Source organism: Acomys russatus, chromosome 27, assembly GCF_903995435.1.
Source record: "Acomys russatus chromosome 27, mAcoRus1.1, whole genome shotgun sequence".
Classification (NCBI taxonomy): domain Eukaryota; kingdom Metazoa; phylum Chordata; class Mammalia; order Rodentia; family Muridae; genus Acomys; species Acomys russatus.
This window is the reverse complement of record NC_067163.1, coordinates 24,804,247-25,092,604: the sequence shown is the minus strand read 5'-3', so window position 1 is coordinate 25,092,604 and position 288,358 is coordinate 24,804,247. Positions and strand designations below refer to the sequence as shown.

The window sequence follows — 288,358 nt, the reverse complement described above, 5'->3', positions numbered from 1 at the left end:
CCACTGTCTGAGCTAATTTTGGTTTTTGCCTTCATAAGCGGACTCTGGGAAACAGGTCAATGTCACAGTTAGAGGTTCCTAAGTCCTCTCTGTGGCCCTGATTGCCATCAGCCTTGTCTTGGGGGGCGGGATATGTCCCCTCAATAAATAATCCATATCTGACTGCGACTGGAGTCTGAGTGGCTTTCTGCTGTCGTTCTTGTACCACAACACTCTGCTTTCACCCCATGCTGACGGGAGGTAAGATTCCGTCTCCCAGTGTCCGGAAGGCTCGGGAAGACAGCTTAGAGGGTGTACATTTAGGGGGCTGTGGGAAGGGGGAGCATAGAAGGCCAGCCAAAAAGCAGATGGAGGATCCAAGACCTACATCCTGGACCTGGGAACCTTATGCTTCATTTACACAAGAATAGCAGCTAGCAGCTAGTAGCCTGACCAGATGCCTTGCTCTAACTAGTCTAGCGATTTAAGTGGGTTTACTGACTAATGCTCTCTATTCAGGAGGTATTAAGGTTTTTTATCTCCAACTGGATGATCTTGGCTGTTCTTGATCATTGCTTTAGAGTCCCGCCTTACAGCCTGTTCTGTCACCTGCACACGGGTTTCCAGGCTTCCCCTTGTTCAGCGTTTGGAGTGAGAGCCAAGGATTTGCACTTTTAACAGAAATGTAAACGATCTCCATGACAGAATAGGTAACATCTCAGGAAACAGAACAAGTCCCTGCTCAACAGGCACACACACAGGAAATCCTGGCCAGGCAGTACCTTCACAAGTTCAAATCCTAGATCCTAGATCCCACAGATCGGTCCTCTGCCTCTTCAGGCAATGAATTCACCCCATCCCATCAGGACTGAATCATCATGCAAGACTAGGGGTGGGCGACCCATAGAAATAGAGGCTAGCCATACCACCTCCCTTCAACTCCACAGAAAACGTCCTTGGTCAAAAGGAGCCTCGAGACTAAAGGTTTATGGCGCATGGGCAAACCTGGACGCAAATTTCTTGAGACAGGCCCAGCACCATAACTTTTAAACCCGTTTGCAGATGAAGTGATTTTTCTATAACGAAATGCACACGGAGGAAATATGAGGCCATCAGTCGTCATTCTCAGCCAAATAGAACTAGAACTGATGCCGTGTAAAGTAAGCCAGACGTGTCGCCAGTTCTGTCAGGAAAACATGCGTGAAAGTTCGGTCAACCTGGGAAGAGGGACCTCTCACAAAACCAGCCTCTGCCTCTCCTTGAAATAAAGAATTCTCATTTTCTGGTTCGCCCTCAGTTTGGCCTACGACGAGAGGCAGATGAGAATCGACACGCTTGGAAAGGCCCGCGGATATCTCCCAGGGTGTCTGCGGGCAGGAAGTTCTTTGGCAAGTGTTGAGGGAGGATACGTAGGAACCGAGAGAAGCGGAACTGATGTGAAGGCTCTCTTGCTGTGAGGATCGATGAAAAGCACCTCTCAAGCTGGCTTCCTTTCTCAGAAGTAACTACAACCCACATTTCAACTTTCCTACTTGCTTATTTATGTTCTGGAAGCCTCCATAAAAGGAGAGCAGAGCCCGTTGGCTTTCCTTGGTGTGCCTGTGAGGTACTGTCTGGTAGCAGAGGGAAATCAGGTCATTTGTTGCTTTCTCTTGCCCTTGTTTGTGGAGATATTTACGTAATACGGCCATACCGGGCCGACTGTGTCTCCCAATTAAGGGCGCCCGGCTCACCTGCGTGTTGGTAGAGCACTGGATGATAAAGGAATGAACATTACAGCCATCTTCTTTGTTTTCCTAACCAGTTCAGCAGCCAGCTCTCCTGTCGGGGCCTCAATCTCCTGCCTTTTTCCTTTGTGATTTATAAAAGCAAAGAACAAAAGGAAGAACAATTAGGAACGTTATTTTAAGGTATGTGCACCTGATAAAACCCTTTAAAACGACACTCAGTTTGGTTGGAGCCCCATAATTCCTTGTACCCTGGGCTCCTCTGGCCCAGATTTCTCATTACAATGGCATCCATTCTTTCACTGAGCGAGCCATTGTGCTCAGGTCTCCTCTCAAATGGCAAAACCTAGGAGGGAATGAAACGTTTCCTTTCTCTTTCTGCCTTTATTTTAAGAGCAGCTAGTCCTTTCATCCAAGCACAGAAAAGATGTCTTGTTCTCATCAATGACTCTAATTGACTAAAACTAACCACAGGTAGATGTATGGACAAATCCTAGACTGTGGTGGCCTGATTGAGAGTCTCCTCGTTAGACGTTAACCTCTGCCTCAAACACTAGCTCTGCAGAAACCCAAACTTGCAAACACGCGCAGCAGCACGCACAGGTTCTTCTTGACAAAAACAACTTCCTCTGGAGATGGAATCCAGCAAGAAGTCGCTTATAGATCACTCACTGTCACTGAGGGATCCATAGAAAACTCACTGGAGAAGAAAATTGTGTTTCAGGAGTAATGTAAAGACAACCATCAGAAGAAAGCAGGAGTTTAACCTCTTAGAACTATAAACCCAGCAAGCCTATGCTAAAATACCACACGGTGTGAAGAAAAGTAAGCCACTTTTGTTGTTGTTATTGTTGTTGTTGTTAATAATTTATTTAATTTTATTTTATGTGCATTGGTGTGAGGGTGTCAGATCCCCTGGAACTGGAGTGACAGACAGTTGTGAGCTGCCGTGTGGTTGCTAGGAATTGAATTGCAGTCCTCTGGAAGAGCAGCCAGTGCTCCTAACCACTGAGGCAGCTCCCCAGCCCCTACTTTTGTTGTTTTGATACTAATCTCTGGAAAATAAAAACAAATATTGAGCTGACTGAATGAATGTAAAACTCACCTCTAAGAGAAAGAAGCAAGTCAGTGTGGCCAGCTCACCGCTACCTTCCAGCAAAGATGCCAATACCATATGCGGGAAGGGGGAGCAGACTCCTGCCTGGGGAAAGCAACCCTAGGAAGAACCTCAGAGCCTTGCTTCCCTTTATCTTTATTATAAGCTCTAGGATCCCACAGTAGATGGTGGTGGCTCTTGTTCTTCTAATCTGTATTTATCTTTAAGGGGAAAAAAGTCCTTTGATTTTTCCTTATTAATATTTCTCCCTCCATAAATGGTCCCAAGCCGTTCTGTCAACAGCCGGAGAGGAGGAGAGCTTCCACTTGGCTCTGCTGCCCACAGCAGCCTGGGGTTTCTCAAAGACCTCCACCAGGTAAAATGGGAGTCCTTAGCTTCGCTGGAGGAAAGCGTTCCGGGGGTAAGGCAGTGTAAAGCATAGATGAAGTATATTAAGAAAAGACTGTAGCAGAGATGTGTCAGGAAAGAGAGCGGGGCTCTGCAGAAAAGGGAGTACACACCCAACACATGGGAGCAGGCGCCTCAAGAGCCTTGCCTGAGTGTCTTAACAATTGCTGGTGATTACTGTGGCTAATTTTAAAGCTGCCTTCTTCAAATGGTTTCTAAGGAATTGTTTTCTTTCTTTTCTTTTAATTGATTAATTTCTTTTTTCCCCTCGTAAATGAAACCATAGGCCAGTTCTTGAGGAGCACTGGGCAGGAGTATAGACTGATAAAATAAAAACATTGGCTAAATAAATAAATAAATAAATCAGAGGCATTCTTCCTACACTAGGTCACAGAGAAGTAAAGACATCTGTTTTGGCTGGGAACAGACTTCGTAATCTTGTTTGTGACATTCTCAGAAGGTTTTAGGCTTACAGCTGAGAAAAGGGGAGGATGAACTGAAAGGTCACATTTGCTTATGCATGTTCATTGCTACTCTAACATTCTCATTTAAAACATCTACACACACACACACACACACACACACACACACACACACACACACACACACAAATGTTATCTCTAGGTAGGCAATCTCCACAGTAGATCCTTGCCTCCTTGGCTAGTCAAAGACTTCCATATTAATACACTCAGGGATGAAGGACTCACTTTCCTTCTCCTGCCCCATTCATTCCCCCCCTAATATCCTGCCCCAATAACTATGATTATTTTGATTTGCTCATTTATGATTAGGATCAAACTCATATTACTGGCATCTGTTCTATTGTTCTATGCTTCAAATGCAGCAGCTACTAGCCTTAAGTGAGTATTAAGTAGCTGAACTTTGATTAGGCTAAATGGAATTTACCATTGAGTATAAAACAGACCCAGGATTTCAAAACACTATCTTCACTTATTTCTTATCATATGTGGAAAAATGTTCTCTTTTTTTCTACCGAAGGTAGCTACCCTGACAAGGGTCCATATTTCCTGAGCCTGTCTTTCTCTTAGCACTCATTAGCCAATTAGGTCAGATTGCAAAGTTGAGCCCCCACCACTGGGAAGAGATGCAGTCGCTGCCTGCATCAGGGGTAAAAACCAGAGGCCATTCGCTAGACCAGGCTGGGTTCTGACACCTTCTTTTCAAAAAGAAATCGTCTTGCCAAACTGCTTTCCTTTTCTTCTCATGTTCCTTTGTGCGACAGCGAGATTGCTCCTTCGCAGCACGCATGGCTGCTGGAATATGTTTAAAGCTATACTGTTTATATTTTATAAGAATTTTGAAGATTCGGTTATTTCATTGTGGCTGGCTTACAGTTCAGAGGTTTAGTCCATTATCATCATGGCGGGAAGCATGGTGGCAGGCAAGCAGACATGGTGGGTGGAGAGGTAGCTTAGAATTCTACACCAGGATCCTCAGGCAGCAGGAAAAGAGAAAACAACCATAGGCGTGGCTTGAGCTCCTTGAACCTCAAAGCCTTCCTCCGGTAACACACTTCTTCCAAAAAAAAAAACCCACAAGACCACACCTCTTAACAGTGCTGCTCCCTATGGGGATATAAGGGCCATTTTCATTCAAATCACCATATCCAACTAGCCTGCTGGTAAAGGTCTTTCTCTGAAGTCAGTTCATGAAGACAGGCACATGAGGAAACAGGGAGACATGGCCAAGTAGCCAGCACCCAACAATTAAAAAAAAAAAAAAAAAAAAAAAACAGAAGAAAGAAGCCCCTGCAAACACAACAGGGAATTCGGAGTAACCGCCACATAGGTGCACACCGAACACAGAACAATGCTGCAACAACAACATAAGGACACAAACAATACAGAAAATATGAAAAAAAAAGAGTCAAACAAGCTCTGGAGCAGAGGCGTATAAGAAGCTGAAAACGTCACTTGAGAGGCTTGACAGCAAACCTTGTGAAGCAGACCAAAGAGGAAGCAACTCATTGACGTGTCATTTTGTACTGTCAAGTCAAAGAAGCAAAAACAAAAGAGGCAAAGGATGGAGGAGCATATGGGATCCCGTCAAGAGGGCCATGATGCTCATGACAAAGACAAAGAAGCAGACATTCTCTGTAAGATGGTGATGGGCCAAATGGAGCAGCAAGCATCTCATCCCAGTGTTCGGAATGCCGCAGTAGAAAGATCATGAGTTCGAGGCCAGTCTTATTTACCTAGATTACATAATGAATCAACCAATAATGCAAATTCCAAAACTGAGCCATAGAAATTACACCCAGACTCCAAGAGCCCAAAGACTCTAACTATGATACTTGATAGGGTTTACACAAAAGACACACACTGTAATCAAACTGCAGCAAAGCAAAGACAAGGACATTTAAGAGAAGCATAAGAGACTGGCATGCTACCTGCGGAGGGCCGCTGGTGGGGGCGGGGGTGGGGGGAGGAGAAAATCCTGGGAGAAATGACTGGAATTGGGGAGCATTTCAGGGATGAGTTGGAAACCTACTTCAGTGGAAACACCATCAAATCTACTAGCAAAAACTCCCAGTAATGTCGGGGGTTGGCGGGGGAGGAGGCAGAGCTTGCCTGAACTGGTCATCTTCTGTAACCAGGCAAGGCCTCAAAGGGAAGGACTGGAACGCCAACCCAGCCACAAAACCTTTCACCTACAGGTTGTCCTGCCTGCAGAGTGTTCTAGGACCAGAACCTAGCAGAACCATCATCACAGAGAGCAGAGAGACTTCATCCAGCAACAAGTGGGGCAGATGCAGTCTCACAGCCACGTTTCCGGCACAGTGAAGAAAGTATTTGCTTATATAGCACCTATCTGATAAGAGATTGTTATCCAAAATCTGTGTGTGTGTGTGTGTGTGTGTGTACATATGTGTGTGTGTGTGTGTGTGTGTGTGTATCTTCTTAGCTCAGTATCAACAAACACAAATAATACAGTCAAAAGTGGCTGAGGATTTGGTTAGACCTTTCTCCATACCCGGCATACAACTGGTTGGCAGGTCTGTGAAATATGCTCAGCACTGCAAATCACCAGGGAAATACAAGACGAAGCTACAATAATACAATATATAATAATATGTAATATAATATATGCTAAGATAGCCATTGTTAAAAGCCATCTAAAAACAGCAGGGCTTAGTGAGAGTATAGAAACATTAAAACTCTTGCATACTTTTAGTGAGAATGTAAAACATGCTCACAATAGAAAACAGTATGTAAGCTCCTCAAAAAAATTAAAAACAGAATTATCATATAAGCCAGCAATTCCACTTCTAGGCATAATTACCAAAGAGGCAAAAATCAAATCAGGGATTAAAATAGACACTTATATACCAATCTTCACAGCGGCACTGTTCCTATTAAGCTAAGAGGCAGAGGAAGCACCCAGGTGTTTACCTAGGGTCAATGAATATCAAAGAAGAGTTTCTTAAATACACAGAAGCTAAAAGGAACTCGATTCCCAAACCTCTCCCCGAAGTGTCCTGTGATAGCTAGTTTCATGTCAACTTGACCTAAACTAGCCCTATTGGAAGAGGGGACCTCAATGAGGATGGTGCCCTCATCAAGTGGTGGTGTGTGTTCTCTTGATTGATGACTTACGTGGGAGGACCCAGGTCACTGTGGGTGGTGTCACCCCTGAGCTGCTAGTCCTGGGTGCTACACAGAAGCAGGCTCAGCAAGCCACGAAGAACAAGACGTCAGCAGCACTCCTCCAATGGCCTCCGACTCAGCTCCTGCCTCCAGGTTCCTGCCTTGCCTTCCTGCACTGACTCTCCTAGCAATGGAGTATGACTCAAAAGTTGTAGGCTGAAATAAGCCCCTTCCTCTCCCAAGTTGCATTTGGTCGTGGTGTTCATTACAGCAGTAGAACCGTAACTAGGAATGGTCCTTGCTTGCTTCCTGCCTTCTGCCTGAGCACAGTCCCCGGCCTTAAATCAGCATCCTTCTCTATTTGATGTTCACCTGTTTCACAGCCATAACCACCTCACCGTCTCCCCTGCCAACCACTAATAAGTCCAACTTTTTTCCTAGGTACAGATCTCCTAAATAGCCCCTGTCTCAGTAGGAACAGGTGACGTAAGAGCCCCCAGGTCACCTGCTGGAATACTCGGTCCTCCTGTGAGGGTACCTGGCCACAGGTCAGAACCTGGTCAGCAGACCATGCAGGAAGATGAAGAAGTGTCCCCCCAAATGCATTGTCTAAGCATCTGCAACCAAACCCTACCAGGATAAGGCTAAATTTTTAGCCACCTTCTAAAGAAAGATATCAAAACTAACTGGGCAGAGTAGGGCATGTCTTTAATCCCAGCACTTGGGGAGGCAGAGGCAGAGGCAGGCAAATCTCTGTGAGTTCAAGGACAGCCTGGTCTACAAAGTGAGTGCAGGACAGCCAAGGCTACACAGAGAAACCCTGTCTCCAAAAGAACAAAAACAAAAGACAGGAAGGAAGGCAGGGGGCGAGAGAGGGGGGAGGAGGGAGGGAAGGAGGGAGGGAGGGAGAGAGAGAGAGAGAGAGAGAGAAAGAGAGAGAGAGAGAGAGAGAGAGAGAGAGAGAGAGAGAGAGAGAGAGAGAACACATTGTCAAGAGGAGGAGACCTAAAATATATACTGTCCTCTCCAAGTTCCTGAGCCAGAACTCCTTAAGACCCTCATCGATAGGGGCACCAGAAGAATCCTTCATTCGTCTAGAGCTCTTAAGACCTTTGTAATGTACTACCACAGCAAACTAAACCCCTTGAGTTTCCTGGTGTTAGGAATGCCTTTGGTTCTAATGATGCCTGTCTTGGTGGACTCCTGGATAGCACAAGGATAAGGGCTGGTTACCAGGGAAACAACTAGGCAATCAGAAAGCTGGCTCCTTCAGCTCTACCTGCTAATCTCCATGGAGGGAGGAGGGGCTGAAGGTTAAGGCAATCACTAATGGCCAGTGATGCGATCAATTATGACTGCATAAGGAAGACTCAAAACAAGGATAACACAGGGATTCCAGGAAGAGCATGGAAGATCCCATCCCTCCCATATGCCTTCTCCTGCTCACCTCCTCCATTCGATTGTTCATTTCATTCTCCATTTTATCCTTCATTAGAAATATACTATACACAGACGTTTCTGTGAGGTCTGTGAGTCATTATAGCAAATTAATCAAGTCTGAGAAGAGGATTGTGGGAACTCTCTGCTCATAGACAATTGGCTGGGCTGGCAATATAGGTTGTAACCTATTAGTGGTGGTGTTTTGCAAGGGAAATGAGAACAATGTTATTGGACTGAGTCCAAAACCTGTGGGGCCTGACGTAACCATTAACTGTGGTGTCTGAACTGCCTTAGATTACTGGAGATCTGTAGGGTCCAGTAGACAAAGCCCATATTTGTGTCAAAAGTGTGGTGCTGGGTTTTGGAGGTGGCTCAGCAGGTAAGGATGCCTGCTGCCATGCCCAGTGACCTGAGTTCAATTCTCCAGACCCCCAGAGTGGAAAGAGAGAACTGATTCCTCCAAGTTGTCCTCTGACCTCAAGAGCAGCCCCTCCGTACACAAAAAATAAATAAAAAGACATCAAAAAAAAAATGTCGAGTAAACACAAAGTAAAATGTAAAATACACAAAAAAATTGAGACATTGAATAGGGTGTATAAATAGAAATGTGTACTTTTCTTTAGAGTTCTGTGGGGCAGATCTCATGTTAATTGTCTTTTTGCCACAATAAAAGCAATGCCTAGGCTTGCATTAATTCTCCACCAGACTGTGTCTCTGTATGTTAATATTTTGGCTATCTGTAAACACTTTACCCAAACTTGTGTCTTGCCTTTTGCTTTGCTTTAATTTGCTTGATCTGAAATTTTTAGTTTTAAATAATGGCGCCATCAAATGTACAATATGCATGCTTTTATGAAAGTGGCTCTTGTATTGATTACCATAAAACAGTCATTAAGAATGTCATTCCTGCTGGGCGTGGTGGCGCATGCCTTTAATCCTGGCACTCGGGAGGCAGAGGCAGGCGGATTGCTATGAGTTCGAGGCCAGCCTGGTCTACAAAGTGAGTCCAGGATAGTCAAGGCTACACAGAGAAACCCTGTCTCCAAAAAACAAAACAAAACAAAACAACAACAACAAAAACAAACCAAAACAAAACAAAAAACTCAGGAATGTCATTCATGTGCACTGTAAGGTTTGAATAAGAACTTATGTTTTGAAACACTGAGAGTCCCTTGGGCATTTCCGCAAACCATTTATCAGACCACACGTTCTTTTCACCACTCACATATAAACCTGCCATGCACCAAGTTCCCTTGCTCAGGGACTGTGTTACTCTTCCAGGTCTATGTCTCCCCACTTCAGTTGCTGGGGCTCTGTGATTGTATTTTGTCCCAGGAACCTCCTTACTATTATTTGCCACTGCAACTACAGCATTTCAGGGTTACCTTCCCCGCATCCCTACAAAATGAAGGCACCAGACGATGCTCTGGTTGCTAAGTGCACACGAAGCCTCTTCTCAGGATGGTGTGTTTCTAAGGTCCAGGCTGAAAGTCAGAGCACCTGGTCTGCAGCCTAGGCAAGAGCCTGCTACTTTCCAGGTCCCTGGCAACTGGTCCCTTTGAAGCTGTAATGCAAAGCTATTTTTCAGCCTCCACTCTCCAACATGAGGCACGTTCCCACTTTCCAACTTCTCGATGCTTTCTTCGGGATGGCTTCCCTTGACAAATGGCTCACATTTGCAGCTCCCGCTGAACCACAAAGTTCCACTCTCCCCTGACCTTTTCCTCGGCGCTCTGTGTCCTCCTGGTTTCTGCCCATCACGACTCTCTTATTTTTGAGCACAGCTGTACTGCCTTGCTTTGTTTTTATTATTGTATCTATCACGTCTCCTCACATTGAGGTGGAAGGAAAGATTTTCTGAGAGCATTCAAGCCACTATTAACAGAGCAGTGGGGTTTTTGTTTGGTTTGGTTTGGTTTGGTTTGGTTTTTTGAGACAGGGTTTCTCTGTGTAGCCTTGACTATCCTGGGCTCGCTTTGTAGACCAGGCTGGCCTCGAACTCACAGTGATCTGCCTGCGTCTGCCTCCCAAGTGCTGGGATTAAAGGCATGCGCCACCATACTCAGCTTGAGCAGTGGGGTTTCATTCATTGTTTATTTGTGCTTCTGGGAAGCAAACCCACATTGGGCAAGCACTTTACCATTGAGTTACACCTCAGCCCTAGATGGGGGTTTAGCAAGATGGGGTGATATTGATGATATATGTAAGGGGAGGGGAAGAAATTATCAAACAAGACAAATGGTTGCTCCCACCCAAAGTACTACCTAACAACAACAACAAAAATGCATCCCCAGACAGATACATAAATGGAGAGCATATCTAGGTTTTCTGGGCAGACCGGAACAGAGGTGGGTTAGGAGACTTCCAAATGACATACTAGAAAGAAAGACAGAGGGGAACGAAAAGGACACAGGCTGGATGTGATGCATTCATTTCCTGTACAACCACAGCGACCTTGGTACTGTGTAAAGCACAACAGTGGCTCCATGCGCCACCCAGCAAACCTGGAATGGATGGTCAAGTGACAACTCAACTTGTGATCTCAAAGATCATTGCTTCATCCTCCCTTAGTCACAACTGTTTCGTTCTCTCTCTCTCCCTCCCTCTCTCTCTCCCTCCTTCCCTCTCTCCTTCCCTCCCTCCCCCATAGGCTTTTGTTGTTATTTTAAATGGACGTGTGTGTGTGTGTGTGTGTGTGTGTGTGTGAGAGAGAGAGAGAGATGAGAGAGGAGTGTGAGCGAGAGAGAGAGAGGAGAGAGAGAGAGAGAGAGAGAGAGAGAGAGAGAGAGAGAGAGAGAGAGAGAGAGAGAGAGAGAGAGAGAATTGCTAGGAACCAAATCCAGGGCCTTGTGCATGCTGGACAAATGTTCTACTGAGCCCACACCCCAGCCTTTGCTTATTTCTTTGAACGTAACCCACCTCTGTGTTTCTCTGATCTTTATATAGTTCTATTTTCTTATTGTTCTAACTCAAAAGGGAGCTCGGGCAACATCTGAATCCCTTGGTTTCCATGATTGGTATACAATGTTGAGTCCAGCATAACTATAGCTATTTTTATTTCAGGTCCCCCAGCCACATCATCTCAGCTCATTGCTGGTGTAAAAGAATCTGTACAAGGTTAGGTTGGCCATAAACTATATTTATGCTCAATGAGAAATTCTGTGGCCTTGTTGTCCCTAGAAATTCCCCAACCACCAGCACAGCTTGCCCGAGCTGCCAGGCACACTTTCAAGGTTAGCTAGAGCTGCTTGTCTAGTTAACAAAAATAGCCTGAGTCAGAGCTGACCACCACCTCACTTACCTCACTTGAGATCAAGGTTAGCTGATAATGCTTTGTCAATTTGGCCAAAATTGACTGCCCCACCCTTGTCTTCTTGGTTTTCCTATTAAAAAGACTGCCTTAAGAACAGGTTGATATCACTATTTGGCTCCTGAGTCCACTGTGTCCCCAATCATGGTCAGTCTTGGGGTGTTTCATTCCATAAACCATCCATATCTAACTGAGATTGGTGACTGATAGGTTTGTGGGGCTTCCTCTAGACCTGAACAATAACAGCCTTTCTGGTTTGAGCTCTCATGCCCAATCATCAGATTGACCTCTGGCTTTCAGGTGTCCAGTCTAAGAATGCCTTTGGGCATGCCATTGATGCCTGGTTCCCTGAGCAATGAATGTACAGGGTTGCAGAGATATGACTCAAACATGCAGTTCCTGCTGCCTGCATGCATTTGGCTCTGGGGATTGGGTGGGTATTGCAGGCACTTTGAGGTTAAGAACTTCTGTCAGAGCATTCAGAGCTATGGTGGGGTATGGGGGTGTAGATTTGAACTTCCTTTTCCTTTATCTTCTTCTCCTATAACAGGGACAAAAAATATATATATCCACACATAAAATCTGAATACAAAACATAGCTAACTACATATTGGTGTTTATAGCTCTTCAACCCTTCTCTTAAATTGTGTATTGTATTTAACCGATGTTCTCCAACATAACTTGTTTAATAGACTTAAGATTCAAGACGCTAAGGGATGGCTTTTCTCAGCCAGGAATTGCAGGACTGTAGCCATGCTTGTCTTTATGAACTATCTGTTTGGGGAGGCAGGTGTTTAAACCTCAAAGTATTGCCATGTATTCCTTGGGAGATTATCCTCTCTGAAAGGTGCTGCCTACTTGAAATAAATAAAGCATTCCTCTTCAAAGTCAAACTGATAAAATGGTGACAATGATCATATCTATTCTGTGGAACTAGCAATGAAGTGATTATGGTAATTGATAACATCTTAACATTTGCATAGCGAGTATGCTATAAAGTGACTTTTATCCAAGTCACCTAACTTGCGTTCTACAGCAATTGTGTAAAGTTAAACAAAACATGGTTATTATCCATATTTTTTAGTTGATGAACTGACACTCGGAGAAACTAAATAAAAATTTATAGATGAATCAAAATTGTGAAGTAGAAATAAAAAGCAGAATGTTGATTCTTAGTCATTGCTTCTCCACAGAGTAAAATTGTAGCTTCCTCCTATTAGGCAGCACCAGTATAAACCTCCTCAGCTGCATCACGTGACATCCGTGCCACTTGACTTGTGATTGTGTCCCCAACGTTAATGAAAAGCAAATGTCTGTCTCCATTCATTGTCACAATTGTACCACAACATAAAGTGATACCTTGGAGATGGCCACCCCTGACATTCTCAACACACAACATCTGGCTTTGCTTCTTGTGGGCAATGGTAGCTCTGACATTACCCAAATATTCTAAGCACCCCCGAAATCTCCAACAGCCAGGGAAAGGAGCAGTTTGTTGCCTGAGATGGGTTTAAGTACTCAGGTTCCAAACGTGGTTCTGCTATCAGCCGTCTTCTCACCTCAAAATTTCCAAGACTTATCATTTTTATAGCTTTGAAGACCCAAAACCTGCTAAATCAACAAGGTGTATACTTATAATGAACAGAAAAATTTATCAGATAAAATTTAGTCAGATAAAAGTTGAGTTTTGTTTTTGTGCCTGTTTTAAACATTTCAAGAAGTCTTGATTTGGGTTGACAGTCTTAGACAGGTCCTGGGAGATCCCATCACGGAAAACGTTAAGTTACAGTCTTCTGTTCTGCTGACTGGTCACACAATGACTGCGGCATTCCCAGGCACCATGCCACATTCCTGTGGAAAGGAAAAACCTCATATAGCTCACTCTTTTATTTAGGTCCTCTCATACTCCCCAAATAAAATGAAGTTTTCTAGAAGCCTCTGCAAGAGGTTCCCTGAAGTCTCTGCATCTAGTGGACATGACAGCCTTCCCTTGCGTAGGAGGATGGGAGGTGGGCAAGCAGGTTTGTCACATCCAAATTGTAGTAAGTCACCATCTGTCACCTGACAATGGACACATGGCTACCACAACATCTGAATCCGGTATGACGGATGGAGTCTGCTCCCCATGGGCCAGACCTTAGGGGGTGGTGTTAACGGAGACTCAAGGGCAAAGAAAAATACGGAAGTGAGCCTAGGTGCCTTGAAAAGTTGGGAAGAATATTCCCGTAGCTTTCTTCCTTAGCCTTACTTTTAAATGCAGGGTGAACACATTCCTTTACCTCCTCTGAGTGACCCAGGAGAAGATCTCTCACCCTTTAGAAAGTGTCATCAATAACAGCGTGTTTCTGTATTCCACCTTTGAAAAACAGGTTCTCTCTTGGCCTTAGCGTTATCTTTCTTGAAACTCCTGCGCCATGAGAGCAAAGTGGTGGAAGAAGGAAGGGCACAGGCTGAAGCACAAAAGAAGAAATATGAGGCAGAGGTCCAAGTAAATCAGTCACCTTGTGCGCCACGAAGGCCACAGGAGCAGAAGTAAGGGATGCAGAAGGCTCAGACGCAGGTTATCAGACTGTATGCTGCTGTCAGTGATAAGACTCAGAGGACCTGGAACATCATCTCACCGAGACCACCTGACTAACTGACTGCCTCCCTTACAACAGCACAGTCCAGCTGGCCCTCTCTGGACCTTTGGCATTCTGGACTAGTTCTGTTCACTTGTGGCCAATCATAACTTGTGTACAATAAGTCATCTTCCTCGCCAGCTCAGCTAAAGAAAAAGAAGGAAAGAAAGAAAGAAAAATAGCTTCTCTCATCATAGGAAGGCAGTGGGACCCTGTAATCTGATGGGGCATAGAATGCCGTAAATGGGTCTGTCCCAGATGGGTGTGTTCTGAATGGCTGGAGAGCTGTCCTGGGATGGCACTTGTCAGCTGGCATCAAGCCACCAAGTGGCTTCTAGTGATTGAAACTGCTAACATGCCTGGGAGTCCTTTTCATTATCTTTATTGACAATTAGCTTTAATGGCAAAGCAAACTAGTCAGGCAACAGTCAATCTGAAGCATGTAGCTTTTCTGTAATAAAAAAGAAAAAAGCCATTCATTGGTACGAAGGCAAGTTTACCAACTCCAGGCCCTTTCCTATCCACTAAAGTGACACGGATTGGCCAGGGGAAATCTACGTGCTGGGTTCATTAGCAGAATTAATGTTCCATGTGAGCTTCAAGCTAGTGCGTTACAAATTACCTCAGATAATTAATAGAAACTGTGCCGCAATCACGAATGGCAATTTCAGTAACTTCCTCCCCAGCACGCATTGAAAGGAAAGCCACTAGTACTTACTACACCTCTCCAGTTCCTGAACGAGTCTGCTCCTTGAAGTAGTTTGCCAGTGCCTAGCCTATACTTACCAGGATCATGAGTTGACTTTGTCAAAGTGATCTGAGTTATAACTGGCCTCTGTCAATGTCTTTGATTTTAGTAAGCAAAGCTAGGGACAATTTCAGGGTTTCTCAGTAGAGACGTGGTTAGAGCCTTGCTTAGGACACATCCTGTTGGGAGGAGCTGGCCCTACATTACAAGGCATCCATCATCTCCAGTTCCCAGGTACTGAATGCCAACAGCCACCCTCAGGAATCTTAGTGAGCCCCATGTGCTCCCACAGATCCTCAAATTTCCCCTAAGGCAGCTGGACCAACATGTCATGGCTATTACTCAATTTTCAGAAGTTCTGTAACCAAGATATATGATCACTGGTGATGGAGGCAGAGTTCTGAGTCCAGGGAGCTTCTTATGATGATGGGTTTCCTATGCCATCCAACAGAAAGTTAGTAATCTCCTGTGCATAAGAGCAGGTTTAATCAATATTAATAAAAAAAAAATCAGGCAAGATGGCATACCTTTAATCTCAGCTTAGGGGACACTGAGGCAGGAGGATTGAAAGTTCAAAATCAGGGGCTGGAGAGATGGTTCAGCGGCTAAGAGCTCTTCTAGAGATCCTGAGTTCAATTCCCAGCAACCACATGGTGGCTCACGACCATCTACAATGTGATCTGATGCCTTCTTCTGGCATACGGTGTACATGCAGGCAGAGAATTGTATACATAATAATAAATAAATATTTTTTATAAGAAAGAAAGAAAGAAAAAGAAAGAAAGAAAGAAAGAAAGGAAGAAAGAAAGAAAGAAAGGAAAGTTCAAAATCAGCCCAGGATACACGACAAGTTTCATGCCAGTCTCAGTCACTGTGGAATCTTGTCTCAAAGAACTGTGTGTGTGTGTGTGTGTGTGTGTGTGTGTGTGTGTGTGTGTGTGTGACACGTGCTTGAGTATGCACACACAAGCACATGCTTGTATGCACCCATTCATGTCCCTGTTTACAGGACAATTAAGATTCCAATTCAGTTAAAGTCTATGTTATTTATAAGTAGATGGCCATCTATGGCAAATATCAGTCATAGTAAGGAAGGAAAAGTATTTTGCACTGGGCCCCAGCTGAAGCTTTGAATTGGAGGCACCTTGCATTTCACTCAGTGAGACAACAGATAAGTACTCTGGATAAGGATGCCTGGGGTCAGAGCAAAGTCAGAGGACAGCTTGTGATCAAGGGCTCCATGGAGGCTCTTTGTGTTCCATTGGATTCAGTTCCAAGAAAAGACCCAGAAATGCTTTCAGGTCTATTCCCCATTTCCTTTTGCCAAATATGCTTTTCTTAGGTGGTGTTTCACTCCCACAGCAGAGCCTTCCTCCGTCATCAAGGAACAGCAGTCTTCCACTAAACAGAAAGGAGAGCAGAAGAGAAAAACCATCAACAACAAAGCCCATCTCCTGACAGGAGGCTGTTCCGCGTCAAACCGTCTTCTTTTGGATCTCCTTGCTAGTCACCAATGGGCTCCTCCTATTCATTATACTTAGTTGTTCTACAGATTTACTGAGGAATATTAGAATACAGCTATAAAAAAAAAAAAGAATACATGATGAATTAGTTACTTTTCTCTTTGCTACACTAAAATACCTAACAAGATGCAACTTAGAGGAAGAGGTGACAAGTCCCACCTCACAGGAAGTAGGGTTAGGGTAAAAAGCCTCAAGGCTGCCTCCCTCCCCCTAAAGTGACCCACTCCTTCTAGTAAGACTCCACCTCAAGGTCCATCCCATAGCTAGGGACCAAGAATTCAAGCACGTGAATCTGGAGGGACATGTCACATTCGAACCATAGCAGATGGCTTATAGAAACATGGAGAACAGCTATTTGGTTTTTGGAAAATCAGCTTAAAATCCCAGCATAGCCACTCCATTCTTTAATTTTATAGTATTGTGTCTCCAAGACTCAGCTCTCCTACTTCTAAAAGTGGAGGAAGCACTTCTACAACTGTTATAGGAATTAGAGGCGTTAGATGAGGGGCTGGGGAGATGGCTCGGTGGGTAAGTGCTTCCATGCGAGCATGAGGACCTGAGTCTGGATCAGGTGTGGTGGTTGGCACATGCCCGTTTCCCTAGCACTGGGGTCAGGGTCAGAAAAGCCCTGGGGTCTAGCCTAAGTTCCAGATTCAAGAGAGACCCTGTCTCAAAAATTAAGGTTCAGAATGATTGAAAAAAACATTCAATGTCAGCTTCTACTTCTGCACCTTCCCTCAACACAAACACATATCACATACACACACACACACACACTCCTGCACATCAAATAAGTGAAAATGTGCTATGAAACTCCAAGAACTGTGCATGACACTAAATGTAAGAATTCTGTTTCCCTTCATTTCTCCAAGTCCAGTGCCCTCACCACACCATGTAGGCATAGAGTTATTGAGTAGTTTAAAATCTGACCTCCTGTCTCAATGTTGTGTAAACTCTGCTCCCCAGTTGTTCCCCTGATATGTGAATAAAGCACCTTACAGTCATTTGATGAGCAGGGGAGAGAATAGGGCTGGACTTCCTGCCACAGAGGGGAGGAGGAGTTAGGAGAAGAAGCAGGGGATTCGCCCAGGGTAGTTCAGCCCCAGGTGGAGGCCCAAGGGAGATCAGAAGGAAGGAGCTGGAGCCAAGGAAAGCTACAAAGTGCAAATATCGCTGGGATGTTTTCTGGAAGTAAGACAAAATAGCATATAGGATTAAACAGATTTAAACTGCTGAGATTGTGTTGTGGAGCCTTGTCTTATAGACGAGTCTCAATTATTTGTGTGATAGTTGGGTTAAGAAATAAGCTAAGAGAAACAGTCTTGTAAAAATAACTTCAACACACCCAGAGCTGAGCATCTGAGTAAGGTATATATCTCCATGAGTGACTGCTGCCTTGTCAATAGTGCTGGCAGCATTCACAGAGGCATTACCAAGTTTGCGTGAATTGACCCATAAAGGAAACAATATTCTCATGGATCTCAATCTAATTTGTGCGCATAATCAACATGAGTATACCTGCATGCTAATAAGCTTCACTTGTCTTAGACCAACAATTATTAGATACATAATTAAAAGAACAAACTCAGTCTAATAACAGCATATGCTACCTATTATTTTAAAAAACTAGTTCTTACCTGGTTTTTGCTGGAATAATCATATTTTCATTAATACCACTTACACCGCTGTCATCTTTGATCATTCATAGAGTGGTTCATCTCTTGTGATTTCAAAATAAGGCCTTAGCTGAGCATGGAGGCACAGACTTGTAGTCTCAACATTCAAGAAGCAGGCCAGAGGACCAGTGGGAATTGGTTTGAGGTCAGCCAGGGCTACATAGTGAGTCCCAGGGAGCATGGGTCACATGATAAGACTTTGCTTCCAAAATAAATAAACAGTGGGGTGGATCCCTCAGTGGATAAAGTGCTATCTACAAAAGCCTGGTGAGCTGAAGTCAAATACCAAGAACCTACATGAAGGATGGCCGTGGTAGAGTAGAGTCAGGGGAACCTACATGAAGGATGGCTGTGGTAGAGTAGAGTTGGGGGAACCTACATGAAGGATGGCTGTGGTAGAGTAGAGTCGGGGGACTCTGGCCCTATTTATGCAACAGTAATCAAGAAAGAACTGGTATATCTTACTTAAATGTATGCATGCTAATAAGCTTCACTTGTCTTGGACCCACAGTATTAGATACATAATTAAAAGAACAAACTCAGGTGGAGAGCAAGGACCTACATCCCAGGTTGTCCTCTGTCCTCCACATGCACACCTTGGTATGTACACATACACACATACATTAATGCACATATACCAAAAATAAATAAATGAATGAATGTAAAAAAAATTTAAAAACCTGAAATAAACCTGTACATGTCTTAGTCTCATTTTATGATAGCACAAATAATGATGGCTGTGGCGTGGCTAATGCAAACATGCCTGTGATTATGCAGAATTGAAATAGAAATCTCAAGACGTCTTAGACTCAAATCTCAGGCTCTCTGTCCCAGTAGGAATGTTGCTTATTGGCTTGCTCCTCCATGACTTCCTCGGCCTGCTTTATAAACCTGGGCCACCTGCCAGGGATGACACCACCCACAGTGGGCCGGGCCTTTCCTCATCAACCACTATTCAAGAAAAGGCCCTCATAGATAGGCCTATAGGTGAATCTCCTGGGAGCACTTTCTCAGTTGAGGTTCCCTCTTCCACAGAGTGTGGAAGACAAAAAACTCACCAGCATACCCCCCACTGATCACCAGTGGAACTTCCAGACTGTTCAGGATCTCTGTATTTCTTTATTCTTAAAAGACCCATCTCACAATATTAACATGAGGCATTAGTTAGACAAGATGAAACCCACACCAGGACTAAGTGCCTTGGTAAACTTCCGTTCCTTTCCAAAAGCAAGTTTACTCAGGAAAAGAAAGAACACCCCTTCCTTTCTTCCTTCCTTCTTCTGGATGATTCCCACTTGTTTTCCAAGCCTTTAACCTGGGCTACTTCCTCTGGGCAGCTCCTGGCCATAAGGAATCCATCTACTGACTGCTGGGTGGAGTCTGTGCTGGTTAGCTTTATGCCAACTTGACACAAGTTAGAGAGAAGGGAGCCTTAATTAAGAAAACATCTCCGTAAGACGAGGCTGTAGGGAAGCCTGTGGGATATTTTTCTTACCAGTGATTGATGGAGAAGGGCCCAGCCCATTGTAGAAGAAGCCATCCCTGGGGATGGTGGTCCTGGCTTCTATAAGAAAACAAACTGAGCAATCCAGTAAACAGCACCCCTCCTTGGCCTCCACATCAGCTTCTGCATCCAGGTTCCGCCCTGCTTTAGTTCCTGTCCCGACCTCTTTTGATAATGAACAGTGATGTAGACATGAAAACTAAATAAACCCTTTCCTTTCCAAATTGCTTTGGTCATAGCTTTACATCACAGCAATAGTAAACCCAACTAAGACAGAATCACAATCAGGAATTTCACAGTGCCCTGGACTGAGTGGGCCTTTCACAGTTGGCCATGCTTTGTCTCTGTGCCTCTTCATCTCTACAGAAAAGCCTAGTGCTGGGTCTCATCCTCACATGCTCCTCCCATGCAGCCTCACATGCTCCTCCCATCCACCCTCACATGCTCCTCCCATGCAGCTTCACATGCTCCTCCCATCCACCCTCACATGCTCCTCCCATCCACCTTCACATGCTCCTCTTTCATGCTAGGTTTCCTCTCTGGTCACAGGATCTACACAGTCTGTTGTCCTTGTGGAATGAGGAACAAAGGAAAAGAAGCTATCCCTGATGCTGAACACACCAAGTTCTCCGAACCCACACCTCTGAAGTTTGTTGTTTGTTTGTTTAACAAGTTCCCTCCCCTACTCCCTCCCCAGCCAATGAGCACAGGCCTCACCAAGGAAGCAAAGAACCTTGAAGTTATTAGTGATAGTATGAACGAGGCCAAAAGCAATTGCAGGGAGTCTCTAGGGGGTTGTTTTTCTCTCAATTCTGAAAGCCAATGTCTAAACTCTGAGATTTTTATAGCAAAGTGTGGCAATTGCTTTAGGACAAGAAGGGAATACATACTTTTTAGTTAACCGTCCCTTTTTTATATCACTCCATGAGATCATACCTTCCTCTGAATAGAACTAGGAGTCAAAAACATTGATATGATATATTTAAGATTCATTTGAGGCCCCTGTGGGAGTGACACCTGAACTCTGGGGTAACTCCCCCTAATAGGTCACCCTGCTGATTTTTCATCACCACCTCTCTGCTCAGTTTCCTCTCTGGTCACAGCCTCTACATAGGCAGTCTGTTGACATTGTGGAATGAGGAATAAAGGAAAAGAAGCTATCTCTGATATGTTCCCCTAGCACTTATGTGCTTTCCTTCCATTACTTCACGCAGCCTTTCTCAAAGCCCCGTGAGGTAAGCAGTTTGAGACAGGATCATGTCCCAAAATGTAAAGTAAAAAATAGGGCTGGGAATATACCTCTGCAGCAGAGAACTGGGCCCAAGTACAGGGCGCTGCCTGTGTACCGGCTCTTTCATTCATCCACTCTGGAGTCAGTCAATGGGAGTGAGTTCTAAAAACAGAGCATGCTGGGTAAATACATAGACTGTGGACAAGTTAGTTCCTTGATGTTTCCAAGGCTCAGTTTCCTTATAAATGCGTGCATCTTACAGAATCATCCAGAAGATAAACTGAAATAATGCCCATAAAATGCCAGCACTAGGTAGCTCTGCTACTGGGCACAGAACACCACACCATGGTTCTATAAAGCAGGAGCCCCAGTTCTGCAGAGGAGACCTGCCTTCCCTGAGCACGAGAAACAGCTTGCTGTTTAATGGTCATACAAATCAACCCCATGCTATGGGAACCCTAATGAGAAAGAGAGATATTTTGCCTAAGGGGGTGGAAAAGGCTTCCTGGAGGTGGTAAGGCAGAGCTGAGCCCTGCAAGGTGTATCATACTTGAAAGTGTTACAGCTCTGAAGGGACCAGTTTGCTGGTAGTCGGGAGCCAAGGGACACCACAAAGTCACACCGCACAACAGACCTCACACAGGACATTTATTGAGAAAGGCACAAGAGGGTAGCTGCCTCTGCTCAGGCGAGGAGGGAACTGAGTGGGATGCAGAGTTCTATAGGGTTTCTTGGGGGTGGAGTTTTCCAGGGTGGGGATTGGTGGGATTCCAAGTCCTGAGCTTGGGGCAAGCCCAGGGATTGGTGGATTTTCAAACTCAGAAGTGAGCTCAGACCTTCTACCCTGCAGTACTAGCTTACGTGAAAGGAACAGGGGAGAGGGAACACCTCAAGTTGAACGGCAGGGATGGGACATGAGGGATGCAGAATGCGAGAGTCTGTAGCCAGACAGGAATACAATGGGCAGAGGAACAAGGGAGAGAAAGAGGAATGTACACAAACAAAGATGGCAGAAGATTCTCATTAAAGGGTGGGGAGGATCTAGAACACCCGACTCTGAGTTCATCTTCTGTAGGTAGCAGAGAATCATGAGAAGTTCTTAAAACAAGGAGCCCACATGACTTTATTTGGAACGAGCATCCAAAAATGTCATCCAGACGTTGGATGGCATGGAAGAGAGCTGGGGCCTGGAAAGCAGCAGTAGACTAGCAGAACACAAGAAACAAGCAAACGTGTGAAGAAGACGGCAGGTCTGCTCCCATCCTGAAGGATGGGTTGCTACTGTCAATGACAAGAGCCTGGCCATCATTTCTCCAGACCAATGCTGGGTCCATCCCTCTCCGGAACCAAAAGCCTTATATGTTTAAGTCAGTCCTTAAGAATTAAGGTCGTAGAGGAATCCTAAATCTTAAGAAACCGATGGAAAAAAGGGGTCGTTTTGTACAAGGTGGCAATGCAATGCAGCCTGCTGGGATAGTCCCCTGGTTACTCCTAACACCCCTTGTAAATAGTTGTGTGACGTTGCTGTGCAGTGTGTGTGGGCTGTTGCCTGCTGTCAGCCCCTAACCTCATAGCTCCACATTTTAACTTTCTTCTGGACAAGGCATGCTGATTAAAACTATGTAGTCAGAAAAGAAAATACAGGCTGAGTTTTCCTTTAGGAATTATTTAGCCAACATTGTGCCTTTCTGAGATGGCCCAGCATCAGGGATGGTCAAAATCTCTAAGATGCATATATTCAAAGATACATCTATATTTTAAAGATGGCGTTGCTCTCAGATTTCTAGGAGAAGCTGAGAAGCAGAAGGCTAACAGCACGGGAACTTTTTAAAGAGCCGTGAACTGAAAATTTTAGGAGCTCCAGCAGCTCAATTGGCCAGGGCGCAGTGCTTATGTGAAAATTTTATTGAGAAACACATAAAATGTGGAGAGAAAAAAATGTGTGGATGTAATAAATACACATTCAAAGGACATCTGGGGATGCTTCAAGATGCAGTCCTGGGGCATGAAGCTGGCCATGCAGAAATAAATAAAAATCCAGAGTCTTATATATCCATCAATCCAAAAGGGACTACAGTCGAAAGACAAAGTGCTGAAAGATTTTAAATGTTGTTTTTTAAAAGAAGTTGTGGTTTCAGAAACAGTAAGACATTTCTTAACATAAAATATACAAAGCCATAAGAAAACAGTTGCTTTCTTTGTCATCAGGCCTCCCCACCAAGGGGAGGGGAATACGGTGAAAGCAGGAGGGAGGGAGGAACAGGAGAATAAAAGTGATGGGATAACAACTGAGTTGTAATCTGAATAAATTAATGAAATTATAATTTAAAAAAAAGAAAGAAAACAATTGCTAATAGTGATCATATAAAAGCAGGAACCCCTGTAAATAGAGGTTAATATGGATAGCAAAAATATGCATTGATAAAGTCACAAAGCAAGCAACAGCTTGAGAAACAAAGAAGCATTTGCAATGCATAGCACCTCATTCCATCAGCAGGAGCGGGAAGCCCCTCCCCAAACACTGTTCTGGGGAAGCTCCCTCTTCCAGAAGCTGTGAACTCCTTCTTCTACAATCCCTCTTTGTTGCGTTTCTTGAGGTTATCACTGGTTACCTCACGGTTAACTTTCATCCCTTGGGCTACTCAGCATTCTACCACTGGGACAAAGCCCCAATGGAAATCAGCTAAAAGGAGCAGAGATGCATTGGGGCTCAGAGTTACAGAGATTTTTGACACAGAATTCCTTGGCTCTGAGGCTTCCGGACCTAAGGTGAAGCAGGGTATGATGCAGGGGACATGTTAGAGAAGAGCTGCTTAGATTAAAGTGGCCAAGAAGGCAGAGGAAGAGAGACTGGGACAAGGGTCCCCTAACAGTCTGTAACTAGGCCACACCCGCTAGTGACCTACTTTCTCTAACTGGTCTGCATCTCCTGGTTGTCCATCCCTCAACATACTAGGCAACCCATTGATAAAGTTGGAGCCCACATGATCTGATCGTCTCTGAAAGCTGACGCTTAGAACACTGTTGTGTTGATGACTGAGTATTCAATACACTAGGCTTCAGGGGACACCTCATATCCAAAACATAACACCTCTACTCATATCATGTCACCCAAAGAGAGTCCAAGAGCCAGTGTAGAACTCAGTCCCAGTGCTTGAGAGGCGAGAGGATTGCAAGTTAGAAGTCAAATTGGGCTGCATGATGTACTCAAAAAACGAAAGCAATTAAAGTACCTCAAGAAACAGGATTTCCCCCATCGCCCGGGCCTGAATGCTTTTGATCTGTGCTTCTCATTTTTGACTCTTTTATTCACTCATGCCTGATTCCTAGAACTCGCCCTCTTTGCGGCCACACACTCACATGCTCACTTTTGTGAACATTCCTACCGACTCTTGTGTGTGTGCGTGTTTCCAGATTTACTTTATTAAGCTTACTTAATACAGAATGTTATGTGTTGTAACAGGATAATGGTTGTTTCCATGTCCATTGTGAAGTGGTTAAATTAGGTTAAGTAGATTATTTCCTCGCATCTGTCACTTCCTTACGGTAGGAAGAATTCTGAGAATCTCTTCTGCACAATACATTATTGAAACGCACAATATGTTATCATCTGTAGCCACAATGGCATCCTAAACTTCTTTCTCCTGGGTAACTTTAACTCAATGCCCATCTAGGAACCCTTCCCATCCTTACATGCTACTCTGTCCCCTCCCCCCCCCCCACTCTCTCTCTCTCTTTCTCTCCTTTTGGTTTTTCAAGACATGGTTTCTCTGTGTATCCTTGGCTGTCCTGGACTCACTTTGTAGACCAGGCTGTCCTCGAACTCATAGCGATCCGCCTGCCTCTGCCTCCTGAGTGCTGGGATTAAAGGCATGCGCCACCATACCCGGCTTTCTCCCATCTCAAAAGCACCATTCTAGGCCCACCTTCTAGAACCCCCCCCCTTTTTTTTTAATTTTAGTGTGAGAGAGACTATGTAGCATTTGTCTTTTGCACCCAGCTTATTTGATTTAACATAAGGAGCTTCAGTCTTTGTCTATCTCGCCGCAGAGGACAGGGCTCCATTCCCTCTATAGCTAATAGTGTCCCATCGCTAACTCTATAGCTAATAGTGTCCCATCGCTAACTCTATAGCTAATAGTGTCCCATCGCGCATATGCAGCACACGCTCTTTATCTGCTCATCAGCTAATGGACACTTGGGTGGTTTTCATTGGTTGGCAGTAGTGAAGCATGCTTGCGATGAACAAGGGAGTGACCTGTCAACCGGTTTCAGCTGCATCCCAGCTCTCCAAGGAGATGCTTCTCCACCCACATCTCCCCTCATGGGGACATGTGTTTTCCTTCCTTCCCTCCATGACCTCTAACATATAGATCAGGTAGACATGCTCCTCTGTCTCATTACCATGACTACGCCATCACTATAGTCTTCAGAAATATTCCTGATGTCAGTGAGGATGACCTTTGTACACCCTCTGGCATCTACTTTTTGAGACCACTTCTACTAGCAATCTTGTGCCTTGTACTGTCTCAGCTAGTGACAAAAGCCCCCCAAAGTCAGACATTGAATTATCAGTGCCTATTCTCCAGTTATGCTTTTATTTCAGACATTCTGCTCTCTGACCACCTGTTCTTTGACTCTTAGCACAGATAAGAATGAGCATTAAATCTACTGTCACTCACTAACCTAGAATCTTGTTTGTTTGTTTGTTTGTTTGTTTGTTTTTTGAGACAGGATTTCTCTGCATAGCCCTGGCTGTCCTGGAACTCCTACTGTAGACCAGGCTGGCCTCAAATTCAAAGACTTGCTTGCCTCTGCCTCCCAGTTTTGGGATTGAAGGTGTGCACCACCACTACCCAGCTAACTCGGAATCTTCAGTTCCCTTCTTAGTGCTCTTCAGTGCACCTGGGATACATGATTATGACCATGCCCATCTATTTTCAACTTACCTGCCACTCTTATTTCTTCACATTCTTCTGATATTACAAATTAAGTTTTAGTTAGTCCGTTATCTATTGCTACAACAAAACACTTAAGGGTATGTGCATTATAAGGAAAAAAGTTTATTTAGCTCACAGTTCTGGATGTTCAACAAAATGGCCAAAGCATTTCTTTGCTTGGTTCTAATGATGGTCTGGTGGAAACCATCTCAGTGGTGGGAGAGCAAACAGAAAAGTTCTTATGGTGAAGCAGAAGGACAGAGACAGATTCAGAAGCTCCACTGGTGCTTTTTGAGAGTAGGTTTCTCAGTGAACTAACCACACTCCAGCAAGCTTCACCTCTTTAAAGGCCGCACTACCTCTCAGTACTACAACACCAAGACCAAATTCCTAGCTCACTAGCCAGTTTAGAGACACACTCAAAACCATATCCAAATCCAGTCCCTTCAAAATGTGTGTGTGGAACTTCCTAGGGGACTGTTTAGGAAGTCTGCTGCAGTCTTCAGTGGAACAATTAAGGTTAATGTCATAAAATGAGCCTCCAATGATATACCTGGTATCCCAAAGCAAAGCTACAGTGGGGATGTACACAGAGAAAGCCACACAAGGACACAGTGAGAAGTCAGTCATCTGCAAGTGCAGGTGAGAAGTCCCAGGAGAAACCAACCCTGCTGGCACCTTCATTGTGGAATTCTAACCTACAGGACCTCAAGGAAAGAATACCACCAAGGCTGCAGCAGCAGAGGTGACAACACCCCAAACTTAGTTAAATCTACTCTTCTGACAGTTTCTGGTGGGTAGCTGTACAACTAATGAAATTGAGCAGAGAGAAAGGGGGGAAAGGAGAAAAGAGAGAGACACAGAAGAAAGGCCAACAAATCCCCTTAAACAGAAGACTCCGCATAACCATTAACCTCAAGCGAGGTGATGTCTCAGGGAAAATACTCTGCATTCTCTGTACTAAGTGACTGTGTCTTAGTCACCATTCTATTGCTGTAAAGAGACACCATGACCCCAGCAATTCTTATGAAAGAAAGCATTTAATTGGGGCTAGCTTACAGTTTTCAGAGGTTTAGTGTATTGTCATCATGGTGGGGAACATGGTGCTGGAGCAGTACCTGAGAGGTACATCTTGATCTGAGGTGGTAACAGAGAGAGAGAGAGAGAGAGAGAGAGAGAGAGAGACTGCCATGGGCTTTTGAAACTTCAAAACCTACCACCAATGACACAGTCCTTCCAACAAGGCCATGCTCCAGGTGTAGAGATGTAGGACTATCCACAGGAGCTGACCATGATTTGCCTTATATTCTAACGGAAGCATGGTTTTACCAGCTGCAGATAATTTCTGCAATTGTGTGATGTTTGGAATTTGGGGAACTTGTGAAAGGGAACACAAATACGAGGCTCTCCGAGAGGCGGGTTCAGTGGTTGTTGGTCATTTAAGGAAGTTGGTTGTGATTTCTTAGTAGCCATGGTTAAAGAAGAAACAAAAGGAAAGAAATTAGGTTCAGGATTGTCTTAATTCCTCTCTCCTCTATCCTTGTTTCTCTCCTATCTAGTGTTAGAGGGTGGAAACAGGGGGGTAAAGAGTGGGAGAAAGAAGAACCCACAAAGTAGCAAAGACTGGCTACAAGGCCACGCCTCCTAGTCCTTCTAATCCTTTCAAATAATGCCACTCCCTGAGGACTAAGCTTTCAAATATATGAGCCTATGGGAGCCCTTCTTATTCAAACCACCACAGACCAGAGACTGGTAAGACGTGAAGAGGCTTATGTAGTTAGTAGTATTGGAGGCTAAAAGTTCATCAAAGTTCAAACAGCATCGCACTGTCTCTGGAGATAGCTCTCATCACTGCATCATATCATGTTAGGCATCATTCCAGTAGCAGGAATAGTCTTTCCAACAGTGAACAAGTTAATATAGTAGATGACTACTTTTCTTATTACACCAAGGAACTCTTACAAATCAATGAACGAAAGAGCAACTCAATTAAAATGAGAAAACTGAACAACATTCATAAACCAATGAAATTTAAATAGATAATAAATACATAATAACATTCAACATTGTGTATAATTATAGAAAGGCAACTCCAAACAAAATAAATTCTATCCATCAGATTGATGGTAGTTGCTTTTTTTTTAATTTAGATGTTTCTTTGTTGAAGAGTAAAACAAATACTGCTACAGTTTGAATATTTGCCTCCCCTACAAAACACCTGCTGAAAGTTAATCCCCGATGCAATGCATTGAGAAACAGTGTTTCTCAACCTGGAGGTCATGACCCCTTTAGAGGTTGAACAATGCTTTCACAGGGGTTGTCTAAGACCATTGGGAAAACACAGACATTTCCATTACCACTCATAACTAGCAAAATTAGAGTTATGAAGTAGCAATGAAAAGAATCTTATGGTTGGGGTCACCACAGCGTGAGGAGCTGTATAAAAGGGACCCAGCGTTAGGAAGGTTGCAAAGCATTGCCTTAAGAGGTGAGGTATTTGGAAGGTGTTTAACTCGTTCACACATAGGCCAGAGGGATCTAGCCAGAGTCTTTTACTCTTCCTGTACCTTATCCCACACGAGGGGGCAGTATGTGGGCCCTCGCTCCAGAGGATAAATCAAGAAGATGCTATTTTGTACATGAAATTATCTTTCTTCTGACGCCACATCTACTTTATCCAGAAGAGCCCTCAGAACTGTGAGAAATACCCAATTGGTGATCAGTTAAATGCTACTACTAAAGAACTAACTCTAAACTGTTATGTTACAGCAGTGGGTTTATTGGGGAGATGAGGGATTATTTGGCTTAAACCTCCTAGTTCATGCATAGTCTATTGCTGACAGATGCCAAGGCAGGAACTCAAGCAGAGGAGCAGCCTGGAGGCGGGAAACTGAAGCAGAGACATGGAGAAATGCTGCTTACTAGCTTGCCCCTCATGGCTTGCTCAGCGGCTTTTCTGTACAGCCCAAAGCCTCCTGCTCAAGTACGGTATGGTCTAAAGTGGCTAGGCCTTCCCCACATCAACCAGCAATCAAGAAAATGCCCTGCGGACTTTCCCATAGGCCAATCTGATGGAGCAATTCCTCAGGTGAGATTCAGTCTTTCCAGGTATATTTAGCTCTGTGTCAGGTTAACAAAAACCATCACAAGGGCACGAACTAAGACAGACCTTTGTATATAGTACTGGTGGACAGTATAAATGGACATTGTCTTTTTATATTTACCAGAATTTAAAACAAATACCTTACACAAATGCGCAAAGTACCTGTGCAGCAGGATATTCATTCACAAGTTTGATTATAATAGCAAATATTAGATTTAGAGAAATATGAGTTTAATTAAATTGATGCAGTCTTGCAAGGAGATGGTTTAGACTCACTAAAATGAAAGAGAAGACTAGGTAAGTACTTAGATCTGTGGTAGAGTGCTTGCCTGGCATGTGGGAGATCCTGGATACAATCTTTAAGACTATTAAAAAAATGGAAATGGATTGTAATTAATGCTTACTGATATAAAATGATGCCCATTTTAGTCAACATTCAAGTGATGAGCAAAACACTCTACTCTGCTTGCGTGCGTGACCGCGTGTGTGACTGCGTGCTAATTAAAGGTTTCTAGAAGGCTGTGTAAGAAACTTTTTAAAATGGCCATTTCTCTAGTGTAGTTCCAGAGTTTGGGGAGGGTTTTGGTTGTTGTTTTAAAGCACTTCTTTATTCATTTTTCACAGAGCTAAAGTCTGAACCCAGGGACATTGCATACAACAAACAAAGCTGCTCAATAGCCAGTTCCATCACCACCGCTATCCGATTTTTTTTTCTGTAGTATCTTCTTTACATGAAAGGCCTCTTTGGCTTTGAGCAGAAGAGGAATGGGCTTGATACCAGCGCTGCACGTGGGACCCCAGGAGCACACGCACCTGACATCCTGTAGGACACAGGGTTAAAGCAATTTCATATTGCTTAATGGATCCAGGTTTATCGTTTAAAAGCTTTGTTTTCAGAAGGCAAAAGCAACCTGTCAAAGTGGTTGATTAAGTGCTCTCTACCTCCTACATACAAATACATAAATTCAATAATGGAAAAAAAATCACCCAGGCATTTGTTTGGCACTTTGAAGACAAAGCAACCAATCGATGCACCACTTCTGGGCTTTTGTGCGTCTTCTATTTAGACAAGTACTGTGTTTGGGGATTTAGATAAATAATTCTATTTATTCTGTTATGTACCTACTTACTGTCTAGCACTGGCTGAGGTCTTAGAAGAAAACAAGCTGAGACCCTCTCTCCAGAAGTCCAGGCCCTGGAATGATGGGTAGAGCAATAGAAACACGAAGGCCACGGCCATGAAAGGGTTTAATGAAAAGATGAAGAGGCCGAGGCCATAGGCAGAATTCAAGTTGCAAAAGCAGCAACTAACACTTTTCTCCCAAGAGTTGGCTTTTGAAAGTAAGGTTTTGATAGTCCATGTAGTCCAGTAAATTATGACAAATCAGAAGCACTGCTATTAAAATGGACCCCTGGGGCAGAGCTCCTTACTGAAGCTATTTGAATTCAAATCGACAGCAAAAGCATTCAGAGAACAGAATACCCAACATCATTTCCACCACCACCACCACCACCACCACCACGGCTCCCTGAAGGTAATTAACCCTTATGTATTCAGATGCAGGGAGATGCTGCATAATGGAACATGATGACTATTTTGGGATCTTGCTAAAGATGCAGGCATTTCAGGAGGCCCCGCCCCTCCCTTCCACTCACCCTTTCCTGAGCTATTATGCCCATTACCAACCTCGTGTCTAAATCAGAAAAATTACTGAAATGCAAATTGGACAGAGCCATTTATCTGCGACTGCAAATATCTCTGTGTTAATAGAACTCCGCTGATGAGAGCTGAGCAAGCCAGGGACTAGCGGCACCCAGTTTACAATGCCGTTGTTTGACTGTAAGCAGTGTAGAGCGTGAAGTCACGTGTAAAACACCAGGGGGAAATGGGGGTGGAGATGAGGGATTGCATGGAGCATGCTTCGTTTAAAAGGAAGGGGACCGTGGACGCATCACACTAGCGCTGAGCACACAGTGGGCATTTCAGGTGGGTGAGAGTAATTAAGAAGCAGAATTACGCGTCATGTTTCAGCCTCTTTCCCCACACCAGATTTACAACTCGATGGTTCAATTTACTTGATGATTTAAGGTCTCTTAAAAGACTTCCATAGGAAAGCAGTTCTTTATCAACCTGCCATGGTACCCAGTATTCTCACAATTTACAGTTCTGCATATCTTGTGCCCAAGACCTCTCTCTCTCTCTCTCTCTCTCCATTAAAATGAATAAATCCCTGAGGAGAATGACTCTTTAATCAGCTAATACACCAGGGGAAGTAGGCACCCTAAAACTAAGGAACTCTGTAGAAGGAAGAGGCATGAATGACAATGATACACCTTCTTGTCCAAACTGATAGATGAGGAAATTGAGATCCAAAAACATTCCAAGACCACAGAGCTAAGGATTGGTGAAATGGCTCAGTGGGTAAAAGAGCTCGCCATGCAGGCTTGGTGATCTGAGTTCAAGCCCCTGAGCCCATAGTAGAAAGAGAGAACGGATTCTGAAAAGTTGTCCTCTGAGCTCCACATGCACACCATGATATAACACACATACTTACTCATATGTGTGAGTCACACACACTACAATAAGAACAATAACAACAACAACACCCTCTGAGGGCTGAGGAGGTGACTCAGAGGTTAAGAGCACTTGGTCCTTTTGCAGGAGACCTGAGTTCTGTTCTTAGCACCCATAGATGGTTCACAGGCATCTATAACTCCAGTCCAGGGGACCTCATGCCCTCTTCTGGCCTCTGCGGCAACACACACACACACACACACACACACACACACACACACACACACACACACACACACAGTGCACATAGAGACAGACAGACAAATACTTCGAAAATAAAAAGAAATAAATGTCAAAAAAGAAAGAAAGAAAGAAAGAAAGAAAGAAAGAAAGAAAGAAAGAAAGAAACTGGCTCTAATGTTTAGCTGTGAGTTTTTAAAGGTCATGAAGCTACTGCCTGAACAATATTAAGGCTGAGGGCTTCAGTCTCCCTCATGTGGGCCTTTCCCACAGCATACCTTGCGTTATGGAGTGGCCTCCCATGCTTGCCAGCTCATACTCTCCTCCAAGAAAAAAAATGAGACATCTTGTCTTGTTTTACTTGTCTACTTAATTCTGAGGTAACAAAGTAGATAGTAATGCTGGTGACTTAAAAAAAAAAAAGATTATAGGCACACATTGAGTACGATTTTTTAAAACCATTATTTATTATGGTTGATGTTAAGCAAAAGTCTATAGGGGTAAAATACTGAAATTAACAATACTTACTGTCAGGGTTGGGGATTTAGCTCAGTGGTAGAGAGCTTGCCTAGCAAGCACAAGGCCCTGGGTTTGGTTCTTAGCTCTATTGAAAAAAAAACAAAAACAAAAACAAAAAACAATCCTTACTGTCCTCTGGACCCAAATCTCCATCATCCACTGATTATCCCAACACTGGCAAGGTAGAGTGGTCAACTGTGACCTCCTTGGCCCTCACTACATGACAGCACAAAAGATCCTTTAGTTTATTCAATGTAGCCTTTCTGGTGAAGCAAGAGCTTCTGTTAAGAGGAATGTGGAGACGATGGTGGAATCTGGGCAACAGGAAAGACAGAGCTGCACCTTCCTAGCGCACCATCCTATTGATCAAGTCTGGAGAGGAGGGCTGTCTAGGAATCTTCACGGTTAAAACCGGAAACAGTCGCCAACATGGGCGAGCCAGACACAGGTCCAGCTCCCGAATGAGTCATTCCAGAAGAAACAAAACAGCATCCAGCTGCCTTTATTTTTCCGTAGCTACAGGTGATGCCCCTTGAGGCACCTAGCGGGTGCCCTGTGTGCCCGCTGGGGAACTAGGACAGCAGAGACGGCAAAGAAAACAGGAAGAATCTGAGAGGTGAGCATTGGAAAAAGGACAGTGGAGCCAGGATTTCTGAATGTTTCATCACAAAGAAATGATGAATGTTGGAGATTATAGAGATGCTAATTATCCTGACTCAATCATTGTTTATCATATGCATATGTAAAACATCACACTGTACCCCAAAGATTTGTCCAGCGAATATGTATCAATTACAAGTAAAAACAGTAAAAAAAAAAAAATTTAATTAAAAGTGAACTTTAAAAATCAAAGGGGTGAAGCTGGGCGTGGTGGCGCATGCCTTTAATCCCAGCACTCGTGAGGCAGAGACAGAAGGATCACTGTGAGTTCGAGGCCAGCCTGATCTAGAAAGCGAGTCCAGAACAGTCAAGGCTAAACAGAGAAACCCTGTCTTGAAAAAAAAAAAATCAAAGGGGTGAGGTTTGAGAGATGGCTTAGTGGCAAAGAGCATTTACTGCTCTCGTAGAGGACCTGAGGTCCACTCCCAGGACCCATACTAGACATCTCACAGATCCCTGTGCCTTCAGCTCTGGAGATCCCATGCCCTCTTCCAGTCTCTGCAGGCGCTGCACCCATTTAAACAAACCTCTATGTGTGCGCGCGCGCGTGTATACACACACACACACACACACACACACACACACACATACACACACATACATTAACTAACTAGTTGATTAATTAATTAAAATTTAAAATCAAAGTAGCCTTCCTTTTTGAGAATGTGGATGCTGTTACATAGCTTTTACCTCCTAGTTTACACCTTGGTAATAATTTCCTTTTAAATCCATACAGCCCAAAAGCCCTATAATCTTCAGAGCTTAATAGGGGAAGCTGTCACCCAAAGTATTGAACCTGGAATCTCTAGTCAAGACGACACTGCTTTTCTTCCTTCTCTGTCCCCTAACCAAAACCAGCAACAATGACAGACAGTCATAAAGGCATAGGCAGCGAGAAAATGTACATAAAGAGCTCTGTGGACCAGAAATAGAATGTCCTCAGAATATGAGAGACAGAGGCTACGAAGCAGCTGGAGCCAGAGTCTAGAAGCCAGCAGTGGGGCTGGTAAAAAAAGACTTGAACACAACCACTCGCCACTGTCACCTGGAGCCATGGCCTTGTGGAAACACAAGGCCTTGGTAGCACGGAGACTGAGGTGGGCATTGAGTTTCCCTGTTGCCCAGTATACAAATCTAGAGCATCCCCTAAGGCCACCAGATGCCAGAAGTCCCAAAATTCCATTCTAATGAGATCCAGTTTGCTAGACAGACAAGAGTGAACACTTTCTGAGCCCAGTCTATCAAAACAACTAAGTACAAAAGTATTGCAACAAACTAAAAGCTTCTTTTTTAAAGCTCATTGTTACATGGGAGACAGCCCATGTGGGGATCTGTGAGTGTTTCACCAAAACACAGCAGGAAATGGAATTGGTATGGGGTTGAATGAATAGTGATGCCTAGGTAGAATGTAAATGAAGAAGTCTGGGCTTTTCTTTGGCCATCTTAACCATGTTTAAGAAAGCAGTTCCCTTTGGACGCACAGACAGTGCTCTTAACCTCTGAGCCATCTCTCCAGCACGCCCCTCCCCAATAACCTTTTTTTTTAAATTAATTTATTCATATTACATCTCGATTGTTAGCCCTTCCCTTGTTTCCTCCTATTCCTCCCTCCCTCGTACTTCCCCCCTTCTCCCCTCCCCTATGTCTGTGATTGAGGGAGACCTCCTCCCCCTATAATAAGTCTCTTCTTGGTAACTTGAGTTCAACTCCCAGCAACCACATGGTGGCTCACAACCATCTATAATGAGATCTGGTGCCCTCTTCCGGCACGCAGCTGTACATGCAGGCAAAACAATATACATAATAAATAAATATTTTTTTAAAGGTTAAAAAAAAAAAAAGAAAGAAAAGAAAGCAGTTCCCTGGTGGTTAAGTATACCCACACTGTCTCACAGGCTTCACCGTCATTCCAAACCCATTTTCCCTTATCCAACTGTAACTCTGTGCACAAAACACAGTAACTTGAGTTATCGTACCTCCACTCAAAGCAAAGCTCAGCAGCAGCCATTCTACTTTGTCCTTGGGAATCTGACTACTCCAAATACCCTGTGAAAACGGAATGGTGGCTTCTGTCCTGATGCTGCCTGCTTGCTCTGAGCAGGAGTGTCCTCCAAGTTCCGCTTCAAGGTAAAACAATATTCTGTGTGTATGCATTTTATTTATCCATCTATGCTAGACACTCTGATTACTTCCACTTTAGGGCTGCTAAGAATAAATGCTATTGTGAATACTAGCACACACACAAAAAAAAAACCCATCTGAACTCCTGATTTCAATTATTTTGGTTCCATACCCCCACAGTGTAATTCAGAATCATATGGTAATTCTCTATTTAATTTTTGGAAGAACTGCCAAAGTGCTTTCCACGGTAGCTGTAGCATTTCACATTGCTACCAATAGCTCATAAGGATTCCAATCTCCCTCCATCTTTGTCAACACTTGTGAGGTTTACACATTTTTCATTACAGCCATCCTAGCGGGTGTGAGAGTGGTCTCTTGTCGAGGAAGGAAGAGTGTTTTGATAGGCACAACAGGAAACAGTTCTGTGAGGAGGGCTCGGGGGTTTATTTCCTTGGAAACTGCAAAGTTGAGTTAATAGGAAGTACTGTGTTTAAGAAGCTCTTCCCTGAAGCTCCCTACCTGGCTGGGAAACAGAGGTTGCATCTCTGCAGCCCGTCAGTCTCCCGGGCAAAACGGAAAACTGTGTTCTGACCGATACACTTTCAAACTGGAACAGTCCTACCTGTAATTTAAGAGGCGGGGGAGGGGAGGTTTCTCGGTGAATAAGTAAAAAAAAAAAAACCCTTCCAAGGGAGGGGGAATTCTTTACAATGGTGGAGCACCCCTGGGAGTAATACCGGTTGCTGCTGACGGTGCAGCTGACTGTGTCTGTATAGAATCCCAGCGTGACAGCAGTTCCCCCCTTCTAAGCTAATTTTTCCTTGCTCAGCATCAAACATACAGCAAGGAGAAATGAGGAAAGTCGCAAATAAAAGCTTCCCTGCTTAGCATGATCCTACCAACTACATTACAAATTACGTAAAATGTGAAAGGGAAGAGCCGTGGTCACATGGGCACGAGACGAACGTAATATTGGAGCCCATCTGGGTCATCATCAGCCAGCAGGTAGCTTGGGATACACGCTTTTCTCTTTAACTTTTTAATCTCATGTTGAGGTGAACATGACTCCATAATCTTATGGGGCGATCCGAGAAGCCACAAAACTACAATTTGCCTTCCAGAGACAGAGTAATCCTATTCTTCATTATTGTCTCTGAACAAAATATTTAGAAGCCAGGGACGTCGCTGCTCTTGCAGCTGTGGCATCCATTCTTTGGCCACCACTGAGCCCAGCTCTCAGAGCATCTCCACCACCCTGATGAAATGGGGGCGGGGTCAACAGGGCCCGCCCCTATCTGCCCCTTTAGGCTTTATTTTCCTGGATAAAGATACCTACCTTTTCTCAATATTTTGGCCTTTCTCTTTTAAATAAAAGGAATGAGTAGGAAGCCTGAAAGTCCAACTGTGCAATTTACATCCATCATTGCATAATTAGCAATTAGCTGAGCACAACAAAAGGGAGAGCCTGCTATGCATACCTTCACATGCCATCTAGATGGGAAGACAGAGTTTATTCCTTCTTTCTCATGTGCAAACTGGGAACCATCCAAGTATTTAGCCAGAATACAGTATAACCCTTAAATTATCTACTTCTTTTGAGACATTTTGACATTGAGATTCGGCACTCTGGTCCCAAAGTTGTCTTCTTTCTCTTCTTCTTCTTCTTCTTCTTCTTCTTCTTCTTCTTCTTCTTCTTCTTCTTCTCTTCTCTTCTTCTTCTCCTCCTCCTCCTCCTCCTCCTCCTCCTCCTCCTCCTCCTCCTCCTCCTCCTCCTTCTTCTTCTTCTTCTTCTCTCAGTTTTCAAGACAGAGTTTCTCTGTATCACCTTGGCTGTCCTGGATTGCTTTGTAGACCAGACTAGTGACAAACTCACAGAGATGCCCCTGCCTCTGCTTCCCCAAGTGCTGAGATTACAGTTGTGCACCACTGCACTTGGCGTTACAACTTGTTTTTTTAACAAAGATGAAACATTATTCTGAGCAAGGGCTTCAGACCATGGGCTACAGTTAGCAGCTGGGAGAGGTTTTCAGGCTGAAAGATAATATCGAAGAAGGGAACAAATTGCCCCTTTAGCTTGGTTTCTTCCATGCTGAAAGGCAAGCAGAGCTGGCCTTTGCTGCTGTGGAAGGGAAGCATTGCTAGCGTATTCTCTAAGCTCGTGATTTGCGTAATAATCACGCTGCCCCCTAATTTTCTTGTCATTGTAAGAACTATAAGTGGCATTTGGTGAGGCCACAAATTGCTAAGGAACACTGTGCATGAGGGAAATTCTCCCATTGTGCAAACAGACCAGTTCCCACCCTAAAATTATTGCCCTCTCCCTGACAAAATGAAATGAGAACCTTGCTATGCCTACTGGGCTGTATAAAATCAGACTTGTTTTAGAGGGACTTTCAAAGGGTGAAATATCTTTCTATATATGGTCCCTCGAAATAGGAGTTGCCACGTCCAGGTCAAACCAACTAGATAAGAGACGGGTCACATTCACTGTGTGTGTGTGTGTGTGTGTGTGTGTGTGTGTGTGTGTGTGTGTATCTACATGTGTGTGACTTTAAGTCCTTATGTGTGTATATGCATGTGTGCATATCTGTCTGTCTGACTGACTGTCTGTCTCCCGCCCCTGCTCCCTCCCTCCCTCCCTCCCTCTCTCTCTCTCTCTCTCTCTCTCTCTCTCTCTCTCTCTCCTCTCTTATCTCCTTTAGGCAGAGCTATCCTCTAAGTTATCATAGGTTCCCCTATGGTGTCAACTGAGTAGTTTTCTACTCTTTTTTTGCCACTGGGGTTTGAGATCTACTCCCTAAAATGCCCCTACTGGCTCCCACCACTCCCCAAAGATTCATTGTTCCTAGTTTCTTGAGTCCCCTTCTCCAGACAGCTTATCCTGTGCTATCCAGGAAAGATCTTTACAGCAGGCTCAGATTACTCACCTGTAACCATGCCACCTTCCCACGCAACTGTGTGCATCACAGGCCAGAAGCTATGTTTCCTTTTGTTGTTTGCTTGGTTGGTTTGGTTTTTCAAGGCAAGGTTTCTCTGTGTAGCCTTGGCTCTCCTGGAACTCTATCTATAGACCAGGCTGGCCTTGAACTCAGAGATCCACGTGCCTCTGTCTCCTGAGTGCTGGGATTAAAGGCATAGACCACCATACCTTTCAATCACCTTTGCAGGGCCCCCAAGATCACAAGACCTGGAAATAGCTGGTTCTTAATAAATGTTTATAAATGAACTATCTATACACATATTTGAGAGAGCATCTCACTATATAGCTTTTTGCTACCCTCAAATTTACTATGTAAACCACAATGGCCTTGAACTCACAGAGACTGCCTGCCTCTTCCCTCCAAGTGTTGGAATTGCATACATTTGCTACAAAGTGAATATACTTCTAGGTCATAATTTACTATGTTTTTATAAGTGCCTTTATATGAAGCATGCCTTTAATGAGCAGAAACCGGGTGTGGTGGCATATGCCTATAATTTTAGCACTTGAAAGGCTGATACAAGAAGAACAAGAATTTAAGGCCAGCTTTGGCTACATATCAAGTTCCAGGACACCCTAGTTACATAGCAAAATCCTGTCTGAAAAACAAACAAACAAATAAACAAAAACCAATATTTTAAAAAAAAAGAAAAACACGTTTTTGTTTACAAAAACAGTGGTAAAGAGACAAATGTATTGCATAATATCGTCTTGAATGTCACTGGTGTGAGCAACTCAGGATACACAGAGGACTAAGGGGCCGCCTGTGTTTGAACAGCTCACAGCTGGTGGGGCAGCAACCCCAAAGACAGACAATTAGAATGAGATATGGAGATATGAAGCAAATGCATGAAGACAACTGATTCTGTCTAAGGCAGCTGGAAAGATTTCATGCTGGAGACCGTAGGTGTTGAAATGTGGGTCATATTCTCTGTTCTCCAAGTATAAAAGGATGATTAGCATTCTTCTTTTCTTTTTCAGGTGTATTTATTTTACTCATAAGTAGCTTGCCTACATGCATAGCTGTGCACTACATACGTGTGAGGCCAGAAGGAGGTATCAGATGCCCTGGAGCTGTAGTTAGAGATGGTTGTGAGCCACCATGTGAGTGCTGGGAACCTAACCCAAGTCCTCTACAAGAAGTGCTCTTAACTGCTAAGCCACATTGTTTTGTTTGTTTGCTTGTTTTGTTTTTGGTTTTGTTCGTTTTTTGGTTTTGGCTTTTTTGGTTTTTTGAGACAGGATTTCTCTGTGTAGCCCTGGTTGTCCTGAAACTCTATTTGTAGACCAGGCTAACCTAGAATTCACAGAGATCCACCTGCCTCTGCCTCCTGAGTGCTGGGATGAAAGGCATGTGCCACCATGCCCGGCACCACAGACATTCTTAAGAAAAGGAACAACTGTTGAAAATCAAAAGTGCAAGTCTCAGATGGCAGAAAGGCAGCATGTTTGGGAGGATGCGCTGCTGGGGGTCTATTTGCTCCTATACCCCAGCCTTGGGTGAGCTTTCAAATGGATCTCACAACTCAGAGGCATCAATATCTTTTCTGCTCTGTATTTGGGAACTGTAGGTCCCATTAAGGAGGTATAAGAACTCTAGATTCTATAGTGACAGTCACCACTCTCAAAAAAGTAAGTCTTCTTTGACTACCAGTGGGGTCCCTAGTGACTTCAATTTCTTTTTTAAAAAATTTATTTATTTATTGTATATGAGTGCTTTGTCTGCAGAAGAGGGCATCAGATCACATTATAGATGGTTGTGAGCCACCATGTTGTTACTGGGAATTGAACTCAGGACCTCTGGAAGAGCAGGCGCCACTCTTAACCACTCAGCCAGTTCTCCAGCCCAACTTCAATTTCTTGATGCATGGTTGAAGTGTCCAAGAGTAGTTTGTTGCTTGTTTTGTTTTTTGTTTTGTTTTACCAGAAAAGGCCTCCAAGCTCCCGCATCTGCATCCAGAAGACCATCCTAGTATACAGCCTTTGCTTGCTGCTCTCTACATAGTGGACAGCCAAGGATCTGAACTCCAGGACCCCTCCCCCTGGGCCAGACAAAAGTGTCAGAGCACAGCTAGAAAAGTGGCTAGAGAGCACCCCACAGAGACACGGGCATGCAAACCAAGTCCCCACCAGTGGAAATCAAGGTGGCGTCTTCTGTATTTGCTGTCATTTCATCATCCGCTCGGAACATAAAATGACTTCCTACAAGGCCCTGTAGATTGAACCGGTTATAGATTGATAGTGTGGGGACAACACACACTTCAAAAATTCTGACTAGGTTGTTCTTTTAAATCAAGGCCAACCTTAAATTTGTTTCTCAAGTCTTCCTTTTAACTATGCTTGCCCTGGTTTAAGTGGCCTGGGGGGAATACATTAAGCTGACTTTCATCACTGACTAAGATCTAAGATACAACAGTTAGCCATATAGCAACTTTAAGAAACATTGACCTATGAAAGCCCTGATTCAACTCCTATACTTTGTTTCTCTTGTGCTTTGAGTCCCTCTTCTCAGCTCTGATATTGTCTAGCACTTTGATTGGACCCCTTAAATGATCAAAGCCTCCTCAAAGGCCCGTTCCCTAATCCAGACTTTCCTTCATGTCTAAACCAGTGTTTTTCTGAGCTTATTGTACAGTAAAGCCATTATAAAGGTTTGCTTTTGCTTTTCCTTTGCTTGACTTGTTTCTATTACAATGCCAAGGCTCCCCAGCCCCCAAGACAAAGGCATCAAACTTGTAGGACTATGATCAGGGTGTTAGTATTTAGAAGTTTCTAGAAACTTCTACTGATTACTCATAGTTAGACCCACTGGACTAGACAACATTAAGTACGTTTAACAGCTCTAAAAACCCTTTGTTCAAGGGCTGAGGAGATGGCTCAAAAGCTGAGAGTGCAAAGCACACTTGCAGATGACTCACATCTGGTTCCCTGGACTCAAATCATCTGTAGCTCCCAATACCTGTAAGTTTAGCTCCAAGGGAACCAATGCTTCTTGCTTCCATGGACACATGCACACATATGCACACACCAACGCACAGGCACACACATACACAATTAAAAATAACAAAAATAAACCTTTAAACCAGGTGGTGGCAGCACATGCCTTTACTGCCAGCACTAGGGTGGGGAGTGGGGGGTGGGGCTGCAAAGGCAGGGTCTCTGAGTTCGAGACCAACCTCGTCGACAGAGTGAGTTCCAGGACAACCAAGGCTACACAGAGAAACTCTGTCTAGAAAAACCAATCATCAACCAATCAATCTTTAAAATAGAGCCTAAAGTGCAAAAGAAATGAGAATGGAATTGATTTGGTTGATTGATGAGTTGTGTGTGTGTGTGTGAGAGAGAGAGAGAAAGAGAGAGAGAGAGAGAGAGAGAAGGACACACTGCTGTTAGGATCCCACTTCAGTCCACCTACCTGTGATGTCATCGCTTACCTGCCACAGGGGTGTGACCCTGCCCAGGGCCATATAAAAGGACAAACCTCCGTGTGGTTTTGCTTTCTACTCTCTCTCTCTCTTTCTCTCTACCTTTCACTCTCCCTTTCCTTCCATCTCTCTCTCTCTCTCTCTCTCTCTCTCTCTCTCTCTCTCTCTCTCTCTCTCCTCTCCTCTCCTCTTCTCTCTCCCCCTCTACCTGTTCTACCCCCCTCTCTACTTTCTCTCTCTCTCCCTCCTCTTCTCTCTTTATGGGGTACCTCTTCCCCCTTTCCTTCTCCCCCATGCTCATTTAATAAACTCTGGATAGCATAATATCTTCTGTATGGTACCTTCTTTCTATCTATCTGCTTTAATTTTTAATTATAACACACACATTCATGAGGTCTCCACACAACCCAAGAATTTGCTTAAAAACCAATGCTCAGTTTTTCTTTCCACTCCATCAAAATGTAACTTAGCCTAAAGCCACTCTTTTAAACCAAAGTTTGGCAATATTTCTATAAAAATGTAGTGTTTTAGACTGTGAGCCATGTAGTCATTATCACAACTACTTACTATATTATTTTTGTTGAATATAAGTAGAGCCATACCTAAGTAGATAGGCATAGTTGTATCCCAATAAAATTTTCTTGACAAAACAACCTGTGGACCAATTTTAATCTGCCAGCCACAGTATTCTAACCTCTACGACGCAAATTATTGTTGCTCTTACAAACCAAAAATATTCATCCTTTAACCCCACCTAGGTTGTGCATTTTAACAGATACCTCATAATGACAGTCCATATACCAAGAACTGGATCTCCTGTATCACTTAGACAGGAGGAATGATAATAATTTGGTAGTGCACAGGAAGTCTAAGCAATGGGCTAACATGGACGGCATGGAGCCAGGGTGTGTGCCTGGCAAGGGCTTTGGCTCTCAGATACTCTCTCATCCCACTAGAGGGTATTGATGTGGCTATAGTCTCCTTGATTCTATGTTGGAGTAAAAATTGCCTTATTAAGTCTGCTCCTGTTGGTCTTTAAAAGCTTTTTAAAAAAAAAAAAAAAAAAAAAGCCTGTTGGGCCCTTAAAGTTCAAAGAGTGAAGAAAGAGGGGAAAAAATAATTTCAGTGCCTCCAGAACATTTCCTTTAGTATTTGGTGGTAAACACTCTTCCAGAGCTATGAAGACAGAATGAAAGGCTGGAGTCTAACCAGGCCCCGTGGCAACAATGATCCTCAGAATTAGTATTCCAAGCAGGGTGGCTCTCACCTGCTGGTCCAAGTTTGCGAGTCTTGAATCAGACACTGACATAATTTGAATGAAAAAAAAAAAGTGTTTTTTTTTTCTGAATATCCATCCCAATGGTTTTTTTCAACATTTCATACACCAAGTATCAAATATGCAGTAAAGTTGAGAGAATTTTACAACAAATATCCGTACACATAGGGTTTAACACTAACATTTCTTTTCTCACATACTGCCCCACCCCCTTCATCCTTCCATCCATCAGCTCATCCTACCTGAAGGATCCACTAAAAGATTCCTACTGAGTCTACTGGAACTAAGGGTGATACAGCACTTGTGTGGCAGCTTTCTTCTATGCCTGCCTCCCTCTGTGCTGCCAGCTGAGGTATCTCCAGGGCAGACTCAGGGGCCGTTGTCTCTCTCTGTTGACATAACAATACTTTGTCCCTTTGCAATGCTGCTTCTCAGACACTGGACTGCGCTTCTCAGTTCCCATCCTGTGAGTCACAACCCCTCTGGGAGGGGGGTGTCAAAGGACTCATTCACAGGGGTCACCTAAAACCATCAGAAAACACAGATATTCACACTGCAACTCACAACAGTAGGAAATTCACAGTAATGAAGTAGCAATATGGTTGGGGTCACTACAACATGAGGAATTGTATTAAAGGGTCTCAGTATTAGGAAGGCTGAGAACCATTGGTTTAAGACAGTGTTCTCATCACGCTCTTATTATTCATTTCAAACTTATTGACGCTCAAATTTTCCCATCCAAGAAATGTTTTGACTGTTTTTCTTTTTAATCTACATCAGCCTCTAAATCAGAAATGAAAGGCAACTAGTACTTCTACTCAGGTGCGTTGCCTAGGAGGCATCACAGTGACCAACACAGCAAGGCATCCCCAAGGATGCAGTAGTGGCACTTATATCTTGAGTGTAACCAATAGCTGTCTAGTTGGATTTTGAGGCCTGTTCAGTAGGTGGGACTTTGTATCTGGAACTGTAAACTAGTACCTAGCTAACTAGGTTTGGTGGGGTCATGCATGAACCCTAGAGGACAGCCCGCTCCTGCTACATTCCTAAAGCAGCATAAACTCTAACCGCATTCTACATGTTCATCCTTACACCCACAAATAAGTGTCACTCTCATCTCTCGTCAACAGGGCTTCTTGCTTTCTCATACGGAGACCATTACAGAAGTCTACAATTGGCCAAAATGCAGAGAACAACTAACTGTGGGGTGCCCAAGCTCAACTGATATGTCTACAAGGAAACTTCTACTCGTAAAGCTCAGGCAACACCAAAGGCGATGGAGAGATTGTAAGAGCCAGAGGACCAGGAGGTCTGCTGTGAGGTAGTATCCTCTAGCTCTGATAAGGAAGCTATGCCCTTGAAAGCTCAACAATAGAGTTGCCTGACTGGACCAGCAATATGACAACACCAGTTGACATGCCTGCATGGATGATGGAAATCTCACAAGGCCCCAGGCATAGGTGAAGAGCTACAAGCAATTAACAGCTACTGACAAAGGGAGAATCAGTTTCATCCAGGGATGAGGCTCTAATAGGTTATCCAGCCCCAAGTGGCTAACCCTAAACATATATACATATATGCACACACACACACACATAAACACACACACACACACACATACACACAGACACACACAGACACACCACTAAGCAGACCCAGTAGGTTGTTTTTGTTATTGCTGTTGTTGTTACTGTTGTTTTCTGAGACAGGGTTTCCTTTGGCTGTCCTGGACCTCTTTCATAGATTAGGCTGGCCTCAAACTCAGAGAGATCCGCCTGCCTCTGCCTCCCAAGTGCTAGGATCATAGGCATGTGCCACTGCACCCTGCTTAGTAGGTTGTATTTCTGTATAGGGATGTATGTGTGTGTGTGTGTATGTGTGTGTGTGTGTGTGTGTGTGTGTGTGTGTGTGTGTGTGTGTGTGTAAAACAATTATAATTCATCAAAAAGAGATGATACATTTGAGAGAGAGTTGAGGGAAATGGCATGTAACAGCAGGTTTTCCACACACGCCCCAGATCCCAAATTAAGTCTGACACTTTATTATTTATGAATAAATGCCTAGGCCATTAGCTTTGGCTCCTTCCCCGACTGACTCGTAACTTATTTCACTCATTTATGCTATTCTATGTGTATCACATAGCTGGTTAGCTCTCCTCAGTTTCATGTGTCCATCTTCCTCAGAGCTGAGGGCGAATCTCCTGCCTCTGTCTCTATCCCAGAGTTCATCTCTTTCTCCCAGAACTCCCACCTCCAATTTCCTGCCTCCGCTAATAGGCCATCAGCTTTTTGTTGACAGGCGATGCTTCCATACCGTACATAAGAGATTCTCTCTATAATGACATGGTAGGGGTTGAAGGGAAAAGAGCAAGGGTGGAAATGATATAAATAAAATATAATACTAGAATATAAAATTCTCCCCAAAATTTTTAATTAAAGATTAGGTGGGGCCTACCAGAAACAGATTAGGTTCTAGAAGTCTCATCCTAACATGGATTTAACACAGTCTTGCAGGACTGGGTTTGTTATCACAAGAGGGGTCGTCATAAGTAAGGCCACCCAATATGCTTGGCCCATCTTCTTGTGGCTGGTTCCCTTTCCACTGTCATGTTCTAATTCAGCCAACAGGCCTTTGCCAAGGATGCCGGCACCACACCCAACCATCTGAACTGTAACCTCTTTATAAAATACCCATCCTTAGTTATTTTGCTGTAGCCATTCAAAACAGACTAAGATAATGATGTTAGGCTTTCTCACTCAATATTGCATTATAGAGATGTATCCATACTGTTCTTAAAATGATGTGGTTCACTTGGCAATGATTGACTATATTCAACTATGTAATCTGACATTTATTTATTCTTGAGTAATGAGCATCTGCCTCTACATTTTACTATTATAAATGCTTAGTGTTATGAATGTGCTTGGATTGACTGTGCACATATACCTAGAAATGAACCTGGAGAGGACGTTATCAACAATGGGAGATAGTGCCGATTTGTTTTGCAAAACGATTATACCGTTTCTATTCCCGCCAGAAATGTCTCACGAGGCAGCGTTCACTCCAGAAAAATACTAAGTAGGTGAGCAAAATTGCTTACTGGTACATAGACATGAAAAGGGTGAACAATGGAAAGGAAACTTCGAGATGTGCCTCCTAAGGATGAGAAAGTGATAAGCCGAATTCTTTCTTCCTCTTTGCCGATATCCATCACCGTGTTGTGTCTAACCAGAGCAGTGATTCTCAACCCTTTGAGGGTCGAACGACCCTTTCACAGGGGTCACATATCAGATACCTCATTATCAGATATTTACATTACAATCCATAGCAGGAACAACATTACAGTTATGAAGTAGCAATGGAAATAATTTTATGGTTGAGAGCGTCACCACAGCATGAGGAACCGTCTTAAAGGATCGCAGCATGAGAAAGGTTGAGAAGCACCAAATTAGGCATTTCTGTCTTTGCTTATAATCCTATGTTCTTAGATTTGACATTGTTTATGCTCTGTGACTCTCTTGGGTTCCTCCCTGTTGGACTAAGAAATGTCTTAACATCTTTTATTGTTGTTGTTGATGATGTTTGAGACAGGATTTCTCTATGTAGGCCTGGCTGTCCTGGACTCACTTTGTAGACCAGGCTGGCCTCCAACTCACAGCAATCCACCTGCCTCTTCCTCCGGAGTATGAGATTAAACACCTGTGCCACTATGCCCGGCTGTCTTAACATTTTGTTCTCAAGTAAAACCAATGTCTCCTTTCCAAGGCAGTTCTTTTCTTCTGGAAAAAGTGCATCTGCCTGTACACATCACTTCCAAAGGATTGTTTGTCCTTCCCTATCTGTGAATTTGCTTCTATTCAGTAAGCAGTCCAGTGATCAGATATCAAAGGTGCCAAGTTAATTGACTCTGAAATTTAGCATCCAGATTATCTCAGCTGGGACTGTGAGAGCTGCAGAAAATGCTCCCCATGGGAAACAAATGGGTGTGATTCACCTCCTAGCTAATGCAAATGTGGTCCAGCCATGGGCCCCCCCACCCTATTCACATTCAGTCTGCCCTGATTATCTGTTAGACCATCCAGAATATGGACAGCCTCCAGCATCCTTCCTGACAGGCTTGACTACTTCTCACACACCACTCCACGCGTATTCTGTGTATTGGTGCACGCAGACATGGGAGAAGCCTGACACTTGTGCGGCAGCTGCATGGGTCACCTTAAGTTTGCCAGCAACCTGGTAATCAGTATGCTTGCCTGCTTGCTGGTGAGTTCCCTCAACAAGGCGGCCTTATCAGATAGTGAGTTTCATTATGTGCTGTCCACTGGGGAGTCGACTAAAAGCAATTCATTCATTTCACTCTGCTGGTCTCTTGGCTATTAAAGTGTTTTAGTCCTGTCTCTCCTTTAACCTCCCCAGAGCCAAATATTCACTCTGATGAGATGCTATTCATTACAAAGTTAAGATGACTTTGACTCTATTCCTCTAGCACATAATACAATGAAAACATTTTGTCCTGGATTCGTCTCCAGCCTGACAGTATTATGGACAGTTTTTTGTTTTTGTTTTTTTTGGGTTTTTTTTTGGTTTTTTTTTTTCCTCAAAAATGGATTGGAATTACCTCCAGCTACCTGTGTCTCACTTAGACAAAGAATAGCTGGGGAAAATGCTATTCTGCTCGTTTTTAATATCCTGACCAGTGTATATTGCTTGAGGGAGAATGAGGGGGGGCTGGGGAAGGGGGAATGACAACAGAGCAGATAAAGGAAACATCCCTGGACTAGAAAAAAAGTTCACATCATTTTTATTCCTCTTTCATTCGCACATATTTTGCCCTAACTTCTCACCTATGCTGAGAATTAACAAATAAAGGGAGACTTTGATGGACTTAGGGGCCATCTCCCAGGAGGTCACATGATAGACACTGTGTTGATTGGCTCAGGCAAAGTGATAATGATTTACCATGGAAGTCAGAGCAAGTCCAAACTCCACCTCTGATACATATCACAGTGGGTAAAAGCATCAAGCCCCAGGCCCTCTTGCCTTGCATACGAAACAGCTGGAGCAGGAACCAACAGTCAAAGGTTTACTGTTTGGACTCAGCCAAACCACAAAGGCAAATCTCCTAGCACCATTTAACATTAAATGGAAACAGCTGTAGACTTCCTTTTCCTCCTCCTGGCTATCCCAGTGCAGAGACTAAAGCAAGGAGCAGGGACCGAGGGTGAGGATACAGGATTGCTGTGAGGCTCAGTGACGAGCCCTTGTCGTCCTCTTGACTACGGGTGCGACGGCTCGTCTGCCCACACCGCATGGATTATTTTGACCGCAAAAAGCCCTCACAGCCATATTTGGTGTCCATCTGCTGCTGCAGCTACAGGAGATGGGCGCTATGGAAGGAATTTCTTTCTGGGCGGGCACTGGAAGCTGTCAGGCTTGTTCTGGGGTTAAAGAAAACAAACCCTACGTCTGTCTCTGCTCTGGGATCTACAGGTGCATCATCAGCTGTATCTGACTCCTTGCCATCTCCCCCCTGTGCCCTGTTTCCTTCTCCATCACTTGCTGCTCTTGACTCCCTATTGCTCTTTCTACATCACTGTATGCTACTCGGCTATGCAAACCACCCTCTTCCCTAATCTAATTACTCTGCTGGTTGGGTGAAACTCTCATGTTTCTCTCCCCCTGCTTTTGTTATCAGGTATTTCCTCTGCGAGCCTAGTGGGAGACACTGGCCTTCTCTGGGCTGTTAGGATTGGAGCTCTGCCAGGGGTGGGCGTGGGGTAAGGGTAGAGGTGAGGGTGGGGGGTGGGATACCTGCTGCTTCCATCAATAGCCAGCACTTTGTCACAGAAAGAGATTTGACTTGAGACATCCAGAGCCCATTCCCAAGAAGATGGGAGCCACATGGTTTACTGATTAGAAATATTGCTTTTTAATCATTTATTACATTTCTAGAAATGTTCCTGTTATATTTAAAAATTGAGGTACATGATAGATGATAGAAGGTACCAGGCAGCAGATATTATGTTATACAGAGTTTATTAAAAGAGCATGAGGGGGGAGGAGTACCCCAGAGAAAGAGAGAGGGGGGTAGAGAGAGGGAAAAAGAGTGGAGAGGGTAGAGAGAGCGGGGAGGGAGGGAGGGAGAGAGGGAGAGAGAGAGTCACATCCACGTGGAAGTTTGTCCTTTTACATGGCCCTGGGCAGGGCCACCCCCCTCCCCCGTGGCAGGTAAGCGATGACATCACAAGTAGGCCGACTGAAGCAGAATCCTAACAGTTCCCACCCGTTCTCTATTAAATAGAATAATTTTTAAACACCTGATGTTGTCATCCCCGGAGGAGTTCTTGAAGAGTTTGTGGAATCTGTCCAAAGACTTAAAAACCGTCTTTCAACGCCTTCTAAGGTTCTAGGGCCACTCCAGAAGGACATTGTTAGAGCATTGCACTACAGTGAGGTTCCGAGTTATAATGGAGGAACAAGGACAAGTAAATTTCTACCGAAAGTTGTGCCTTTTCACTCCTGCGTGTTCAGATAGCTCCTCCATTATTCACCAGGTGGGAGATTTTCCAGGCACTGCATCAAAATAAGCAACAGCAGAAGGCTTCCACCAAGCAGCTTTATTTATCAGATCCCATGTGCTATCTCCTGGGAGCTTTGCATCTGGGTGATATGTAGGGGTCTCTGTAACATATACACCGTCAGGCATGCAACCCTCTGTATATTCATCGCTCAAAGTAATGGGTTTCATTATGATGTGTTCAGACATGCATACAATGGACTTTGATTACATTCATGCTCCATCACTCTGCCTTGTCTCCCCTCCCCTCTTTCCTGTTAGCTGCCTTCCTCTTCCCAAGAGCATACCTTCTTTCCCCCCCCCCCCCCCACACATATATCTGTATACTCTAGAGAATTCGTGGAGATAAGCCATGAAACCCAGGAGAGCAGCGTTTTAATTCATTGACAGGGTAAATAGACTAAGGCTATGTAAGGGTGGCTCGAAATGTGAAGTATTCACCACTCAACAGATACGATATAAAGTAGTGGTATAGCTATGAGAGAGAGAGAGAGAGAGAGAGAGAGAGAGAGAGAGAGAGAGATTTAAGAGGTAAGAGAGCAAGAGGCAAGAGGTACAGAGAAACAGGAGAGGTGAAAGGTAAGAGAGAAAGAGAGAGAAGTAGGTGAGTTTGTCCTTTTACATCCTCCTGGGCAGGGGCAAGCCTACTGGTAGGTAGGTAATGACATCATAGGTTGCTAGGCAGACTGGGCCAGGATGCTAACATGGCTTACATAGCCACATAGCATAAAATAATGTAGACAAATAAGGATGTCAAGAAGAGTGGCAGATTGTTAGAGTTCTACTTCAGTCTGCCTACCTGTGATGTCATTGCTTACCTGCCATGGGGGCGTGGCCCTGCCCAGGGCCATATAAAAGGACAAACCCTACACGTGTTCTCTCCCTATCTTCTTCTCACTCTTCCTATCTCTGGGGTTTGGATTCCTTCTCCTTTTCACTGGTTTTAGGACTCCTCTCTCCCTAACTACATGATTGCCACCTTTCTGCACCCAACACCAGCTGAATTCTCCCTTCCTAGTCACGTAAATGCTTCCCTTTGTCCAAGAGACTGTGGACACCTCTCTGGTTCACTGGGGACAGAGGTACCCAACCCCGGTCTCCATGACAGTGGCTGGTCCTTCTCACTGACCTACAACTAGGACAGTTCCTGCTGCGTGAGAATTGACACAGTGGCCCGACCGCCCCCCCCCCCCACTGCCCCTTGGCCTCCGAAAAATTCCTAGTGCATTAGGTAAGTGACTGTGCTCTTTGGTTGCTGTCCAGTAGTGACGAGTTGCTGGAATAGTCTGTGCACCTGTTCTTTAAATCATTATCCATCCTGGGGATGTCCCAAAGGTTTCCTGATGTCACCTCCCCATTGGAAACGTGCAGACGCCTGCTCCTCTTAACATGCCTTTGGGATGTCTTTTAGAGAATCTCAAATCCCTATGCCCACATGGAGGGCTTCTAAGCTTACATGCCTCTTGGGCAGATCTAAAACGACACCGTTTTAATTATTGCCAACAATTGGATAAAATGGAAGGAAGTTCACATGTCCAGACTTTTTCTTGCTTTCCCATGTTCAAGCCTTTCCTTGGGTAAAGTGAAAGGAAATTTCCGAAGTTCAAACCTTTTTCTTTGTGCTTCCAAAATTTGTCAACATTGTCTCTTGCCTTTTCTCCTTGCTCTCCCAAGAGTTTCAAAAGCACACCTAAAGGGAATTTTCTCCCTAACCTACTAACTTTGTCTTCTGCCCACATACATGTTCCAGTATCCTGCCAGACTTCCTGCATCTGGGACAACATCAAAGCAGCTGCCCACAAAGTGCTCCAGTCCAGCTTCCTGGATCGTGCCAGCTGGACCTGCATTGTTCCTCCTAGCTGGACCTGCATTGCCGTTCCCAGCTATAGATGTTCTCAGACCCTGGACAGCCAATGCGACAGCCTGTTCTTCCAGCACCTGGCCAATATTTCAGCCTTTTAAACCCCCTATTGCTTCCCTACTGTCAGCAGGAAGTAGTTAAGATGATTATTTCACCCCTTATCCATTTGCAAAAGGCTGAAATGGTGTGTTCCAGGCCTGGGACAAACAGCTCCAGGTTCCCCCAGCACTCCTCAGTCCCTATGGGCTGCAGGGCATGGCTGACATGCCCCACCCTCTACCTTGAACTTTCAAAGCAGAACTTTTCCTTCCCCTTCACTGGACATTTTGTTGCTATTGCTTTCTCTCTCTCTCTCTTTTCTCCCTTTACATGGCAGCCAAAAGCTGCTTCCAATGAACCTACATTTATATACCTTACCTTAATTTATATAAAACAATCTAACATTCCTCATTTTTTAATTATAGGAAAAGGTAGAAATGTTAGAGTTCTTCAGCCTGCCTACCTGTGATGTCACTGCTTACCTGTCATGGAGGGGTGGCTCTGCCCAGGGCCATATAAAAGGACAAACCGTCCATGTGGCCCTCTCTCTACTCTCTCTTCTTTTTACTCTTCCTGTCTCCGTCTCTGTCTCTCTCTCTGCCTCTCTCTCTCTCTCTCTCTCTCTCTCTCTCTCTCTCTCTCTCTCTTTCTGGGGTACCCCTCCCCCTTTCCTTCTCTCCCCATGCTCATTTAGTAAACTCATCTACAACATAATATCTGGCATCTGGTCTCTTATTATCTTATTGCTTTATGTCTTATATTTTAATTATAAAACAGATGAGGGAGAAGCAAAACAAGGGAAAGGGTGACAGAAGAATACTAAAAGTGCAGCTGCAAATCACAGAGCAGAGAAAGAGGCAGTAGGGTTTGTTCCATTTAACACCAGAACAAGCCTGAGCCTGTACCATGCAAGACTATCTCCAACATATTCTAGAGTCCACAATGGAGAGAAACCATGTATACTTGTCTTTCTGAGTCTGCCTTGTTCTACTTAATGATCTGTAGCTCCATACATTTCCCAGAAAATTATATAATTTGTTTCTTTGTGAATGGGTAAAACTTTATTGTGTATATGTAGCACATTTTCTTAACCTGTTCCTGGAAGGATGTGGGTGACAAGTAATCCCATTTGATTTTTCTTAAATAGGAGCAGCTAGAAATCCAAAGGCTAGCTGCTAACTTCCAATCCTTAGAGTGATCCTTGGAAGCTATTCACTGACAAACCTACTTTCCTTGAGTCCTAGCTGCCCACTGAATTGGCTCAAGGCCATTTTCAGTGGCCTTAAGGTTACACCTGTAGTGATACCAATCAGATATGGTTGGAACTCCCCCACCCCCAAACTTTTAATTGATTTGTTATTCTCAAAGTAGTAGTAGTTGGGAAAGAAATGGAAAATAGAGGATATCTTATTATGCACTTTTGGTCTTCTTTCTTTTTTTTCTATATGCAAATAAGATCAAGCTTTCAAAACCACATACAAATGAATGGCCTTTAGAGAATAAATTTGTGACCTCATTAGCTCTGTTCATTGATTTTTCCTCTGAGGTGAGCATTTTGTTGAAATTTTACTTTCAGTAGAATGAAGAATGAGGCCAGAGAGAAGGAAAAAGGTTTTTGGTAGGAAAGGGAGTCACCACATGAATTTGCAAGTCCTGGAGATGGCCGCCTGCATCGGAAGGGGTCCTGATGCAGTGCCTGCTTCTACGAAAGCAACTGAGAAGCCCATGTCTCCATCCTGTCACAGACCATAGGCTGGTGGGAGAGGTCGGGGTGTTCTGTGTGCAGGGAGAGGTGACAAGGACAGGCAAATGATTTGTGTGATATCCTTCATCATCTTTGAAGTCTTCACCATCCACTTCATAACCTCAGGGCACATTCACCTGGCACTTTCTGGCAACAGTGGTAGCCAATGGGACGGCTTTCTTGGTTATCCTCACTTTCTCTTAATACCAACGTAGGACCAGGGAGGAATAGACAGTTATGTAAGTCTCCGTGAAACAAGGCAATGAATAGGAATTTATTAAAAATCCACATGTTATAGATTCCAGACCCCTAGTTAGTTATTCCACAGGATTGTTCTCTCCCTAGAGAGCAGCAAGACGTATGCCTTAGACTATTACTTTATAATGTGAGGGAATTTTTAAAGCCACTTTATTCTAACATGTAGAAATACATTTGGGAAAATCCAGGGCTTTCTAAGGGAGGAGAATGCACAAAAACATCTTTAACTATTTAAAGGAATCACTTTCACAAATACAGAGAGCAATTGCTTTATGAGAACATTTTTGTCACCTGCATCTCTTGGAAATGCAATACTGCTTAACCTCAAGGCATTTCAGATGGTGCAGACTCTATAGCAGTTGAGGCCTTTGCTTCTCAGCTGAAAGGCTGAGAACAAATCCATCTTGCTTTGCTGACATTTTCAAAGGAACTTTCCATTCCTTTGCAAGTCACCCGGAGACTTATATTCCTAATGTAATCAGAGTAATGTAACTGATTAATAATAGCCCCACCACTGGCTTGCTTGGGTATGCCTGCTCTCTGCTCTGCCTAACACCGTGACTCAGCTGTGCCCCTCTCCCACCTTATCGCTCATTCTGTGAAGCAATGCCATTCCCCCGCACCCCCTCTGAACAGCCCATCTAAGAAAGACTTACATTTTCCTTTTACACTTCCCCTGAGGAACAAATTTCACAAGAAACAAAAGTTCCATCAACCAAAAGCAATCTGTGTACCTAGCGCACTCAGAAGCACTCCTGCTGCAGAACCATTATTGGCATCCCATTGGACGTTTTGTTCCTAACAAGCACTCCTTGGCCCTACACGAGCTAATAATTGCTGTTCTTTTTCCGCCCAGTTTAAATTAATTTGTCCTTGGGGGGCAGGGGGGAGGTCGAGGCTCGGCCGGATTAGCAGCCTTAGACTCTAGCCTCCTAATTGACCAAACTACATCCTCACAGGCCTTCCGTAGCAGTCATAGCTTTAAAAACCTAAGCAAACAAGAAGCGCTATTATGGTTCTCTCCGAAGCCTGAAGGTTAAAAATAAGCCGTGAAGGACAAACAGCAACAACCTTGAGGTTGGTTTCTGGATAAATACGGAGTGAGAGCCTTTTGCTCTGCACGTTGATTCACATTCGCAAGTGGCGTTGTGTGAAGTGGTCCTGAGTCAGAGGGAATCAGAGAAAAGAAGTACAATCTGCGCTTTCTCTTGGGTTTCCTAATAGTAAGGATTATTAGCCTATTGTCTCTTTCCTCCTGTATCTAGTTTAGCCATCTGGTTAGTGATAATAACAGTTATGCTATCATCTAAAGGCAGCAGAGGGAAAACCCCATGAAGATCTGAGGTACCTGTTTGATGGCGTAGATTTAAAACATAGGTTTAAAACAGTGGGTCTTAACCTTCTGAAAGGAGCCAGTGTTTTGGAATACTGCCCATGTGAGAGGATTTGTGGTATATGCCTTACATCATCATCTTCCTAGAAAGGTTTGCTTATTATTTACGTGTAAGTGTGTGTGTGTGTGTGTGTGTGTGTGTGTGTGTGTGTGTGTGTGTGCTTGTGTAAGCTGATGTGTGCCACATGCAGGCATTAGGCCAAGGAGGCCAGAAGAGGGAGTCAGGTCCCCTGAAACTTGTTACAGGAGGTTGCGAACCACACAATGGGTTCTAGAAACTGAACGTAAACCCCCCGAAAGAGCAGCATGCACTGTTATCCACTCTTAATTGTATCTCCAACTCCACATTTACCATCTGTCTAAAAGTTCATTGCAGCCCGTCAAAATACATTTCCTCACCCTCAAGCAACTGCATTGCATTTGATGTTGACCCAGAAGGTGACATCACCTGATTGCATTCCAGCATAGCTCAGACCATGTCCCAGCCAGGGTATCATCAGGTCTCTAATGAGAAATCACTTGAATCTCCTCTCCCGCCCCCTTTCCAAAATGCTGAAGGCCAGCTCTGATGGAAGAAGAATGAGTGAGTCTCACTGATAAAACAGGCCAACATCAGGGCAGTAAGACTTGAATCTACAGTTGCTGGAGTCTATGTTCTTCAGCTTACATGCATTCTTCAGACTCATTATTCAACTTAGTATGAACTAGCATCACCTAGGAAACAAGCTTCTGCACGTGCTTGTAAAGGGTTTTCTAAATTGGGTTGAGCAAGGCAGGACGACTCACCCTCGATGTAAGTGCCACCATTCCATGGGCTAGAGGCCTAGACTGAATAAAAAGGAGAAAGCAAACTAAACAGCTCTGTCTCTGTCTCTCTCTCTGTGTCTCTGTCTCTCTCTCTCTCTCTCCCCAACCCCGGCTTCTCTAGACCCTGTCGTTATGACTTTCCCACCCTGATTGAACCCTTGAACCATAAACCAAAATATTTCTTTCCTTCCTCCGCTTGCTTTTGTCTAGCATTTTGTAATAGCAATGAGAAAAAAAATAGCTAATATAAACTCTTAAAACTTTGACCTAATGGGCCAAATCTAATAAATTATAGAACAAGGTACTTCTTTATGCAGCCTCCAGAAAGGTACACTCAGAAGAAGAATGTGTGGTCACGAGCAAAGGCCATTACAGAGGCGTCTAGGAGCGAACACAGGGTGTATTGAGCAGAAAGAATAGCTGTTCCTTGGCTCAGGCTGTGTTTGTGGGACAAAGACAAGGCTGAGCAAAGCTGAGGGATGCTGAGCTAAACCAAAGTCAGGCCACAGAGACCCAAGGTGGTACAAGTTAGTAGACAGCTACTCTGGTACAAGCCCTGGGGACACTCACTTTTTAAGTTACCTTTTAAGTCAGGCACAGAGATACATGCCCTTAATCCCAGCACTGGTAAGGCAGAGGCAAGCAGATCTAAGTTCAAGGTCAGCTTGGTCTACATAGTAAGTTCCAGGATAGCCACTGCTATCTAGAGAGAGCTTTTGTATCAAAATAGTGAGTGAGTGAGTGAGTGAGTGAGTGAGTGAGTGATACCTTTAAACTCTTGCCTTACCTGACCTTAAATATATGTCATCTTAGCTGACAGAAAACTGCTAGGGTCTTTCCAGGGATCCAAAATACACATGGTAATTCCATAGAAAACTATAGAGGGCAGGTTGTTCATTTAAACTTTGGTCCTCCCATGACCAAGCATGGTATGAGATCAGACAAGGGACTCATAAAGCATTTGCAAAAGCAGTAAAGAAGAGGAGGAAGATTCCATGGCTGTTAGGGGAACAAGTCTAGGATGCAGAGTAATGGGAGGGGACAGTGGAGCCAGCACTGAGCTCTCCCAGTTGTGAGCTAGGAAACACCAGAAAAGTGCTGGTGACCAAGGCCCTACCTGCGGGGAGGTGAGAACTGAGGGCCGCCTCGGTCATAAAGAAGGGATGGAGTACAAAACTGAAAAGTCCAGTCTTTGCCAAGCATGAGAAAAGCAAGGCATGTACCCTGCCAGAAGGAACGAGAGAATAATTAGCCCTTAAGTCACCAAAACAGGAAGATAGAGACAGCAGGTGCCACCATGCAGAAGCCACAAGGTCAGCAGGATTGATAACCCAAAGCCCTGGCTGAGAGCATCCTTCATTGGGGCCGTTGTTAGTCCTACAACAGAGGTTAACCTACCAGAGGGTTTGTGTGCTGATCATAGAGAAGGTTTGAGGCTCAGCAGAAAGAGAAAATTAACAGATGGCTACACATCTTCCTGGTGACTGGTCCATAATTTATTTGTTCAGCGCCCTAGATAATAGAAGAAGCTGGGCGAGGCTTTGTCGGTCTGAGCCACTCCCTGGGGGAATAAGGCAGTAACAGATTATCCCCAGTACAGTTGTTTCTGGATAGTGCAATGAAGGGATCAAGAGTGCCCTCCCTGCAGAGGCACGGTACACCTACCCTGTCCTACCCCAGCTCTAGTCCCTGGCAGGATAGTTCTGTATCTAAGGGGACCTTCACCAGCCCTTCTTTTTCTGTCTCACTATACGTAGTTCACAGTGTCAATAACTGTCTAGCTATTTTATTTTTCCCTCTCTTTAGACTGCTGATTTTAAGATAAGGGCACCACGTCTGTTTCTGGGTGTTTGTCTTTGTGTCCACCAAACCAAAGGCTATGCTTACAATGCTCAGTAAGTAATTGTTGAATGAAGGAGAATAGGAATGAAGGAGGGAAGTAGGGAGGGAGGGGGGAAGAGAGGGAGGGATAGAGAGAGGGAAAGAAGGGACTTTACTTCCAATTTTAACTATAGGCAAAACCAAACACATTTTATAAGCAAGCCTCAAAGGTAATTGTTAGGCTGGCATGGTGTAAGGATGCTTGCTGCCAAGCCTGGCAACCTGATTTTAAATCCTATTACCTACTTAGTGGGAAGAAAAAATTGATTCCCATAAGTTACCCTCTGACCTCACCTCTATATATGTGAATGTTCTCTCTCTCTCTCTCTATCTCTCTCTCTCTCTCTCTCTCACACACACACACACACACACACACACACACACACACACACATGAATAAGTAAAATATAAAAACCTTTTTTTAAAAAAGTAAGTATTGTCTCTAAGCCTGTAACAGAAGGCTCCTGAGGATCACAGTGCAGCAACACAAAATCCTCCTCTGCACAGAACTTGGAGCTAGAAGATCAAAAAATTACAAGGAAAAAATAGATTACTAGATGCATGCTATAACTTAACGGTAATTTCTAGGTCAGTCTCGAATGATTACCATTAATAATTACAAGCTTTTATTGAGCCCTTTCTATTTTCAGGGTGCTTTACAGTCACTAATTTGTTATTCCTCACCAGAACCTAAGAAGTAGATCATTATTATTATTATCGCATTACACATGCGCTAAGGAAGTCACGTTGGATTTAATTGACCCGGGAATGTAGCTATTCTTAGTAGGTCATTTGGCCCTCTGCTTTCTGGTCTTAAAAATCTATGGAGGCTGCCTGGAGGGCAATACTGCTAAAGTGCAATTTAGAAAGAAACATTGCAGACAACTGAGGAAATCGCAGGAGCGGAGTGGATACTAAATTTCTTTAAGGTAAAGAGGTGCCAAAGCCCAGCTACAATGTATTCCAAAAGCACATGGGTTTGCTTCCCAGCATTTGCTAAAGGATGGAGCTTCTGCTAAGGTTGCTGCCACCTTGGAAATATGGACTTTTGTTTAACATGCACAGATCTGAAAACAGCTTATGTAATTTGGTCTCAGGATTTTGAAGCTGGTTTCTCATCAGGAATTAGTCTGTCTGACTCCCGGAATCAAACATGTTTTGGTTGTGTAGGAGTTAATATATGTTGATGTATGTTCACTCTGAAGACCAAAACCATTATGATCACATACTGAGGGTAGTGTTGCCCAAGATGGCTGGTAAATCCATAGAATGGCATTTAATTGTTGAAACAGCGTCTCATATTCAAGGGTGGTATTATAGCCACCTGTTATTGGGAAGCCGCTGCTTTGGCTCTCTGTTCCTTGACTTTCTAGTCACCAATTAGTAGAGTCTTCTAAGCAGCTGCATAAATTGTCCTTGTGTGTTTCTACAAAAACAAAAAAAAATGTCCAGTAACTCAGAATACGAAATGACTTGGACATTGGTCTTTGCAGAACTAATGGAACAATGATAGGATCGTTGATTCAGGAACTAATCTAACGCTACTGGTGTTCTTATAAACAGGGGGGATACTTAAATATAATATTAATACATAATACTAATACCTAATTCCCTGAGTATTTCATACAATATATTTGGTCATATCCACCCCATCCCTCCTAGATCCGCCTTCCCAACTTCATCTGCTTCTTTTCTTTGTTGTTAAATAACCTGCAGAGCCCAATTTGTGCCCAAACTCATGAGCTTGAAGCCATCATGGCTTAACTTAATAGGGACTAGACTCTAAAAAAAGAAAAAAAAAAAGGCTTTCTCTCTCTCCCCTGTCAATAACTCCTTAGTTAGAAAGAGGGTAAACTGTAATATATAGACAGTCAAAAGAAAGATGTTCATGGAAAAATAGAAAATTAAAGTGACAAAAAGCCAAAGAACTCCAAAGGACAGGTCACTACTAGAAGCTAAGGAAGGGAAGACATAACCCTTCTATTGGCTTCAGAAGGAAGATGGCTCTACTAATACAGTTTGGGGTGTTCCTCATGGGACACTGGAGAGACTAGTGCAGTCTTCTTGATGGCTCAATCTTAAATTAGTTGAGAAGTGACAGACTGCACAAGGCCACTGTCACAATATCTAGCTATCCCTAGCACTGAATCATCTCCCATTGTGTAATAACCCTCAAATGTTACCATATAATATATACAGACCACTAGGGAATATTTTAAATTATTGCACTTTCAATTACAGTCATAGCCACAGCTTAAAGATTACAGAAGCTGCCTTCTAAAAACTAAATGGCCATAGTATCACTATATCCCTAGTTGGTTGAGGGGGTCCTCATTCGAAAATACATACTTTGGCCACACAGAAAACTTTAATATAAAAATTTTGTAATTACTTTTTGAGAATTTCATCTATTCACACAATGTATTGTGATCATATTTAGCCCCTTTCCCCCCTCTCCAACTACCCCCAAGAACTCCTCAAGAAGTTGCCCACCTAACTTCATCTCCTCTTCCTTTTCCTTTAATAACACACTGAGGCTAATTAGTACCACACACACATGCATGTGGGACACCCACTGCAGCATGGACAGGCTACTAATGGCCAATCACCAAAAAAACAAAAACAAAACAAACAAAAAAAAAAAAACAATGGTGATATCAAATGATTAAGCTTAATTTTCCTATTGCGATAAAATAGTTAACAAAATTTGCCAATCCTTTTTAGACTGCAACTTGGAAGGGTTAAGTATAGTCACCATGTTGCCAGGTGATAGGGGCACACACCTTTAATCCCAGCACTTGGAAGGCAGGGGCAAGTAGATCTCTGAGTTCGAGGCCAGCCTGGTCTACAGAGTGAGTTCCAGGTCAGCCAGAGCTACACAGAGAAACTGTCTCAAAAAACAGTGTAGTCACAATGTTATGTGAACTATTGTTGGCTTCCAGAACTTTTTCCCACATATAACACTTGTACCATTAAAACATAATTTTTTAATCCTCTCTGTCCCCATCACCAGTCTCTGAAAGTCTCTAGTCAACCTTCAGTCTCCATGAAGTGGAGACTAGTTACTTTTTATAAGTAGAATTACACTATTTATCCTTTCCCAGATGGATTTTTCACCTAGTAAATCAGATTCAACTTTTATCCATCCTGTAGTATGTATCATAATTTACTTTCTCTCTCCCTCCTCTTCTCCTCCTCCTCCCTCTCCTTCTCTCTTTGAGACAGGATCTCCCTACACAGCTGTGGCTGTCCTGGAACTCTTTATGTAGATCAGGCTGGCCTCCAAATCACAGAGACCCACCTGCCTCTGCCTCCCAAGTGCGTGTGCCACCATGTCCAGTTCCTTCCTTTTTAAAGCTGAATGATATTCTGTTTTGTTTACTTGTTCTATTTGTTCTCATATTGATAGACAATTGAATAACGTATACACTTTGGCTCTAGTAAACATCACTTTTATAAACATTAGTATACTGTCTATTTGAGTCCTTGTTTCCATTTCTTTTGAGGAGATACTTAAAAGTAGAATTGCTAGGTTATATGCTAATTCCTTGTATAAGTTTTTAGTAATGCCAGATGAGGGTAGTGCACGCCTATAATCCCAGCACTCAGGGAGGCAGAGGAAGGTGGACCTCTGTGAGTTCAAGGTTACACTGGTCTTGGTGTACAAAATGAGTCCAGGACAGCCAAGGCTACACAGAGAAACCCTGTCTCAAAAAAAAAAAAAAAAGTAAAAACCAAAAATCTTTTTTAGTAACCATAATAGCCTTTTCTTCTATAACTGTAATAGTTTACATTCCCATCAGCAATGACAATGCTCCAGTTTCTCTATATCTTCACCTCCATTGTATCTCTCTCTCTCTCTCTCTCTCCCTCTCTCTCTCTCTCTCTCTCTCTCTCTGTGTGTGTGTGTGTGTGTGTGTGTGTGTGTGTGTGTGTGTGTGTGTGTGTGTGTTTATAATATCTATTTTAGGGCTGGAGACATGGCTTAGCTGCTAAAGGTTAGTTTCACAACCACAAATATAATATCTATCCCGATGGTCCCAACGTGGTATCTCACTGTAGCTTTAGTTTGTATTTCTCTAATGGCTGGTAACATTAAATACCTTTCACACACTTATTAGCCATTCACATGTCTTCTTTGAAAAACAGTCTATTCAAGTCCATTGCTAGTTTTCTAATAGGATCCTTTGCTTTGAAGCATTTATATTCTTTATTCTCTCTCTCTCTCTCTCTCTCTCTCTCTCTCTCTCTCTCTCTCTCCCCTCTCTCTCTCTCTCACTCCCTCTCTCTGTGTGTGTGTGTTGAGCATGTCATAATATGCATGAAAAAAAAACCCACAAAAGTTGTGGCATCAGTTCTCTTTCTGCCTTTATGTGGGTCCAGGTCATGAACTCAGGACTCCAGGATTGCACAGTAAGTACCTTCATCCTCAGAGCCCTCTAGCAGCCCAGAATCTATATTCTCAAGGTCCCAGGTGACACAGTGGACAATTGTTGGCTTTGAGAAGACACTTTAAGAATCACTGTTTTTGGTTTTCTGGGATTTTGATGTATTGCCTTTCTTCCTGTGAAGAGCAACAGGGAAACAAAAAGACGCCCTGAAAACAAAGCAAAATCAATCAATCAAAGAAAACCCAGGCTGATCTCCCCAGCATCCTTAGAGTCTGTACGTCCTTACCCACATGTGTTAGGGTGCACTGCAGATGTCCATCCTTCTACCACTGGACACAGAAGGATGTTGTCACTGAACCAAAGACTTGGGAAGCTCCTGTTTCTGAAATGTCATGGAGCCTCAAGGCTCCTGACCAGCAGGAGTAGTTTTAAACATGTGATTTATTTAAAGAGAATAATTATCTTAAGGCAGTCTCACTGCTCAGCCTGATTTAAAAGAACTATTATTGGCCATGTGAATATGTAATTATCATGATTTATTTGTCAAGTGCTGAACATAGGTAAATTTCCTACATTTTTATTGAGTTTGAGAAGTTAATTAGTATGTCTATTAAGCAAAACTCAAAGAGCATTATACATGAAATATTTCCTTATAATTCAAATAAGCCAATTTCAAAACCTATTGGGCTATAAATTCCATTCAATAGTTCCCAAACATTTTCCCTTTAAATAAAGGCTCCTTGCACTTACCTTTAACAGTAAAAAGGTCTGTGTCTATTGTAATAGTCATGACTGTTCTTGCTGGATGTACATAATTAAATTTGTTTTTTTGGTGAAAATCTGTGGAAATGTCTTTTGGGATTAAAAGAAAAGTACAATTTGCCTGATTATTACTACTTAGAATTTATGTAACTCCTCAGATTCCCAGTATTCCTCTTCCACTGGTTCCTTTTGAGCTGTTCTTACACGCTTCAAGATGTGGTTTATTTTTGTTGTGCCTTCCGACAGGTTTCAGAGGAGTAAAGGCCTAAGACAGCTCCGGTCAGAGCTGGTGCCTGCCTGTTTCCTAAGACTGTCCCCAGAGTCACTGGGACTCATGGAACTCATTATCCAGTCACAGTGGCAGCTCCAGTTCCTTAGAGCGAAGAGATAAGGAGCGAAAACAGCAAAGACAGAAGTCACATGGGACGACAGTGCTAGCTTTCTCAGGGCCTTTTCCCAGCAGAACCACACAGAATGTGCTGAATTCCCCTAGCAAGAGCTACAAGGCGAGCTCTGATGAAAGAGATTTCACGCCAAGGGTTTTCACTGGAGGCTAGCTAAACCCACAGCCTCTGTCTACTGCCTTCCAAAGCCCAGACTCCCTGGGGAAAGTGTATGTTCAGCCCTGTAGTAGTTGATTTTGTTTTCTTGACTGAGCTACAGCAGCCAGGTAGTTGGTCAAGAATTACTTTAGTAATTTAGTAGAGCAGATTGTCTTCCTAGGGTGGGTAGTGGGCCTCATGCAATCACCTGAGAAAGATTGGCCTCTGATTAGGAGCTGGCAGGTGGCTTTTTGAACTTGAACCCCAACATTGGCTGCGCCCCTGCCTCCAATCTGCTGGGCCATCCTCAAGATTCTGAACTTACCAGATTGTAATCACATCTGCACTCTCCCTTCCCCCCCCCCCCCCCACACCCTATTGGTTGCTTCTTTGAAGAACACTGACTAACACAAGCAGGAACCATATTGTTTGTACAAGCAGTCTAGGCACACCAAGCTACCCTGCACAGTTAAGGATGGAGAAGCTCCCAGTATCTCAATTCCCAGATGTCAGTCAAAGGCCAACACTGCAAGTAGGACTTTCCACGGCTAGCAGCAGTTCAGGCTTGCAACAATCATTCTTCCCTCCATGTACTCTCGTCTCTTAAACTCTATCAACTGTAGGAAGAAACGCACAGAAAGAGGATGGATGGAGAAGAGGTTTCCTCATCCCTGCTAGATCCTTGTCTGCATATGCCTTGTTCATATACCTAGGTTATTTTTGGTACCCAGCGAGTTGGAGATTCATTCTTGCTAACTTTGAAACCAAGACAAGCTGATCTATCCCTCGTACCTTCTTTCTAATCTAGCCTAACATCAGAATTATTAACCACATAAAGACGTTAATGTCAACATGTGCGGGTCTAGGCTCATCGGCTGAGCATGTACGCTGTTGCGCAGGTTCCGCCCTGTGACTTTTCATCAGACAACATATCTTTTTCTCTTAACTTCACGGGAGAGTCCATGCATGAACGTGCCCTGGGAACTGAAGCGTGACAAGAGCTTGCACCCAAGTACTCGCCAGCAAAAAAAATGGTTTGACAGCAGTTTCTGCAGGACCTCGCTCTGTGCCTGGAAGCCATCAACAGTGAAGATGCTCCTGGGACGGGAAATGGAATTTTCCAGCAGTAACCAGTGTTCTCAGAATCTGTACTTGTTTATTCGATGAGTGTAGATAAGAGGCAGACATGCGTGGGTGTGAGAGACGTCTTTTGGTTTTGACATAGCGTACTTTGCATTTTTTTTCCCTCTCCAAACTTTGACAGTATTTTAATCAGCCCTTTGTCATCTTTCCTTCTTCCCTTCCAACTTTTTGCTGTAAGGACTTCTATAAACATGGAGCTGGTCATATTGCTTCATTCGACTCATCAGCTCTTTCCATGGCCTTATGACTTTAAGTCCTTGGCATTTCAGTGAGAGAATCTCACATTGTAGTTTGAATTTATCTTTCCAAATATATTTAGCTACCTGCCTATTGAAGTAAGCCAGTCATCGGTCCCCTTTGATGTAAAATTCGAGTGTGTCAGATTCCAGAACTCTATGGGTTTCTGAGACCCTCTGCTGTCAAGTTGTTCAGGTAACTTTTTCTTGAAATATGCTAACAGAGAAACGCACAAGCCATGGAGACACAGCCTAATGTACACACTAAGCATAACCTTTGTGCCCATATGTCAATCAACAGATGAAGCATTACTGGCACCTCATAGTGTCTTTTTACACCCCACCCCCATTCCCCACTCCAGTCACTCCCTGTTCCTTGCCTTCTTCACCTGTGATGACTTCTTGTCTGTGAACTTTATTCAAATGGAACCAACTATACATATGAATTCCTGTCTGAGCTGACATTATCTGAATACTTTGTTTTCAGCATGAGGCTTATGAAGTATTTATGCACGTGTGACAAGTTACTTGGTTTGCTCCTGTTGTACTGCATTCCAGCTTGTTGTATTCAGTGGATGTTGGGGGGTCTTTCCATCTTTTTGCCTATTAGGAGTGTACTGCTATAACCAGCCTTCCATATCAACTTTATGCTTTACTGTGGATGTATACTTGCTAAAATTCCTAGCTATAAAATTTGTATGCCTGAGGCTTCAGTCAATGTTACTAAACCAATAAACAAAAAAACTTTTTCAGTTTTTTGAGACAGGGTTTCTTGGCTGTTCTGGAACTCACTTTGTAGACCAGGCTGATTTCAAACTCAAAGAGATCCACCTGCCTCTGCCTCCCAAGTGCTGGGACTAAAGGCATATGCCTCCACTGCCCAGTTGGCTCTAAACAAATGTTTTAAAGGAGTTGCACCCATTTCTCTACTCATTAGCAATCAATTCTTATTTGTTCTTTTCAAATTCTTACTAACAATGAGTGAGGAAGGTTTATTTCTATTTTTGTTTATTTTTGTTTTGTTGAGTCAGGGTCTCACTGTATATCCCTAGCTGGCCTAGAATTCTCCATAAAGATCAGGCTGCCCGCAGACTCTCAACAATCTGTCTGCCTGCTTCTCAAGCACTAGGGTTAAAGGTGTTCACCATCACACTTGACCTACTTCTTATTTGCCATTTTGGGAGAAAACACAGTCATATAGCCTTTGTGGTTTTCATTCCTAGTCCCAGTTAACAACCAGTTGCAATTGGCCAGCCACCTTTTCATTTACTGACCATCTTGACTTTGGTCTTTTGTAAAGTACTTATGGTCCCTTGCCCATTATTTTCCCTATTGATTTTAGTAATAATTGATGTACTGTTATTTTATGTGGCCTAAATTTAGGAAATTTCATTCACACATTTCTCATATTCTTTATCTTATCCTTTCTCCCTTGATTTTTTTTTTTTTGTGTGTGTGTGTGTTTTTGTTTGTTTGTTTGTTTGTTTTTCGAGACAGGGTTTCTCTGTGTAGCCTTGGCTGTCCTGGACTTGTTTTGTAAACCAGGCTGGCCTCAAACTCACAGTGCCTCTGCCTCCTGAGTGCTGGGATTAAAGGCGTGCGCCACCACGCCCAGCACCCTCGATGTTATTTTGAATAAACACAACTCTTTAAAAAATGTATTATATCTATTTTATTTACTGTTGCTAGTGTGTGCTCAGCCATGTGTATTTGTGCATGTGTGCATGTGCATGCGTGTGTGTGTGTGTGTGTGTGTGTGTGTGATACGTGGTCACCATTAGTATGTGAAGGTGAGAAGACCGCACTCTGGAGTTGGATCATGTCTTCCACATGGTTTCTGGGGTCACATTTCGGCTCTCTCTTTCCAGTGTGGGTTCCTTGGATCAGATCTGGCTGCCAGACGTATAAAGCACACGTTTTTACCTGCTGCATGATATCATCCACCCCAAACATAACTCTTAACATTACTAAAGCTCAGCTGGCCAACAACTGCTTCAAGATCATCTTGATAGACGTTTCTGCATTTTCATACAACTCATCAGAGTCTGTCAATGCTCACAAAGATAAACCTACCTGGGTTTCAATTGATCTCATTTCATCTGCAGGTCTATGTGTAGAACTATTCCATTTTTATAAGACAGTCTTTCTCTTTATCCTAGAGCCATTGGATGAGAAACTGGAATACGGGGACTCCACTCGCTGAGACTTAGAAGACCTCCAGGTAACTCGGATAAATTCTGAAACCTGTGCATAACTGCAAAGAGATAAAAGGTAGTGTCAGGGAGAAACACTGAGGCAGAAATGATGTCTCTATGGTGAAATATAGGTTCATTTTGTACCCTTCTTGATAACTGTTTATTGTACTTAAGCATACTGTACTGTTACCAATGTGTATGTTAGGAAAAGAGAGGGACATGGTTAAGTTTTGTTTTGGTAAATTGCAAATATTAAGGAGTATCCGTGTGTAAAATGGCTTTATTGAAATGGTTTTTTAAAGTCAAGTACCCAAATACACACCCATTAAATGTTTGAAAAATTTCCTCCAATGGCCAAGAGGTCTTCCCCCCCCAAAAGCATTAATCCCCCTTTGAGCAGTTTTGTTGCTGTTGTTTTCTTAAGAGGCTCAATTTAGCTCCTATCTTTTATCAGTTTGGTTCCATTCAGGAAAAGAAAAGCCACTCTAAGCCCTTCAGCTAATACAGGGAATCAGGCATAGGGATTATAGAAAGGCAGAGAAAACAAGCAAGGGATAATGAGGCACCCCAGAGGCTAGGAAATCAGGCAGAAGCCACAGCACCAAAGCCCAGAATCCTGGACCATCTGGGGAGCACAGAAAGGGGTCTTTATCAGTCTGGAAGAGAGGAGAGGCACAAAGGTCACTGCGGGTGATGCCAGAAGAAGCTGAGCAAGGTGAATAACTTACCTCTGCCCTTCCTTTTTCCTGCTTCCCGGTCATCCTTATCTCCCACTCACTGGGACGACCAGAAAGCAAAAAGAAAAGAAAAGAAATGAACTGTCCCACATGGTGTGGTGTTGACCAAAGAAGAATGGGGACAGAGATGAGCTGTTACCTGAGATCAAAATGACGCTTCAGAAGCACCTATGCCCTTCCTTCTATTGGAAAGAGTACCACCTTTGGTACTAAAGCATTTGATTGTGATCTATAGCAGCTGCTTGAGTAAGTCAGATGACATTCCTTCGGCTAACTCTAAGGGGGACATCTCAGAATGTTTGTAATTATCAAGTGAACGAAGACACTATGGGCTGTAAACCACCATGAGAACACAGTGGCCTTCTTATGGCTGTTGTAGCCTGTTTAACGTGCTTAAACTATCTAGCCCCTTCATTGAGACCTGCTTTAGTTCCTAGTATGACTGTGTCTCCTGTGTTAACATCTGCTGTCAGGAGCCATTTTGCCTCCAAGTCTCCATTTTGATCATAAGGTGAAACTAAGTTCATATTCTCAGACTCTACCTGCCTGGGAGCTTGAGTAGCCTTTTACTTACAACTCAATACTTGCTGAACATTCTGCTTGAATTAATGATTTATGTTCTACTTAGACAAAACCACAGTACCCTGCTGTGTTCTTTTCTCCTGGAACAGTGGGGAGCTGAAAGTCCCCAAGCCTACCTCCTAGACAATCAGCTTAAAATGCTTTGTATAGACACCTGGATACATTGTGCTCAGAACAAAATCGATTCTTCTTATGTTTAGATAATCAAAATGATGTAATGCTGTTCCCTGCCCCCTCCCCTTGCTTCCCACCTGGTCACCTGGCTGTTACCTGGTTACAGTTTTTCTTATAAAAAGCCTGCCTTAGAAACAGACCAGGGTCACATTGTTTCCCTGGCTATGGTCAGTCTTGGGGTGTGGCATTCTAATAAACCATCAGTACCTAACTGAGATTGGTGCTTGAGTGGTTTGTGTGGCAATTCTTGTATTATAACAATGAAAATAAAGGCCAAAAACAATTGAGAGAAAATCCCCCCTTGTTCCAGAAAAGAGGAATTAAGACACCAGTAACGTCTTCCCAAAGAAGAGTTGGAATGCCTCTCTTCTTTCTCTTCCCTCCCTCTTCTTTCTTTTCTCTCTCCTCTCCTCTCTCTTTCTTTTCCCTGTCCCCACCTCCTCTCTGCCATCCTCTCCTCCTGTGCTGGACAGTTTTCTGTTTTGTTTTGTCAACTTGACACAAGGTAGAGTTGTTTGGGAAAAAGACTCTCAACTGAGGAAATGTTTCCAATTACCTGTAGGCACGTCTACAGGGCATTTTCTTGGTTTATAATTGATGTAGACGAGCCCATCCCAAAGAGGCAGTGGGTACTGAGTTGTGCATGAAGACAGGCTAAGCCAGTCATAAGAAGCAAGCCAGTGAGCAGAGTTCCTCCATGGCCTTTGCTCGGTGACTTTGCTCAGTGACAGAGTGTGACCTGAGAGTTGTAAGCTGAAAGCATCCCTTTCCTCCAAAAGTGTTTTCTGATGTTTGTCACAATGACAGGAAACCTAACAAAGACGCCTGTCTTTTCCTCCTAACATTATCCCATCCAAGTTGAAAACCTGAGTTTTGTTAAGTCAGTCTACTTTAACACTAAAATAACTAACTACACAAAGCCCCTTTGGATTCCATATTGGTAAATGAACACGCTGGGTGCAAAGAGGGGGGCAATTTGGTAGCAGCAGGAACATTAAATAACCATAAGGAAACTCTGGTCTAGGAAACAGAGGAGGAAGTGGGGCCTGCGGTGGGAAGTGCACAGGCTTCGCAGTACATACGTAACAGTGGCCTCGTTATGACAATAAGGACCAAAAACAGTTGAAAGAAATTCTCTTTTGTTCAGAGGCGACAAAATAGCTTCAGGCCATTAAAGATGGCAACTCTTAGGAAACCCTTGGGGCAGTCATACATAAATATGAAGTTGATACAGGGGAAATGGGATTCTTAGTCTCATTAATAAAAGAATTTAAGAATTGATTCAAACAGAAGCTCAAGGACAATTTTATTACAGTTTAAATGAAAAACCCCAAGGCAGGAAAGCTGTAAATCCCAGCAATTGCTGGAGCAGAATGGAGGAAAGATGGAGGGAAAGCCATGACATTTCAGCAGGCATAGAAATGAAACATACGGTGGACCAGCAGCCACAGGGCTAGCAGGGGAGCTTTAAAAAAAGAATAAGGAAAACCAGAATACTGGAAAAAACATACTTGGGTGCTAGCTAGCATCCCAAAGGAAGAGCCAGGAAAGAGAAAAGAAAGAAAAGAAAGAAAGAAGAGAAGAGAGGAGAGGAGGAGAGGAGAGGAGAGGAGAGGAGAGGAGAGGAGAGGAGATAAAATGTTGTGCCTTTTTGGCTCAGACCTCAGAAAGATGGGAGCCCCAGCTGAAGCTCACGGTGGCTAGTATAGACTGCACTAGGGGGTAGGAATTTGAAAAGGCACAGTATCTCATTAAGGAAAAAAACTATTCCATCTATCTTTTTGTTTTATTTTGTTTTGTTTTTTTTTGTTTTGTTTTGTTTTGTTTTGTATGACTTGGCTTAAGGTGAGCCCGCCTTACTGGAGGTGGTACCTTGTCCAGGAGATTGGCCTGGCCCAACTGGAATCTTAATTCTCCATTGAGGCCAGAGATTCTATTCTCTTCACCAAAAGAAGCTTTCTTAACGGGTCTTTATTGAGACTGTAACATGGTAAATGAAAAACAATACCAGAGCAGATATCAAGAGCCATTTTAAAAGAGGATTGGGTTATTTCATGATATTATTTTACTGTAAAGGATTGTTTTAAAATGCCTTTTAGACAGAATCTCAAGTTTCTAATTGTAACTTTTTTTTCCAGCAGTCTTCATGAGATGGTTCAAGGGTTCTTTGTTTCATAATGTTAAATTTGTTCAAGTGACATGTGAAAAGTTTTTAAAGATTTTTTCTATCAAAGTTATGAAAAGTTTTGAGCCAGGACACTAGTATAATAATACGTAACATTTTTTTTCTTCAAAAAAATGTAATGCGTGTGTAGCATTAAAAAAGATCTTGATTATTTGACTTAAAATGGGGCTGGAGAGATGGCTCAGTGGTTAAGAGCACTTGTTCTTGCAAAGGACCCAGGTTTGATTCCCAGGTCCCACACAGAGTCTTACCATATCCTCAGGCACCAAGCATGTATATGACATGCATACATGTGTCAGGCACAAACATACCTGCAGGCAAAACACTCATATGAATAAAATAAGTGTAAAGTTTTTTCATTATAAAATAATAATGATTTAAAAAAAACAATAAAAGAATTGGGTAGAGGTATTAGGTGATTTCTTAACTGTGATTCTAATATCATGTATCACGACCATACGACGGGATGGATATTGCTATTTCTTCAGCTGTAAGTAATTTAAGCAACATGGTTTCTAAGATCATTTGATTCACTTGTAATTTTCATTTGATTTAGAAAAGCTCTACCACAAGTGAAGCAAAAGCACCAGTTTGAGCATTTGTTTCCTTAAATATCCTAGTAACTGCTTCCGAGAATGTTAAGCCTAGAAACACATCAAGAGGCGGGATGGCTGGCATAGTTGCTCTCTCTTTATATATGCCTCTATTTTGCTTTCCAAAACATATGATTACACTAACATGGCCCCGTTAGCCAGTGGTGATTTTCAGATAGAGACCATGAGCAATGCCGCAGAGTGAGGATCCAAGACAAACAAACAGGGCCTTCTGAACATCAAAAGACAGCGAGTGGGAGGAATCTGACCCTTCATGTTTGCTCCAGGCAGCAGCTGTGAGGAAAGGCGACTTCCCTAACAGGCATGGGGAACCACGGGAGTTCTGGGCCTTATCTGGAAAGGAGGGACCTAGGAAATATCTGCTTCTTAAACATTTAGCAGCTGGAAGAATGGGGTCACAACGTGGGTACAAACACATGGCCATGTCTCATTGTGGCAGGCCAATGTCTCTGTGTTTCAAAGGAAAAGAATAGGCATGCTGCCAACACACACTTCAACTACTTTCTGGTATACTGACCTGTTTCCTGTGACACTAGCTCCCTGTAAGGAAAGATCTCTGCAGAGGATTCAGTGACACAGAGCGTCACTGCCAATCTAGAAGCCAAGTGTCCAAAGAGCAGGAAAACAAGACACAGACTTTCAAGTCATAAAAACAAGGGGGGACCTGAATGAGAAAAGAAGAAAAGAAAGGAAGGAAGGAAAGAAGGAAGGAAGGAAGGAAAGAAGGAAGGAAGGAAGGAGGAAGGAAGAACATGATGACTGGTCCCAGGTTTCTGCACTAGGTGAATGCAAAAGAGAAACAGAAAAAGGAACGGACCACGCTGTTCCTAGGTATGATGGAGGAGGTTTATTGTGGATAAAGGGAGAGTATAGTCAAAGGCAGGAACAAGTGGGAGAGTCCAGAGTGGCATGACACCAAGGCATGTGAGGAAAGGGGGAAGGGAGGGGGAGAGGGAGAGGACCCAGATGCAGCAGCCAGGAGGCCCAACTCAGAGGAGAAATCAAAATGGCTGCATTATATAGGGAAAGGAAGCTGGGGGGAGGGGGGAGGGCAGCCTAGTCCCTGGGCTGGAAAGTTTAGGGAAGGGTGTGGAGTCAGCCAACCAGAAGGACCCTGAAACGGTTAGAGACTGAGGGATGCTGGGAGAACCTGGTGGCCAGGTCTGCTTTGCTATGTTTGCTCAGCCATTTGTGCCAGGGTTTGAGACCTAACAGCAACCATTCCTTATGAACTCAGCAAATGGATGCCTCTGGTATCATTCTTACTATTGTCACATGCCCTTGGGAGAAGTTCTTTAGTTAACTTAGTTTTGGATGCTTTCCATCTGCTTTGTATTCATTTGATCAGTGCCTGAGTGCACTCCGTGGATAGAGCCACCGCAGTGCTCCCATACTTAGTAACTCCTCCTTTTCTGAGCTCCTCCACCCCTCCCAGCCTGAGTGATGATGATTATAAGTTCTCTGATGTTAATTGAGGCTTAAGACATTAAGCCAGCCAAATCAATAAAAGCTTGGTGTAATTAAAGCTAAGCACCACTTTTTGTGCTTCAGAAAAGCCATAATGATTCTCTTGCTCTTTAGGAAGGGTTGGCTGAAGTCTATAGATTTTCAATAAGTTAAAATTGCCCAAGGAATTCTTTCTCAGAGGGCCAAAAGGAAAAAGGGGGGAAAAGAATTCTGAGAGTACTGTATTTGTCGAAGATTGTAAAGATAATTGCCTACATTTGTCACTTTTTATCCACTTTCTTTCTTTCTTTCCTTCCTAAGTAACCAGAAAGGGAATCAAATATAACATTCTGTGATAATGGAAGAGACCCCTTCACGAAGTGTAAGTCCACTTGAGGTGTAAATCCAATCGACACTCTAATGGCTTGGCAGATGTTCAACTGGACCACACGGAGTTCAAGAATAAGATGATACCTTAAAAAAAAAAAAAAAAAAGATACTAACTACTGGTGTTCATAACCTTGTGTTTGGGTGCTCTTGTGTTGACTTGGAGCTCTCTCAGGGGACTGGTGGTAGGATTCTGGGCAGTCTGCCTATTTAAACCATCCAACCCATAGGGATTATCTGCTCTCGGAAGCAATCAGAAACAACTTTTTCATTGCCTAGAAGGTCATGACCTTCCCGTGTGGAATGAGTTGGCAGGTATCAGTGATAATTGCACATCTATCTGTTTCACATTTATGGGCTGTCTCTAACACTTTTTAGTGTTATGTAAAATAAAAGCACTATTATGATTGGATATGTGGGTTCATGAGGCCTTCAAGATTACCGTGTTGTGCACATTTACACTCTCTCCCTTCTCTTTCCCAGCATGCCTAGAGGCCCCAGAAGTTGATGTAATGTGTCTACGTGACTTAGCTAAGGAATATTAAAAACAGCTGGGAAGACACTATTACTGGGTAAGTGTGTGAGGATGTCGTTGTCACCCAACCTTCTGAGTAGAAAAGATACAGCCACTCTCTCAGCTTGAGCTGGGGCACCTGTGTTTCCTGCCGAGAGATATCAGAGATTCTGGGTCTCAGGCTTTTGGATTCAGGCCAAGAATTTCACCATTGACCACCCCCCGCCCACCTCTAAGGCTTGAACTTAGCTCGAATCACACCACTGGTCTTCTTAGTCCCCCGATATTGTCGGTGGTAGATTGAGGTAGTCCACAGTCTACATTCATAATGTATATATGCACATATGTATTGACACACTCCAATTCAGCATAGGTATGGATACATGTCCTGTTCCTCTGAAGGACTCTGACACAGTAGCCTTAGAGCCTGTATCTCCAAGATTAATCGGGGAGGAAGGAAATGAAAGGGGTGAAAACTGTTTTCTCTCTCTCTTTTTTTAAAGATTTATTTATTTATTATGTATACAGTGTTCTTTCTGCATGTACAGAGGGCACCAGATCTCATTACAGATGGTTGTGAGCCACCATGTGGTTGCTGGGAATTGAACTCAGAACCTTTGGAAGAGCAGCCAGTGCTCTTAACCTCTGAGCCATCTCTCCAGCCCCGAAAACTGTTCTTTTTTGGTTTTCTGTGAGCATAACAATGTTTGAAATGGTCTCTCCATGGGTAAGATAGTAACCTCTTTTTTGGGGTGCACTGAGGTTTCTGCACGGGCCCTGCTGAGTTTACTGGACTCCATTACCCACGATTGTCCTCTGGCTGACTGCTCGTATTTTTTGTCAAGCTCGGGATAATCTATGGCTCCACCCTTGAAGCCGTGCTACTGAGCAAAATGCAAAATACAAAAACAGTGCAAACCCAAGTGGACTCTCCAACCCGGAGCTTCAAGCTCTTTCCTATCACTTCCTGAACTCTGCCCACCCCCACCCTCCACCCAGTTTGAGCTGCTTATAGAACAGTTTTTGAGGACTAGGTAACAGAAGCGTTTCTTTTCTAGTAGTCCTAGAGTCTGGGGCTGGGGGAGTCTGGGATTATTCCCTGAGGTGGGGGAGTCTGGGATTATTCCCTGAGGTTAGTCTGCTTTCAAACTGTAGACAGGTCAGCGTCATACTATGAACTCTCATGGTGGGGAAGAAGGATAAAGATGGGTAGAGATAGAGGGGCAACGAGTGAAAACATCTTCAGTACATAGACTTGAGGAATCAGTCCACATCACTCTTCCTTATAGTACATGCTAGAAAAATAAGATGAAGATTAGCTTGTTTGTTTGTTTGTTTGTTTTCAAACAGGATCTCACAATGTAGCTCTTGCTATCCTGGAAATCACTATGTAGATCAGGTTGGCATTGAATTTACAGAGATCTGTTTGCCTCTGCCTCCCCAGTGCTGGGGTTAAATGCACATGTCACACCAAGGCTATAATTTTCACATAAAATCCAGTATAGTTGTTTTTACAGGGGACAAAGGGACTGAAGAGAGCATCTTGGGATACTGGAAGTGTTTTAGTTCTCTTAGGTGACACTTTGTTTACTCACTAATTTGTTACAGTGTCCATGTATGTTTTATATGTTTATGTATGTGTATATATCATAATTAAAGATATTTAAATTTTTTAAATGACTGCCAAAAGGCAATGAGCTCGGCCAGAGAAGGAAGTAACAAAGTGACAGTACAGAAATGAGGTTGAAGAACAGTGCTTTAATCCTCACAAAGTGACACTGGTGGGTCATAGGCTAATTTATAGTGTATTCGAAGGATTGCGTTTTTAGGAATTGTGGGTGGCTTAGCCATTGGTGGACTGGGTTAGATGCTATTAGGTGTATAATATAGATAAATTCAAAATGATTCTTAGGCTTCCAGGCTGACCAGATGAGTTAGTGAACGGTACCAATTGATACGATAGGGACAGTACCCATGACGACACATGTCTGTAATCTCAGTGCAGGGGAGGATAAAGCAAGAGGAGTGCGAGTTCTAGGTCAACCCCAGCTGTAAACTAGTGATTCTGTGTTAAAAACAACAACAACAAAAACAAATAAACAAACAAAAAAACCCCAAAACAAAAACAAAACCTTGGAGGTGGAGAGATGGCTCAGTAGTTAAGAGCATTTGCTGCTCTACCAGAGGACCCAGGTTCAGTTCTCAGCATTTATGTCAGGCGTCTCACAACTGCCTGTAACTCCAGTTCCAGGGAGTCTGGCACTCTTCTGGTGCGCGCGCGCACACACACACACACACACACACACACACACACACAAATAAATAAACAATAAATCCTTTAAAAGATTATTTTAAAAAGTTAAAAACTAATAATTAAGATGGAAGAGACTAGGGTTCAAGTGGATTTTTGGAGGAAGAAAGAAGAAGTCAGTTGTTGATCTATTACATTTGAGATGCCTGGGAACAGCACAAGTGAAGGTGTTGCTGAGACAATTGGATACAAAGATGAAAAAGACGAATCAATCCTGAAAGCATTTTTCATAGCAGAGACAATTTTTAGATTATAAATTCAATATTAAAAAAAAACACCACTGATTTTATAATGTGAGGTTGGGTTTCTTATTAGTTCTTAAGGTGTCCATTGTTTCTCTCGCTTTATTCTCATCTCCTTATAGAATGTAAATATAGCTAGAATTCCTGGGCCTTCACCTGCTGTAGTCCTGCTTGAGTGGCTGGAACTGCATGCCATCGGCTGTGGGTTTACACCTCGTATTTATTTTCTTAGTGTTCTAGAAGTATAAAATCAAGGTCAATATTTTTATTTTAAGGTTCTTGGTGGGCTGTGTGTTTGTTTTAGACAGAATCTAGTTCAGAATCATCATGATCAATCTGCCTCAACTTTCTCTTCTCTTCCATTTATTTATTTATTTATTTGTTTATTTATTTATTTTTTAGAGACAGGGTTTCTCTGTGTAGCCTTGGCTGTCTTGGACTTGCTTTGTAGACCAAGCTGGCCTCGAACTCACAGAGATCTGCCTGCCTCTGCCTCCTAAGTGCTGGGATTACAGGCCTACTTTCTCATTTCTATAGCCATGTATTACCACATCTGGCTAAGTTAGAAATCTAGGGTCAGAGTGACAGCATAGTCAGACTCTGGTGAGTGCCTTCCTGGCTTACAGAACTCCACCCTCCCCTGTGCGAGTTTACAGGACAGGTGGTGATGGCACGAAGGCAAGGGACTCTCCCTGGTGACCCCTCAGGGCACTGATCTCATAATGAAGACCCCGCCCTTGTGACGTCATCTCCATCCAGTGAGTTCACAAATAGGACTTCAGATGCTGTATGTTCACAAGCCTCCACTTAGGCCAAAGGAGCAATGGAAGAGCGCTACGCAGGCCCAGACTGGAGTGAGCTATAAGTGCCATCTAACGGACTTTGGGAACCACAATTGCTACTATCTGCTAAGAGAACCTGCTTCCTCCTCATAGGATATGCCAGCTGTTCTGGGGAATGCTGGCCTCACAAGGAACAAAAGCCAGTTAGGGATGCCAATGCTTACGTCACCTAGCCAATAAAACCTCCCTCCCTGTAAGCAGTATGGCAAAGGAGCAGGTGGAGAAGACACGTGCTCTTGGTCCAGCTGGCTGCCCTGAACCTTCTGCTGTGTATTGTGGCAAAGCTAAGTGAACGTCTGACGTCTCCCTTGTCCAGCCTGTCGTCACTGAATCCCAGGTGAGTTTCCTGTCCAGTTAATCACTATTGGACTCTAGCAGCATGGTGGAAAGTATGATTTGGAAAGAGTAAATGCAACTAGTACAGCTGGGGCCACATACCACTGTGGACCCTCCCTGTTAGTTAGCTTACTTCTTCTATCATCCCCCTGCCAGTAAGCATATCTGCCATTGGTCCCTTGTTAGCTCCCCTCTGCTGCAGGCTGACTTTTATATTTGACCAACAGCTGCATCTATGAACCACGCCCATGCCACAGCACACTGTCTAGAGTGGCTGGGCTATGGAGGCTACTTACAAAGACTTCACCTGCAAACAAGGAGGGGCTCCATAGATACATTTTAGGGTACACAAAGAGTTTAGCCCTTTGCATCGTTGTGTGCTCCGCTGTTTGGTCCTGGCTTTTTCAATTCCACTAAGTTTGGGGTTATTAGGTTTAATTCACTTTTACGTACTGTTGAATTTCTTTTTTTTTTTTTTTTTCAATTATTGTTTCTTTCCTTTATTCAGAGACAAAAGACACGAATTATAAGGGGCCAGTACTTAGAAAAACTAACAATAAATTACAATAGTCTACATAGTTATAATACCGTGTGCATTGTTTTGTCTTCTATTTTTTATTAATGAAGGCATAGAAAAGAGGAGTATAACGTCTAAGCTTGACCTTTTGTGTATGTCAACTCACAAGTCTTCATAACTCAGTGATTAGTAGTCATATAGGTAGATGGGGGAAGTGAGTCTCAGCTAATTGGCCAAAGTCATATGGCAGGCTGGAGAACTAACCAGGACTCAGGCAAATGTGAGATGCCAAAGCTTCGTCTTCCCATTGTCCTCCCATCCCTCAAGGATAAACACTATATCTTCCATTACTCCCTTGAAAGTCCTTTGTAAACACTTTCCCACATCCTTACACACTCTCCAATCTGTCGTTTGAATAGGACTTTATGATTTCTAACAAAAGGAATGTCTTAAATTGAATAATGAGTATCTGATTTTTTTTATATTGCTTCTAGCTTCTCACCACTATAAATACACTGCTGCAACAGCAATTTGGTTTTGTTTTGGTTTTTTTTTTTTCCTCAAAGTTACTTATTTTGCTTAAGTTTTCAGGTTTCCTGGTAGAGATGGACTTTACAGTCTTCCTTTGTGAGAGCAGGTACCTTGGAAGAAATAAAAAGAAAGGACTTTGAATTTTTAAAGAGTTTCTAATTAGTTTTCTCCTCAATCTTCCTTTGTCATGTGTTCTAAGGGAACAATTAGTTGTACAAACATTGCCTTAATTCAGCATACCTGCCACTTGCTTACAAGGCTATCAGATAATCCTCTTCTTCTGATAACAGTGATACAAAAGAACAAGGCTTCTCTGGGGGGACATCTTTTGACATCCTGTAGCTTCAATACTGTTATACCAAAGTGGCCACTAACAATACACTCTTTGTAGAGAGTACACTGGTAAGAGAGGGAAGGGAACAAAGATGAATGTAAGTAAATATTTGTAGGAGAAGAGAAAGAATATAACATTTAATCCTAATGTCTGCCTCCGGTCAAGGAGTTAGTTGTACCTGGTGTATCCAAGGACCTTCCGTTATTCATTTTACATTTCTTTTATGTGCACCACAGCTGCTCACACTTCTTTTTGTGGTAGTTACTCAAATTTGCATTTTGGAAAGGAATGGCCACTAGTAGCCCAGTGCTGTAAAGGATACACTAGCTTTTTTACTCCTCCTGCCCCCATTCCTATATTATGAACTTCCTCCACAATTCTAGCCATTTCTATAAAGATATGTTTAATTTTTTTTCCATCTTAGAAAACTCTTTAATGAATGCTTTCAGCTGACGTGAGTTTCCTTCATGGTGTGCTTACAGGTTTCAGTATTGATTGCAGCAACTGTTGCAGAACTCTAAATGTGCCAAACTCTTCAAAATATGTATGTTATTTGTATGAGTGTGTGGAATGTGTGGGTGTGTAGATAATCATATGTGTGTGGATGTACATGTAAAAGTCCAAAGTTGACTTTGGGAGTCTTCCTCCATTGTTCTCTGTCTTATTGATTGAAGAGGAGCCTCTTGATTGAACCCAGAGCTGCTGGATGAGACTAGTTTGGCTAACCATCTTTCCATATCCCCTGTCTCCACATTCCAACCTCTGAACTTACAGGTGGGCTACTATACACACTCTGTATTTACATGAGTTCTGAACATCTGAACTCCCATCCTAATGCTTGTACAAGTGTTTTAAAGCTATCTCTTCAGCCCAAAGCATACATACTTTGTTTATGTGTATGTATGTATGTATGTATGTATGTATGTATGTATGTATGTATTATCTGTCTATTTTTTGAGACAGGGCCTCAATTAGGCAGCTTTGGCTATCCTGTATCTATGTAGGATCTATGTAGACCAGGCTAGCCTTAAACTCACAGAGATCCACCTGCCTCTGTTTCTTGAGTGCTGAGATTAAAGGCACGTGTTCTAGCCTCCAAAGTATATGTACGTTATATGATGGTCCATATTTATATGAATTTGTAGATCAATGAACCTAGCATACAAAAGGAAAATAGAAAACACGATATTCTAAATGCTTGAAATTGAATAGAATGAATCATAATGATATTTCAACTGCCCTAATGGAAGTTCAAATCTTTTTATGCAAAAATAACACAAACAGGATCTATTTGTTAATAAATATATGAACCATAATGCAATATTATAAAGCAAATGTAAATCCATAAAAGAAAAGCCCTATCCTAGCATCACTCCTTTTTGTTGTTGCTATAGCCCTTTCCTTCCCTTTGTACCAACATTCATTGGAAAAAAATGTATCTACTATTTTTATTTGGTTTCTCTCTTGGTAGCTGATATAGTTCCTACTTCCTCCAAACTGCTCTCTAACCCTCAACCAATTCTCTGTGTAGATACATGCAGAGCAATTCTCTGCACTGGTCTTGCTTCTCTTTCTCCCACATAGGCACATCTGGCACGGCTTTACCACTTCCTTGTTATTCTTTTAATTAGTCGGGTAACCTTGGTCCATAAGTAAGCACAGCTGCTTACAAGTAGGCTTTCACCTGACCAGTGCCAGTTCTGAGTCTGGAACTAAGAGGCATCCTGTGTTTCTATTTTCCCTCTTATATTATGTCAAGAAATAAAGGAAACATGCCTCAGTGTGCTCATCCAAGAAAATCTAGTCTTGTGGGGCAGACATGAGCCACTTTGCTGACTTCAAGTCAATCTGGACCAAACCCCACCTGCAACTGACCTACAGATAAAAAAGCAAAACCAAACATTTCACACTACTAGGTTTGAGGGTGGTTTCTTACATGAGATGATCATGTTACCTGATATTGTTGTGAAGAATTAAACCCCAGCCAGTTGGAGGGGCCACAGCAAGACCGGGGCTATGACAATTTTCTTGAGAGCAATCAGACTTTTAATATATTTATCTGAAACAGAATATAATGGCAATTGCCAGGATCAATACAGTTGTAGTTGCCAGGATACAATGACATTTGCAAGGCATACAGGGTACATTAGATTAATATCTAAAACCAATTGTCCTATCAACTCTCATGTTTCCTTGCCTTCTGGGAGAACACACAAAGAAACACAAGCCTGGATGCTTCACGGCCTATGGGAGTGCGTCAGTCTCTCAGGAACTGGAAGGACAAATCTGTGAGGTCATAGGGCTAACAATGATGATGCAAGGAACGATAAGGAACCGAGGTCAATAATACTGCCGTCATACTCCTTGGATCATTTTCTTCAGACTATGGTACTCTACTATTTAAATTTATATTTCGATGGCTGCTAATTTCTAGCAGTGGATGAGGATGTCTTAAGGTCGGACTTTGGGTGTCTTCTCTAGCTATTTAGCATTTATTAGATGACCTCATCAAGCTTATGGTTTTAGAAGCTTTCTATGCAGTCTGTGTCTTTACTCTGACCTCTTTCTTGCACTCCTGGCCCTTGTACGCACCTATGCTTGAGTGTGTAATGGAAATTTTAAATCAGGAAGGGTCGAAACCAAACTCTTGATATTCTTTCCTAAATTATTCTCTACCTAGCAAAAGTAGAACTCTTTCTACCCAGATGCTTAGACTAAACCTGTCACACTTGATTCTTCTCTTTTATAAAATATTTTTAAAAATGTGTTTGATGCATGTGTGTAAACACCATGGCACACATGTGACCATCCAAGGACAACTTTGTGGAGTTGGAGAAAATGCCATGCAGAAAAAAACCCAAAAAAACCAAACAAAAAACAAAAAAACTCTGGGCCTCATCTCAAACACAGATACAGGCATCTACTCCTAACATTTGAGCAAAGGTATTTGAGTTACATGCTGCAACTCAAATTACACTGAGTAAAGGGCTGAGGTTAAAAAACTTAGAATAAAAGCCAACATGCTTGGCTCTAACTAGCTGCCCACTTACTAAACAGTGAAACTGTAGTCTTAGAGGGTTTTACCCCTTTTAGAACTATTGGCTCTAAACCCCAACTCTACACTAACCCTCAGTACTGAGACAGAATCATTAGAAAGCAACACACCAACTTCCAGGCTGAGGTGTCCTCCTTTGCAGTGTCCATGTTCTTCTTATAGCCTGCAGGAGTTATGTATACTTCTCTGAAAGTGTAAGTACACTGACTTTCATTTAAGAAGTCAGTATAAAGCCAAATGCTATAACACCTGTTCATCCTCCACCTTGCAGGTGGACTTATTGGGGGAAAAAAGGTTTAAATCGATTGTCCTGGCTATTTTATGCTAAGCAATTGAACACCAAAATAAATACCCCAGAAAAGATATGGGGATGGGTGGGTACAACAAATTGCACAGAAATGCTACTTAACTCAAACAGATTTTATTTGTTGATTTCTATCATGAAGCAATTGCTGGTTAGTTTGTCAACTCATCACAAGCTAGAATCATCTGGAAAGAGGGTTGGGTTTTCTGGTTACATCTCACAGTCCATTGGTTTGTAGTTGTATCAGCTGCATTCTGATTGTCTCTAAAGTTCCATACTACATTACATCACTGTGCATGCATTCCTTATGAATGCATTCAAAAATGTATGGGCATTTCTCTAACTATGCTTATGATTTCTAGGAATAACAGATATATGTGTATATTTTGGGTGAAGTAGTCTTTAATGGAGTATACATATATATTCTAATTACTACTGAGAAAACATGTTCATAAAAAAGGGAATATTTGGGGCCTAGAAAGGTGGCTCAGCAGTTAAGAGCACTGACTGCTCTTCCAGAGGATCCGGGTTCAATTTCCAGCACCCACATGGCAGCCCACAACTGTCAAGATCGACACCCACAGACATACATGCAGGCAAAACACCAATGCATATAAAAAATAAATAAATAAAAAGGAATATTTTTAGCATGACAACTTACCATTTTTTGAGAACAAACAGGTTTTTAAACCTTCACTTACCAGGAAACTGGGACAGAGGGGAAGGCATCCTATTGGGACTCTAAATGAGAGACGCATGGGAGAATAGCAAAATAAAAGGATCCAGATGGTCCTAGAAATCTACAAGTAGAACAATATGATAGGCAGATTTGGGCCCAGGGGTCCCGCTCAAACTAAGGCACCAGCCAAGGACAATACAGGAGGTAAACTTTAAACCCCTTCCCAGATCTAGCCAATGGTCAGAATATTCTCCACAGTTGAGTGGAGAATGTGATACGACTTTCTCACGTACTCTGGTGCCTCACATTTGACCATGTCCCCTGGAGGGGGAGACCTGGTGGCACTCAGAGGAAGGACAGCAAGTAGCCAAGAAGAGACTTGATACCCTATGAGAATATACAGGGGGACGTAATCCCCCTCAGGAACAGTCATAGGGGAGGGGAATAATGGGAAAATGGGGGGGGGGGGAGGAATGGGAGGATACAAGGGATGGGATAAACATTGAGATGTAACAAGAATAAATTAATTAAAAAAAAAAACAAAAAAAAAAACAACAGGTTTTTAGCCATCTCTCTTAAAACGCAGGGTGGCAGCAGCTGTGGACACAGCATATTTAGTTAGCCTGATGTTTCCCTTGCAAGTTTGATTCTCAGAACCCATGTATGGAAATGAGGAGCAGGTGCAGTAGCATGCTCCTGTAACCTCAGAGTTGGGGAGAAAGAGATGGGCAGATTCCTGGGACACAGTGGCTGGCCATTTGGTCTATTTGCTAGTTTCTGTGCTGGTAGGATCCTGTCTTTCAGTTAAAGATTAGATGGATGGCACCAGGGGAATGACACCTGATGTCCTCTGGTCTCCATTCATATGTATGTATATTACCCCTCCAAAAATGTACAGTGGCAAAGGCATTAATCCTAAATGGTGGCAAAGTTAGGATTCATATCCGAGCATTTGACATGCAGAATCTACATTCTTAACATGTATGGCATCCAACTGACTGGACCCTGGTACATAGGATTATCTTATAAGGGAACTGGGTGTTCAGCTTTGAACTACTGTCATTTTCCCGTCTCATAATAAGTTCATTTAGTATGATGGTTGCCATGGTAACTGTTGACACCCTTTGTCATTATGACTCATATAGACTTCTGGTTGGAACTTGAGCTAAGAGAATGTAACACTTTAATAAAGAAATCTGAGCCAATGGCACCATGGGCATTTCTGACATAAGAATGGCATCTTTTTCCAAGATTAAGGTGAGAAATTGACAGTGCGTTGGTTAAAGCACTTGTGCTTAACCCTTGTGCTGGTGGATTTCCCAAGGAAGCATTCACAAAGCACCAAAGAACAACTGGACTTATTAGATCTGATATGCTACTAATGAACTTGCCTCTGAGTCAGATCAGTCGAAAATGCATAAGACATAGAGAAATTTTAATCCAGCAACACAGCTACTCTACCAAGGGATCACATCCAAAGACCAAAGTCTGCGATCCCACTGGAATACAGACACGCCCTTTGTGAATACATCTTTAATTCCTCTGGCAGGAATATAGATATGACACACCTTGTCTTTAGTACACATCTTTAATCCCAAACAATGACCTCTAATTGAGGGGCTAACAAAATGATGAATCAGAGAAAGATTTGACAGGATACGTCAGAGATAGGATATGCACAATTCTCATGAGAACAGAGAGGAACAGCAGAGAGAGAGAGAGAGAGAGAGAGAGAGAGAGAGAGAGAGAGAGAGGGGAGGGAGATCAAGACGGTTCATGGAGACAGTAGAGTTCAGTACAGTACTGTTCATGGCAGTTCGGTGCAGTTCATTTGAGTGCAGTTGAGATTGTGCAGTTCAGTTCATGGAGTTCAGAGGCACCAGAGCAATTCAGTAAGAAGAGAGAAGCCACTTTGAATCAGTCATCTTGGAGAGGAGTTTTGAGCCAGAGCAGCTGAGTTTAACCTGTCAGCCAGAGTTTAAAAAGAACTAGAGTAGACTGGCTTATTCCATAGTAAGTCTTGGAGGCTGAAAGCGTTCTAGGCCTAGGGTAGCAGGCGGAAGCTGGAAGCTGAGGATTCAAGGTCCAGGCTTGTAGCAGGTCAGATTGTACAGAGGCTGGAAGCTTGCAGGCCTAGGCAGAGGGATAGTATAGCAGTAAAGCTTGGATGTGAGCTCATCTCATCCCATCATCTGAGGAAATAAAAACAACATTTACAACAGAGTAATGAAACCAAGTTTGACTGAGACTGGAATACGGAAGCCATGCCAACTTAAGATGGGGTAACCTTCAACGAGAGTTCAAGTAAACACTGCGGAGAAAACCCAAATATCAGAGCACATTCCAGAAACAGAGGATTGTTGTTGTTGGTTTTTCAGTTAGCAGACTTTTCTCTTGTGTCAACAGTGTGGCCTAGGAGAGCGCTGTATGCTTATATTTTTAAGTCAGTTGGACATGATTTTCATGTCAATGTTTTTGAAGATTGTAGGGACTTAGAAAAATCTTGAATTAATCAAACAAGGAAACAAACCAATATTTCTTTAAGAATTCTTTTATGCGCCAAATGGTAGATATTTATTTTCAACTGTGCTCTTTGTCATAAAAGAAGTTGAGAGGAGAAAGTTATTAATAGTGGCAGTACATACTGTTGGCATTTTAAGGGTGCCACATAAGGAAACAAAACTAATGTTCAAGGAGTCCTTAAAAAGTAGGTAGGTCTTCTAATTCTCATGACGATGCTCCGGTAAATTCAGATTCATAAACATATCTCCCATCAGCTGACTCACAGTTGTCAGAGATACAAGTCAAGGCCACATTTGTTTGAACTCTGAGCTTTGCTTTTTTCTGGTAGGGCATGATGTATCATGCCCTTGTAGAATTGTGTGCAACCACAGATTGGGTAGTGATAGCTGCACTCTCATGTCCAGAGCTCAACATCAGTCCTTCTGAGCCCATAAACTTCATAAGTACATAATGTTAAGCACCTTTACTACTCTCCAGTGAGGATGAAAAAAGCTCTCTCCAATTGATGGAATGCATTTTCAGAATGTATTACGATCAGTTTCAGGCAATTCAGTCTTTTTTTTTTCTAACCAGCAGAGATTTTCTTATCTATTTTGTTCTGATAAGCAAACAAAATAGACACATTTTAAAATAGTTTGACCGTCTCTTCTTTCTATAATATGTGAGTAAACGGCTATCAAGGGACCAGATGAAGCATTCTTTATGCTTTCCTTTCAGAGAACACTCAAGGGGCAGAAGGAAAGTTGTAGCTATCTAGCATATCATAGTGATTCACCTCCATTCCTGAATGCTAGCCTCTGCTCCTCATTAAGATGATACAAGAATAATGCTGACTCAGCATTCTGTTCTCTAGTCATAATAATTTCCCAAATTTTGATGATGAAAAGGGAACCTATTCCATTGATGTTGATGATTATCTTAACAAATAGAGTCCCATCTTTTGCTCTGTTTTCTTTATGAGAAGCCCATGTGGTCATGGATTGAAAAATAAATGCAGAACCTTCTTTGGCAATTGGGTCTTAATGTACCTTGGTGTTTATGGCAACCAATCTACAATGGACTCCTGTTACAGACTTGTAAAACATCCAGAGTGATCAAATTACCAGTTACTGCTTCATTCATCCAAGTAACACTGTGAAAACAGCAGACATACCTTTTTATAAATTGGATTATGGATTTTACTGTTCAGAAATGCTTTGGGTACAATTTGTGGTGGTCGGGGGAGGGCAAGGAAGCTGCCTACCCTTTTTGGATTTTGGAGAAGATAAGAAACCTAAGTCAGGGCAGTAATTTCAAACTTCGTACTCTATAAAACAGATTTTCTGCTCTGGAGAGGTGGCTCAGTGGTTAAGAGTGCTTGCTGCTCTATCAGGGGACCTGAGTTCAGTTCCCAGCACACACCCTGGGCAGCTCACAGCTTCCTGCAACTCTAGGCCTTCTTCTTGCCCTCTGCTAGCCTCTGCACACATGTGACATACACTCACACAAATACCCAAGCATGAACATAAATAAAAAGCACAAAAAATTATTTAAGAAAAAAAACTTACTTTCTGGACTTAGTGTTGTAAACTTAAGTTTGTCTATTGAAAAATTTAAGGCACCTGACTGTAATACTGTTTGTGTATAGAAAAAGAGTCAAAACTAGGGAAACACATGGTATGGATTTTAGTTTCATTGTGGCCTCTAATATAGCCTTACCTGTTAAGGCTCGCTCCTTCTGACATAACTGTAGCCATTTCTCTCTTCAGTCTCCATTTTAGTTATAAGATGAAATTAGGTTGGAGTTCTCTGGCTCTGCCTGCTAAATGTCATTAATATAAATCCTCCTAAAGGGTCAAGTCAACCTCATATCTTGCTATGATGGAATGGTTTTGTTATTCATACTTTGTTACCTTGACATTCTGAAAAGTCCCCAACAGAAGCTCCACTTGGGACTAATCAAAGGTCAATTGGAAATGCTTGGTTTAGCTAGTCAGAATGATACGATGCTGCCTTCCCCTTACTTCCTACCCTTGGTTGTGGGTTTTCTTTTTGGCTGCCTTAGAACCAGACCAGTGTCACAGCTTGGCTCCTGAGTCCACTCTGTGTCCCTGAGCATAATCAGTCTTGGGGGTGTTCAATAAACCACCCATATCTAACTGAGATTGGTGTCTGAGTGGTTTCTGGGGTTATTCTTGGACTATAATATCACCTTTTGTCAAATCTCACTGTGGAAAAGGGCACAAACGTATAAGACATAGGATAATGTTAGACTTGTAATCTGTAGTCCGAGATTCAATGAAAATCAAATGCCACTCAAGTCCTTGATCTTATTGTATTTAGTTGATATGTCAAAATTCAACCATTCACGGAAATAGAAATATTAATAGCATGATAATTATATTTAATAACAAACACTTGAAACAACTATGGGCTTAATGATCCATATTGCTTTTTCTCCATGTGTCCACTCTATAGAAATAATGGTGTCGCTGTGTGCTTCCACCCCGCCTACTTCATTATTGGACAATCGGTATGAAACTTCGATTATCTTATTCGTGGGTACATCTCTTGATGTCACAAAAGCAATAATAAAAGGTAGAGAAAAAAACAGCTGTAGAAAATGGGCACTACAGACAGCATTATAGACAGATTTTATCTTAGTTTGCGAGGGGAGAGGGAAGTGGAGAGGAATGGAGGCGGGAAAAGAAACATTTTTCCAATTAGCTAAAATTAAGATAAATAAAAGTACAAAGAATAAAAAAAATCTTAATTTTAATTAACATTTCATCAACATTGCAGAAGGGAAAGCAGCGGCAGAATGTTCGGTTAAATCGCTTGCTTAAAAATACACAGCCAGGAAATGGCAGAGTTTGAATTTCAATCATAGTAATCTGAATCACCATTTAAAATCGGGTTTCAGCAAAGTCACAGGATGAGAAATTTTACAGGGCAAACTCTGACCGGACTATCAGTGTTTATGCAGCGGATTGCCACAAACGCCAATAAGCAGAGACAGGGTGAGTCTTTGAACTGCTTTATTCAGAGCGCCCGTAATCTGAGAAGACGGGATTAACATTTTTCTGTGATTTGTTTTACCTGTTATCTGTCTCACAGCTAGCAAACCGGAACAAAGGAAATCAGTCATTCCTGAATCTGGTCATGTCTCTCACTCAGGTCAGGTGGTCAGTCTGGTTTCGGAGATTCAAGGCTGGTTTGTTTGTTTTGTTTTGTTTGTTTTTTGCACAGGTCCCTCCTAATTCTCTTTCTAGTTACCTTTGTTAGGTTTGCACACTCCCAAAGCCACCGAGCCTTGCATTCCTCTCTCTGAGTCAGATTTAAATCTGAACAAACCAACCCAGCTATTAACAATGTGTACGTGTCAATTCCTTTCTATGGTATTAAGTACAAATGCATCTTATGGAATTTATCCATCCATCCTGCCCTGTGTCGGAAAGAGACCAAACAGATAATAGGGAGTGTGGCGAGATCCAACACTGCATTAAACACACACACACACTCACACACACACACACAAATCCAATGTGCTAATTAGTTGTGTGAGCGTTTTGCATGCATTAGGTCGCGTAATTCCTGCAAACAATTTTGTGAGGTGGGTGCTATTAACTCCATTTTTCTGGCTAGGGCATTTGATAGATGGTTGCATTTCAAGAGCTGCTTCTGAAGTGAGACAAAGCAGACGGACATCTGAGGAAAGCTGTGCCGGCCAAAGCAATCCTGCAGAAAATGAAGGAAGGTTTAAGTTTCCCAGCCAGGTAGTGGCTCGTCCTAGCTTTCAAATCTGCCCAGCCAGCCCGCCAGAGCGTCACAAAGCCCGCCTCTCAACTACAAAGCCACGCCCCCAGGCTGGCCGTTCTCTGAGCTCCCAATACTTCCCTTCTTCTCTCGGACTCCACCCACCTCGGAAAGAATCATTTCCGAGTATGTTGGATTCTGATTGGTCCAGAAGCCGGAAGTGAGGGCGGGCGGTGGTGCCGTTGCCGCAGTGACAGTACGGGGGAGTGGGAAGATGGCGGCGTCGCGTCGCTCTCAGCATCATCACCACCATCATCAACAACAGCTCCAGCCCGCCCCAGGGGCTTCGGCTCCGCCACCGCCACCTCCACCGCCGCTCAGCCCGGGCCTGGCCCCGGGACCCACCCCAGCCTCTCCCACGGCCGGCGGCCTGGCGCCCTTCGCCTCCCCGCGGCACGGCCTGGCGCTGCCGGAGGGGGATGGCAGCCGGGACCCGCCCGACAGGCCGCGATCTCCCGACCCGGTGGACGGCGCGGTCTGCACGGTGGCAGCTACGGCCGCTGTCCCGGCAGCTTCCGCCGCCGTCGGGGTCGCTCCCAGCGCAGCCGGCGGTGGCGGTAACAACTCGGCGTCGTCCACGTCTTCCCCGACTTCGTCTTCCTCCCCGTCCTCCCCTGGCTCGAGCTTAGCGGAGAGTCCCGAGGGGACCGGAGTTGGCTCCGCTGCAACTTTGGGACCCGGGGCGGCGGGCCTCGGCCCGGGGGTCCCAGCCGTGAGTGGGGCCCTGCGGGAGCTGCTGGAGGCCTGTCGCAATGGGGACGTGTCCCGGGTGAAGAGGTTGGTGGACGCAGCGAACGTGAATGCAAAGGATATGGCCGGTCGAAAGTCTTCGCCCCTCCACTTTGCAGCAGGTCAGAGACTTTAGAATTGTGTTTTGCGGTTTTTGGAGCGAGGGCGGGTGATAGGACTAGGGGAAAAAAAAGTTACAGCTTGTAATGAGACTAGTAGGGCCTTGGTTGTTTTTCTTTTACCCCTCACCCTGAGACCTGAAGTTAGTGCCTGGGTGGTGGGGGCGTGGAAGGGGGGGACGTGTGAATCTGCAGCTTGGCGTCCTCAACAGTAGTGGTGTGTCAACTTGTAAACTCCGGGTAGTGGTTGACGCTGGATATGGACGTACTTAAAACTTTTCCCCTTCAGAGTGTGTCTTGAGACAGGTTAGATTTGAGTAGCTTTAGAACAGCTCTGCCGTTCCTGTGCTAGTTTGTTTTGTTTTGTTTTGTTTTACAACACGGTTATGTCTCTTAAGGACAGACACTCCCGGCCAAAAGAAGTGTACGGGTAACTCAACAAGTGTTTAGAATCTTTTATATTCGTGGTAAGACAACGCAAGACAGTGGTGTCTGTGAAACTCCGTCTTTTCACAGGAGTTTGCAGTCTGTTTGGAGAGACTACTACGGGCCAGTCGGAGACCATAGTGATAAGGGTATTGTTCGCCCTAGGCTATGGGGAGAGAGAACAGCTTTGAGGTTGCAAACTCCTCCTTTGTGTATTTACCCTGTCTCAGCTAGTTCATTTTCTTAGAGACAAAGATGATAGCCGTTTGAGGATTTAGAAAGAAGTCTCTGTCATGAAAATTATCCCAGTAGGCACAGGTTTCTGAACGCTGAACTTTACTTTTTGCCCCTCCCCCCTTCTGAGCAAGTAGTTTTCTTTTAGAAACACGTAATATATTTTTTTAACAAACCACAGAAATGCAAAGCAAAAACAAACAGGCCATACATAGCCTCACTGCTTTGATACCGCCTGTTTTTTTTTTTAATAAAGACAAGCAGTGCTTAACTTCAGAGCGTCTCTCCCGCTCCTCTTTCTGCCTTGAGATGCTGTAAACACCTGGGCTTTGCTTCTGTTGGGGGAGCGTTCTCCCCCTGGGCTACGTTTCAGGGTATCATTCCTTCACTTTGTTCTGTAAGCTTAGGCTTAGGACTGTACATAGGGTTTCTGCCTATAACCTGGTGGGTGCTGCCATTCTCATTGGTACACATCTTTAAGAGAGTCGAGGTTTGCAAGCAAAGTAGTGGACGTTGAGTCGGCAGTGTGAGTTAGAGCTTAAGCTATAATAATCTCTTCTTGGGTTTGTAATTGCAGTGCACAGTTGCTAATTATTCAATGTTTGGGGGAGAAAGTAGTAGTGTGGGGCTTATAGAAAAGGCTACCTATCAGATTAAAAAAAAATTTTTTTTTATTTGCAGCCCATACTTAGAAATAGATTTTGCATTGTTGCAATTGTTGCAAACTACACTCTCCCCTATGTGTGTGTTGTACTTTGGTATTTTTATATAGACTTCCACTTAACTTAACAAATTGTGTCTGTGATTCATTAATGTTAATGATCACACTGGGAATCATCAGATTACTGGCTCTATGCTGGGTATTTAGACACTAACTGTTGAGTGTGATGAACTGGCTTTTAAGTAAGCTTTCATTTAAGTAACTGAAAAGTGAAGGCACCTGCGTGTTGTACGTGGAATAGCATTCTTTTTTCTTGTTTTGATTTTCTTTCTTCCCTAGTTCTTTTTTCTCTGTCTTTCAAGACTTGTCTGGACAGGCTCAGCGTTCGTCCTCATCCTCCCAAGTGCTAAGATGTCAGGCCTGTGCTACTACACATGATTTCTTTTTCTTTACGTTCTGAGACTGTTTACTTTACTTTTCCAAATCTGATGTATGTGTTGTCTCACAAATGTATAACCAACATGCTACTTTCTGTATCACTGTACTCATTTAAAATTAGCACACACAGAATAGTGCTTATTTCCCAGTCATGCCTTGAACTCTTCTCTGGAGTTCTGTGTGTACTCACATACGTTAGATTGCAAACAGTGGAACAGTCTTACATAATTATTTTGTAGTTAGAAAGAATCTTGATCTGGCTTTTTTTTTTTTTTTAACCTTAGTTCTTTAGCTCATTTGTGGAAAACAGACAGCGGTAGCTACTGAATTCTCTGGTGGACCTACCTGTTCATGTTTGTATAGCGTGAAAGCTTCCTAAGGTCTGGTTTCCATTAGAAGTAGGCTGAGTAGTTGGAAGTGCTTGCTAGTTGACTATTAGTTGATTTTTATTATAGCCACTGTTTTGTTCTGGAGTAGCTTTTTTATGGATAGGAAATGCACAAATGCCTTGGATGGAAAGTTTTTAAAATTCTAGCTAATAATAGTTCCTTATGTGTTAAAAACTGACAAAACTTTGGAATGGCAGATAGTTCTTTACTTTATAGAGCTTACTGTGTAGTGAGAGGTTTACAGAATAACTATAAAACCTCACAGTGTAACCTGTAGGAGAATACCCTACTGTTTTTTAGAGTATTTAGAAGAGGCTGTTAATTCTGGATTTGGAGCAAGCAGTTAAGAAATCTTTCCTTTAAAAAACATTGTTTAGTTGAGTTTTCTTTTTGAAACAGGGCTTTTACTATGTAATCCTGGCTGCCCTGGAATTGTCTGTGTAGACCAGGGTGACCAGGCTCACAGACTTCTGTAAGAAGTCTGCCTGCCTGCCTCTGCCTGTTGAGTGCTGATATTCTGGGTGTGCATTACTACACCTGGTCACCAAAGAGCTTTTTAAGTACCACTTTAAAGTGAAATTATCCTAATTTACTTCCCACTATTGATGTATTTTTACAAACAAACCGGTATAACTTTCATTTTTGTTTTGTTTTGTTTTTTGAGACAGGGTTTCTCTGTGTAGTCCTGGCTGTCCAAGACTTGCTTTGTAGACCAGGCTAGCCTTGAACTCACAGAGATCCACCTGCCTCTTCCTCCCAAGTGCTTGGGATTAAAGGTGTGCGCCACCACGCCCAGCCTCAAATCAGTATAATTTTCATGAAACTTCTTTTTACAAAAGAGTTCAGAACGGGGTGTGGTGATGCATGCCTGTAATTTTAGCACTTTGAGAGGCAGGTGTATTTCTGAGTTCGAGGCCAGCCTGATCTACAGAGTGAGCCCAGGACAACCAAGGCTACACAGAGAAACCCTGTCTCGAAAAACAAACAAAAACAAAAACAAAAAAAAGAGAGTTCAACTCACATTTTCTTTTAAAAATTCAAACAGTTTTGAGATCTCTGTCCTAAGTATTTAGCATTAATTTTTAAAGCTTTATTTTTAAAAATGTATGTGTATATGCGTGTCTTTGTATAGGGATGTATGTGCACATGAGCATTGCGCATGCATCCATGTGTGTGTGGAGAGAGAGAGAGACCCTGAGAGTGTTGGATATCCTAGAGTTGTGTGTGGCTTGAGCTCTGTGAAGTGGTGACTGGGAAACTAACTTGGATCCTCTGGAAAAGCAACAGGCCCTCTTAACCACTGTGTCGTCTTTGTAGGCCCTCATAGTATGTAATTTTTTTTTTTTTTTTTTTTTTTTTTTGAGACAGTCTTTACATATCTCTAGGACGGTCCTAGAATGTATTCGCTGTATAGATCAGGTTGGTCTTAAAGTCACAGAGCCTCTACCATGCCTAGCATGGTGTTTATTTTAAATGAAGATGTTTGATGTAGGCTTCTGTATTGTTTGTTAACTGTGTATTATAAGGCATTTTGGTATCAAAGGTAGAATGTATGTCAGTTTTGTTTTCTTGGTTTGGATGGGACCCCCCCTATAGCACACACTTAACCCCACAAAAGTTGCTCAACTCACTTTAGATACTGATATTTCATAAAGATAATACTGCTTCCCCCAGCTCCTTCTTTTCCAGTACAGATTTTTGTTTTGTTTTGTTTTTAATAGCTAACTACACTCCACAGTGTCCTGGGGTGGGAATCTGTTCAGTCTGTGCCTCTGCTTTTTACTGCTGACAACCACGTTGATTTGGGGCGAGAGTTACCTTTACTCAGTTCTCAGTTTTCTTGGAGACAGCCTGTCTTTAGGTTAGGTTGGCTTCCTGACAACCCTGCCACAGCCTCCCTGGTGCTGGGATTCTAGGTCTGTGCTACCAAGGCAAGCTTGTCAGGATTGAAAGGTCCGACTGTAGTAGAAGAAAAGCACTTGCTCTGCAGATTCCTTCCTAGGTCTAAACTGTCTGGTTGAAGTGGGCATGTGTACCTCATCTTTTCTAAAAGTTGGGCATGTTCCTTACAGTTCGCAAGGAGCTTTGAGTTGGGGGGTGCATGAAGTGTCTCGCTCTTTTGTGTCAGTGGTGTCACTCTTTGGTAGTGATGCTTTAAAGAATAAGCCAGCTGTTTGATGTCATTACAAATATGTCTCCAATAACGAAAAAGGGAACAAGTGAACTTATCTGAGACTGCTCATATTTCTGCCTTATGCTGTTGGCTTAAATCTTCCTCAGTCTCAGACTCTTTGCTTAAGTGCGCGTCAGTGTAGATTGCAGGCACTGAGTAGGTGCCCCAATAAGCATACAAACATCTCAGACCCTTATAAAAGTCACTACAAAGCCAGGAAGCTCAGTTTTCTGGGATGAGCAGTCATATTTAAAAGTTCTTGAAGTGGTCTCGTCTAGTTCACACTCTTCTGTAAGACCAGCCTCTCCCGCCTTCTGTTGTATGTCAGTAGTCCCTCTGCGCTCAGCAGATCCATTGTAGCAGTATGCACCTTTCTGTTGTGACTATTACGAATAAAGCTGTTAAGACATACATTCTTAAACTTTTGTGTGTATAGGGCTTTTTCTTCTTGGACAAAAATATATTGGAGCTGTTGGATCTTGGGTTAGGTAAATGTCCGGGGTGGTAGCTCATAGTCCCTTGAAAGTGGCAGGACTTAGACGATCAGTTTCATAGAGCAGCGCACAGCGTGACTTTTGATTTCAGAGAAGGCCAGCTGGTAGCAGCGTAGGTGAGTAAATAGAACTTAGACTCTTTCCAGGGTTCTCATTCCACTTTGGCTGGGTAGGTATTTCGAAAGAAAGTGGCTCAGCCCCTGCTCAGGAGGAGGTGACCACACAAGGTATGCCTACACTTACAGTCCTGTATTGCTTAATGATAGGGATCAGGTTGGAGAAAGGCAGTGTTAGGTGCGATTGTTGGCTGTGATCATCAGAGTGTGCCCACAGAGGCCCGTGGCACAGCGTGATATACACACATCGTGCTCTGTGGTGGTGCTTCCAGGCTGCACACTTGTCCAGGATCATGTCAGTGTCTGAGTTCTGATTGTCGTGACACAGTGCTGAGTATTTGTATATAAGCAGAGAAAGTAAATGGTAAAACAAGATACGAAAAGTGAAACAGTATACCCTTAAAGACACTTAGCACGAGTGGAGTTTGTGGAATTGGAAGTTAGTCTGGGAGAATTAGAGAGTGAACACGAAGGCCTATGCATTTAAAAAAAAAAAAAAAACATTGTAACTTATAGCCATCCTAATTTATAAAAACTAGTTTTTCTTCAGTGATGCCCTTTTGTTTGTTGGAGCCAGGGCCTCTCATGTGGCCCACGATAGCCTTGAGTTGATGACCCTCTGCTTCACTCCCTGGGTAGTAGGCCTGTACTTCCATGCCTCATCAGGACTTTTTCCACTTTATCTTTAAAAACTTGTAAACTTTTGATTTTTGTTTTGTTTTGTTTTTCAAGACAGGGGTTCTTTATGTAGCTTTGGCTGTCCTGGACTTGCTTTGTAGACCAGGCTGGCCTTGCACTCACAGAGATTCACCTGCCTCTGCCTCGCCAGTGCTGGGATTAAAGGCGTGCGCCACCATGTCTGGCCCTCTTATGTAATACTTAAAACACAGACATACGGTGTACAGCCAAACAAAATATTTTTATCTTTTGTAGCCTCATAATGTTTCCTTATTTAAAACCATTTTAATAGTTCTTTCTGTATGTTATTACTCAGAAGTAGAATAGATTAGTCAGCTGAGGCCAACATCGGGTCAGAATAACTGTCATCACTGTCTCCTAGTGCTGGAAGCTAGGAATCCAGTGTCTTGTCCACCTGGAATGTGCTTAGGGACTGTAACAGCATTGGGCCATCTCCTACAATTGCACTGCCTTCTGCTGTACCTGCAAAGGCCTGCTTGAGGCTGCTTTCTATGTATTTTTTTAAAAGTGTAAAATAATGATGGAAAACATAATATGGTAAATACGTCAAGCTGGTAATTTATTAGCTGTGCCAAGTCTATGTACTATATGTATATTGTATAAGCTGAGGTTTTATATGACAGGGACAGTGTAAGTACACCACAGTAGGTTTGTTTACACCAGAATCACCACAGACAAAGAAGTAATGCATCGTGGCATCACAGTGGCAATAATATCACTTCATGATAGTTTTTTTAGTGCTGTAAGTCACACTGTTATGTGACTCGGTATCTCCTTGACCCAACACTGTTAGCAGCTGTGACTATATGCTAGATCACTGGTGTAATCCTAGAAGCTGCCTTTCCTGGTGACTTGTGCTTTCTAGCATCAGGTAATGCAGAGCATTCCATCTAGGTTTGGCTTTCCTAAGAAGGTGGTATAAATGTCTCCTTAACCAGTGCTTTTAGCCTGGGTCCAGCTCAGCTGCCCTTACTGTGTAACAGTTGCTGATGCCTGGGGCTATGAGTTCCAAGTACATTTCTAAGTTTGTCAGATGATCTGTTTTTCTCTCTAAGATTAGGTTTGCCTTGGTGTGGTGTGGTGTGGTGTGGAAGGGATTGACTGCAGTGTTCAGCCTCGAACTCACAGCGATCCTCCTGCCTCTGCCTCCCAAGTGCTGGGATTAAAGGTGTGTTCCACCACGCCCAGCAAGTCTTTTTCTTTTAAACTGTAGGAAAAGGAGAAATAAAGTAAAGCTTCTTCTCTTTTTGGTTATAACTAATGGTTAGTGGCAAATTTTTGTTTATTTGTTTAGACTTGTAAGTTTTTATTTTTAAAGAATTGAGTAAACCTTTGATAGTTAACACAGATGACTTCTGTTAATTGCAAGGTCAAATTGCCTTTTAAAAGAACTTACCACTGACCCACACATCTTAAAAGCTACTGTATTCATATCACCAATTAGAGTTTTAAAAATTAATCCTACTTCCCAATATGTAGCTACTGACAGTGCTTTTAGGAAGGTTGGGTGTGTCCAAGTAGATCTGACAGGATTGGGTGCCCTCAGTCTGAAATATTTAAGGGAGCCTTTTGATGATGCTATCCGTCCATCCATCCGTCCATCTGTCCATCCATCCATCCGTCCATCCTGTTAATATATTGTCCCTGTCTCTTTTTTCATATGCTTACCTTCTTATACTGACAGTGGAAATTTGACTTTTTTTTTTAAAGATGACACAAGAGTACAATTAGTAAGTAATTGTTAGCTGTTTTGTAAAATAATGTCTGGAATAAGAGATGCTTAAGTTGTGCTTTTGTCTAGGAGAAATCTCATTTAGAAAAAAAATTCTTCTGAACTAATTTGTAGAGCAAGGTATTAAAAACATGCCTCACCCACTTTTCCCCACAAGGCAAAACCATAATGTAGGAATGGGATGTACCATTGTTAACCTGTTGGACTTTTAAGAAAGCGAGAACTTTAATATGGGTATTCAGTTCACATTTGAAGAGTGGGCTTTTTAGGTTAATAGTTCTAATCTCAGGTCTGACTTCCTTATATCTAGAAATAATAACTTTTAATGTACTAATGTACCTTTTTGTTGTCAAAGTCAGACGTCACATAGCAATTAAGTGACACAGTAGATTAAACCGGTATATTTGTTTGACTTAAAATCATTAGGTCCGGGCTGCCCAAATGGAAACTTCATAGTAATGAGAAATAAAAGTTCTATTTTGAGTTGTTTTACAATTTGACAATTGTCATGGCTTTCTCAAGTTGGTTTCCTAATAGTAAAAGCAATCATTTTAAATTTGAAAGTGAAGGAAAAAGCTGTCCATCATTTTCTCACCCAAGAATTACAGGAGACTTGTGGTGGATGTAGCCCTCCAAGCCTTTTCCTGGCATTTAAAGTAAAACTCTTCAGTAAGTAGGATATTAGAACATTTGCAATTATTAAAATCCTTGTTTTAAAGTTTTTTAACTTATGTGTATGGATGTGTATCTGCATGAGTTCATGTACACCGTGTGTGTATGCATTCAAGTGTGGAAGTCACATCTGGAGCTGGCTGGCCTCAGCGTTAGTAGCCCTGTCTCCCCAGCCTGAGCACTAGGCTTACAAGTGGTGTGCCTCTGCTGCCTTACACACTCAGGACCATGGGCTGCATGGTGCTCACTTTACTGACTGAGCCATCTCCCCAGCCTGAGAACTCATTATTTAATATTGCCAAGGTGAAACATGGAAATATTGGTATTCAGTAGTATGGATTTCAGCAGTTATGTTAATAATACCCTTTTCAGTTTCTGTCAGTTATCGATGTGTCTAAATGACTCTGTTTCTGGCCGTGTGAAATTCACCAGCAAGGAAATGTTGGTGGAAATGAAATGAGCATCATGAAACTTACTTAGTTAACAGTTACCGAGACAATCCCACAAGTGTAGTCCTCACTCTCACACCTGTTTCTAAGGGACCAAGATAGGGCTCTACTAAAATCATATGATCCTTAGGCAGAAGCTCATCAAATAGGTCTCAGATCTTCTGCAAGATGATGCATGGTGTTATTTTCTTGTCTTTATATGTATGATGTTTCCTGGGTAGGTGGGAGCAGTCAATCATCTTTGCGCCCCAGATCAGGCACCGGTGACAGACCATAGAAAGAATTGTACCAAGGCTGGCTTGCTAGGCCGTTGAGCTTATTGGGGTTACTTGCAAGAGCATGTATAACCTGGGCAGCTATTCACTGAAAAGCCCAGTGCAGTATGGTTGCTTACTCAAAAAAGCGGCATAAACAGAGTACCCTGCCCAACTTGTAGGCAGCACTAACAAAGAATCTGCTCTTCCCAGCAGTTGTTGAGTGCTGTGAGGTACCCTAGGGTAGAGCATCATGGAAAGAAGAGAACAGCTATTTCATTTGACTTGAGACTTTTCCATTTCAAAGTGTTAGTAAGGTCCAGTGCACCACCATGCACCAGTCACCCGGTCAGCAGAGCAGTTGGGTATGGCAGGCACCGTGGAGGGAGCGCCTTCTTTAGGCATCTACTAGATAGAGATTACAAGTAGCTATAAATAAGCCATCCTTCATGAGCACCCCACTGCTTCATCCAGGGCTGCTGCATAGCCCTCCATCCACGGTGGGCTTTCCTGGGGCTCAGCCTGGCTGGGGATCTATAGTCTTGTTTTCAGTGCTTGCTGGTACCCAGCTTCCTGATTCAGACAGGCTTTGGATCAGCACCATGGTTCTTGCCTTTCCATGAGTCATAGCTGGCTGCTAAAAGGGTTCCGTCCAGGCTGGGCTAACAGTCTTTACCCCCAGTGTGCCTTCTTGTAGGGAGAAATGGACCCAGCATACTCTTGTGGAGTAACTGCCTGTCCCAGGAGAAACTTAGTTCTTTTTCACCTGTACTGTTCTGTATTTCTCTTTTTTGACCTCTTTCAAACCTTTCAGACTTCAAAGCCTTCTAGTGGTTGACAAGCACAGTGTGTGGCTTTTTGTCAGCCTTTTACCTGAAATTCTGGCAGAAATCCTGCCACACTTGTTTTCCAGAGATTTGGACAGACCCCTTGTCTGCCCTGCCTTTCTCTCATGCCCCCCTTGATTGCTTGAACACTTAATGAACAGCTTACATACATACCTAGTCATTCAGATTCCACTTTGTAAAGATTGCATTTTGCCATGGACTCAGCAAAGCCGTTAAAGTCCCATCCCCAGCTTCTAACTTCCTTGTTGAATATAATCCTGTCTGGCCTGGTGTTGTATGACAGAACTTTTTCCCAGGGAGACATGGCACACATGTCTACTCACCCCAGATAGGGATACCATGACAGACCAAAGTATGGATACCACCAAAGTCCAAATTGGTGAACCAATAAGTTCTAGTAGGAGCAAAAATGATGCAAAGGCAGCTGTTGTCACCAAAGCCCACCCCAGCATGACTAGTGCACAGTGCACAGCCTGCAGGCAGTTCAACAGGTTGGAGAGGGTCCGTTCCAGTTGACTCTGGTCTTGGCTTCTGCTTCCCCCAGGCAGCCAGTCTGCTCTCTGAGTCTTCTTTACAGTTTAACTTTGTTCCTCTGAGAGGGACTCTCAGCTTTTAATTACTTACTCTGGCAGGAATGGGCCTAATGACTTTATCTGGTCAGTTTCACCAGATACTGACACTGTTTTGAGCTGACCTTCCTTTTTAAGGCAGTTCCTACAGGATGGACTATTTCCATTTTGGAGGGAGGAAACTTACACACTTGGAAGAAGCTGACACAACACCTGGTAGAGGCATTGAACATGGTCTTTCTTACGCTCAGTTCTGTCCTACCTGTTTGCCATATAGCCTTCGACACTTGCAAGAACTCAGCTGGTCATAACCAAGTATCCTGAGGTGAGTCCCCCAGAGACTGATTTTCCCTCATGCTGCCTCAGATTATGCAGCTTTACCCTCATGCAGGGATGAGTCATTACATTAATCATTTTCTCTGCCTCTGGGGCAGGCAGACCGATCTCATCTATCCCCACGCTCCAGCAGCTTCATGGAAACAGGCTGCAAGGGACTCTGATTGTTTTTCGGGTGCAGTGTGTTATTCCCTGGTTACCATAGCCCACTATGGAGGCTGCCATCTGCTTGTTGAATCAGAGTTTTCTCCGTATTAAAATTAGACCTGAGTAGCTGGTATTGGCCCTTCCTTGCCATCTTCCTTTTCATTTTGATTCTTCCCGTGCATTCTAAGTTTTTGGGTGCTAGTAAGGGCTATTTAGCACAGATTGAATTTTTATTTTATTCCTTTGCACCTCACAAGTTGTAAGAAACAGCAATCTAGCACCTCCAGCCCACCTCCCCCACCCACCCCCTATTTTTCTGAGCAAACCATGGGCTTATGTGGAGGATAGAGAGCATTCACATGTCTTTTTCCTGTTGTAACCCTCCTTAACACTGACAAGATTTTTGTTTGTTTTGAGTAGACAGCTCAGCCTCAATTGTATGTCTTATCACTCACAGCAAAATCCATACGCCAGCTGCCACAGCCTACTTATAGTCCTATCTAGTATTTGCTGCTTTGAGTGACTGCAGTACAGTCTCTGGTCCAGGAGCTGTTTCGGGGACATCCTCTTACTCAAGCAATGAGGATCAGCCTCAGTTGCATATCTTAGACTTCTCATGGGCTTTGTTTGCCCTGTTTGGGTGCTAATTGCATTGTGTGACTTTTCCTGGGAATACATGAACACACAGCCCCACTCCTACCCCAATGGCAGATTAAAGAAATGGTTATTCTACCCAAGTTTCGGTTAGTGAAACAGTTTATTAAGAGTACTGCAAGGAGCTTGAGTGACTCTGGAAGCTGTCTCCCCAGAAGGCCCACATCAGCTCACTTCATAACAGCTGCCCCACTTGAGTGTGCTCCACAAGTTGCTGGTAGCCCCACAGAAGAGTCTCCTTCTTCAACAGCTGTTTACTACCTACATATCCCTGGGGAGGGGCAGCTTTAGTTTTGAGTAAGTTTCTTGTGATATGAACTTCCCTTCAAGGAGGGATTGTTTAATTAGGAGGAAATACATAGATAGAGAACACTTAGAGTCAAAATGTTGTTTCTCAAAGGTTTTCATGTCAGGATACTCAGTAATCCTCCCTTACCCTCAGGGTTCTAAAACGCCTGAACCTAATTTCACATGAATTTTTTTATTCACTTCTCATCCTTACTGAAGACCCCCCCTCAGTCCCATCCTTATACCCCCTCCCCAATTTCCCCTCCCTAGGAGGCCCTGCCATGAATACCAACCTGCCCTGGCACATCAAGGCGCAGCAGGACTAAGTGCATCTTCTCCCACTGAGGCCAGACAAGGCAGCCCAGCTAGGGAAAAGGGGCCCAGAGGCAGGCAGCAGAGTCAGAGACAACCCCTGTTTCCATTGTTAGGGGATCCATATGATGACCAAGCTGCACATCTGCTACATATGTGTAGGGGCCTACGTCCAGCCCGTGCATGCTCTTTGGTTGGTGGTTCAGTCTCTGTGAACCCCCATGAACCCAGGTTTCGTTGACTCTGTAGGTCTTTTTGTGGTGCCCTTGACCCCTCAATGCTCCTCCCCAACCTGCCCCACCACCACCACTCTTCATAAGCTCTGCCTCTTGTTTGCCTGTGGGTCTCTGCATGTGTTTCCATCAGCTGCTGGGTGGAGCCTTTCAGAAGACAGTTATGCTAGTCTCCTGTCTGCAAGCATAACAGAGTATCACTAATGGTGTCAAGAGTTGGCTCTCTCCCATGGCAGGGGGGGCTGTCTCAAGTTGGGCCAGTCATTGGTTGGTTATTCCCTCAGTCTCTGTCCCATCTTTATCCCTGCACATCTTATAGGCAGGACAAAATTTTGGTCAAATGTTTTGTGGGTGAGCTGGTGGGTAGGTAAGGTACATTTGATCCTCTCCAGAAGTCCCTAAGTAGGAACCCCCATTTTTTCTCCTAAGGGAAGCATGGTTAGCTCTATTCTGTTGTATCTGAATCATCAGGTTAGTAGATAAGAGTGAAGTCAGGGAAAGCACTGGAATACCACAAGAACTGAGGTGAGGCAATGATAGTAGGTAGATCAGACACTCTGGGTAGAACACAGCACAAAGTACATGATTTAAAAATTAGACATTATTTAAACCCCTTCCTGGATCTAGCCAATGGTCAGAATATTCTCCACAGTTGAGTGGAGAGTGTGATACGACTTTCTCACGTACTCTGGTGCCTCACATTTGACCATGTCCCCTGGAGGGGGAGACCTGGTGGCACTCAGAAGAAGGACAGCAAGTAGCCAAGAAGAGACTTGATACCCTATGAGAATATACAGGGGGAGGTAATCCCCCTCAGGAACAGTCATAGGGGAGGGGAATAATGGGAAAATGGGGGGGGGGGAGGAATGGGAGGATACAAGGGATGGGATAAACATTGAGATGTAACAAGAATAAATTAATAAAAAAAAATTAGACATTATTTATTTCTCGTCTTTATCATATCATACTACAGTGGCTGGCTGCAGGCCTCTAGTGCAGAATGCAGCACTGTGGGGAAAGGACTGTGTTGAATGTGCATTTGTTAATTCAGGTTATGTCTGTTGAGACTTATGGTAGAAATTAAAATGTAGACATAAAAATATATCAATTCTGTTGTTCGAGAGTAAATAACATTTGCAGAGTATATAACACTTATTCGATTCTTTCTGAAACAAAGATTACTGAAAGGTGTTTTGTGTTTTGAGTCAGTTTAATGCCAGCATTAATCGAAGCCAGTCTAATTCTTGTATTTTATGTGCCATCATTGTGTGTATTGTATGGGGTGCATTAATGAAACAGATAATGGAGTCGTGAAGGAAGTGCTATTTTAATAGTCTTTTCAAATAATAAGATTTTTTTTCTTTATAATACAGAGTTTGGTTAATTCTTGTTAGGAGAGCTTACAGTCTTATCAATGAATTTTTCGTATTTCTGGTATGTTAAAATCCACTGACTTATTTTACAGAAATTGATCTTGTTAGTATATGGTTTGGATTTTGGGGGGAAAGTATTGCATCAGTTTGCCTTTCAGATCTTTCAAAACATTAACATCTTAACTCTATAAGAACAACAAGCAGCATGTCTGTTAGTAACAATAATCTTAGAAAAATAATAGTTATTGGGGAACTGCTAAGATTACTGAAGTGTGTAGCGCTGTGATGGTCATTATTTGTCTAAAAGCTCAAGTTCTATCTCTAGGAGCAAAGGTAGTTTTCTCTTCTAAGTACCAGGCACCCTTGTTCGTCCTGGAGAACATGGCAAACGCAGAGTTCCAAACTGTTCTTAAGCAGCTGCATTCTGTGCCATTCTCACTGTTTCACAGTCTTACTTAAATATGGACTCCAGAGGCTGGAATTTAAGGAACATTTGCATGAAAAGTATTCCCATGTGAAACTGGCTCTGAAAATATCATGAAGGCCTGTGAGAAAGAGTATGGCCAGATGGTAGTTTGATGTCTCTCTCTGCCAAGTGTCGTGTTAGGGTTTTGTTTGTTTGCTTTAGAGCACTATGGGCGTATTTTCCAAATGACCAGCATGATGCTACAAAACCAATCACCGTCACTATGGGCAGCGAGGAAAGCAGGACCATCAGCTTAGTACTGTTTCACGGACAGTTTGAACTTCTCGGATCCCCAGAAAGGATCCCAGGTCACTGGGCACCGCAGCTTGTAGTGTAGAGTGTGCTGACTTAGGGGCAGCTCCTCATTGTGTTCACATGGCCTTAGAGTCGGCTGGTGGGTGTGCACAGTCATATACACCACAGTGTACGTGTCATTTTCAGAAGAATTACACACTCCCGAAGCTGTAGAATAATAGTTCTGAAACTGGAAGGTTTGTTGCTGGGCCACACTCCAGAGTTTCTCTTTTGGTTAGTCTGTGTGGAGCCAAGTAATTTGCGTTTTTACCAAGCCCCGGGAGAAGCTGCTGCTCTTTGGGAGTGGATTCCTAATCCAGGACTGATTACATTACTAGTGTAGGGTAAGCTTTGTTTTAAAAAAATCCCTTCTCACTGTTTTCATGCATGTGCAAGATTAAGAATCTAGTGAGATATTCTGACAGTTGGTATTCCCTGTGCATGAGCCTTCCAGGGGGTTTTATATCTGAAGAAAAGCAGTCCTGGGCCATTAAAGTGTACTTAAAGGAGTCCTGGGTGCTGGGTCTGTGCAATGGAGTAGGTGCAGTTATTGAAATTCTCATGAGATTTTTGGTTGGAAATCTGTGCTGTTAGATTGGCTTTCCCGAGAGTCTACAAGCTTATGTTCCTCACACAGCCCTTACACCTTCAGCACAACAGACACAGATATGCATAAATCCTAAGTATATTGTAGTGCTTTTTCAGTGTTTACACCTGCAGCTGTAAGCCTGCCGTTGAGTCTCTAGCCCTTTACATATAACACATAGGTTAGTGCAGTCTGCTCTTGAACTTGGCAAGAGGATTCTGCCGTTGTTACTTGTTCTGTGTGGTTTGGCTGACTCGGGGCAACAGTCTGTTGGTTTTCATTGTGTACAGTCTGTGCTGTGACTGCTGCATCTGGGTATTGTTTGTGTCTGCTGTGAGCAGTGCTCTTAGGAATGGTTTTGTGTAGCCCTAAATGTCAGCATTTAAAGTACATTCCTTAGCTTTTACATGTTTTTATTAGACTCACTTGTTTATGCAGGTGGGGTGTTGTGCCATGCACACATGTGGAGGTTGGAGGACAACTTGTAGAAGTCAGTTCTCTCCTTCCACCATGTAGCTTTGGTGGCAAGAGTTTTTACCCACTGGGCCATCTTGCGGGCCCAGTGTTGTAATAAAGCAAATAAATAATATCTATGTTTTAATTTGCATTTCTGGGGAGTCACTTGGCTGTGGTTTTAGACAATAATTGAGACTTCTTTTGTATGTGTGATTAATCTTTTTTCTGCCTTTTGCCATTTACTTGTAAATTTTTTTGTCTTTGCATTTTTTGTAGTTGATGTAAATATCTGTTGCTGTTTTTATTTAATTTACCAACTCCCTAGACTTACTGCCTTTAAAGTTTTTTTTTTTCCTCACTGTTTTATGCTATAGTCTGTAGAGTTCCCTTTGCTCTGCACTGAGAGGTAAAGACGTAAAGAAATTGTTTCCTAAATTATTCTAAAGGTGGTTCAGTTGCTTAGCACCACTTATTGAATAATTTAATCATTATGATAAAATGAAGCTTTTTTTTGTAATTGTGTTAGTGTATTTTCTGTGTGTTCTTTCTCCGTACTTCTAGTTATGATTCATCCATTGTATTGCATTTAGTTTTTCCTTCCTCCAAGAAGAATACCATTGGAGAGGTCTATGATGAAATAAAGGAAGGTAGACTGAAAAATACTAAAAGAATTCAAAGTCTTCAGCAATTTTTCTCCCTTCTGAGATTGCTGTATATGCTGCTATTTCTATGCTGCAAGAGTCATTTAGTTCTCCTAGCTGTTATGCATTTTCTTGTTTATTTTTTAAATCTCCAAAAATGTTTATTAGCATGATTAAAAACATTTTTGAATAGTAACAGGAGCTTCTAAACATGAAAGAGTTATCAGTGGCTCCATCTTATAACAGATATTTGGAATTGAAGGGACAGCTTTATTGCCAGTCTTCGTTTATTAAAAACAATCCATTTATCGGTTCCATGACATCATGACTGTTGCTTTGTCTGGGAGTGAGTCACTACAACAGTTAAGTATATTAAAAAAAATCTTCCATCATAATAATTGGAGAGTGACCTGCATTAAAGAGTGACTCTGAGTAACGAGTTGATTAAAAATACACAAAGAGGTTGGTTTTGTTTTAAAAGCAACCCTTTACACACTACAAAGAAAGAATGAGTATTTTGGCTATTTAAATTCCTACATGATACTGAAAACGGCAGTCCCCGGAGGTCCGTTTCCACCACCACCACCACCACCTTTTCCCCGCCCCATTGGACGCGTGCATCCCCTCTTCTGGACAGCAGATCCCAGGGGTGACTCTGAAGACCTAGGCCTCCACATGTTTATACTGGTCTGAGAACAAAGACAGCATCACCCAAAATGTAGTAGTCATTGTACATGTCCCCTTCACACAGGCATGGCAGTCTAGAAAGCATCGTGACAACGCCAGCTTTCCTCAACACCTCTGGCAGGCTATCCACTTGTTCTTCCCAGTTCTGTCCCGAGATTTCCAAATTGTCTGACGGTTTCTCCCACCTGCCACCTATGTTTTCCACAAATGGTTGAAAGGGCAAAATCAAGGCAAGGATGACCCTGCCTTGTGTGGGCTCCAGGACACTTCTGATATGTTTTAACAGTGCCAGGGGCTGATCACAGTGTTCCTGTAGATTTAAGCAGCCATCACATCATACCGGAACCCTGTGTTTTGCCACTCATATATACCAAACACTTTTCTTTCTGAAAGACTTAGGAAGTTTTTAGTCGTTGAAATTGTTAGACTGTGCCGGAGCGTCCTGTTCTCTTGGCAGCCTGCGAGCTCTCCTGAGCCTGGATAGCTGTGAGAAGCCTGCCATCTTTTGCAGTGCTTCTTCTCTTCCTGCCCCACCACTCCTACCTCTTCTTCAATTCTTGCCTTCTGCTCTGTTTTTTCGAGCCTTCCAGGAGAATTCTTCAGGAGCTTGGGTTAGAGTGATGGAAGTATGCATTCTAGATTGTAGAAAATATCAATAGACATGCTAGGAACGAGTGTGCCCCAGTGTGTTCTGAGCATGTTCTCAGCATTTTTCAGCCTTTGTTTTTCTCTAAATGCTGTCACCTTTAGTGTAATTGTGCACTTGGCTCTCTGGCCTGCTGGCAGTATTTTCCCTTGATTTATCCCTCTACTTTTGGCTGGAGCTGGACTGGAAATCCTGTCTTCATATTTCACAGAAGCGAGCGGGACACTGACAGCGTTGAGGAGTGTAGGCTTTCTCTGGTCTATTGCCTGCCTAGGCAGGATAATTATCTTCTGCTATTGAGCTAACCTTTTTTGCATTGGACTCTAACCATCTTTTTTTTTTTTTTCCCTGTCTCAAGAAATATTTTTCCTATAGTTTGTTTTTAAACTTCTGGTCTCTTACCTTTTTTTGTTTCTGGTGATTTCTTGGTCTGTGGAATCTCTACAGACCAAGGTTCTCAACTAGAATTTGGGGGCAAGCCATTCTTGCTTTCTAAATAAATCTATGCCAGGTCTCCACTATTAGACTGTACAGCAGGAATTTTCCTAACTAGTTGCCTCTGCTCTTTTTTCCTTGATTCTTTAATTTTTATTGTGACATGCACGTGTGTGTCTGTGTGTGCTTATGGAGGGCCAAGGTCCACATTGCGTGTCCTCAGCAGTCACCCTCCCTCTTATTATTTGAGACTGCATCTCTTTCTTGAGCCTGGAGCTCACCAGTTCTAGACTGGCTGGCCAGGGAGCTCCAGGGATCCCTGTGTCTGACGCACACCATGGTGTGGTGTAAGACCCTGGTGACACTGGGACTTTTAATATTTTAAAGTCAGGCTTTAGCGGGCCGACTGTCAGCTAGCTCTTCTAAGTTAACCTGACCACCTAGCCCCATCCCACCATGTGGCCAGTTATACCTTCCAGGCTCATAGTCTCCTTTCATGCCTCCTGTGGAAAAAGAGCCTCCTCTTCTTCCCAGAGTCCCTTTTTCTGCCTGGAAGTCTCACCTTCCACTTCCTGCCCTAGATATTGGCCATCAGCTCTTTCTAATAACCAATCCACCATGAGATACAGCTGATACAACTCAAACAGTCCAGGGATAGAAGGCAATACGAACTTTTCTTTAGGATTTACAAAACAGGTAATGGACCCTTGGATGCTGCCTGAAGGCGCTGTGTACACCAGGTGGGTCTTCCCACCTCAGTTAAGGCAATCAGGTGACACTCCTTCCTCAGGTGATTCTGATTTGTGGCAAGTTGATATTTAAACTTAACCCCGAATTCAAGTATCTGAAAAACCTTCAAGACTCAGATAGCATAAAGTGATTTTTTCTTATAAATAGTTCCTAGGTACTTAAAATGAAACAAATTTCTACCCATGACTTACGAAGCCATGGCAAATGCTGTTATTTATTCTCCCTGAATTCATCTTCTAATTCTTCACCAGTAGATAACTTGGTTTTCTTGAGACAGCTGTGTGCTCAGCTATAAAAGACTTGTCTTTCAGTCTGTCTTTGTAGGTGGGTAGATGACACATTTTTGGCCAGGAATGTATAGGTGTGTGTATCTGAAAACACTGCTTTAATACTAATCATGTATACAAGCCTTTTTCTTCCTCTCCTTTCTCTCTTGTCTGGGAATCATGTGTCAAGCTCAGAGGTGTAGACACTCTTAGAACCACAAACGGATAAGCAAGTGAATGCCAGGGCAGAGGTCATCAAAGTGAAAGGTTTTCATTTCTCATGCCATTGCTAAGTGGCATGTAAGCCAAGTGAATTTCTGCCCTAGTTTGGTGGTGTCACTTGGAGCTGCCTGTGTTTCCTCCTGACCTCATCTTCCCATGTCTACTATTGACATTAGCCAGCTTACAGATTTGACCACCTGATAGGCCCTAACTCAATTGCAAGCTCCTGACCATGGCTTGAAGAATCTGAGAGGTCTGACTTTCCTAACCTCACCTAACCCATCATTGTCCTTTTTATCCCAGTAGGAACAAAACAACCCTCAAAATTCCCCATGAGCCTTTTCCTTTCCTAAAGGGGGCAGAAAGTGCCTTTGGAAGAATAGGGTTGTGATGTTAAAAGGAAGGACGGGGTAGAAATGAGACTAAATAGAACCTCCAACTACCACCATCCTGCTGTGCCAGGATTGAGAACAGACTAAACATGGCCTGGTGCCACACGTCTTTAATCCTAGCACTCGGGAGGCGGAGGCAGGTGGATCTCTGTGAGTCTGAGGCCAGCCTGGTGTACAGAGTGAGTTCCAAGACAGTCCTTTCTCAAAAAACCAAAACAAAACCATAGCCTGGTGATGGTGTAGCAATGGAAGCTTTACTATTCTAATATAAAATTGACTTATATCCCCCACCCCATTTGAGCTTACCTTTTGAGGGATTGTCCAGGAGAAATATAATTTTTTTGGTGGTGGGGGGGACTTTCTTACAAACTGCTTTCCTGAAAATGAGTGAATTTCTATAGATCACGTGGAAGACACATCTTTTTTCGTATGGTTCTCATTTCTTCAGTGTATGCATGAAGTGGAGCAAAATACGACTCTTTCCTTACACTTTGGTTTTATTAAGATGCCAGTTTCTAATTTGATCAAGTAAATACTAGTGTGGAATTAGTGCCACACAAGTTACTAAATGCTGATATGTACAGTTTCCACTTTTAGTTCATTGCAGTTTTATCATTGTAGCACAATTACTTTCCTGTTATGGGCCGCCATTTCCCTTTTCTCTAGGTCTCGCTAAATCCTCCTCATGTTAGACTTTGCCTAATGTTGTTATTCCGTCGCCCTTCTCACTGCTTGTGCAGACTTCACACGGCTTCACGTCCTAGCTGGCTCTTCTCCTTTTCCCTTTTCTAGCTGAAAACTGTGAAAATTGTTAACAGTGTCTGGTTCTGTATCTCAGGTGCATCAGGTCTCACTTTTCCACCTTGTTCTCTCAGATTCGTAATCCCATCGCAGATGGCTTGGTTGAACCACCTGATGCACAGTTTGGCTATTGATCCCAATAGTGTTCTGGTGCCGTCATTAGTTCTGCTGCTGCAGAGTCCCTCTAACGGAACTGTCACCACCTGCTTCGGTCACATTCCTGTGCTCTCCAGTGCGAGATGTTGTGATTTGCTTTGGTTTGGTTGGCAGCAGTATTTAACATACTTAACTATAAAATTTGTGCCAGCACCTTGTAAGTATAAAGTACATAGAAGCTTTATGTATGTAATTTGGTTACATGTCAACGACACTGTTGTGCGGAGTCATCTCATTCACGTGTATTTCTGACACAGTTGCCTGCCATAGCAAGGGATTAAGAATGGTTTTGGAGCCAGCCACTCCACAGCAAGGGGAGAGCTTTCCTCTGTTCCACTTCTCAAAATGGGAGAATCAGTTTGAAGGAAGCTAATGTTTCTGCTTCTTTTAATTTTTGCTTTAGGGTACAGTACTTCAGTGCATAGGTGTGGTCTTGTTGAAGATTTGACTTAACGAATGGAACGTTTCTGCCTCTCTTCCCCAGGTTTTGGAAGGAAGGATGTGGTAGAGCACTTGCTGCAGATGGGTGCTAATGTCCATGCTCGGGATGATGGCGGCCTCATCCCCCTTCACAACGCCTGTTCCTTTGGTCATGCTGAGGTCGTGAGTCTGCTACTGTGCCAAGGAGCAGATCCTAATGCCAGAGATAACTGGAACTATACTCCTCTGCACGAAGCTGCCATTAAAGGGAAAATTGATGTCTGTATCGGTGAGTATTACTGCTGGAGTGCTGCCGCCATCGCCGTTTGCTCAGTGTTAACTGCAGGTTGCTCTTGGGTAACCTTCATAGGTATGCGTAGGTAAAGGCTTCTTCTAGAGGAATTCTTTTCCATCAGAGGGAAGTAGAGAGCTGGATGGATCCAGAGGTGATTAAGGTTTGCATTAGCTCCTTCAATGAGGCAACTCGGTGTCATCTGTGTAGAAGTAAATTCTGAGTATTCTCTTCACAAGTGTTAAGTCTCTTATTAAACACCTGCTTTTAACTTCACATCAGTGAGAGCCATAAAGTATACATTCCTACTGAATTGGATGACATATTTGGATATTGTAGGTTGATTCAGATAAAACCATCACATTATGACTGATGTCCTTAATTTGCTAAAATTGAACACCTATCAGTTTATTACTACGGGAAAGCCTTGAGTATGTGTTTCAAGTCCAGTAGTTCAAAGCTGAACTATATTACAGAGTGCATGTGTTCTTGTCTTTGCTTTGTTCAACTTGACACAAGCTAGGATCACAAGCTAGAAAGAGGGAGCCTCTGTTGAGAAGTGCTTCTATCAGATTGGCCTATAGGCAAGTCTATGGAGGCATCTTCTTAGTTAATGATGTATGAGAGGGCCCAGCCTGCTATGGGCAGTGCTGTCCCTGGGCAGTTGGTCCTGGATTGGATGAGAAAACAGGCTTAGAAAGCCATGGAGCGCAATCCAGTAAGCAGTGTTCCTCCACGGGCTCTGCTTCAGTTCCTGCCTTGAGTCCCTGCCCTGAGTTCCTTCATGATAAACTGTAAACTGAAATAAACTCTTTCCTCCCAGGTTGCTTTTGATGTTTATTACAATAATAGACAGCAAATGAGGACTGAGAGAAAACAGTCACAGACAGAATTTAGCTTCCTAACCATTTTAAGTAACTTCTAATTTTTAGATTTGCCTTTATTGCATTAACATTTTTACTTACTAAAACAAGCCTCTTAGAAGACAAGTGTCTTGTCTCCTGGGGGTATCACCTACTTCTTGACTCTTGAAATGGTTGAAATGTATTGAGCCCATCTGAGACTTTGTATCCTTTATGATGACAGAATGGTGGCTCTGTCTCTTTGTGGATGTCAACATCTTATCGCAGCATTTTCTTTATGCTAAAGTATATAGGCCATTTTTAACATGCTCTGGTTAAATTTTTCCCTTAAAAATGATTACAACTATCTCCTCGAGGGTATTTCTTCTAGTCTCTAGTATGTTCTCGGTTTTCCTGAAGTTGTTCATTTTCTGTCAAGTTTATCTTTAGTCCCTTTAGCGTCTTTTGGCATGATTCGTTGACTGGCCTTTTAGTGCCTTGCCATCTGTTGCACTCAGTGGTTGTCTCTTCCTCCCAGGCCTTGCACTAGTACAGTCATGTTCTAGCCGCTCATTTTACACAAGGACCTTGAGAAGCCTGAACCCAGCTCAGAGCAGCTGCTCTGATCCCGAAGTTCTGCCTTGCTTTTCCTGTGTGATAACTGCTGCTGAACCTTTATCATTGTTTTCGCCTAATGTAGACTTGGAGCTTCTCTGTCCTTGCTGCACCTGACAGTGTGGGCCCATTGGAGGTTTCTTAGTCATTGGTCACAGAATCTCCTGCTCTTTTTAGTTGCTGAAAACATCCTTTCTAGTCTCCACTGCACTGTTTTTCTATTTGTACCTCTCTGAATTTTTCATTTTGCCAGTACTTTTATTTAATTTTTTGAAGTTAGAATCTTTTCTCCCTCTTAATGTCTGTACCAAAAAATAGATACTAAAAATGCCTTCTTTAATGTTGGCTCTGCTGAAAAAAAAATCTAGATGGAAGGCTTCAAGACCCTTTAAAGACTGGGCCCTGCAGCATCAGCTCTTGCAGTCCTCAGCAGGCTTTGCCCACATCGCCTCCCTTGCTGTAAATTCGTGTGAAGTATAAAAGTTGGAAGGAAGGGAGGGGCACCTTTGAAACTCTCATCAAAATATGACCAAGGTGTAGCTGCTGTTAAAGTATCTGCAGGACTCAAGATGCACTTGCCTGGCATGGTGGTGCACACCTTCAATCCCTCTGCATTAGGTGGACAGAGGTCAGCGGATCTCTTGAATTTGAAGCCAGCCTGCTGTACATAGTGAGATCTTGCCTCAACAAACAAATGACTGTAGACTCTTCTCTATATTAAATTTTTGGAATCCTCTTAATATGCCCTTTGAAAAACCTCCCATAGCATATGTTATACATCAGGAATTCAAGCATAGTTAAATTCTGAAATATTCTTCTGAAGCATAGCTAGACAAAATAATTGGAAACCTTGTCCCTTCTCAGTTTCTATTTGAGGTTGGTAGTTTTGAGGCTGTGTATAAAGTTGATTTTTAAAAATGCTACCCTGATGATTTAAAATGTATGTCTCTGTATGTGAGTAGAATAGCAAACACAGGTGACAGACTTAGGGTAGAGCCGAATCCCATGACTCTACCCAGGAAAGCATCAGGGCAGATGCTGAAGGTACAGCCTCTGCTTTTATATCCTTGACTCCCCAAGGAGTACAGTCACTAGGTTTCAGTGATGTGCAGAAAGGAACTGGCTCTGTTCCTGACCAAGTTACCAGTGGTGGTGCTTGTCAGGGTAACATTCAGTGAGAGCACTGCCCTTTGTGAATTACTAGTATTACCATTGTTGGACTCTAAACAGCAGCCTCTCTGTGGGGTATTTTGTCTTCCTCTTTCCTTCCTCTTCCTCTTTGATTATTTTTTTTTCCTCTTTGATTGTTAAAGAACTCATATGAACAATCTTTAATCTGTTTCTTTCATTGCTGTTCTTTAACTATCATAAACAGAGTATTTTGTAAAATTTAACTTTAAATGCTTGTAAAATTAAATGAACTGCTTAAGACAGTGATAGGGCTCGCTAGAATGTTCATGCCATTCTTCTGCTGCATATAACAACCCAAATGCTCTTTAGAAATCAACATACTTTCTCTCTTTAGAGCTTGTTCATTTCTCCATCCTCAAGAGTATAGTCTCAGAACATTAAAATAAGTATTTATTGAGCACATGCCGTGTGAATACAGAAACTGGTTGGGTCAGATATGCTCCTTTCCATTCCTGGCTAGGGATGACTTCTCTCAGCTGGGTGGCCCGATCTGTAGTGGTAGAATTCTGGTCATACAGTTAGTTGTGCATATTAAATAATCCTTTGTGGCAGTGAAATTTTGCTTGAGTGCTAGTAGTGGCCAGGCCATGATGTGCCTGCTAAAGGACAGTTAGTTCCCTTCCACTCTGTGGTGTTTTGGGTTTTGAGGTTGGTCCTATACCTTCTTGTTACTTCAACTTGAAGTAAACTTTGGTATGCATCACTTCCTTACGTTTTTTACTTATGCACCATCTACCCTTATGCTTTAGGAGTCTCAGGATCCCTTTTTAAAGACTTGAGTGATCTGGAGAGGGATAGCTTGCTGGTTCCATAGCAAATGTTGAATTTTTAAAGAGTGTGTGTGTGTGTGTGTGTGTGTGTGTGTGTGTGTGTGTGTGTGTGTGTGTGTATCCAAGATAGCTTTTTAAAAAATCAGAAAAAATCAGATAAACCTGTCTACACACATACATCTCTCCTTCTAGGAAAATTAAATGTAGGAGACTTTAGGGACAAAGATCCTAATCTGTTTCAAAATAAAACATTCAGGGGCTGGAGAGCTGGCTTGCTGTGCAAGCATTGGGACCTGAGTTCAGATTCCCAGCACCCATATACAAGCTGGGCCTGGGAGCTCACCTCTCTAATCCTAGTGCTGGGGACAGAAGGGAGACAGGAGGGGTCACAGGCCGCCCTCTGGCCAGACATCCAATGAGAAACAGAACATTTCAGGTTCAGTGAGAGAAAGAACCTGTGCCAGAAAATAAGGTGGAGAAGCAATTGAGGATGTGTTAACATGCGGACACCCTGAAGAAGAGGGTACATCTAGGAGTGTCGATACCATTTTAAAAAACTTACATGTGATAGGGTTCTAGAAGGAACTGACAAAAAAGCTGATAAACAAGTCAGTAATAAGTAAGTGATAATAAGAAAATGTGTCTTGATGTTGAAAACGCTTAGTGAATTCCAGACCAGATTGAGACCACTGAGGAAGATGTATACTAGAATTGTCTAGAAAGGGTAAGATGCCTACACGGAGAAAAAATAAGCAAAGGATTCTTTTTTTTTTATTTTTTATTTTATTAATTTGTTCTTATTACATCTCAATGGTTATCCCATCCCGTGTATCCTCCCATTCCTCCCTCCCTCCCATTTTCCCCTCACTCCCCTCCCCTATGACTGTGACTGAGGGGGACCTCCTCCCCCTGTATATGCTCATAGGGTATCAAGTCTCTTCTTGGTAGCCTGCTATCCTTCCTCTGAGTGCCATCAGGTCTCCCCCTCCAGGGGACGTGGTCAAATATGAGGCACCAGAGTACGAGGCAAGGGATTCTTTGTTCACAACATTGAAGTCCTGAAGACAGTGGGAACTTTATGAATACTGTTGGCAGAAATGGATTAGCCTTTAATTCTCTTGATGAAAGCAGCTTCTTAGCTATTGGCGAGGAGGAAAAGCTGACTAGTGTGTGGGACAGGATAGTTGAGACAGAGTTTCAAAAACTGGACCTTTAGCTATCCTGGGACCCATGTAGTCCAGGTTGGCCTCCAACTTTAATCCTAAATACTGGGATTAAAGATATGCTACTACTCTCCCTGGGACTGGATGTTGGGAACAAAGCTGCTGTTCCTTGCTTGCTTATTTTGTTCATTCAACAGTTCTTTGGATTTGTTGTTGTTGTTGTGTATGCAGAGACTGAGAGTCCCAAATTCAAGCTGTGATAGTTAGGCTTTTTCCAGACTCAGTGGCATTGTCACTGAGAGGCCTGGGTCTTTTTGTGAGTTACCTGTTTCAGGAGTGAATTAGAGCTAAGAACAGCAACACATGATTTACATAGTGAGTCCCAGAACAGCCTTGAATTCAGAGCGATCCTTCTGCCAAATGCTGGGATTAAGGCATGCACCAACACATACAGGCCTCATGAAAGTCCTTAAGTATGCTGTCTAGGAAGAGATTAGGCAAACTATATAAAGATAACATCACTTAATAAAGTTAAGTTGGTTATTTAGATGAACTAGTAAAAACAATTAACGTAATTTTCTTTCTTTTTTTTCTACCTCAAATCAGATCTTCAGTTAATTCTTTAACATGTAATAGAACTTTTGGTATTGTTTTTTTCTGTTAAAGTTTCAGTATTTATTTTCTTTCTTTTTGCCCTTTATTTGCTGTCTAGAAAATAAATGGCATGCCTTAGCTTTGATCATTCCACCAGATAAGCTCAGATTTATTTAGCTGAATATACTATCCACTGCAGTAGGATCCTTTACTCAGAAGAAAAGTTAAAACAGCATTATGGTTTATAGTCTAGTTTATATATAATGTCCTTTTTACACATGTGTATACATATATAGTCATGAAGTTGGGCAGCGTAAACTTAACTATCGGGTTTCTTACATTGTCAATTGATAAAGTACAGAGTTGTCAGCCACAGAGAAGATTTCACTCACAGAGTAATTGAGGACTGTTGTGGTCTGCTGGAGAGGACCATGCAGTAGCAGTTAGTGAACCCAGACTTTACTCACACATCACCATTAGGAAGCATTTCTGTTTGGAATGAATGGATTACTTTCCTTGGCATGGTGGCTTTGTCAAGTGAAAATAGTGAGACTGTATTTATTTTTACTTTGTTAGGGTTTTGTACAAATAGTATGGCCTGTTGGAATGTTATATAATGTGTTATAGTTATTTCTGGACATTTTTGGCCATAAGAAGTGATATTCTATAAACAGTAGGCATTCTGTATTTAGAGCTTCCTTATCCGTAGATTTACTTAACTGAAGATTGGGTATTTTAGAGTCCATTTTCTTCACTGAAAATGTAGAATTTTTTATCTTGTAATTTCCTAAACCATAACTTTACCTTATATTCAGAATCATAACAAGTTTCCTTACTGTTTGCATTGTATTAGGTACAAGTAATCTATGGACAATTTAAATAATATGTAGGATGTAGATTATATGCAAATATAATACCACTTTTTTTATAAGGAACTTTTATTATCCATGAGTTTTTTGCTTTTTTTTTTTTTTTTTTTTTTTTAAGGAAGTCTTGAAACAAATCCCCTGCAGCTACTAGTGAAAATAAAGACAGAATGTTGGCCCAGAAATGGCGTATTTTAATTTCTGGAACCTGTTACGTTACCTAGCAGATAAGAATTAAAGTTACAGATAGTTGCTATCTGTTCAAAGTCTTTTTGGTTGCATATAGTGTCCTAGGTCATCATTTAACCCTGGATTTGTCTTGTTTCAGCTGTTTTGGAATTTTGAGAGGGAGTCTTGGTATTTATTTCAGGCTGCCCAGGTACTCACTGTATAGCCCAGGCTAGCCTCAAACTGTAGCAATCTTCTCACCCCAGAGACTCTAGTGCTGTGATTGTAGGCACATGCCACACACCTGACTTTAACCTTATGCCTAATCATTCACTTAGATATTTGAGTAACTAAAATTCTCATATAAAGAATTCAGCATACTAAGTCGTGGTACTATACCCTATAGAAGTATCATTGAAAAACTGAATTTGAAATTTGATATCCTAGTAATGCCCCCTCGTGGACTTGCATGTGGACAGTGCCCATTTAAGGACTTAGTTTGCTTTGAAAACATGTATTATTTTGAGAGTGCATTTAAAAAGACTTACACAAAGTGTGTTTTTAGCTGGCCTTGCTTAATATTATAATGTTTCATCCATCCACATATAAACTTTGTGAAAAGAGAAGTAAAGCGGTTTTCATTGTATCATTGTTGATGAATAGGATACTTTAAAAAACTATTTAGGTATTTGATTGACGTGGCATTAATATTTGGGTGTCATGTGAGGAAAGGGTTCCATCTTTGCTCCTTCACACATGGCTGTTCATTTTCCATCCATTCCTTGATCATCCTTTTGGTTTATGTGAACACTGTAGCAAACAAACATTCATATATGTTTCTAGTTATTTGAGTCACCTTTCTTTTTCCTGGCCACATTTAGCTAAATGCTTGTTTGTTCATATTATGCGTAGTTCTTATATGTATTCCACAGAATGGGTGTGGCAGTTGGTAGCCATAGGATTATTGCCCTTTGGTGGCTGTTATGAACAGGGCTGATGGGAACACTGCATATGTCATGGTGTGGATGTCTGGGTTTTGTTTGTTTGTCTTTTGGATGGATTCTTGGACGGTTGCTGAGCAGAAGGAATACATATGTCTATGTTGGGCTGCAAATGCTGGCCTTTCCCTCCCGACTGAATGGCTTTCATGAACTTATTGGTCATTTGTGTATGTTTTTGCAAAGTGTCTGTTCATATCTTTGTTCTGTTTGTTTCTTCCGTTTTCTTTTTAAGGGTATGAGAATTCTTGTGTTGTGGCTGTGGTGACCATTTGCTGTGTGCTGTTGTGGGTATAGTGGCCATTTGCTGTGTGTTGTTGTGGGTATAGTGGCCATTTGCTGTGTGTCGTGACTGTGGTGGCCATTTGCTGTGTGTGTTGTTGTGGCTGTGGTGGCCATTTGCTGTGTGTGTTGTTGTGGCTGTGGTGGCCATTTGCTGTGTGTGTTGTTGTGGCTGTGGTGGCCATTTGCTATGTGTGTTGTGGTGGCCATTTGCTGTGTGTGTTGTGGTGGCCATTTGCTGTGTGTGTTGTTGTGGCGTGGCTGTGGTGGCCATTTGCTGTGTGTGTTGTTGTGGCGTGGCTGTGGTGGCCATTTGCTGTGTGTGTTGTTGTGGCGTGGCTGTGGTGGCCATTTGCTGTGTGTGTTGTTGTGGCGTGGCTGTGGTGGCCATTTGCTGTGTGTGTTGTGGTGGCCATTTGCTGTGTGTGTTGTGGTGGTGTGGCTGTGGTGGCCATTTGCTGTGTGTGTTGTGGTGGTGTGGCTGTGGTGGCCATTTGCTGTGTGTGTTGTTGTGGCGTGGCTGTGGTGGCCATTTGCTGTGTGTGTTGTTGTGGCGTGGCTGTGGTGGCCATTTGCTGTGTGTGTTGTTGTGGTGTGGCTGTGGTGGCCATTTGCTGTGTGTGTTGTTGTGGTGTGGCTGTGGTGGCCATTTGCTGTGTGTGTTGTTGTGGTGTGGCTGTGGTGGCCATTTGCTGTGTGTGTTGTTGTGGTGTGGCTGTGGTGGCCATTTGCTGTGTGTGTTGTGGTGGCCATTTGCTGTGTGTGTTGTTGTGGCGTGGCTGTGGTGGCCATTTGCTGTGTGTGTTGTTGTGGTGTGGCTGTGGTGGCCATTTGCTGTGTGTGTTGTGGTGGCCATTTGCTGTGTGTGTTGTGGTGGCCATTTGCTGTGTGTGTTGTTGTGGCGTGGCTGTGGTGGCCATTTGCTGTGTGTGTTGTTGTGGTGTGGCTGTGGTGGCCATTTGCTGTGTGTGTTGTTGTGGTGTGGCTGTGGTGGCCATTTGCTGTGTGTGTTGTGGTGGCCATTTGCTGTGTGTGTTGTTGTGGCGTGGCTGTGGTGGCCATTTGCTGTGTGTGTTGTTGTGGCGTGGCTGTGGTGGCCATTTGCTGTGTGTGTTGTTGTGGCTGTGGTGGCCATTTGCTGTGTGTGTTGTTGTGGCGTGGCTGTGGTGGCCATTTGCTGTGTGTGTTGTGGTGGCCATTTGCTGTGTGTGTTGTTGTGGCGTGGCTGTGGTGGCCATTTGCTGTGTGTGTTGTTGTGGCGTGGCTGTGGTGGCCATTTGCTGTGTGTGTTGTGGGCATCTTTTCCCAGTCTGCTTTGCTATTCATTTTCTTACTAGTGTCTGTAAAGAAGTGAAGGTTTTTAATGTTTAGTCAGGTATAAGTAGAACATATATTTGTTGTTTTACTAGCATGAAAGAGAAGTCATTTCATGTTTAGTAAATTGCTCATAGATTACATGTGGTTTCTAGTGAAATAAAATCATAGTTTCACTTGTACAGCAGAGATGCAGGAAAGCAGTGTTGGTATTGAGGGTCTTGCCATTGTAATAGCTTGTGTAGGATAGACTTTTAAAATGAAAGAGTCGGCTATTTGTACATAAAATCTAGGATTATGTGACTTATTTTTGATATTTAACAGATGTGGTGGGCTTAGTTTAATTAGAAAACTAAAATACATATCATTATTATTTGGAAGTAACCTTACAGTATTTAGGGAAATAGGCTACGCCCTCTCGTTACTGAAACCTTTTCAGTCATCAAGGTTCACTTCTTCATGCTCTTTTGATTTATGTTTTCCACATTGTCTGCTGTTGTAGGATCAAGATCCACCTGTTTTTAAAGCCGTTTCTTCTGTTAGTGAATCTGATGGAATTTAGTCTTCCATACTCCCTACAGTAGGGAGAGGCAGGAAATGTGTGTAGATTATGGCACCAGAGACTAGTTTTTTAAGTCCTGGTGTGCTCTAACCCTCCAGTTCTCCTGGGTGTCTCAAGGAGGAGGCAGTATTCCTCCCACTGGGTGTGTTTACTTTCCCACTGCAGCCAGGACCAGGGCCTGGTTGTTAAACTCGAGCTAGTGCAGTTTAATGTAAGAATGCTCCTGATGGGTGAATGCTTTGTAATGTGTTACTACCATATTCTGCTTGGACCTTATTTGCTCCTTGCCTCAGGGATGGCTAGTTCTCCATGACAGGGAGGGAGAGAGCTAACAACAGCCCTCTTCACTTTCATAACCTCATTGTCATTATGATAGTGTATTTGATCCTCTACTCAGGAAATACATGTGGAGTCATGAAGCATCTCACAAGAGAATAGCTCGATCAGCCCCCCCCCCATCTGTGTTATAGATAAGGAAATGAAGCAATTTCTAGTTCTTGATGAGTTTATGTTTTGAGTTTAAAGTAACTTGAATTTGCATTATACCAGACACATGTTTATACTCAAGTACAAATACATTCTACTGCCAAATACAAATTATGTTTAGGTTTTCTGCCAGTTTACCACCAGCTATAAATTATGTGCATTGATTTTTCAAATAACTACAGCATAAGTCCATCGAGTGTTGCTTTTGATCATTTTCTGGCCTTTGGTTGTGGCTGCTTTTCTATAAAGAAGGGCCAGTTAACCAAGTGTGATAGTGCATGACTGTAAATCTAGCATTTGCCTGGAGACAGGATCAGAAGCTCAAGGCCAGCCTTGCACACTAATAGCCTGGGCTCCTAGAGCGTCTGTGCAACAAAAGAAAAAACAAAGGAGGGCAGCTGGACCTCTTCGGTTACCTCTGAAGTAAATCCTTGGGTTGCCACTCTGAGATGAGAGGTTGAGACCAGGCAGTAGAGACGAACGGATCACGGTGATTACCTAAGGCCTATGGAGGTGGAATTAGTGGTTTCACTTGAGCTATTGCAGAGTACTTAGCCAAGCACTTTCAATTCTATTTATGTCTTCTGCACTAGACTCGTGATTTAGATTGACTACCATTTATTCTGAAAGAAAGGAGAAAGTTGCTCATTTGCTATAGTCTGTAGAGCTGACACAACATTCTTACAATAGAGATCAGTCTTGGTTTGAGAATTGAAGTTCTTCTGTTCTTGGTGGGGAGTTATTTAAGACTATATTTTAATCATAAGAATTCATTTCTTTTAAGTCTTCGTTTTTTCATATTTTAACTTAACTTTTTGAAAAGTCAACTATAATTTGTCTTCCAAACTGAAACCAGACTTTAAACAATATTTTTACTCATTTTAGTTAATGTACATAATAATGGTTTTCATTATGACATTTTCATATGTGTGTATTTTACCTTATTCATACTTTCCCCCAGTTACCTTCTTTTGTCTTCTTCCCTCTTCCTGCTGGTCACCTTCCTCTGCCAAAAGTCCCATTTCTGCTTTCATGTTATATAGATGCATATGGATATAAATCTACTTAACTGTCTATTCTATAAAAGAAAGATACTTACCACATTGGTCATTGCCTTAGACTCCTTCCTCACAGTGTAGACTACCATCTACTTTCATGTTGTATAAAAATATTTTTTAATCTGGACTCTGCATCTGAGAGGTCAGATATTTGTCTTTCTGAGTCTCGCTTATTTTGTTTAGCATGATGATGTCCTTCCATTTTCTTGCAGATGACATAATTTCATTCTTTATGGCTGACTAAAACTTCATTGTGTGTATTTGCTACAATTAACCATTCAACTATGATTGACATCTAGGCTGATTATTGGGAATCATGGAATAAATGTGATTAACCAAGTTTCTAGGTAACGTCCCTGCATTAATTTTCTTCTCTAGGTATCTTTAGCTTTGTTTACACATACGCCTGTTATCTAGTAAGATAAGTTTGTTTTTCCTGTATAAGTGATTGTAGTATAAATTGATGACTTCCATTGTTACATTTTTGGTGAAGTTCATACCCTGAGTTGCTGCCTTTTTTTCTTTTTCTTTTTCTTTTGGGATAGGACAATTTCTGTCAGTTTCTGAAATGGTCCTAAACATTTGCCATTTGATCCTACATATTTACGTTAAGCAACATTCTCAGCAATAATGCTTATAAAATCAAAGTATTGATCATCTCTGAAAGATGTTGGCAATATGCTACACCTTGTATCAGATATTAAGTAAAGCGTGTGTGTGTTCGTTCACTTTGTTTTGTTAAGGCAGGATCTCTAGCCTTGAATTTGCTATCTAGTGGGAGATGACCTTGAGACCTTGATTTTAACCATACTTCCTGAGTGGTGGGGTTACTACACACCACCAGGCAAAATTTAATCCTTTATATAATGATATAAACAAGCACTTGCATCTTATTACTATGCAAGTTTGCTTTCTTCTTTAATAAAAGGTAAGACTATATGCATAGTAATTATTTTATAGTCAGTGTCTTTGTAATTGTCTATAAATGTTTGGCTTGTATATCTACTTGATATGCATGTACACCTGTAATCTCATTAACAGTTCTCAGGTGGAATAGGGAAGCAAGCAGGACATTACAAGCTTTGCCTTACAGAGTATCACTTTCATTAAGTGTCTTAGTGGACCTTAATCATGCTGGGCTAATGGCCTGGAAAGCTGTAGCTTCTTAATGAGACCCACAGCAGCTTCAGCTACTGGGCTCCTGATTTAGTCTGTCACATTATCTGTCCATGTGTCATCTATAAATGAGATTCGAAGAACATTCATTACCTTTTGCTTCCATACTTCTTGGAAAAATTAAGTTGAAAATTTTAACAAGGCTTTGAGAATTATTTAGATTTTATTTTATTTTTTAATTATGTGTCTCTGTGGGTATATGTACTTGAGTACAGATACCATGGAGGCCAGAAGAGAGCATTGGACCGATCCCCTGGAGATAGCTATAGGCAGTTGTGAACTGCCTGATGGGGTCCAGGGCCTGCACTCAGGCCCTCTGGCAGAGCAGAGTTCACCATGGAGCCATTTCCAGCCCAACTTTGGGAGTTTGATTCCATTCATTTTGTTTCGTTATTATTCTCTCTCTCTCTCTCTCTCTCTCTCTCTCTCTCTCTCTCTCTCTCTCTCTCTCTCTCTGTCTCTGTCTCTCCCCCACCCCCCCACCCCCTTCAGAACAAGTCTCATCTTCATTTTTAGCATCAGTTTCCCACATAAACAGTGAACTTGTATGTTTTAAATTTTAGTGTAACATTATTGGATACTTTAGTTGGAAAAATTCCATACTGTGCCCTTAAAAAAAGAACAGTGAGGATGGTGCCATTATTTTCTCCTGTGACAGAATAACTGACACTGAGCATCTTGCCTATTGGGTGTCCGAATGCTTTCAAGACCATGAGGGTGTTTATTTATTGAGCTGATTAATTGGGTACTGCTGTACTATGCCGTCTAGATAATGGTGACGTTTACCCCTCTCGTAGGTTTGTATTTGTTCATTGTTGTTAGAATTCACAGGAAGCACTAGTATTATAAGCAATATAAATGAAATGCTTAAATTAAGAGGAAAGGAACGCTAAATAAAACATGTTTTTTAATGATGTTGGTCTTCAGTTAATGTTGAAATTTATCTGTTAAAAGAATTATCCATTTCTGTGTCTTTAGAATGGACTGGCCATGATAATTCACAGTAACGTGTCAGTGAGCTGTGTGGCTTCATATTGGTGTGGTATGAAATGGCATTGGGGACAGGGGACTCTTGATTAGGCATTGCTGCCTTGCATTGTTACGTTACCTAGAGCTTCGGAACATTAGAGCTGTTTCCTTCCTTTACCTGGGATTTCAGGGGCTGCTCTAGTTGGAGACAAAGGATTTTAGTCCTCACCAAACTAGAAAGCCAAGTATGATCTTTGTATTGTAGGCATAAAAAATATGGACTCTCTGTAGTACTTGCTCACTTAAGACTGCCAGCCTTTTCCTAGTTGGACGCAGGCTAGACTTCACCTTAAATAGGGTCCAGACTTAAGGATTTTAGCCTCAGTGTGACTGTTAATACTTTATTCCCACAGATGATAGTGTGTGTGTGTGTGTGTGTGTGTGTGTGTGTGTGTGTGTGTGTGTGTACACATACAGAATATTTCCACTGTCTGTCAAAATCTAAATTTATTTTAGATCAAGGCTGAAATTTTCTCAATTTGTTGTTGCAACCCTGTGGAGTTTGGTTAAATAGCGAGGGCACACGGTTTCTGTGCATATATGGAGTTTTGAGTGCGGTCTTCTGAGAGAATATTCATGTGTGTGAGTACTCAGAACAGGAGGAACCATGATGCTTTTCAGAATTCTAATTTCAAGCATTTAATTGTTGATGGGTTGTAAGGAGGAGGACATTGAATATAATAGGAACAGAGTGGTATTGAAGGCAGATGTGGAAACTGGTCTTTTAGAACTCACATGGAAAAGAAAGCTTGGGTTGCAAATCTAGGGTAATCTTAGCTTATGCTCTTATAAAATGATAGGGTAGGAGATTTGGGGGCACTGACTTTAATATTAAGTATGAAACCTAACCAGAATTTATACAGCCTGGGACACATAGTAACACCTTTTTAATCATAAAATTGCATGCTAATGTATGGCCATACGCTGAAAGAGATGCAATTAATTCATTAAATCACAAACAGGAGACTTCTAGTATATAAATTTAGTTTTCTTTCCAAGTTGAACCCAATTTTTGAGCATTGAGGTACAAAGGAAAATGTTATATATAGATGTTTATGTGATAAAACAAAGGAAAGTAAATAGTTCACTAGGGTAAAGTAATTTATCAGAAGTCTGGTAGGTGTTAGCAGAATCTTGAAGGTTTTTTGTTTTGGTTTTTGGTTTTTGGTTTTTAAAGACTTTTAGAGGTATAACTGAAACCCTGAAATTTTACACAATAGTTGCCTCATGAGCATTTCATAATTTAAGGCTTGTTTCTAGAGTCTTTGCATTATTTATTCTGGAATCTAAATTAGACTCATTTTACAGTGCTCTCATTTGTTTAATACTTTACTTATGTTAGTTGCCTGATAGGAAGAACTCTTTACTTTTTATGTTTTATAAATATGTTGTTTTGGCAAGCATGCTAAAGCAGCATGGATGAAGATAGTTTTTGTTTGAGGAAAAATATCACTGCTCTCTTTATTAAAAACACATAATTGTAGGCTGGAGAGATGACTGTGGGTAAGAGCACTGGCTGCTTTTTCAGAGGTCCTGAGTTCAATTTCCCAGCAACCACATGGTGGCTTACAACCATCTGTAATGAAATCTGGTGCCCTCTTCTGGCATACACGTGTGCACGCCAGCAAAACACTACACATAATAAATAAATCTTTTTAAAAAAACACATTTGTAATAAACATTAAAACATTTGTCCTAAGTACAAAGACCAATGGGCTGGTGTATAGAGTAGAAGCCCTCGTTTCTGAGCGCACTGACTTGCTGTGTGTATCTGTCACATCATGTTAGCATCAGGGTTGAACTTTCTTCTCCAACTTGTTTTGGTCATGGCATCTCATCACAACAATAATAACCCTACCTAGGACAGGCACACTTCTGCTTTTCTTTTTGATGACTTGCTCTATACTTTATGAAATCTTATTAAAATAACTTGTACTCCTTGTAATAAAAAAGTTTTGAGAAAGTTGGCACTCAAAGATAAAGTAATAGACTGTTAATAATTTTACTTTACTGTTTTGCTATTTACTTGTGGTTTTTTTTTTGTTTGTTTTAAACCTAAGAATATTATAGTAGCTGGCATATAAAACTGTTTGCAGATGTGTTCCACTTTTTATCGTGTATTAGAGGAGTGTGGGTCTGAAGAGAAAAGAGAGCCTGTCAGTCAGGTGAGTTCGTTGTTGTAGCAGTACACAGAAGTAGTTTCAGTTGTCACAGTCAGGTATCGCTACTGATACCTAGAGGCCTAGGTCAGGCTTATTGTTAAACATCTTAGAAGGTATAGGATAGCTCCCTGCTGTTAAGTACCTACAGCCAGACCATTAAGATGAAGTAAGTGCTGACTAGTTCCCCAAAGATCCAGGAAACTGAACGCAGCTAAGTGAAAGCTAAATTCAAGTTGTCAGCCCCTCTTGTCCTGTCTACACACAAAAAAGGATGATAGCGCTGAAAGAAAGAGGGCCAAACGACCGCACCAAGTCCAGGGAGCCTGAAGAACCAGGTGAGAGAAAAGCAGAAGGCTCCCATCTCCCTTCCAGTGGAAGTGATGACAGCTTCCCATTCTCTCATGTTCAAGGGGCCCAGAAGATGTGTGGTTGACTCAGATTACCTGCAGTTCCCGTGTTTATCTGTGAGCCCAAGAGGATGCATGCAAAGTAAGCAGTATAACAGAGCCCTTACCTTACAGATGTGACTATCTGCTCTGGGTGTTAGTAGATTCAGAGTAGTGAAACCTCTGTTCTAAGTAGCACTGGCCAATAGAAATACAATGCTGCACACGTGAAGGCAAACCTTTTCCACTAGCCATATTCAAAAGAAGTAGGTGATATAAATTCACTGATACTTTTCATTAAATACAATATATACAAAGTACGAATTCTGTATGAAATGTTAATAGAACATTATTTTTTTTTCAACGAGAGTTCTGAAATCTATACTTAAAGCATATATATACATAGTTTTTGTTTTATTTTTAAAGATACGGCCTTTATTGTATAATTTTGGCAGGCCTGACTATCATTGTGTAGCCTTGACTATCTCGAACTCAATGGTAATCCTCCGGCCTCAGCCTCCCAGATGCTGGAATGATTGGTGTGCACCACCCCACCCAGCTTCGTGAGTAATTCTTAGCCTGTATTTAGATTTCACAAAATGTGTTGTGCAGAAAGTAATTTCACATGCTTAAGGTATTAAAAGCATGTGAAATACTTGTTGGTAACTATGCCAAGTTTAAGTTGACCAAAATTAAATGCAACAGTTTGGATCATCAGTCTCCCTAGCACATTTCAGGAATGCTGGTCATGTGAGCTGGAGGCAACCATATGGGATAGCATAGCTCAGGAATATTGGGAAATTGCTTTATGAGTAAAGTGACCAAGCGAAAACCTACCCATTAGTTTAAAACTCTTTCTGGAAACCCAGCCTAGCTTTCTACTCACTATATTAGAATATTTGCCCTTTCACCTCCATTTTGGAAGAGCTTTAAAGTGGGTCAGATTAGGCTCTGCATTGTGCAGAGTTCTTCCATTCTCAGGTTCCTGCAAAGGGTGTTAATTAAGATGAAAGCAGCTTACTTTACCCATTAAATGTTGCTAATCACTCAGTGCAGAAGACACCATTGAGCATCAAAGAAGTGTTTATCTTATGTTCTCCAGAGAAGCTTGCATACTAATGGACCTGAGTATGTTGAGAGAGCAGAGCTGATTACTTCTCTTGGTCCTCAAATTTAATCTGGTATACACAGTGTTTATCTCCTGTGACTAAAGAATTTAAATCAGCAAAATGCCTCAGTGGCTAAAGGCTCTTGCTGCCAAGTCTGACAACCCAAATTTATCTCCAAAACCCCCATGGAAGAAAGAATTGCCCTCGAACCTCCACAAGCATTCGGCCATGGCACGTGCACATTCGCAAACACAAAGCACATACACAGACAAATAAATGATAAACATTAATAAAAGTGAATGGTTTGTGTAGATGTCGGAACAGTGATACAGAAGAGAAGACCTATATTAAGATGGGCTGACAGAAATTACTTAAATGTAGTTTATATTCTGTTAATTTGTCAGCTTTGCATGGTTTCTGGTGAGTTGTCAGCTACTTTGTAGGCATTGTTCCTGAGGTCTGTGTGACAATTTCTGGTTTTCCACATGATAAATACATTTATCATTTGGAGACTTCTTGAATGCACCAGTTGCTTCTGTTGGTGATCAGACATTAGCTGTTAAGTAGGGTTTGTGTTTGGTTTGGTTTTGCTTTAGGTGGGTTCATAGCACAGTAGAACTTGTGATTCTGTCCAAGTCCACTCGGTTAGCTTCTTTCCTCTGTTGTGTCCATTTTTTCATTTCAATAATTTTCAAGTGTTTCTAATCTAGTTGAACTCTCAGAAGGCATAAGTTTATTGAATATAAATAAAAGCAACATTCATTCTTAGTGTAATAAAATGAATATTTTAAGTCCATGTTGTTGTTGTTGTATTGACAAACAATAACACCAGAGGTGGTTTCACATCTGGAATTACCACTATGATCAAAATGAATATTTGCACTACTCAAGGAAGTTTTTGGTACCTTTCCCTTTCTTCTCACCATTTCTTTTCAATAATTGATGTATTTTTTCTATTGATCTGTATTTGAAATTATAAATTACTTTTCTGTTCCCGCATAATTTGTTGAATAGACCATTTTTCCAGAAGTGCATCATTGTCTATTGTGAATTACTCTTCTACTGCTGTGAAGATACCATGACCAAGGCAGCTGACAGAGGAAAGTATTTAATTGGGAGCTTGTTTACAGCTTCAGAAGGTTAGACCATTAGCATCCTGGCTAGGAGTGTGTCAGCAGGCAGGCAAGCAAACATGTGCAAATGGCAATTGAGCAGCAGCTGAGAGCTACATCCTAATCACCAGGCAGAGAGGGACAGACAGATAGACAGAAGAAGAGGGAGAAGGGAAGGGGAGAGGAGAGGAGAGGTGAGAGAAGACAGACTGGGACTGCCAGGAGGCTTTGGAGATCTTAAAGCCTGCCCCTAGTGACACCCCTACTCCAACAAGACCTCATCTCCTAATCGTTCCCAAACAATTCCACTCCCCAGTGACTAAGCATTAAAATATATGAGCTTATGCGGACCATTCATTCCATTCAGACTACCACAACCATGTTATCTTTTTTGTTGAAAAAAGGATTGACTTTATATATTTGTCTGTTTCTGGGGTGTCTTTTGTTCCATTGACCTGCTTCTTGTTATTCCAGTGCCATTTGATTACGTGTAGCCTTAGTACTGAGTCTTGAAGTCAGAGTCCTTTAGCTTTTCAGCTCTATAATTTCCTGTTTGAGTTTTGGTCTCTGTTTTCACTTCCTAAAGCATTAGTTCTTTGAACTTACTTATGCTTATATAATTATTGTCCCTAAATTTTTACTAAATCCTGTCCATCATGGCAATGAGGTCCAGTGATTCTTCCTGCCTCTTTCAACCAGGTTACTTTGTCCTTTTTCTGTATGTGTATAGTCTGCCTGAAGTTTGGGGAGTGTTTGTTCTGAGTGCTGGCTGTTGATAATACAGATGTGGGTAAAGTCTGAGGGTTAGGGTTAGGGTAAAGTCCATGGTCCCCTCTGCTACTTTGCCTGTGTTCGCTCGAATATGCATCTAGGCTTTCGTTTATTCAAGAGCAGACATTATACCTTTTAGTCTCATTGTAGTTTCAAAATATCCTTCAGCATTTTAGAAAACTTATGTTGGGCCAAATATATTAAGTCAATACCAAAAACTGTTATGAGTTTGTTTAGCAAATAATAGATTGTTACATGGTTTTATGAAAACAAGTTTTGCAAAACAAAAGATGTAGGATGGAATTGTTTTCTACTTATGCAAAGCTGTGTAAGGTAAGATCTGACTTAGATACCTAGATTTTCACACCTGCTTCCGTGTGTAATCTCTTCTGAAGTGTGTGTTTGGTTGAAGTACATGATGAACATTCAGATTTATAGTTTGTGTATTAGTAACCTCTACAAACAACTATAGATAAGTGGTTTCTTAATTTCTTTTTGATTCTAGGGTTTGAACTTAGGACCTCACATATTAGGCAAGCAAGCCTTCTACCACTGAGCTACCCCAGCCTGACCGTGGTGGTTTCTCTCCTCCTTCCTCTCCCTACCCTCCCCCCTCTCTCTTTAAATTTAAAACTTTTTAAATATTTATTTTATGTATGGGTATTAATGCGCACACACAGCCACACACACACCCTGGTGCTCATGGGGTCAGAAGAGAGTATCAGATTCTACTCTGTAAGTGCTAGGAACTGTACCCTCTGCATGAGCAACAACTGCTCTTCATCCGTGAGCGCATCTCAGCAGCACCAGTGGTAGCTCCTAGTTGTTAATGGTTAATTGCAATGTAGAATCTGAAGCCATATCAAGGAGTTTTTTATTGTGTAACCTTACAATCCACTGGTTATCTTTCACTTTGGAAAATTGTTCTACCTTTGTATGACTTTTGTAATAGTTTCCATTATCTTCAAAGGTATTGGTTGAGTTTGTAAGATAAAATAACACATTGACATCGTTCATTAATTTAAAAAAGTTTATTTTATACTGTTGTCAGCAGGATGAATATGAATGGAAGTTGATATTCAGAGGGGTAAATATCACAAACCTTCTAGTTTTTTTTTTTCCTTGATGGTTTGCATTTTGTCACTAGTAGTTGAAAAGTAAGTTTGCCCAATACACAAGTTTGAATACATAGGGTTTTTTTTTTAACCATCTTAGTGAAAATGGCAAAAAGTGGTTAGTTCAGCTTAAGCACGTTTTCCCCCCAAAGCCAAATGCTTCTTTCTTGAAACAACCAGTATACATTGATTTGCAGTACATAGTGTCTACTTTCCAATTCCTTAAATACTATTTTAAAAATTAATCTACGAATAAAGATTTAACAAAATTACTAATTTTTGCTTCTTTGTTCAGAACTTTAAAAGTGCTTGTCCCTTTGATCTTAAGTAAGGGAGACTTTGGTGACTTACCTCATTATGTGCTGACTTACCAGGTGCCTCCTTCATTGTACTAGTGCAGGTAGTAGTACAGTGAACTAAAGAAATCACATTTTAATTAAGAAAGGGGGCTGGAGAGATGGCTCAGTGGTTAAGAACACTGGCTGCTCTTCCAGAGGTCCTGAGTTCAATTCCCAGTAACCACATGGTGGCTCACAACCATCTGTAATGGGTTCTGATGCTCTCTTCTGGTGTGTGTGGAAGACAACACTCATGTACATAAATAACTCTTTTTTTAATCATTAAAAAAAAGAAAAGAATTTTGACCTTGTAGACACACCCTCCCCACCTGACCTAGACAATCACTCCGCTGCTTTGGTAGCTGTAGCAGGTGTGTTGTGGAGATGTGGCGACTTGTACTCTCTGAAGGCCAGGAACATTTCTCTCAGCGCTCCTCTCCTCAGACATATTCTAGCCTGTAGATCGTCATGATGCTTTTGAGCCTCAGGTGCCCTCAGGTGCCCTAGGACTAGTTCACACCCACATTTCCTCATCCTGAGGCACAAGCCTCTCATGATGTGGGGAGGATATTCTTTATAGTTACTAATTTGGGGTGGGTTCTGGGCATTCCTTGCTGCTGTTTTGCTCCATGAGACCTAGGAAAGACAGTTTTTATCTTCCTGAGTCAGTGATTGACTTCAAAACAGTGCATCTCCCAGGATTCCTACTCTGGGTTCCCTTTGCCTTCAAGTTCCCTCCATTAATTCTTGTCAGGAGCTACTGGATCACTTGAAGTTGCATTTAGTTTTTGTTTTAAAATCTCATTACTTTCATTGCTTACCACCAAGTGAGTTAGCCATTGCTCAAAATTGAAAATGCTTAGCCCTTAATTCTAATTTAAATTCAACAAGCCACATTATTATATACATTAGCAGTGGTTACTTGAATTCTTATGTTTACTGCTAGTGATATATCAACTCTTGATGGCTTTAAAAAAAAAAAAAAAACCCTAACATAATACTGATACTCAGTCTTCCTACCAGCTTGACTATTTTTATGCCCTAGTAAGTAAAACATAACTTGAATGAAATTTTTTTTTGTTTTCATAGTTTTTAATGGTATAATTTATGCTATTGTTTAACATTCCACTATTATATATGCACTTATGCTGAGGAAACTATGGCTATATATAATCAAGGATGTATTGTATATTTCAGTTAAAAAAGAAAAAAAACCACTTGGCTTCTGTTCCTGTTTTTGTTTTGAGACAGTCTTACACAGCTCAAGTTGGCCTTGAGCTAACTGTAGCCAAGGATGACCTTGAACTTCTGATCTTCCTGCCTCTTCTTTCAAAGTGCATCGGTTACAGGCATGTCGCTACACGCTTGGTTTTGTATAATGCTGCGAATCAAACCCAGGGTATTGTGAATGGTAGGTATGCAGTCTGCCAAACGAGCTGCGTTCTTACCCCTCACCACTTAAATCCCATGATGTAATCAGAGTTCTAAAATTGAAGAGTAATTGTTTAAATTTATTTCTTTAGTATATATTTTGCTAAAGAATGAAAATTTTTGTTGCTTAGGGGAAAAGCCAACAACAGTAGCTGATGAGATGGCTCAGTGGGTAAAGATACTTGCCATCAAGCCTCAGGACCTGAATTTAATCGCTAGGATCCACATGGTGAAGTGATTGCCCTTTTACCTCCATATTGTGTACCCACACGCAATAAATGTAGTAAAAAAGCTAAGGACCAACCACTGCAGTGTATTTAAAAATAGATAAATAACTTAAGGGTTGCAAAGATGCCTCAGAGGGCCTGGGTTCAGTTTCCAGCACCCACGTGGCAGCTCACAACCATCTGTAACTTCTCGGGTGATCCAGTCTCCTTCTGACATCTGTGAGGCACTGAACACACATGGTGCCCAGACTTAATGCAGGCAGAATATTCATACACGTTGTGGTGGATTGAATAGGAATGGCCCCCATAGACTCATGTGTGTGAGTGCTTGGCCCAGAGGGAGTGGCACCATTAGGTGTGGCCTCATTGGAGGAAGTGTGTCACTGTGGGGGCGGGCTTTGAGGTCTCCCGTGGTTAAATTATACCCAATGTGGCACGCAGTTCCTTTCTGTTGCCTGTGGATCAAGATACAGAACCCTCAGCTCCTTCTCCAGTACCATGTTTGCCTGTACGCTGCCATGCTTCTCACCTTGATGACTAATGGACTAAGTAAGCCTCTGAAGTGTAAGCCAGGCCCAGTTAAATCTTTTTCTTTATAAGAGTTGTCATGGCCATGGTATCTCTTCAAACAATAAAACCCCAGCTAAGACACATGTAAAATAAAGATAAGATAAATCATTTTTTGTTTTTAAGGGTTCTGTGTGATTCTGTTTTTGAAACGCAGTCTAGCAAATGAATATTTGCATCCCTGAAAAGTAAGCTACTTAATATTTGGAAAACATTGAACATAGATAGAACCAGTTTAAATACTTTCAATGTTACCACAGTGAACAATTTTAGACTTTAAACTCACATAATTTTAATGAGTTTCAATCCCCCCCTCCCCCATTAGAGGATTTCTTGTAGACCAGGCTGACCTCAGATTTACAGAGATCCACCTGCTTCTGCCTCCCGAGTGCTGGAATTAAAGGCATGTGCCACCACAAACACCTTTTGTTGATGTTTACTCTAAATGACTTGCTACACTTTTAACTTGAAAAACCCACATGGTTTTAGTTCTGACTTTTAAAATCATCTAATACTATGTATGGTTAATACAGTGTAGTCTAAAATACTTTGCGTTTTTCTAGAATTTGGCAAACTGAAGCTTTGCGTTGTTTAACTTTCTTTTTAAATTATAAGAATAATATAGGTGCTTAAATTTAATAATGTTGAAAAAAATAAACGAGACAACAATGCTAAAATTGTGTTGTCAGAATCTAAACAGATTCTGTCTAAATAAATAGACGCTGGATAATAGGAGAATTACATATGGAGTCATATGGAGTGTTTTTGAGAATTCAGTCCTGCTTGAGTTATAACTGTCCTATTATGTCAGTGCTGTAGGTTTTCTAGTCCTCCTACTTGGAAAGGTGATAATAAAGTTGATCAGTAGAAAAACTGGGAAGAGCAGAGTTGGCGTGGTTTAGGGCTGCATCATATCTCAGTTGATATAGTGTACGCTCTCTAGAACTTGGGAGGCCAAGGAGGAGGGTCATGAGTTGGAGGCCAAGAGGGCTGGATAGTGACCATGTCTCACTAAATAAAGCAAATAAAGCAAATGAAGTTTGAATGGCCATGATACCCACATTCTGGATTATTCATATGCTACTCCACCCCCATATTCAGTGAGGCCTTTGATGTTTGTATTGACCATACAGTATGAATTCCCAATTACATTTTGTGCCATAGTTAAACTACCTTTGATGGTTCCAAACTTGGAAAGTACAGTTTGAGGCATCTGAGCTGAATCTTAAACACAATCCCTAACGTACCATCTGGCATTCCCCAGAGCTGCCATTGCCACCTTTGCTTGTATATATGCCATCCCTCCCTTATTAGAATGTAGTCCCACACAAGCCCCTGCTAAGAGTTCTATGAAACACCAACAGTGACCTTTACAGTCCCAACCTGCTCTGCTCCACTGTATATGGAAAGCACGTTTTCTTTATGCATTTCCCTGTTGAAGGCCATTCAGGTCATCCATAATTCAGCTGCTGTGAGAAGGGTCACAGTGAACACTAGTGTGCAGGTGTCTGGTGTGGGGCTTAGGTGGAATCTTTGGGGTAGATACGCAGCAGTGGAATGGCTACCCTGTGTGGTAGGGCTGATTCGCTTTTGGAGGAGCTTGCATTGCATACTGAGGGGTTTGCATTTTAAGATGTACTTTAAATATTCTAAGTAGCTGATGGGTAATGGGTATTGTCAGACTTCAAGCTCAGCCTCTGCATACTTTCCTTTTCTAAAATTTTGTCATTTATTCCTCTCAGCAGTGGGAAAGACAAATTTGAACCCCTGTTATTTTAATTGCAGATATACCTAAACCTTATAGACTTTTTTTTTTTTTTGACCTATGTCTAATGAACTTGAGATGGTCAATATTTTCTACTACAGAGTTTGTTAGCAACAGTTGGTTCAAGAAACAGGTCTTTCCTGTTGTGACATTGTTCTACAGTGGATGTGCCTATGTTCGGGTCCAAGAAAGAGCTAGGAGTGACCAGAGAATGGTTCAAGGCCATGCATTTGAGGCAGAACAGTTGCTACTTTTGAAATCACCTAAAGCAGAGTCAAACTAGAACTAAACAGTCAGGTTCTCTGGCACAGTAGGAAAGTTATCATAGTTACAATACTCACTGTTAGAGGAATTGAAGAATTAGTTCCCTTTCGACACTTTGCCTCTAACACCAATTACAAATTGCTGAATCAAAGTTCCCATTATGTAATTGTCATATTCTGCTAAGTAAGAATGTTTTCACCTCCATTTAATGCAGGATCTGGTGTTCATTCCCAAGTGTGGAGAACAGCCAGTGTTTTTCTAGCTGTTTCTTTTGTTTTTCTACCCTTTGCACAAGAGCATACAGTAGCTAAGCCACAAGGATTTGCCCCCTTTTGGTTCTTGAGTCTGCCTTGTGATTGAGATGCCTTACAGACCAATCCGGAATTTCCTCCTGGAATTAAAAAAAAAAAAAAAAAAAAAGCTTCTGCAAAAGCTGTTCATTTGTTCATCTGTAAAGGAATTTACACATATACAGGGAGCTTATTAGAGTGGCTTACAGACTGTGATCCAGCTAGTCCAGTGATGACTGTTTCTCAAGAACTGTTCAGTCCATGAGGCTGACTCGCTCAGCAGCAGGATATATGAACTTGCCAGCGAGAATAAGGACAAGGAGACAAAGAACAAAAGCTTTTTCTTGTGCCCTTTATGAAGGCTGCCGCAGAAGGTTGGCCCAGATTTAGAGTGGGTGCTCTGACCTCAGATGGTCCGGTTTAAGGTGGGTCTTCCTACCTGAAAGGATCCAGTTAATTAAAAGGCCTGCACAGTATTCCCAGCTGCTTGGTTTTTGTAGATAATTCCAGACATAGTCAAGTTGGCCACCAGTTATAGCCTTCAGGATGATAAAGCAACAGCAGCTTGATATTTTATTTTTTAACTCTTGAGTCAGTTTAGAAGCCTGTGAAAAAAAATGATCGTTTCAGGAATTAAACAATACACAGCAGTCCCCTCCCCACTGTGTACACAGGACATAGGGTAAGAATCAGTGGATGCCTGAAACCTTGGGTATTTCTGAGCTCCTATGTCTGTACTTTTCCTGTACCTATGAACTATGTTTAGTTCAACCTGGGTGTTATGCATCACAGATTAGCAGCAGCATTGAATAATAATAATTATTATACTGTAGTGAAGGTCATTGTACGTAGCTTGAGGGTTTCATAGCATAGCCAGGATGGATTTCTCTCCCCTCCTCACAGCGTCACCAATAGATCTGTCCTTACACAGATCTGAACACACATTTTTCTCTTTGTATAAGTTGAGAACTTTCGTCTATTCATTTGAAGAAAACATGCAATGGTAAGCTGCTTTTGACATGTTTGAGTTACCAGCAGCCAGCATCATTACACTTACTCTTTGAGGCTACCACTAAGTAAAATAAGGGTTCCTTACTGTCAGCCCTGTGATGCTGTGCCCGCTCATCTGTTAGCTTACATGACTACTAGGTGACTAGTGGGTAGTGGCACATGTAGTGTGAGTACACTGGCCAGAGGGCTGCTTCACCTCTTGGATGGATGGAGCAGGTTACTCAGAATGGAGTGTGGTCTGGAACTTACAATTACTTCTGAAATTTTTCATTTAGTATTTTAGACTATGATTGACTGAAGACAGCTGAAACCATTGAGAACTGCAGGTGGTGGGGGGATGACCAGAGAAGGTCTTCAAGAGCTCTCTGCATCTTCTCAGGCATGGCTAGTTTTAATACTGCAAGTGTTAATTTGACCCAGATCTAAGGCGAGAGATGTAAATGCTTACCTTCAGACAGCTGTCCACTGTAACGCAGCCATAGACTTGATGGCTCATGCATCACGGAAGGAACGGCTTTATAAACAGCATGATCAGTACTTAGTAATACGAAGATCACCTTCCAAATATTCCGAAAGAGTAATGGGCCTCAGTGTAGGAGTTAGAATGAATGAAAACCAGAGAATTATCAGTTGTGGTTCACAGCCTATAACTGTGTGTGTGTGTGTGTGTGTGTGTGTGTGTGTGTGTGTGTGTGTGTGTGTGTGTGTGTTTTAGGGTGCCGGGGGGTGGTATATATCCATATTTGCTTGTTAGGAGTGTGCTTGCATGCATGAAAGTACCGATGTGTATGGAGGCCAGAGGTTCTACATTGAGTGCTTTCCCCTAGTCTCTCTCCGTGGACTGTATGTTTTGGGACAGAGTCTTTCTCACTGAGTCTGGGATACACTGATTTGCCTAGACATTGACCAGCTAGCTCCACTGTCCCGGCCGCCTCTGTATGGCAGATGAATGAATGCTGCTGTGCCCACCATTTTCATGGGTGCTGAGGATCAGAACTCAGGTTCTCATGTTTATGTAACAAGCACTTTACTAGCTGAGCCACCATTTCTGCCCTTATGTAAGATATAAGTAACCCTTAGCTAAAATGTTTGAGACCAAAGTACTTTGGAGTTGAGACCCACCCCTCCCTGGGATATTGGAATATTTGCCTGTGTATAGAGTGAGATGTTTTGAGCTTGGAATCCTGCTCTCAATGTGAGATTCATTTGTGTTTCACATAGATCATGTACAAAACCTGAAAGTGATTTAATGTATACTTGAGTGCTCATCTGTCATGGGGTCAGATGTGGCATTTTCTGCTTGTGTGGTTATAAAGGTGCTCAGAAAGATTCACTTTCCTCGTGGCTTTGAATTGCAGGTATTTGACTGAAGATGCTTGCCTGTTCACCAGCTTTAATATCAGATGGGTAGCAGCACGCCAGTGGTCTTGGGAGGTCTGCTCTTACACAGCTGAGATGTTTACTTGGCATTAGGTGGCCCCATGTTTTATTTTCCTGGCCATTCTGTTATAAGAGGTTCTGGATCTTAAGGGTTCTCTGTAGTTGTTTTTCGTGAAGTAGCTTTGTTACATGCATTTTCCAGGGACTAGATTCCTAGTTGTGAAAGTGTGATGGAAGATCATAATATAGGGACAGTTTTGTAGCACGACTGCAGGAGCTGGAGGCGCGTGCATTACAGTGTCTGTTAAACTTCTGGAAGTAAGCCAGTGTGCTTCTGGTGAGTCTCGTGTGTGAGCGGTGAGCCACCAACAGCCTTGCACGCTGTTATAACTCTTCTGAGGAGAGGAAGCATTTGGAAACTGAGCAGTGAAACAACAGCAGCAGCAGCAGCAGCAACAAGCAGTCACAGTGGTAGTAAAGCTAGGGCAGTTTCAGCTAGCACATCTCACAGCAAGTCAGTGAGCAAGCACGCAGCTCCCATACTGCTGCCTCGGGGAGCAAAGCAGGACTGTCCAGGGCCAGCTTCTGCTTTCATGTTTATGATGTCAAGTCATGTGATAACACTGTACCATAAGTTGCCAACTTCGCTTTACTCTAGAGAAGATCCTTTGCTGCAGTACTTCTTTTTCCTTTTTCTTTCTTTCTTTTCTTGAAAGAGAAAAAAATCGTGCAATGTATGTTTATGCCTACACCATGCCGAGGCGACACTTACCAGTAAATAATCTCTGTATCCCCGAGGTAAGATACTGTTTCTGCTTTCCCTGCACAGTGCTGCTGCAGCACGGAGCGGATCCAAACATTCGGAACACTGATGGGAAATCAGCTCTGGACCTGGCAGATCCTTCAGCAAAGGCTGTCCTCACAGGTAAGGAAACAGCTAGCAGACTGTTTGCTTTCATAAGATTTTCATGCACTGAATATTTTTCTACTAATGAAGCTAAGAAAATACTAAGTACCTTATTAATTGGATATCTATCTTATTAATTGCGCTGTGTGTGTGTGTGTGTGTGTGTGTGTGTGTGTGTGTGTGTGTGTGTGTACACTGTGCACAGGACTGAGAATTACAGCATTAAATCATAATGCTACTCATATTTTGTCAGTTTCATGGCTTACATCACAGTTTTCCTCTACCTCCTCTTCTCGGCTGGCTTTTTAAGCCCTTCACTGTTGAACAGACAAGGGCATTTGTGTTACTGTAAAAGTAGTTTCCATTGGAAAGACAACCTGCTGCCGTATCACTGGGGTCGATAGTTAAATACTCTGATGCTCTCTCCTCTTCCACTTTTATATGTTTTATCACATCTTTTCACTTTTTACCACGATAGCCAAGTTTTTTGAACTGGGGCAATAGATTGTCTTTTTACTTCCAGTAATGCAGATTTGGAGTTTATTAATTTTATTAAAGTGAGTACCAAGACCCATGACAGAGGCGATGCTGGGGTAGACAGCCCCCTTGTCACGGGCTGCATGGTGGTTTTAACGGCTGGATCTTGAGCGGCTGCTGTCATTGATCTTCATTCTCAGAATGCTGCATCGGATCTATTTTTGTTTTTATTCTCAGCGTCTGAGCTCTGCGCCTTTGCCCTCCTTTACTTAACTGACCTTTGTCATTTGGAGCCTCTTTGTCACTGCAGTGCTAACAGTATTGTTTTAGGTTGTATGGACTGAGTGACTCTTAACTACCTTTTAAATGTGCTGTGTGCTTGACAAGATAGATCTATGTTCTTGCTGTGCACTCTTAATAGAGAAGTAAGATGAGTGGCAGGCATTTATGTATAGAAAGCTTTAAAATATATGGAATTTTTGCTTAATTGCTCTGCATGGAAAGACAACTTCCCACTGTGTTAAAATTAATATAATCACTGCTAAATCAGAGTAATCTGATTTCTCTCGATTAATTAAAGATTAAATGAGTTGCTACACTAGGATAGCATATACCAGAGGACTAAAGCTGTTTAAATTAGTGTAGATATAGCTAATATAAACACCCAGTTTTCAATGATGGAATCAGGCCTACCTGATTTGTCTCCAGCCTGCCTGGGTCCTGAAGCCTCCAGCCTCTTATTAAAGAGCCATGCACAACAGTACAGCCACTTTTCATGGTCCCTGACCAGAGGAGAACTGTGGTACCGACAGCTCCCCTCAGTGAAGCTGCTACAGTATGGGACAAGTGCCAGCAAGACTGTATTTCCCAGCGTCCTCCTCCTGACCTTTCGTCTTCTCCATCTCTCTGCCTGCCTGCTCATTTGTTAGGTGCATTTAGTGCACCATTGCCTTTAGGACTACGTGTCTTCCTTTTGACAGACATACGTTTAGATATAAGCTTTAAGCCATAAGAGGCCACCTCCTAATGGCAGCGCAGGTCAGACACTGGAGTACCCCAGAGGGCAGACAGCACATCTCAAGTTGATTTGGGCACCATCTAGCATTGTACTTTAACTCTGATAGGGAGAATCTACATTTTTCTCAGTAACAAAACCGCTACAGATATTGTTCCTTTTTTGAGACAACTTTTCTTTCAGTTGTAGTTTTTAAAAAGTCTAAAGCAGAAGTTTTCTTGGAAATAAAACTACTCTACTCACACATTCATACTGTGCACTACACATCACGGGAATGCCCCGGTGAGCTGTTCCAGCCTGACTTTCTGCCTGTACAGGCTTGTTACTAAGGAATTCTTTTGTATTTGTTTTGGTTTTTTTGGTTTTTCAAGACAAGGTTTCTCTATGTAGCTTTGAGTGTCCTGGACACTTGGTAGACTGGGCTGGCCTTGAACTCACAGAGATCTGCCTGCCTCTGCTAGGATTACAGGTGTGCACCACCACGCCGAGTACTAAGGAATTCTTTCTGATGGAATTATGGTGGAAATTTTATTTCTACAACTAAATTGAAGAAGAATGAGCATTGATTTTACAAAGGGAAGTGGGCTGGGGCACAGCCCTGTCTTTTCCAGCATGTCTAAAGCCTGTTCAGTCCCTAGCACACCTCCTTTGGTGATCACAAAGTCACAGAGATGAACAAAAGCTAAAATGGGGTTGCAGAGTGCTTGCCTACAGTGCACAGAGCTGGCACACAGGCTACACCTGCAGCCCTAACCCTTGGAAGGTGAAGGGGGCTCTTGAAAGCTGTTAGACTTACTTAAGTGAGTCTCATTCTTATTCCAAATGAGTTGTAGCACCATTACATAACTTGAGGGTGATTTTTCTTTCATTTCTCTGTGGGTATTTAGGTGCTGAAAATCTTTCTGATAGTCTATCATGTATGTTACGAGTTTGACACATTAACCAAACAATGTGCAGATACACCTTAAAGCAAACTAACAGAGAAAGGCTATTTTTAGAGCAGTATAAAGTATGTGTTGAATTTTGTTTTATACATAAAGACTGCTATGCAAAGCAAGCATAGACTATATGGCAGTTGAACTCTACCACACAATCTTTGCTTTGGAGAGTGCCATTAGGCATTTGGAAGAGATGACTAATTAGAAAGACTGGCTCGACTATTTGCAGAACTATTTGAGTGAATGGTATATTTATAGAAGAGTTATGGGTTTCAGCTTTTGTTATTTACCTGTGCTCGTTTTAATCAGCCGGAGGACTTGGAGCCAGTACAGGTTTGTTTGTTGTGTTGATTTTTAGAACAAAAGTATCAAATGTCAAAGTTATGTAAAATTTGAATATAATATTTAAATACTGAACAAGATATTTGGTGTGTTATAATTATGGATTTTTGAAAGTAACATTTCGGAATTTTTCTCTTTATAAAAAATATACTTGGAAATAGAGAGGAATAAGGAAAGCACAAAAGCTGGGCCGGGTGGTGCACACCTTTGATCGCAGTACTGTGGAGGCAGAGGCAGGCAGGTATCTGAGTTTGAGGTCATCCTGGTCTATGGAGTGAGTTCCAGGACAGCGAAGGCTACACAAAGAAGAAACCCTGTCTCAAAAAACCAAAAAGAAAAGAAAAGAAAGAAAGAAAAGAAAAGCACATACAAGGAAAGATCATAATTCTCCCTTAGAGATGTCACTGATGGACTTTCTCATAGCCACACCTTTTCTACTAATATTCAACATGTAGTGCTGAATAAAATATGCACAGATGCATATGTCTGTGTTTTGCTAATAATTGATAGTCGTACATACCATGTACTATTTGATTTAGTGGCATGGATAATTTCAGGAGGCTATAAGTAGTCTTCCACATCAGCTTTTAACTTTGCATGGACACACATTAGTTCTTTGAGTGAATTCACTTATATTTAACATTTCAATAGATTATTTTTAGGCCCCATCCCTCAAGAAAGTCATATGTATTCCAGATTGGCTTTTAAAGGGGGGGGAGGGGGAAGAAAAGTCCATGTAGGTTGATGTCATTGGTAATTTAAAATAGCTTTTGTTCAATTCTGCCTTTCCATTTTGTTCAGATAAAAGATATGCAATTACTGTGTTTGAAATATTTTCTTATGGTTTGTAATATTTCTGCACATTGTTATATTTTAAGTTTTTTTTCCTTTTATTTTCCACAGTTGTATTTTTAAAAGTTTCGGCTCTGTTATTGGAATCAGGCTACGGAGAATCTATGTATATATTTAACTAATACCATCCTTATAACAACTACACTTTCAACTTGATTTTTTGCTCCATTATGTAGTTTGAGATAAATAAAATTTTGAAATATGGACACTGCGGAAAAAAAAGAAAATCTTATGTGTTCCAGGTTGGCTTTGAACTTGGTGTTTAGCCTAGCTTCTGGTCCTTTTTCCCACAAGGGTTAAGATTACAGGTATATATGCCTCTGTGCCCAGGCTTTGTACATAGTAGGCAAGCATTCTACCAACCCCATGTTTAGCTTTTATTCATCTTTGTGACTTTGAGGTCATCAGTTTCACCAAAATTGTGCATTTTTACCATATTTAGGCTTAGCACATAAAAATGGATGTTTCTGTTCTTGACTTTGTATTTGAAGGCTTGTTTGTATTGCATGTGGTGTAAATATGGGAACGCCTAATGTGTATTTAAAAATTATTGTTAGCCTAGCAGTTGTGATTCACACCTTTATCCCATCACTCAGAAAGCAGAGGCAGGTGAATCTTTGTGAATTTGCAGCCAGCCTGGTCTACAGAGCAAGTTTTAGGACAGCCGAGGCTACACAAACCCTGTCTGGAAAAAAAATCCAAAAAAAAAAAAAAAAAAAAAAAAGAAAGAAAGAAAGAAAAAGCATTGTTTTTTTGTTTGTTTTTTGTTTGTTTGTTTTGCTTATTTGTTTTGTTTTGGTCTTTCGAGACAGGGTCTGTCCTGAACTCGCTTTGTAGTCTAGGCAAGCCTTGAACTCACATAGATCCAGCTGCCTCCCGAGTACTGGGATTAAAGGTATGCACCGTTTTTTAATGGGACTAAGGAGGATTTTTTTTCCTATGTAAAGAAAAATATTTGGGGAAAAGTGGAAAGCATAGAGGACATCAGTGGAACACTGAATCAGGCAGAGGTGAAAACTTATTAAGACTGAGAGTTTAGGGAGGGATAGATGACCCAAGAAATGTTTGGTTTTGGCAAGGTCAGTGGTAACTAGAATATGAACTGTGTGAGTTTCTATGGTCACAATTGGCCCTAGTACTTTCCCAGTTGATTTTGGGAAACAAAAATAAGGAAGAAAGATAATTTGCACAAAGGTGCCAGAAAATTAAATAAGCCTTATTCACACTTGTAACTGAAGAATTTGGTAGACTAAGGCAGGAGAAGGCAAGTTTGAGGTCAGCTGACCTACATAGAGAGTTCCAGGGTTCTCTGTATTATAGAATAAAAACCCTGTCTCAAAACCCAAAACAACAACAAACCCAAAACCAGGAAGAAACTTTAAGCTGAACTCACTGTACATCTAAAGCAGTCCTCATCTCTGGTTGCTGGGCAGCCTTCCAGGACTGCAGAGACATCAGCTATGGCTCATCTGAGACAGTGTTGAGGAGTCTGATGCGGGCCTGAAGAGACAGACTGGCTTGGTAAATCAACAAAGCATGTCTGGAATCCTACTCACTGCTTTTCACTGCTTTCTAGGTAAGGGAAATAGTGAGGATGTCAGTGATTGGACTCTGTTCGCTTAGCTTTAACTACTAGGATTTCTCTCAAGTAAAAGCTTCTCATTCTTTAGCACGTCTCATCCACTTTCTTGGTAGTTAGGTCTGTACTTTCAGATTACTGGAGCACTAGCTCCTCACCACCTTACGCCTTAGCTTGAGGGCCAAATCTTCATCCTTGCTCTCCTATGACAGCGGTCACTTCATGGATCTAGAGGACTGAGTTCCCATCACTGCGGTCGGAAGTAGTGAGTGTCCTGGTCAGAACCTTCTGTGGCACATTCCCATTACCCCTAGATAAAGTCCAAGTTCTGCAGCTACAGCCTGTCGTGATCTTACTCCTATCTTGCATATTTCAGTCTTTAATTTTCTGATCCATATTCACTATAGTTGGATGGATGCTTTTCCTCACACACATGAACTCTTTTCTGTGTCTAAGGTAAACACGGCTCTAGAACATTGTGGCTCATCGGTTAGGTATCTGTTCAGATGTCTCACCATCTTGTCCCCAGTTCCACTCGCTAATCTTATTTTCTTTGTGGATTTGTTGATACCTGAAATAATGTTTGTGGGCTTTATTTATAGAATAAAAGATTGAACTCAGGACTTACAGTGTATTAAGTGATTAGATTAAAAATATATGTTTGGGATCTGACTATTGATAACTGAGCAAATAGTATTGACAAAAAATAATCATTAACTGACATATCATAATATTAAATTTTAAAAAATTGTATGTATGGTTGATTTGTCTGCATACGTGTCTTTGTACCACATGTGTACCTGGTGCCAGTGGAGGCAAGAAGAGAGCATTGGGTCCTTAAGAGCTAATGTTGTAGATCATTGTGAGCCACAGTGTGGGTGCTAGGAATTGAACGTGGGTCCTTTGGAAGAGCAGCAGATTCTCTTAATAACTGAGCAATAATCATCTCGCTAGCCCTCAAGTCATAGCCTTGGTACGTTTCTTTCTAAAAAATTGTTTTGAGTTGCTTACAGTTGGCGCACTGCCTTTCAAACTGTAAGTATATATATTTAAAATGTTCAAGCTATTGATAAAATACAAGGCACGTAAAATAATGTAAGTAGGCCTTATAAGAGTTCTTTTTTTTTTTTTTAAGATTTATTTATTTATTGTATATGAGTGCTTTATCTGCAGAAGAGGGCATCAGATCACATTATAGAGGATTATGAGCCACCTTGTGGTTGCTGGGAATTGAACTCAGGACCTCTGAAAGAGCAGGCGGTGCTCTTAACCACTGAGCCATCTCTCCAGCCCCTATAAGAGTTCATGTTGTTAGGGTTGAAGAGTTCTGTATCATTTTAGATTAGAACTTTGACCACATTGCTAGTTTAAATGGTTCCTTTAGACTTTATTATAGTGAAGCTATTATTAATTTTTGCTTTGTGGAGGACAGTGTGATATTGGACATTAGAACCCAGGGCCTCATAATGTCAGGCAAGTAATTTACTATATCCCAGCCCCACATTTGTTTATGTGGTATACATGGTGCCAGAATTTATTAATGTTTGCTATTATAAGATTACTAGCTCTGCCCTTGACATTTTAATGTTGATACAATTATAGATGCACATGCAAATGTAGCAAGTAGTACACAGAGACCCCCCCTGTACTCTTTACAGCTCTCCCTAGTGGTTTTATCTTGTAAACCTGTACTAAATCCCACAAGGAGATTTATAGTCTGTCAGTATGTAGAACACTTACACCATAGGGGAGTTTACTGTTTTCTAGCACCTCTATGTACTGTTAACTGGGGAAGTCTGAAACCAGTTAGAAGCATTCCCTTTGCTGTGCACAACACACCCCCTCCCCCAGTTCTTTAAGAAGATTATGGAAAAAAAAAAATATATATATATATATATATTTGTTTTTTCTCCTCCTCCTTTCCCTTTTTTGTTAGAACAAACTTCTAACCATTTGGGACTGGTGCTTTGTTACCTTAATTGTTTAATGTAGCTAGGACAATCAAGCTATGTATTTCTCCTTGTGTGACTTCTGGTAATTTGTCTTTCAAAGAATTGCTGAGTATCATCTAAGTAAACTCTCAAATGTGTTTATAGAATTCTTTAGAGTTTTCCTGTGTCTTATATGTTGTTGTCCTTTCTACACTCAGTAATGATAGTCTCTGTTTCTTGTTGTTTGTCATTGTAGTTTTTGTCAATTTTATTGATATTTTTAAAAGAACTCATTAGTTTCATCTGTTTTCTTGTTTTGACATTATTTTTTTTTTCTTTTTTTCTACATTGAGCCTGTTTTGCTTTTCTTGGGTGTTCTTTTAGAATTAATTTAATTTCTCCATAATCCACCGACTACTTACTGATGTTCTCCAGCTCTTGTTGCTTTTACATTCACTTGAATTCTGGGAAAATGCTGTTTTCTCTTTCTTTTCTTTTCTTTCTTTCGTTCTTTCTTTCTTTCTTTCTTTCTTTCTTTCTTTCTTTCGTTGTGTTTTATGGTCCATAGTATGTTCTGTATTAGTGTATGTTCTGTGAGTAAAATAAAAGAACATGAGGTCAATAAACATATTCTAATGTGCTCTGTATCCTGATTGACTTTTCTCTCTAGTTTAATCAATTAAGAGAGTGGTAGTAAAAGTTTAGCTAAAATTGGAAATTTGTGCCTCCTTTTATGTTGTCAGAGTTTGCTTCTAATGTACTGTGGCTTCGTTGCCTGGCGCATGCATATTTAAGATAGCATGTTTCTTGGTGAGTTGGCCCTGTTTCATTATGTCAGCACTGCCTCTGGTCATTTTCTTTACTCTAAATTCTACTTAACTGATGCTAATATAGTCTCTTGTGTTTTAAAAACATTTGCAAAGTATTTACTTGTCTACTCACTTTTAACCTGCCAATATCATTATACTGGAATTAATTTCCTTCACACAAAATTAATTGTGCAGCATTTTATCTTCTTTTTTGCCAGTTTCTGTTATTTTAATTGGTATATTTAGATTTCCCCAAGGCCTATGGTAGATTTCTGCCTCCTAGAACTTTAGTGTAATATATTTGTGTTTTAAGCTATCAAGATTATGGTAATTTGTTAGGGTAGCAATAAGAAACCATAGAGTATTGATCGTATCTTTTATTCGATTTATAATGTTCTTACTGTAGCAAATGATTTTCTATTGACACTATACATTTTGTTTGTGGCATGAGAGGGCACCTTAATTTTACTCTGCTCTGGAAAAAGTACTGTAAGATGTGGAGGCAGGCACTGCCTCCTTACATGAGCTGTGAGTCTACGTTCCTACCAGGTCAGTCACCCAAAGCAGAGTGAGTAGACATTTGTCTCCTTTCCAGACTGGTATTGATAATGTTGTGGTTGGATAGTATTGTTTCTCATTACATTTATCTATGTGGCCTCCACTGATATCATGGTTTTTGGTGGCAGCCCCATTACTGTTAATGATTCTTTGCAGGGCCAATGAGAAAATGTAGGAACATGTTACTGTTACTGGGCAGGGTGTGGAAGTCTGCAGTCAGCCTTGGTGTGATCCTAGGAGGCATCAAAATTTAGGCTGCTGGCTTTCTAATTAAAGCCTGGGGCAAGTGCATATTAGTGGTCCTCACTAGCTCATTGTTGTCATAGGTAGGATGGATGGGCTGCATGTGTGGAGGGTGTTCGGATGTGGGTATTACTACATGTGTGGAGGGTGTTCGGATGTGGGTATTACTACATGTGTGGAGGGTGTTCGGATGTGGGTATTACTACATGTGTGGAGGGTGTTCGGATGTGGGTATTACTACATGTGTGGAGGGTGTTCAGATGTGGGCATTACTACATGTGTGGAGGGTGTTCAGATGTGGGTATTACTACATGTGTGGAGGGTGTTCGGATGTGGGCATTACTACATGTATGGAGGGTGTTCGGATGTGGGCATTACTACATGTGTGGAGGGTGTTCAGATGTGGGTATTACTACATGTGTGGAGGGTGTTCGGATGTGGGTATTACTACATGTGTGGAGGGTGTTCAGATGTGGGTATTACTACATGTGTGGAGGGTGTTCGGATGTGGGTATTACTACATGTGTGGAGGGTGTTCAGATGTGGGTATTACTACATGTATGGAGGGTGTTCGGATGTGGGCATTACTACATGTGTGGAGGGTGTTCGGATGTGGGCATTACTACATGGGTGGAGGGTGTTCAGATGTGGGCATTACTACATGTGTGGAGGGTGTTCAGATGTGGGCATTACTACATGGGTGGAGGGTGTTCGGATGTGGGCATTACTACATGGGTGGAGGGTGTTCAGATGTGGGCATTACTACATGTGTGGAGGGTGTTCGGATGTGGGTATTACTACATGTGTGGAGGGTGTTCGGATGTGGGTATTACTACATGTATGGAGGGTGTTCGGATGTGGGCATTACTACATGGGTGGAGGGTGTTCGGATGTGGGTATTACCACATGTGTGGAGGGTGTTCGGATGTGGGCATTACTACATGGGTGGAGGGTGTTCAGATGTGGGCATTACTACATGTGTGGAGGGTGTTCGGATGTGGGCATTACTACATGTGTGGAGGGTGTTCGGATGTGGGCATTACTACATGGGTGGAGGGTGTTCAGATGTGGGTATTACTACATGTGTGGAGGGTGTTCAGATGTGGGCATTACTACATGTGTGGAGGGTGTTCAGATGTGGGTATTACTACATGTATGGAGGGTGTTCGGATGTGGGCATTACTACATGTGTGGAGGGTGTTCGGATGTGGGCATTACTACATGGGTGGAGGGTGTTCGGATGTGGGCATTACTACATGTGTGGAGGGTGTTCGGATGTGGGCATTACTACATGTGTGGAGGGTGTTCGGATGTGGGCATTACTACATGTGTGGAGGGTGTTCAGATGTGGGTATTACTACATGTGTGGAGGGTGTTCGGATGTGGGGCATTACTACATGGGTGGAGGGTGTTCAGATGTGGGTATTACTACATGTGTGGAGGGTGTTCAGATGTGGGTATTACTACATGTATGGAGGGTGTTCGGATGTGGGCATTACTACATGTGTGGAGGGTGTTCGGATGTGGGCATTACTACATGGGTGGAGGGTGTTCGGATGTGGGTATTACTACATGGGTGGAGGGTGTTCGGATGTGGGTATTACCACATGTGTGGAGGGTGTTCGGATGTGGGCATTACTACATGTGTGGAGGGTGTTCAGATGTGGGTATTACTACATGTATGGAGGGTGTTCGGATGTGGGCATTACTACATGTGTGGAGGGTGTTCGGATGTGGGCATTACTACATGGGTGGAGGGTGTTCGGATGTGGGCATTACTACATGTGTGGAGGGTGTTCGGATGTGGGCATTACTACATGTGTGGAGGGTGTTCGGATGTGGGCATTACTACATGTGTGGAGGGTGTTCAGATGTGGGTATTACTACATGTGTGGAGGGTGTTCGGATGTGGGTATTACTACATGTGTGGAGGGTGTTCGGATGTGGGTATTACTACATGTGTGGAGGGTGTTCGGATGTGGGCATTACTACATGTGTGGAGGGTGTTCGGATGTGGGCATTACTACATGTGTGGAGGGTGTTCGGATGTGGGCATTACTACATGTGTGGAGGGTGTTCGGATGTGGGCATTACTACATGTGTGGAGGGTGTTCGGATGTGGGCATTACTACATGTGTGGAGGGTGTTCGGATGTGGGTATTACTACATGTGTGGAGGGTGTTCGGATGTGGGTATTACTTGGCTGTAAAATGCTGAGGTAAGAAGAGCTTACTCCGTTCCATGTCATTCCTTACACTGAAACCCCTAGTTAGTCGAGCTTTATTTTTTGTTTGATGTATCACATGTAAGTTTTCTAGGTGCATTTAGTGATAGTAATAGGGGAAATAGTATTTGCTCTATTTTCCCAAAGATCCTGAAATACTTACTTTATTTTAAAAACTTTTTAGAGGACCAGAAGGATGACTTAGGCTGCTCTTCCAGAGAACTTCGGGTCAGTTCTTCGCACCCATTATATGATAATTCACAACCATTTGTGAGTCCAGTTCCAGGGTATCTTAAGCCCATTTTGGGCTTCCACAGGCACTGGCACAAACATACATGCAGTCAAAACACCCACAAACACAAAATAAAAATTATTTTTGAATCCACTTTGCTATTGTTCATACATGTGCCTCATCTTGATTCTCAGCAGATGATTTTGGTATTTACTGTTTCATTTCCTAATTGTGACCAAAAATAAAAATTATCAGAAGTCTAATGCTTTATCATTTGGTAGCAGGGCTAGGAGTGCAAACCCATAATTTTCCTTTTAGTTAGCTTCTTTCTATGCTCTTTAATTAATTCCATTTACTCTTTGGCTCAGCTTTTAAGATCAGAATAGCCTAACAGCAAATTTTTTTTTTTTAAAGAACTAATTTTCAAAGACCTTAAAAGTCACTGAATATATGACATGGAAGTTTTATCATTAAAAAGCAAAAACAAAAACATCTGATGATTGGGCCTGTGGCAATGGCAAGATGGGCAAGTGTTGTGCTCTTCGTACTGCCAGGAAGCTCCACAGTCACCAATGTCGCCAGAAGTGACATGATAAACAATATAAGTGGCACTTGGGCACAGCCCCAAAGGCCAATTCTTTTGGAGGTGCAAAGGGAATTGTACCGGAAAAATTAGGGTTGATGCCAAACAGCCAAATTCTGCTCTCCGGAAGTGTGTGAGGGTGCAGCTCATCAAGAAAACCACAGTGTTCTTGCCCAGTGATGGCTGCTTGAACTTCATTGAGGAAAACAATGAGGTCCTGGTTGCTGGATTTGGTCGAAAAGGTCGTGCTGTAGGTGTTATTCCTGGAGTCCGATTTAAGATTGTTAAAGTAGCCAGTGTGTCTCTTTTGGCCCAGTACAAAGGCAAGAAGGAAAGAGCAAGATCATACATTTTGACTATGGAAACACAGTAATAAACCTTCATATTCTGGGGGAAAAACCTGATGTTAATGAATAGTAAAATTATGGGAAAGATCATTTAGGTTTGAGAAGGCACTGTCAGTTATATAATAATATATTTAAATTATATAATTGAAGTAAGTAGCTTACTGTGGATCTTCCCCTTTCTTGGGGGCTGTTGGCCACCAGTTCATGAGGTTGAGGAGAGCAGAAGTGGAGGGCAGGGTTTGGATGGCTGTGAATATGATGGATTGACATCCAGGACTTCCAGAACCACCTTCAGTGAGTCAGTTTAACTATACTGGGGTGAACAAGGGTTACATAGAACCTGGGGGCGGGGTTCCCAGGGTGTATATACAACATCGGTTGGGGCTTAAGCTAACGGAATGCCTCTTCTATACGGAGAGGCATTCCAGGAATCCAAATTGCTTGCTGAGAAGGTTCTCATCAGGAGAAAGGAAGTTGAACCTGTAATTTCCCTAAGGACTACACGATTCTACCTGATTCTACCTGATTCCCTAGGACTAAGGATTCCTCAGGTAGAGAGTGCAGGGATGCGGGCTCCCCAGGCTGAGAAGAGGAAGCCCCACTGACGGAGTCCTCCATTTTGTTTGGAGCTCTGGAATTTATGGTCTTGGTAGGTTGCAACCTTAGCAGCAGGGTTTTCCAACCACTTACTATTGGAGAATTAACTAGTGGATGTTTGCAGAATACCGTCTTTCCAGCTTTGCTCCAGCCTTGCTGTGCACAGTGCCAGTGTTGCATGTATAATGTCTAGTGTATAGTGTTACCCTGAGACCGCAAATCTAGGGTAGTATATGATGCACAATGTTAAGGTTACCCTGAAAACCAAAACCACTTTCAAATATGCTCAGGGATTATTGTGCTAACACCTGTGTAATAACATCTCCCAACATGCTCTAGGTATGTGAGTGCCAGATACTAGTAAAAGGCAGACTTAGTCACACCCATTTGCTTAGCCTTAGACTAGGAAAGAGTATTACTGGGACCCAGAAGACATAGTGCTCTTAACTTAAACCTTCTGCTACAGAGGTTGTGTCACCGGCATCATGCTTACATCTAAGTGGGGTAGAGGTTAAAAGGTTAGAAGAGGCAGTAGTTGGTTATAAAGGGAAATGTGTACGTGCATGCCAAACTCATCACTCTTTCCCTCACCATCTGTTCCTGTATGCAGTGATGTCAGTTCCTTATTTATTACCTGATTCTTATTGCTCCTAGTATTAGATTCTTGAGAAGTGGAATTCTCTTTCCTTATTGTTATGATCGCAGCCCTCAATGAAATACCTGTAAAGTAGTAAGTAGATGGGTAGTTACAAACAGTGTTTTATGAAAGAAGACATGCCTGTGAGAGTGTGAGGGGGCTGGTCACATTCTGTGTGAGTCAGGTAATCAGAAAGGGATGAATGCTAGTGGGTAGCCCACTTTCTCCCTGTTCTTGACCCATACAGTGGTGCTGCCAGTTAAATTTTTCTGTAGAAACACCCTCACCAGTCCAGAAGTGTGTCTCCTAGGTGATTCCAAATGCCGTCAGGTTGAGAAAATCAAGTTTTATGATTTTTATGTAGATTTACCAGTCCTACATAGTCAGACCAACTCCCCCCGACACACACAATCCTATTGCCTTTCCTGTATCAGCGTCAGTTGCAGATGTGTGGTGCTTCATAGCTAAACACCTTAGCATATATACTCTCCTAACAGTAAAGATATTAGCCTGTGTAACCCAAATGTAGTGATCATAGTTGGGAAATAAAGCATTAATACAGTATTACTTCAAGCATAATGCAACTCATCTTTCTTCTATTTTATAGAAATGGTTCTTGGCCTATACTTTTTTCAGTAATATCCGGTGACTAAATTCTTTAAATAGCTTTTGAACTTGGAACTTTTTCACAGACGTTTAAAAATTGGCCTATCACTTATTACATCTTTTCCTCCTAGTTTCCTCTACAGATCTACTAAAATTTGTCTGGCTCACCCCTCTTGTCCTTTAGCCCCTTTCTAATCTACTTTTTGCATAATGGTGTACTGCTATCTCTGTTTCTTAGATTAATGGAATGCAAATGGTAATTGTGGACTATTGTATATCACTTATATCAAGTGCTTGAAAAATATTATTATGAAGTTGTTTTAAAAGTCATATTGAGGGGCCAGATATAGTGACACGTGCCTGTAATTCCAGCAAGTAGATGCTGAGGCAGAAAGATCTTTAGTTTAAGGCTAGCCTGGGATACTTAGTAAGACTGTCATAGTGAGAAGTGACAGGAAAAAGGTACAGTAAGACTTAACTCTTCCTTTCACAAACATGCCAACCAGTACTCTCCTGAAACAACTTTAATATATTGGTGATTCAGGCTAGATTTTGTAACATTTTGTTGTTCAATCACAAAAAAATGCATAAGCAATGGGTTATGTATTACTTGTAATTACAAAATAGTGGAGTCTACTTAGATGGCTAGTGATCAGTATTATGTACGTCCAATAGAGTATTTCACAAATATGAAATAAGTTCTTTGTGAACTATCGATAGGTTGTTCTCAAGATAAACTTTTCAGACATGTATATGAAAAGGTATTTATTATGTGACATTCTTTCTGTAAGAAACAATATGTAGTAGCTGTGTCTTGGTTTTGATGTCTTTATGGCGTCTCCAGAGTTGTTGTACCACAGGGTCACCGCTGTGTGGTTTTGTCTTGGACACTGTCTTCTCCTGTCTCTTGGATTACCCTGTTCTAAAGACAGCAAACTGCTGTATTTTGAGTGACTACAGAGAAGCCTATGAGGTGGCACTGGAGTATCTGACCACAGTCAGGAATAGACAACCTCAGGGAGGCCTGTCAGCCACATCCTGAGAAGGCCGACGTCAGTGTCCAGGCTCCCTTAAGCCTTGAGATACTGCAGCTCAGTATCTGCAGCTCAGATGCTGAGTCACTCAGCTAACCATTCCCGGATCCCTGGCCCCACAGACAGTATGAGGCGATGCTTGTTCTTTTAGCTACCAGCCATTGAGGTGAACTGTTTGGGCAGAAACAGATTCCTAGTATATAGTGACACATTTCTAATTACTCATTTTAACTTTTTTTCCTCTTGTAAAATGAAACACAGAAAGAATTAACCAGAAAACATTAAAATTGGTAATATTCAAGAAAGGTGACATTTCAGAGAGGAAGCCTGGGAGGGCAGGGCAGGTAGACAGCAGGAAACCATGAGAAATCCAGCAAAGTGAAGGAATCCAGGGGTATTTCTTGGAGAGTACTGTTCTGCTGCAAACGTAACTCCAGCAAGTCTGTCGTGTGTGCGTACTAAGAAAGTTAAAGGATAAAGAAGACACCCCAGCCCCCGAACACAGACAAGCTGCCTTCCGAATAGTCACATGTGAGTACTGTTGGAATATGATGTTGTACCTTATGCCCCAGCACAGAAGGATTTTAAGTAAAGCAGATTCTCTGTGAATTTTTAAAAAATATGTGTGACACATTAATCCTGAAACTTCTGACATTTTTGTAGTATTGAGTCAGTATGTAAGCAAGGGAGGGTCCTTAGGAGAAAGAGGTGGTGCTTGAGAGAAAGCCCGTGAGGCAAAACCCTCCCGGTCTGAGGTCTATGCGCCCTGTGTCCATGCACTTCTGAAGAGAACCAGAGCCCTGGGGAGAAAAGAGATAGAAAGAATGCAGGGGTGCCGGGAAGTGGAGCCCTCACAGAAGCCGCACAGCTGCTTCATAGCAATAGGCAAGTCAGTGCTCAGAGAAGAAGGAACAATGTTTCTTATTGGTCAAACCTGGGACAATTTTGATAATCATAATAAATTATCATAGTGCTAGACTATATAATAAATTGGAAAATGGTAATAAATGAGTTCATGTAGTGAAAATGAATATATGAACAAGTAAAGAGGGGCTCTTTCTTAGTCTTCATTTCTACTAATCAGTTTGGAGGGACTGTTAGAGGTAAGAAATTCATCATTACCACAGTCACAGTAAAGATAGGTAAGAATAAACGTTACACGGGGGCACTAAATCTTATGGACCATGTTTGGTTAGCACATATTTGCATATTTCTACACATCTGCCCATAAGTTAGACAGTACTTTGCTGGGAAATCAGAGGAAACATCATCAGTGAGAGAGTCAGATAAATCTGTGTGTAAGCAGGGGTGCTACCCGAGAAGACAGTCTCCATGTGTCTAGGGCACGGACACTGAAGTGTTAAAGACAAATACATACATGCGGAAAACATAGGAAGCTCACGGGCATAGTAGTGTGAATAGGTAGGCCTGGCAGGCAGGGGTCTGCTTTAGTAGTTTTGCAAATTTTAGTGTTTGAGATTATTTCCACTGAAAAGTTTTCTAAGCATTACTTGTTAAACAGAGAAGGGGGTTGCCACTTAGCTGAGGTATAGAACCAGCCTTGTGTGTGCTGGTTTCTCTACTCTGCATGCCAGCTTCCTTACATTGCTAGTTAGACTAAGCTCAGCCTCTTCCTACCTCTTCACATTTCTCTTCCAACCACGTCAGTGGTCTTTTGTATTTATTGTCTTAAACTTAAATGTTTCTTTTCAAATATGAGTCAAGTTTAAACTTCCTTGTCATTTTAGGCCAGAACATTCTATGAGCACTGTCACGCTTATTAATTCTTTATCTTTTGTCCTGTTAGAAGCTAACTACTGGGCATTTCGTCCTTGAAGCAAATGGTGTCTACAGCTTTTTGTCCTATCCATGTTCCTAACTGGGTGACAGAACAGTCTGCATTTCCTTCCGGAAGGATGCTGTAGCCTGCTTGCACACCAGATACACTGACTGGCTCTCTAGAAGCTTTTTAACCACATTAGCCCTCTTAGCTTTGTGAGTATGACTGCAGTACATGGGCCGAGCAGCATTTTCTCAAGGAATGGAGCAGGCCCTGCTTAAATATGAGTAATTTAAGAGTGTCTTGGTTTTATATATTTGATCATAACCCTCTGACGGTTTTGGAATTGCCACACATCTTTTTTTTTTTTAATTGTGGACATTGGAAGTCACCTGAATTAACAGCCTGACAGGGACTGGAGAGGATATGGGGATACTGTGCTTTAATTCCTTTTGAGGGAAGTAGAAACTGTGTAACTATCTGATGTAACTGCATCATTTTTATATGGAAATATCTTTTAAAGGAAGTGGTACTTATGAACTTAATTGGACAGAAAATCAGTCCTAGATCTGAGAAGCTTGTACTGTGGAAAGACTGTCCATGGATCTGTGGCTCTAAGAGGCTCGCCCCCTCTAATTGGAGCTCATTGCCCTTCTAGAGAAGTGCTATTCTGTCCACCTGTTTTTAGGTTTCTCTTCTTTGCCTCAAGGTTTCTGTCTTTCCTTTTTTCCTGTTCGTGAGAAAAATTTTATTGCTCTTTATAATTCTAGTTAAATGTATTTGCCTTCAATGTTCGAAAATGGGCACTAGGTGAATGAAAAGGAATCTTTTTTTCTCTATTGATGTTCAGTCTTTCCATATGTTGTCTTTCTATTATTCTACTACCCTCCATTGCACTGAGAGTGAATGATATATTGCTTCTGACAGGACACAAAAATGACTGTTGTTTTTAAGAGGTTATTAGAATGCCAGGGGGCAATAACAGGCAGATGTGGGAGTCTCCAGAAGAGCAATGCCTTTGTGGACTTGTTTGCAAAATTAGTCTTCTTTTCATTTTCAAAACTTAATAAGGAAAAATAAAATAACTTTTGGCCTATAGTTTTTATGAAAGAAAAGTGAACACCCCAAATATAAATATGAATAATGATGCCTGGAAGCAAAAGCTAGCTAGGAACAGAGAAGGGGAAGAAATCCAATTAAGAGTGGAAGCAATAGTCAGGCCTTTTTAGTGCTGTCATCGTAGAGGTGTGTGGTACTGCTTGCTACTCAGAAGGCTGCATTTTATATACAGGATTCTCAGTGACTGAATTCGTAAAGACATTTAGCAACTCAATATAAATTACCCTTTTAAGAAATAAAATAGCATCCTTTACATTTTATTTTTATTATTGTATGTTTAAGTGTGTATGCGTGCATGTTTGTGTTTGTGTGTGTTCTCACAAGCACACATGAACGCATGCAGATGTGCCACATAGCACAGCTGGCGCAATGCTGTCTTTCATCTGAGAATGTTCTTGACATAGACTATATTTTTCCCCTTTCAGACCTAAACAATCTCATGTAACATCAGCTTCAATTTGGGACATTTAAGAAAAATAACATTGCTAACGCAAAGGTGAGCAGAGTCCCTGTATTCACAGTGTTGCAGATGCTCTCCTCACGCAGCTTAGCTGAATGGCAGCTGCCTTTTGTGCTCACTCCTGGACTCGTCCCTATTGTGTAATTGCAGCCAATTTAAACAACCCTCCCTTACATAGACACTTTACTCAAAACCCCAGCCAGTACCCAAGTACTCAGACTGATTCTCATATCCTCTTCTTGGCTGTGCTTAGCTCACAGAGTGAGTTCTCCCACACTGACCAGCCTGGTTTGTCCAACTGCTGATAGTATTTGCTGGTGGGCCATGAAGAGGTATTTCTCAGGATGCAGATTCTTCCTTCAGCATTTAGGTATTGAATGTTCTGTTGGTTTAGTTTGTGAGGATTGGAAGATAGGTACAGAACAACTGATTTTCTTCAATTCAGTGTGTTAGCACTGAAGTGAGGTATTGGGCTGTTGGTGCAGGACAAGGCTGGAAAGACCCTGCCCTTCTGCCCTCTGGGGTGTGTTTTCATGTACAAATAAAGGTGAGTCTACGCTGTTCATGCATCTCTTCCCCTCTATACCATATTATAACAAAAGGAATATGAATTCTTAAAATTTTATTTCCGTGGTGTGTGGAATTCTTCTTACCTCAACAAAAAGCTAAATTCCTGTAATATATTCCCAGGGGCCATGGAGTATTCCTGACATTATATATGGATTTTTAAACTTTTTTCCGAGAATGCTTCTTTCTTTCTTTTTCTGCTGGGTTTTAAAAGGGGGAAATGCATATACTTTATTTTGCAGCTTAGTTGTAATGATTTATTATGTGTGCGTGTGCGCACACGCGTGCACGCGCACACGCACACACGCACACACCACTACCCCCATCCCTTCCTTCCCTCCCCTCCCTCCTCCTCTCTCCCAGGCGGCCAGTTGAAATAATAGGCTGTGTGTCTTTCCTGAAAGAACTTCTAGGATCCTGTTAGTTCTACCATCTGCCCTCAGGTAGACCTGTCTCCAAAGTCATTTTCTGTAAGATGTGATGGTTTCTCAGTTTAGTCTCCATCATTGCAAACTACAGACAAGTAAAACAGAGAATGACACTAAGTATGCCAAGGAAATAATTGGATCCTGGGTTTAAAATTTTTACTCTTTCAAACACATTTTTTACTTAAATCTATTAAAGTCATCAAAATGATAAAACATGAGGCTGCCAATGAACCCAAAATAGCCTGCTGAGATTTTTATACCAATTACAAAGCTCTTAGTAAGGTAATCTTTGTCACTGTTCTGTATAATCTATGCAGAAGCCATTATACAAATGACTGATTCTATCAATTGAGTCACATTTACTCAAATGAATGTATAGTGTCTACTGCTAACGGAATGAGAGACTGTGAGAGAATTATTTTCAGTCTCTGGCTTAGTACAGTCTCTAAAATGTATGGCTATTTAAAATGTAAATTTATTTGAAATAGTTTTCTATCTTTGTTACATTAGATTATATATATTATATATATATGTAAAATTCAGATTTTGTGTCTAAATTTATTTGCGTTAGAGACAAATACTTTGAAATTATACAAGATGAACCAGAATATTGTCCCTTATAAATATGACCAGGCATGAACTATCTGGCTGTATAATTTATCACTGTTTAAAAGAAAAAATATTAGAACACCCAACGTAATATAGGTGTAGGGAAAGTCTTTTTGTTGTTGTTGTTTTTGTTTTGTTTTGTTTTTTCAAGACAGGGTTGGGAAGGGCTTTCTAATAGGGCTCAATTTGCCCAATAATTAAAGTCAACAATTGACAAGGAGAATTTAATAAAACTAAAAAGCAAAAGAAACAATCAACTGGTTACAGAGAAAGCCCACACAATGTGAGAGAATCTTTGCTAGCTATATATGTGGCAGGGGTTTAATATCCGTAATATAAAAAGAATTCAAACTATAAAGCATCAGAAAACTAAACACCCCATTTAAAAATGGGCTTAAGACCTGAATAGGAGTTCACAAAAGAATACAACTGGCTACAAAGTATATGTTAAAAAAATGTTCATCATCTCTAGCAATTAGAAAATGGTAGCTTTGAAATTTCATCTTAGTCAGAAAGGCAAAGATGTACAACAAATGCTGGGGAGGATGTGGGGAAAGGGACCTGCATTCACCATTGCTGTGACTGCAGACTGCTGCAGGCACTCTGGAAATCAGCACAGGGAATCCTGAAATGCTAACAATAAATCCGTGCAGCCCACCTTTACCACCTGCTCCTCGGCAGAGACCCAAAGGACTTGCCGTCCTGCTCTATGCATACTTCCTCAGCCACAGTCATTGCTTCTTTAATCACAGTAACTCGGAAGTGCAAACAACCTAAATGTCCTTCAGCTGACGATGGATAGTGAAAGTCTGGTATGTATACAAGATGGAATGCCATTCAACTGCAAAGAAAAATGAAATCATGGACTTTGCAAGTAAATGGATGGAATTAGAAAAGATCACATAGAGCCAGGCAGTGGTGGCATATGCCTTTAATCCAAGCATTTGAGAGGCAGAGGCAAGTGGATCTTTGAGTACCAGGTCAGCCTGGTCTACAGAACAAGTTCCAGGATAGCCAGGGCTACACAGAGAAACCCTGTCTTGAAAAACAAAACAAAAGCAAAAAAAAAGGAAGAGAAGGAAAAAATTATATTGAGTGAGATAACCCAAACGTAGAAAGACAATTCCTTCTCCAAGTGTTCAGGTGTGAATATATAACCTGAGGTAACTGCAGAATTCAGGAAAGTAAAAAGGGACAGGTCGGGGTGGACAGTACCCACGGTTCATCTAAGTCTGTGTATACATAGTTTAAGTGAAAAATTCCCTTCTTAGCTGGCAATGTTTCACCCACCACTCTAACAAAACCCCCAACGCCAGGTATGCAAAGACCTCTTTTGAGTCGTTGGTCAGGGTTGTGGAAAAGACTTTGAAAACATTAGAGGCTACTGCTGTTGCCTTGGTTGCCCCCTACCCTTAGGGGGGCAGGTAATTCCCCCATTGCTAAAGACACTGCATATTAGACCGAGGACCTGGATTGGATCTGACCTCTACGCTTCCTTCCTGAGAACTAGCTTTCCTGGTACCAAAAGGCATCATGCAAGTTTCCAGAGAAGGAAAGCAACCAATGCTCATAGCCATCTGTGACACCTAAGAACCACAGCACAACCAGCTTCAGCCTTCTAAGTGTACTTAAAGCTGCCTCAACAAGAGGGAAGTCATGCTTGATACTGAAAATCTAGCCAGCTACCCGGGGCTAGTGAGGTCATGGATCTTGGAGGAAAACCTAAACCACCACCTACTCAACCAGTATAAGCCCTAACTACATTCTAAGTATTTATACTTATGCCCACAGAAAAGCGTGGAAACCTTTCTTTACAGCAGATAGAGACCATTACAGAACACAATCAAAATACAGAGTTCAGGTGCCCAGTCCCAACTGATAAATCTACAGTACAACCCTCACCTAAGGCTCAGGGATCATTGTGAAAGAGGCAGAAAGATTGTAAGAACCAAAGGAGCAGAGAGTTTGCTGTGAGAACCATATCTCTTAGAGACATCAGAGAAGTTACACCCATGAAATCTCACCCCCATGCCTGAGGTCTAAGCATGACCCGGAAAGATGGCACAGGCAGACATGCTGACACAGAAGGGAGAAAGCCCGGGATGCCTCACCTCTGGACAAAGAACTACAGGCAACTAAGGAATGCTGGGAGCAGGAAAATAGTCTTCCCAAGGGAGACACACCAATTGGTTATCCAGTACCAAATGCTCAGCCCTAAAACACACATACAAGTGACACTATACAAACTGACTGAGCATGTTGTGCTTAAATACTTAATACACACACACACACACACACACACACACACACACACACACACACACACACAAAACAAGAATTAAAGAGACTGTGAATTTGAAAGAGATCCAGAACAGGAATACATGGGAGGTTTTGGAGTGAAGAAAGGGAAGGCAGAAATTGATAAAATATGTCTCAAAAAATTAAAAGCTGTAATTAAAAAAATATATAAAATCTTTCAGTGTGGACTTAAAGTAAAAGTTTAGTGTATTTTAGAACACTGAATGTTAAATTTAATTTTAGTCCTAATTTTTCATAATTTCCTATAGCTATTTTATTAATTAAAAAACTTGAATTTCATTAATTTGTATGTGTTATATACATGCACATATAGAGGTCAGGGACTGCTCGTGGGATTCGTTCTCTCCTTGTACCATGAGGATCCAGGACTCTGATATTCAGGTTGGGCTGCAAGTACCTTTACCCTCTGAGCCAACTTGCTGGCCCTAATTATTTTATTTTAATTCTATCTTTTTTTAAAAAAAAAATTAAGCTAGTTCTGATAATAAAGGCCTACTAGCCGATTGGAAGGCAGAGACAGGATGATGCAAGTTCAGGACCTGCCTGCACTACAGAGTGTCACTCTGGGCATCTTGATAAATAGAATGTGTTAATGCTCCTCGTGAAAATAATTGTTTGTGGCATATAAACCTTTGCACTTAGGAGACGGAGGCAGTTAGGCCCGCCTGGTCTACATAGCAAGTTAGAGGCCAACCAGTGCTACATAGTAAGACCCTGGCTTAAAACAAACAAACAAACAAACCTTTTTTTTTTTTTTTTTTTAAAGGTCAAGTCAAAGAGAAACAAAGGAGATTATTGATCCCTAGTGGAGAAGCAGTGTACCAGCCTGGCTGGCTAAAGGCAGCAGGCAGCACACACGAGATCTGCTAGACAAGGGGGATGGTTGTTATGTTTGCGATGTAACAAGATGGCTGGAGACTTTATGCCACTCAGGGCAGCAAGGGAATTTATTAGACTTAGGAATTCGTTCTTTCTGGAGTTACCTGTTGTTTTCACATCGCAGTTGATTTTGGGAATGACTGACACCACAGAAGTTATAGCTATAGAAGAGCTGCTATAGCCATCTAGGCCTGTGCAAGGAAGTTTTGCATTTCTAAATTAAGTCTGCATTTTGTGGTCTGACACTTTGTGGTAATCTTTACTTCCAGGGAAATTGCCATGTCTTCTCTTTCTCCATTAATCCTAATTTTACCCACTGGAGTTGTATGAGTACCGTTTGTGCCCTGACTGCTTAAGTATTAGGAGAGATGCACCGTGCAGCTTTAAAATCCTGTTGTAAGTCTCTCTACAAAAAAAAAAAAAAAAAAAAAAAAGGAAAATATGTGTGTTTCTAATGTTTAGACTGCTTAGCATAAAAACTTGGTTTTGTTTCGTGTTCTGGCTGATCAGGATGTTTCTAGTTATCCATGCATGCTGCCCATGGTTTTATATTAATAAAGGTAGTACATTTCGGAGGTTTATGGAGATATGTGTGCTATACAACATGGGTGTAGGTTTTTTTAAACCTCTGAGAAGTTTTCGTTTCAAGAGGATGGTGATATATCCATTTTATATCCTTTAGTGTACGACATCAAGTAGACAATTAGCAGAGGTCAGCACACTAGAGTGTGAGTTGAATTGGAAAACACCATTTCCTAAACTACTGAACAACAAGGTCATAGTGTCTGAGGAAAGTTAAGTTAAAGAAAGCTACTCTTGCAACTCAGAGCCCAGGACACAGTCTTATCATTACATGACTGTCCTTTGAACATGTTCAGTGCCCTAAGACGATGGATGATGTGTGCACATAATCAGCATACCTTTCTCCCAAATGCTTTGTATCACTTACACTATATACAGTGCCCCAGTACAATATTTGGTTTGTAAGTAGTGATTCTGCTATATTGTTAGGGAATAATGGCAAAGAAAATGGGCCTGTGTTCAAATGAATACATTCATGATAGCCATTAACTAGTTGTACAAGATATAACTAAATTTACAACAAGCAAAGTAGCAAGTTTGAAAACATACATGTACAGGACACCACGTGATTCTGGTCACTTGCTAACTCTGATGGATACAGGAGGGTGCTACCTATTCGGAAGCATACTGAGAACAAACTGAGAAACACTTGTCACTTTCCCCCTTTGCTTATTCACAGCAAACCCTTAGATGATCCACAAGTAAGTGGAGAGAGACTGAATAAGGCCGTCTAACTTTAGCTTAGGCCATACTTTGAGCAAAGAGTGCTAGAGACCAGCTCCAGCACACCAGGAAAACTAAGCCATTGCTTCCAGGAAGCTCACTTTGGAAAAGTAAAGTATTCCAAATGGAAAAGTACACAATTACTGGCACAGGTAAGCTTCAGACGTGGGTGAGACCAACCCAGTTGTGGTAATTGCTGAGCTCTTGCTTTTAGGAAGTTGTGTTGAGCACCAATTGTTCTTCCCCTGTGTTCCATAAGACCTTGGACATTGTGTGAAAAACCATATATAGCTCTTTCTTGCCTGACTTGAGCTGCAGGAAGTCAGGGCCCCTACACTGTGTTCATGCTTGTATCTCCAGGCGTATATAATTAATGCATTTTATTGAAAAAAAAAAAAAGACTCTCTCTCCCTTTCATTTATTTGTGTGTCCCTGAAAGTGTATGTGCACCAGTTGTGTGCAGTGCCAATGGAGGTCTGAAGAGGGCACTGCTGGACTAGTAGTATAAGGTTGTGAGCCATTATGTAGGTGCTGGGAAACCAAACCTAGGGCCTTCTGCAAGAGCAGTCTGTGCTTTTAGCACTGAGCTGTCATTCTACCTTCTCAATACATAATTTCAACATATACTTAATGCAGTGACCTTCCTTTGTGGGGGCTATGCTCCAGGACCTCTAGACATCTCTGTAGGTCATACTTAACCAGATCTGTTGTTGGTAGTTAATATTTTTAGACACTGTACAAAACGCTTGTTTTCATTATGGCATATTCTCTCTCCCTCTCCTCCCCCCACACAGACAACACACACACACACACACACACACACACACACACACACACAATTTTGTTCTTGATTGCACTCCCCTGTCTTGACTGCCCTACCTCCAGTCTTGCTTTAAAAAATGACATCTGAGCTGAGTGTGGTGACACATGCCTTCACTTGTGAAACAGGAGGATCACAGTGTTGCGGTTGACCCAGGCTAAAAGGTCTCAAAATTAACAAAAACGTGTAAAGACAATAGCAACAAAAAATATAAATAAAAATTGTTAGCAGTGCCTCCCCTTGCGGGAGGACAGACTGCATTGCAGCAGTCAGGAGGGGAGCAACAGGATAGGGTTAGGAGAGAGAGCAACTTCGTTGACAATACAAAACAAACAGAAAGCTCAGTGGCACAGTCTGAATGGTTTAATGAAGCGTATGCTTCTCATTCCGTGGAAACAATTACATGTTTGCATACGTAAACGTAACTTTCTAGCAGTAAGTGCGTCTGCTGTCAGCCTTGTAAAATGACTTTCTTCACCAGCCATTTGAGAGGCAGAGGCAGAGGGAGCTCTAAAATAAAAGTTTAAAATGACTTCCTTCCTTCCCTTTGAAAGCATAGCAAATGTAATTGAAGAGTTAACTGTTTAACTAGCTTGTGAATAAAAAAATTAATAGTCATCAATAAACTAATCAGATATGTGACTTACGTTCTACAAAAATCTAATTCTTTTCATTTTCTATTTTCTAGAAAATGCTGCCCAAATTATAAGTGCATTTGTAAAATGAAGGAGGGACTTGGTGTTTTTAGAGATTATAATTACATATTCACTAATAGACTATAAAATAAATTATCCAGAAGAAATAGATGCTGATTTTTAAATTGTAACCATGCAAACTATCAAATGAAGACAAGGCAGGCTTAGCTATTGTGGTTGTCGTTGGTGACATAGGGTCTCCTTGGTGTCGTGGCTGGAAATGACAGTGGCCTGCCTGCCCCTGCTTATGCCGCCTCACCCAGCCACATTTTGTTTGGAGTAAAATGTGGTAACTGAATAGAAGTTGAATGTCTGTGTGTTTAGCTAGCTCATGCTTATGGAGGAAGCACAAAGTAGGGGTTGTTGTTGACGGTCCAGGCTAGCTTGGGCCCTGTAGTAAGATGCCCCCAAAAAAGCAAACAGAAAGCCAGACCAAAACAACAACAACAACAACAAATCCCAGTCAATTAATTAGCACAAGAACTTGTAGATTGTACTATAAAGATGGTAAATAGTATAGCAAATGAAGATCATTTGTATATTGGGTATTTGTCTCTTATGCCAGTACAAACTTATGCCTCAGTACAGACTTTTACCCAGCTCTAATACCCTGTTTTTGTTGATATGAGGCTGAGCTGAACTTTGTACAGACCTTTGGCTAGCTCTGTTACCCTTTTGTTGTTTGTTTGTCTTTTCAAGACAGGGTTTCTCTGTGTAGCCTTGGCTGTCCTGGACTCCCTTTGTAGACCAGACTGGCCTCAAATTGACAGAGATCCACATGCCTCTGCCTCCCCAGTGCTGGAATTAAAGGTGTGTGCCACCATGCCCAGTTTGTTACCCTTTTTTTTTGTTGTTGTTGTTGATGTGAGGCTGAGCAGGTACCAGAAGCTGGGTAATTAATTTCCAAAGGAAGGAAGTGAATGAGCTCACAGTTCTGGACATCCCAAAGTTTGTCACCAGTCCCTGCCACTTAGCTTTGCTGAGGGCCTCAGTGATGGGAGCAGAGGTGAGAATGATGGCCAGATGGCGGTGAGTGGGCAAGCTTGCTTTTTATAATGATCCATTCTCCAGGAAACACACTGTAAGAGACTAGCATTCATCTTTGCCAGAGCTGATGCCTCAGATTACATATTTGCTTTGGACTGAGCCCCGTCTCTTAAAGATTTCCACCCACCTCTCAGCATCACCTTACTGGGGACCAAACTTCCCACAGGTGCGTCTACAGAAGGCAAACCTTGGCATCGTCAAAGGCTATTTTACACATTTTACATGCTGTCTCAAGGCCCAGCGTATCCCAGAGGGTTCTGAGAGTAGTTTGGGGAGTTTTCTACAGGGTCTAGGCTTTTACAGACACCAGTGTTTCTAAAGGGATTGGCACATGCACATTGAGAGGCTGAGGCAAGAGGATCAAGTTCAAGATGTGCTTGGGTCCCTGAGTAAGTAAAACCCTGTTCCAAAAAAGAAACAGGCCACTATATGCAGAGATACTATGTCAAGACTTAGCCTGATGGTGTCATTGTTTAGAAAGCAGTCATTCTAAGAAAGGATTATAGTCACTTTTCTAGCTGTAGAACGGCTCTGTTCTATGTTCTCATCCCATCACTTTGTAGACAGACAGGCATTGCCAGCAGGGAAGGCTTCTATTCATTCCCTCAGTAGTAAACACAGTGCTAATACTGGGCTCATGTGATTTTAAAATTTGTTTCAAGCCTCATGCTTTAACATGCTGACTAATGTGCTTATGGAGGACAGTGGGGAATGGAAAATGTGTTTTCTCATATTCTGTGTTCTTTAATTGAAATATTTTTAAGGAGTTTAATGAGTGAAGATGAGCTCTGTCCTTGGTTATACTCAGCAAAATAAGGACCAGTTGTTAGTATAAAATCCAAGTGCTGTACCTTTTGAATCACATTCTTCATTGTTACTATCTTGGGTATTCTCTCTGAGTCAGCTGGTATTGGGTGTTCTATTTGTATTATCCCTGACCCTCAGTACAACTCCATAAAGTAAGTTTTCTTTTTTCAAAAATGAGAAACAAGAGATTTGGAGGAAGGTTAAATGACTTGACCAAACTCATGTGGGTAGATAATAGCACAACCTGAATTCATTTGAAGTGTTTGACCCTAAAAGTGATGCTCTTTGTTAGAACTCCTCAGTGATCCCCAAGTCACCCAGTCCCTGTCCTTTCCCGCAAGAGACATGTGGTGGGGTGTTTCATTCAATTTTCCATGGTCATGGATACATACCACTCTTAGCTTTGTGATAAAAGTGAAAGTAGAAGCAAAATTCTAGCCTGCTATAACGAGACTACGGAAGACAAAGGTAATGGGAATTGAACAGAGCACATTTTTAGCACAAGTCACAATATTCTTATTTATGCTGACGCTGCTTGTTGGTTACGAGAAAGCAGGTTTGATTTCAGGGATGCAAAGCATTGCATTTAGCCTCCTGAAGCATTCTCTTCTTGCTTATGTAATGGTCAACCATCAATTACCAGAATTTTCACATTCTGTTCCAGAACTTCATATTGTTTCCTTCTTTCTAGAAAGTCAAGTGTCTCCCTGTCCCCACATTTCTCTTAAGTTAAGAAACTGAAGAATCTACCAGTTTTCACATGTCCAGAGCTTGAACCATTAGAAAGGCCCTGTATTTTTAAATAATCAAAATTAAATGCATTTGATAACAGAAAGTAAATGAAATAAATATTTTGAAATTAAATATATCGCATTCTGAAGGTGTTTGGCTGTTCATCTCATCAACCTACAGCTTACGTTATGGTATTCTATTGGAAGTTCCTGGTACCTGAACTATCTAGAAAAAAAGGTAGCATCATTTTTCATATGATCTCTATTGAATGCAAAGAAGTATATAATATATCTCAAAAAGGAATTCTGTCAAGAACAGACAACGTGAAATGCTAAATTAACAGTTGAATTGAAAACTCCACTATCCAGGCTGCTGTAACCCTTTAGTGTTCCAAGAGTCAGTAGTTATGGTACCAGCCTTTTAGTAAAGCCAATGATTAATTTTACGTAAATGTGGTTGATACATTTATGAGAGAAAAGTACGTCCATCAAAGAATTAGAAATATCAAGATACTCAACACTGTCTTTTAATGTTTGTATTATTTTTATGTGAGTTATGATATTACAATGCTTATTTCAAAAAATTCATTTTTGATTAAGCCTGTAGGCAAAATTGATCTCTTCATATAAGAAACTGTTTGATGTGTAGTACCTGCTGTCTCAGAGCTGTGAGACTATACGAACACAGCACACTGTGATTTATAGGAACCATATTGTTATCTTTGAAAAGAAAATTGCTTTCCTGCCGTCCTTGCTCTTATCAGGATGCATGCCCCTTGAATGCATCAGCCTACAGAGGCCACGGAGCTTTGCGAGATGCCTGTTTGGGAATTGTCAGACCCTGCTTCTCGCAACAAGTTTCATCGTAAGGAATTGCAAACTAATGTAGAAGTCCATGTGACTATTTTTTTTAGTGATGTAGCAACTTGCCTCCGATTTCATTGAGCAATGGAGTACATTAAATTAGAAATGAATGTGGCAGTTGTGACTTAGGAATTGAAGACATTAAAAATTAGTTACAGCCAGAGAAAGGGCAATCAAACTGTGTCTATATAATATGTAATGGAATATTGCTTAACAATAAACAACTTACTCTGCTTAGTGACAGGAACAGGTTTCAAAAGCATTTAAATCAGGTAAGAAACCTAGACTCAAAAATTTGTGTTCAGTAATCCCATTTAGATGACATTCTGTGAATTAAAAGTGTAAGGACATTGCAGGGCCGAGTTAGGGCCTGTGCTTGGACATATGCAAGTCATTAGGCTCAATACCAAGGGTGGAGGGCACGGAATGTTAGGCAAGCAAAGAGAAACTTGAGGGACAGAAATTAGACGAGTGGTTGCCATGAAGTAAAGCATCTCCACCAGAAACGTACTCTCCACAGATTCAAAATATTCTGATTTGAGGGGCTGGAGAGATGGCTCAGAGGTTAAGAGCAACGCTCGCTCTTCCAGAGGTCCTGAGTTCAATTCCCAGCAGCCACATGGTGGCTCATAACCATGTAAATGGAGATCTGGTGCCCTCTTCTGGCACTCAGGCACACATACGGGCAGAACACTATGTACATGATAAATAATGAGTCTTAAAAACAAAAATGTTTTTAAAAATTATTCTTTTCTGAAAAATTGTGGCATGTTTCATTTGATTGTGACCTTAGATTTAACTGTTGGTATGGACTTTGAAGCCGCATCAGAACAGATGGAAAGATTTGATAGGATTCAAGAGTAGAAACGGGATAATAAGAATTTTGTAGTTTTTCTTTGTCTCAGTCGTATTCATGAAAGATTTTCGAATGAAGACAATAGGTTAATTATTCCCAAGACCCTTATTTCTGGACAGCAGAGTGTCTGTCTGTTGGAAAATTGGTTTGCATGAGGATCTAGCTTTACTGATTTGAGAACAGACTATTTCCTGGTCTTGTAGCCAAAACTTTCCACAACCACATAACTAGTTCTGTGTCTTCAAACCAGAACACAGTGAAATACATCATCTGAACTAATATTTTCTTCCCCAAGTAGGCTATGGGTTCAGCTAAAAGTATCAATTTCTTGTATTTGAGTTCAGTGCAGAAATTCTTCGTAGTGTTCAGCCTCCACAGGGGGATCAGAATTGTCAGGTCTCAGTGCTGCACACACAGCAACATGAGAGTCCCTGCGTTAATTTGGTAATAGAGATACTTGGCTGAAGTCTTTACAAAGCTCTTCCCTTGACATAACCAATAACTTCAGGAATTAAAGCATGCTATGGAAATGTGGAATACACTGGTCACTGGAATAGACCAGAAGAATTTCTTTCATCCCTCTTCCAGTGGCCCAGGACCCAAAGTAGTTTGGTGAGAAATTTTGATTTATTTTTTATTCAGAGCTACAATTGTTTGCTTTATAAAGTGTCCTTGTACTTAGTTTCTTTCTTCTCACATACATACGTCCTGTCTGACAAAGCTCCAGTTTGGTGGTTCTTTGCATATTAGTCTAGTTCCAGAGCCTGATAGACTAGTGGATACAGTTAATCTAGACACCCGACTTGACTGCCTTGGGTCTAGTTCATTAGCTAATGAATATGATGACCATTGCACATGGTGGGACATGTCTGTAATCCCAGCACTCGGAGACCTCGGCAAGGAGATTGCTGTGAGTTCAAGGCCAGCCTAGGTGCATGGCAAGGAGCAGACCAGGCAAGGCCAGCAAGACCCTGTGTCTAGGGTAGATGGCTTGTTAGGTCTACTCTGGAACTGCAAGGTGGGGTGAGGTGGAGACAGGTGACTTTCTGTGCGTAATGTGAGGCGTCACTGCAGTGTGTGGCTTGAAAGCAGAGACATCAGAATTCTTTTTCAGTCTTTTACTGCTTTAAACATCTGTGACTCTATATTCATAAACTCTCCATGTTATCTCATCTCTAAAAAACAAAATGGTTAATTTTTACAAAGCAATCTGCTTTGATCCTTTTGGTTGCTGGAGGTAAAGGCCCCTCACAGTGTTAAAATTGAGGTAAATCAAAAACCATGACTTTTGCCAGCCGTGGTGTTGACACCTGTGATCCCAGTACTCAGGAGGCACAGGTACGGGGATGGCTTTGAGTTTGAGGCCAGCCTGGTCTATAAAGCAAGCCCAGGATAGCCAAGGCTACCAGGGAAACCTTATCTAAAACACACACACACAACAAAAAAATTATGATTTCTATATGTAAGTTTCTTCAAAAGAAAAATTTGCCTGTATACTAGAGAAAATGAGGTTATTTCTAACTACTTTAGAGAAATATGAAGGGGGTATTTTTAACCTTCATCCTGATAAAAATTTTTTACTTACTGACTATATATATATACACACACACACATATATATATATATTGTATCTTTTGCACATTAATATTTGGTAATAATAACTATTCAAAACAAACATTGTGCTTATTTGTTTTCATCCTACTTTTTTCTAGTGAGAAAATATTTGAAGCCATCTATTTTCTTCATGCCAGGCTGCTCTTTGTTCGCTTTCTAGCTTACCTATTGTGACTGTTTAACTGGGTGTTATTAAGGAATACAAACATTCTACAGAGTGCCAGGCTCTCTCAGCTAAAGTGAAACAGACCTGCTGGTTAGGCCGCTGGTAAGCATCTCGGGTTTGCTGTCAGAATGCAAAGAACTCTAATTCATTATGATAGTACTTCCGCAAGGCAGGTGTGAGGCATGGCTTCAGCTCTTGACTGATTGTGGTCCTTGGGCACCAGATAGTGGATGCTGGAATGTATTGCAGAAAAACTGATTAAAGCCCCAATATCTCTAACAGGAAGAGTAGAGTCAGTTGTAATACATACTTACATATATCTTTTCAAAGTGTTGCCTTATTATCAGCCTGTGCAGAAAGAAATAATATTTTTTGCAAAAACGAGCATTTTGCTGAAAATAGCAAGCTGTGCATGATTAGGACTTGTGTGCAGGCAGACTTATAGAACTATGAGGAGCCCGAATCCTTTGCAGTTTTGTTACTTAGCTTATTGGAATTATATTTCACTGTGACTTGAATTTCAGGAGTAGTTACTTGCAGTTCACAGTGTATATGTACATACTGCAGAATGTCCACTGTGGAGCCTAGTACTTCAACCCTGTGTTCTGGTGTACTGTTGTTTAGTGTGGAAACATCTTATCTAGTCAGTATACTTGAAGATACTTAGATATAGCGGATTTTGTACTCTTCCTGTTAAAACATCCAACATGTCCTCTTGTGGTCCTTTCACGGAGTTGGTGTCGTTGCCCTGCAGATGTCATTGGTTTGTCTAGGAAGAGTCAGAATTTCCCTTCCTCTCTCAGGCCTCTCCTTCTCTCTCACACTCCTTACCTGAAAGCCACTTGTTTCTTTAAAACTCAGCTTTAGTTTCTCTCTGCCAGAAAGGCCTCCCCATCCCACAGTTAACCTGTTAGTAATCCCAGCTACACTAGCCAGTAAGCCCATAATAGGGTTTCATAGGGTTTCCCCACACTCTGCTGCAGCCATTGGTTTATTCTCTCTCTCCTTTAATAGGATAATATTCCTTCAAGTCAGAGATGGCAGTGTTATCTTCGAAACTGGCATGTGTGTGTGTGTGTGTGTGTATGTGTGTGTGTGTGTGTGTGTGTGTGTGTGTACACCTTTTGAATGCATGGGTGACTTTTATAGATATATTCTATAATTTGCATTTATTTAGATTGTAATTATCAAGGCTTTCTGGGTTTTAAATTTGACTTTATAACATCACATTCCTAATATGTTCAATTTCCATATTGCTGTTAAAAATGTTTAATAAAGATAAGTTTTGGCTGACGATACCATTTTACTTTTATGCAGTTAATTATTAAACAATCTGAACTACATTTTATAGGGAATTGGAAAGACTAGTTCTGTTACTCAGAAATTGTTCAATCTACCGTATGGAATTGGGGGTGCATAGAACTGGCTTTATGGGTATAAGATTCCCTTAATAACGTCTGTTTGAAAGTGTGGTTATAGTTTCTAGATTTTTAGCTAAGCTCCAATCCAAGAGACAAGACATCCGCGTTAATAATGGACTACAGGACTCAAATGGCCGCTCAGGGGCCTTGACATTTTTGTAGTGTTGGCACTGAAGTAAATAACTCAGTTTGTAGCAAAATGCAAACAGAAAAAAAAATGTATAATCGCAAATTTTGGAGTATTTTAAAATAATTTCAGGTTATTATATAACTATTTAATCTAAGGTTTTCTTTTTTTGATGTATACCTGATACTTTAACTGAAGGATATTTTTAAAACAATTTGTATAATTATTTCTTTAATGATATTGCCAGCAGAGTCGCTGGATTAGAGCTGAATCAGAATCCTGGCTGTTCTTTTTTATTTATTGAAGGAACAAACACAGCATTGCTATTATTAAGGTTCCTTGTCCTTTAATTGAGCTTGCAAAAGAAACTTGTTAGCTCTCTAGTGCTCTAAGTAATCTCCTATGCAAGATTTGTAATTTCTATTTTCACACTGGTATATTTTGAAAAATCTGTTGTGAAAAGTAGAAGAGAGTAAAATTACCCATGTCATAGCAGTTGGTTCCCTGCTCAGCTCATGAGACCTCTGCTTAGTAAGATTTCCTGTTGTTAAGACTTGGTGAGCAAGTATAGAGGTTACACAGCTTAGGTTATCGGTGCCGCGTAAGAGTGTGCTCTCTGTTTTGGTTTTGGAGCACTGCCTCCAAGAGGCTCATAGCATTTGGTACGGAGTTCACGTATTTCTAGTCTACAGACCTTCCCTATCGAGGCGAAAAAGGATTTGTGGTTCTGATATTTACACTTTTTTTCCCCCTGCTATAAAGCTCAGTGATGGTAATTAATAATAAAATAAACTTTCCATGGCATTACAAATAAAACAGGTTTGTTTTTTTTTTATTTTTGGCTTTTTGAAGGCTAGTGATTTGTACCTTTAAAGAACCACATTATGTTGCTTTTGTCTCAGAATGTATTATGCTTCACAAGTATACTGTGACAGCCTGAATACAAACCGGGGGGGGGGGGGGGAAGGGACATTGTCTTGAGCTGGCACGCCGTTATCAGAGGGAATGTGTTCCTGGACGCGAGGTTTAGCGTTCATTGGTTGTCTGAAGAAAGCTATTTCATCTGAGGATTGGACAAGAAGCTGCGTCAATTTGCTGCCCGTCTCCAAGGCACTGGTGATGCTGCCTTCACAAGCTGGCTAACGTCACGGCTCCATCACCCAGCGGGGTGTGGACTCTCTTTTTCTGTTCTTCTCTATTTAATTCTCTGTTTGCTGCCTACTGCATTTCTTAATCTGTCTTCTGCCAAATGCTAACAGCATGATATTTTGCAATCATTTAGGTGAATACAAAAAAGACGAACTCCTAGAAGCTGCTAGGTAAGTGATTCCATTCATTTTAAGTGAGTATAATACATTTGGGGGGGGGGGCGCACAGGTAGAGGAGTGTACAGATTTATAACGTGTTCGTGTCTTGCTTGGGCTTTAAGGGATAGTGAGGGTAAAATCTACTTAGTCTTTGTGCACTTTATTTTACATTGTTAGTGGGCAGAATGACAGAATCTTTCACTATGCTGAGCGGTGTAAGGCTAATTTTATTTGTAACATATCTCGAGGTACTACCTGCAGACCTTTCAAAAGATATTCTTGGAGTGTTTATATGCCTATATCTTTCTTTTGCTTTGAAGATTTTTTTTTCCTATCCAAGCTTGAAGGAGAGACGTAAAGTAAACATTAAAATTCTCATCTATTTTGTTCTTGTTGTTTTTGGTGGTGATTTATAATTTAATTGATTACCTCTTTATAGAATTTGTATTTTTAAACTCAAATGTTTTAGATCATTTTTTTCAGAATAAAGTTTGTTTGTAATTAAAATAACTATGTAAATGGTTAAGTGTAGATAGCTACATCACCCAAGATACCATGCCACCATGTAATTAACAGGAATTATGTTAGCAGAAATAAATATTGTAGACATGCATTGTGGTCCATATTTAAAAATTAAAGCAAACTCCTTGTTTTCCACTCTTAGTGAAAATATTCATAAGAAGCTCTGTAATTTTACAGATATTAACTTACTACCTTTTTATAGGAGTGGTAATGAAGAAAAGCTAATGGCTTTACTGACTCCTCTAAATGTGAATTGCCATGCAAGTGATGGGCGAAAGGTAAGTTATTTAATGTTGCCTCATTTAGTAACTTCTTCTTGCTTTACAATATAATTGTATTCAGTATGGTCTGTGCACATGTTTATTCGTACATGTTTGTAGCCGTTTTTACTGGCATTCTTGCACTGCAAATGAAATGCTGCTCTCTTGCTAGTGGTTGTGACAGACTCCCAGGGAAGCATGGGTCTTAAGTGAGCTTCCCTCTTCAATGTCAGGCACTGAAAGTTGTTTGTTACATGAACTGCACACAGTGGTTTTGTAATAAAATTAACAGTGTGCTTTCTGTGTGCTGTAATGGAAAAAATATTTATCTTTGTTAGGACATAAGCACTTTTAATTTATTTGGTAGGTTTTTCTGCTAAGTATCAACACTTTTTCTATTAAAAGTGAGAAACTGTTAATGGCTTTTTTAGATCTCCATAACAGTTCTACTTTAAAAAAAAAAAAGTGTAGCATATTGTAAGAAAATAGATTTAAAAAGAAATATTCTACATAAAGATACTCTTGTCATAAGGTAATTTATAAATGCGCAGCTAGCAACCTCATTGTCTGCTCTGTATTCATGCTGAATAGAGAATGAAATGTAATGTGTTCAGACTGTGGTAACTGACTGCAAAGTTTTGCAGTGACTAACCTGGTAGACGAAAAGAACCCCAGAATAGTCTCTACTGCTCCAAACTAGCAAATCCACTGAGTACTCTTCTCACTCTGCGGAGCTGATTTTAAAGGGTAGCTGCTCATGTCTCCTGCAGTTTTAGAGTTGCTTTTGGGATTTTAACCCCCATGAGTACTTTGCACTCCATGTTTTATTTGGATCGTCTGAGTAGGTCGAGTTGCTCCTTTCACTGTGTGGGTGAGAGCCTGTCGCATCTGTAGTAAGTGCAGCTGTGGACATAGACGAACCTAGAGCCAGCTTCCTTGAGTTCTCTGTATCCATTTTAGTCCTGGGAAGTTGGTGGGCAGTTACTATAGCAGGAGATGAAATCACCATCCCAGCTTCATCCCCAGATTTCAGCCTTTATGCTGAACAGCCCCGTCCTCTCTCTTAGGGATGTAAGTCTCTCTTCCTCATACCTGGAACCAGTGTCTTTGCCCAAATTCTATGGCTCTTTTTCTGCATTAACCATAGAGTTTTCCCACAGACTTCCTTACATTGTACTTCTGCTTCCATGTCTGTCTTTGGCTATTCCGTTCAGGTTTTGTATTTTGCACAGGATCAAGCCTGGCATCTAGCTGCAGCTTAGAGTATTAGTCTGGTTCACTGACAAACATGATTTTAGCCCTCAAGTGAGAAAATCACCTCTACTACTCATGCTATTTAAAAAATTAGATCCATGGTGTGTGAATGAGAAATTATATGCTTTCTGTTGGTTTTACTTTGTATTCTATTTATTTCTGGAGAGTTAAGGAAGAACCATATTATTTTCATGTGGAAGACATCTTTAGGAACATACCTGAGATACCACACTGAAGGATTTCTGCTGAAATAATACAATAATATTCTAAAAATATACACTGAACACATTTATACATTATCAGATTTTTAAAATTTAAATCAGGTAATGAAAGAAAATTAAATAGGCATCAATTGGGTTTTATTGTAATGCTTATATTTATTATAAAGACTCATTCACAGTTCACAATTGCCATCTGTATGTGAAACACAAGATTGTATACGTAAAGGTTGGTAATATTTATGTTTCGATTTCTATCCTCACGCATGGCACAGAGTGATTCTTCTTATCATGCACCAGTGTGTAAAGCCACAAGCGGAATTGTCAATGCTAGTGGAGATTGCTGTGCACTCCTCTGGTTATGGCAGTGCTGTTTGCTTTCTTAGAGTAGATAGCAAGAAAATATGTAAGTGAATCCAAGCTGATAAATTATAAGTTACTCTCTCAGAGATTTTATATGTATATCTGTGTTTACTAGAATCAGGGAACCTGTTTTTACGAAATAAAAGAATTAAGGTATGTTTTATGTGCAGCTAAGTTAGTAAGTATTTAACATTTTACCTCTTGGCTTTTGTGTTAGAATGGGTCATACAATCAAATACTGTTTTCAGAGGTACTTTAAAACACTGCTAAGGCTGAGCTGATTTTATCCTTAGTTTTACATAGTTCTTGGTTTGTAAATTTCAAAGGCCCATAGAAATGTAAATTCACAAATAGTTTTAGAAAGAAATATTTCTTATACAGTGACTCGTGGGTGGAGAATTGCTTAGAGATGTGTAGGGCATGAGATTTTAGCATTCTTCTTAATGTTGTGTGTGGAATCACACCCTAGCGTAAGTTTGTTCTGTATGTGTTACTGTGCCTTGGTGACCTGGTAGGTACCTGTCAGTGGTTAGTGTTTGGATTTCCCACAGACGGACGTCTGCTTCTCCAGCCTCCAGAGCCCTGAGCGTCTCGGTGCATCAGGGAGGCTCTGCCCGCTTTGCCCTGTTGTGCTTTGCAGTCAGTCTTATCAAAAGGCAAAATCGCCACACGTTTAAAGCTCGACACTGCAGTATATATACCTGCACTCCCAGCAACTTGGAGAAGTCGAGGCAGGAGATAGAAAATTTGCAGGGCCAGCCTGGTCTACGTAATGAAGTCCTATTTTTTTTTTTAAATATTTATTTATTTATGTGAGTGTTCTGTTTGCATGTATGACAGAAGAGGGCACCAAACCCCATTATAGATGGTTGTGAGCCACCATGTGGTTGCTGGGAATTGAACTCAGGACCTCTGGAAGTGCAGCCAGCGCTCTTAACCGCTGAGCCATCTCTCCAGCCCATGAAACCCTATCTTAAAAAGAGGAAAGAAAATGTTTAAGCATTTTGCTGAGCTGAGCAGGGGAGGGTTGCTTTGTGGCCAGAAAAGAGCAGAAGAGAAAGCACCAGAACAGCAAGTGCATGCATGGGGAGGTCAAGGGGCCTTCTTTTTTTTTTTTTTTTTTTTAAGGACCAGATATCATTGTCCTTCTGGGGCTGACCTGAAACCACAGGCTGGCCCGTGACTCACAGAGGCCTGCTTGCTTCTGCTTCTCTAACGCTGGGGTTAAAGGTTATGTGCCACCAAACTTTTTTTTTAAGTGAGAAATCTCTCTTTACATAACAAAATGGGTACATTGGGATTACATTGTGTGTTTCTGAGAGAGAATTATGTGTGTCTTTCTGCACCCACTCCTGTTGCTGCTTTGATGTCACATACAAAAAAGTGGCTAATAGTTGATGTTTTAAAACAGCGTAAGAGGAGAGGGAGGGCTTGCATGCCTTTAATCCCAGCACTTGGGAGGTAGAGCCAGGGCTACACAGAGAAACCTTGTCTCAAAGAGCCAAGCCTTCTCCCCCTGCCCCCCAAAAAAAGAAAGAAAAGTTTAATATTGGGAGCTGGAAAAATGGCTCATCAGTTAAGAGCACTGGCTGCTTTTTCAGAGGTCCTGAATTCAATTCCCACACCCACATGGTGGCTCAGAACCATCTGTAATTAACCAGTGGGATCTGATTCCCTCTTCTGGTCTGCAGGTGTACATGCAGAGAAAACACCCATAGACATAAATAAATCTGTCTTTTAAAAAAATACATTAAAAGAGTTCCTGAGGTTTCAGGTTTTTTTTTTTTCTTGCTTCTAACATGTATTTATTCAACAGAAATAAATGCAGTGGTAGAATGATTGAGATATTGCCGTAGATGTTGAAATTGATGCACTAAAAAGTTTTAATAATCCTTTTTATGTGGTAGTTATGAAGTAGAGAGTTAAGAAGAGGGATTTTTTTCCTTGTCTAGGCTTTTTATGGCGTTAATATTTAGATATCTGTAAGAATCCACAAATTCGCTGAGCACAGTGGCACATGCCTGTAATCCCTGCACTCAGGGAGGCAGAGGCAGGTGGATCTCTGTGAGTTCCAGAACAGACAAGGCTACATAGAGAGGGAAAAAAACAAACAAACAAACAAACAAAAGAATACATAAATTTACAAACATGCAACTGGGGACCAGAATAAAATTTGAAAATTGGATTGTCTTGCATGTCAGATGCAACTGAAAATATTTGCTCCCCTAACAAATAATGACCGAGAATCTGAGAATAGAAAAGTAAAGCCATTAGAACAGCTGTGGTTTAGAGAAGTGGCCCCACAATTAAGAGCACCTATTCTCTTACAGAAGACTATAGAGTTTGGTCCCCAGCACCCACATTGAGTTACTAACTGCCCAGACCTCAAGCTCAAGAGGATCTGATGCCCTTCCCTCCCTTACACACACACCATACACATACTCACACACACCCGCTGCAGAGATGGTCTAGTGTTTAAGAATGCTAACTCCTCTTAAAAATGGACCTGTATATGGTTCCCAGCACCTACACGATGAGTCACAATTACCTGCAACTGTTCTAGGGAGGCCTTCACAAGCTGCTACATGCATGTGATGCACATGTGCTCATATAGGCTAGCACATATACACAAATAAAAAGTAAATAAACCTTTAAAATCTATTTGATATGTAAATCAATGGGAAACCATGTAGAATTTAATAGCATGCCTTGAAAACACTATGAAGAAAACATGGTAAACTTGAAAGAGCAAATAGACTGAGACCAGAGAGTGGTTCATGCCCTTGGCTCTTCCATTTCCACAGTGTGACTGTGGAGTTTCCAGTTACTCATAATTTCCAGTTATTCATAAATGTTGATACTTGTTCCATTGCATAAGACATTTGAGAGGGTTAAGCCAGTATGCATGGGACAGTTTGAACATACATGATAACCACAAATCAAATCTACTCCTTTGATACATTTTTGAAGTCTTTGAATATACTTTGATATTAAAAATTAGTACCTGGCTGGAAATAATGCCATTATGCTAATGTTGATTTGACTTCCATAAAGTATGTTCAGTAAAGCACAGAAGAAAAAATTAGTGTAAGTAGTTTTGTTTTGTTTTTTATATGTTTAAATTGGGGTTGTATGCATTCATTTGTCCTGCTATACGCAGAATTTCTCATTCCCCATCAACAGTCCCTTCCCTCCCTTCATATGCACCATGCTTTAGCAGGATTATGCAGTTGTTGCATGATATCTTTCTTACTTAGGCTTTTATTCCCTTCCCGCATTGACTCTGATCTTAGCTGGGAGCTACTTTGACAATGCAATAAAAAGGAAGTGATATTTATTCTAGACAAACCCTGGGATAGCTTGGCTGCTGGTTTTTGGAATTCTCGTTCTTGAAATTCAGCTGCCAGGCCGTGAGGAATGGTGCCAGTCACAAGAAGAGGTCCATGTGAAACACTGAGTCCCCAGAGAGGCTCGGAAGCAGTGGGGACTGACTAGGTCTCACAGCCAGCAGCAGTCGATAACTGGAGTGAGTGCCAGGGGAGAAGAAAGGAAAGTGCACCTTTTCCTACCTAGGCAAAGCTGCTTGATAGCTGCTGAGAATTACCTGTTCACAGCCCCTGGAAGACTTGGGGATTTAAAAAAATACCACCAAAATATATTCACTTCCTAAGATACGTCCACCTGTTTTGAATTGGTGTCTTAAAATAATTTTTCTCCTCTTGGAAAAGAAATAACTTTGTGTATATTTTTGAGGTCATGGGATTATGGGAGAAAGTAAGGACTTAAAGCTAGGTGACAGATGTTAACTGTTATCAGTTAAATGCTCACACCAAATTTTAATATATTCTTGAGGTCCCAATTTTTTCAACCTAAACAGCAAAGTTTTTGAGCCATGTGCACTTTTCAGTTTTAATATCCCAAACTTGTAATATATTGTGTTGTTTATATTTCAACTGTTACCAGTAACACTAAGTTGGACTGCTTAGGAATCTGTAGCTTCAAGCTGGAGAGATAGCTCAGCAGTTAAGAGCTCTTTCTGCTCTTCCAGAAGTCCTGAGTTCAATTCCTAGAAACCACATTGTGGCTCACAATCATCTATACCCTCTAACGCAGGTGTACATGAAGACAGAGCACGTGCACACGTGCATGCACACACAACATGCCCACACACAAAATAAAGACATTTTTTTAAAAAGAATTTGTAGCTTCACAGTGGGTAGAACACACATATGGTCTACTGGCTGGTTTTATGTCAATTTGACACAAGCTAGAGTCAGCAGAGAGGGAGCCTCAGTTTAGGAAATGCCTCCATGAGATCCAACTGTAGGGCATTTTCTCAATTAGTGATTGATGGGGGGAGGACCCAGCCCATGGTGGGTGGTGTCATCCCTAGCCTGATGGTTCTGGGTTCTATAAGAAAACAGGCTAGGTAAGCCATGAAGAGCAAGCCAGGGAGCAGCACCCTCCATGGGCTCTGCATCAGCTCCTGCTTGCAGGTCCAGCTCTGCTTGAGTTCCTGTGCTAACTTCCTCCAATGATGAACTGTGATGCGGAAGTATAAGCCAAACAAGCCCTTTCCTCCCCAGCTCGCTGTTTGGCCATGGTGTTTCATCACAGCAAGAGAAACCTAACTAAGACAGTGGTATCTGGAAACACTTCATGTCAGCCCTCCTCCTCCATCTGAAAGAGTTAACATTATCTAGGGACATAGCCTTGGCTTCTCCAGCCCTTGCTGCCCTCTGCTGTCATCCTCTTTCTTGCCAAATCTTGGTAGGTAAAGGTCATACCATTTTCCAAATCCCCAGTTCTTAGGGCTTATAGTTGAGATGTTATTTGGGATCGCGGAAGGTCGGAACTCATTAAGTCTGCATCAGGGACCTCTTCAAGTCCTGCAGGTTAATTATGTGTCTAATCAAAGCACTTCTGTAGGGCAGCTCTTGCTGAGCTGAGTATGCCTCACCGTAATGCAGAAACATCTTACAGCATTTTTTCTCGCATATTTATGTTGGGATACAGTATATAAAATTTTTATGTTTGTGTATATTCATTTCTGTAACAACAAGGGCTTGAAAATGTCTTTTTGATTTTTCTTTAGATAATTACTTTTGCTAAAAAGATCTTTTGTCAAATGAAACATTTCTATAGTGTTATTAGCAACTGTGTCAACAAAGCTATTTCTCTCACTAAGAAAATAATTTTTAGTAGAAGGGAATCCAATGTTGAAAGGAAGCTGGTAAAACATTGTGTCCTGATCTTAGCTTCCTGCAGTCTTCCACGTTAACTGAGTAATGAGAAAGGAGTAAGTGCTGAATCATTTAGCTGTGTGAGTCAGTATTACAATTTTATTAGAAGTTGTGTTCAAAAGTGCTACCACATCTGCTCTACAGATTGTTAGAATCTAAGTTTATAGGGTGTTTCTCTTCTACCCTTATAAATTATTAAACATTACATGATAAAGATAATCGAAGACACGCTAAGGATTCTGACTAGGGACATTCTGGCTTGAGCAGAATGGCCAGTTATGAAAACACTCAACATGCTCAGTGTTCTGCAGAAAGTTCTTCAGGGATGAGCCTGTGTCTAAGAAGCACCACTCAGTATACAAGCTGTTGAGAAGCAGCAAGAACAAAAAGAAGAGCACGGAGAAACCTAAGAACTTTGTATTTATCTGGGCTGTGTGTGCACTGCTGCATGCACGTGTGGACAGTAGAGGATGGATGATGCCTTCTGCTATGATTTTCTTTCTGAGACAGGGTGTCTCAGTGAACCTGGAGCTTGCAGTTCAAGTAGACTGGCTGGCTACTTGTTTTATTTTAATATTTTAAATTTTTATTATCGTTGTTGTTGTGTGTAGGTGTTTTACCTACATGCATATCTGTGCACCCACAGAGGCCAGAAGAGGGAGTTGGATTCTCCGGTACCCGAATTACAGATGGCTGTGAGCTGCCATATGGGTGCTAAGAATGAGCCTGGGTTAATTGAGCTAGTGGCTCTTAACTGCTGAGCCATCTCTCCAGCCCCTAGCCCTTATTTTAGAGACAGGGTCTCACTGTACAGCCTGGTTCGCCTAGACCTGGCTATTTAGACCATGCTGGCCCCAACTCACAGAAATCCTCCTGCCTCCACTTCCTTAGTGCTGGGATTAAAGGTGCTTGCTACCACATCTGGCTAAATTAGCATACTTAAAGCAGTTACCTGGCCAGTTACAATGTAAAGTACTAATTTCTCAGTCTACAAATACATGACTTAGCTGGTGTCTTAGTTGTCTTTGACTTCAAGGCATTGATAGCAGCACAGAAGGCCCAACACTTCTCTCTCACCATTTGGGAGGCTATCAAGTGTAAGGTCAAGGTGCCCCATGTTTGATTGCTGCTGAGAGTCTGACCCTGCCTGCCTTCTCACCGGGTGCTCACATACTAGACTGAAGGCAAGCACCTGTCTCTTCTTAGGGCACACATCCCTTCATAGGGTCCACAGCCCATGATTTCAGTGAAGCCTTATTATTTCCTGCCATTTTAAGAGTGGCCTTCAGCCTCGGAATTTAAGGGAGTTACAAATAGCCTAATCTCTGTGCTTGTTTACTCATAAAGAATGTAAATTTTCAAAAAACTTTATTGTTGTTGTTTGCGTGAATAGTCATATCCTTAATCATTCAAATGTTTCTACTTTAAGAATGACATTGGTGGGCTGGAGAGATAGCTCAGTGGTTAAGAGCATGGTCTGCTCTACCAGAGGTCCTGAGTTCAATTCCCAGCAACCACATGGTGGCTCACAACCATCTGTAATGAGATCTGGTGCCCTCTTCTGGCCTGCAGGTGTACCAGGCAGAAAATTATATACATAATAAATAAATTAAAAAAAAAAAAAGAATGACATTGGTATTAAAATTCAAAACTATAACTGACATGTATAAACAGTAAAAATGCTTACTTCAGTATGCAGACTAGAAAGTTTGGAAGCAGACTAATTCTAAATGTATTATTTTCCTTTTGTAACTCCGACATTTTATATTGCAATACAATATTCTTGCATACCATAAAAATACCAGAGAAAATAAACTGCCTTCATAGGGGGCTCAGTACCTGTTGGCAGTGGGTGAGAAGGCTATAACTGAGGACAGCTGGGGCCTCGGCCTCTGACACCCTTGAACTGCTGCCCTCACTACATGACTAGATACCAGAATAGCAAGGATATCATAACTGAAGGAACTTTGAGGTAGCAGCATATCTCTACCATCCTAAAGGCCTTCACACCTTCACAGCAGCTCAAGGAAGCCCCTGTTTCCTGGCATCTGCTTACCATGACTACCTACCCATCTAGTGTAAATGGAGTGGGATCTGTGTCCTCACAGATCACCAGTAATGCCTACCTACCCAGCTAGTGTAAAAGGAGTCATCCCCGTGTGTCCTCACAGATCACTGGTAATTGCAATTTAAATTTGTCTTTTACAAAACAAGGTATCTGTCTACTATAAATTATTGAGAACTTTTTGTAAGATCCATTTTATTCTTATGTATATGTATGTGTTTGCCTGTGTGTATGGGTGCCTGTGGAGCCAGCAGAGGCTAGCTGAAGTTACAGGAGGTTCCAAGCCATCTGAGGTGGTGCTAGGGAGTGGCCTGGGGTTTTGTAAGAGCAGCAAGCACTCTTCACTGCTGAGCCATCTCTCCAGCTCCAGCTCTAGCTCTAGCCCAACCTGACTCCCTACCCCCATTGCTTAGAACTTTTGATGCATGAGAACCTAAGGTTGCAGATTTTATTTATTAGAAGAAACACACCGCTGAGGATATGGCTCATCAGTGCAGCACATGTCTGGGCTGTGTAATGCCGTGAGTGTAGTTCCTAGCACCACACCAAGAGGGGAAAAGGCCAGCCTACCGAGCATGGTGGCGCATGCCTTTAATCCCAGCACTCGGGAGGCAGAGGCTGGCGGATCTCTTATGAGTTCGAAGCCAGCCTAGTCTACAAAGCAAGTCCAGGACAGCCAAGGCTACACAGAGAAACCCTGTTTTGAAAAACAAACAGGAAAAAAAAAAATGGAGAGTCAAAAGTAGTTATGTGAAGTTTTTCTCCTTAAAACACAAAATAGCAAGGTACCCTCAGACCAGCAAGCATGGTTTGCTAGCTGTTTCCTAACTGCACGCTGTAAAGCTAGAGCTACACTTTGAGAACGCTTGAGCTGTCCTTCTCTCTCCCCTTTCAAACTCTGTAAGAGGATGCTAGAAAACTGTCCATCCATATAGTTGCCTCCTTTAGCTGATTCTGGACTCTGAGGTTAAAAAGAAAGACTGAAATGGCCCCTGGCTGAAGAGTCTCCTTGGTATTTCCATGCTGCTGATGCTAAGCTGATTCATACATGTAAAATATAGTCTTCATATCTTTATTTTAAAAATACTTTTAAAATTACCTTTCTGAGATTCCTGAGGTTTGACTCGAAGGCCTTCTTCATGCTAGACTGGTCCTCCACCGTAGATATATATAGCCTCAGCTCTCTTCTGATTTTAAGGTGGGAGTCTTGCTAAGTTACTTAGGCTGGCCTTGAACTTGCAGGCCTCATGCCTCTAGGACACACTTTGAATTTAAGGTAGTTGGAATGTAGAATAGTTGTTTTATAAAGTACCTCATAGTCCTAGAATGTTGAATTCAGATCTTTGCACCCGTTCTAAAGATGAGTGTGTTCCTTTGGCAGAAGGCTCCCTCTGAGGCTGTAGACCAGCCGCCTGGTCCCCCTGCATGTAGCCCATCCGAGTTCACAGACACTCACTGGGAAGAGGCTTCAGCGGCAGCTGCTCTAGTCTGTCAGTGCAGCTCGAATCTTCTTAAGGAATAACACCAACAAGTTGTGCTTAAGTGAATTCTTTAAAGAGAGGTCTTTCTAGATTCTGGAGAAAATCCTGCTTTGGGAAAAAAGTAGAATAAAATTTGCTGTCCGTGTTCCGCTTTGTTCCTCTTCCTGGTCCTGTACTTCTAGGCAGCTTCTCTTATTTACAATCCCATCATTTCTGAGGCTCTCGTTCTAATGCTCTCACTGTTGGAGTAGTTCATTGTAATGGCATAAGCATCTGAGTGCTGACATACTTTGAATCAAAAAGATACTTGCTACAAGTACTACCTCTCTTGCCACTCAGTCTCACCTGTCCATTTCTGAAGATCCTTTATGAATCTGAGGTTCTGGTCCATGAAAGAGAAAGAATGCAGACTGAGAATGCGGTCATTCTTTCCTGGGTTTGATTCCCCTTCTCTGCTGTCACCTCTTGTTCCCTGGCTTCTTCCTTTGTCCCTTGGTGGTAATCATTGTTTCAATCCCAGGTAACTTAGTGTGTTACCCAGTCAAAACACACACACACACACACACACACACACACACACACACACACACACACTGTAAGATTTTTTACAGAATGTAAGAGCTAAGAAACTTGAAGGATGCTGAATCTTCATTATTATACTGCTTAAAGAGACAGACATACCTGTTTCTAGGGATGCACGCCCATATTGATTTCCTGGCTTTTATTTGTTTGGATTTGTATCAGTGTCTCAAAGAGCTTCTTAGAGCTTTCCATCATCGCAGATTAATCATGTCTCTGTTGGTAGAAATTTAATAAAGTCCTGATTATATGTTTGTTGTGTTTGCCTAGGAATTTTGACTTAATGGCTGTTTGTATCAGAAAAACACTGATCTGTTTTAACCAAATAATAGATCCAAATGAAATATGCTTCGATAAACTAAGCAAGAATTGAAATACTTAAATACTCAATTATAGGCAGAGAGTAAATAATTATGATAAAGCCACACAATAGAAAATACTATACAGCCATTACAAAGAGTAAGACAGACTTCTCTGTAATGACATTAGGAAGAAGAAAATCAAGTCACAGAAGAATATAATGCAGTTTTATTGCTGTGACAAAAGCAACAACAAAAACTAGAGGAAAAGCAAACACACTACCAGCCACTGGGAATCTCCAAGGAGCCTTGAGCAGCTGTCACTGTGATTCCTCTGGGGAAGAGGCATGCTGAGCTGCAGATAGCACAACCGTTGATGTTTTCTGCACAGCTTGAATTTCTGCAGAGAATATATTAATCTATATGTTTAAAGGGGATTCTACTCTGAAGAGAATGATTAGTATAAAGAATTTGATAATTTGAGACCAGCTAAAATTATGAAAGTACATGTGGTTTTCATTTTTGAAGCCAGACTTAAAATAAAAAGACATGATTTTATACATCAAAAAGGTTGAAACTTCAGGCTTTGTATTTGTTATTTGTATCATACCTTCTCTAAGGCAATTTGAAGATAATACCTAACCTCACTCATAGATTGATATCTTTGCAAAACTGATGGTACAAGCCAGGTGTGGTGGTGTATGCCTTTAGTCCCAACAGAGGCAGGCAGATTGCAGTGAGTTCAAGGCTGGCCTGTTCTACAAAGCAAGTCCAGGACAGCCAAGGCTACGGCGGGGGGGGGGGGGGGGGCTGATGGTACCCTGGGTAGGCTTATTACTAAAGCAAATGGTTAGCCTTAAAAGCTCTGTCTCCTGCTGGCTTCTGTATGCTGGGTAGTAATAGGTGAGAGATATTATTAAGAAGTTCATTTGAAGGAGGAAAGTTAAGTTCACCGAGGTAGCCACAGACTACTTTAGGAAGGAGATGGGCAAAAGACATTTCCTCAATAGGGTAGTATTTTAACAATAGCAAAAATCAGGGTTCATGAGGACTGTTTTGCATTTGAGAAAATTACAAGACACAGTAACCTATTATATTAATTTTGATTCTTGCAAACCAATATTACAGGAACAACCATAAAAATCTGTGTATTGACCTCATAAAAGAGGGAGGCTTTGTCAAAAGAGATGACAGAAGCTGAAAAGATCATGCAACAATGTTTTATTAACTAGCAATTGTTTTTAAATGGGACACAAATGTGTGGGTATTTTATATTTCTTTAAACTTATTTTAGTGAAACAAAGATTTTATATTTGTGTGATAAATTATGAAACTTCTTTTATAAAATCATTTTGTAGTTGAAACTGTAAAGAAAGAATCTGGAGGGAGAGTTCAATCAATATCTTATATTGTGGAATGTATGGAGCTAAGAAAGACCACCCATGGGTCTTTGGAAGAAATAAAGCATTAGATGACAAAAAGTAGACAGCCTTCATTATCTTGAACTAACTCTTTTTTTTTAAGATTTATTTATTTATTATTATGTATACAGTGTTCTGCTTGCATGTACACCTGCACACCAGAAGAGGGCACGAGATCTCATTATAGATGGTTGTGAGTCACCATGTGGTTGCTAGGAATTGAACTCAGGGACTTTGGAAGATCAGGCAGTGTTCTTAACCTCTGAGCCATCTCTCCAGCCCTTGAACTAACTCTTAATAATCAGTCTTCTAATGTACTAAAGCAAGAGATATTTGGAATGCAAGTGTATGTACAGATAAACATGAGTGTACACACACACACACACACACACACACTTTCTGGTTTTGGATTCTCAGCCTTCCTAATGCTGCAGCCCTTTAATAAAATTCATCATTGTCATTGTGACCCCAAACTATGAAATTATTTTTCTTGCTACTTCATAACTATAATTTCCTGTTATGAAGCATAGTGAAATTTCTAATATGTGACCCTGAAAAAGGGTCTTCCCACACACACACACACACACACACACACACACACACACACACACACACACACACACACACACACACACACACACACACACACACACACACACACACACACACCGTTGAGAATCACTGCTCTAGACACTAAGAAGTTTGACTAGTGTTAAGTTTGCCTAGCTTCCTGACAACAGTGAGTTTCCTGGAGCCAGGAAAGTCCTGGACAGAGCAAAACAAATTGATCATCAATGTTTGGAAAATTCCAGAAGATTTGATATAGGCCACACTGAGTCTTTATCTTAAAGAAAATAAAAACAGTGTATATGCATTATAGAATAAACAGCTCTCTGGTGACTTGCATAATAGCTTCACATTTGGGTTTTTATTCGTCCCTGGGAAGTACATCAAATATCACACATATCCATGTTGAAATGTCAGGGTAAATCTTTTGCATGAAATTATAGACAAATTCACCATCTTAGTTTCATTTCTCATTCCTGTGATAAAACAAACACAACATGAGAAAGGGCTTACTTTAGTTCCAGAGTACAGTCCCTTCATTGTGAGGTCACGATGATGAAAACGCAAAGCAGCAGGCCCCGTCCGCAGTTCAGACGGAGTGTGTGCATGCCAGTACTCAGCTCGCTATTTCCAGCCCATCAGTTCCGGTCCCGCCCAGCTGATGAAAATGATGCCATCTACAGTCAAAGCATACCATGAAATGATACCACAACATGTGTGAGCCCTTTACACCCAGTGATCTTCACCCTCACTCACACATGGCTCTGCTTCCTTGTGTCATCATCCTTTCCCAGCTGGACATTATGGTATTGGACTGTCTGCCCGAGTCACGTTGTGTGCTACCAATTCTTAAAGGCTTTGGAAATTCCTTAGCTCCATCTTTTCATAGGCATTTTATTTCAGCCATTCTCTCATTTGTAACCTGATAAATTACAGAATCTCCTCATTTATCTGAGCTCTATAAGTATTTTAACAGTTCATAAGCTAAGCATATTACCATTTTTGAAGCATTATAGTTTACTCAAAGAATTTTTTTTTAACCTTAAAAGTAGGAAGCTGGTTTTTCTTACATTTTGACTATTTACGTAAACTATTAAGTATATGTATATTGTGATTCATTTTGAAAGTTGTTCGCTTTTGGAAATGGAAAGTACAGAATCATCTAAGAACAAATGACATGTAAAAGGCATTGTGAAGCAGGAGCATCCTTTTTTGCTTATAATCAATTAAACTATCACCTTTTCCACAAAATACTAAATGTCAGGTTTGCCAGGCGATAGCTTACCGGGTTACTGAGCAGTCGTCAGTAGCAGTGCAGTCTCTGAAGCTGTGCATAGTGGAGCATCCAGCAGAGCGATGCCGTGTTGCCATATTGCTAGCTCACATAGGGAACAGATAAAGCACGTCATCATTTTGGGTTCCGCTAAAGCATCTTCAGGGATGCCTCTCAGTCTTTCCCATTAACGTTTGAAAGTTAGATTATTACGTTTCCAGTTACTGGGCGTGGCTCATCATGACTCTGGTAGCATAAGACTGGTTCCTGCTGGCAAGGAAGAGAGAAGCAACACAGGGCTTGTAGGATAGAGCTTGATTATTGTAGGCCTTGAGCATCAATAAGGGACGTAGATGAGGTGTTAGCCAATTCCAAACTGACACTGAATAATGTATCAAGAAAAGCGTGCTTGCTTTATAATTCTCGTGGCGGGAACATCCAGATGGCTTGATGCCAGCATCTGTCAAAGACCCCTCGCTGCTTCACGGCAGGAGTGAGTGAGAGTGTCTGTGTCTGTGCGTCTGTGTCACAGAGAAGGGAAGGGGGCTGGGAGGAAAGGTCACCTGGGAGAGAACCAAGAGAGGGAGCCAAGGCAGGACTTCTTTGCAAACACTCCCTTTTGCACTATCAACCCAGCGCCTCTGGAGCCTTAACTCTTCTTGGAGAAAAGCAGCCCTAATTCCTGGACACACTGTTACATTGGTGGCATGAATTCTGTTTGATGTGGCCAAGCCAGGATCAAGCCATTGCAGTGACACTGGAAACAGAGCTTTTTTTTTTAACCTGAAGAAGTAATGAGCTTCTCTTCCTCTTTTCAGTCCACTCCATTACACCTGGCAGCGGGCTACAACAGAGTTCGGATAGTTCAGCTGCTTCTACAGCATGGTGCTGATGTTCATGCAAAAGACAAAGGGTAAGTGGAGCCATCTGTTGCCTCTGGAGCTTCCGTGGGTGGATAGTTATGCTATTTTCATTGCTTGATAGCCCGGAGGTGCGAGCTGCACAGAAAGCCCTATAACGCATTCATCAAGAATGTTCATTTGTGGCTGGAGAGATGGGTCAGTGGCTAAGAGCACCGGCTTTGATTCTAGAAGACTGGGGTTTGATTCCTAGTACCACACGCAGCAGCATACACCTGTCGCCAACTCCCACTCCACAGGATTCAGTGCCCTCTTCTGGCCTCTGTGGGCACCGGGTATATAAATATGCAATATAGACATACATGTAGGCAAATCACCCATATACATAAAATAATATAAATTAAAAAATAATAGTCTCAGGTTTGATATCAGATCTTATTTTATGGGCCTACTATAGATTTCTCAGTCATATGTTACACCAATTTAATTTTATTGCAATTCTATTTGAGATTATTTTTCCCAGTTATAACTACTTTCATCTCTTAAATTGCATCTCAGAAAGATTTAAAAGTACTGAAAATAGTGATAACCTAGTATAGTAGCTATTAAGAGAATCTCCTCGTGGGGTGTGGTGGCACACGCCTTTAATCCCAGCACTTGGGAGGCAGAAGCGGTGGATCGCTGTGAGTTTGAGGAGTCCAGGACAGCCAAGGGTACACAGAGAACCCTATCTTGAAAAACCAAAAGCGAGAGGGGGCGAGGCGGGGGAGAGAATCTCCTTGTATTAAATAAACTATAGTAATGAGTAAAGGATTTTTTAATTTAGTTATTTTTTTTATTAATTTATTCTTGTTACATCTCAGTGGTTATCCCATCCCTTGTATCCTCCCATTCTTCCCTCCCTCCCATTTTCCCATTATTCCCCTCCCCTATGACTGTTTAGTGTTTTTTTTTTTAATCCACTTAAACTAATGCAGTCTACACGGTTCCTATACACATTGGTAAAGGAAGGAACAGACAGCAAACAGAAACGTGGGTCATGTTAATGGATACATACGGGAAGCTTACCAATTTCTTTCTAGTTTCCAGTGATCTGTGGACATTTGGTCTCAGTCCTGTATGAAAAGCTAACATTTCTCATTACCTGGCCTTAAGATCTCAAGAATAATTGACCCGACCCAGGTGACGCAGATTAGATTAGACATCTGTGATTGACAGCATAAAGAAGCAACGCCCTAGAGGGAGATTTCTTTCATTCAGCTCAAATTCACGTCAGGAAGCACAGAAAGGGCCTCTGTACTTGAGACAGTTACGAGGAAGAGAATCCGTCTATTTCAAATCTGCTCCCTTCTTGCCTCCTGTGAATGGTGTGTCACCTCCTGGGCCTGTTTCCTCCTGCGTGTCTGGAAACAGATGGTGTACGGTGACCAGTCATCAAGAGGGGCACATAGAGGAAAGGATGGCTTTAGCCTCACGCAGGAAGGGGCCTCTGACAGGGAAGTTATAAGATATTTAATTCTTACACTGCAAAGTATGAGGTAGCTGGATTAAAATTGGACTATTCTGGTTCCCTGCCAGTTGGCATGCCTCTTACATATTGGTACTTGTTTATTAGTGTGTTGGTCTTTAACTGTTCTTCTGATCAATAGTTTTATAATTTCTATGGCTTATGTATAAAGACCACAGATAAATACTAAAGGCGTGGACATGGGCTTTCCTTTGAGGTCTTTCCATAAAGTCTTAAAATGCTTTTGTTTGTTTGGTTAGTTTTTTGTTTTTCAAGACAAGATTTCTCTGTGTAGCCTTGGCTGTGCTGGACTCACTTTATAGACCAGGCTGGCCTCTAACTCACATCAATCCTCCTCCCCCTACCTCCCAAGTGCTGGGATTAAAGGCATGCGCCACCATGCCCAGCCTAAAATGCTTTTAAAACATATTTTTCTCCTAGAAATTCACAACCAGATTGCTGTGTTTGAAATTCCATTGTTTTAATTTTCTCTTTTCATTCAGTGGACTTGTACCTCTTCATAACGCATGCTCATATGGACACTATGAGGTCACAGAACTTCTGTTAAAGGTAAGAGAAATCCAAAATACTGAATCATATTGGCTTGGCTTTGTGGTTTTAACTTGTTTATACTTTGTGAATTTTTTAAGCAAGTAATACTTGTATGATAATAAGATAATGTTCTATTGCTTAGAAACTTTACTTTTTTAAAAGCTGAATTTAAAACCATTATATTCCAAAAGTCATAGCTGAAATTTCAGTGAAATGCATTTTCTGAGTTTGCTTTCCCTCATGGACATGAGTACTGATGTCAAACTTTCCCTGATTCAGCATGGCGCTTGTGTGAACGCTATGGATCTGTGGCAGTTCACGCCACTCCACGAAGCTGCTTCCAAGAACCGTGTAGAAGTCTGCTCTTTGTTACTCAGCCATGGCGCTGACCCTACCTTGGTCAACTGCCATGGCAAAAGTGCTGTTGATATGGCTCCAACTCCTGAGCTCCGGGAAAGACTGACGTGTAAGTATCTGCATCCTAAACCCAACATGCCTAGACCGTGTTCTCCCCTTCTTACATATGTGCTACTTTGTCATGTTCATGTGTTCCACAAGAGCCCTTTACACACATATGCTGCACATGCATACCAGTACAACATACACTATGCAGACTACACACACACACACACACACACACACACACACAACATTTTTAAAAAAGGATTTATTATGTATACAGTGTTCTGCCTGCATGTACACCAGTGTGCCAGAAGAAGGCACCAGATTTCATTACAGATGGTTGTGAGCCACCATGTGGTTTGCTGGGAATTGAACTCAGGACCTTTGGAAGAGCAGTGCTCTTAACTTCTGAGCCATCTCTCTAGCCCCTCACACACATTTTTTTAATGTCCAGTTCTAACTCATTTGCCAAGCTCCTGGTCTTTTGTTTTCTGGTTTTGTTTTTGTGTACTTTGGGGGTTTGTTTGTTTGGTTTTATGTGTTTGTTGACAGCTAAGGACAAGGTCCATCAACAAGCATTTACTGAGTAGTCCCCTGTGTGACAGACAATAGAAATATAGCAGTATACAAATCAAAACCAAGTCTCTGGGCTCACCAAACTTTGATTCTTGTGCCATTGGTAATAGAAGGAGATGGAGCACATTAACTGTCCGTTTCCAAAAAGTTGCACAGTCATGTCTTTATTTACATTGAAGTTTTATGTCCCAAATTTAAAGAAGATGATTTGATAGGCGTAATCTTTATAAAAATTTCCATGTATTACATGTATATATGTATGTATATGTATTTTAAGGAAACTGAATACGTTTAGATATGCAGAAAGTTTATATAGCTAGCACAGAGAATTCTTATCTACAGCATATCTAGGTTCCTGTATTACTGACATTTTACATTAGTGTGCTACATTTATCACAGTAAATAACCCAATATTGACACATTAACTGAAGGGCACACTAACTAGATTTCCTTGGGTTTTGCCTAAAGTCCCTTTTCTGTTGGGTTCTCATTCAAGTCATCACATTATGTGTAGTGTTGCAGCCAATACTGACATGTATACAGTTCTCCGTGTGGGCATTTCAGATTAAAGTAAGCTAGGCATCTCCCATTGACCTAAGAATCAGAAAATCTTTACTGACTGCTAGCCCAAGGAAAAGAGTGTTCAGAGTCATACTCAAAGCATTGAACTTGAAACCACTTTTAAGCTAATTTTTATGAATAGAGCACATTTCCTAAAACTTTAATCACATGTGGAAATTGAAATGTACTGTATTCATGTAGTCAGATGAGATCAGGTTTTCGAGTGTGAGCCCGCTTATAGTTGGGGAGCACCTTCATACTGTTCCTGTGGAACCGCCTGTGTGTCTTGCCGTGCTGCGTTAGATTATATTTTCTATGTAGCCAGGCTTCCGACCTTTGAACACCCGTCCTATCCCTGATACTATCTTTTGGTTTTGGTTTTGTTTGAAGACAGGGTTTCTGTCCAGGTCTGTAGACCTGGCTGACCTTGAACTCAGTGATCGGCCCCTGTGCTTCTCTGAGGACCATCCCCCCTCCCCCGACTATCTCTGGTACCTTAAGTGAGGTCTCTGCATCGTGTCTCTATCTAACCCCAGCCTAGTGTAGTCTTTGTGTGTGCTGTGTGTCCCACAGCTTCAGCCAATTGAACATGACTACTTAAAACATACAGTACTGTTTTCTAGTGTCCTTTTTTTTTTAGTTTGTATAATAGCTCGTATTTATCCTGTGTCAACATTGTCCCTTTATTCACTCGGCCATTTTAAAAATTAAGTCTTGCCAGGCGGTGGTGGTGCATGTCTTTAATCCCAGCACTCGGGAGGCAGAGGAAGGTGGATCACTGTGAGTTCAAGCCAGCCTGGTCTACAAAGTGAGTCCGGGATAGTAAAGGCTACACAGAGAAACCCTGTCTTGAAAAACTACAACAACAAAAAAGAAAGAAAACCAGGAAAAAAGAAATTAAGAGTCTTACCAGAAGTCTTGACATTGTTTTATTAGGCTATCTTATTCTGTTGTAGACCTTAAAGCTTACCTAAATTGTGTAGCTTTTATACACAGAGTAGTTTCTTGGCTGTTTTCAACTTTCTCAATAGGATTTTTTTTTAATATTTATTTTTATGTATGAGTGCTCTATCTGCATGTATACCTGCATGGCAGAAGAGGGCATCCGATCACATTGTAGTTGCTGGGAATTGAACTCAGGACCTCTGGAAGAGCAGAGAATGCTCTTAACCCTCAATAGGAATTTTTGTTAAATGCGATTCTTCCAAGAGTCATGGGGAAGGACCAATTTAAGGATCTTCTCTAGCTACAGTTCTCATTGTTGTGATTTCTGCTTTGTAGTTGGTGTTCAATTACGGAATTTTTATGTAAAGACAATTATGTAAGAGGCTTGAGAGATGGCTCAGTAGTTAAGAGCACTTGTTCTTAGGAACTGAATTTTGACCCCAGCTCCAGTTCTGAGTTCAGGGAGGACCCCCTACCTCAGAAGTTCAGGACACTTCATCTGGCCTTCATGCATGCTTGGGTACACATGGACCACAAACACCCCAAAAAGAAAATTATGCAGGAAACAAAAGTAATGCTTACACCATGCCATTATTATCATCATTCTGCGTACTTATCCCATTTCTTAATTTTATTTGTTCTTTTTATAAAGCCAAATGAGGTAGTCTGAATTTCATTCTTATTTAAGATACATTTAAAAAATAAAACTTTGAGATATTTTATAAATATGAAAATTACCAGGATCCAGTGTTAGTTTCATAATCAGTTTTAGCATCCTTTAAGCTGTATAATGTCTTTGAGGTTCTAGAAACAAACAGCCAGGACTAAGGAGATGGTCCAGCAGTCAAGAGTACTTTTGGCTCATGCAGAAGACCTGTTCCTAGCACGCAAGTAGGGCTGGTCACTGCTGTGGGATAGCTTATAAGCACCTAGAACTGCAGCTTCAGGGGATCCAGTGTCTCCATGAGCAACCCACAAAACTGCACTTACCCCCACACAGACACACACACACACACAGACACACACACACACACAAAAGTAAGAATAATAAAAATAAAACTTTAAATTCTTGCTGAGCAGTGGTGGTGCACACCTTTAATCCCAATACTTGAGAAGCAGAGACAGGTCTCTGTGAGTTGAAGGACAGCCAAGGGCACACAGAGAAGCCCTGTCCTGAAAAATCAAATACATAAACAAATGAATGAATGAATGAATGAATGAATGAATGAATAAGTAAATTCTTGTTTAACCTTTTGCATTGAAAATGTTAAAACATTTTCTTAGTTAATAAACATTCGACTTCTTTGGTTATTGCTTTTTTTATTTTATTTATTCAGATTACAACTCAATTGTTATCCCATCACTTGTATCCTCCCATTCCTCCCTCCCTCCCACTTTCACTCTATCCCCCTCCCCTAGGTCTATGACTGAGGGCAACCTCCTCCCCCACTATATGGTCATAGGCTATCAAGTCTCATCTTGGTATCCTGCTTATTCTTTCTAAGAGTGCCATCAGGCCTCTCCACCAAGGGGAGATGGTCAAATATGGGGCACCAGAGATCATGTCAGAGTCAGTTCCCGCTGTCCACATAACTGAGGAGAATGTCCTGTCCATTGGCTAGATCAGAGTAGGGGTTCGATGTTTACTACTTGTATTGTCCTTGGTTAGTACAATAGTTTGAGCAGACACCTCTGAGCCCTGATCCACCCGTCAAGATGTTCTTCTTGTAGGTTTCTAGAACCCAGGTTGTTGCTTTTTAATTATAACTATTCCTCAACAAAATATTTTAAATTTCAAAATCAATATGGTCAGAAATCTTATGATTTTTCTAAGAGCAACGATTAAGAATATTTTGTGAAGGAAATAACACACCATTTAATTGTATTGCTGTGTCAAAGGTCTTCCTTCCTCAGCACGCCACTGTGGCTGTTTACATTTTCCCTACTTTGCTGTTCTTCTGAGCCACCATTCCTTCCTATACAATAGAAGAAAGCCAAATTGCCTTTATTATATTGATGATTATAGAATGCTTGTTGCTAAGGACACTGCCATTTGCCTTCAGCTTAAATTTCTCTCAACTGCTTACTCCAGGAAAGCTCTGCAGTCTGCTTGCTCCTACTTCTGAGTACGTGTGCCCCTTGTAGTCGTTAGGACGCTGCTGTTTACATGTGCCTGCCTATAGTTCCCTGACTTTATTAGCCCCTGCTTGTAGCATTAAATCAAAGCATCAAATTTTGTCATTGGTATTTACTGATTTACCTTATCACCTCAGTTAACCTTGGGTTTTGTTTCAGAAGTCTTACACATTGAGAAATTTAACGGTTAAAAGAACCATGAAATAGGGCTGCAAGATAGATAGCTCAGCCAGTAAAAGCACTTCCCACACAACCCTGATGATGTGAGTTTGATTCCCCAGAACCCACTGTGGATGAAGAAAACCAACTCCTAAAAGTAGTCCTCTGACCTCTGCACACAACTGTACTCACACACACACGTAACACACACACACACACACACACTTTAAAATGTTAAATCAAAGGTCATGTAGAAATGGTTCATTTTCTGAACTAACCACAACGTAGTATACAAATATTGAACTGATAACAAACACTATTTACTGAGAGCCTGCCGCGTGCCACACTCTGTGCTAAGTGATGAACTGTGCCGAGGACGTGACAGTGGTGCTAGGCTGGAACTGGAAGTGCTCGGTAACGTGGAGTAAGGAGGCGTGCCCGGCATATCTAAGCCAAGGTCTTAGGTGCTGTCTGTGTTCTGGTCTCCGCCTTTTGAGGGAGGGTATGTGGTGAGGTCCTCACAAGAAAGAAGAAACAGCACAGTACCATGCAGCTGCAACGGTCCAAGCATTAGCACTTCAAGTGGTTATGGGTTAGTCTCAAATTTCGTTTGTGTGTTTTTAGAATAGTTTTCAGCTCTTTGTTAATAAAATTGTATAAAATAGAGCCAAATTTGTAAAATATAAAATAAAAATCTAAAACTATTCTTAGTTTTTGTTCTTTGAAAAATCAAAGTGCTGTTAATAGTTTGACTGTTTCTCTAAACATTATTTTCTGTTCCGTGACTTACACTTAGCTCTGACGGCAACAGGAGCAGCAAGAACAGAGCAGTATAAGAAATGGGAGCAGCTCCGCTCTTCTCCTGACAGCCTAGGGATCCATGTGCTGTTCCGGAGCTGTAGAGCGCTCCCGTGTGGTCACTGCTAGCTCAGCTGCTCTTCTGCAGTGAACATTTAGATAGACTGTTCCAGAAACCGCTTCTGTATATGCTTTTCTGTGGGACTTGCCGCCAACTCTGAGAGTATGAAAGTCTCATTTCAGAGTATTTATATTTCAAAAAATATTTAATGTATACCTTCATTCTTTATGTTATCACAATTTTATATTACTTTTAACTGAAGTAGAGATGTATGCAAATTTAATTTTTCTGCTTAAAAAAATTTTTTTGATATGTGTTAGATTCTTTGTTCGTTTTGCTTTTTGAGACAATGTGGCACAAGCTGGTCTCAGACTTGCTTTTGTAGCCAGTCTAGCCTCCAGTTTGTAATCTTCCTGCCTCAGCCTTCCAAGTGCTGAGACTACAGGTTTGCACATCATACCTTCCATAGTTGATTATAACTTATAAAACCACATGTCAACTATTATTTCATTGCAGATGAATTTAAAGGCCATTCTTTACTACAAGCCGCCAGAGAGGCAGACCTAGCCAAAGTTAAAAAAACACTTGCTTTGGAAATCATTAACTTCAAGCAACCACAGTCCCACGAAACAGCACTGGTAAGATGGTATTATCCATGCATCCCTTGGGTCCCACGAAACAGCACTCGTAAGATGATACTATCCATGCACTCCTTGCGTCTGTAATAGTGGTTTAAGATTAAATACTGCTTTTCGTTTCAGAAGGTTTAAAGTGGCGTTGCCCTCTGAAATGCCAGCAATTTGCATTTTAATGTTGGTCGCACTGATTTTTAACTTGGGTTGGGTCAGGGTTCTTTGTGAGTGAGGGATTGGACTGGATATTTGCTCAGCCATGATTTAGACCTGCTTTATCTCTGTGTTCACCCAAGCTTCTTGTGACAAATTATTTTTGTGCTCAGTGCTGTCCTTATAATGCAAAGTGTGATCTGATAGACTCTTCTCTTTGGGGTGTGCTTACTAGATAAATATTGTATGTTTTCTATAGAAAATATGGTTTCATAGATATTTGCATTATCCTTTAGAGTAATTGCATTCAAATAATGGATTATGTTCATGCGAGGGCATGTTAGAACTGAATTTCTGACCCTGACTGTATAAATTACCTTTAAAGCTATCCTTCTTTCTTCTTAGCACTCTCTCAGGAAGGTCCACTTTTTTTGTCATTAAGCACATTAAGGCATACATGTTGGGCTGGTTAGTGTTTGCCTGTAACTTTAGGACTTAAACATAGGTGGTTCTTATCATAGACTATTTAATATGCTTTGTTTAACTTTCTGAAGCCTAACCCTGTCTCAAAAAACCAAAAACAAACAAACAAACAAACTTTCTGAAGCCTTTGTATCTCAGAAAGGTCATTTAGCCCATTCGGCTGAAAACACCATTAAAAGACTAACCAAACCAAACTGGGTCAACTTAAATTTAAAACCAGCAAGCCCAGTTCAAATAGCATCAGTTTGCACAGTGCTGGAGTAGCAGGCTCACAGTCACTGAGTGTGAGCCCCAGCACTAGAAGAACCTTGACCCACCACTTTTAGTTACTTACTTTATTCAGTGTGGTTAGTTTTTTTTAAAGATTTATTTTATTTATTTATTTTATGTATATGAGCACTCTATTTATGTGTACACTTGCAGTCCAGAAGAGGGCACCAGATCACAATATAGATGGTTGTGAGCCACCATGTTGTTGCTGGGTCATCTCTCCAGCACTATTTTATTTTTCAAACTGTTAATACAGTCATCTGTATAAAATGGAGCAAAATGCAGAAGTTATGTTAATACAAGAATAAAAATGTAAGGTTTCTAAGAATATTGGTTCCTTTAAATTTCTTCAAGGTCACATGTTCTCACCAGTGCCTAAGCAGATCAACTCTGTAAGTGTGTCAGTGGAATTATCATGAAACGCTAACTTCTATGGCTGAAAGATCAGTGAAAAGGTGGTGGAGTTAAATATATGCTTTAGTGGAATATATGCTTAGGAGTATTTATTGACTGAAAGAAAAGAAATGAAGTCTTTCCTTGCTTAACTGAGAATATAATTTTACTTGGTTTGCACTTGCGATGTGTTTAAAAGGAATATTGGCCATAGAGTAAAATACATCATTATGTCCTGATGCACTTTGAGGTGACAGTGTTCCAAATAGCTCCAGCTGCTGTTTGATTCAGGAGTTCATGCTTAAGCAGAAGTTTCCTATTCTGAAACTGGATTTTGTTTGTGTTACAGCACTGTGCTGTGGCCTCCTTGCATCCCAAACGAAAGCAGGTGGCAGAACTGTTACTTAGGAAAGGAGCCAATGTCAATGAAAAAAACAAGGAGTAAGTATAGTTAGAAAAAGGTGTTGAGCCCCTTTCCTCCTCTTCTTCCTCTGACTGTTTGTACATGTATGCAATCCAATGTGTGGCCATCCAGCTCTACTACCTCTCACTGTGAAGCCCTTCTTCCCAACAACTCCCCTGGCTAGTGTCATGTCTTCTTGTTGTCATGTTTGCTTTGTCTTGGTTTCTGTTACTCCAAGTTAGAGTGGCTTGGATGAGGACATGCAGCCGAGCATGACTACACCACTAAAGAAAACGACACCCTGTCAGCAACCAGCAGCTGCTGAGAGGAGAGCTGTTACAATAAAAGACACAAAATTCTCTTCCTTTTTCTCCTTCCCACAGTTTCATGACCCCTTTACATGTTGCAGCTGAAAGAGCTCACAATGACGTCATGGAAGTCCTGCATAAGCATGGAGCAAAGGTGAGCCCTAGCACAGTACAACCAGCCAGCTGCACGGTACATTGCTGTTTAGTAAACATGGTTAACAATACCTATCTTCAATAAGTGTATGAAATCTCTTCAGCTAATAAAAGCTGTTGGAACCAGGTATCACAACTAAGCAGTGACCTCAAACCCTTACATCATAATTCTTTGTAAGATTAAAAAATTTGGGGGACTGGATCTGAGTTAATTCTTAGCACTCATCTTGGGAAGCTCACAGCTGCCTGTACCTGCAGCTCTGGCCTCCATGGGTACACTGCAATCATGTGCACATTCTCATACAGAGACATGCAAGCTACACTCAATTAAAAACAAAATCTTGCTGGCCGGTGGTGGCACACACCTTTAATCCTAGCTCTTGGGAGGCAGAGGCAGGTGGACCTCTGAGTTCAAGGCCAGCCTGGTCTATAGAGCTAGTTTCAGGAAGCCAGAGCTGTACAGAGAAACCGTCTCCAAAAACAATGTGTTTATGTGTGCGCGCACATATCCATACATACACACACACACACACATATATATATAAAACAATTAAAATGATATTTTACACCGTAGTAATGAAAGTCTTCTTTCAGTTTTCATTATTTTTTCCTGCCTCTTACATTTCCCCTTACAGAAGCATGAATCATGTTCATTTTTTAAATTTTTTTTGTCACTTATAAAGCTTTAGAGTCTGTCTCAGTGGGATTCTGTAGGTCTGAGCTTCTCAGTCTTCATCGGCCATTCATGTGCATAGTGCATTGTCCCTGTCAGCATCTTAGTACAGCAGTGGGCTTCTGTGATTGAGAACATTCTTCCAGTCATACTTCAAGAGTATTATGTCCTTCCTGGCCTTCCACTACAGCAGGCAAGTTATTGGTTGCTTAAAAGACAAAGATAGTATAAGTTGTCATCAGTAGATCTCAAATGTCACATCATATGAGCTGTAGTAACAAAAATATTTAGTCCTAGCACTCAGGAGGCAGAAGCAGGTAGATTTCTGGTGAGTTTGAGTCCAGCCTGAACTACATAGTAAGCTCTAGGTAAGTCAAAAGGAGAAGAAAAAAGAAAAAAAAAAAGGATCTATATTCAACTCCTCAGTGCTCATTCCTGGATCCCAAGGCAGGTGCTCATCCCACAGGGTGCTGCCCTCAGTCATTCGTGTATTGCTAAAGCTTCTCCTCTGCTACTCTTGAGCCATGTTTTCCTTGCTTGGGATTTTCTGTCTGTGATCTCTGGTTTTTTAATGACCCATGTTTCCGTTGACTCTGGTAACAGTTTCTGAGCGTGTTCTTAGGATCAGGTATCTGACAGAAACCATATAAGAGAGGAAAAGTGTGTTTTGCTCAGGGTTCAGAGGTTCAATCCATTGTGGCAGGAGAGTGTGCTGAAGTAGTCATATCATGCCACACCGGAAGCAGAGTGGAGTACTAACAGGAAGATGTGAGCACAGAGGACACACCCCTAGTGACCTGTTTCTCCGGTCAACCCATGCCCTTCCACAGTTCCATCTCCTAGGAGCCTCCCAATTTTGAATCCATCGGTGGATTAACACGTTCATTTAAGGTGAAGCCTTATAATCTAGTCATCTCCAGAAAAGCCCTCACAGACACCCTACAAGTTCGCTCTACTAAATATTCATTACTTAGTCACTTGCTTAGTGCAGTCCAGCTCACAATCAGAATTGGCCATCATGACCTCCAAATATGGCTTAAGGAAGTATTAACTATTGTTAGCACTGTTGAGTATGAAACGCTAAGTTAAGTGTTTTCTTTTTTTGGAGGCAGTTTCACACTTTAATAAAAATAATCTCCTTAGCATTGAATGTTAAATATTTGTAGTAACCAAGGAAGTTAGAACTTAGGATTTGATCTCAAATAATTCTAGGGGGCTCTTGAGGCTGTGAAACCAAAGTATTCAGGGAGCAAAGGGAGGTGGGGGCAGATTTGTTGCTTTGCTTGGTGACGGTTTTGTTGTTCCTTTGCTTGTGGAGAGAGTCTAATCCTTCTGTGCAAGCCTCCCTGGGAAAGCTGTGACACTGCCTTCTAGTAAAGAGTAATCCCACAGGCGGCTCAGTGCTTAAAGTGCATACTGCCCTTCCCGAGGCCCTGAGTTCTACTCCCATCACCCACATAAGGTGCCTTACAACTGCCTATATCCTCAGCCCCAGGGGAATCTAACATCTCCGGCCTCTGGGCACTTGCATTCATGTGCGTATAGCCCTCCATACACATAATTAAAATAATGAAAATCTTTTTTTAAAAATGTAGAGAAAGCCTGTTTACTATTTTCTGTTACACATTAGTGCTTTTAGTGAGCTGTATAGACAGTCAAAAATTGTTTTAGGCTCTTCTGTTTATCTCCATTGAGCAAGTGCTTTAACTCATTGGTAAACTTTTACTTCTACTTGGTTGCTGGATAAAGTACTCCATAAATAGTCTTTGGTAGATAATACTTCTCAGAATTTGAAGAAAGGATTATAATGTCCTTTCATAATTTAAAAATAGATAGTTGTTAAAACAAATGGTTTTGCATTGCATTGGTGTCTCTTGTACTTAGTGTCTATGAAATTTTCTAAGATATCAGAAGAGCAGAGACTTCCCTAAAGAAATGAGTAACTACCTCATATGTGTAGAATGTAGAACATAAAATTTCAGCCATAACCAACTCATCAGTTTCCAGTGTTTTCAGTCAGCCCTCGCCAAATAGAACTTTGTAAACTAAATTTTAAAAATTCCTGTCACAAATTAGTTCTGAGAATCATTGATACGTTGTAAATTTTGATTCATTGTTCAGACATGAAGTTCCCCAGAGTGACTGGGCATATGACTGGGCATGTGACTGGGCCGTTTTCCCCGACACTCAGTTCTACCATCCTTACTTTCAGAAGCTGCAATGTGTTCTTTGTATTCTGTTGATTTCTTCCAACACTAGAGGTGAAGCCGGCTAGTCTTGGATTTACAGAAAACCTTTACATCCTTCTCTCTTGTCCATAACATTTCTTTGCTAATGGATTTGGCTTTATTTAAAGGGCTAGCATAAATAATTTGAGAGCTTAAGTTGGTAAAATCTGTTTTAGAATAGCTCTCAGACCATATTTCCATGATGTAACAAGCTAAATTGGAGTTCATTGTTAGCATTCATTTTTACAGCTGTATAATTATGTCTCATCTAATTTCTAGAAAAGTGTGAATAATTAGAATGTTTGTGGTTCTGGGTATTTTCTTCTAAAATGAAGTAACATTCATACAAAAACTCCAGTTTGCCATCTTGTGTTTTCCACAAGTAAATACTTACAGCAGTGCTTTTCTGGTATGATGTACAAAGTCATTTTTTTCTTCTAGAAAATACAATAGAATTTAAATTGTGATACCATTTCACGGTGAGTTTTGTGAAGAACGTAGAATTTAAATGAACCTTTATCTGGACAACTGCCACAGCTTTGCCGGTAATGATGAAGGACTGGAAACAGAGACTAATTCTCTGCAATCCCGACCTTCTGGTGTAGGAGGAGCAGAAATGTTTTGAACACCTAGCCCATTTTGAGCTTTTACTGTCTTTCCCTTACTATGGCCTTTCAAAAAGACAGCCCATATTTCCAGCAGTAACTGAGCTTGGTGAAAAGTTATCCCAGTGGTGTAGTCAGGGTTAAGTGCTGAATCGGGCAGATGCTCAGCCAGGGAGGAGGTCGTTGGGGCTTCAGGAGGTGAGGCGGTCCTGGAGAAGGGCTCTCCGGGAGCAGCGGGTGCTGTTGGGAATAGACTCTGATCTGTCTGGGGAGCGGGTACTTATGGAACACTCGAAAATACCAGACTAGTTAGATTTGACCAAATTATGGACATGACCCAGAAGCTGAACATGTAGTCAATGTAATTAGCTAAATTACTGTTTCCCGTATACATTCTACAAGGTTTGAAAATGGAACATTGAATCCTCAAGGCAGCTCCCAGTCAAATGTGTTTATAATTAAGGTATCTGTTGCAGATGTGCATCCATGACCTGAAACAGGAAATCTGAAATGCTTCAAAATCAAAACTCTGGAATTATCAACATCATACAGTTAGAAAATTCCATACCTGAACTCAAGTAATACACCACAGGCACACAAAAATGGTTTCTTTCAGCTTGTGTGTACAAAGAATATATGAAACAAGTTAAGTTTAGATTTAGACGTGGGTCCTTGTCCCAAGATAATTTCATTATGTACAGATACTCTCAAACACAAAAGAGTTTTAAATCTGGATATTCAACAAGAACATAAGGCATTTCCTAAAGTGAGAAGAAAATGTAATGAACTCTATTGATAGTCTCTGCATGTGTGTCTGTTGTCTGAGCATGACCAGGACTGTTCATTCTGAGATGTTTATCTCTAGCGTGACGAGCAGTGAACACCAGGTGAGAATATCTGCCCTCAGACACTTTCTTCTTCTCTCTTTCTTTCTTTCTTTTCTTTTTTTGAGTGGAGTAGCAGAAAGATGGTTATTCAAGAAAATTAAGGATAGTTTGGGGTTTCCCTTTCCCCAAGACTCACTATTTCTTTATCCAACACCAGTGAGCAATATTTAGACTATCAATGACATTTTCCAAAAAAAAGTCTCACAGTTGGCTCTTCTCTTGAGCGTATTTGCTACAATGTGAAAGAATGCCCAATTTCACATGGACACCTGATGTTTTTTCAGATGAATGCACTGGACAGTCTTGGTCAGACTGCTTTGCACAGAGCCGCCTTAGCAGGCCACCTGCAGACCTGCCGCCTTCTGCTGAATTATGGCTCTGACCCGTCCATCATCTCCCTGCAAGGCTTCACAGCAGCGCAGATGGGGAATGAGGCGGTGCAGCAGATTCTGAGTGGTGAGTGTCATGCCTGCCTTCCTCTTCCCCACGCCCTCTCCCACAGACAGACTGTGTCGCCTGTTCGAAGCAGCTTCTTGGGCTCTCTTCTTAACCTGAATGCATGTTTTTTACCTTTCCTTGCTTAAAGTTAAACCCCTCTCTGTTTTGTGATGGGATGAGGCACTGTCAGGAGGCAATCTATACTATATTTAGGTTGGTTGGTTGCTTGAAATTGAAAATGGCACAGGACACAAGTTAGAACTATACAATTTATAGCTATACAATTTATTTAATGGAGAAAAATTAAATTTCTATAGTAATGCCTTTAATTTTTCTTATAGGTTTAGTATGTAGTCTGACCTACTTCTTGTCATTCTTAACTAGTCTGAAATTATCTTGGATTTTTCTGATTTAAATATAATCATCAATTTTTGGACATTATCACAGCAAATGCCCACTAAGTGTGAGATATTTTATTTAGTTTGTTGACAGAGATCAGACACAAAACTGATAGTAAAATAAACAATGACTTCCTAACTTCCAAAACTAGAAGTAACAGCCTTCCGAAAACTTAGGAACTAGATGTGCCAGAATTTCAATTCTTTCTTTCTCACGCATTGGCCTTTGTCTGGGTTCTCTTACTGTAGCCAGACAGAAGATGAAAGAGTAACGTAGAACCATCTGGAAACCAGCACTCTGCTGCCTGTGAGCAGTGCACCCAAGCTCTGTAGACACAGTGCCCCTCTATAACAGTTATGTTATGACACCCTCTACCCAGAAGTAAAAAAAAAAAAATTTTTATTTATTTATTTATTTTGGGCCATGGGTGGTGGCACACACCTTTAATCCCACCACTTGGAAGGCGGATTGATGTGCGTTCACGGCCAATCTGGTCTACAAAGTGAGTCCAGGACAGCCAAGGCTATTAACACTTAGAAACTCTGTCTTGAACTCGCCCACCCCCCTAAAAAAAAGATTTGTTTATTTTATGTATGAGTGCTCTGTTTCCATGCATACCAGAAGAGGGAATCAGATTCCATTACAGATAGTTGTGAGCCACCATGTGGTTGCTGGTAATTGAGCTCAGGACCTCTGAAACAGCAGCCAGTGCTCTTAACCGCTGAGCCATCTCTCCAGCCCAAGTAAAATTCTTAAGATTATCTGATACAAGATCTGAATATGAGGAGGGAAATGGTAGTAAGTTACAGCAAAGCTTACAGTTATGATAGCTTGGATATGGCAGGCAATGCTGGAAGACCAGAATTGACCACAGACATTTTAGGGCTAAGAAATTCAGCCCACTTGAGAAGCACAGAATCTTAGTGGTTGCTGTGTTGATGCCACCTGAGGAAAGCAGTCTCAAGAAACAAGTGTGTAACCTTGAGAACTTGGGTAAAGGTTTCCTTCCTGCTGTTCGTTCATTCTTACATGCCGGTCATTCTGCTTCAGGCTTCAGATTGTTGACAGAGATGAGGAATACAGCTGATAGGAAAAGAGGCGCTGACTTCCTAACTCCGCAGACTGGAAGTGACAGCCTACGGAAACCTTAGGAACTAATGCGAAGGGATTTCAGTATGGCTGCTCTTCTTCCTCACCTATGCTTTTCCACCAGTCTTCACTACTAGATGTGGCTAGGGTTTAAAGCTTGAATATTGAACCCCTGCCTTGTGCAGAGCAGGGGGTAGTGGCTGCAGGAAGATGAGATACTGCTCCCCAACTAGGAAATGGTTCTTTCAAGAAATTGTAATCATTTTGTAAATTGGAGTTTTTATCCGTTTGTACTTTTTACTGGGAATGATGCACTACTGAATTTTACTTTCTGTGAGTTATAACCATAAATAAACAAACATGTAGCTACTGCATCAATTTCTCACACTATGTACATAAATTTTAACAGTGGTTAACAAAATGGGGATGAAGCATCAAATAAATCCAACAAATTGGATCATTTAATACCTTTAAAATGCCTTCTAAGTAAACGCATTTCAAATATATGACTTCTGGGGGAAATGGAATTGAATACAAAATCATAAATAAAAAGTTTCAGTTAGTTTTATAATTCTACTCTAAAATTGATTTGTGATTGAGTAGTTAATCAAATGCTTAGTTTAGTAAATGGGTGGACCAGGTTGTCGTTTTCATTGTTGATCAGAAAGATAATACAAACAATAGGGCTGACTGAGATATAGGGCCTTTTAGAAACCATGAAAAAAATACTATTTTTATCAGAATTACTTCATTCTTGGAAGAGGACACTGAGTGTTCTTTTATATTAATATTTCTACATTCTCTTTTTGCTTTTTAATCTTGAGACAGGGTCTGACTATGTTGCCCATGTTAGTCATGAGCTCACTCTGTAACGTAGACAAGCCTTGGATTTGTAATATTCCTGCCTCACGTACTTCCATAGCTGGGATTTGCCTGCCAAGCCCCGCTGTATTTTATTTCTAAAAATAAATTTGTTCTAAACCTCTTTTAGATTTATACAGATGCAAAACTCCATGGCTGCTATCATAAGTCAGCATGTTTAACTTTTACCCTTTGACCTTTCTGTATGTAGTTCTTCTGGTTTGTACACTAGATAATTTGCTTGATGAGAAAAGGATACTTTCCTAGTCCTTCCCTATCAGCATGGTGTGCTGACAGCCTCAGGACACAAAGGAGGTTTCACTAGGTTTTCTCTGTCACTGGAATCACTCTCAGAGACATGGCAGTGTGTTGCAGGACCCCCTCACACCTGTAAGTGCAGCAGTTAGTACACAGTCGCTGTTAGAATGGAGGCTAGTGACCAGAAGTCAGCCAATACAAGCAGCCAGAGAGTTAGGGTTCGACACCCTGCCTCTGATATGAAGTAGCCCAGAAATCAACTCGGCAAACACTTTTTGAACCGCTGTTTTTATAAAAAGGAAATACAGAGGAGCAAGGATCAGATCCCTGTCCTCAGCAGCTCCACAGACTAACGCATGGTATGACACCTTCTCCAAAGAGGAATCGTTTTAAAATGTGCTTCACTGTTTGAGATATTCTTTTTTTTTTTTTTTTTCCTCCTTAGGTTTTGTGTTTTATCTGCTTTAATCTTAGTATTTTATCTGCTAAGTATTATTAATATGATCAAATAGTTTGTCTTCTACTGAAGAATTCTTATAACCTGTCTATGAAAGTCAACCTTTTGAACAAAGCACTGTAGAAAAATAAAGTATTTCTTCTAAAATCTAACGCCTTTCATAGCATCACTTGATCTTCCCACTTGGACTATGAACTCAGTGTCTCTGATCACAGTGTAATGCAATCTTAAACATGAAAGAGACTTTGAAGGAAACCAGAGCTCGCTCTTGAAATGCAAAAACTAAGGCATTTGCCTGACAAGATTGTGTGGTGGTAAAAGGTACTTGCTGAGCAAGACTGACAGCTGAGTCGTTGAGTCTCCAGAGCCACGCTGGAAGGAGAGACCTGACTCCTGGAAGCCAGTCTCGGGCCTCCATCTGCACCTGGCCTCCAATAGCAGTAAATAAAAATATCAAAAATCTGGAGTATCCTCCAAAGTCCACACGGAGCCCGGGCACACTCCTTTCTGTGCTGGTGTGTGCATTCTGAAGGCTGTTTAACATGAGCATATTGAGTCTTTTCTCTTTAAATGACCAATGTTGAATAAGTTCTTTTTATATTTATATTTGATTAATTAAAATACCTGACTTACAGGCATCTAAATGTAACGGCCCGACTTGATGCGTTCCATTTAGCATTGTTATCATTTCTCCCAATTGTACAGGCATTTGGAAAAGTGTGGAGATAGTTTTGTTCTGGTCCCAGCTTTCCTCATTCCCCTTTGAAACAGTCTTTAACCAGAGTATATGGGATATTAAATGTTCCTCTGTGTTATAATGTATTTAAATTTGACTTCAATCAAATGTAAATTGAAGTAAAAAGTACTCATCTCAGTAAAATTTGGGAAGTTATATATAGTCATTATATCACAGTAATAGCCAAAATAAATAGCAAAAACAAAAAGTCATATCACAGTAATGTCCAACGCCTTCATCTCTTCTCCCTCACTAAGTCCTTCCATGGCTTCCTACAATACCCCAAGGCCAACAGTAGCCTTTCCTTTCTTTGATACAGAGAGCACTCCTATCCGCACTTCTGATGTGGACTATCGGCTCTTGGAGGCATCGAAAGCTGGTGACCTGGACACTGTGAAGGTAAATTAGCACCTTTGCTGTAACTGTTGGACTCTTGCTACCCAAAACTACTCAAAAGCAATCCCCTCCCCTCTCTTTCTCTCTCTCTCAGAATAATTTTAAATGGGCAGAGTATACTACTAAGACTTTCCCAGTATGTCTCTTATAATACCTAAACTATAAAAAAAATTTTTTATTCCATGTAAAGTAATAAAATATACTTTTTGTGTATGTGTGTGCAACTCCCCATCCTCCCACCATGGTGCACGTGTGAAAGTCAAAGGACAACTTTCTGGAATTAGTTTTCTCTACCACATGGAACCTGGGACTTGAATTCAAGCTGTTAGGCTTGGTGGCAAGTGCTTTTGTCCCATGAGCCATCTTATTGTCCCAGAATACAAATTTTAGTTTCATCTGTTTGTACGCAAGTAGGAAATATGTGCTTTCAAGTTCCTAAACAATGCATTCACAATAAAGGAAAATTTCATTTTTGATAGTGGAGTGTAAATGTCGGGTGATTTTTTTTCCCCCCCTCAAATGCTAAGAGTTATTAGAAGTTAGCTGGTTTGTGGTAGCTCATGCCTTTTGTGTCCTTGGAAAGCTACGGCATAAGGATTGCTGTGAGTTCTGGGATAGCCTGCACTATAAGAGTGATGCTTACCCCACGTGGTGGTACACGCCTTTAATCCCAGCACTCAGGAGGCAGAGGCAGGTGGATCACTGTGAGTTCAAGGCCAGCCTGGTCTACAAAGTGAGTCTAGGACAGCCAAGGCTACACAGAGAAACCCTGTCTCAAAAAAACCAAACAAACAAACAAACAAAAAAAAACAAATAAACAAAAGGGCTGGAGAGATGGCTCAACCCTTACAGGCTAGGCTCACAACCAAAAACATAAGAGTTCTGCCTCTCCCCCCTCCTTCTAATCTCTCTGTATAGTATGTTTAAATTTCAAAAGCAGGATATACAGTTGCTCTGACGTTAGCAAGAAGTGAATAGAATCAAGAACTTGTGAGAACTAAAAAGCAAATGTTTTTTGACCCACACTTAAGGAACAGGAACTCTCTTTAGCTCCCTATAGTCAACTCTTGTTCTGATTTGAGCAAAGAACAGCTGAGCACCACAGGATGATCTGTGATGAGCAGTCTACATAAGGGAGGCAGATGGGCACAGTGAGACGGGACTGGGCTAGGGCATGCCACAAAGATTAAATTCTTCCATACACTTAAGAGGATTTGTGTGGATTCTCTTTAGGGGTTTTGTGAAACAGTGTGTGGCCCAGACTGTCCTCAAACCCACTAGGTTACCCACACTAGCCCCAGTTGGAGACCTTCTTCCCTCAGCCTACCAGCTCTGGGGTTTTCCGATGTGTGTCACCATATCTGGATATGGTCTGATTGCTAAACAGCTCGTCCTGGAGCACACTGGCTGCGCAGTTGTAGTGATCTAAAGTGCAGCACAGGCTTAGAGAAGAGTCTGTGGTGGTTGTTAATGGTGTTGTCTCTGTCTCTGTGTCTTTCTGTACACCACAAAAGCAACTCTGCAGCCCGCAGAATGTGAATTGCAGAGACCTGGAGGGCCGGCATTCCACACCTCTGCACTTTGCTGCAGGCTATAACCGCGTGTCTGTTGTGGAGTACCTTCTGCACCACGGAGCTGACGTCCATGCGAAAGACAAGGGGTATGTGTCCAGCTCCCTTCATACTTTATGCATTTCTGGTATAAAATTATATGATTTTTATCTACAGAACATAACTGTTTTCCTTAAAACAAAAAGTTTGCAAATGGCATACTATTTAAAACGTTTTTACTGTTATAGATGTTTTTCCTCATTAAAATAATATACATGTTTTATTTAAATTGCAATTTAAACAAACATACAGTACAGAAACCGAAGATTCTTTTATCCCACACACTAAAGATAGAGCATGAACATTTTGTCTGTAATTCTCCAGCTACTTTTGGTTGTGTATGCCAACTGTCAATCACTTGGATTGTGAGCCTGTCACCTGGCACCTCTGAATTTGCACTGTGCATGTGTGAGGGTGCCAATCCAGTCTGCTTTGGACGTCACCTGTTCTCACCCAGTAGGAGATACAGGCTGTCTTCTAGTTTGGTGCATCCTTTTCATGCCTGTGTGAAGATTTCATTTTATTTATGAATATTTTCATGTAATTTGTAATTTACTGTTCATCCCCTCATATTATTTACTATTAAAAATAGATGCAGTGGTGCAGCTTCTATGACTCGTTTTATTACCAGCATATTTCATCATAAAACCTTCATTTTAGAGACAGTAATCTCTAAATAGAACAGCACTGGGTATCTTGTTTTTACATATCCTAAGTCAACTTATGCTGATCCTTCAGAGCACTGATCTTGAGAAGGTGTCTTTGTGCTGCCTTTTAGAATGTCACCTGCTTTCTATGAGAATGGAGTCGTTTGAGTTTGCTAAGATGAGGGCACTAGATTTTCTTAGATGAGAGTAGAATTTATAGTTGACATATTTATTTTCCTTGGTGAATTCTCTTCTTCTTTTTAGGGAGAGTGGAGATAGTTTGGTCTTTCTGTGTACTTCTCACTATCCTGAAACTTGCTATGTAGACCAGGATGGCCCCAGACTAATATAGATCTTCCTACTTCTGCCTCCTGAATGCTGGGATTAAAGGCATGCACTACTATGCCCAGTGTGAATTCTCTTTTGAAATTACTTGAGTTTTCATTACTTTGTACCTCAATATTTAAATTATCCAGAGAAACCATGGTTGAATCATTATGAACTTTAAAATGTCTAAACCAAATGATGAAATTTGCCAAATGAATAAGTAGAATGTTTTGTATATTTTATGTATTACATATTACATTATTTATATTGTGTGTCATATAGGTAAGCTGGCAATTTTCATTAGTAAAATCCAGATCAAAGAAAATCCGAGAAAGCATAGGAAGCAGTTGGTTAGTTATTCATGCTAATACTTTGTAACATACAGAGCCTTACACTCCAGGGTAACAGTAAGATCTGAAATGATTGTGTTATGCAGGGCTGGTGTCCCAAGCACTTGGGAGTAGGATTTGAACTCAGTGCCTGCTTGGTTTATGGAATATGGTGGCGCACACCTTTAATCCCAGCACTCGGGAGGCAGAGGCAGGCGGATCGCTGTGAGTTCGAGGCCAGCCTGGTCTACAAAGTGAGTCCAGGATGGCCAAGGCTACACAGAGAAACCCTGTCTCAAAAAAACAAAACAAAAAAAAAGAATGCCTATATTAAAATAGAAAAGGCTGGTTTTGTGTGTGTGTGTATGTGCGCACGCACACGTGCACTCATGTGTACTTTAAGACTAATGATGGCTTTATATTGAAAGGGGTTTTGTAGTTACTAATGCTTGAGGTGGTGAGGAGGCTTAGCAGGTGGCGGCCCTTGCCATTGAAACCTCCTGGCCTGAGCATGCGTAAAGGTGAAAGGAGAGCACTGACTTCACAGGCTTGCCCTGCAATGGCCCTGTGTGCATCGTGACACACAGGCCTACGTACAATAACTAATAAAAAGTATTAGTCTCTGCTTAGAAACAGGGGCTCGTTTCTTAAAGACCAAGGAGGAGGAGGAAGATTTGAGGCAGAGTCTCACATACCTGTGCTGGGTTGAAATTCCCTCTGTAGTTGAAGATGGCCTTTAATTCCTGCCTTTACCTCCCCAATACTAAGATTAGAGGCATGTATCATCATTGTAAGAATTATTTTATCTGAAAGATTTGTTTTGTGACTCTAATTCTCTTTTGTTTAGTGGCTTGGTGCCCCTTCATAACGCTTGCTCCTATGGACACTATGAGGTGGCTGAGCTCCTGGTGAGGCACGGGGCTTCTGTCAATGTGGCAGACTTGTGGAAATTTACTCCTCTCCATGAAGCAGCAGCCAAGGGGAAATACGAAATCTGCAAGCTTCTCCTGAAAGTATGTAGATATGAGCGGTGACCTGGATTTAGTTACTGCTTGAAATTAGTGTGGTAATCTATTGTCTTTGGTTAATGCCTGACACGTCTTTCTGAATAGACTCAATGGAGGCTCAGCAGTTAAGAGCTCTTCCAGAAGTCCTGAGTTTAATTCCCGACAACCACATGGTGGCTCAAAACTATCTGTAATGTTATCTAATGCCCTCTTCTGGCATGCAGGTATACATGCAAATAGAGCACTCATAAACATAAAATAAATAAAATCTTTTTAAAAAAAATAATAGAGAGAGAGAGAATGAAATTGTGTGGCTTCTCCTGTCTTCTTTTTCTTTTTTTATTTTATTATTTATTGTACATGAGTGCTTTATCTGCAGAAGAGGGCATTAGATCACATTGTAGATGGCTGTGAGCCACCATGTGGTTGCTGGGAATTGAAGTCATGACCTTTGGAAGAGCAGCCAGTGCTCTTAACCTCTGAGCCAACTCTCCAACCCTCATCTTTTCTTAACCAAAGGAAAAATATTTTTGTTATATGTAAGTACAGTTTATACATTTATCTGATACCATAAATATATGTAGCAAATATTACCACTAGTTTTTTTTTAATAACACCTATATAGGTCATTATGAATCCATTGTCTAACCTGAATATTGGGTTTTGTTTGTTTGTCCAATTTTTAAGAGACAGCCTCACTATGTAGCCTTGGCTGGCCTGGAAACTCAGAGATCTGTCTGACTCTGCCTCCCCAAGTGCTAGGATTAAAGGTTGTGCCATCACACCTGGCCAGCTTGGATTATTCTTAATTTCCATAGGACGTCACCAGCTGTCTGTATCAGGTTTATAGTAAAAATTCTTGGCCCAGATGTGTAGATAACTTAAACCAAGGTATTTTTTAAAAGCACATTTACACTTCATGAAATATATTTTTAAACTATGAGACTTTTTTTAAACTGATGCCATTTAGAATTCAGTGGGTTTTTTTTTTAATACCTGTGAATATTCCTTTTTTATTTCTCATGATGCTGCCTAAATATGTCTGTGCAATTTGAGTTGGAACTGTAATTCAGTGGTGAAATGCTTAACCTACCTACCAAGTGTGTGAGGCCCTAGTTTTAGTGCTAAAACGTATGTGTGTGTATGTGTATAGAGATATGTAGATGTGTACTGCAATTGAAATCTGGCCAAAATTAATATCTAGATCATTATTTTTATTTTTAAAAAAAGAGAGATTATCAAAGACAACTTCAAATCTTAGGAAAAGTTTGTCACAGAAAAGCAAAAGATGCTCAATATCCTCCGAGTCGCAAAAGAAAGCAGAATTTAGATTCCTGTTTTCAAAGTGCGTGTAGGGCAGATTTCTTTCCAGAGAAGGGAAGGTGTAGAGGGTAAACTAAGTAAATAGTGTGATGTGCCTGCCCACTTGGAAACACGCGTGCATCTTCGGTTCTGTTTTTACAGCATGGAGCAGATCCAACTAAGAAGAACCGAGATGGAAATACACCTCTAGATCTGGTCAAAGAGGGAGACACAGACATTCAGGACCTACTGAGGGGGGACGCTGCCCTGTTGGATGCTGCCAAGAAGGGCTGCCTCGCCAGAGTGCAGAAGCTCTGTACGCCAGAGAACATCAACTGCAGAGACACCCAGGGCAGAAACTCAACGCCTCTCCACCTGGCAGGTAAGCATCACTGTCACCTCATTGTCCTTTTAGTACTCTGTTAAACACTATTCAGCTGTGTGCCCGATGTTGAAGCATCTGGCTTGAAAGGTGAAATAGGATTGGTGAGATAGCCCAACAGGTATCATGGCCTGAGTTCAATTCCTTGAACTCACATGGTCACCCGAGAGGTGACCCTGCCGATTGTCCTGAGACCTCCTGCAGCGTCTGTGAAAGAAGCTGCCATGTGTTGTGCACTTAGGTAAAGACTCAGTTGTATGAAGATAGTATTAGCTTTTGAAGAAAAATAATTAAAATCGTAAATTTTTCTGGTCTTTATTTATATGTGTGTGTGAGTTGTGTTTATTTCTCCTGCCCTGACATGTCCCCTTTTCTCTTAACAGCAGGCTACAATAACCTGGAAGTAGCTGAATACCTTCTAGAGCATGGCGCTGATGTCAATGCCCAGGACAAAGGAGGCTTGATTCCGCTTCACAACGCAGCATCTTACGGGGTGAGCATGTAACAGAGGCATCTGGATGCCTTCCCTGGCGGTTAGCGCTGTACTGTCATGTGCTGAACAACAGATTCCTAACCAACAGCAATGAGTACAGTTTAACCATCTATACAAGTTTTGTTTTTTTTTTTGTTTTTGTTTTGTTTTGTTTTGTTTTGTTTTGTTTTTGGTTTTTTGAGACAGGGTTTCTCTGTGTAGTTTTGGCCATCCTGGACTCACTTTGTAGACCAGGCTGGCCTCGAACTCACAGCGATCCGCCTGCCTCTGCCTCCCGAGTGCTGGGATTAAAGGGATGCGCCACCACGCCCAGCTTCCATCTATACAAGTTTTGTCACACCTCCCAATGTAGCCAGCGGCTTTCTGATGAGCTTGCTGTCAGGTCTTTGCACATCATCTGACACCATAATGAGTGTATAATGAGCCATATACAGATCTCACCTCTCCTTGGATAGATTTTAGAAACTATGAAAGCCCGGAGCCTCCTAAGTAGGTATGGAACTGTAGCTGCTTACACTTCTCTCTAGAATCTAGATTCTAGAGATAGCCAAGTGGTTAAGCTGTTTGCACAGCGTTTAATAGCACTCAGCCGAGGGAATAAAACTGCCACATGAAAGTACAGAGCCTTCTTTCCAGGCATTATAGCTGTGCTCAACAGGAAGAGGGTGGTTCTGTGGTACCCTGGTGCCATTTGTCAGAACCAGCAGTAACCAAGGTCCTCAGACCTGGTGCTTTGCTGTAGAAGAGTCAGACATGAAGACCGTTCCTGTGCGTCTCTGCTTCTGCACACAGCCCTCTCTGACTACACAGTTCCCAAATAGCAGTTCCTGTGCGCTAGGTTTGTGGGTGATGTAGTGACTCCCACTGTCCCTTTTCATACAAACCTGCTTTGTAGGTGTCCACAGTTCCTGCTTTCCTTCTCTGTCTGCAGATGAGAAAAAATATAGTGTTTCCTTACTGTCTTTCACTGTCACAGCACGTTATCAAACTCTTTGATCTGTAACTTTAAAAAGAAATGTCACCTCAGTTTTTTCAAATGGAGAGACAATAGCTGATTTAAGAATCTTAAAGTTAAAAAAAAAAAAAAAAAAAAAAAAAAAAAAAAAAAAAGAATCTTAAAGTTTCATGAGAATTTTTATATATGGTAATGTGCCTTATTACCTTACTCTATACATACAAAGGGCAGTTAACTTCTGTTCTATTAATAAATATAAAAGCATTGATATTTATTCCTTACTAAAAGCATGTTCTCTTATAAGAAGGGATCATTTGGCCGGTTGGTCTTCTTCCTCCACTTCCTCGTTTGCGGTGTTTCCCTAACATAGATGGCATCTGACGGGCTCGGGCCGTTGTTGTGGTAGAGACCACTCATAATTACATGGCTTTTACTGCAGCCCACGTTTCTCTTCTTTTCCTGCCTTCTTAAAATTGAGTCCCCTGATTTTGTGCCATCTTTGTCACTTGCAGCATTTTGTGATACAGCTCAACGCTAAAGCCACATCCAACTGCCTGTGTCCACGACAGTGAGGCAGTCAGCTCCTTGTCCAGGCCTTCTTCTCACCTAGGCCTGTGGTCCCACGTGACAGAGCCAAGCTGCAGCGTACTTGTGCATTTAGCTCTAATTTTCAGTTACCTATAATAGTAATAACAGTTTGCCCTAGTGATATAGCTACTTAAAAAGAATGAAAAGCTTAAGAATTGTTTCTTGACTCTATGTGGGTAATATTTCTTCTTCTACATTGGTCTTCTAGACATTTGCCAGCCAATTTAGTAAGCATGTAATTGGCTTCACTAAAGACACCCTGTAAATTCAATATAAAGAAATTTTAACAATACATACTGAATACATAGCTCATTTATACACCCACATACATACAAACTGTAACTTTTCTTTGACTAATTTCGGAAATCTTTGCAAATTGTCTTACTAAATTGCCTTGCTCTTAATAAAATACAGGAAATACAATTTAAGTAACTTAAATCATCTGAGGAATAGCTTGAAATTATCCCATGCTTTTGGGTTGACTGAACAGAAGTTGTTTTTCCAAACACATCTTTGAGTAAAGAAGATAATTTGGGTTTTATTTTAATTTTTTTGAAGTGATTTTGATAGGTTCATAGATAGCTTCCAGTGTTTAGAAGTTTAAACATAAACTGGGAAATTAGTTTTATAATATTCTCAGAATCCCCAAAGAATCTTGAAGCATAGTAAACTAGCCTGGTCTCAGATGAGCCTGTTTCATCGTGCTGCCCCCTCCCTCCTTCATATTATCAGCAGTGGGGAGCCTTTCTTAGGAATTAACATCTTTACTTTTGAAATAGTTTGGGCCAGCCTGAGCTACATGAGACCCAGCCTAGAGGGGCAAAAGAGTAGTTGTTTAGGAGACAAGTCTAAAACAAAGTAGAGAGGTTGTGTGTATTTGTTTTTAAGAAGATGTCTACTAAGGATGAGGGCACAGGCCTAGAAGGAATGGTTAAGTAGAAGCAAGGATATTTGATGGAACTCTACTGGGAGCGTTCTTCTTAAGTTTCCGTGTCCTCTTGTTTTTCCCAGCATGTTGACATAGCAGCGTTACTGATAAAATACAACACATGTGTAAATGCAACGGATAAGTGGGCCTTTACTCCCCTTCATGAAGCTGCCCAGAAAGGAAGGACACAGTTATGTGCCCTACTCCTAGCACATGGCGCAGACCCAACCATGAAGAACCAAGAAGGTCAGACACCTTTAGATCTGGCAACGGTGAGTCCGTGTTGGAGCTGTGTTTACTGTCTGTGAGGACTTCAGGCATGGCATTACCATCCAGGGCTCAACTGGCAGTTCATTCGGCAGTTGGCATTTTTCCTGGAAATCTTCGTTTCCTTTTGTAGTCCATGATATCTCGTGTGTAATCAACCCCCTTTAGCTTTCACTACCAGATGTCTAACTTCCAGCTCTTACTTACAGCCAACACTTAATGTTTGGTGCCAAAAGCAAGTGTTGATTTCTGTGCCTGGTAGTCTTTAAAGGAAAAACACTAAAAAGCATTCGGTACTTAGCGGGAAGCTCAACATTTAAAATGATTTTGCGTTTTCTTTCATCATTATTTTCAGGCTGATGACATCCGAGCTTTGCTGATAGATGCCATGCCCCCTGAGGCCTTACCTACCTGCTTTAAACCTCAGGCAACTGTCGTTAGTGCCTCTCTGATCTCACCAGCGTCCACCCCCTCCTGCCTCTCCGCTGCCAGCAGCATAGACAACCTCACTGGCCCTTTAGCAGAGCTGGCCGTAGGAGGGGCCTCCAATGCAGGGGATGGCGCCGCAGGTGCGGAAAGGAAGGAAGGAGAAGGTAGGTATAGTCCTGTGAGTGCTTGTTTGTTTATACTTTTTTAGTGGACTAGTTACTTTTTTTTCTTTTTAGTATTAAAAGTTTTAAAAAATAGCCTCTCTCTAAAGTCTTTAGTTCAAGGACAGCCTGGACTACATGGTGAGGCCCTATCAAAACTGGGCCTGGGGGGTTGGGGGGAGAAGGAGAATGAAGATGAGGGCCTTGTTTTGGGCATCAGCACCCATGTAAAATGCTGTGCAGTGGCTGAGTAGTCCCAATACTGAAGAGCAAAGACTGGAGGACTCCTGAGACTGGCTGGCCAGCTAGCTGAGTGAGTGAGTGAGTGAATGAGTGAGCTCCAGGCTCAGTAGACACTGGCTCTCAGAGACAGACAGAAGACGCAAGAGGAAAACCCTCAACATTGACCTATGGCTTCCACATACACTCTACACACAGAAATAAATAAAAATAATTTTTAAAAGAATAAATCAAAACAATAGCTGGTACCTTGTTGTTGTTGGTTTTTAATTCATTAAAGTTATTTAATTTTATCAAATACAGTCTGGAGCCTAGGCACTGCTCTTAGAGAAGACCTAGTTTAGTTCCCAACACCCTCAGTGCTTAGCCTACAATCCCCTTCAGTCTAGCTCCAGTGAATCCAGTGTCCTCTTCTGCCTTCCAGGATCACCTATACTCAATATGCATAAACACACTTACAATTAGACATGATTAAATAAACCTTAAATTTATAAAATAACACTGTTATATTAGAAATTAATATATAAATTATTATGTGCCACCATATATTTTATATATAAATTTGTATTTTAGTTTTATATTCTATGTGTATTAGGATTAATATAAGTACTATTGCTATGCCAAAGATCAAATTCAGAATAACTTGAAATGTTTGAGTTAAATTTACATATTTGAGCAGGGCACAGTGGCGAATACCTATAATCCCAGCACTTGAGGAGGCAGAGGCAGGCAGATCTCTGTGAGTTCGAGGCCAACCTGGTCTATAGAGCAAGTGCAGCACAGCCAAAGCTACATAGAAAAACCTTGTCTCAAAAAAATTTTTTTGTACAGTAGTTGGCATTATTTTATGTCATGTGAACTCATCTGTATCGGCAAGGGAACCCTATCAGGAAATAGGGTTATAATACATAAATACTGAAACCTTCATAGAGTTAGAAAAATCTGACAGATGCTAATGTTTCTGTTTTAGTTGCGGGTCTTGACATGAATATCAGCCAATTCCTTAAAAGCCTTGGCCTCGAACACCTTCGGGATATCTTTGAAACAGAGCAGGTAAACTCTCGTGTCCTCTTTCGGCTTTCCAACTACTGACCACACAGTTTTCTTAAGTTTGTAGCTGTTTATTTTCTGTATTACGTGTTCTCTTTCTTCCGTAACTTAAAGTGTTTACTTTGTTTGTTAGCTGCCTGAACTGTTTCTAGAGAAGCCAGGGAGCCCAGCACTTTGTACTCCTGTCCAAAATTATCCCACAGTTCAGAGAGCTGCCCTTTCTCTTTATGATAAATTTTGCTCAGTGTAGTATATATGTCAGGTTAGACCAGGAGAAGTGAGGGTACAGCATGGTGGTAGAGCACTTGGTGAACTTAGGTCAAGAAACTATCTCAAGAATAGTTTCAGGAGCTAGAAAGATGGCTCAGAGGTTAAGAGCACTGGCTGCTCTTCCAGGGAACCTGGGTTCAATTCCCAGCAACCACATGGTGGCTCATAACCATCTATAATGAGGTCTGGGTGCCCTCTTCTGGTGGGCAGGCACACATGCAGGCAGGATATTGAATATGTAATAAATCTTTTTTTTAATAGTTTCAGTTCCGTCTGGGTGTTTTGTTTCCAGAGGACACTGGCATTATGTCCTCATCTCCTGTGTTTACTAGTGAGAACTTCGTTTGCCAGCCCGTTGTGGAGGATAATGAGTTCTTACTACTGTGCTCTGTGGTAAACCCTTAAGATAAAACTGAGTTTAGGACTACTGTTGGACATGGAACCTTAGAATAGAGAGGCACTTAGAACCCAGTACATCCTTTTCCCTGGTGTAGAGTTACCGCCTAATCCCCAGCAAATGACCACAGACTTGGTAGCCTAACAGGAATGTTTTCCCTCAGAAGATTGAAATCAGACTGTCGAGGATGCACTCCCTGCAGCAGTTCTAGAGTAGTCTGCACCTGCCCTCCCAGCTTCCTTGACTTAGATCACAGGTCATGTTATTCCAGTCGCTCCTGTTGTTGTCCTGTGTCTGCCTTCTCAGGTGTCTCTTACTGGGACACTTCCTATAAACATGGCCTCTCCTGGGTGATTGCTGGCTTCAGGATCCTCACCGTAAGCATCAGGGACAGCCTTGCTCCCCAAAAGTGTTAGCGTTTGGAACATATCCCTTCTAGGGTTGAGGACCTGTCTCTTTGAAGGCTAGTGCCCAGCCCACAACAACATGCGTTTGAAAGCCTTATTACATTCGTAAGGCTGCGCCAATTTATCATAGACCTTTCCCTCTCCAACCAGCAGCCTCTACAAGTTATGCCCCTCTGTTATAAACTCACTCAGTTTTTCAGTATGTGACATAGTTACATTTTTCTCCATAGGTCTTTGCCCTCTTTATTCTTTGTAAGCTTGTCTTTGACCTAATGCAGTACCTGCAGTTAACACAGGGTGGCGCATCCTCCCGCTGCCACCTGGGAGCATGAAGCAGGAGGATCACAAGCCTAAGGCTGGCCTGAGTGACATAGCAAGCTAGAGGGTAGTCTGGGCTTTAGTGAAGCTTATCTCAAAAAATATCTGGAAAGTGTTGGGTTTTTAAATTTTTATGTAATTTATAATACCAAGATTTTCTTTAGCCAGATGAATTTCTTTACATTTATTATAGTTCATCCTTTAGATTTTTAATGACTTAAACAGTTGAAATAGAATTGAACTAAGTGAGCGTCTTGATCTTATTTTTCTCTGACTGTAAAAGTGAGTTAAGAGGCATTTAGCCCATCACTTTTCTTATTAGTCAGTTAAGCACATCTACAGTATGCAGATAATGAAAATTCCTGGCTGGATTATGTGTTTTTTATCAGTTTTTAAACCATACTTTGTTAAGAATGGGTCTTCATTTGCGGTGAAGATGTACGCCGCTCTAGAGCTGCCTCTCCTGTCATCTGCTCATTCTGACTGGAGATTCCTGTGGCGCTGGAAACAGTGAGGCTCTGAAGTGTGGGAAACAGTCTCCTCTGCTGTGGCTCCGTCCACAGCTCTATCTCTTCATTCTGAGTCACGCACACAGTAATTGTGAAATTTCACACACATTTTGGTTTAATAAACCAAAAACTCTAATTCTCGTTGAGCCTTTCCTAGAACTGCCGTTTCTGTGCTTCCGTCAGTTTGCGTTGTAATGTACAACTCTGTTCTTTACTTCCTACTGTATGCTCTCTGTCAGCAGCCGGCTTGCTTCTCTCATGTATTGACTTAGTTTAATGATGCCTTCAGTCGGCTTATCCTTTTTATCACTTCCTTTTTACTGCAGTTTTGCTCTGAGTAAATCAATGTCCCATTGATTTTTCTTTTGTTCAAAATAATTTCTACATCCTTTTCATAGTCAAGGTGTTAAGTGTTGCACTAATGTGTACTGCCTGGTGTGCCCTCCTAGAGCAGCAGTTTGCCTTTCTACATCTCGAGCTGTCTTGACTGTCTTGTACCATTGGGCTGCCAGTTAAGTTTGTATTTATTTCAAGTGTACATGCTGCCTTCTGGTTCTCAGTAATAAACTATTAAGTCCTCTTAATTCTTCCATACCTTTTAAAGCATACTTTTACATTTCTCTTCTTGGGCATAAGTATCCTATAGCGTCCAGTGATGTGTGTAGCATACTTGTGTAGTGTGGAAGCGTGCGGTGCATGCGCTGTGTCCAGCACAGGCGTTCTGCTGCCCTCGTTCCTACATGTGGCTACTCCCCTCCCAGGGAGGTGGGAGACGATTATTTTCTTTCTGGTCCTAGAAGAGCGTCATATTCTCAGCTTCACCGTCACAGTTCTGTTCTCTTGTCTTATTCTATACAGATACTTTCTAAAGATATTATCAAAATCCCTTCTAGTTAACTACAGTATCGAATAACATCGCCCGCCTGTAATGTAGCTTCCGACCTAGACTGCTTTGCCTGTTGAGGGAAGGGATATTGATTGGCACTGTAGTTTCTAGAGCTCAGTTGCTGTGACTTGGCTGGCTGGGTATATTTATAGTCAACCTATATTTCACAGAGTGGCCATTTCAAAATGTGATAAAAATAAAAGCTTGAGCTCAAATAAGTTAATTGTAAGTAGATTACAAAGTTGTCACCACTACCACCCCAAACGAAAAAAGTTCTTTTCAGTTAAAATAGTTAGTTTTCTCTCCACACCCCAGGTAAAACGAATAAATCTTAGGAACAGGAGGCAACCCTACTAGATGTGGCATGTACTTTATATGCAGGACCATTTTTAGTTTATCAAGCTTTATCTTGCTTGATAAAAGCTTAATCAAGCTTTATTCTAAAGATTTTATATTAATCATGTTAGACATTAGTAACTTCTTCATCCCAAAGGAAATGACCAGGGAAGTAAGCTCGCGTTTCCTCCAAATAACCAAGCGTATCTTCTTATTGCTCCCACCAGGTAAGTCAGGGAGGCTTAAAAGCAATAAATGAGCTAGTTAAATGTAAGGGGAAAGAGCTGTCCTGCCACCTCTGCTATATTATATTAGTAACTAGTTGGTAAGTGTAGGCCGCACCTAGGGGAAGGTATTTTCACCAGGACACATTGGCGAGGGGCTGAAGATCTCTGGCAGCCATTTTAGAGGCCGCCTTCTCCACTAGAGAGGAGCCCAGTGCCCGGCACTGCTTCATTGACTGAAGTGTAGAATGTAGTAATGTAGCCCCTTTGCTAGCGGGGGTGGGGTGGGGCGGGGTGGGGTTGGGCAAGGATTCCTATATCCTTGTGATTGGAGTCTGTATATTAAACTGTCTCCATCCTTCTCTAGAACATGGCTCGAAATATTCTTTGTTTGGAGTTTTGTTTCGTCTTCTAGCTTAGTTTGGACATTCTTAAGCTAGGCACTATGTGTATCAATTACAAAGACTTTGACATATATAACCTAAAGTTACCTCATATAAATAAGCCATGTTTTTATTGTCAACCATATTTAAACTGAAGTATAAAATGTCTAGAAGATGATGACATCAGTAACATGGGTCACAAATTACATAAAATCAGGTCTACCTTACAGTGTAAACTGTTCCATTTCTTTTCTTTCTTTTTTTTTTTTTAAGATTTATTTATTATGTATACAATGTTGTGTCTGCATGTGCACCTGCAAGCCAGAAGAGGGCATCAGATCACATTACAGATGGTTGTGAGCCGCTATGTGGTTGCTGGGAATTGAACTCAGGACCTCTGGAAGAGCAGCCCGTGCTCTTGACCTCTGAGCCATCTTTCCAACCCAACTGTTCCATTTCAAAGACGGCTATTTTGGTGCTGCTGTCTTTCGAAAGTGCTGTTGAAAACTTCCTTTGGGAGATTAGACGTGAATTACTGATCTTGTACAATGAAGCAATTATTTCTTCAGTGGCCACTTAGTGTGCTCAAAGAGCGAGCAGTGTAGTTCACTACCCTGAGATGGTCCAACTCACTGTGCAGTATTGCATTTTCACAGCACAATTCAGAGCTTGAGGCCTTATTTGCCACTTTAAGTATGCACGTGTAAGGAATGAGAAAGTTATATATTTTTTAATCTTGTATGAGTTAGAAAAAAAATGTCTATAAAGGATATTTTAGTTCTCCAAAGAAATAAAAAACCAAGGGTGACAGGCCAGTATTTATCCCAGGGCCATTTTTTGCCCTGGAAAACTACCAGTGTCATCCTCTGTAAACTGTTCCATTTCAAAGATGACTGTTTTGGTGCTGCTGTCTTTTGAAAGCGCTGTTGAAAACTTCATTTGGGAGATTAGATGTAGCCACGGGTGATTTCAGAACTTCGCCACTAGGTGGAGATAGAGTCACAGGCACTGTAGTCCACAAAGGTGCGAGGAAATGAGGAAGCTGGTGCTTTCCATCCCGCATAGGCCACAGGTTTGTACAGACGTGGAGCCTGTTAGACAGCGGGGGTTGCCAGCCTGATCATTTATGAGCCTAAAGACCATCTATCTTATTTTCTCCAAATTGGAATTTCTAATGTCACTTCTTTATGAAATGACCTACGATCTAAACTGATACTTAAATTTCCAATCTGCCTACCACTTAAGTCAGCGGACTCCTGGCTGGCTCATGTCCTGGCACCCAGAACTTTCTTATGTAAAGTTGGCTTGCTTTTGCTACACTGTGATTAATTAAAATTTGTCTCTGCAATTCATTTCTTCTACCCACAAGGTACTGAATTTGGGGTTTTCCCCGTTTTCAAGCTGCTGATCCATCTATCTGGAGGCAAACAAAAGATGGTAAAATTGCAGTCAGAAAGAAACATGGCAGTGACCGTCTGTCTTCCGTCACACTGGGTCTCCTCTTGTCTTTAGTTCCCCATCTGCTTAAAACAAATGCAAGTCTTTGTAATGAGCTGGGAGGCTGCTGGTCATCTCAGGCAGTTTGAAGATCATGTTTATGAAAGGAAGTAGGGTGTTTAAACTTGTGTGGTGCTCACAGCACTGTAGACAAGTGGAAGAGCTTTCATCCTCCAAAGAACTGTCTCAGATTTAGGGTGTAATTGCTTTCATTTTCAGATTACACTAGACGTGTTGGCTGATATGGGCCATGAAGAATTGAAAGAAATAGGCATCAATGCATATGGACACCGCCACAAGTTAATCAAGGGCGTGGAAAGACTTTTAGGTGGACAACAAGGTAAGCTATTTGAAAAAAAAAATTTTTTCCCCCAGAATTTAGTAAAGAAATACCAAGGCTAGTTTTGGGGCTTGGGCAGTCTGACCCCAGAGCACATGCAGGTTAACTGGTATAGCATCCCCTGCCTTCCGCAGCTTAACCAATCATTTTTACTAGCACGGAAAGTCAGAGCTTCCCTCTGTCTGTCTGTCTGTCTGTATGTTTTTTGTTTTGAGACAGGGTTTCTCTGTGTAGCCTTGGTTGTCCTGGACTCGCTCTGTAGGCCAGGCTGGCCTTGAACACACAGTGATCCGCCTGCCTCTGCCTCCTGAGTGCTGGGAAAAGGTGTGCACCACCACGGCCGGCTGTATATGAGTGTTTTATCTGTAAAAGAGGGCATCAGTTCACATTATAGATGGTTGTGAGCCACCACGTGGTTGCTGGGGATTGAACTCAGGACCTTTGGAAGAGCAGCCAGTGTTCTTAATCTCTGAGCCGTCTCTCCAGCCCTTTTGTTTTACTTCTGTAGACATATCCTATGTTCATGATTGAGTTCAGTTCAGCAAATATAGAGCCCTGCTGTGTAGAAGGCGTTCATGGAGCCTGGTGCAGTAGTGCATGCCTGTAATCCCAGCACTCTGGGAAGCAGAGGCAGATGGATCTCTGTGAGTTTGAGGACAGCCAAGGCTACACAGATAAACTCTGTCTCAAAACAGAGAGAGAAGGGGCTCATGGGAGGGGATAAGTCCCTTAACACTTCATTTCTTCTTGGGCCTTTGGTGTATTTGCTTACAGACTGGATGCTGAGGTGGAGACTAAACATATTACAGGCTGTTCCAAATGTCACTTTCTTGATGGGACTGAGGGGATGCGGGCATGTGCTTTATGGTCTTGTTTTTCTCTTCTACAGGAACCAATCCATACTTGACTTTTCACTGTGTGAATCAGGGAACTATTTTGCTAGATCTTGCTCCAGAAGATAAAGAATATCAGTCAGTAGAAGAAGAGGTAATGCACGTCAAAAAGTTTCTCTTTGCACAGATTCTGTTAAGAGTGCTTTTCCAGGAGCATGAACTCCTCTTACTCTGTTATGGAGTCACTTGGTCTATTACTGTCTCAGTCACCAGCAAGTCTTTCAGTATGATTGTTGGCTCACACGATGCACAGTGCTCTCATATCACAAGCCTATATGTAGAATAGCTGTCTTTTTCTTCTATTAATTTTGTCATGTAAGTAAGAACCTTTAAAAAACATTTTTATATAGTAAAATACACCTAAGATTGATATGAGGCAAGAATCTTCCTGATAGACAGAAATACCTTCTAGGGTTTTGGGTTTGGTTTTGTTTTGCTTTTTGAGACAGAGTTTCTTTGTGTAGCCCTAGCTGTCCTGGCCTTACTTTGTAGACCACACTGGCCTCAAACTTACAGTGATCCATCTGCCTCTGCCTCTCAAGTGCTGGGATTAAAGGTGTGTGCCACCACACTTGGCTTAGTTTTTGTTTTTTTGTTTGTTTGTTTGTTTGTTTGTTTTTTTGTTTTGTTTTGTTTTTTATTATTTTTTTTTTTTTAGTTTTTGTTTTAATGTAATTATTACTTTTTTTTTTTTTTTTTAGTAACATCCTGGTTATCTATCTCAATTAATTTTCACAATCACGATTATTTCAAACACTGTATAATAAGACCACTTGTGAACTTCCTGTAGAAAGGTGGCTAGACATTCCCAGTGCTGATGGCCTGTACTCCTTTCCCTAATGCAATGTCTAGCTCCACTGTTGTGAGTAAGCTGCCTCAGTCCATTATTACACAAACACCCAAGCAGAAACTGGGCTGCCTGCACTTAGGATGCTGTGCCGTTGTTGCCCGAACTATCTCCATCCAATGCTAAAGACTCACATTAGGGAATGTTTCAGTCTGTATTACATTATCAGGAAGGCAGCATGTCTTCTGGACATGTTCGTTTATCCTGTAGTAAGTTCCAGTCATGTAAGATGCGGGCTGCACATCCCCTGAATGGAACTATGAGTAGAGCTTACTCCATGTCAGTTGTCAAAACTCCAGCGTCTTTGTGATGCTGCCCCAAAACCCAGGGCCTCAACATCCTTGACAAGTGTTCTGCCCACAGCCAAGACACTTAAATCTTTTGTTGTTGTTTTTGTATTTTGAGACAGAGTTTTCTCTGTGTAGCCTTAGCTGTCCTAGACTCTCTTTGTAAGTCTTTAAAATAGATTCTTTTCCATAATAATTATTTTATTTTATTTCATAATAATTATTTTAAATTTCAGCGTGGAAGAATTAGTAGTCGTTAAAGGGTTATTCTGTTTAACTGTGAAATATAGTCAAACTTCCCTTGCCTGAGATGATATGTCAAGATCCCCAAGACTATTGAGATGAAATGGAACAAAAATATATTTTTAAATATTTATTTTTAGCAGTTATCTAATGTATCAGTTGAATATCATTTTAGTCCAACTTACTCAATTTCTTTTCATCTCAATAAAAAAAGAGTAATCATACATTATTTAAAGTGCTATTTTTCCAGTTTCCCTGTTGTGTTTACAATCTTCCAAAATTTGTATCAGAAAATGTTTAGTAGTACCTAAGACCACTCTCTCACCATAGATACTCAATGAATTTGTTGATAGGTTTGTAGTGCGCTCCTGTTTGAGATTCAGACTCATGGGAGACAAATGGAAGAGCTAGCACATTGTAGAGACAGCAGCAGGAATACCCAGTGTTGACGCTTACAAAGTTAACTGTTTCCCATTGTCCCGCAGATGCAGAGTACCATTAGAGAGCACAGAGATGGCGGGAATGCTGGTGGCATCTTCAACAGATACAACGTCATTCGGGTAAGTGTGCAAACTTCTGTGGGGAGAGTTGCATTGCAAAACCAACAGAAAAGTAGACAATCAAATGAACTGGAAGAAAAATTTCAAATTGTCAAAGATAATCATTCATTGTCTTAAAATCAAATGTTGTTCTCTCACTACAACCTGTAGCCATCAAGGCTACACTGGGGAGAGATTGCTACACTGTTAAAACAGCAAAGCTCCAAACAGAATGGCGTGTCACAAAGGCAGCTGCTGTCACCCATTGCATCCTCAAATTTGGACCCTCAACAGCAGTAACTTCATTTAAAATCATTTGAAAATAGCATTTATTAAAGGCCTGGATTGTCAGTCCACTTGTCATTGATGAGATCAGAATGCATTTGTCTCTTAAATCACAGAAAAAACTATGTGGCCATTATCTGCTTTTTCAGAGGGTATCATGACGGGGATTTGTGCTGAGAATTGGCCTAATCCTTTCTTAACAGACACACAGGAATTATCCTGGTGCATCAAAATAAGCCATGAGGGGTGTCTGTCTGTCTGTTTAGCTTAGTGGATAAAGTGCATGCTGCACAAACGCAAGGGAGCTGGGTTAGAGTCCCCTGCATGCATGGAAAGTGAGGCATGGTGCTGTCCACCCTTATCTCTGAAAGATGGAGGTCAGGGGATCCCAAGAGCTCACGGGCCAGCGAGTCCAGCCAACAGTAAACTCAGCTTCAGTGAGGGAACGGTCTCAAAAATAAGGTGGGGAATGATAGAGCAAGATTCTCATTGCTGATTTCTGGCTTTATACTCATGAGCACTCACTTTCATGCACATGGTCACACATAAAACAGCACAACTGAACTGAAAACACGTGTCACTAAAAGCTACCATATTAACTGAATTCCACTTAATGCGTCAATCAAACAAAATTGACACCACCAAAGGGAAAACTACTTGTCATTTTAGATCAGAAATGTACATTTAATTAATAATGATATCTTTCCTTTATGAAGATTCAAAAAGTTGTGAACAAGAAGCTGAGGGAACGATTCTGTCACAGACAAAAGGAAGTGTCTGAGGAGAATCACAACCATCACAATGAACGCATGCTGTTCCACGGTGAGTGCAGGTGCCTGCCGCAGGTGCCTGCCTGCACTTGGGGAGTTAGTAACGGAAAAGCCCATGGGATTGATTGATAATGTTGTATTGAAACAACTTGTTTGACCTTTTGTTGTTGTTGTTGTTGTTGTTGTTGTTGTTGTTGTTGAAATAATGGCTGATACCCTAATGCTTCACATGCTGGCAAGGCTTCCCAAAGCATGTGCAATGTATGACTTTCTGAACTTTCTTCTAAATTCAAATTCCAAGTCGAGCCAGTTGTGGGGGTTCTTGCTTGTTTGTTTTTCATTTTTCTTCTTTAACAATACTGTGCTTGGTGAAAACAGTATACAGCTAAGTTTTCAAAAAGTAATTTTTCCACCTTTATATTTTTAGGTTCTCCTTTCATTAATGCAATTATTCATAAAGGGTTTGATGAGCGACATGCATACATTGGAGGGATGTTTGGAGCTGGAATTTACTTTGCCGAAAACTCTTCCAAAAGCAACCAGTATGTTTATGGGATCGGAGGAGGAACCGGCTGTCCCCCACACAAAGATAGGTCATGCTATATATGTCACAGGTGAGCACCCTTTCTTGACCAGAATGATTGTCACCCTCAACTAACCAAATTGGTTTATCAGCTCCTGTTGAAGTTGCTGCTCAGCCTTTGGCCTAGAGCAGTGACAGAGTGCTGGTTCCAGTGATCCAGGCCAGACATGTGTGCACTTGCTGTAGGTTGTAGTGAAACTGCATTTCAGCCTTCCTGTCAGCCTTTCCGAGTCAGAGCTAGAAGATGCTAAGAATGATACTGTAGAACCAAAACCTTCTAGCCATCACCATGTCTGAACGCACAGGTTCAAGCTCTGAGGCGAGGCGCAGGTCTGTGTTGCTGATGCTGCCAGTGATAACGGCTTGTTCTCAGGCAGCATCATAACCCCCTGGGAACGCTGAGCTCTATGACACCAGCTTTGGAATTAGTAGCAAACAAATGAATAGCAGCTTTTTAAAACAAGATTTTATAATTCAGAAGTTGGAGAATATAACATTGAAGTCAGTGAAAGACAGAGTTTCTTTCTCCATTGATGAAAGGATTTATTCCATATGTTTTAAATTCTTTGTTTATTCTTTGGCAGTTTCATGCATGTGCCCATTGTATGTTGATTGTACCCAATCCACATGCCCCCTTGCACTCACCTCAGACCTCACCAATACCTTCCCCTCCCACCCTGACGTCCTTGTGAGTTCTGGTAATTCTCTCATTTGAACTACCGGAATGTGCATGAGTTTGGGGCTCCAGCTAGGGTTGGGTAACATACCGTACCTACACCCCCAAAGAAAAATACACTTCCTCTCCCAGCAGCCCTCAATTGCCAGTGGCTAGGGGTGCACACTCATGCTCCCAGCTGGTGACTGGTCCAGTGCAGGTGGCCGTAGCCGCTCTGACTCCATGAGTGCAGTGTCCTGTACTAAGGCAGCACACACAGCAGTATGGATCTCAGCTGCACTGCCCATCTGTTTCCTTGCTTCCTATGTGGTCATGTGAAAACGCAGTTTCCTTTGTGTGTCTTTTTACACTTGGCTCAGCTCATACCAGGTACTTTCTATGCTAGACTCCCACAGTACTCCAAAACTGCCTTACACTGTTGGTCTAACTTGATATTGAGCCTGATAGTTGTTTTTGTCTTTTTTGTTTGTGTTTTATGTTTGCTTATTTGTTTGTTTGTTTTGAGACAGGGTTTCACCATGTAGCCTTGGCTGTCCTGGTCTCCCTATGTAGACCAGGCTGGCCTCGAACTCACAGAGATCCGCCTGCCTCTGCCTCCAAGCCTGATAATTGTTAAATAGTAAATTTATTCCATTACAACACACAAACTTGAAAGTAGCATTTAAATTAGATTGAATTCTGTGAGTTTTTCTTTTTTAAAAAAAGCTAATAAACCTAATGGTTACATTTTAAGATTTAAAGTTTCTTGAAAGTTTTGCTTTTATCCTTTTCTTTAGACAAATGCTCTTCTGTAGAGTGACCCTTGGAAAGTCCTTTCTGCAATTCAGCACCATGAAAATGGCACATGCTCCTCCAGGGCATCACTCGGTTATTGGCAGGCCAAGTGTCAATGGACTGGCATATGCTGAATACGTCATCTATAGAGGAGAACAGGTATGTTGTTCATTAACTCAGCGTGAGGGAGTCACTAAATCATAAAAAAAGCGGAAGCCATGTTTAAGACAACATCTACAGTGTTGCAGGCACAGCATGCTTTTGAGTGGACCTGCTCGCCGTAGGCTGGTTGCATGAACTGGATCTTTATTATTCTGATCATAGCCCTACAGCCTTGAGAGTCAGAAAACTGCAGTGTAGTTAAGCCTTACCCTCTTGAGGCTTCAAAATGAAACTGGAAAAAAATAATGGAAATGTCTATACAGAGAAATATATATATGTACATAACTAAACTTCCTAGATTTGCAGACCAGCACTAAATGCCACCCAAATTGTCTGAATGCAAAAGTCAATTTTCTAACCTTAATTGAAAGCCATAACTAGAAGAAAAAGTAGGAAGGTAACTACAAACAGATAATGTATAAAAATAATAATTTTTCAGTATGCTGTCTTGGACAGAGTGGAGTGTATAGTTGAGGAATTGCAAGCAACTCCTCCTTAGTAAGTGTGTTTATGGTGGTAGTGCGGGCAAAACAGCAAAGCTCCATTAACTATATTACAGGGTTGAGCAAGTGAGTAGGTACACGGGTATATTAGCTTTGGGAACTGTGGCTCTTATTATAGAAGAAGGGACGTAGCATATGAGATGAGAGAAAAGTTTTTAAAAACAAACAAAGCATGGGAATGTTTTGAATTTGCATTAACTAATAGGAATTTGTGGTTTCCAACAAACATACCAACAGATATATAGATATATAGATGCCTCTGTACATAAATATACGTTTAAGTCTATGTATATGTTTAAGTCACATGTACATATGTGAAACTCTGCTGAAAGCAGAGACGCCTGGTAGCAGTGAAAAGCTAAAGCCCAATCGCTCCACCCATTCCTGCCTAGAGGGAGCCAGGATTGAAGCAGAGTAGATGAGCTTCAAGCAGCTGTTATACCAGACAGTAACGAAGTGCTCAGGGAGGAGAGTGCGGAGGCACAGCCTGAGGACCTGGAGGCAGAGGCAGGTGGATCTCTGTGAGTCCAGACTGTTCTACAGAGTGAGTTACAGGACAACCAGGGCTACACAGAGATATTCTGCCTTTGGGGGGGGGAGGGTGGAGGGGAGCTATGGAAGAGCAGTTTGCACCTTCAGATTCAAGAGTCCAGAGAGTCACAGGGCACTCTGAAATGCTGAGTCTAGTTTTGTCATCATTTAGAATTGAAGAATTCATGTGTAGTCCGCAAACGAAAGGGGTTTTCACTCCCTGCTTCCTAGCAGGTTCTCATAGTGGTTTCTATGTAAGATCTGGGAGAGCGTCCCCTGGTAGCAGCCTCCCTTACCACTCCCCCCAAGAAGTCCTCTTCTCACACCAGAGCCGAGCTTCTGTCTCAGTAACTTCCCGAGAGTAGAGACAGTGATGAAGGCCACAATCTAAATGTGCACCATCATCTTTCCTGTAGAAGGTGCTTGGCAGTTGGTACCATCATCCCGAGGCGTGAGTGGTGGCTTTCAGTGCCTGGAAGGCAGGGCCAGGAAGACAGGCCTTAGCTATGGAGCACGTTTGAGAACAGATTAGCCTACATGAATGAAACCTTGTCACAAAGAAATATCCTACCTTCAGTAACCCCCACACTGTTGCCCTGTAGATTTTTGGTACCTCGGCATGCTTGACCTTCCTCTTGTAGGTGGTAGAATGTGGGTTACATTCGCTATGGTTGACTTGAGCTCTTAACAGCAGAATTCTTACTTGATTTAATCAGCCTCTTGACTACCTACTATGTAAGGTGAAGAGGAAAGATACCGATGCTTTCCAGCGGGTCGCACATGGCTCTGTGGTAAAGGATGAGCAGAGGGAACTAACTTATAGTATTGAAAGCAATGTGAGGCTGAGGCTGTGCGGCGCTGCTGGGAGATAGTCAGCTCGTGTGAGCCAACCCTGGGCTCCATCCCCAGCACTGCAGAAGTGAAATAAATGCCAAGTGGAACTGCTGTGCAAACAGTTCTACAGGCGGAGAGGCTACGCCTGTTTTCTAGCCTGACCCTGGGAAGGCTCAGCTGCTCCGCCTTCAGGGGATGAGGTGTCTATCTGCTTGACCTTTGCAGGCATATCCAGAGTATCTCATCACCTACCAGATCATGAAGCCAGAAGCCCCTTCACAGACCACAACGGCCGCAGAGCAGAAGACCTAGTGATTGCCCCTGGTAAAGGCCAGAGTGATTCAGATCTGCGTCTGGATTATAGTGGATTGCTCCCAACAACAACAACAAAAATCAAAGTTCTCTAAATCCCAACAGCCAAGAAGTGAGCTGTTTGTCTATTATAAAGCAGTGCCAGAGTGCTGGTGCAGAGTGAGCGACTGAGCACACTTACCTGCCGTGTTCCCTGGGAGGAACATGGCTCAGGCTCAGTTCATGACAGTTTCCCATTTCTCAAGCAAGATGCCTTGCTCGATGTGGAAATGGGAAAGAGAGTATGCTGGCTTACATGTTCTTGGTCCACACACTACATTTTCTTTGTTGTGTTTGCCACATTTATAGCAGATAGACACATGAGATGGGCTTTTTTTTTTTTTTTTTTTTTTTTTTTTTTTTTTTTTTTTTTTTTTTTTTTTTTTTTTTTTTTTTTTTTTTTTGCCAAACATACATTGTTAATGCTTGTTGTTATTGTTGTTACTTTGAAAATGAGCCAGTCTTCCTGGGATATTTTGCACAGAGTCACACCGACTACATCATTAGCAATGCAGCCAGAGCTTCTGGCTGAGCAAGACACTGTTCCCACATCCCTGATATTAAATTTTGTATCTGCTTCTTGTGAACACAAAGGAAAAGCATCAAGATCTAGTTTCCTTTCGTAAACTGGCACATCTAGTAAGGAAGGGTACAAACATCTTTTTGACCTAGAAAGTCAGAGCCAGGAGGACCATTTGCTCTTTGCAGTCTACAGGGCTCTCAGAACCATGCTACAGATGTTAGGGAGAGTTCTAAGGAGGCAATTATGACTTCTCTTTCCTGGTGAAATGACTAGAGAGCTGGGAGGAAGGGACCTGGTAAGAGGAAGGGTCACAGGGCCCCGTGGCTACACCCACACCAGCCCAGGATGTCTCAATAAATACTTCACTATCTGGACCACCAGAATTGTTACCCTAACATTAATTACCCTTTGCTTCCAAAATTAGAGAGAGGCCTATTGCACTCCATTAGGGTGCCCAGCATTTTACTCCCCTCTCTCTTTAGTTTAGAAAGCCAAGAATCAAATCCTAAATAATAAATATGCACAAATATAAGGAATTTTGTTTATTTCAAAGTTGGCCTTTATTTTATGTAGTATGTTTCAAATAGTTTAAGAACATCCCTTCTTTCAGTTTTTGAACCATTTCTTCAAGGTCTTAATATATTTAGACAAGGAAAACAAACATTGAAACCAAAGGCTCTTTGACTTAGTTTTTTAAGTGCCACTTACAGAAACCGTTTCTTGGTGGAAGTACTGTTTGTTGTAACAGCATTTGCCAAGTACACAGGACTCTGAGCAGAGCCACCCTCCATCTGTTGCCCTGTGGACCTTAACTGAATGCTGAGTTGAGTGCATTACTTTACTTAGATTTGTGCTGTGCAGCTGTCTACTCAGCTTTGAAGGAAAAGTCATATAAACATAGAAGAAAACAGTGTGACACACTTAACCATTTCAGTTGGAAGTCCTGAAAACAAGTTTTTAATTTTTTTTTTAATTCAAGCATATTAAACTGTGACCACCTTTATTTCCCTGTCTATTGAAATACACATTTCTCTCTTTTTATTTATTTAATTTTTGTTAGCTTGAGCCCAGTGCTGGAGCTAGGCATCCAGTCTAGTGTGAATTTTATAGTTAAATCTTGCATGGGTTCCTCAAAATTAAACCAAGAATTAGCCTCAGTTTTCACTCCTTTTGAAGTTGCACTGGCCTGAACTGGGTGCTTATGTTTTGGGCTGTGTGTTTAATAGTGACTAGAGTTCCAATCAATTCTCCTTCCTCATATTGCGTCTGTTAACAAAAGGTTGAAGGATTTGCCGTCTGTGTAGTTTTAGTAGCTATAATGTATTGGTTATTTGACCCCACCTGAATTAGTTTAAAATGTTCAACACAGCTGTGGTTTAGGTAAGTAACATTAACATGCTACAGATGTGGAAAGCTTTAGAGCATCATTAAAAGATGAGCCACTGTCTCAACTGTGGTTGTGTGTTGTATCATCTCCATCGTAGCATCTGGATTACCCTGGGCCTTACCTTGAGAAGTTAGTCTGTAGTCACTAAGCCACCAGTGCTGTGTGTCTGATGTTCTGTGCCAAGTAGACACTTGTGTAAGGAAGACTTGTGACGTGCTAGTGGTCTCATGACTCATGTGTGGCAGAATGCACATATGTGATCTGTTTTAAGAGTGGGTCTGCAGAGCTAATAGATACTTTCAGAACTTGAAAACCAAAGGCATCCTGAGTGTGTTCAAGTTGGCAAAAGGTGACTTCACAGAGTTCCCTTGTATAGCAACATGGACTATAGAAGAACCCCTGGAATATAAAAGCATGGCATTCGGCTGGAGTCTGCTTACTCTCTTGTGCATGCATGATTTCGAACTGCTGATGGGTTTGGGCTCCTCACCTTCCCAAACAGAAGTGCAGAGAGAAGGCAAGTGTCTCTGCTCACCTCATAGCCACGGCCCTTCCTAGAGACCCGATGGTGCCAGCTCCCCAGGTTCGGCCAGACGGATACTTAACTCAGGCATAAATCAAGTACTCTGGACACTTCTCTGTGGACTTTACTTTTGCTTCTCCCCCGATTGCTAATCTAGTATTAGAAGTAGCTCTCACGCTTGGCCCATTCACCCTCGTATTTCTTCTCTTCCTCTTTGGTCTAAGGAATCCAGGTATCTGTTATTTTCATACCAAAAGCAGAACTGGGTTTAGTCCTCATCCACTTTCTGCTCAAAAGATCCTGCCAGTTTGCAACAAATGGTAGCAAGGAATCCAGTGTTTCAGTTCTGTGCACAATAGTATCGGCACAGCCAGGCTTCTTCCCTTCCCTTCTTAGCAGTTAGAGCTCCAAGCAGCGAAGGAGAATAAGGACACTGCCGTCTCCTGCAGCAGCCTGGGCTCGCTGAGCTTCCTGGTACCAACTAGACTCACTTTTCTTTGTTGTCAGAATAGCGAGGTGCATTGGGAATATATAGAGAAGTAATTGAAAATGGCAAGCAAATAAACATGCATTAACATCCTATCCTAGATAGTATTATAAACAGTAACATTTGGCTAATGCTAGAAAACAGCATTAGAGTGCAGTAAATTGTCTACATGTTCCTGCATTTCTGTATATTCCCAGTTGCATGAAGGCGCACTTGGACATTACTCCCTCTCCCCTTTAGACATTCGTTGTTTGGATTCCTATAAATGGCCTTGTAAACAAAAATGATGTATATTCTTAAGCACATCTCCTTGCCCTGCCCCTACCCATGTACCCAGGTCTCGTTGGTGTGGCAGCCTTCTTACTGTGTTTCCTGTAGGGTGATCATCTTGCATAGAGCTACAGACTCTAGAGTTGCTCAGCAAATACTCAAAAATGGCATTAAAATGGGTTTTCATGTATCATAAAGACTGGGTGTTTATTTGCTGTTAAAGTGGTGACAAAGAAATGAGAGAAATGATGGAAGTAATATTTGAACTATTTCCAGCTACATCCAGCACATGAAAAAGATTTGTTTAAAAAATACCACCCTAGCTGGCCATGGCGGCTCATGCCTTTAATCCCAGCTCTTGGGAGGCAGAGGCAGGCTGGTCTCTCTGAGTTCAAGGCCAGCCTGGTCTACACGGTAAATCCAGGACAGCCAGGGCTCTGTTACACAGAGAAACCCTATCTTGAAAAAACAAAAAAGACACCCTAAAAAGTGAGGCTTCTCCAGCCAACTGATACATTCTACAGTTAGTGAAAAAATTACATTTTTCTTGGGAGAGAGCCTTATCTATGGCAGAAACTTTTTAACCTTTTCTACTCCAGCAGTGAAACATGAACCCATTTCTTAGTATGTGAAATGTATTGGTGAATGGACATGTCTATTTCATACCTGGTAAGTGTGTTTTATGGGGGTGTATTTTATAAGTAATACTATCTACAGTATATACTATGATCCGTGAAACTTAAACCTGTAGGAAGCTGAAGATTTTATATCCTCTGTAAGATCCAGTATGGTCAGGGAGTGGCCAGTTTTATACTTCTCCCAGAGTTCTGCAAAGCTGAGGTAACATTTACACCATAGAGATAGTTTTGGCCCTTCATTCTTTCACCCTCTTTCTCTGTACACGTCATAGCTCCTCACCCTTCCACTGTCTGTTGGAGGTTTTCTCATTCTTTTGTTTGTCTGTCCTTCTCAAGTGGCCCTGAGTGCCCTTTGTCAGCTGACATTTGGTGACGGGGTGTCACCGAACCTCCCCAATGTGCAGGAAGGAAAGCTAGAAAATGGCACAGTAAAAGGAAGGAACTGAACTTTTTGAAGGGAGTGGTGTAAAGCTAGGCGGCCGTGCTGTGCAGGAAGTGTATTCCCTGCACAGCGTGCTCTGCGTGTGTGTATAGTGCCTGCTTCTGCCCCCTCCCAGTATTTTAAGCTCATCTTATCTTTGTGGTAGTAATATTTGTCTTTGATACTACAATACTAAAAAGGTACTTTGATTGACAAGGTCTCAGAAACTTACAAAACCAGCTTTGAGGAAATGTCGTGTGTTCCTGGCAACAACATTTGGAGTTGTGTGTTTTCTTACTGTGACATCATTCTCTGTAAATAACCAGTGTAGTGGCCCTTTGGTTTGTTGTTAGTGTTCTTTTTGTTTCCTTCTCTGTGTGACCCACCAGTGGCAGGGGATCTAACCCCACCTTGGATTTTTGTTTTTGTTTGTTTGTTTTGGGTTTTTTTTGTTTTTTGTTTTTTGTTTTTTGTTTGCATTTGTCCATCTGTAGGTTTGTCAGACAAAAAAAGATGCCCAGATAGATTTAAATTTAAGGCAGTTTTTTCTCAAGTATATTTCATGCAATATATTACATATCTGTGCATTTTTTAAATGTTCATTAACTTATCTGAAATTCAGATTTTGACTGATGAGATTTTTGTTTTATTTGTAGTTTTTCTAAATCTGATAGTCCTAGCAGTTTGATCACAAATGGACGCTCACAGCATGGAAATGCTCTGGTCGTTGTAGCTTTCACCTGGAATGGAAGGCCTTTTTTTTTTTTTTCCTTCTTTCTTGCCTTCTACTTATTTCTAAAAGAGAGCATCAAGGAACTTAACCAGCCTACATGGTGGGTTTCTATTTAAAACATCTCTGTGATTACATTTAACCTGTAATTGTGCTTTGGCTTAATGTCTAACGTACAGTACTTGTAACGGATTAATATTCAATAAAAACATTTTAAAGTACATTGTGTGTATATAGCATTCAGCTTTTAAGTGTTTCCTTTTGTCCTGTCCTGTTCATGTCAGCTTGACCGTCCACAGCACAGCTGATCTAACCCTGTCAAAATTCACGTTAACAGTTCTCCTTTCCTGCTTCCTAGTGCGATCCCAGCTTGAAGTTCCTTATCACCTGTAAGCCCACATCAGAGCTGTGGGAAAACTGCAATAACAGGAGGAACTTCAGAAAAGTCTTCAGGGTCTGACTCTGAGAGCAGCTCATAGGCCCTTCCAGCGAGGAGGACTGTAGAAGGGTTCTGTAGATGCCCTGGGACACAGCTGAGACCTAACACAGCTGACCATAACCGCAGTCCCAGCAGCTAGGGTGCTAAGGCAGGAGGACCACGAGTTTCAAACCAGTCTGGTTTGCATGCTAAGACCTACACACCTTGTCCCCAAGAGGCAAAGAACTTTGCCATCTCTCACTGCTGCTCTTCCTCCACACAGCAAATTTAAACCTGGATGTATATCCGTAACTTCTCTACCAAAAGCATCGTCAGAGTTATAAACTAAGTTAAGTGTTTGGTAGCACTCTATTTCCTATGAACCTGTAAGATAGGCCGAGCTGAGGGAGTGTGCACAAGTGCTGTCGTAAAGGGAAAATTAGGTAGGTCTCAGGGCCAGTTTGTGTGGGCTCCACATCCAGGTGGACAGTCAAGCCGCTTGCAATCTTCCTGGGTTGTAAATTTACAGCAGCTGTTTCTCTTGAGACTGGCCGTTTGTGTAATATGCCATGGGCCACTAGGGGTCAGGCTTTAAGTGGTCATGGCCTGGTGGTTAAAGTGTAGTAATTTGGTTGAGGGGGTGGGGAAGGGTGGTGGTGGTCTTTTGTTTTTTAGGGTTTTTTTTTAAGACTTACTTAGTTATATATCTATATATACATACATACATACAATGTCTTCATGCATACCAGAAGAGGGCATGTGGTTTCTGGGAATTGAACTCAGGACTTCTGGAAGAACAGCTGAGCCATCTCTCCAGCCCAGTTTTTTGGTTTTTTGATTGGGTTTTTTTTCCCCATTTTTTTTCATGCTCTGTGTACATTGTCATTAATCAAACAACCCTGAGAAGTCCTTTTAATCCCTGTTTCACAGATAAACTTGAAGGTAACCTTCCCCTGTAGAGCCTAAGTGCCAGCGGCTGTATGCCAGCCCCTGGTTACGGGTGATGTTTATATATCTCTCTGTCCACACATCTTTGCTTGCAAATATTCATCACAGTGAGTCACTGGTCTGGTTCAAGGCCTCTGGCTTCCGCTACACTATCAATACTGGATCCTCACCAGGTAAGATATCCTGTTGTTGCCGAGTGTCGTGGAGATCCTGCAGCTTTGGTTCTGCAGGACCAGCCCCTCCACATGCCCCAGCAGAGGTGGGTGTCAAAGTGGGACAACACAAGCCCTGCATCTGGGCCTTGGTGGTAACCCGCCAGTTCTCCTGCACCCACACCACTAGGGTGAGCTCTCCGCCATTGCCCTGGCCAGCTCACCCAATGCTGCAGCTGTCAAGGGGCAGGCCCAGCTCTACCAAGTGCTTCAGCTACAAGAGGTGGGGCCAGCTCTCCTGCCCACCATAGCTGATGAGGGGTGGAAGGAGGCCATCTCTCCCTTGCCCATACCCTCTTACAGCAGATGAGTGATGGGGACTTTTTAAAAGATTTATATATTTATTATTATATATACAATACTTTGCCTGCACATACACGTGCACGCCAGAAGAGGGCATCAGATCACATAGATGATTATGAGCCACCATGTATGTGGTTGCTGGGACTTGAACTCGTGACCTCTGGAAGAGTAGTCAGTTCTCTTAACCTCTGAGCCATCTCTCCAGTGTGAACTTCTTAAACTTGTGTTGCTTACAGTGCTTTGGTGGTTGTTGCCCAGTGTGTCAGATTAGAGCCATAAACTATCAGTGGCCTGGTTCACTCTTAATGTTATAATCATAACACACCAAAGGAACATACTCATCTATTAGAAGTAACAAAAGTAAGCTGGGCATGGTGGCGCACGCCTTTAATCCCAGCACTCAGGAAGCAGAAGCAGGTGGATCTCTGTGAGCTCAAGGACAGCCTGGTCTATAAAGCGAGTCCAGATCAGCTGCTCTTCCAGAGGACCTAGATTCAATTCCCAGCACCTACGTGGCAGCACACAACTGTAACTTCAAGATCTGACACCGACACATATACATGCAGGCAAAACACAAATACACATAAGGTTAAAAAAAAAAGATTCTCAACATTCTTTTTTTAAATATTTATTTATTATGTATACAGTATTATGCCTGCATGTACACCTGCATGCCAGAAGAGGGCACCAGATCTTATTGTGGATAGTTGTGAACCACCATGTGGTTGCTGGGAATTGAACTCATGACCTCTGGAGGAGCAGTCAGTGCCCTTAACCGCTGAGCCATCTCTCTAGCCCCCCAATATTCTTTTTCTGGCATAGAACTGATTGATACAGTAGAGCTGGTCAGCATTGCCTTACAGTTCTGTGTACAAATAAAGCATCAAGTATGAGGAAACTGGTGTAAGTCAGGACTGTGGGCTCTGGAGAGGCTGAATGTGGTGAAAAGCAGAGTGTACCATACACCACTAAACTGTTGCAGAATTCCAAGGCAAGTTCTGTGAGCACTATGTGCCTCTACTTCTCTGTTTAGAAGGAAGACAGTCTGCAAATATTGTTTAATAGTTGTGCCTGGGTGGTGTGCAGTATGGCACAGTGGTACAAGTTGAATACTTTGGGAGTGCCAGTGTCTCCGAGCAACTCCTTCCAAGAGTCTGTGCAGTCTAAGGGGTTCCCAGAAGCTCAGGTGCAGCAGGGATCCTGACTTACATCACTGGAAAGAACTGGAAGACAGGAAAGGGCACACGCAGAGACCGAGTGGATGGGGGCAGGCATTAAAGATGCACACCGAAGTCTTTTAATGAACCTTTATATGACTATCGTGGCTTTTTAAGCACATCATTCAAAGGATGTTATCTGCGTCTATAGCGGAGTTTGAAGATTAAGAGAAGCTCAAAAGAGCAGTTACTTCACTTACTCAAGAGAATTTCCCTTTGTAAATGAGAACGTAAGGTTTTTATGGGGTGCGTTTCAGCTTTATGGGTGAGCAGAGAGTGCTGATAAAGTTACACTGTGAGGTCAGAGAGGTGTAAGGCATGTTTCCACCCTAAGCTCAATGCATTGGTTGGTTTAGTAGTCTCATTAGTCCAGTTATTCTGGATGTACAGTTCTTAACTGCACGTGGCCTTGCAGCAGTTCGGCCGCTTATGTTGAAATTCCTTCCTTCTTTCCTTTCTTCCTTCCTTCAGATCCAGAGGAATGAGGGCCGGCTCCTTTGTTGTTGTTTTGGGGTTTGTTTTGTTTTGTTGGGCGAGAGGGGGGGGGTTCGCCTCTGCCTGAGTGCTAGTATTAAAGGCATGTGTCACCACACTGCTCCTTTGTGGTGTTTGCTACCCTGGCTTTCCACCCTGCCGCCTCAGGATAGTGAGAAACGCAAAGGACTAGGACCTGTAAGCGCAGCTGAATGGCCCGGAACACCGGAACACCGCAGGATTAAGACGAGGCCTCAGCTCTGCTGTCTAGAGTCACAGCCTGGCTCTGAGACTTGCTAACCAGAGGACGTGCTGAGTAGCCTCCATTTCTTTGAAATTAGCTTTCTTAGTATTTCCTAGAGCTTATGAGATTACTAAATGGCCTTTTAAAATTTTTAATCTGAAAACTGGCTCTCTCCCCTCCTCAGTCCCCAAGAAAAAGCTTAATTGGCTAGGAAGGGGGCTAGAAGGAAGCGAGTCCATGTAACTGCCTAAGACCTCTGGAGCCCAGGGTGCTGCAGAGGTCAAAGACTCAAAACAAAATCAACCCTCACATTCCAGTTGCTCCCTACTCATGCAGCAATGTGGTGAGTTCCAGGGCTACAGTGATACCAAAAAACCAAACAAAAAAACCCCACCAGCTTGTCTGAGCATGTCCATTAAGCTTACAGTGTGGCCCAGGTCCTCTGACACTCATCCTGAGTGCAGCAGGGTGGGTAGGACATGTAACTTAGAGCTGGACAGATGGCTCAGATGGTTAAGAGTGCTGTCTGCACTTCCAGAGGTCCTGAGTTCAATTCCCAGCAACCACATGGGGGTTCACAACCATCTGTAATGTGATCTGATGCCCTCTTCTGGCATGCAGGTGTATGTGCAGCCAGAGCACTGTATACATAATCAATACTTCGAAAGGAAGGAAGGAAGGAAGGAAGAACATGTAATTTAGCCTGACCTCGTGGTTTCAGTAGTCAGCTTGCCTTGAAGTATAAGGAAGAATGATTGTCTCCATGAAGCAACCCGGGGTGCTGCGTCTTGGGGATGAACCAGTGGGAACACGATGTAACCACTCAAAAGAAGTTGGTTTCTTCCTGAAGGTACTTTATTGTTGTGTTTCGGGGTTTTGTTTTGCTTTTTGCTTTTTCAAGACAGGGTTTCTCTGTATAACAGAGCCCTGGCTATCTTGGACTTTCTTTGTAGACCAGGCTGGCCTCGAACTCACAGTGACCCGCCTGCCTCTGCCTCCCAAGTGCTGAGATTAAAGGTGTGCACCACCGCCACCCGGCCTGAAGTTACTCTTTACATTTTAGAAAGTATCAGTGTGCATGTGCGTGTGTGCGTACCCACATGCATGCCAGGGTGCACATATGGAGGTCAAAGAACAGCTTTGTGGAGTTGGTTCTCTCCTACCTGTGGTCATCATCAGAGAGCTCCATCTAAGCCATCTTGCCAGGTGGTCTTTCTTTAGAGTGCATGCTGCCTGGATGCTGGGACTGGAGGGGTCCCTTATGGAACAAGCACCCGCTGATTTTAAATATGAAATATAAAATATGTGCCTCGACAGAAAGGTCAGAGGGCAAGAGGTAAGAGGAACAGGAGATACAGGAAGAAAGGTCAGAGGGCAAGAGGTAAGAGGAACAGGAGACACAGGAAGAGAGTGGAAGAGGAACGGAACAAGAGAGAGGTGAGTTTGTCCTTTTGTATACTCCTGGGCAGGAGCACACCTAGTGGCAGGTAGGTAATGACATCATGTTGTTAGGCAGACTGGGGCAGTATGCTAATAGACAATCACTTATTTCTAAAGACTTTCTATCAATACTGGGTGACCTGGCCTTTTTCCCTGTCTCTAACCCCTTTCTTTCTCAGTGATTTTTACTTACCAATCTACTGAATAGATTCTATTTCCTCCCTACCAACTGTCTCTCCCACAAGTTCTCTTTTCCAACTGGACAGCTCCAGAACGTCCACTGGACTTTTTTTCCTTTCAGGAAACTCCCTCTGCCTCAAACCCAACATATTTCCCTTGTTTTTCTACCACGAAGTCAGCATCTCTCCCCAACACGCTGCTATCATGGAGGTCCTGTAAACACAGATCTCTAGGGTTCATGAGAGTTAAGAGGCCTGGGCTGGACAATGCAACTAGTCCTTATAACGGAGAAGTAGCAGGTATCAGCTCCGTGCACCCCTACCTTGATTCCCTCCCTGAAGCTGTTTCCCTCCATTTATTCCTCTAAATGAAACTGGTTCTTCCCAAATCCTGGGGGTAGAATTCCTGTGAATGGTTGCTTAATACATCGTTACTAGCCCCTTCTCCGTTAACATGTATACAATGTTAGCTCTTGACCGTACACACATCTTACCTATTCCTCCTAGCTTACTGTAGGCATTTCTCTTTACATGTTCGTTGTAAGTTGGAGCTTGTTTTTCCTGGCTGTTTCCCCCACAGTTGTGTGTGTGTGTGATCACCAAATTCTCTTATTAAGACTAGTGTTTCCAAGATGTTCAGTAATTCTGACTGTGAAAAATTATTTCTACTAGTTTACAATTTGGGTAAAAATAATGTACGGGTCAGCTTGCCTTCCATCACCAAGTTTTACACAACCACTAGCTTAGTTTGTCCCTGTAGCCTTGAAGCACAACTGCTTATTTCCATAGTCTTCACAGACTATGTAGCCAGTACAATTGCCTCAGATCCGCTGCGCCTCAGACCCGGCACCTCTTCTATTACAGCCCTCTTTGCTCGTGTTTCCATGCTGGCTAACGCTGGCCTCTCCCATTGAGCCATCCGCATCTTCATCTCCTACACTCCTTACAGTTTGTGCTTGCAGAAAAAGACACACCATGTCACTGCGCGCTGGCTCTTTCCGGCTCTGCTGGTAGGCAGCCTTTTCAACCTGCCTCACACCGTCACCTTCATCAGCTGGCCTCCACTGCAGGTGCTACTAGGTAGGTCCCAGCTCCCCCACCCCACCCCCCAAGTTCTAAGAGCAGGATGCTTTCCAATGAGCGTCCACAAAAGCAGAAATGGTTGTTGAAAATGTGTTTATTTTTCCTCAAATGATCTTTGTCAAGCAATAAATAAAAACAGACATGTTTGACTCTTCTAAAAAAAACAAAACAAAACAAAAAGTCCCCTACACTATGTACATCCTACAGAAATACAGGCATTATCAAATGTAGAAATGACACCACGCAGAAAGACGGGTCTATTTACACGAGTTACAAGTATTGCATTGTTATCTTTCTGAAGTTCCTTGAATGATTCATGAGCTCTGAGGAAGGGCAGGGCACTGAGAAGGAGGAGTTCAAAACAGACACAGACATCCTCCACCTCTTGGGAAACACACCAACACCGGGACACTACACTGAGCCCACTCCCAATGCTCCACAAATTGGTTCCCACTCAGGGGCTGCCCCAGAGACCACCTCATCCCTCAGCCAGCTGTGGACGGTGAGGCCACACTGATCCCGTAACAAAGCTTCCGCTGTAGCTCCTGATCACAAACTAGATGTGTTAGCAAGACCTGGCCTCTGTCAGAATTTCACCAATCCAGAAGCAAAGGTTTCTCCAGAACTTGCTTGCACACTTCAAAGCACCTAGGAACACTGTAACATATTGATGTCTGGATCCCACCCTCACAATCCTGGTTTCTTTGGTCAAGGGGTCACCTAGAGATCAGGATCTTAAAGGCTGCCAGAGGATTGTGATGAGCAACCCATAGGAACCGTTTTGCCGCTACCCCAGGCTTCATGGTCATCATCCAATCCCTTCCGCTTGCCTCCTGCCTCTTTCTCAAGGACTCTGAATCACTTCCCATGGCTTCCCCAGCCTTACTGAAAGCCAAGCACCAGAGTACGAGGTCTCGGAGTGGGAGGACGAAGCTGAGAGCTGCTAGCCACCAGCTCACCTGTGCTTTAGCTCTGACTCCCATGGATGGAGCCAAGATAAGAGGGAGAGAATTGGGAGTGTTCCCCCTTCTCTGGCAAATATTCAAGGGCTTCTGACATTCCAAAACTTACCACCACCAGAATCAGCTCAGGGGTGGGAAAGTTAGAATGACCCTGGGATGGGGTCTTCATTAGAGATATTCCAGCCATCATCAAAGAAGCTTCTGGAAAGAGACTAACAGTTTTTTAAAGGTGCTCCCGACACTTTTTTTTTCCCCGCTTTCAAATCAATGTCCTATTTTTCTTTCTGAGTTTTGGGTCTCATGCTGTTGTCGAATACAAAGAAAATGACTTTATAAATAGCCCCTTGACACTGTCATAGGTTTGAGTTAGGAAGCAGGGGAGGGCATGTGGAGCTCCCACCCCTAGATCCAGCCTGGGATCTAGGACACACTTGGCAAACACACTCTTTATATAAAAAGTGACTGCAGTCTAAAGGCTGTCTACCCTCCCTCCAGAAACCCTTACATTCTCGGAGCCCAGGGCCTGTCCAGCTACAAAACCCAGTCTACATCTTCTTCAAAACATAAAACAGCTGCCAGGAAGCAGGGGTGGCGGTGGAGGGGAAGTTGAACCATGCAACTAGGCAGTCTATTGGGTCCCCCCACCCCACCCCATCCAGGAGTTCGGCCCTTCATGCCTTCAGCCAAAGCAGCAGCAGTCAGGGAGACAGGGCACCCCTCACTTTTCTTAACAAGAACACGGAATGAGGAGGCAATTTGACACAGGCCGTCAATACAAATTGTGCCAACACAGGCTCACAGTTCACGGAAGGAGATGTCATGAACCCAGGCTGTCTGGGACTTTGGATGAGAAATAGCATTCCACCATGATTTTGACATGGAGGCTTGAAGTTTTTATTTACCTGGGATCAGGGATGTTCCTGGGGATCTACTCTCAAGGGGGTGGGGGGTGGGGTAAGAGAACCACACTCTCATTTCTGACAAGCCAGCAGTAACCTCTGATCTGGTACTCCATCACAACTGTCCCCCAATACTACAGATGGAATAGGTTCCCTTCCCAATGCACCCCAGGCCTTCCCCATAGACAATACACATCCTCCATTTGGAAAGGCTCATTTTAAGATGGTGTTAGCCCAGTCAGAACCCAAAATGGCTCCTGAGTCACCCAGGGTCACTTTGTAGGAGCTGGCAGCCAGCCCTAACCCCCTGGTACTCTTCTCGCCCTTCCAGACTTTAAGGAGCCAAGTCATAGCAAACACTCATCTTTTTATTCAAAAGAGGGCTTTTGAAAGTATTCACTTGTCAGACAGGGATTTCATAACAAGAATTTCTTGGTATACTTCAAGTAAATTCCTAAAACTGAAAATTCCAATTTATCCAAGATGGGGGGGTGGGGCACGCGGGAATGGTAGTCAATCACAAAGGGATTTTTAGTTCACTTTTTAGTGATCTGGCTCTGAAGAGGGCCTTGCCAAATGATTCACTGCAGGAAAATCTGAATTGCACCCAGTTTTCCAGGAGCACCTTAGAAAAGATGGCATTTATCACAGACAACATCCTAGGCAAGTTGGAAGAAAACACTCTAGCCACAGCTACATGGACCACAGGCGAGAAAAGTTTGCATGGCTGGGTCAGTGGTCCAGGAACCAGCTGTAAAAGTGTGCAATCATACACCGTTTTCCTTGCACGTCACCCTGCCTGCTTCTCGGGAGCAACAAAGCAAGATGGTGACTGGCAGAAACCCAGACTGGCCACTTACTTCCTTGTTGCCAGTACACCTGTGTGTTTCTGTGCTCTACTGTATGACCTCAACAGAAATGCATTCCAAAGTCATGGGACTCCTGCACATACATCCTAATGAAGTTCTCAAATATTGATTAAGCATAATTATTCAGCTGTTGACTAATTAGAAGTGGCCTAGAAGATCTGGAACAAAATTCCTGCGAATGCAACAATAGAACAAGCACATAGAACCAGGCACTTCTGGCAAACCCATTCTCTCCTCTTTCCTTTCCCTCTCTACTTAATAAAATTGGTTGGGCACATTTGCCAGGATCTGTGGGGTTTCACAACTTCAAGCTTGACTGCTTTCAAAAAAAAAAAATGAGGTAAACATCTACCTGCAAAGTAAAAACCGACACATACACCAAGTCTTCCCTGGCTGCAGCCGACGTTATTGCTCTACGTTGGAGTGTTTTGTTTGTTTTTAATGTGTATTTAAAGTCTTATTGCCATTCTAGCTGGCCCTGTTATTGGCCAAGGAGAAATGGGTGGGGACAGAGCATGGTCACCTGGTCCCCCACTGGCCAGTTCCTACTTGCTGCCCTCATGTGGCTAGCACAACCCTGGCAGGGGGGTCCCCCTGATGCTGGCCTTGGTGTTCCGAGACTGGTCCTAACAGCTGGGGGAAGTGGTGATGGGACTGTGCAGGTACGGCAGGTTACTGGGGGCCGAGTGGACACCCACAGACACAGGGAAGCTGAAGACAAACTGCGAGGTGGGGGTGGGAGTGGCCTTTCCCCTCTCCCGCAGGGGGCCCGAAGGGCTGGCAGCCTCGGCAGCGCAGGATGTGGCGAGCACCTGAGACTCGAACTGCAGCAGCTGCCCCATGAAGCTGAAGTTGGGCGAGATGATGCTCCTGCGCTGCTTGACGAACTCGAAAGCCTCCTCCAGCCTCACGCGCTTCTTCATCATGAGGTAAGCCAGGCAGATGGTGGCTGATCTGGAGATGCCGGCCTGGCAGTGGACCAGCACTCGCCCTCGGCACTCCTTCACTGCATCTGGGCCAGAGAGTGTGAGAGGATTAGGGGGACCTTGGTGGACTTCGGGAACCACCACTAAGCAGGTGCATGTGACAGAAGCCAAGTCATCGGGGAAGACAAAATACACTGGATGACGGACAGTGTAGGGGGCCGCTATGCTAGTCAATTCCTCCCCTTCAGTTGCCTTTGATCAAATATATGGTGATGGCAAGGAGAAAATTCAAGCGGAGCATCATAATGCCTAAAATCACTACCCAAAGTTCCCCAGGGTTTCCCCTCGCCACCCCGAGGGAGGGTAGGCTGCCTACCAATATACTCGATGGCTTCCATGAACCAGGAGCTGATATCAGCCTTGTGGTTATCTTCTACCGGGATGCACTTGTACAGGAAATGTCCCTCAAAGTGATTGGGGCAATCGGAGGACACGTTCAGCAGGGCTGTGATCCCCAAGGCGTCGAGCATGTCCCTGCGGGCAGCATGGTAAGCGCTGCCGAGGTAGAGGAAAGGGAGGATCTCCACGGGACCCCCCTGCAACAAAAATAGCAGAAAAGACCCGCCCCCAGGGAAAAAAAAAAAAACATGAGTGTCAGCAGCCAGGACGAGACTGAAATGCTGGAGCTAGGGACAGTAAGACAATCCAACAAGGAGTCCAAGCGCCTGGGGGTTGAAACCAGATGGGCGGAGCTTTTCTGGCTGGCTCTTCCTTCCGGCTTGGGTTCGGTGGGACTCGGCGGGCAGAGGCAACATATGGCCAGGTCTTAAGGGAAGCTGGCTGGGCGGTGCCCATGACAACCGAAGCAGCACATGGACCGTGAGGCACCCTGGGAGTTGACACTGCTGAGGAATCATTGCGCGGCGTGCCGTATGTCATTTGCCGTGTGGTTTAGGGATCTGTTTGGTTGGATATGTTTACAAGGAACACATCTGAGAGAAGACATCTCAGACGGAGAGGAGATCGTGGTATGATGGGACACGACCGTCCTAAACTCTCGATATGACTTAGGGACAGAGATGGTGACTCAAACGTCATCCCCAGTCCATGAAATGAAGGGTGGGTGAGCATGGGTTTGAAGTGCAGTGCCTCACACTGTTTTTTTTTTAATTGTTGTTGTTTTTGTTTGTTTTTTGTTTTTCGAGACAGGGTCTCTCTGTGTAGCCTTAGCTGTCCTGGACTCGCTTTGTAGACTAGGTTGGCCTTGAACTCACAGCGATCTGCCTGCTTCCTGGGTGCTGGGATTAAAGGCATGCGCCACCACCGCTGGGCTCTCAAGCTGATTTTTATGGACCCCTGACCAAGCAAACCTCTGTTGGGGGGGAGGGATGTTCAGCAGCCATGATTTCTGGCACTCCAGTCCATTGGTATTTTATAACTTGCTGGTATATCAGGCAATTATCCGAAGGTGATGCTCATCCTTTCCAGAATTATATCCTCCAGCCCCCTATAAGACAGGCCCATTCACACTTACAATCCCAGCACTGGGGAGCTGACGTGGACAACAAGGTCAAGGCCAGCCTGGGCTACAAAGGGAGACCCAGTCTCAAAACAAAAACAAAATGAAATAGAGCCTGAGCCAGAAGTATCTTTTTTTTTTTTAAAAAGCCAGGGATAATGAGAGAGCGGAAAGAAATAATTCCTAGGAATAAATAGACCTGACCTAAAATCCCACCATGGTATTCGTGGTTCATTCTTTCAAATTAAGGAGTTAAGTTTGAAGCCTGAAAAAACAGAACTCTAAAAAAAATAAAAATAAAGGAGGGGGGCCTTCAATATTCTCCAGCATTGCCTCACCTGAACTATGGCCAGGGAACTGGGCACCACACCTACCTGGTCGTGTAGTGGGGTCCCACAGGAGCTGCAGCCCAGGTCCAAGGACTCAGTGGTGCTGGGGGGCACAGGTGGCGGAATGGCTGCGAGGGCCTTGGTTTTGGAGCAGAATTCTGGGTACTCAGAGGAAAACCTCTCATAGCCACCTATAAAGGAGAAAGGTGCTTCAGGTTAGTGGAGAGACAGCCATCAGCAGGAAGGGAGGCAGAACAATCCCACTAGGCTAAAGACAGCTGTTGGGTCCGTCTGTACCACTAGGTGGCGCTGCGGGTCTAGAAATGATGGCTACTGAGCATCCCCACCCACGAAGAGAGGTTTGCTTGGTCAGGGGACTATAATCAAGCATGGAAGGATGCTGGCTGGGGGCTTTGGAAAAGCTTTATGGACAAGTCTTCAATTTGAGATAAGAATCCACAAAGATGTACACGGATATGCCAGAGGGACTTTTCTAGAGTACCACATGCAATGAAGGGAGCCATAAGCACTTAGGCCGTCAGCCAGTTGTGCCCTGCCATCATCAGCTTCATTCAGCCTTTCTGACGTGGGAAAAAAATGGACGGGGGAGTGGGGAGGGGCAGGGGGACGAGACATGACAGTCCCACCAGAAAGAATACTCTTCTCAAGTCTCCAGTCTCTACCAACAGGGCCATAAACAAGAGTAAACAGACTTCCATCACACAAACCGCTCCTGCTACACAGGTTGAGACAAGGAAGGATTTTTTTTTTTTCTGACCTGAGTGTGGATGAGCCCTGCAAAGATTATCGGCGCATCTTCTGTGGAAGGAAGGGTTTTGTAACAAAAAGATTGCGCCTGTTATCTGGCACAGCTGGGCGCTGTCCCACAAAGGCTTGAGGGCAGGTGTGGGGAAGGAAGGAACTGTATGGCTCTCATTTTCTGGTGGCCTCCAGGACCAGAAACTATACCACTTCAGTACAGCCTACATTGTCAGGGATCTGCCACTCTCAGGGCTGGACCCACACAACTGGCTAAAATGGGAGGTGGTGACGCAGGTGGCCAGCTCCTTCCCTGTGCGTGGCCCTGCTGGAGAGGCACCTCAGGACTTGTGCCCTCCAGCTATCAACGACCAAAGGGTGGACATGTGAAAAGAAAAGTTTATAGTCAGGTGCTTGGCCCCTTTGTTCCAGCCCTACATGATTGCTTCCTGCTGCTTTTGAAAGGAGAAATCCCAAGGCCACATCACAAGGCTTCAGAAGCAGAAGCAGTGACCGGGCGTCCCCCCTCTTCCCTCTACCCCCCCCCCAACACACACACACACACCGGACGGAGGCATTGCTTGCCCTCTGCTCACTCCCTCCGGATATAAAAGGATATCTCTGTGGTCAAAGTTCTTCCTGCTGAGTCACAGTGACCAGCCTCCAGAGATGGAAGCCTACAGGCCTGGTGCTGCCAGCTAAGAATGTGTTTGTGGCCTCAGTGGCCATAGCACCCAAGGGCAGGGCCCCTCTCTCCCTCCCATGAGAAATTTTTTATTTCCCCCTCCCTCCCTGCACCCCCTCCCTCCCTCCCTCCCTTTCTCCCTCTCTCTCTCCCTCTCTCTCGTTGTTGTTTTTCAAGACAGGATTTCTCTGTGTAGCCCTGGCTGACCTGGACTCACTTTGTAGACCAGGCTGGCCTCGAACTCACAGAGATCGCCTGCCTCTGTCTCCTGAGTGGTGGGATTAAAGGTGTGCACCACCATGCCCAGCTAGAAATTCTTTTTCTCAAAGCAGCCCAAAAAAGGTAGAGATGAGAATCTGAGGGATGAAGGAGCAATAAAAGTCTGTCACCAAAAGTCTGTCACATGGCCTCGATTAGGGAGAGCAGACTGGCTAAACACCTCCCTCTATGTACTTCTGGAAGACTTCAAAATTTTAAAGATCTCCTTGTCTGTTAACTTCCATTTAGCAATCAAAGTATTTTTTTTTAAATGAAGTTAACAGCGGTTCATGGCCGAGAGGTTCCCTCCCAGAAGACAGGCTCGGCCTGCCTCACCTAAAAAATAAAGTGTGCGGCTGCCCGCTGCGGCCCAGATTCCAAGGTCAGAAAGCCGGGCCCTCCAGTCAGCCCCAGAGCATGAGGAAATGGTCCCAGTCTTCCAATGATGGAAAAGGTACAGAACCCAGGCAGCCTGAAGATCCAGGAAGGATGCGCGGGCTCTGCGGACAGATTACATCTTGACCTTCTGAGTCATCAGCTGTGTGCCCTACATCCTCTGACCTGAGGCCCCTGCTCCTACTCGGTTAAGAAATGGTTATCGCCCCTGGCACAGGGTTCCTGGCAGCTGATTCGGTTGCCTGGCACAGGCAACCTTGGGAGCGGTAGCTTCGGAGTAGCTTGCTGGCTTTGGGAAGCTGCAGCTGGTTGCTATGTGAACAAAGTGGGGGCTGCGCAAAAGGACAGGTACAGGTGAGTTGTCATCAACACAGGAGAAACCTTCACGGCCTTGCCTCACACGTCCGTGTCGCTGTTGAGCCTTCTGGATGGCGTCTGGGTTAGTGAAAACTAGAGTCCTCAAACGGGGTATTATTTCCTGTGTCAAGCAGCACGGCGGGAAAGCGTGAAGAGAACCAGGGTCACCCACGCATGGAGCAGACAAGGGAGCCACTTGGGGTCGCAGGGATAGGTTAAGATCAGGGGCTAGCATTCACTCCTGACAACCTTGAACCCAGGCTTATCAGGGGCCCCGGCAGTACATTCACGCTGGCTGATGATCCCTTCACCCTTGGCATCCCCGGATGGGCTACGTAAGACTTCAGACCCAAGCGTTTCTGGTGAGCATTCGAGAATGGCATGACCCATGCTTAAAAGCAGCAAACTGAAGCCGGAGCATGTGTTGCATTTCTAGATGTGTCAGCTTATGATCATGGTGTGAACTTAATGGGTCTGGTCTTTCTTTGTTTGTTTTTTCAGGGTTTCTCTGTGTAGCCTTGGCTTTGTAGACCAGGCTAGCCTCAGACTCAGAGATTAGCCTGCCTCTGCCTCCCCAAGTGCCCTGGGATTACAGACGGGCACCACCGTGCCCAGCAATGGGCCTGGTTTTATTGAGGCAGGGTCCCACCACGTAGCCCAGGCTGTCCTCAAACTCATGGCAATCTTCCTGCCTCAGCCTTCCCAGTCCCCAAGTGCTTGGATTATGGGTATGAACCCCACTTCCCCCCACCAACAGTGTTATTTCTTACAGTGTGTAAGTAAAGCTGCCTTAAAACGTTTTTCCCCACAGGCCCTCCTAACTAGCCCATCTTTGTGCTAGTACCATAATGGCCACAGCCTCTGCAGTGAAGAACCAGTTTTAGACCACCAAGGGTTTTGTTGTTTGGTGGGTTGGTTGGTTCGTTTTTGAGACAGGGTTTCTCTGTGCAGCCTTGGCTGTCCTGGACTTACTTTGTAGACCAGGTTGGCCTCAAACTCAGCGATCTGCCTGCCTCTGCCTCCCAAGTGCTGAGATTAAAGGCGTGGGCCTCCACCGCCCAGCAGACCACCCAAGTTTTATCCAAAACTTACTCCCACTATACAGGAAAGGACCAGGCTCTCCCTACACCTCCTGAACATACATGTCCAAGAAAAGTGGAAGCCAGGCATGATGCTTACAGCTGGTTGGTCTGGCCATCTCCAAAGCATTGGGCATCTTCCCAATAAAATTTCTTAACATATGCCAATGAATTTCACTGGCTTTTCCTATGTCCTATTGAATGTCGTTTCTTTCTTTTGCATTAATAAGCACATGTAAAAGAGCAGGTTGGTTCCTAGCACTAGAAAACAAAAAACAAAAAATTAAATAAAAATCAGCCAGGTGGGCTGGAGAAATGGCTCAGAGGTTAAGAGCACCATCTGTTCTTCTGAAGGTCCCCAGTTCAATTCCCATCAAGCACAAAAAAAAAAAAAAAATCAGCCAGGTGTGGTGGCACACTCCTTTAATGCCAGCATTCAGGAGGCAGAGGCAGGCAGATCTCGAGTCTGAAGCCAGACTGGCCTGTAAAAGGAGTTCCAGGACAGCCAGGGATGTTACACAAAGAAACCCTGTCTTGAAAAACCAAAATAAAAGGGAGGGAAAAAAAAAAAGAAAAAATATATATATCAAAGAATAAAGAACTTATCTCCCTTGCTTATTATCCTTCAGCCTGTAAGTCAGAAGTGAAAATCTAAGCAGGGTTTCCCAGGGCTTGCTGGAAGGGCAGCTACACCTTGCAGTTTGCTCCTCGCCCCTCCTCCTCTGACTCTTTTTACACTCACAGCAAAGCATTTCAGAGTGCAAACCATGACGGTGAGGGCCTCTTGGCCATAAATTCTCCCCCCTAGTTGGCTGCCAGGCCCTGCAGGAGTGGAGATAACACAAGTGGAACCGCTTTACAAGGGCAAGCTGGTTGGTGCTGGTAATGCCCTCACAACAGGCTTCTTGGAGCGGAGTCGCTGCGGTGATTACAGATGTGGATCTTAACGAGGCTGTCAAGTCAACGGCGAGAATGCCACCCAAGCCAGGGTCTTGCTCTGGCCCAGAAAGGGTGTCTATGTTGCCTGAAGGTCATCTGCTTTGGGAAACCTCACTTTAACAGAGCAGTCTTCAGACTCAGCCTACTTCCTGGACTTCTGACCTTGGAATTCCCACAATTCGGACAGCCTGCTCTTTCCTAGGCTAGTAGGCTGAACCCCTTAAGGCAGTGATTCTCAACCTGGGGGCCTCGACCCTCTCGGGGGTGGGGGTGGGAGGACCTTTTTAAGCGTGGCAAATCAGATCTCCTCCACATCAGGTATCAAAGTTAGTTATGAAGTAACAAATAATTTTATGGTGGGGGGGGGTCACCACAACATGAGGACTGTATTAAAAGGGCACACAGTGTTGGGGGTGGGGGCTAGATCTTTCTTGCTGTCCCTCCCTGTCCTTCCACTTTATCTGCTGTGTCCAGCAGGCTGGCTTCTGCTGCAGAGTAGCTGACTTGTCTTCCAGTCACATTCCCTCTCCGCCAGGAACTGCCTCTCTCTCAGCAAGCAAAGCAGCTACCCAGCTTTCCAGGCTCGAGGTATTTAGAGGAATTTCTTGGCTCTTTAATGACCGACCACCTTTTTCTACAAGGTAAGAAGCCCTGATAGTCTTAAGGACCAGGAGAAACTCCACAGCCACCACTCCTGCTTCTTTGGTTACCTTTGTTGAAAGGAAACATCAATAAATGAATGGATTCACTTGATGCCAAAGCTGTGCTGCCCTCCGTTCATTGTAACCCCACAAGGAGTCTTTTTTTTTTCTTCCAGTTTTGAGACAGGGTTTCTCTGTGTAGCCTTGGCTATCCTGGACTCACTTTGTAGACCAGGCTGGCCTCGAACTCACAGCAATCAGCCTACCTCTGCCTCCCAATTGCTGGGATTAAAAGCATGTGACACTACCGCCCAGCTCCACAGGGATTCTTAAAACCTATCATAATTCTAACACCCCCAATCTTTTCCTCGATGGGGCATTGTGTTGTATTTACAAACTCTCTCTGAGTACAAAAGGTAGGCAATGTAAGTTTGAGCTATGGCCCCCCCTACATCGACCCCCCCCCACTCCCACCCCACCCCCCACAGGCCCAGCTATACACCCAGAGAGCTGGAGGAGATAAGAAGAGAGACAAGCAGGCACCAGCTGAGGTGCCGGTTGAACGGCACCCCCTCCCACTCCTCCCCCACTCAATTCAGGGTCAGGCAGAAGACCTGAGGGCAGGTGAGTTTTAACCATGAGGGGAAAGAAGCCTGTCTAGCTGGTCATCTCAATAGCTCAAAAGAGCCCCCTGAATTAATTTTGCAATTTGGGTTTGAATGAGAACTGAGGTCATGAGGTAAATTCTAGACAAGAGGGAAGTTAAGATGATTCAAAGAAGGGCTGTGGAGAGCAGGCTGGTCAAGAATTTGTAATCCAGTCATCTCAGGCTCCAAGCTGCGGGAATCCCAGGCATCCACCACATCAGCTGACATTTTTGTGTGTAATAGATTAATTTGTGACATTGGGGATGCTGGCATGAAAGAATTACTTCTATTAGGGTAGGACTTTTTTTTTTCTTCTTATAAAAACCAGGTTATTCTAAAAACTCCCAACCCAAAGGTTTATCGAAGCTAACAACCTGAAAGGCGTAAACTGAGAAAAATCTGAAAAACTTAAAATTTTTTAGAAACTGTCTCTAAAATGCCTTAGGGAAATGTAAGAGTTTAGTTACTGTTTTTGCCAACACTTGCTCAATGGTAGCAATTGTACAAGATTAACGATACTTTAACAAAGTTTAATTCCTGCTTTTAAACCCTTGCTTGTGAAAATGCAAGGAACCAGTCATTCTTTTAAAAGGAAAAAAAGGGGGGAGGGGGACTGGGATTAAAGGCATTTATGGGGGTAGGGGCGAGGGCAACAAATTGATCGACTGCCTAGCCTGGAAGGACATCCACCAAATCTCTCCCCTTCCTGCCTGTCCACTATCTGCCTGCCCCTCCTCGCTCCACTTTGGTTCGCCAGCTGAGCCAAATTACCCCATTAATACCGAAGAACAAAGCTAGGAAGCTTCTCTTCAGGGGCATGATTCCCTCTCTCCCACCAAGAAGACAGCTTCCAGGCTGGCACCGGGTTGGGGCCGCTTGCTTGGTCCCCATGACCTAGAGCAGACACATTCTAACTGCCCTCTCTACCAAGGCCTTTCAATAGCTGGCGAGGAGGGGGGGGGGGCTAGGTCGTCTGCTCAGGCGGCACATCCACATAAACTAAGGCAGGCAGACATTCTGCCACCTCTACAAGACAAGGGACAACAGTTCGCCCCGCTTTCATTTTAGGCTTTCGCTTCCAAGGGCTGCTAAACTACTTTTTGGCTAGGGGTAGTGTTAAAGGTGGGGTAACAGCTGTTCCTGAACAGATTGAAAACACACACACACACACACACACACACACACACACACACACACACACACACACACTAAGCAATCCAGACCTGTGGCCAGGCCTAGATGAGCACCACCTCAGGACTGGGAAGAAGCCTTTGGCTTTGAGAGAGAAGAGGTGATTCTCGCAGCCCAGTAAGGGAAGGAGTTGGAAAGCAGAGATCAATCAAGCTTGGCTAGAAGGAAATGCTGCCTTTCTGAGGGCCAGGCCAACTTGGCCACTCACTGTCATTTTGCCCAGAGGCCACCTGCCCTGTCCGGTCTTACGTCATGATCTGCCCTGAAGCATCTCTCAGAATTGATCTGGTCTCCCGGTCTCCGGACTGGTAGAGTGCCGGGAGCCATGAGGTTTAAAGTTAAAAATATGCCTGCCTCCCTAGGCGCCTGGTCGGCCCAGGAGCCTGCACCCCGGAAGGAAGCCAAAGGGCTCGGGATCAAGGCCTGCAGCTGCGGTTCCGGGGCGATCCCCTCCGGGTTTCTTCCAAGAAAAAAAAACAAAACAATCCCCGACTCCACGTGGATCTAAAGTACTCCCCAAATCCAGGGCTGGAATGCAGGGGCTCCAGCTCTCTTAATCTAACGGCTGAGGAACCCAGGACATCCTGGGCTCCCCATGGGACTGTCACCCCAAAACAACTTTACCTTTCCCCCACCCGCGGGGGCTCGACTCGAGGAGAGCCGGCAAGCTGGAACAATAAGCCAAGCAGGACCCCGCCGAAGGAGGACACGGGACCTGCGCCTGACCCAGGGCTCCGGGTACCGCGTGGGGCCCCAGGCTTCCAGGCAGTTGCTCCTAAAGCAGTTTAGGGGGAAGACTGAGAGACAGGGGCTCTGTTGGAGGAGCAAAAGGCGGCCCTCGAGGGAAAAAAAAAACAAAAAAAACAACAAAAAAAAAAACAAAGGAAAGTCAGCAAAATCGCCTTAGCAGTTCAGCCTCAGGTCAACAGCAGCGTTTCCCCGGCAGCTGACCGGTCAAATGGTCAGGAAACAACTGCGGAGAACAAAGCCCTCCGCTGTTGAGCTCGCCCGCACCCAGCCGCTTCCCGGTGCTTTTCGCAGCGCAACCGGAAAAAAAGCTTTCGCTCCACACCTCACTTTCTTACTGTGGACAGGTAACCGAGAAGAAAAGTCTAGGCAAGGGGGCGAAGAGCCGCTGCAGTAAAATGGGCGGCTTTTCTAAGGGGGAGGTCGAAAATACCTCCCGGGTTCGGAACGAAGACCCGAACCACGCGAAAGAATGCGCGGAATGCGGCGGCCGGAGATGGGGGGGGGGGGTCGCAGCGCAGCAGGGGGCGCCCGACCCTCCCGCGCTCGCCGGCCGCTCCCCAGCCGGAGGCCCGCACACTGGCGCGGCTGGCAGGTGCGGCGAGCGATCGGTCTCTTTTTCTCCAGCGTGTGGGATAGTGAGATCTTTTGGGGGGGCGTCTACCTTCCAAATTTGACAAGCCACCTTCTCTCCAGTCGCCAATTTCGGCCAGCGTTCGTCTCAACCAGGCACGCGCCGCCAGCAGAGTTGAGAATGGTGTGTGAACAAAGGGGGTAATTCTGTGCTGCGAGGATTATCAGGAGGAGGCGCGTTTCTGCCTAGTGTCCCCCCCAATACAACACCAGCCTCCCCTAGCCCGGGGCAAAGGGAGTTGGCCGCCTCCCAACAAAGCTCCGAGTTGAGGCAGCAGGGGACAAGATACATATTGCTCCCCAGATTCGCAACCCTCCAAAGGCAGGATTGCGTACGAACTCCTTAGACAGATCCCATGTCAGCTTTCACCTTCCTTCACCCCTCTTTAGGGTTCTCAGGGTTATACGTAGGGACGGGCCTTTCTTGTCCCTGTGGGACTTTAAGAGCGCGTTCTCAGCTCTTGAAGCTGGGCTGCGCAGAGGAACCGCTGCCAGCATCCAGGCCAGAACCATCCATGTCAATAAACAGGGAAACTCTAGGACGCGTGCGGATTTCAGGTGACTGGGGAAACGCGCCAGTACAGCCTCCCTGGGACTTGGGCTCAAAACCACAGTAAAACCGTGCACACTGACACGCACAAAGACGCGCAAGGGGACTCCCGCAGCCCGAAGTCACTCGGGTACTTCTTTCTATGCCCAGCAGAGCGCCAAGTACCTTACCCCTACCCTCCAGCTCGCGCCCGGGCGCCCACGTTTACCTTTAAGCAAGCAGATGTCTGTACGTTCCGCGTTACGGCGCAGAGCCTGCACGACCAGCGACACCGTGCTGTCCTCCCGGAGACTCTCGGCGCGCGGACTGCGCTCGTCGTAGACGATGACGGCCGAGTAGAGGCCAGAGCGCAGGCGAGCGCGCACCTCTTCTTCGGCGGGCAGAATCTGCTCCAGACTCACCGAGCCCTTGGCCCTCCGCCGCACTATGGTATTGCAGCGCACGTTAACCGAGCCTCGGATGTAGCCCGCGCTGTGCGCCAGAAACGGTCTGCAGTCTAGCAGCAGGCACTTGCCGCCGCTCAGCAGCCCCAGGGCGCCGTGGCTGCCGCTGCCGCCCGCGCCGCCGCCGTTCTCATCTCGGTTCATCAGCCTTTTGAGCACGCTGCAGTCCATCTCCCGCAGTTCCTCCATCGTCACCATGTCGCCGGGAAACGCAGCAGCTGGGGAGCTGGAGAAAGCCAAGGGCACTCAGGCCAGCTAAGCTACAAGGAGCAGGGAAAGGCTAAGAGGGCGCCTGCCGAAGTAGCAGCAAACTTGGCCCCAGGCTCTTCTCCCCTACACCTCTTCTTCCTCCCGCAGCCTCGACGTTACATAGCAGTCCGAACCTTCTCCGGCGCCAAAGCAGGCAGGCGCGCGACCCGCAAGATAGCGGCTAAGGAGAAGAGTGTGTTTACAAGAGGGGACTCCTCTCGGTTTGCTGCCTCTAGTATGTTTTGCTAGCTGGGCTGCTCCTGCCGTCACCTTCTCAGGCGCCGCTGTTTCCCCTAACAGCCAGCCGGAGCTGCGCGCACTACCCCAGCCAGAGTTTCCTCCCCGGTTTAGAGATTTATTAATGCTCGCCGGCTCTCCCGGGGGAGGGAAGAGTCATTACTACCTCTCCAGGCCCCGCCCTCCCCCGCGCAAGCGCCCCGCCCAGCCCCCGCCCCCACCCCAGCTCGTGAATGGAGCGCCGGCCCCCTCGCACCCAGTCACGGGAACTCGACGTCACAAAGAGAGGAGTAAACAGGGCGCTCGGTGCTAGCTGCCAAGGCCCATTCATAAAACTGAGACCTAGAGGAAAAAGGAGGCAGCCTCCGACCCGCTCGCGAGCTGGCAGCTTCGGGACTTTGTGAATGAAGCCGCTGCGCGGCGCCCTATCCGTCCTCAGCCCCGGAGCGCGGCGTTCGGCTTAAAGATAGTGGCGGGTGGCGACGCCGGCCTAACGGAGGCCTGGGCTTTCAGCTTGGAGGGCTTCACCTCTGCGCCCCTCCCCCGCCATCCTGCCGCGCAGTGGAACCGAGCCCTGTGCGGCTGCCACCCTAGAGGGCTTCGGATCTTTTCTCGCCGGATTTAACCTTGCTCTTCGGGTCCGGCCGGTTCTGTTCTGTTTTTAATGCGATTCCCCAGACGTTAGCTTATACATCACCAAGATCGATTTCCATCCTGAGCTATTATATCAGTTTTACAGCTTCCCGTGGAACGAGGGCAAACCCCGACTTTGAAAGATGAAAGGAAAGGCCCCCGCGCCAAAGCCCAGTAACAAAAGAAAGGTGTAGGGTTTTGTTACTTTACAACCGGGGGGGGGGGGGCGTTAATTAGCGGAATGGTGTGCCGGTGCTGGAGAAGTGAGCGGCACTCCGGCTCAAACTACCTAACGTGTTTATTTAACCATGGTTGGGATGGGGGGCGTACTCGGACGTTTTCCTCTCTAGGGGACGTCCTCTCCTCCCTCTTGCTCTCTCAGGCGAACTGTCCTCTCAGGAAATAACTGTTAAGAGTCCACATTTGGTGTGAAGAAAAACGCTGAAAAGAGTCCTTGCGAAGAATGACCTTTTGAAAAACAAATTTAATAAGCTCGGAGACGATTCGTATTTCTACATACCTCTTTCCAGGTCACGTAGCATCCGCACCCAGGTTTCACTTTCCCAGAGGCATTTAATTTCCCAAGGGCTTGCTTTTGGCAAGAGGGGAGGTTGTGCGCGCACGCGGTGGGGACCTTACAGAAGCCAAAAATTATTCGGCCAAGATCTTGCCAAGTCTTGTTAACGATAATTAATCACCGAACGAGGCGATTACGGGGTTCGCTCGCGGCCTTGGTGGCGGCGAGGTCGAATATTCCATTTCAGGTCGCGGGTGGAAGGCCGCGGAACCCTCAGGGTCGTTCCGGCCCAGTTCAGCCTTCCCCACTTTTGCCCTTTTGCTTTGTTCTCTGCGGAGCGGCTCTCCCGGGCTCACCTCCAGCCCCTACCACCCATTTCCAAGGCCTTCTAACCCGCTCGCTTCTCGTGCACTCTGAAGTCCCCGACACTCTTATCTAGATCAAGTCCCACTGCAATATTCCTGTCTTAATTTTTGTTTGTTTGTTTATGGATTCTCTTTCAGGAAAAAAACCGATTGCATGTGGGTTAATTTGTTGATGACATACTAGTGACCCCCTCCCTTTACGCCGCCGCACCTTAAATGTTGGCGCCAGGGGTGCGTGATCACTCAAATCCGGCCTCCGGAAGGAGCTACCGGAGCAAACTGACAAAGGCTGCCTGGGGCAAGGTCTTGGGCACCCAGCTTTATGGCTGGGAAAGCAGCAAGGGCGTCCTGTACCAGTGAGGAGGCGAAGGGGGGTTGTTTTCTCTTGCTTCGGAGAGAGCTGTTGGGACGTCTAGTGCTTCCCTCTCGCGAGCCAACCGTAGGTGCTCGGCAACCCAGGTGCCTCGACAGCCGTGGCCAGATTCTCTCCCGTGGGGCCTCTCCCCGTAGTTTACAAATTCAGCGGCTACCAGGCCTCAGCTCTGGTAGGAAAACAGACTGTTTTACAAAATCTCCCAAAGAGTTTCAGTCAGAACCAGGTCTGGGCCAGTTTCACTGTAGTCACCAGAGTAGGATGCGGGTCGGGGGTTGTCCCCGGGCGGCGCTCGCCATGCTCCGATTGCCTTTGTTTCCCCTGCGTTAGGGATGCTCCCCCGCCGGCCAGGCCGGAGGCCGGGGGGGGGGGTTGCGGGGGGAGAAGAAGGTAAATGCTCACGTGGCCCGTAAATAACAGTCAAATCCGGGGGGTAGAGGGGAGGAAAATGCCCACCGAACAAAGGGGCAGCTTTCTGCACCTGACAGTAATCCTTGCCGGAGAAGCCGGTAAATCCCGTAGGCCAGTCACACGCAGGAGGTGTGGGCAGGCGCGTGTGAGTGTGTGTGTGTATCCACGTGTGCGTACCCGCGCCTGCGCGCCTGTTCCTGGAGGGGAGTAGCCACTTCGGATTTAGCACGTTTAAGCCAAGAGCGGCTTTTGTTGAGCAGATGATGTTGACTAGAACAACAAAATCTCCCCCACCCCACCCCCAACCCCCGTTCAGGAACTGCCTTCAGCAGTGTGAATGTCAGCAAATGAGCTTTAAATGACAGCATTGTGTTTACCCCGGATACTGTGTGAGCACCCTGGATAATTTTCTTAATGGAAGCGTGTGAGCCATTTGGTCCACAGTTAGGTGAAATACAACGTAAGGTCTGCCCTATACCGGCTATACAGAAGATAAAAAACAGGCCTTCCATTGGTCCTCAGGCTGAAGGGTGAGAAAACAGTTTACACAGGAACTTAGTGAGTCAATTTGTCAATAAAATCTTGCAGAAAACAAAGGCATTTTGGGAATATCTTCAGGGACTTGGGGTGGAATTGCCCAGTTTACATTCAACAGTAAACCTCGCGGTGGAAATGCTTTTAAAAATTCACTGTGACATGTGAACCCGACTTCTCTTTCATCAGGCGGTCCTTAGACCGACCTTATTAGTCACTGTCAGGCTCCGAGACAAATCCCCGCGCTTGTTTAAGAGCCTTTCTTTCCAATTAGAAAGTTTTGTGATCTGGGGATTGGAAGGCAGGCATGGACTCCCCAGAGAAGATTGTGGCTTCTATTCTGGTTTTGATGGCAACCTCTGAGTCACAGCCCTGTCCCAAAGTAACTGAATAAAACTCGCCTTAAAAAAAAAAATCATTGAAAAAAATATCATTGATAAGTGAATAATCAGGGTGGCAGTGCATAGACGTTGTGTGGATTCCTTGGCTTTGTGACCTTGCTCCTTACTCTAACTGCACAGGAAACATCCTTTTTACCTGAACCTAGCTGTACTCTAATAATAAAATGCTGGGGAGACCACAATATGTCCTTAGGCAACACTGACAAATGGAGTCTTGAACCCTGTGTCTCTCCTTCCTCTTCATGTCTGACCTCAAGCCAAAGTTCCTTGGGAGGCAATGGAAATCTTCAACACCTAGAAATCAACAAAAGAACTCGAAAGCACAAGCTAAACAGAGCTTTGGTTGAGTTTTATGAGATAGGCTTTCCTGTAGCCCAGGCTAGCCTGAAACTTGCTGACCAACCAGAAGAGGGTTTATAGATGGTTGTGAGCTACCATGTGGTTGCTGAGAATTGAACTCAGGACCTCTGGAAGAGCAGACGGTGCTCTTAACCTCTGGGCCATCTCTCCAGCCCCTGGCCATGAACTCTTAATCCCACTGCTGTGCTGTAGGACTATCAAAATACTAGATTCCAAAGAAGGACATTTCACGGAGGAATCTCATGCTGGTTGGAGGGAAAAGCTGAAGCCTTAGTGCCAGAAAAAGAAGCTGGCTCCAAGGAAGAGATTTCACAGTTTATCACACCACTTTTTAGGACAGACTTGGAGCCAAGACCATGACAGAAACCAACCCTTGACGGGGACTGTTAATTATGCATAGCCCTTGCTCTCTGTTTAAACTTAAACCTCCTGTTAGTGCCTGAAAGGCAGACTGGGTGGCACTAGGCGTCTTTATTTGTTCTTCCCAATGGGACCACAGTAAGTAAATCTAACCCTGCCATTCACTATTACTGCCTGCCTCTTTGTTGGAGTATTACAGATGGGGTGGCTAAGCCTATAGGCACCTAAACCTTTTGGCCTGGGTTTGAGACCTAACATCAGGGATCACCAGAGTCCAAGCTTTGAGCCTAAACACTCCACTGAGAATGCCTTCATTCTCAAAGTTCTGGGATTATAAACATATGCCTCCAAGCCCATCCGAAGGGCCTCTTTACCGCTAACTTCATCAGAGGAGTTTGTAGTTTATCATTCCCCCCTTTTTGTTTGGTTTGGTTTGGCTTTCAAGACAAGGTTTCTCTGTGTATAGACCCATGACCAAAGGCGTGTGCCACCATCACCCAGCTCATCCTCCTTTTCTGCCTTTGGGTGGCTTTGTATCACATACTAAGGATTTAAAATGCTAGGTTTCCCGCCAGGCGCTCTGAGGAAAGTTTCAGAGCATTGCTTCACTTGCTATTTTATTGGATGATTAGTCCATCAAGACTAAGCCCCCACATTTAGTTTAGTGGCCCTGGGCAAGATGCTCTACCTTAGCCAAAATTTCTTCACCTTGAAAATGAAGCTTGGGCAGGAGTTTCTTGTCCATATGGTTCTATATGTTTAAAGCCTGGATGATATTATTCTATATGTTTAAAGCCTGGGTAACATGATTCTATATATTTAAAGCCTGGATGATATGATTCTGAGCAGCTGAGCCCTTCTCAATCCCAAACTCACTTGCTGTGCCCAAGGCCAAGCACACATGGAGGCCAGTCTCTAACTCTTCTTTGCGCACACACACAGACACACACACACACACACACACACACACACACACACACACACACGCACGCGCACACACACACACACACACTTTTTAAAAGGATATATACACACTTAGAGAATGAAGTTCACGGGTTTTCCTTATTTGCAGCAAGCATTGATGTCTCAAACATTCTCACGATACCTGGGGGGGGGTGTTGTTTTGTGTCATTTTTGCCAGGTGGTAGTGCATGACCAATCTTAGAACAAAGGAGGCAGAAGGATTAGAGAGTTGGAGAGCTAGCCTGGGCTACATAGAAAACCATGTCTCAAGGGGTGGGGGATCCAGTTTTGAAGACAAATGGATGGATTCAGCCATGTCTCTGTCATTCCGGCTGTGCATATTTTCCCCCCTTCATCTCTTCCTTCACTCAACAAACATGCTAAACTCAGCACAAGGAACAAGTGTGTCCAGATCACCAATGATGCCTTCACAGACGTTGATCTACTCAGTCAAACCGGTATGGCTGCAAATGTGTGCGACCTATACCCTTATAGCACCAATATACATCCTTATAGAAGAGCAGATAAGATGCTAGGGAGGGTCAAAAGACAAAGGAAGTGAACTGTATTGCCAGATTATGGAAATAGAAGAAAAAAGCTGCCGTTAGTCAGATATCTTTGGCCACTTGAATGTTACCGCTGGAACTCAGCCCTTGACTCCTCTCAGGAATCTACAAAAAACAAACAAAAAACAAACAAACAAAAAAAAAAACAAAAAACAAAAACAAAGCCCGCTATCTCACCTCTGACATTCATTCTGCCCTTGTGTCTTACATTCTTTTCCTTTTATTTGTTAGCATGTCTCTTCCCCCAGTGGATTTTTGCCTGCTAAAAATAGACAAGCAATTGTCTGGAATTACAAGGGAAGCAAGATGATGCAAAAGCGATGTGAAAATTTACCCAGCGACTGTGCCGAGCTAGATGCTGACGACCTAGCCATGAGCCTCACTCTAACTCTCACTACCATATCATTTAAGTCCTTCACTTTACTGCCTTGGTTTCTGCAAAACCCAAGAGAGTAATGGGATTATTGTTAACTTTTTTTTCTTAAGATAGCAAAATGTCTAAATTATTCTGCCAAGGATTTGGCAAGGCTCCTTGTGTTTCAAGCTGAATGCTGAAGTGTGCAATCAGGATTTCTTTTGGCCATGTGATAGTCTTATTTTTAAAAAAAGTCCTACTAAGCCCTAGTGCGCTGGTGCAAGGCTTTATCCCAAATACTCAGGAAGCAGACACAGGTGGAGCTCACTGAGTTTGAGGCCAGCTTGGGGACATAGCAAGTTCAGGGCTAGCCAGGACTACGTGGTTACACAGTGAGCTCCTGCCCCCCTCAAAAAAAAAAAAAAAAAAAAAAAAAACCTCAAATCAAAACAAACAAAAAATTCCTTACTAAGAAGTAAGCATGAAATCAAATTAAGATGTGCTTTCTAAAGCTTCTGTTGTTTTGTTTTTGGAGACAGGGTTTCTCTGTGTAACAGCCGTGGCTGTCCTGGACTCGCTTTGTAGACCAGGCTGGCCTCGAACTCACAGAGATCTGCCTGCCTCTGCCTCCCGAGTGCTGGGGTTAAAAACGTGCACCACCACACAGGGCAAGGTAGATAATTTTCACTAGAAACTCTTAATTCACAGCCTTTTGTCCTTTTGCCTACCTGAAATTACCAACAGGAATATTATAGTATTGGCAAAGGACTAGGTGGCTGTTGAAAGCCACTGGTTAGCTGCTAAGACCATCTTACCATCCCAAGTTCCAACCCATCTCCTGGCACTGTCTCTTGCATTCTCAAAAGGTAATGTGCCCACAGTGAGCACCCACTGATCTCCATGTAAATAAAAAACTCTCCACAAGGCCATGGTATGCAAACAGAGAGCAGCCAAAACACCTAGGTAACCGGGCACACACTCCCTGCACTGACTGGGCAGCAGGTGAGCTGTGTCCAGTGGACAGCACTGATAGTGAGTGCAGTCTGGGGCTGAGGCCCAGACAAGCAGTGTCAGGGGTCTTTTTTAGCTTTGCCTTTGTGCTTTACCCTTGAGGACATAGTGCCTTACAGTTGCATATTTGCTCCAAGGTCCTCCTGGGGATGGAGCAGGGCATCTCCATATGGCATGCTGCACCCGTGTGCTGAGCTCCACACCGGTTTTCTAATGCATTTGACTTTAGATCTCTATTGTTTTCATTAAAAAGAAGACTTAGGTGGGGGCTTGGTGGCAAATGCCTTTTACCCCAGCACTTGGGAGGCAGAGGCAGGCTGATCTCTGTGAATTTGAGGCCAGCCTAGTCTGCCAAGTGAGTCCAGGACAGTCACGGTTGTTACACAGAGAAACCCTCTCTCAAAAAACAAATACATACCTTGAGTAAACTCTCTTAGTCTAATGAAAAAACGCTGAAGAGCACCATCATCTCATTCCCTTTCAACTAGTGACTTGCTTTGTTTTAGATCCACCTGCCTCTGACTCCCTGAGTGCTGGGATCCAAGGCATGCGCCACCACCTCCCAACCGAATAGTGGTTTTCCGAAGTAGCATCATCAGTAGCCTTCTCCAGCTGGTTGGAGCACCAGTGAACAGCCTAGGGAGAGAAGAAAGAAGACATTGAGGCAGGGAGATACAAAAGGACCTCACAGCACCACAAACTTCTTGCTGGCAAAGCAGTCTCGGATGAATCTGAAGAGCCCCCTCTTGCTCTGGGAACCCGGGGTGGCTCCCACCAAGGCTGCCTTAAGCACCCTGAACATCACAGCTCCTCCACAGAGGGCTTCTCTTTTTTCTCCAGAGGACTTCATCTTCTATATAAGCTGGGCTTTCACTTTACATCATGACCCAGGGCCTGGAGAGGTGGCTCCATGCTTCAGAGCTACTGCTCTTGCAGGGAACGAGTTTGGTTCCTGGCATCCAAAACAGGCAGCTCATAACTGCCTGTAACTCCAGCTCCAGGGGATCAGACACCCTTTACTGGACTCCACAGGCACCTGCAAGTTATACACACACACACACACACACACACACACACACACACACACACACACACACAATTTTAAAGTAAGTATTCTTTTTTTTTATTTGAAAAAATAAACATGAGCGGGCATGGTGGTGCATGCCTTTGATCCCAGCACGTGGGAAGCAAAGGCAAGTGGATCTTTGTGAGTTCAAGGCCAGCCTGGTTTACAAAGTGAGTACAGGACAGCCAGGGCTACACCCAGGACCCTGTCTTGAAAAACCAAAACAACAACAATAATAATAAAGTAAACATGACTCAAGGGCCAGTAAGTTAGCACACTAGGTAACTTGGAGAGCAAGCCTGTAGCCTGAGTTTGACCAAGGGCCCACTTCCTGGCCTAAGACATAATCTCAGCTTTCCCTTCTCCCTCCTCCTGTTCTTTGAAAGGAGATCCCCGCCCCCCACCGCCTTGTAGTGAAGGTAGTTAGAACACATTCTCTCTCAGAATATAAAGTCAGGTAGAGCCTTCCCTTTTGTTTTTTACATGAGAATAAAGAGGAAAGAAGCTAAGTGTAATGTTAAACGTTTTACACATATATCAATATAGGCAACTCTAGAGCCAATTTTTTTTTTCTTCTGGCAAAATAAAACTTCCCTGCCAGTTTAAGGTGAAAACAGATTCAGCTCTGTGCCTTTTTCAGTGTCTCCACATACTGTGGATCAGGAAAAAACGCGGAGATTCTAAAAGGACTGAGATGTCCTGGAATTTGTCATGTCTTTAAAAATACCAAACTGCAGAATGTTAAAAAAATGTGTGTGTGTGTGTGTGTGTGTGTGTGTGTGTGTGTGTGTGCGCGCGCGCGCGTGCATGCACAAGTCCTGCACCAGTGCCCTTTTCACAACTGACTGAAGAATGAAAAAGAGTGTTAGAGATAGGCTGTGTCTCTACAGCGCAGTTTCATGGTTTTCCCAGGATTTTGTGTTACCAAGCAAGCAATTTCTGTGTAGACCTCTCCTTCCTCCTCCTCCTCCCTTTTCCACCTCCTCCTCCAGTTCTATGTCCTCCTCTTGTCCCCCACCCCACTTCTTCTCTGTGCTGGAAATTGAACTCGGGCCCTGTGAATACAGAGAACACACCAAGCTACAGAACTACTTTTTCTTCACACGAAAACGATCCATTCCGTCCATGGGTTCACTTTTATACAACCCCTGGGTTCCTTCCCCACCCCTTACAATTCAAAGGGGCTTTCTTCTTCACCCTTTCTGTGGGCGTTAACAACTCATGACAGGATATGCTCAAATAAAATGCTCACAAAACTCAGGGACCGATTTCCTCTCACCCTCAGGCTGGTCTCTCACTTGCCAATGTATTTTCAGCAGTCATTAACACAAAGGGTCATCAGCAATCACCGGCTGATGATTGATGGGCAGGATCAAGGCTTGGGGAACAGATACTCAGACTTCTCTGTGATGGGGATTCGCCCACAGGAAGAAGTGCCTGGCATGGCACCTAGCCCTCCTTTCCAGGTCAGCGGCTTCCGCACTCACACACACAAAAATAGCGTCTATCTTAATCTCCTTCATTTTTTTGTTTTGAGCCGAATATGAGGGTAGCTAGTACTAAGAGAATTAAAAGGAAAGGGCAGTTAAAAAGGAACATGCCACATGCAGAGCTGTGTAAAAAATGTAATAGCAGTTAGGTTTTTTGGTTTTGGTTTTTGGTTTTGCACACCTGCCGTTTTCCAGCATCCCTTCCTACCTTTCCTGGTGCATTCTGGAAGGTAACTCCAAGTGCCCACCCTGCACAGGCCTAGAAACAGAACATGAAGCGAAGGCAGGCTTGCATGAGTCTGTGTGGGCTGCTCTTCCAAAACGTACCAACCAGCAAAAGTGATATGCACCCAGGTCAGCAAGCTGGAAGTCTGGATTCAAGACCAGCCACCAGCTTCCCTCAGTGCAGTTGTAAGGTCACTCCCCTGTTTCTTGTCATAATACCCATTTGTAAGGACGCTAGTTATATGGGATCAGGGCCCTCTCTAATGATCTCAGTCAACACATTTTGATGTACTGGGATTTTGAGGGACCTATCATAACTGTCGAGGCAAGGATGCTACACCTCCTGAGCTTGCCTTTTCTTGCCCTTGCATTGCTGGTTCTTATCTTCTCCAGAAGGTACCAAAAGAGGGAGAAGTAAACGAGAGCAAGCCTGTTTGATACAGCAAGGACAGCTGTGTTTGAGTTGTTTGGGTATTTTGTACTCAAAAGCACCTCGAGAGTGCACGCGCGTGCACACACACACACACACACACACACACACACACACACACACACACACCTCTTTTCCTAGTACAACAGAAAATAGGTCAAATAAACCAGCCACTCTGCTGCTGAAATCTTCATAACTGAGGTGGTGGTTGGATTCCTTTTTTATAAATTAAATTAAAATTTTTTAAGTGTGCAGGTGTGGGCGTGTGCGCATGCGCATACCTGAATGCATTGCACGTGAATGCAGAAGCCCACACCCATATACCCACATACAGGAAGCCAAAGTAAGACAGGGTGTGTCTATCACTCTGCTTTATTCCCTTGAGACGGAGTCTCCCACGAAGCAGAAGTTTGTTGGAGAGTTCTGTTGGCTGAAGAGAGAGGTCTCTGGGTCTGTCTGTTTCTGTGCCCCCAGTGCTACAGGCACAGTCAGTCATGTCCAGCTTTTTATGTAGATGCTGGTGGTCTCCACTTAGTGCTTGTAAAGCAAGCACCCTTACCCACTGGCCCTGCCTCCCCCAGCCCCAGTGATAGGATTCTCTACTTCGTAGAATCTCTCCTCGGAGCTCTGCTGTGCTGTGAGAAAGGACTGTTAAACTAGAAGTGGGCTTTGCAGTGCACCCCCCCCCTCCCGCCAGAGAGCAAATGAAGATGGTTTGCTCTACTCACCACCAGCTAAGCTTTGAGTCCAATGGAAGTCCCTTCCCATCAGCTCAAAAGTCCTACAGTTCTTTGGTTGCTTCATCTTGTGTCTGTCCTGAGCACTGGACTGGCTTTCATCTGGGATTTCTGTCCCAGTACCTCCCAGCCCTGGGCGCTTGCTACCTAAATCTTATTTTCTTGGCTGAGTTTAGTGGCCTAGGATTTCCTCCGGGCCAGGGGAGCTGGGAGGCCAGGACTGATGCCTTGAACTCCTTCCTACCTACTTACATGGGACTTGCTCCATCTGGCTGGATCCTCAGTCCCTGAATCTTTGTAGTGATATACTCCAAGTTACCCTAGGGTGTGGTGAACCTAGCTACTCTGTCCCCCAACCACTAAGGTTTGCATTTCCTGTCAACCCTTTGCCCAACTTCCACTCAGTGGCTAGCCCCTTCCCAGGCCACCAATTTGTTGCTGTGAAATGGGGATAAAATGTACCACCTTAGGGCAAGCCCCAGGATTCAGTGAGATGACATGGCCTGGCACAGCCCCTGGCACCACCCTCCAGTACCTTACCTGGATTCACTTCTTGGAGGCCCTCCCAAAGACAAGTCATCCAGAAATGAGACAGATGGGTCCATTTCTCGGAAGCTGGGAGAGCAACAACAGATCTCTGTCTGTGGACGTCAGACCATGGCCTCTCCCAGAGCCAGCTTTGCCCCTCCTACCTTCCTCTTGGACCACCGCTGTAGCAACTGTCTTGCTTGCCTTGCTGTCTCCAAGTCTGAAGTTGTAGCTGAAATATTGCGTCAGCCTCCTCACTGGGCCTACGCTCCTGCTCTCACACCTCTGGGCCCGTTCTCTTATTAAATGTCCGGGTGTTTTGTGTCTCTCTATGTGTCTATGACATCCCTAAGTTCTACTGCTTTTGACATCTCTTACCCCTGATCCTTCGCTCTGCTCCCTTCCTGAATGTGTTCTTTATTTTCTTCCCTGAATGCTTTGGCTCACGCTGTCCTCTCTGCCCTAAATTCTCTTCTCCTGGATTTAGTGATGAGATTGTTTAAGAAAGGTCTTGCCAAGCTCGGACAGCACACATACCAAGTTTGAGGCCAGCCTGGTCTACAGAGTGATTCCGGGACAGCCAGGGCTACACACAGAGGAAACCTTGTCTCGAAAAACCAAACAAACAAAGCAAAAGCAGACTCTTCAACTCCTCTCAAGAATAACTTCACTCTTTAGCTAGCTGGAAATATAGAGAAGACTTCTCTGGGAAGTATGAAATCCTTCCCCTATTGGTTCAAGGAGACTTGCTGACTTTTCCTGAAGTCGCTTCTCAGGCCATTGATACAAGCAAGCCCATAACTTTTGGCTCACGCTGACTCATCTATCTCTGTTGTATGAACTGATCAGATTCTGTGGAGTCTTTGTTTGGTTGGTTGGTTTGGTTTTGATAGTCCAGTCAAAAGTCATCCTGGTTTTCTTTTGAACTCCTTCAGCATTTTATTTCTTGACGCTCCTCCGACGCCTTCTTTTATTCATCAATGTAGCAAACACTTAGACCTTGCTATTGGACCAGCCACTGTATTTGATTAGGTTATGGTACTGAACAAACTGACAAGTATGGACAGCTCGGTGTAGTGGCGCACGCCTTTAATCCCAGCACTTGGGAGGCAGAGGCAGGTGGATCTCTGTGAGTTCGAGGCCAGCCTGGTCTACAAAGTTAGTCCAGGACACAGAGAAATCCTGTCTCAACAACAAACAAACAAAAAGGTATGGACCATGATCCCTGACCTCATGGAGCTTATGTCATGCATAGGTAGAGAGACAGTAAATAACTAAAAAGCATTGCATATGGTTTGGTAGATACTGATAGATTATAGGGGAAAATAAAACAAAAATGAGGATGAGAAGGTCTTGTAAACTTGACCTAAGCCCAGTTTGGTTATGTATCATTTTGACACTTTTTTAAGTGTGTGTGTGTGTGTGTGTGTGTGTGTGTGTGTGTGTGTGTGTGTGTGAGAGAGAGAGAGAGAGAGAGAGAGAGAGAGAGAGAGAGAGAGAGAGAGAGAGAGAGAGAGAGAAACATAGTACACATGATGGTCAGAGGACAACCTCTCTTGTTAGTTGATCCTTGCCTTCCACTTGGTTTGAGCAAGGGTCTTGTGTGACCACAATGACCACCAGACCAGCTGTCCTGTGAGCTTCCAGAGATCCTCCTGTCTCTGCTCTCCATCTTGTAATAGTTTACAGACACTTGCTACCGCACCTAGCTTTGTGTGGGTTCTGGGGATCCAAACTCCACTCCTCTGCTTACACAACAGATATTCTCCTCCCTGAGCCCTCACTGTGGCATACTCCGTTGGTAAATAACCGAGGTCTCTAAGGAGTATAGAGCCAGTGACCTGGACAGCCCCTCCCCCGTAATGCCACTGTCAGGAATACTTGTACTGCATGCTGAGCTTCATTCTGCACAGAATGCTTTTTAACCAAATAATTATTATAAATCAAGCTCCCAAAGCTGTTCTGAATTCCAGATTCCTTTGTTCTTTAAATTTTTTGTCCTTTGGGAATCCTGTAGCCTCAAATCCTTTCAAATCAACAGTGGGACACAAAACAGATGAGGAAGCTTTTTCTCCATGGGGGACACAGTGTATAAGCTTTATATTTTATGTAAGATTGTGAGATGTCCCTAAGTGATTGCAGCCATCTATTTTTTTATTTTATTTTATGTACAAAATGCTCTGTTTTCATGCACATGAGAAGACAGAATCAGATTCCATTAGAGATGGTTGTGAGCCACCATGTGGTTGCTGGGACTTGAACTCAGGACCTTCAGAAGAATAGCCAGTTCTCTTAACCACTGAGCCATCTCTCCAGCCCCTGTAGCCATCTATTTGAGCCAACTTTTTTACCCTTCCCTTTATCATGTTGCTAGTTTTACTAATACAGGCAGATCTCTCTAAGTTCGCTGTGTTAATTAGCCGAGTGTCAGGTGCTGCCTAAGATGTGAATGACAGAGGTTCAGATCTGTAGCCTCCGGAGGGTGGCCCTTTCCAGTAGAATGCCAGAGCCGGCCTGCACATCCCTGTCTGCATGCTGGCTGAGCATCTCTGAAATGGATGCTAAAAGGAATAGGTGCACACATACTGTCCCACAGTAAAGTACTGTAGCAGGTGGCAGCCGGAGAGCACACTGGAAAAGACATGCAGGCTGTGGAGGCCTGGGAAGCTCGTTGGCCTGGAGAGCGCTGAGCCACAGTTAAGGCTGCTGGAGTGTGCCTACTCTGGTCTGTCTGAAGAAACAGCAAAGATGCTGGCAAGGCCAGAGATCGATGGGGCACAAGGGAGACAGCAGCAGCATAAAGGGTCGGATTACGTGGACTTTATGAGATGGGGTGATTGGAGAGCTTTACAGACAAGAGGGGTATGTTCTGGAGTAGGTTCTCCCAGAGTCAATCAAGCTGCTGGGGATGTAAAGTGAGTGTGAAGGCAAGGGGCAGGCTGGGTAGATCATGTAGAAACCTATCAAGATAGTTCAGGTGAGATTGGCTGGAACAGAGGGAAGTGGCCAGATTCTGCAGACACATGGAAGGCGTAATGAAACAATGAGGGGCTGGGTAGGCTGTGAGAGAGAGCAAGAACTCAGGGTTGTCCCGCTATGTCCGGGCTGAGCAACTGGAGCCTTGAGTTGCAATTGCTGACTGCCGACTGTTGGATGGAGAAGAAGGGGTGAGTAAAGAACCGCCGTTTAGCGAGCTTGAGAAGTAGCAGGAGCCGAGCTGCCCTGGGAGCCTTGAGCTTAAGGGAGGAAAAGAAGTGGCCGTTGTAAATGTATAGACGGTCAGCAAAGAGACGGCACACAAAGCCTTGTGTCACCAAGAGGAAGCCAAGATAGCAGAGCACGCAAGAAAGACGAGTCCCCAGGCCGGGCTCCAAGACTCCGCCTTTCAAAGGTCAGGGAGATAAGGAGGAACAAGCGAAGGAGAAATCACCTGAGGACCAGTGATTCCAGGATCTAACTACGCAGCAGTCCCTGGCGCCTGTGGTACGATGGAGTCCAGATGAACAGTAGGTTGGAGTGAGTTCAAGATTGTTAGTCGGGCCGGCCTGTGGTGGTGGCGCACGCCTTTAATCCCAGCACTCAGGAGGCAGACGCAGGCGGATCTCCGTGAGTTCGAAGGCCAACCTGCTCTTACAGAGTGAGCGAGTTCTAGGACATCCAGAGTTACACAGAGAAACCCTGTCTCAAAAAACAAAACAAAACAAAAAGATTGTGAGTCAAAGAAGATAAGGCACTCAGATCACTGTCGCTGAAAGAGCACGAGGGAAATGAGAGAGGTCACAGAGCTGAATAACAAATTTTAGTAGGTCTTCTATATTACACTATTTATTGTACTGTCTATACTTACACATTCTCCAATGTCTACACCTATTACACACACACACACACACACACACACACACACACAATAGTATATTAGATCACTGTGTGGTAATCTAATAATGTGCTGGACTGGGGGCGGGGATGGGGCATCACAGAAACAAGGCTGGAGCCATGATTCCTCCCACATGGGTTTCCAAACAAACAAACACTCCTACAAACAAATCCCGAGGGGCAAATATTGTAAGGAAGAACAGAGCCAGCTCTATGGGAGCATGAACAGACAGAGACAGATTCTGAAGGAATCCAGGGAAGCAGGCGATGACTTGGTTGTGAGAAAGGCTGCTGATGGCCCGGTAGTCAGGAAGATTTTTCCAGACTGATGATGAAAGGGCCAATACACCAGAAGCAGGATGCCTGGGTTGTGTGGGGGACAGCAGTCAGAAATGAGTCTGTTGATACTGACTGCGTTAGTGACAGCTTTACAGGAAATTTAACTTTTATTGTAAGGACGATGATAAACACTGCGTATCTTTAAAAAAAAAAAAAAATATATATATATATATATATATATAATTAATTTTTAAGATTGACAAAGAGAGCTAGGATATTTCCTCAGTGGTAGATCAGGTGTCTAATATGCACAAAAACTTAAGTCTTGGTAGGCTTGGTAGACTGCCTGCCCAGAGATGACACCAATCTCAGTGAGCTGGGCCCTCCCCGAATCAATCGTTAATCACGGAAATGCCCAACAGACTTGGAGGGCTTTTCTTAGTTATGATTCCGTTGGCCTAGATATGACTAGGTTTGTATCAAGTTAATGAAAACCAACCAACAGGCTGGGTTCAACGGGAAGATGGGGGTGTGACCTCTAAGTGCCCTTGAATGTAACATTTCATCATTCTGTTTCTATTTTTCAAATCCTGACTTTGAAAATTGGTTTTACTACGAAATATTTCAAGGATACTTAAAAGTATGAAAATAGGACAGCCAGTAATAAGTGTACACACCCTCAAACTGTCAGTGCTTGGCTTCTTCCGGTGTTCTAGATAGAAATGAAAATCTGGGCAGATTTGTGTTTCAAATTATTTGTTTAAGTATAATTTACATATAATAAAATATGCAGATTCTGATTATACAGTGTGGTAAGTTTTGATATCTTGCGAGTATCTATGCAGTTAGCATCCCTGAAAGAGCACAGGCCCTGTGCATCTCTTCTGGTTGGAGCCTCACACTGTGCCAGAGTGAGCCACTGTCCTAGTTCCTCACACCAAAGTTTAGTTTTTCCTGTTCTGGTTCTTTATATCAACAGAGTTACATAGAACGGACTCACTTTGTTTTAAGGCTTGGTAATTCATTCCTCTTAATTTCTGAATCATATTTCATTGAATGAATATATCACAACTTATCTATTCACCTAACAATGGACTTTTGGGTCATGTACTTTACCAAAAGTGATGTCATGTGTTCACAAAAAGAACCATACTAATAGTAGTTCTTTCCGTGTCTTAGCTGGGTGGTGGTGGCACACACCTTCAATCCCAGCACTCGGGGGGCAGAGGCAGGCGGATCACTATGAGTTCAAGGCCAGCCTGGTCTACAAAGCAAGTTCAGGACCGCCAAGGCTACACAGAGAAACCCCTTCTGGAGGAGGAGGAGGAGGAGGAGGAGGAGGAGGAGGAGGAGAAGGAGCTTGTCCTAGCAAGGGTTGCTATTGCTGTGATGAAACACCATGAATGAAAGGAGCTTGGGGAAGAAAGGGTTTCTTTCACTCCCAGTTTCATATAACAGTTCATCATTAAAAGCAGTGGGGGCAGGACCTCAAACAGGGCAGGAACTTGGAGACAGGAGCTGATGGAGGGGTGCTGCTTCCTGGCTTGCTCATCATGGCTTGCTCAGCCTGCTTTCCTACAGAACCCAGAACCACCAGTCCAAGGATAGCACCATCCATAATGGGCTGGGCCCTCCCTTCATCAATCACTAAGAAAATCCCCTACCGCTGGATCTTATAAAGGTGCTTTGTCAACTGAGCTTTCCTCCTTTCAAATGACTCTAGCCTTCATCAAGTCAACATTAAACCAGCTAGCACAGCACTCTATTTTATGGAACATGTTCACTCCTAAATAACGAGGGCCTGTGGCCTGCCTGACTTGCTGGCATGCTTTCACGGTCTTTCTAGGCCGTTAGCATTTCTGTTGAATGATGAGGTCAGAAGTAGGAGGCTCCTACATCCACGAGCCCAGTTTAAGGGATGGAGGTAGGAATCTACTCTAGCCAAATGGCTAAGAATACGGCAAGGAGTGGGTAGGGAGAATGTAGACATTTGTTCAGTCTGTAACCCATCAATAAGACCGTGGTCCAACACATGGTGAGCAACACATTTTGTGTGTGAATGAATGAATGAATGAATGATGCAAACCGGCTGCCCAGAACTGAAATCTTTGGATTCTCTTGCATCCACATCGTCCTTGCGTCCCGGAAAGTCAAACCTTCCAGGTAAAGAATAGACAAAGAAGCTGGGCAGTGGTGGAGCACGTTTTTAATCCCAGCACTCTGGAGGCAGAGGCAGGTGGATCACGGTGAGTTCAAGGCCAGCCTGGCCTACAAAGCAAATTCAGGACAGCCAAGGCTGCAAAGAGAAAGAGTGTCTCAAAAAACAAAAAACAAACAAAAAAAGAAAGAAAGAAAGAAAGAAAGAAAGAAAAAGGGAAGAAGAATTAGAAGAGGAAGAAGACTAGACAAAGAGAAAGACAGATCTAGAAGCATCTTAGACACCAGGGAGAAGAGGCTAAATGTTTAAGGTGAAGAATAAACTAGTTTCTCTCTTGCTCTCTAGCCCCATAACTTCTCTCTTTAACTCCTGTGAACTGATTGACCCAGGCACAGCATTTCTCCCAATAGGATCAACACATTCACCAGGAGAATTGCAGACAGCCTGTCGGTGTTCCTAGGACTGGTGGTCTTTCTGTCTGTTTCAGACAGACTCTTCAAAAGCTTACAAATGTGTCACTCAAAGACAGGTGGTGCGCCTGATTTTCATTCATTCCAACCTGGGGCTCTAGCCAGCAGCTGTTCAGGGCTTCAGATAGGAAGTTTATTTTACAAGAGGTTGAGTATGGACTTAGCATATGTAAGGCTGTGGAACTGGTCTCCAGCACAAGGGGGTGGGGAGGAAGGAAAGAAGGAAGGAAGGAAAGGAGGGAGGGAGGGAGGGAGGGAGGGAAGAAGGGATGGAGGGAGGAAAGTAGGGAGAAAAAAGGGAGGGAGGGAGGGAGGAAGGGAGGAAATGTGGCTCTGCCTCTATATGTCTGTAGCAATGTAAAGACCAATCTGTTTCTTTAAATGACAAGTCTGGAAAAAACCCACGACGTTCCAGACAAGAACCAATCATTTCAAGATAAGTATGGGAGGGGCAGTTTATCAGGCATGCAGATCTCAGTGCAGCTGAGGAAAATGGTGACACGCCCAGATTAGGGCCCAGAGCAGGACTGGTGGCACACACCTTTAATCCCAGTATTCGGGAGGCAGAGGCACGTGGGTCTCTGTGAGTTCGAGGCCAGCTTGGTCTACAAAGTGAGTCTAGGACAGAGAAACCCTGTCTCAAAAAACAAACAAACAAACAAAAAACCCAAAAAACAAAAACAGACTCGGGCCCAGATATGTTTACCCAGCTCGGGCAGGAACTCCCAGGCAGTGCAGTTGTCAGTACAAAGTGGGTATTCAGAAAAGGACACTAAGGTCCCAAAGCCGGTCTCTCATCTGGCTATTCCCGGGCCTCAGGGAAGTTGTTTCCCATCTATAATGAGAAGGCTGGACCCAACATTCTCAGTAGTGATGCTCCGAAGCCGGTAGGCTCTAACCACAGCTGTCTGGAGATCCCAGCTCGCCGCACTACAAACGCACTTCACTCCAGGCTCCTGAGTTTCCAACATGGAGACAGGTGTTTTTAAAGATTGTAATGACAAAAAAAAAAAAAAAAAAAAAAAATTGTAATGACGCAATATTCATCCCCATTGAGGCATTTTCTGTACATTCTCTTTCCTTTTGGGGTCCAATTCAGAAAATGCTTCTTGTAGTCAACATGACACTGTGGATATGGGAAAAAAAATCTTGAAATTGTTATGTTTTATATCCCTGTCAATCATGATCCCGGAAAAGGCCTGCTGCCCTCGATCGATAGTGGAGGTGGGATGTTTGCATCCTTTCATGGCAGGAGCCCCTGCTGGTGACCTGGCAGTCTGATGGCTTGAGAAAGAGACACCTGAGAGTCTCATTCAGCATGGGGAAGGAAAGATGCCCAGGCCCAGGCCACCCACGTGAAGGTCAGCTGTCCTTTTTTGCAAAGGACACTGAGAAAGCTGTTTGTGGTCTGCCCTCCCTTCATTTTATGGCCCTGTGCCGAATTTCATATATCTAAGTACACACATCAAGTCAACGTTTCTTTCCTGTTTTCTGCTCAGCCTGACCTTTACAGAGGACAGAAGGAGGGTTCTTAAGGACTCGCTTCCTGGAAGCCTGTCAAGACTAAGGTTTTTCTTCTTGTTGACTGACACGATGGGGGTGGGGGTGGTGGCTTCACCTTTATTCATTTAATTCCTTCTCTCAAGGGGCAGCAAGGCTGTGGATTGAGTAGAGAGGGGGAGCTGGCCCCCAAATTCTGCTTTTGCCTTCACCAGCTGCAGCTGTGTGACTGTTGCTGGTGCGCCACGCCGAGTCTCTCCACTCAGTGGGGGGAAGGGTCACTTCACAGTATGCTGAGGTCCCTTTGCCCAAGGCCAGGCTTCCAGGATTGGTGACGTTACACTCAAGGCATCTGTTAGATTCTGCCAATAGTTCCTTATTACCGGCAAGGTATGCAAACCAGTCTCGGCGCATGTTAGCCAGCCTGTTCTGTACAATAAGTACCTTGCAAGGAAAGTTTCCTTGGATGTACACGGTAAGGTGGTCCACAGGGAAGTCGCGAGACAGAAGACCAATGGTCATGGCCTCTGACACGATGCCCCTGGTTATGTACAGTTTAAAAGCTTAATCTGTGGAAGGGTACTGGACTCTGCATATTTCTAACCAATGACCTAATTTGGAAGTAAATCACCTATTCACTCCCCCTGGCAAAAATATTCCTAGCATCCCTCTGCTAATGAATAAACTCTTTAGGGCAGATTTGCACTCTATAATCTAAATGCTAAGTTATGACCTCTGAAGATCTTAATTCTTGATTAAGGCATTTTATCTGCTAACTACTGCTAGAGGGCTGGCTCCTGACTCACTCCTAATTAACTTCTCCTAACCGCCCCCAGCAGATAGATTAGAGTTGTGTTGTCCCAAGCTGCTTCAGAGGAAGTATTGTTAGAGTAAATTACTGCCAAAATTATGCAGCGGTGGCCAAGGGTAAATTACTTGGGCTCTGGAAGGCTCTGGCTTCTTTTCTGTAAAATGGTGATATTACCCTGTGAAGGTCTGGTGTGACGGTTTCAGGAGAAAATACACACACACACACACACACACACACACACACACGTATATATACTTATTTATATATGTGTATGTGCATATATACATACAAATACACACACACATGCACAGAACTGTTTAAGGCACACAGCTTCTACACCTTGGTTGCTGTGCACTGTTCTCTTAGGATGGATGTGCAAAGAGATGAGTACAGCTGAGCAACTGGATGAAGGAGGCTGTGGGAAACCAGGAAAGATCTGACGTCTAAAGTGAGCTGGAGTCACAGCCCTGCCTATTTCTAGAAGGGAGTCCCTTGCAGAACTTAGCAGATCAACAATAAAAGGGAAATCAGCCAAAGGAGACATGGAAAGCATTGAAACATGGGTGTGGCTGTGTGTGTGTGTGTGTGTGTGTGTGTGTGTGTAGGCCACGGATCAGTGGCAGAGGTCCACCTCTATTCTTTTCCACCTAACTTTCTGAGACAGGATCCACCACCTCCACCCCTGCCCCCACAAACTTGGAGTTAACAAATTCAACTTGACTGCCTGTCCAGTGAGCTCTGGAAATCAGTTTGATACCTAGCCTCCCCCCACCTGCCTCCGCCACACCCTGTGCTGAGGTTACACATGTGTGTTCTGCCCCTGGCTTTTACATGGGTGCTGGCAGTCTGAATTCAGATCTCTATGCTTCTGAAACAAGCATGTTATCTACAGAGGAATTTCTCTAGTGCCTAGAATATTTTTTAAATGTTCAAATGTTTTTTAATCCTCAGCACTTCCTCCTTCCCCTACTCTGTGTGTGTGTGTGTGTGTGTGTGTGTGTGTGTGTGTGTATACACCTGTGTGTGTGGATGAACTCAGAGTCTTATTTGCCATGCAAATGTTTTATTGGTGAGTCACACTTATAGACAGTCTCAAAAATTAAAATGGTCAGGTTGTATCCACTCCCAGAGGAGAGCCTCAGAGGCCTAGATCCTTATCGGGTTATGAAGTGCCAATGGTCGTCTCTGGCTTGCCCAACATGCTGAGGCCAGGTGTTAGGACACATCCACTCAGAGTCTTACAAAAATCTCCCTCCTCAGGGCTATCAAGTAGTATCTGCCCTTCTGTTCACAGTTGTCATTGAGGACATCAAAGCTTGAGAAATGTTGCGCACAGACTTGAATTCACAGCTCAGCCTAGCCGACTAACCAGACTGTGAGCCTGAGTGACTCTGCGTTTAGGAGCCTCTGATTCTCTCAGTAAAAACAGAGTCCGGGCACTCGGGAGGCAGAAGCCGGCATATCACTGTGAGTTTGAGGCCAGCCTGGTCTACAAAGTGAGTCCAAAACAGCCAAGGCTACACAGAGAAACCCTGTCTCGAAAAACAAAAACAAACAAACAAAAAACCAGAGTCCGATAAAACCAACTCTGTAGCACATGGTGCCTTTCAAAAACCATTAGTCAATGCTTGTTAAAGAATATTTCTTTAAAACTGATTTTCAGTTTTACATTTGATCAGAAAAGATTGAGATTGTAACACACACGCGCGCGCGCGCTCGCGCCACTTAATTCTGGATAAGTTTTGGTCTCCTTTGCTCTGAGAGGAAGTGGTGTTTCTTTACTATGGTGTAGGAAACAGGAAGTAGACTTGGCAGGAAAGGAAACTGAGAGCAAACTGCAGCTGGAAATTTCCTTCCTGAGCCAGCCTCCCTTTCCTCTGTTTCCAAAGACATGAAGAGGCAAAACCTTCTGGTCTGGAACTCGTTATGTAGCCCAGGCTTGCCCTGAACTCATGGAAATCCTCCTGCCTCATACTCTTGCCTGCTGGGATTCCAGTGTGAAGCTAACTTTCATTACTCTTGGAAGCCTCCCTGTTGGAGTGTCTCTGTAGTGCCTGACCACTTCCAAAACCTCGATGCCCTACCCATCTATGGTGCTCACGTCTGCGTGCATCTCAGGCAAGTGGGCTCTACCACATCATCTCCAGGATTCCGGCCAGGCCTGGGTGTACCTGCAGGTGTGTGTCAGATTTCTAGAAGAAACTGCAGAAAGTTTGAATGGAAATTCCTTGATTTTGTTTCTTTTCCTATTGCCAAGATAAAGTAATCTAACAAAGGCACCTTAATGGAGAAAAGGTTTATTTAGCCCATCATTCCAGGTTACAATCTATCTGTTGTTGCAGGGGAATCCGGGGAGGCTGGGGCTTGAAGCAGACAGTCAAAAGAAGAGTGCAGTGAACACGTGTGCTTGTGTGCTCAGCCCCCAGCCTCACTTATATAATCCAGGACCCCTGCCCTGCCTGGGGAATTGTCCTGATTATAATTGTGATGGGTGTTCAGTTAACATGGTCCTTCCCAGCCATTCAGAGAGTCCCTTTCCAGGTGGATCTAAATCTGTTCTCAATCGGTGGGTCATGACTCCTTTGGGGACCCTTTCACAGGAGTCACATATCAGATGTCCTACACATCAGATACTTACATTACAATTCATATCAGTAGCAAAATGACAGTTGTAAAGTAGCAATGAAAAGGTGGCCGGGCGTGGTGGCACACGCCTTTAATCCCAGTACTCAGGAGGCAGAGGCAGGTGGATCGTTGTGAGTTTGAGGACAGCCTGGTCTACAAAGTGAGTCTAGGACAGCCAAGGCTACACACAGAAAAACCCTGTCTCTAAAAACAAAAAACAAACAAACAAAAAAAAGAGGATGAGTTTCACAGCCAGGCGTGGTGGCGCATGTCTTTAATCCCAGCACTCGGGAGGCAGAAGCAGGTGGATTGCTGTGAGTTCGAGGCCAGCCTGGTCTACAACGTGAGTTCAGGACAGCCAAAGCTATACACAGAGAGACCCTATCTTGAAAAACAACAAAACAAAACAAAAAGAGAGAAAAAAGAAAAGAAAAGAGAAAGAGAAAGAAAAAGAAAATGTGTTGACTTCGGAGAGAGACTTGAGGCTGAGCATGCCCCTCATCCTCATTGATGGTTGAACTTCTGGCACCCTTCTTAGGAACACACCAGCCCTAGCCATTGGCCTACACTCTCCAGGACCTTCTGGACCTCCACCAGTGCTGTTCTCCCAGCCTGCCACAGCTGAAGGACTTCTCTGGAGGGCGTGGGTCAAGCCTGTAAGCACCGGAAGCTTCCTCATCAGAGAGGATCCCCAAACAGAACCCTGCAGCAGCATTTCTCCCCCAAACTGCTGCTCCCCACTTGACAAGGTGTCTGTTTAACTTGACATCAGCACGGTATTCTAAGGAGCATTTGTGTGCACAAACGGAGCGTATTTGGAAGACAAATCTTGTGCGGACATGCTAATTGCGGAGCACCTCACACCCCCATAGGTGGTGCTCTCTGAAACTGGTAAGATGGTTTAGCAGGTGCCAGGGTGCATGGCCATACCTAAAACCTGAACTCAAGCCCCAGAGCCCAGCTAGTGGAAGAAAAGCTCTGGCTCCTGAAAGCTGTCCTCTGACTTACACATGTGTAGGTGGCAGGAGTGCAGTTGTGCTTGTGTGCTTGTGTGCACATGCACGCCCACGCCCACATACACAACACATACACACACAAGGTAAAAAATTTAAACCAAAGCATCAATTGCCAGATACTAAAATAATCTAAGATACACTCATTTATTGATTTATTTATTTTAACGTTTCGTAGCTCCAGGGACTAAATAACATAGTTGGAGAGGTACACAGAAAGCTATTTTTACCTTGAAATGGAGTGTGTTTGGCACTTTATTAAAGGCTTTTCTGGGCTTGATTAGATTTGTTCAATGGCTTCTGCTCTCTGCCCAGCATGGGCGCCAGAGGCTTTTTGCTTCCACAGTCTTCTCCAAGGCTGAACCATGAGGCCTGGCCTGCACACCTTAGAGAGCTCACTGCCCATGGAAGCTGCAGAAACTGTGCACATGTGTGCTCACTTCTCCGTTCCCTTCCTTAGAGTTTCCTGAGGAGGCTATGGAAAGCAGAGACAGGTTCAAAACCTACTGAAGGCTGTTACTGGATGTTCCAGAAGCCTCCTTTTGTTTTTGATTATTACTTTTAATTTTTAAAAATTTATTTCTTTAAATTTAATTTTATGTGCATTGATGTGTTGCCTGCATGTATGTCTGTGTGAGGGTGTCAGATCTTGGAGTCATAGACAGTTGTGAGCTCCCAGTTGGGTGCTGGGAATTGAACCCAGGTCCCTTAGAAGAGCAGACAGTGCTTTTAACCACTGAACCATCTCTTCAGACCCTACTTTTAATTTCTTTTTTTTACAATTTTACACATATCTACAATGTATTATGAATATATTTACCCTGTTAAACATGTTTTAAGTTTTTATTTAAGGCTCCTACAAGCAAAGGGATGGAAGATCAGTGAAATACTTGTCACCACTCAATACAAGAAAAGACTACGTTAATTCCTTGGACACATCATGGTCCTAATCAGTGCTGCAGCTCCTGTTGCCTGGGTGTAGGCCCTGGTACCTTTCACTCATCTTCACAGCCACTTGGAAGCAATTCACGTGAGGGTTATGGAAGACAGTATGGTTGTCATCTCTCCCTGGGAAAGGGCATGGACTGATGTAGTGATGGGAGTAGATGACCAACCAGAGTCTATTCTACTCTCTGTGGTGTGACTTCAGGGAAACATTGGACGTGCTCACCCCTCCCCAGGGCCATACAGTTAAGTAGTTGAAGGCCTTTTATACATGAACTGAAAAAAAAGCCACAGCCTGATCAGCCTGTGTAGGCTTTGAACTTTTTAAAGCCTACATATTTAGTCTACAAAGTGAGTCCAGGACAGCCAAGACTACCCAGAGAAACCTGTCTCGAAAAGCCAAAACCAAACCAAAAGGAAACAAAACAAAACAAGTGAATTGCCTCCAAGTGTTGGGATTAAAGGTGTGTGCCACCATGCCCCACTTTTTTTTTGTTTATTTGGCTTTTTTTGTTTTGTTTTGTTTTAATGTTTACACCTCCCTTCCAACCCACCTACCCTAGATAGGGGAGAAAGAGGTTAATAGGAACAGAAGAGATAGACTTTTAAAAACTAACTCAGTTCTTTGGAGCGAGTCCACTGGCACAGTTGGCAAGATTCCAATAGACCAGTTAAACAGTAAACCAGCAATTCAGTGAAGGTGACTGTAACTGCAGCCGCTGGAACCCAGAGCAGCAGCCAGAGCAAGAGCCTCAAAACCTTTGTTGGAGCCGTTCTCTCTAGGAGTGTCTTGAAGTAGAGTGATGAACAGCCAAGACCAAAAAGAAAAAGCCCCATCTCTTGTTTTGGACATATATATATCCTCTCAGAGTCTGTACTAAGTTGTTTTTCAGTTGGCAAAAAACCATGCCCTGGCAAGAGATGGTACCTCTTCCAGTGGACAAACAGCATCTGTTCTCTCACAAGTCTGTTTTCAGCAGAAAAATACCGCACACCCTCACACAAGTCTGTTTGACATCCCACACTTGGGATCGAAACAAAACCATGTTTACATCCACTACAAGCCTGGCCCAGACTTGGTCTATTAGCTCCTTTCATTCCTCTCCAGCTCCTATAGACTTTTTCTTTTCAACTTTTCTTCCTACTTTCACTGCTTATTTCTTTGTGCAGCTCTCCCACAGATAGCCACAGCTGCTGTGTGTTCATGTTACCATCTGATAGAGGAGTGATATCTAGAATACACAAAGAACTTAAACAAAACAAAACAAAAAAAATAAACCCTAGAGGTCAAGAAAAGAAACAACCTAATCTAGAAATGGGCTGTGGGTCTAAACAGAGAATGAGGGCTAGTAAACATCTTAAAGTGTGTTCAACTTCTATAGCCATGAGGGCAGTACAAATTAAAGCTACCCTGAGATGCTTTCTGTCTTGGTCAGGATAGCTACTATCAAGAAAATAGATGACAGAGAACGTAAGAGAAAATGTGGGGACGGAGACCCCTCACTCACTGTTGGGAAGAGGGTGTATGGGTGAAGCCACTATGGAGATTTCCTAAAACGCTAAAAATAGAACTCCCCATGACCCAGCTGTAGCCCTCCAATGATATATACTTAAAGGACTCTATACCCTATACAGAGAGACCCACACCCCGTGTTCAGTGCTGCTCTGCCAGCAAAGAAGAAAACTGCCTAAAATGTCCATTGACTGGTAAATGGATCATGACCATGTGGAATGCTTACATGAGAGGTTTCTACTCAGCACTAAAGAAAAACATTAGAAAAATTACAGGAAAATGGATGGAAGTGGAAGCACTGGCATTGCATGAGATAACCCAGGCTTGCTCTATAAGAAGGGCTCCTGTTCTCTCATATGTGGAAGGGGAACTTTGGACTTTGAGATTTCTGGCTTGGAATGAATGTCTGTAGAGGGCAGAAGCAAGAAAGGAGCCTCGAGGCAGGTGGCTCACGCCTTCAATCTCAGCCTCTTGGGAGGCAGAGGCAGGCAGATCTCTGTGAGCCCAAGGCCAGCCTGGTCTACAGAGCTAGTTCCAGGACAGTCAGGGCTATGCAAAGATGCCCTGTCTTGAAAAAACACAAAAGAAAGGCATGCGCCACCACCACCCAGCTCAGAAACCTCTTTGTAAAGCCCAGTTCTGCTCCTAACACTGAGGGGTCTGCCTGCCTTCTTTTTTTTTTTTTTTTTTTTTTTTTTTTTTTTTGGTTTTTCGAGACAGGGTTTCTCTGTGTAGCCTTGGCCATCCTGGACTCACTTTGTAGACCAGGCTGGCCTCGAACTCACAGCAATCCGCCTGCCTCTGCCTCCCGAGTGCTGGGATTAAAGGCATGTGCCACCACGCCCAGCGTCTGCCTGCCTTCTTGAGCTTGCATTTTATACCCGGAAGGTGTTTGTATGTTTTGTGTTTTGTGTGTTTGGTTGGTTGGTTGGTTGGGTTTTGGTTTTTCGAGACAGGGTTTCTCTGTGTTGCCTTGACTGTCCTGGACTTGCTTTGTAGATCAGGCTGGCCTCGAACTCACAGCGATCCGCCTGCCTCTGCCTCCCAAGTGCTGGGATTAAAGGCGTGCGCCTTCACCATCCTGCTTGGTGTTGTATGTTTGCCTTCCTCAGATGACTTACCAAAGAAGCTTTGGGGACTGGGGTGGTGGTGGTGGTGGTCACTTTCAGACTTGCTTTGACTCTGTGTACTAGGCTCTCTGTGAAAGTACTTACAAGGAAATCAAATCTAGGGA

General features: G+C 42.8%; 2 protein-coding genes and 1 pseudogene across 2 annotated transcripts; 2 read left to right on the top strand and 1 right to left on the bottom strand.

The window, feature by feature from the left end:
- Nucleotides 1–88,754: 88,754 nt before the first annotated feature.
- Nucleotides 88,755–234,153, top strand: Tnks (tankyrase). The gene is made up of 27 exons (XM_051170061.1): nt 88,755–89,438; nt 110,215–110,439; nt 138,314–138,409; nt 173,292–173,328; nt 174,041–174,116; nt 189,680–189,774; nt 191,732–191,798; nt 192,060–192,246; nt 197,935–198,056; nt 199,699–199,790; nt 200,136–200,214; nt 204,891–205,062; nt 209,164–209,243; nt 210,755–210,900; nt 213,001–213,166; nt 214,625–214,844; nt 215,228–215,337; nt 217,892–218,080; nt 218,431–218,668; nt 219,876–219,958; nt 225,402–225,522; nt 226,412–226,509; nt 228,278–228,352; nt 229,333–229,438; nt 229,814–230,000; nt 231,422–231,578; nt 233,675–234,153. The coding sequence occupies exons 1-27, from the start codon at nt 88,802–88,804 to the stop codon at nt 233,759–233,761; spliced, it is 3,948 nt and encodes a 1,315-aa protein (XP_051026018.1). The 5' UTR covers nt 88,755–88,801; the 3' UTR covers nt 233,762–234,153.
- Nucleotides 150,000–150,677, top strand: LOC127210345 (40S ribosomal protein S23-like; annotated as a pseudogene).
- A 13,842-nt stretch (nt 234,154–247,995) lies between the features above and the next one.
- Dusp4 (dual specificity phosphatase 4) lies at nt 247,996–260,764 on the bottom strand. Its single transcript, XM_051170064.1, has 4 exons — nt 259,892–260,764; nt 250,847–250,992; nt 249,330–249,549; nt 247,996–249,039 (listed from the first exon to the last, which is right to left on the bottom strand). The coding sequence occupies exons 1-4, from the start codon at nt 260,322–260,324 to the stop codon at nt 248,654–248,656; spliced, it is 1,185 nt and encodes a 394-aa protein (XP_051026021.1). The 5' UTR covers nt 260,325–260,764; the 3' UTR covers nt 247,996–248,653.
- Nucleotides 260,765–288,358: the final 27,594 nt, after the last annotated feature.

Excerpts from the sequence above, each read along its gene's own strand:
- Tnks (XM_051170061.1), top strand. The coding sequence starts at position 88,802 with ATGGCGGCGTCGCGTCGCTCTCAGCATCATCACCACCATCATCAACAA. Across the intron at positions 210,901-213,000 it reads GTCCATGCGAAAGACAAGGG|TGGCTTGGTGCCCCTTCATA; the intron begins GTATGTGTCCAG and ends TCTTTTGTTTAG. Across the intron at positions 213,167-214,624 it reads TCTGCAAGCTTCTCCTGAAA|CATGGAGCAGATCCAACTAA; the intron begins GTATGTAGATAT and ends CTGTTTTTACAG.
- Dusp4 (XM_051170064.1), bottom strand. The coding sequence starts at position 260,324 with ATGGTGACGATGGAGGAACTGCGGGAGATGGACTGCAGCGTGCTCAAA. Across the intron at positions 249,550-250,846 it reads GGACCCCACTACACGACCAG|GGGGGTCCCGTGGAGATCCT; the intron begins GTAGGTGTGGTG and ends TTTTTGTTGCAG. Across the intron at positions 249,040-249,329 it reads GGAAGCCATCGAGTATATTG|ATGCAGTGAAGGAGTGCCGA; the intron begins GTAGGCAGCCTA and ends TCTCTGGCCCAG.